Genomic DNA, 223,599 nt, shown 5'->3' on the forward strand with positions numbered 1-223,599 from the left:
TAGGCAGTCTACCTGAAAAAGAAGTCAGAGTAATGATAGTAAAGCTGATCCAAAATCTTGGAAATAGAATGGAGAAAATACAAGAAAGTTTTAAAGAAGACCTAGAAGGACTAAAGAGCAAACAAACAATGATGAACAACACAATAAATGCAATTAAAAATTCTCTAGAAGGAATCAAAAACAGAATAACCGAGCCAGAAGAACGGATAAGTGACCTGGAAGATAAAATACTGGAAATAACTACTGCAGAGCAGAATAAAGAAAAAAAATGAAAAGAATTGAGGACAGTCTCAGGGACCTCTGGGACAACATTAATTGCAGCAACATTCGAATTATAGGGGTCCTAGAAGAAGAAAAGAAAAAGAAAGGGTCTGAGAAAATATTTGAAGAGATTTTAGTTGAAAACTTCCCTAACATGGGAAAGGAAATAGTCGATCAAGTCCAGGAAACGCAGAGAGTCCCATATAGGATAAATCCAAGGAGAAACACGCCAAGACACATAATAATCAAACTATCAAAAATTAAATACAAAGAAAAAATATTAAAAGCAGCAAGGGAAAAACAACAAATAATATACAAGAGAATCCTCATAAGGTTAACAACTGATCTTTCAGCAGAAACTCTACAAGCCAGAAGGGAGTGGCAGGAAATATTTAAAGTGATGAAAGGGTAAAACCTACAACCAAGATTACTCTACCCAGCAAGGATCTCATTCCGATTCAAAGAGAAATTAAAACCTTTACAGACAAGCAAAGATTAAGAGAACTCAGCACCACCAAACCAGCTTTACAGCAAACGCTAAAGGAACTTCTCTAGGCAGGAAACACAAGAGAAAGAAAAGACCTACAAAAACAAACCCAAAACAATTAAGAAAATGGTAATAGGAACATATATATCGATAATTACCTTAAATGTAAATGGATTAAATGCTCCAACCAAAAGACACAGACTGGCTGAATGAATACAAAAACAAGACCCATATATATGCTGTGTACAAGAGACCCACTTCAGACCTAGGGACACATAGAGACTGAAAGTGAGGGGCTGGAAAAAGATAGTCCATGCAAATGGAAATCAAAAGAAAGCTGGAATAGCAATTCTCATATCAGACAAAATAGACTTTAAAATAAAGACTGTTATAAGAGACAAAGAAGGATACTACATAACGATCAAGGGATCAATCCAAGAAGTAGATATAACGATTGTAAATATTTATGCACCCAGCATAGGAGCACCTCAATACATAAGGCAAATGCTAACGGCCATAAAAGGAGAAATGGACAGTAACACAATAATATTAAGGGACTTTAACATTGCTTTCACCAATGGACAGATCATCCAAAATGAAAATAAATAAGGAAACACAAGGTTTAAATGATACATTAAGCAAGATGGAATTAATTGATATTTATAGGACATTCCATCCAAAAACAACAGAATACACTTTCTTCTCAAGTGCTCATTGAACATTCTCCAGGATAGATCATATCTTGGGTCACAAATCAAGCCCTGGTAAATTTAAGAAAATTGAAATCGTATCAAGTATCTTTCCCAACCACACCGCTATGAGACTAGATATCAATTACAGGAAGAAATCTGTGAAAAATACAAACATATGGAGGCTAAAGGATACGCTACTAAATAAGCAAGAGATCACTGAAGAAATCAAAGAGGAAATCAAAAAATACCTAGAAACAAATGACAATGAAGACACGATGACCTATGGGATGCAGCAAAAGTGTTTCTAAGAGGGAAGTTTATAGCAATACAATCCTACCTCAAGAAACAAGAAACATCTCAAATAAACAATCTAACCTTACATCTAAAACAATTAGAGAAAGAAGAACAAAAAAACCCCCAAAGTTAGCAGAAGGAAAGAAATCATAAAGATCAGATCAGAAATAAATGAAAAAGAAACAAAGGAAATGATAGCAAAGATCAATAAAACTAAAAGCTGGTTCTTTGAGAAGATAAACAAAATTGATAAACCACTAGCCAGACTAATAAAGAAAAAAAGGAGAAGACTCAAATCAAAGAATTAGAAATGAAAAAGCAGAAATAACAACTGACCCTGCAGAAATACAAAGAATCATGAGGGATTACTGCAAGCAACTCTATGCCAATAAAATGGACAACCTGGAAGAATTGGACAAATTCTTAGAAAAGCACAACCTTCCAAGGCTGAACCAGGAAGAAATAGAATATATAAACAGACCAATCACAAGCACTGAAATTAAAACTGTGATTAAAAATCTTCCAACAAACAAAAGCCCAGGACCAGATGGCTTCACAGGCAAATTCTATCAAACATTTAGAGAAGAGCTAACACCTATCCTTCTCAAACTCTTCCAAAATATAGCAGAAGGAGGAACACTTCCAAACTCATTTGACGAGGCCAGCATCACCCTGATACCAAAACCAGACAAAGATGTCACAAAAAAAGAAAACTACAAACCAATATCACTGATGAACATAGATGCAAAAATCCTCAACAAAATACTAGCAAACAGAATCCAACAGCACATTAGAAGGACCATACACCACGATCAAGTGGGGTTTATCCCAGGAATGCAAGGATTCTTCAATATACTCAAATCAATCAATGTGATACACCATATTAACAAACTGAAGGATAAAAACCATTTGATCATCTCAGTAGATGCAGAAAAAGCTTTTGACAAAATTCAACACCCATTTATTATAAAAACCCTCCAGAAAGTAGTCGTAGAGGGAACTTAACATAATAAAGGCAGTATATGAGAAACCCACAGCCAACAGCATTCTCCATGGTGAAAAACTGAAACCATTTCTTCTAAAATCAGGAACAAGACAAGGGTGCCCACTCTCACCACTATTATTCAACATAGTTTTGGAAGTTGTAGCCACCGCAATCAGAGAAGAAAAAGAAATAAAAGGAATCCAAATCGGAAAAGAAGAAGTAAAACTGTCACTGTTTGCAGATGACATGATACTATACATAGAGAATCCTAAAGATGTTTCCAGAAAACTACTAGAGCTAATCAATGAATTTGGCAAAGAAGCATGATACAAAATTAATGCACAGAAATCTCTTGCATTCCTATACACTAATGATGAAAAATCTGTAAGAGAAATTAAGGAAACACTCCCATTTACCACTGCAACAAAAAGAAGAAAATACCTAGGAATAATTCTACCTAAGGAGAAAAAAGACCTGTATGCAGAAAACTATAAGACACTGATGAAAGAAATTAAAGATGATACAAACAGATGGAGAGATACACCATGTTCTTGGATTGGAAGAGTCAACATTGTGAAAATGACCATACTACCCAAAGCAATCTACAGATTCAATGCAATCCCTATCAAACTACCAATGGCATTTTTCACAGAACTAGAACAAAAAATTTCACAATTTGTATGGAAACTCCAAAGACCCCGAATAGCCAAAGCACTCTTGAGAAAGAAAAAAGGAGTTGGAGGAATCAGCTACCGGACTTCAGACTATACTACAAAGCTACAGTAATCAAGACAGTATGGTCCTGGCACAAAAGCAGAAATATAGATCAATGGAACAGGATAGAAGGCCCAGAGATAAACCCACGCATATATGGTCACCTTATCTTTGATAAAGGAGGCAAGAATGTACAATGGAGAAAATACAGCCTCTTCAATAAGTGGTGCTGGGAAAACTGTACAGCTACATGTAAAAGAATGAAATTAGAACACTCCCTAACACCATACACAAAAATAAACTCAAAATGGATTAAAGACCTAAATGTAAGGCCAGACACTATAAAACTCTTAGAGGAAAACATAGGAAGAACACTTTATGATATAAATCACAGCAATATCCTTTTTGACCCATCTCCTAGAGAAATGGAAACAAAAACAAACAAATGGGACCTAATGAAACTTAAAAGTTTTTGCACAGGAAAGGAAACCATAAACAAGATGAAAAGATAACCCTCAGAATGGGAGAAAGTATTTGCAAACGAAGCAACTGACAAAGGATTAATGTCCAAAATATACAAGCAGCTCATGCAGCTCAATATCAAAAAAACAAACAACCCAATCCAAAAATGGGCAGAAGATCTAAGCAGACATTTCTCCAAAGAAGATATACAGATTGCCAACAAACACATGAAATGCTGCTCAACATCACTAATCATTAGAGAAATGCAAATCAAAACTACAATATGGTATCACCTCACACCGGTCAGAGTGGCCATCATCAAAAAATCTACAAACAATAAATGCTGGAGAGGGTGTTGGGAAAAGGGAACCCTCTTGCACTGTTGGTGGGAATATAAATTGATACAGCCACTATGGAGAACAGTATGGAGGTTCCTTAAAAAACTAAAAATAGAACTACCATCTGACCCAGCAATCCCACTACTGGGCATATACCCTGAGAAAACCATAATTCAAAAAGAGTCATGTACCACAATGTTCACTGCAGCTCTATTTACAATAGCCAGGACATGGAAGCAACCTAAGTGTCCATCAACAGATGAATGGATAAAGAAGATGTGGCACACATATACAATGGACTATTACTCAGCCATAAAAAGAAATGAAATTGAGTTATTTGTAGTGAGGTGGATGGACCTAGAGTCTGTCATACAGAGTGAAGTAAGTCAGAAAGAGAAAAACAAATACCATATGCTAACACATAAATATGGAATCTAAAAAAAAAAAAAAAAGTGGTCATGAAGAACCTAGGGGCAGGACGGGAATATAGACGCAAACCTACTAGGGAATGGACTTGAGGACATGGGGAGGGGGAAGTGTAAGCTGGGACAAAGTGAGAGAGTACCATTGACATATGTACACTACCAAATGTAAAATAAATAGCTAGTGGGAAGCTGCTACACAGCACAGGGAGATCAGCTCAGTGCCTTGTGGCCACCTAGAGGGGTGGGATAGGGAGGGTGAGAGGGAGGCTCACGAGGGAGGGGATATGGGGATATATGTATACATATAGCTGATTCACTTTGTTATACAGCAGAAACTAACACAGCATTGTAAAGCAATTATACTCAAAGATATTAAAAAAAAAAAAAAGAGTCACAGGCATGCATAGTATGGAAAAACAGTTTCCATAGGGAAGGGCTTTGTAACTGCTTCGTCTAGATTCTCCTTGCTTTCTAAATGTAAATTGTCTGCATTTAACTGAGGAATAAAGCTGGACTATCACAATAATTCCAGGAGAGTCTGTTCCTTAGTGCTAGATTACCTAACAGTGCTGAATCCCTCTGAGGTAGAATATCAGCATCAAGGTGGCACCATGGTCACTCACACAGCTGAGATTCCCATGAAAAGCCTCCTTCTTCCATCTCCAATCAAGTCTTTCATCTTATTTTACTATTAAGTTTCATATGTTATTGACACCAAGGGGGGACAAAAAATCTAAACATCACTCAGTCTTCCCATCCTAATGTTAAATTAATACATTAATCTTCAATAATAGCATCTTGTAGTTATAGCTTTCATAGCTTTTTGGAGGTATTTAATTAGTTACCTTTGTTCACCAAATGTTTATTGACCTCCTACATGTACTAGGTTTTTTATTAGGTGTTATGTACTAAAAAATGAATACAAAATGACATTCCTGCCATCAGTGAGTGCACAGCATAGTAGGAACAGTGAAATGGCAGCTACAATAAATAATAAATGTAATGGATGTTAAAATAGAGGTATATACACTACGCTACCTGGGTTCTGAAAAGGGGATATCAAAAGAAGGGAAAAAACATCCATGAAGGGATGTGGACTCTCAATTTAAAAGCAACTGAAGATGCAGCCAGACTTGGTATTGAGTGAAAAAATTGAATGAAATTTATGTATCCCGTAGCAATCTTTAGTAACTTTGGTTGAACCAAGTAAATCAGGTCAAGTGGGTATTAAATAAATGTTTGGTAAGTAGAAAAACCTCCAATGATCAGCATTCATTTTGTAGATTGACAGTTTGCATGCTTTTGTGTTGAGTATTTGTGAAAAAGATTCCATTTAGAGATAAGTTCTTGATAGGAAGTATGAAATATTTCCCATCCTATTTTGATTTCTGGGATTGAATTAAGGGAAATAAATTAAACGGTGTATTACTTTCAGTGTCTTGCCATTTATTTTACCATAAAACAAACTAAAATGATTTGAATTATTTCATGCCAGGTGAAGAGACAAATAACGTCCTGCTTGTTTACCAATAACATTGGTTTCGGTTCTCTATTGTGAATAACATACTGTTCTAGAAACGTATTTTCCTCTTGGGTGCAAAAGATTTAAATGCAAATTCTTTCTCTATTATGACTTCCCTCATGGGCAGGCTAATTCTGGGATACTTCATTCTATTTTCTTAATACAACTTTTTCAGTTCTTTCAAAACTTTCCAAGGATTATATTTTTCTAGGAAACTGTCCAAAATTGAGCTAATATAATTTATTTTAAAACTTTCTCTGTTTAATTGGAAAAACCATAAATATAATTTATAAGTATTCATTTAATAGTTTTTAAGCTTGACTTAAAGGGGGTAAAATTTTCTAGGATTATATTTTCAAAATCTAGAACAGATTAATATCCTATGTGGTTCTTTGGGAATTTGTAGCTATTATTTAAGCAAAATACTACAGTTGGATTAACATTTCTACTTCTGCTATACTCTGTATATAATCGATGCAAAAAAAAAAAAAAAGACAAATCTGCAAATGAACAGAATAAATCTGCACAATTCCCTTCTTCTGAGTCTCCGGTTTTTTAGACATTGCTTTCTTTCTTCCATTTGATCTATAACGTTCAGGACAGCTAACACTTCCGTTGGGCATATTCATTGCACAATTTTAAATGCATCATTGTATACATTTGGCAATCTAGCCCAGAAAAATGGGTCTCTATCACAGGACACATACACTTGGCATTCCTCTTGAGGGGCATTAATGCACAATTGTTGGCCAAGCAAACGTAACTTTTGTTAATGTCTAGAAACACAGTCATTGCACTCTTCAGTAATAAATGTCTAAAATATATTTACTGCTCGAGAGCATTAATTAGAGCGTTCACAATAAGCTCCTAGGATTTTAGCTCACTTTCTTCGCAAATCGGTGGCTTGTTGAAGATGGTGAGGACAGAACTGTTCCTGTGAGCTTTGTTTCTGCTGGGGAGCAACAACGTTCCTGGTTTGCTTCTTATTTCATGAAGAATGAAATCACAGCTACCTGGGAAATCTGTGAGTGACAGACAGCATATAATAGTTATCTCATTGTGATTTTCACTTCATTTACTGATTACAATCTGGAACAGACTGTGTGTGATTGTTCACTGAGGGATAAGCTTGGATAAAATGTGAAGATTTCAGAAAATAGGTTGCTTTCCAAGATTAAGAAAGAGCCAGCCAGCTCTATAAACTGCCTAAATATAGAAATGTGCTATTTTATCAGGACTGCTCTGAAAAACCTATGAAAAGATATATTTTAACTTAAGTTTATTGTTTTTGTTCTGATTACAAAAGAAATACAATTTCATTATAAAAATTAAAAATACCAGTTGGCAAAAAAAAAAAAATCCACTCAAATAGTTCACATTTTAATGAATATTCTTAGAGTTTTTCTATGCATAACATATAACGAAATCATTTTGTATATATCTTCATTTATTAATGTAAACCCTTATGTCATACCAAACACTGCTGGGAATACAGTAACTGAAGATGAACACCCCCTGGCTTATTGAACATATATTCTACTTGAAAATGTGTCTAAACTGTGCCATTTGTAGCCAGATTTTCCTCCTTGGATCATAAACAATATTTTTTTCAATTTGTTTATTTTTTTTCCATAGACAACTATGCCATTTTTTCCTGCAAACTAATTTTTATACGTGCAGAGCAGCCCACTGAATGAGTGCACCGTGGTTTACTTAACCCATCTCCTCCTGTGGGACATTTGTTTTATTTCCCATTGTGTGCCGTTATAATGGGTTGCAGTTAGTAACATAAAGAATATTTAGAAGTGAAATTATTTTAGAAACAAATGAAATTTCTAGCCCTATCCAAATTTCAGCATTTATTGTCTTTATAAGAATCCCTATTTGCTACTAGAATCTGCCATGTCAGACTCACCTATTTGTCCAGAAGCTCTGGAGTATAGATTACTGTAACTAAAGGAACTTTTTTATTTTTAGTTCATTTTCCCCCCAAAGCAGAGCCTTCATATATGTATATATATGAATATATACCCACTGGCATTCCTTTTATATAAAAGATGTTTCAGCATTGTATAAAATGCTTATATTAAAGCAGTCCTATTTGTTGAAATCCTGCTTGCTTGCATGACGGCTATTCCCACCACAAACCATCTTTGTAAGTAGAAGAATAACTGAGATTGTAAATAGTTGCATATGAGTTGCTACAAAAATCATAATTTATGGTTACATTGTCTTAATCCTTGCAGGTGGGTTAGTTTTAATGTGTAAGGTCTCATTTTATTTTGTACCACTCATAAGCCTGTTCAAATCACACACATGCACACACATATATATACATATAATTTTTTAACATGAAGATTAATGAGGAAAATAATTATATCTAATTCTGTTACCATACTGAAGGTCAAAATTCCAATGAAATTAAGTAACATCCTTAAAGAAGCAAGAGAAAGCGGTGGTAAGGAAATTGCTATTTCAACTACAATTCTATACCTGGTGCTACTGTTATTTCCTGGCAGGGCCTTAGGCAAAGCAGTCAGTGTTACACTCCAACTACCTCATTTTTGAATGGAGGCATCCACTCTTCCCTTGTAAACATCGTTTTAAAACACTCGATCAAATTTAAAGTCCTGCCTAATTTCAAAGTCATATCACTTTCCAACTGCAATTTGACTTCCCAGGATTTAATGAAGAACTTGAACACTTTTTTTTTTTCCTCTTGTAAAGAAGTTATAGGGCTTCCCTCGTGGCACAGTGGTTAAGAATCTGCCTACCATTGCAGGGGACATGGGTTCGAGCCCTGGTCCGGGAAGATCCCACATACAGTGGAGCAACTAAGCCCGTGAGCCACAACTACTGAGCCTGCGCTCTAGAGCCCACGAGCCTAGAGCCCGGTGCTCCGCAACAAGAGAAGCCACCGCAATGAGAAGTCCGCGTACCGCAAGGAAGAGTAGCCCCCGCTCGCCGCAACTAGAGAAAGCCCACGCGCAGCAACGAAGACCCAACACAGCCAAAAATAAATTAAATTAAATTAAAAAAAGAAGTTATGAAAGACAAAATGCATGGGATAATTAAGGAGAGGATTTTTTCAGCCTATTGCAACAGGAAGGATGTTCATAATTAGGAACATCTCAAAGTAAAGGAAGGGGACTGAGAAACCCGAAGAGGTAGATTAAACATGGGAGTCAGATCCACTGAGGAAGGGTAGCGGTGGGTCTTATCTCAGAATATATGAGAGCAAAATGGCCATTTCTCAGAAAACAAAATGGTGGGGGGATTTTTCAACCTTTGCTGTGCTTTCCATGAACACTGGGGCTTCAGAAAAAGTTCAACATTGTCAGTTGTTCTTCCATTTTAATCCACTGCTGAATCATAATGCTTTTTGGTCAATGATGGGGCCAAGTGACGACAGATTTCACGGTCATTGGGAAAAATTACCATAGTTTTCTTTTCAATATATAGATACTTAATTTGTTGTAGGAAAAACTGAACTATGTTTTATTATCAGTTAGGTCATATGAAGGATGAACTATTACTTTTAAACCTAGGATCAATATAATTCATTATAGATACTTATTTATACAAGAATGCTTCAAAGGCTTTCTACAAAATTGTGCTGCTAGTTGATCACTTCTTGCCTTAGGCAAGCAAAAGTATCAATAGATGAAGTTAGAGTGTCATTACCAACTACTTTTAAAGCTAGTGTGAAGTAATAAGACTTTCTGAGGTTTGATATACAAGACTGTGTCCTTTAAAAGTGACATATAAGTTCTAATATTTCCAAGCAGACTATTTGAACAAGGCATCGAAGGATGGATGTGTTGCACCCATATTCGTTTCTTCTCTTACTTCTTCAGAGAACATTAATGCAGGTGTTTCAAGCATTTTGCACTTTAAAGAAGTGTTATAAACATAAACCCACTCATCAAATACATTTTTAGAGCTATCACACCACCCCAAAATAGCTTAAAATATCTTTTGTTAATTAGGTTGTACCTTGGATGAGGTCATATTTAAATTAAATGGCAAATCAAGGTGAAAGGAGGCTCACTTGGGACCTGATAAACAGCTTTTAAATAAATATGCAATTCAGGTAGACAGAAAAGAAAGAGAAAGCTTTGTGAAAATGAGCTCAAATAATTTAATAAGACTTATAAAGATAATATGAATTTAAAGTAGGAGAGAAAAATAAGGCAAAGGAAAGACCAAGGTGGTAGCTAAAAATGTGATGGATCCACAAAACAAACTCCTTAAAGTCCCATATATCTTGGAGAAAGATTTGGATTTGAACGTAGAATTAATTACTTTGATTATTTTGGATAATATCCTGGTCTAGATTAATGCAATCAGATGACTATTGCTCATTTGTACAAAAGATGGTGTGTCTTTGGGCAATCAAAGCAATTAAATTGCACGTTGGTCACTAAGTAATCAATATGCCATCTTGACACAAATAACCCATTTCAAATTACTCTCTCATGACTTTATCACTTACCCCTTTTATGCAGTGAATTTACTGGTGGAGAATTTCTGGTGAGTTCTACTTGGTTACCCATTTATCATATTCCTGAACCATAGTTTTATGTGAAACAGTTGGAACTTGCTGGAGGTACAGGTAGAAAGTGGCTGTATTTTTCATCAATTATTGTCAAACATGCTTTATTAGCTATTCCTTCTCCGCCCCTTGCTGACTTCTCAGGTGAATCCCATTGCTTTTTGGATACTTTGAATTATCAATCAATCAACAAGCACATACATACATACAAAATACTCACTTTGATAACAATGATAATAATTTTCAGTTATAATGCCTAGACTGATTAAGTCTGTTTTCCCTTCTCCCAGCTCAGGCCTGCACCCTGAACTGAGGAAACAGCCCAAGGAAGAACGTAGAGTCTACTCTTCAATACACACCTCTCTCCCACCCTCCTCCATTCCACCAGGTTTAGGGGCAAGGAATGGATGGGGAGGATTAGGGAAAGAGTTGGCAAATCTTCTACTGAAATGACTTGTATTTTAGCTTAGTTTGCTGATGTCCTCTGGTTGGCAGGTCGGGTCTGCTTCCCGGGCGTGCAGTCAGTGCCCTCACACAGGGCCTCACCCTTGGAGTTTGATGCTCTGCAGTTGCTATCTTATCGTTGTTAATAATGTCATCTGAATTTGTTTTTTAAGCGAGGTCTTTTGTGCAGTTCTGCCTCCCTCCCTGTGAGATGGGTTCTGGACCTCGCTTTCCTGGCCCCCTCTCCCTGCCCCGCCCGAAGCCCACGGCTGCCCTCTGCCCCTGTCCGAAGCCTCACAGATGGAGGGTGTGTTGGGTCGGGGGGCACATCCCACACCCTGTAACCACCCTGGGCAGGTAGCACCTTGGTGTGTTTGGAAGGTGACTGGACTAGAGCAAGGCTCTCACTACCCCAACCCAGGTGAGGAGTGTTCCTTGGGTGGAAGGTTGCAATCTCCTGAGGTTTGCTGGTTTGCTGTGGATTGGGGCCATGACCAGTGCCTCAGGGATTGGTTTCTCTGCCCCTGGCCGGGGCACAGCAGTGCTGGACCAGAGTTTAGCAGGTGGGGGACCTCGACAGCCTGTGGGGCAGGTGCCCCTGGGCATACATGGGTCCAAGTGGCACTGAAGGGCCCTCCAGTGCTCCTGAATGTCTGCACTCACCTTTCAAGTATTCTATGCTCCCTAGAGCGTGACACGAAATAGCAAATTGAAAACACTGCCATCATAGTGAAGAGAGAGGCTGCAAAAGAAAGGAACCATTTTATACCTTAGAACCTTTAATGACACTTTTCCCCTACCTTTGGAACAAGGAGCTCCATGTTTTCATTTCACACTGAGGCCCACCAATTATGTAGCTGGCCTTGATAACGGGTGTTCAAATGTTGAAGCTTTCAAGGGATGCAGGTGAAGGTTCTTTTGGAGGTCTACACACTGGGCTGCATTAAAATTAAACTTGAGGTCTCTGACTGACCTCCTGCAGCCCCATACCTCCTTTCCTGTCCATGCCAGTGGGCCCCACTGCCTCCTAATGCTTGGCCTTCATCACCTGCTATGTCACTCCCTTTGGCACGATACCTCCCGATGGACCAAGCCCAAGTATTGATACTTTCCTCAGCACCCCCTTCGCCCAGAGGATACTCAAGGGTCCTTGACAAGACAAAGGGTGATAGAGCAGTTTCCTCATGCTGCCTTTAGGCCTCAGAGTGCCACCTCCTTCAGGATCCTCCCGGCAAGAAGCAGCCACTTGTGTCTGTCCACAAACCCTCCCCCAGCTCCCACAGCCATGTCTCAGGGATCCAAGAACTTTGTAACTACACCAGGCTCTTACTTGATAGCAGCCCCAGGACAGACCAGCAGGTTCACAGCTCAGCAAGCAGCAGGTCAGGTACTCCTCTGCAGATGCCCCCAGTCTCTCTGCTGGGCTCTGGAGTCCCTGTCACTTGGCTTGGGGGAGAAAGAGAAATGCTACAGCAATCTCCACTAGTCTGATGATCTTCTATTCCCATATATTCCCTACTGCCACAGATTGCCCTTCAATTTCCAGTCTTCTCTTTACATACTCTGAATGTGGGTGATGGTCATGGAACCTATTTTAGTGAGTCCTATAGGGCAATGTTGAGCACCTCCTCTGGAGAAGTGCAGAATGTAACTGCAGCATAGTGTGAGGTTAAAAGCTGGGTAGGGGTTACTACTAACACAGTAGTTCCCCACAGAGAAATTACGGAGGGGCTAGAGACATTTTAGGCTGTCACAAATTGGGTGCGGGCACTACTGGCATCTAATGGGTAGACGCTGGGGATGCTGCTACAATGCATAGGTCAGCCCCATACAAGAAAGAATTATTGGCTCCAAATGTCAGTAATGCCCAGGTTAAGAAAGCCTGCTCTAAAGCCAGACTGACTAGACTAAAATCTTGGTTCTACCTCTTAGTACTCTGTGACCTTTTATTTTTTTTTTAAAACATCTTTATTGGAGTATAATTACTTTACAGTGTTGTTAGTTTCTGCTGTATAACAAAGTGAATCAGCTATATGCATACATATGTCCCCATATCCCCTGCCTCTTGCATATCCCTCCCACCCTCCCTATCCCACCCCTCTAGGTGGTTGCAAAGCACCCAGCTGATCTCCCTGTGCTATGCAGCTGCTTCCCACTAGCTATCTATTTTACATTTGGTAGTGTATATAAGTCCATGCTACTCTCTCACTTCGGCCCAGCTTACTCTTCCCCCTCCCCGTGTCCTCAAGTCCATTCTCTACGTCTGTGACTTTATTCCTGTCTTGTCCCTAGGTTCATCAGAACCTTTTTTTTTTTTTTTTTAGATTCCATATATATGTGTTAGCGTACAGTATTTGTTTTTCTCTTTCTGACTTACTTCACTCTGACAGACTCTAGGTCCATCCACCTCACTACAAATAACTCAATTTCGTTTCTTTTTTATGGCTGAGTAATATTCCATTGTATATATGTGCCACATCTTCTTTATCCATTCATCTGTCGATGGACACTTAGGTTGCTTCCATGTCCTGGCTATTGTAAGCAGAGCTGCAATGAACATTGTGGTACGTGACTCTTTTTGAATTATGGTTTTCTCAGGGTATATGCCCAGTAGTGGGATTGCTGGGTCATATGGTAGTTCTATTTTTAGTTTTATAAGGAACCTCCATACTGTTCTCCATAGTGGCTGTATCAATTTATATTCCCACCAACAGTGCAAGAGGGTTCTCTTTTCCAAACACCCTCTCCAGCATTTATTGTTTGTAGATTTTTTGAGGATGGCCATTCTGACTGGTGTACTCTGTGACCTTTGACTAATAACTTAGTCTCTTGGTGCCTCATTTTCCTCACATGCAAAATGAGGATAACTGCAGCATCCTTCTCATAGATTTTTGTATGGATTAGTAAGTTTGAGTACAAATTTTAAAAACTGCCTGGAAAACGGTAGGTGCTCAACAAAAGTATTATGATTGTCTCTTGTTTTTGGGCATTAACTGAAATTTCAAGTGAAAATCCCATTAGGTATACTCCTATACAAATTATTTCATCACAGTTTATGCATTCATTTTTAGAAATATTCGTTACTGGCTGCGATTGTTAGTTTGGACAAGTGTTGGGTAAGGGTAAACTTTGTTCCCATTTGTTCATGTGTCCCTTGATCATCAGAAAGAGCTTCTGGTTTCAATCATCTTAACAGAATGAAATAAGGACTTTCTTTGTGACCCTTTTGCCTGTCTACAGAGCTATGAAACGCACAGGCCAGAGCAGAGGTGAGCAACTGATCCCCTGACAACTCCTTTTAGCCTCCCCATCCAAAAGTCCTGATAATGAGTCAAAAGGAGAGAGTGTTAGGCCGAAATTACTCAAATAATTACTTTTGTTCTTTTCTTCTACAGCCACAGTCGCAAGAATTTCCAGCATCCTTTTAAATCAGGATTAATTCTCTCTCCGGGAGCAACACGATATTAATTATAGTTGACTTAGTACAAAGCAGCACACTGTAGCAGAGAGCCCCAAAGGGCAGCGATGGACAACCTGGACCGCTAGCTCCCTAAACCTGGGCAGCTCACTTACCCCCTCCGGGCCTCAGTTTCTCCATTCATTAAAGGAACAGGGTAGTACTAGAGTACGTACCCAAATCCTGAGCCTCATACCGCCCCAATTCAAGAAAAACCCTCATTTTATTTCCTTTAGCACCAGAGAAAAAAATGTGCGGGCTTTAACTCCCAACATAACCCTGCATCCGGGAGCTAGAAGCAACCCGCCCCCCACCCGCTGCGGGCCGGCCGGCGGGCGTGGAGAAGGGCGCCCAGCAGGAGGGGCCGCCGGAGCGTGCGCACGTCGCGCAGCGCTGCGCCGCCCCGCCCCGAACCCACGCCGCCGCCCGCTTGGCTCGCGGCCGCGCGCAACAGGCAGAGCCCGGTGAGTGGAGCGGTCCAGGCCCTCCGTCCCCGCCACTGCTATGTGGGGTGGTGCTCAACTTCCGGGCGTCCAGGCGCGAGTGTGGGTGGAGCAAGGTCGGGGTTGCGGGGGACCGCAGGGCTCGGGGCGGGAGCTTCGGTGTGGCCGGGCCCCGTTCGGCGGGCGCTGTTGGTTTCGGGACGGGGGACGCGCGCCGACGCGCTCGACGATCCCGGGCACGGGAATAGTGGGCACGCTGGGTCTGGTGCCGCCCAGGGTCGCGGATGGCCAGGGCACCAAGAGTAACCACGTGCTCGGCCGGTGGTCTTGAGACGGGACGAGCACACGTAAAGTTTGGAGGTTTGCAGGGAGGGTGATGCAGGCCTTGGCCCCGCCCGGCGGGCTGTCTGGGAGCGCCACGTGGGCTGTCCTCCCGGGCGGCCGGGCGGGCCTAGGAGACCGGCTTTACAGCAGGGAAACCTGAAGTGCGGGCGGGAGAGCTGCGTCTTTCTCGCCCCACCGTAACTTTAAAATGACAGCCTACCCTCCCTTTCTTTCATTTGTCACCGAATATTTCTAGAACGGCTGCTCGACTGTTGGGTCGTCCATCAGGTTAATAAGACCAGGTTGTTCACTGTGTTTTCAGGAAGTATTGGCCTGGGAATCGCAGGCTCTGATTACTCCAGTAATCAGCTGTAAATTCGGCGCCGGGCCTTTGATTTCACTGGGCTCATCTTTAAGTGGAAAAGCCTGATTTATCCAGCTTCTAACACCATCGCTTGGATAGTTTTGCCTCTCTGCCCTCATCCTTTGTAACCTCAGGGTTACTAAAATACATTAATGAGGTTCAATCCATTATTTCTAAAATAGAATTAAAAAGATAAGTGCCGATCACAGCTTTAGGTCAACAGGAGAACCACTTTTCCCTCTCTGAACTGATAAACATCAATGCAGGCCCAAAGGAAATGTTCTAAGTCAGCCTAGGCAACCTTGTTACAGGCAATATATCGTTTCTGTCAGTTTGTGTGTGTTCAACTGAGCTGAGTTTGCCTATGATCCCCCTCTATGTTAGTGGATCTAAAATTCTCCTGCGGAGAACTGTTACTTTTCTTTTTAAACTTTTTTTAAACTCTGTTACTGCAGATTTCTGGGCTCAGCTACCAGAAGTGCTAGTCCAGTAGGTTTGATATGGGGCCCAGAAATTTGCATACTAACAAGCTTTCCTGGTGATTTGACTACACTTTGTAAAACACAGCTCTAGAGATTATAAAGACACACCTCCCTCTCCTGGTTAGTAATGACCTCTGATGGCTAAGGTGCCTTTCAGCTCTGACCGTACTGTTGAATACTCAAGCTACAGCTGCCATCAGAAGAATAATCCCCACTGAACAAACCATCTGTTTTCCCCTAACTCTGTTTTGTGTAAGGCTTTTGAGATTTTTTTTCTCTAAAATTGTATACAAAAGATGAAAAAGGGAAAAAAAATTCAGCAAATGTTTATTGAGGACCACCTATGTGCCCTGCTCTGTGCTAGGCTCTGAAAATGTGCAGATAGTTGTCCTGTGTTAAGACTTCTGGTCAGTGAATATTACCATAGAAAAAGAAAGTTAGGACGCTTAAAAATATAAAGGCTTTGTTTGTATTTGTTGCCTGTAGAATGGGTATCACTGTTGATTTTCTTGTGGAGTTTAATCCTTCAAAGTTGTTTAGATTAGTTGCTGGTTTTCATCTGTGGGCAGTTAGTAAAATATGAACCTTGAATCTTTTAACTTAATCTTTTTACCTTTTAACGCTATGGTCAACTTAAGTTGGAAACAATTGCTTTTTAAAGGCTTGCTTTTTTTTCCCCCTGTAGCTTATAAAAATACTTACTCTAACTTCTGTTTGGGTGGTCTGTGAGATTCAGAGGCAGGCTTGTGTTTTTTTCCAGATAAAGCATTCTCTTGTTTAGTTCCTATATTTCTTACATTACAAAACACACTTTTTTTTTTTTTTTTTTTTTTACTTTTTTATGTTTCTGAAATTGTGATGCAGCTTACTATTTTGTAAGTTTAATGTGGTGTAGTATGTCATCTGTTCTCCTCTCAACCTCCCAAAAGCTGTTAAAAAGAATGGTTGTCTTACAGTATGGGTAGTGTGAGAATCAGAGAAATAGTATGTTTGCCTAATAACCTCTAAGCTGGGTTCCAATGAACTGAGCCTCAAATCATTTCCAAATGAACACATAGAAACAATAAATGATGTAACTTTTGGCAGTAAAAGTCGTGAAATTCATAGTCTAACAAAAGCATTTGTTATGCACTGTTATTTATTTTGTTACTGATTGTAGATGGGAAATATGCTTCAAGTGATTTTATTTTTGGCTTAAGTATTTTGCACACTTTGTTTCACCACACTTCCTGGTGAATATGCTTATACTGTATTCATATACTGTGCTTAAGGAAAACAAGCCTTTTGTTTGCATCTTCCTGCTGCTCACATCCCTTAAATAAAATTTAAACTGACCAATTGTGAGGGATAAGAAATGTGTAGCTGAATATGAAATTACTTTTTCATTGATGAACACCTTTAATGATGCAAACCTTCTGAGGCAACCTAACAGTTTTTAACAGTTAAATGTGAGCAGTGTATCCCGGGTCCCCAACACCATCCCCAGGGTTAAGTGATTTGCTAGGACTCAGAGCTGATTTATTACAGCAGATGGAGACCAAGTGCTTCATTGCTGCAGCAGCTAGTTGTGACAACATGTGTGAAATGCTGCCAACCAGGGAAGCTCATTAGACACTCAATGCCCAGGGTTTTTATTGGGGGCTCATCATGTAGGACCTTCTGGCTGGCATGTATGAAAATTCCAGACACCCAGAAGGAATGCAGGTGTTCAGGATAACCTGCATTGTTTGTCCAAACAGCTTAGACACAGTGAGTCCCTCTTTTCAGTTAATGGTGGTGGGAACACATCTGAAATCTTAGTTCCCAGACCTGACATCCACCACATGCTGACCTTTCAAAGGATAGCAGGTAGCTCTTTTCTGCACAAGCAATGCTGTCTACTGAATCTTTTCGTATCTCTTGTATTTCTACATCACTTCTGGGCTCCAAATACTAGCAGTACTTTGTCTCACTGAAGCTTTGATTCTTCAGTTGAGAAAGCACGCTGGTCTGTTTAACTTAAAAGGAATAAGAAACATTTTCAGAAAATGTGTCTCACTGATAATATATCCTAAGACATTAAAGTTTTTTTCCCCCCAAAGTTTAAGAAAAAAGCTTAAGCCCTTACCCCTTCAATGCAGGCTTTTAGTATCAAGTTGTATTAGTTTCCTACCATGGTCCTGTGTTTTCTGCCAAAAGCACTGGACCTTTTGAAGGAACTGAGCTATTTGTGGGTACAATATTTAGAAGCTAAAATGAAGCCACTAGAGAGTTTTAAACAGCACCCCCTTATCCACGGCTGACAACGTCCCAAGACACCCAGTGGATGCCTGAAACCGTGGATGGTACTGAAGTCTGTATACACAGTGCTTTTTCCCTATTCACAAATAGCTATAACAAAGTTTAATTTATAAATTAGGCACAGTAAGAGAATATGCGAATTGCCAGCATCATTACTCTTGCACTTTGGGGCCATCATTATCAAGTAAAATAAGGGTCACTGGAACACAAGCTTTGTGATACTAGGACAGTCAATCTGATCACCAAGACGGCCACTAAGTGACTAATGGGCTGGGTACACTAGACAGAGGGATTAATTCTAAATTTATTTTCTAGGTTTATTCTGAATTTATCAATTATAAATTTGTAAGTTAGTTGTTGCAATGTGTAACACATTGTTCAGGTGCCTACTTCCCAGGCCAGACCATTAATTCTACTCAGTCCATAGTGTAGCTGAAATACAGCTTAGTTATAATGACAAAAGAGCAGAAAACTGTGTGCTTGCAATTCTGATAGCCCAACAACACAGAAAAGCATAACATTTATATATAAGTTACTGGTCTCTGGGAAAAATTGTTTTTTGTAAGCACGGTGGTTCTTAACCTTTTTTGGGGATGGGGACTCTTTTAAAAATCTGGTAAAAGGGGCTTCCCTGGTGGCGCAGTGGTTGAGAGTCTGTCTGCTAATGCAGGGGACGCGGGTTCGAGCCCTGGTCTGGGAAGATCCCACATGCTGCCGGGCACCTGGGCCCGTGAGCCACAATTGCTGAGCCTGTGCGTCTGGAGCCTGTGCTCCTCAACAAGAGAGGCCGCGATAGTGAGAGGCCCGTGCACCGCGATGAAGAGTGGTCCCCGCTTGCCACAACTAGAGAGGGCCCTCGCACAGAAACGAAGACCCGACACAACCAAAAATTAATTAATTAAAAAAAAAATCTGGTAAAAACAGTGGACCTACCCCCTTTACCAGAAAAAAAAATTGACTTTAAAATAGCATTTTGCAGTTTCAGGAAATTCATATAATTTAAATTCATACATTCTTGAACTCCAGGAGGACACCTGCATTGTAAACGTGACGACAGTTGTGGTTTGAGGCAGTTCTGAGAGACCTTTGGCGATACTCAGGGGAGTCGTTTCTCTTGCTACTCGAGTGTGGTCTGTGGCCCAGCAGTAGCGTCACTACCTGTGGGCTTGTTAGACATGCAGAATCTCAAGTCCCACCTGAGCCCTAGGCGCCCAGGGGATGTGTGTGCACGTGAAGGCTGGAGGGAGGAGAGCTTTGTTAGAAGTTAATGACGTTGCCATTTTATTATGTCTTATTTTAGTTAAAAAGGTAGAGCTTTTAAAAGCCTTGAGATGTAACTATCTTTACCCTTCACTTTCAGCCCCCAATTAGTTTTCTGCTTTATTTTTATTTTTCTGATAAAGTGGCAATTTTTAGGAATAAGCTGAGGTTTGGAAGTGAGGCAGTTCAGGTGCTTAAGGACCTGGGAGCAGGCAGCTTCTTGCCCCAGCCATCAGGTGGCACCTCTGGCCCAGGTGGCCTCCAGGACAGCAGCTGGGGGTAGTGCTTTGGTGGGGAGCACCTGGCCGTGGGCAGCTCTTGGTGGTTCTTGAGTCAAGTATTTATAACTCAGAGTGCATCTAATTCGATTTGGGATCTGGTGCTGATTAAAGCCAACTTTAAGATTTCGACTTTGCTGTGTCAATGGCCACAGGCTAAAACTGTGACTAGGAACTGCTGAGATAGTTGAATCATTTAATTTGGGATAATTATACCTTCCAATAAGTAATGAATTCCATGACTTAGTGCTTGTGTACAAGAAAAACATGCCTTCCTTTCTGTGAATATGTGATCTGCATAGTGTTTGAGGCTGAATCATATCTTGGAAAAAATGGTGTTGGCTTCAGGCTGTATCTTATTCTGGTAGAAATGGCCTTGGCTTAGGAAGAGTTCGCACAAAGGCCTAATAGTCATGCAAGTTGTGTGTATGAGAGCCTCTGACACCGGCACTGGGACGCCTAAACACGAGTGTTTTCTTCTTTTTGGCAGGTTTGTGTTTCCTCACTGCCTTGCCTTGAAGACAACGATGCCAAAGAAAGTGAAGCCTGCAGGGGATGGGAAGGAAGAGGGGCCTGTGCCCTGTAAGCAGGTGAAGGTGGAGGCAGCTGGTGGGCCTTCCCCTTTGAACCTTGACAGTCCCAGTGGCCTCTTTGAAAGTTTAATCTCGCCCATCAAGACAGAGACTTTTTTCAAGGAATTCTGGGAGCAGAAGCCCCTTCTTATCCAGAGAGACGACCCTGTGCTGGCCACATACTACCGGTCCCTGTTCAGGCTCTCAGATCTGAAGAGTCTGTGCAGCCGGGGTATGTACTATGGAAGAGACGTAAATGTCTGCCGTTGTGTCAATGGGAAGAAGAAGGTTTTAAATAAAGATGGCAAAGTGCACTTTCTTCAGCTGAGAAAAGATTTTGATCAGAAAAGGGCAACAATTCAGTTTCACCAACCTCAGAGATTTAAGGTAACAGGTTCTCCCCAGTGCAGAATCCTGGTGTGTATTAAAGTGCTAACATTTGGCCACAGATCAGCTCGGGGTAAATCTGTTTTGATGATGATTAGGCTGCTGCCAGTTTGAGAAGAGGTAGCACCTGTCTGGTCTTCAAATGCATTACAACTTCAGTGACTTTATGTTCCCTTTTGGCTAAGCTGTTAGAATCTGCAACAACTCAGGCTGGACATGGTGAGGTGTCATTGAGCTGCAAAAACTAAATTATACTTCAGGCTTATAAAGTTTGTTAAAGTGACGTTACACCTCCAGGAGCGTTTCCGTGGGCTGGTTTATGTTTTGACACATGGTAGACATTTCTGTTTGGCTTGTCCCTTCACTGTAACTTAAGGCACGATAGTGTCAAGGTGATCATTTTTTTCTTGAAGTTTCCTCCCTCTACTGCCTACATCTGCCTAAGCAGAGGCTTCTGAGCAGTGACCAGACCACATACCAGATGCACGTTTAAGAAAGAGACTTCACCCTTATTAACAGCAGCCCGTCTGGCACTGAGGGGCAGGGTCCTGGAACTGCTGCTGGGGGGCATTCGCAGGTGGAGGGTAGGTTGGATTTGCAAGTCGGGAAGACTGGCTAACCTTTTATTTATTCTGCATCAGTGGTTGACATTTGAGAAATAATTTGCCTCCTCTGTGCTCAGTTTCTGTGTTTATAAAATGTAGACTTAGGATGAGCTAATCTGCTCTTAGAGGCATGAGATCTTTACGTGACAGGTGGCCCAGAACAATTGAGGGCCCATTCTGAGTTTTACATAAAGTTTATCCCCATTCAGAAATGCCCTCCTGTGACCCGTGGCTGAATCAAAATGTCAGCTTGGGAGGAGGAGGAGGAGAGCAGCTCGTGCAGTTCCACACTGAGGGCGTGGCTTCTGGCTGTGTGATGGCTCCTAGGACTTTGTCATCAATTACCAGTAATGCTTCTCATGACTGAACTCGAGGTGCCCTGTTAGATCCATTAGGCCTCCCTCATCTGTTGAATGCCTTTCCCTTTCTTGTCTACAGGATCCTGAACCTATTTGTACTCTGGATAAAGTACAAGTACTCTTAGACTTTTCGGTACCAGTACTCATTCCAAAGGAGTGAGGCAATCATGAGCAGTTGAAATGTCCTTGGAATGCCAGCCTTTTGTCCCTAGCACCCAAAAGGAATTTATAAATCACTTGCAGACCAAGTCATGACGTGTATTCAGAAAATATGGACACCGAGGTACTTCCCTCTGAGCTTGTCCTTGACTCTTTACTTAGCTAGAAGTAGCACTTTTTTTAAAAGAGTGGTTTTTAGACACCTAAGAACTATGAATAGAAAAGATCACTGATGTTGATTACATGTAATTTGTTCACAGACCAGCAGAAAGTTACTGTTTGGCATATGTGTGGTGTCCTCTGTCATGGCTGTCATTTTTGTGCTTTAGTATCATCTTGGGCTCTTCTCTGCTCGTCTGCTTAAGTGCTGCATGTTCCTCTTCCCCAATTTCAAGTGGCCAAGACTGTGTTTCCTTTGCCCTGTTGACTCAGCTCCCTAGCCATGTTTATTAAAGCAGGAAGGATGAGCTTTCCCATCTCAACTCAGCCCCCAGGCTAGACTAGGATGCATCCTGTTTTGCTTTGTTTTTTCCACCACCAGGACTTGAGAAGTCTGTAAGCCTCAGGAGCTCACCCTCTTACACTAGAAGCTGGGTTCCAAGTATTATGACCAGATTTAGTGTTGTGTGTGTGTGTGTGTGTTTACTAATGGATATGTCGATATCAGGATAGAGAAAGTGTAGAGGCAGTTCCTCATTGGCCAGATTGAGAGACTATCAGAGTGAACAGTCAGCCCTTTCTTTATCAGGTCACACAGTGTGCACAGTTTATTATTCTAGTTTGTCTGGAAATGAGTAAGGAGGTAACCAGAGAGTGGTGGGTTGTTCCCCATCCGCTTTGGGTAATCCGTGTATCAAGCGTCCGGATGAGTTTACCAGATATTTACATGTGTTCACTTTTGAACCCTCCAACAGACATTTGAAATAATCGGGGCAATCACTGTGGTCTCCATTTTACGTGGAAAAAACGAGTTCACAGATGTGACTTTTCCATAGCTACTAAGTAAGGACATCTGATTCCAAAATTAAAGCATTTTCCTAACCATATATCTAAAGAAATTAATTGAAATGTAGTAGGGCTTTTGGCATGTTTGCTTTCACCTCTAGGTGTGAGTGTGGGCTTCTGGTCTTAGCTGTTGTGTTCAGCTGAGTGTGCAGGTAGGTCAGTGGAGAGAGGAGGAGCCTCCCCTTTCCCTTTCCCATTGTTCTGGGGTCCTCCTTGGCATCTCCACACATAGTTGGGAGTCATGAGTCAAAGGAGACAGATTTCAGGAGCCTTGTTTGTGCCAAAGTCAGCGCTGGTGAAGCCATAACAGTTGTACGCTGCTTTGCAATGTAAATAGGCTTTGAGATAAATATATTGTTTCCCACAGTCTTAGGGTGGGAGTCTTCCTTTGCAAATAAAGAAGCTGACTTGTACCTACAACTTGGACTGTGGTGATTTGACTCCAGATCCCTTTCTACTGGGCCACACTGGGCAGACTGAGAAGCTAAAGGTTCTATTTCCAGGAGAGATAGAAAAATTGTACAAATGATGGGGTTTTCAGTAACTTTTTTTTTTTTTTTTTTTTTGGCTGCGTTGGGTCTTCGTTGCTGCGCGTGGGCTTTCTCTAGTTGCGGCGAGCAGGGGCTACTCTTCGTTGTGGTGCGCGGGCTTCTCATCGCGGTGGCTTCTCTTATTGTGGAGCACTGGCTCTAGGCGCATGGGCTTCAGTAGTTGTGGCTTGTGGGCTCTAGAGCGCAGGCTCAGTAGTTGTGGCACATGGGCTTAGTTGCTCTGCGGCATGTGGGATCTTCCCGGACCAGGGCTTGAACCCGTGTCCCCTGCATTGGCAGGCGGATTCTTAACCACAGTGCCACGAGGGACTTTTAAGAAGAAAAGAGACATGTACTCCTTAATAACAGACCCAGAAGCTTGAGTTGGGGGCCATAAAGTCACCCATATGGTCCTGAGACACCTCTCAGGCCATCAGAGACAGAGAGAAAGAGCGAGAGAGAAACTGGTTCCAGTTACTGTATAAATGTAATTACAGGGCCAGGTCCTGCTGGCCCCTCCCAGGTATAAATTAGGCAGCTTGGGAGATCTGTTAACTCTCTGGAGCTATTCAGATGCCATAAAATCATTCTTCCTGTGTTGCCTGAGATGTGTAAGTAGAGAAGCTCAGCGGTCTATACTGAAGATGTCTCCCAAAGCTTTTTTCATGCTGACCCAATTCTTTCCCACTTGGCATTTTTAATACTGTAGTTTTTTTTGTTTTTTGGTTTTTTTTCAGTCCAGTGGTAGGATTGACTCCCAAGCTGTGGTCACTGGTCTACTCAGCAAATACTTTAAATGTTTCAATGTCTTGTGTGTGGCAGGCACTGTACATTCATGTGCTTGAAGGGGCTCTGCAGTGTTCTTTGTAGGTGACTTCTTTAAGGTAGTTCCTTAGAGGGGCAATATAGAGTCATGGTTAAAGGTGTGGGCTCCGGAGCCAGGCTGCATGGATTTGAATCCTGGCTGCATCATTCATTGGCTGTGTGTTCTCATGCCCGTTTCCTCATCGGCAAACTGAAGATATTGATAGGCCCCACCCTATGAGACAGGGTGGCTGGGAGGGTTGTACAACTGAAGTAGGTAAAGCACTTGGAAACAGTGCCTGGCACGTAGGAAGTGCCGATACCTACGTGGCCTAACCGCTGCCTCTCCTCCCTCACCTGCCTTGGGACAGTCAGGTTTCTTCCGTGCAGGGATGTGCGGCTCCTCTCTAGGCCCCTCAGTCCGACTTAGGCCCTGAAGAGCTGATCAGGGACTGGAGAGAGGGAGCATTCCTCGACCCTGTTACCCCTTCGCTGTCTGTACCCCCTTCCTAGGTTGTCATTTCTGCTCCCATTGCTCTAAGTACCCTTTTGTGCAGGCAGTTCCCAGATGTAACCCCTATAGCTCTTCGTCTTGCCAGAACTTCAGACTTAGCCAGCCAGCACACGGGGGTCTTAGCAGCTCACACTTCACACTTCTAATGTACGGCTTTTCTTTTCTCCCCCCTGAAAGCTTGTTCTTTAGCAAATCTTTCCCATTTCAGTGGAACTGGGAGCTGACTAACTGCTTCAGTCAAAAACCCAAGAATGTTTCTCTGATTTATTCTCCCCACTCCCATACCCCTGCCATCAGCACGTCCTGTCAGTGCTGCTTCCTGAGCGCATCTCGACTTTTCTACTTCTCTCTCCCTCGCCCACCACCCTGGTCACTCCCAGCCCACGCTGCTGCCTTCGTAGCTTCCCCACGGCTCTCTCTTGCTTTTCTACGATCAGTTCCCCACACCGCAGCCTGAGTGAGCTTTTATAAGTGTGCATTGGATCCTGTCCTTGTCCTGCTTAAGATCCTGTGACTCCCTGTTGCCTGCCTCTCCAGTCTCGTCTGCCGCTGCCTCTTCTCTGCGCTGTTCTGCACGAGGACGCAAGGGTCCTGAGGACAGAGGTGCTGGCTTGGGCACCGTTGAATTCCAGGTGTCTGGAACATAATAGCTGTGCGATAAAGACTTGCTGAGCGCATAAGAACATATTCCTTGTTTCTAATGTATTTTTCACCTCTTTCCCCTCCATCTTTTTTTTTTTTTTTTTTTTTTAAAGGATGAGCTTTGGAGGATCCAGGAGAAGCTGGAGTGCTACTTTGGCTCGTTGGTTGGCTCGAATGTGTACATAACCCCTGCGGGTTCTCAGGGCCTGCCGCCCCATTATGATGATGTAGAGGTGAGGGGGGAGGAAACTGCTCGGCTCCGGGAGGACGAGTTGCTGCCAGCCCGGGTTAGTGGGTTGTCAGGGTTCAGTTCAGCTCTCAGGCCGGGTCTCTGCCCACTCATCCTGTGCGGGCTCTGCAGAGCTTGACCTCCCTCATCGGGATGTTGGGCCAAAATTAATCCCATCAAACTGGTTTCCTGCTCCTTCAGAAAGGGGAGATTGTTTATTTACTAATACAAAGAGCCACACATTCCTCCGAAATAGGTTTTTTTTGAATTTTCTACAGAAAAGTGTGATTGGCTTTTTCTTTAATTTCATAATGTATGGTCTTTAATAAGGTGAGGTCTTAAGTAATTCTCACATCTGCTTTCTTTTGTCCTTTTTCTGTAGCTACCAAAAGTATATATTTTTTCCATTTGTGAAGATCTTGGGGCAGCTTGAGTGAAGGTCAGGGTTTCACTTAAGCACTTGGCGCCTTGACAAGTGTTGATTTCATTCTCACGTGGCTGCCGAAAAGAGTTAACTCTTCGGCTTAGGCATTTCATAGCTTTATTTTTGTACCAAGACAATGTGTGAGCACAGAGTTATTAGTAAAAAACCTCTTTTTTTTCCCCCCTCCTTTGAGAGCAATTTGATATCAATACAGTTTCCAAAAAAATTTTTAAAAAAATATTGCTAATAGGGCTTCCCTGGTGGCGCAGTGGTTAAGAATCCGCCTGCCGATGCAGGGGACACGGGTTCGAGCCCTGGTCCGGGAAGATCCCACACGCCGCGGAGCAACTAAGCCCGTGCGCCACAACTACTGAGCCTGCGCTCTAGAGCCCGCGAGCCACAACTACTGAGCCCACGTGCTGCAACTACTGAGCCCACGTGCCGCAACTACTGAACCCCACGCACCTAGAGCCTGTGCTCCGCAACAAGAGAAGCCACCGCAATGAGAAGGCCGCGCACCGCAACAAAGAGTGGCCCCAGCTCGCTGCAACTAGAGAAAGCTCGTGCGCAGCAGTGAAGACCCAACGCAGCCAAAAATAAATAAATAAAATAAATAAATTAAAAAAATATATATTTCTCACAGAACTTTAAAATATCTTTGGTTGAATGAAGAATTAAAAAACTTGACATTTTCCTATGTGCCAAGGATTGTATTCAGGATTTTAGACACTCAGTAATACCTGAAGCTTGGCTTTTCCATCAGAGATTATGGGCTTTCAGCTGTCTGATGGAAGATTTAAAAGAATGAGATAGCGGGATAGATATTGGGATATAAAGAACTCAGCGAGGCTTTCATGAAAGTGAAAAGAATGACTAGCCCTCCAGTGTCAGACTTCACGATTACCTGTTTTTAAAAGTGAATACCAGTAGTGGCAACTTTAAGTGTATAGTGAAATGTATCTGTGATCTTTTATTTTTATTTTTTATCTGAAATTTGTGATTCAGCTAAGCCCTGAGAGGGCTAACACTGTAGAAGCACTTTGCCTCCTGAGTTGTCTGGAGGCTCTCTGACACTCCGGGGTCCTGTGCTTTCTGTAGGTTTTCATCCTGCAGCTGGAGGGAGAGAAACACTGGCGCCTGTACCACCCGACAGTGCCCCTGGCGCGGGAGTACAGCTTGGAGGCTGAGGACAGGATCGGGAGGCCAGCACACGAGTTCACATTGAAGGTACGGGCCTGCTTTTGTGGGGGCCTCTCCTGAGACAGGTTTGGTTTGAGGTTTGTGTAATGGTCCCCGGCAAATGTACCCAAGAGGCTGGGGGCAAGTGGCTCTCATTCCAGCTAGCCAGCATTGGGGGGGGGGGGGGGGGGCGCTTCTTAAAGGACACTTGGTAGTTTGTAGCTGCGGAAGTGAGCTGAGGAAATGTTAAGTTCATTTTCCAAATCACCTGTCTCCAAATATAATCCAAGTGCAACGGGAATGAATTATGAATTCGGTAACCACTGACTTCTCTAGAGCAAAAGTGGAAGGCATGGCCAGTGGTCACCGCTGGGTCATAGGCTGCTTGAGCAGAGCACGGCCAGGGACCCCTTAGTTTTTTTTTGTTGGTAAAATTCCAGTCTGACCCCTTTTCCTCCTGATTGTGCGGTGGACTCTCTGCGCTCCCTTCCCCCTGCACATAGTCCCCGGAAGAACAGTCATCACGAAAGCCCTTGAGGAGGCCTTCCCCAGGAAGCCAGGTGGCTCGAGCATGTGCTGGTTCGCTGGCATCCTGCTGCTGAGAAAGTGTGTCTTTGAGCAGTTAGCTGGATGGGATCATAGCCAATCCCCAGCAGCTGGGGTTGTTGAGGAAAAAATCTTGGATAAGAATAGCTGCATAATTCAATTTTATACCTTTTCCTACAGAACTTAAAATTTAATTTCCTTCAGTGGTAATAAGAAAATAGGTAATTTAAACCATGCCGAAGATTCTAACCAAACTGATAGACTTGCATATGGTTATTGTTTTTGTATTTCTTGTGTCTTGAAGTTATACTTAGTATCTAATTCCTACTCAGGGCCTCGTAAATCTTTCTTGATTTTAAGGTCTTTGCCTGCCTGCCATAACTGGGAGAAACAATCTCCCTTTTTAGGATGGGTGCCTATGTTATAGGGGACTTGAATAACTACAACAGTAAAGATACCTTTCTTCATTTTTTTAATGTTCTTGGTCAGCAATCAGCAAACTATGCTGGCCTGCTGCCCGTTTTTGTGTATAAAGTTTATGGAAACACAGCCACACTCATTCCTTATGTACTGTCTAGGGCAGAGTCAGCGAGTTGCCACAGGGACCATGTGGCTCACAAACCACAGATATTTACTGTCTGGCCCTTTACAGAGAGAGTTTGCCAACCCTGCTCTTGGCTGATTAATTTTAAGCCAAAGACTAAGCTGTCCATGGCCTCTGAGGCCAGGGCTGAGTTACTCAGACTGACATCTGGCTACTTGCCCTGCCCGAGAAGGTCGGGCTTCATGTTGGTCATAGAGGGCATGGGGCTTGGAGGAGATGGAGCACTGCACGCTAGTCATACCCATCCTGATCACAGCTCACTACGAGGAGCCCTGAGTCTCCTGGAAGGAGAAAGACGGCGCTGTGTCCTGCGGGGACTTTCAAGGTGTATGTCTATTGAGTTTTTAATCAGTGGAATTCTTCAAATGAAATCTTGCATAAATGCCCCGTGTATGAAATCGAAGATCTGAGTCGCTCTGGGTGGGGGTGGGCTTGGGGGCTACGATGAGCAGTCTGGAGCCCTCCTCAGCCCTCTTCCTTCCTACCCAAGTGGCAGCCTGACTGGTACGTCTGCCAAACCTGAGGTCTTGGGGTGAAGACCACCCCTATAATGGAAACACATCTCTGTGGCTTGGGGATCTGACAAACCTGGGTTTGAATTCAGCTGCTGTCACTTAATGAGCTGCATGTCCTTGGGCAAGTTATTGATCTCTGTCTCAGTTTCTTCTTTATTAAAATGGAGATCATCATGTTTATCTTGTAGGTTGTAAAGATTTAAAAATATTACTTTGATGCTGCCTTTACAGTGAAATTCCATGGAAGTGATGGCTATATGTCAATGTATTGCTGCCTATCAAATTAGCACAAACTCTGTGGCTTGAAACAACACAAATTATCTTGTAGTTCTGCAGTTCAGAGGTCCAAAAGGGGTTTCACTTGGCTGAAATCAAGGTGTCAGCAGGACTGTTTTCGTTCCGGAGGCTCTAGGGGAAAATTTATGTCCTCGCCTTTTCCAGCTTCTGGAGGCTGCTCACATTCCTTGGCTCATGGCCCCTTCCTCCGACATCAAAGCCAGCAACATGGAGCTTGGTCTTTCTCATGCTGCCCTCTCTCTGGTTCTCTCTTCCAATACCCTCTTCAACTTTTAAGGATCCTTGTGATTACGTTGGGCCTGCCTGGATAATCCAGAATAATCCCCCTGTCAGCAGCCTTAATTCATCTTGTCCGTGCAACCTAAGTATTCACAGATGCCAGGTATTAGGATGTAGACATTTTTGGAGACCCTGCCATAACGCCCTGTCTTCATTTCCTCTACTCTCCCACTGTTGGGCACCCTTTCTAGCAGGCTTTCTTCCCCATTGTTCCTCTAGAAATATTCTCAAGGGTACCTGCACGTTGTCAGGTACAGCGGTCAACTCCTAGTCCCCATCTTAGTCTGCCTGTCGTCAGCATTTGACACAGTGGGTCACTTCCACCCTCTCCACTGGCTTCCGGGATGCAACCTTCTCTTGGTTCTCTCTCCACCTTCCTGACTGTCCTGTTCATTCTCCTTCGCTGTTTTGTCCTTAGTCTTCCTACTTCTCTAATTTGGGGTACAGGGCTCATTTCCTGGACTTATTTGATCAATCAGCATCCCCTCCCAAGGTTTCAAATACCCTCTACACTGATGTATTTTAAATGCTGTTTTAGATCTCTAGCCCACATCTCTAAACTCTAGACTCATAATCCAGCTGCCCACTTAATGTCTTCCCTGGAAATGTAAAAGATACCACAAATTTAATATTCCCCAAACCCAAATCCCATGTCCTACCCTGTCCCCAACCTCCTTCTCCCTGCAAATGTGTCACCATTCTTCTACTTGTTCGGGGCAAAATCCTTGGACATAGATTTATACAAAAGCCTCCTATCTAGTGTCCCCTTTGCAGACGTCTCTGACATAACAACCATGATGATCCTTTTGTGATCCCGTGAACCCTTTGCCCAGACCTCTACTGTCTTTCTGTTAAACCCAGAATAAAAGCCAAAGTCCTTTTTTTAAAAAATAATCAATGCTTTATTACTTAAATGGAAAATTGATAGCACAGTACGTTTTAATGATCTAATTAATGGAAAATTGTAATAAAATTTCTTAAAAATTTTTTTCAACATCCTAGTATACCACCATATTCATTACCATTGTGTATACTTTCAGAGGCATTAATATCAATGGAATAATTAAAGACAATGAAAATGGAACTCATTTATACCCAGTTCTCCTTTTCTCAAGGCTTTATGCTGCTAGTTTATGTAGCCTTTGGATTGAAGCCAGAAATATTTTTTTTCTTGGTTAAAAAAATTAGCTTTTCTAGTTCTTTCAGAATAAACAAAACAGGACAATGGTATGTCAAATGGCTAATTGTCTTATCATTATAAAAAAGCCAAAGTCCTTAAAATGGTCTAGAAGGCCCTGTAATCTGGCCCCTCTGCTGCCTGCTCACCTCACCTCCCATCATTCCCACCTCACTACCTTCCTGACACACTGGCCTAACCGATGCCCCTCAACCTGCCAGGCATGTTCCAGCCTCAGGACCTTTGCACTTGCTGTTCCCTCCGCCTGGAATCCTTTCTCCCCAGGTCGTTGCATGGCTGGCTTGCTCATTTCCTAAAGTCTCTACTGAAATGTCACCTTAGCAGAGTGAGGTTTAATGGACCATCCTGGGTAAAATAGCACCTCTAATCCCAGACACACCCCGCCACCCCCCACTTCCATCAGCATCATTCCCCTCCTCCTTCTGCTTACTTTGTCTTCTTTGCATTCACCATCACTTGACATTATTTATTTGCTGCTTTATTTTATCCTTCTTGCCCCACTAGACTGTCTTCACTGTCTAGTGTACCTTCTCCCTTCTCAAATGTTTTTCTCTTCTGGAATGTGCTCCATCGGGGCAGGTCTTTGTTTTGTTCAGTGCTCTCTCCCCCGGTGCCTAGCACAGGTGCCTGGCGTGGGTGGTGGGCAGGGAAGGGTTAATCAGGTGTTTGTGGGATGAATAAATGAATGGATGGATGAAATATGTACGTGAGGGCCTTAGTCACAGGGCTGGCACACAGACTCTCACAAATGATAGCTGTAATTAGGAGTAATGCATTTGTTCACTTGAAGTACTAGTTTCCCTGTCAGATTGGTGTTATTCAGGGCAAGATAGCTCTTATGAGTACATATATAATTACTTATGTATGTACTTAACATTAAAAGAAAGTGTTTTGTTTTTTAAAGTATTTATTTATTTATTTATGGCTGTGTTGGGTCTTCGTTTCTGTGCGAGGGCTTTCTCCAGTTGCGGCGAGCGGGGGCTGCTCTTCATCGTGGTGCGCGGGCCTCTCACTGTCGCGGCCTCTCTTGTTGCGGAGCACAGGCTCCAGACGTGCAGGCTCAGTAATTGTGGCTCACGGGCCCAGCTGCTCCGCGGCACGTGGGATCCTCCCAGACCAGCACTTGAACCCGTGTCCCCTGCATTAGCAGGCAGATTCTCAACCACTGCGCCACCAGGGAAGCCCCAAAAAAAGAAGTTTTTTTAATCTGCTATTTCTTGAGCTCTTTCTCCAGGGCCCATGCTCTTAACCAGTGAGACAGAAGGCTTCGCAGGGTTGCAGAGAGCAGATAAGCGACTCTCAAGATTCCCTCTCCTCTGCTCAGGCAACTGCTCTATACAGAATGTTCTTTTTCTGGATGGGCTTAGGGAGGAGGAAGCTCCAGGGAAGTAGTGATTTGGGGAAAATATTTCTGTTCCGTGGCTTGGGAAAGAAATAGAACAGGGTGGAGGAGAAGTGACTGCCCAAGAAGCGACTGATCTTCAGCTACATATAGTGTTTAGGTTCAAATGAAGGGTTACAGGGTTTTTCATCCATTCTTCCAAACATCGTTTGAGCCTCTGGTGTGTGCTGGATGCTTAGGTGGTTTAGGCCCTGGGGATACAAGATGGATATGGACCCTGCTTGGAAGAGCTCACAGACTCTCAGGGACTGGCAGGTAAAATAAGAATTATAATACAGCCACAGCCACTTGCCCAGCATTGCTCCAAGAGCTTTTTGTTTCTGGCCGTGCCACGCGTGCGTCACGTGGGATCTTAATTCCCCGACCAGGGATCAAACCCACGGCCCTTGCATTGGAAGTGCAGAGTCTTAACCACTGGACTGCCAGGGAAGGCAGCTCCAAGAACTTTTTTCCTTTAATCCTCAAAATAATTCTGTGAGATTTGGGGCGATTGCTTCCATTTTACACATGAAGGAACTGAGGCCTCGGGAGGTTAAGGAATTTGCTGGGGTCGCCAGCCAGTGAGTGTAGCCTCTGTACGGCTCTGAAGTGCCTACTCCTCACTGCCCCCTTGGAAGGGTGTGGAGGGAGGGAGCAGGCTTCCCAGGCACGGGCTGTCACCTTGATCCCAGGGTGGCTTCAGGTGTATCTGGCCTCAGCTTATGAATAAAGAAAGTGACCTCAGGCTCTGGAAGCCTCTCCAGGATTGGGGTTCATGGTGACAGGTTCACAGACACAGCAGAGCGAGACTGGTGGATACCACAGAGACCAGCATGCAGACCACTGCTCGAATCACACCACACAGAGGTTTCCAGAATGCAGAACTGAAACTCACAGCCTTGCTAGCGGAACGAGAAGATATCCTCCTTACTAACTCCTTCCCCCCTTTTTTTTTTTTCCTTTAGCCGGGAGACTTGCTGTACTTTCCCAGAGGGACCATTCATCAGGCGGACACTCCCTCAGGGCTGGCCCACTCCACGCACGTGACCATCAGCACCTACCAGAGCAGGTGAGCGCTCACCTGCAGCCTCGCGTCCCCGACAGCTCCGAGCTGTGGCCGCAGCGGCGTGTTCAGGGGACGTGAGGGAGTTAGCTGCTTCTCTCCTACTTATCCGGCCCCGGGGTTTGCGGCTGACTTGCTGTTCCTTCAGCGTCCTACGCGTGCCATTGACCCACTCGTCTGGGCTTCCTCCTGGCCCGTCATGACCCTGACTCTACAGAACGCTGGGAGTTGCCCAGATAAAGGCTCCCATGGTTTGGGAAGATAGAAGCATAGCTGTGGGTGTGGCAGTGTGTTCGTGTTGCCAGGCTGGGCTTGTAGTCTCTCTCCCCACCCCTATCCCCTGCCTCTCTCCCTCCCTCCTTCCCTCCCTTTCTCTCTCTCTCTCTCTCTCTCTCTCTCTCTCTCTCTCTCTCCTCTCTCCCCTCTCTCTCTCTCTCCCTGCCTCCTTCAAAATTTTTTTTTGATTGTGGTAAAATATTTATAACATAAAATATGCCATTTTAACCATTAAGTGTCCAATTCATTGACATTATGTTCACACTGTTGTGCAACCATCACCACTACCTGTTTCCAAGACATTTTCATCGCCCCAAACAGAAACTCTATCCATTGAAACCTCTGGGTCTATTTTAAGGCTTCCATTTTTTTACAGTTCATGAGATTAAAGTCAGAAAGGAAGTCTGGAACAGTGAGTCCTAAAAGCACATGTGCTGAGAACAATTCCAATTAAAACCATGTTCCAGTTCAGCAAGTGCCTCGTCACATGACAGGGCCTGGGCAGCAGTGCCCAGTGAGTCATTTCCTGGTAGCAGCGACCTCAGTAGTCCAGGTCCCATTAAAAACGCCAGTCATTAATTTATTCATCATGCAGCACTACACCTTGTGCTAGTTGCTGGGATCGTAGGCATGGGACTGAAGGCACTTTGAGAGAACTTACTCTCCGGAAGTGGTGGAAGGAGGGGAGATAGGCATGTAGTTACCAAACAGTGTGATACATCCCATCCTAGGTTTGCAGAGGAGACTCTGGGAGCACAGAGGAATGCACTTAGCTAAGCCGGGGCCTCAGGGAAGGTTTCGGAAATGACTTGACTCCCAAGCTGAGGGAGATTTACAGGATGAGTAAGTAGAGGTGGGTCAGGAGGTCAGAGTAGGAGAGGATATTCCCGGCCTGAGGGACAGCCGGTCGCCTCCTAACTGCAAAGCTGTATCTTGCAGAACAAGTGAGTAAGCATTCTTCTGCCTCCTCATCTGGCTTTTCAGCGAGAAGTGAACCCCCTGTGTTTAAGAGACAGGAGGAGCTAGCTGGAGTCTGGCCTGAAGTTAGGCTCTTTTTGCCCACAAGTAGAAGCTAAAGCTTGTTTGGGGCTTCCTTTATGTAAAATGCCCTGTCACCGTGGCTGGTTAGGTGCCTTGCATAGCGAGAAACGGTCTCTGAGCGCAGCTCAAGAAGAGCAGGGGTGACTGAGGGGGCGGGTCGTAGGAACTGGGGAAGGGCAGGCTGCAGGGAGGCTGAACCAGTAGTTCGTTCTGGACCAAAGCAGCTCTGGGCCTTGGCAGCCACATATTGATAGTTTGGCCCCATGAATGTCCATCTTCTCGTGCCCCGCCGTGGATGTTACTCAGCTGCTCCCTCTTTCTCTAATTCTCCCTCTTTTTCATTTCTCTTGGTCTCCTAGTAATCGGTTTTCGCTCCCTTGTTTTCCTTCCTCGGTTTCTATTTACTCACGTCATTGGCTCATGACAAGCCATCCTCAGTTACCTCTCTGACCTCCCTCTGTCTCGTTGAACCTGTTAGCTTTTGCTTCCGCTGAGTGCCTGACTCGCTGTTTCCCAGTCCCCAGGATGAACTGGTAGCCTTCCCTGGTCCCACCCACACCCTCTGCAGGCAGCAGGGCTGGGGAAGAGCAGTCTGAGTTACAGAGGACGCCTGCCGAGGGCTGTGGGTAGGCACCGTGACCCGTGTATCTAAGCTGGATGCCGACCTGTGCCTTTGTCAGCGGGGCTGGTGCTGGAACGGGACAGATGTACCTCGAGGACCATCGCTCCCCGGAGATGTCCCTATGCTTTGGTCCTGGTGTTCCTGAAGGCCCGTGGCAGAGTGAGGGCTTGGGCCTTTTCCTAACCCCTCTCAAGGGCAGCACCGTTGGAACATTTAGGGCCAGCTGTATGAGACAGTGGCCTGCCGATTTGGCTGCTTTACCAAAGTGAACCCCTCCAGAGGTGTTATTTCCAAACTTTGGAAAGGCCCAAGATCCATTTTCCTAGAAGAACACGGAGCTCAATTTAACTGCACTTAAACTCCTCTGTGAGCTACTGCTGCGTGACTTGTACCTGGGACCCTTCAAAGGACGGTATTATTTCATGCTGCTGAAAGGCCTGTATGTGTCCTCCAGGTCGAAGTTCAATCAAAGGTGTGAGGTTGGGTGTAGCATTATGTCACAAAGTGGTCAGGCTACCACGGAGGAGTGGACGTCTTGGGGGGAGTGTCTCTCATGTGGCTTTTGTCCTCTTTTGCCACTTTCCCAGGAGGGAAGCATAAAAGTGTTAATTTTGCTTACTGAGTGAGAAGCAAAAGTCATACTGTGAATTTCCATTTTGCATGTAGCCAGCAATTTGAAATCTGCTGGTGACACAGAGGAAAATTTTAAACAGCTCAGAAGTGTTTAAAGAGAGCAGCCCCACAGCGTGTGCTTCTCACACTGGCACACATAGAGGAGCGAGCGATTCTAAATGCCCCAGAGAAAGCAGAGGCAACTGAACACTGATGCTCGTCCCGAGATGGTATTTTTGGCCTCTGGCTTCTATCTCCTACCCCAGTAAAACCACTGCCAGAGTTTAACAAGTTGCAAAATCAATTGTTTTGAAATTGTTGATGTTGGATATTTTGCTGAGGAAGAGTACCCCTCTTTTTTATAAGGAACAAAGGAAAATGTAGTGTTTAACTGTTCAGATAATTACACAGTCTGGGGATCCTGCTGTTACCCTAAATGTGTTGCTTTTGGATTTTTTGCACGTAAAAATCTTTTTAGGTCCTATAATGATTGAGGGTTAAGGTTTCCTGCAAAGCTCTCCTCAAGGCTCTGTGTTATATAGTTGAAAACATTAAAAAAAAAAAAAATTGGTCCCTTGAACTTCCTACTTTATGACAGTCTGTAATTAATTCTCTGGTATCTTTACGTTTAAGACAAATCATGAAGGAAGCCTAGCTTCCCACCTTTAATTTTGCACCTGAGTGTCTGGGATGGGGAGGAAGGGAAGACGATGATTGATGAAAAGCCTTAAGTCTTTATGCTGAGTAATGTGAAATTAGTGGAACTCAGGATGTCAGGGCAGGGGAATTGGTGTGACAGTTTGTAGCTTTAGGCTTTTAGTAATCAGTGTTCTATGCACGTTTCTTATGTGTTCACTCTTTTTTTTTTTTTTTCTTGGTACATGTTCCAGTTCATGGGGAGATTTCCTTTTGGACACCGTTTCAGGGCTCGTGTTTGATACCGCAAAGGCAGACGTAGAGCTACGGGCCGGCATACCCCGGCAGCTGCTCCTGGTAAGGAGTAAAGGCAGGTGGGAAAGGAGGGGTGACCACGGCCCAGGCCAGCTGAAGCTGTAGCTCCCTCCTCGGGACCCCAGAATCCTCCCCGTGTGAGCCAAGCTTGTCTTCTCCCGGGCGGGGTGGTTTGCAGAACGAATGGAGTGCTGCACGTTGCGTGCCACCCAAAGGACCGACAGTGCTGTGCAGGTGGCCCGCTTGCTGCACTTCCTGGCGGCGGTGGCAGGCACCGGGAACGCTGGCTGAGTCAGTGGTTGAATGAACAACTAACCTGGCTTGGGAACTGTAGCCTCCGCACACGTGAGATCACTAGTTAGGAGAGAGCCTGGCCTTGGTGTGCTCCCTGGCTTTCCTGTCCGTCCTGGTTTTACCTTTGAAACAGCGGCCCTGTTGGCTATTTTGGAGAAGATGAGTGCATCAGTGCCAAGTTGAGCAAAGGGTGCTTTCGCTGTCTGAAGCAGTCACCTTAGTGATTTGCTTTTCAAAAGGCAAAGCCGAGACTGTACCATATTCCCAGGGATCCCTCTTTTCAGGCAAAACCCTGAAAGTTGATCTTTTTTGCAAACAGTAGGCAGCTTAAGATGAACGGTGGTTATGAGGAAATAAAGGGATACTTTTCTTAAGGGAGTGACGTGGATCTGCGTCTGCCCTGGGCGGTGGTGCTCAGTGCGCTACTCCAGAGACTGGGACCTGGGCTGTTAAGTAAGGTCGCTGGAGTCTGAGCCCGGACTCACTTCTGTGTTTCTAGCAGGTGGAAACCACAGCCGTTGCAACAAGAAAATTAAGTGGCTTTCTGAGGATGCTTGCAGACCGGCTGGAGGGCACCAAAGAACTGCTTTCAGCAGACATGAAGAAGGACTTTGCTATGAACAGGCTCCCACCTTACTATTTGGGGGATGGAGTAGAGCTTTCAACACCAGGTAGAGCTTGCTCTTTCCTTCTAGGTGGTCAGGGGCTGACATGGGATATTTTGAGCTTTTCTGGGTGGGCACCTCTTTGAGCTGATGGAAAGTATGAAGCATTTGAGGATTAATGTGGGCCCATCCTTAGTGTGAGGTTGGTCAGGACATGCAGCCTGATGGGGAAGGAGAGCCCTGTGATTTGGGGTGAGGAGTATGTGTGTTTATGGCCCCTCTGGAATTCATCAGCTTCAGGAAGTTTTAAGAACTTGAACATTGAAATAATCTTGTTGGAATTAACTCAGGGATGGGTAAAATGTTGCCATCAGCAGGGGAACTACCGGAATGCCCAAGATTATCAGACCTTCTCCCAAGTCCCAGGTGACTATTTTGTGACAGGTTTAAGGTACAGATGACATTGACAGACTTCTGGGTGGATGGTGATATCGGTGTTCTGGAGCAGAGACCACACCACACCCCTGTAGTAAGACAAAGCTGGGTTTATTGACTTGTAACAGGGAAGATCGCACGCCATTGGGGGCTGTAGGCACCTCAGTAAAAGGATGTTGGAAAGGATTTATAGGATTTGGGTTTGAGTTAGGTGATTTTCAGGAGGGTTCAAGGAAGCAGGGCTTTGCTCGGGATTGAATGCTGTCGGCAAGAAGGAGGGATTCTCGGATTGGGTCTCCTGTAAATCTTAGCTAGTAGCAGGAGGAGTGAAATGAAGCCAAAGTGACAATTGGTAAAGCAGCAGTCACTCAGATTAGCCAGCATAGGGCACGTTTGGTCACTTCTGTGGTCTGACCTGATGAGGAAGTGGTCTTGGTTTTGTCTCGATCTCTCTCAGTCACAGCGGGGCCCTGTTTAATATCGGGGTTCTGTGTGATGGCCTGTGTTCAGCAGGAGGACACAGAGACACAGCCGTGAGTGCCGGGCTGGCTCGCAGGCTGCTTCTCTCTTAGTCAGGTAGAGGGAGAGTTTCATTTTCACTAATTTTCATAAAGGCCTTATCACCAGTGGAGAACCACCGAGATACACACTCTACAAGGTACCTCCTAACGTTGATTCTATGTACATTTTTATTATAGTCTCGGTGTGGGGGGGAGTTTAAAATTTGTTTTTGGTAGCATCTACTCAAAATAGCACATGTCTTCCCATATTTTAATTGTTAGCAGAACAGTGTTCTGAGTATCAGCTTAGGCCCAGGATATTTTATCTAATGTTTTCCTTGCCTTAGTCCTTATGGTCAATAAACTTATGACCCCTCAACTCTTTCTCCAACCAGAAGACCCTGTAAGGCTGGTCTGATTGTAGTGGCTGCTTTTTCACTAAGTTAAATCCAACCTAGGAAAGAGTAGTTTTTTCTGTGGACTTTATTAGGTGGCTTTTTTATGACACTGCACTTGACCTACACAGGCTGAATAATTTGCCATGGTCATGCAACTAGTAATTGGAGGGGTGGTGCACTTTGAGCTCAGGAAGTCCTTTCAGAGTCCACATGTGGAGCAAGCAGGGGATAGAAACTGGAGACGTGAGAGCGTTCTGTGCAGAAGGCACGGTGGCCCTGTCTGTACCGTGATAGTATGTGCTCCCCGGGTACTGGTGACAACTATTTAATGAACTTACAATTAGATAAATCACGACAGAAGTCTGTATGTGTGTCTTCAGTATGAGGATGAGCTCCATCAGGGTGTAAGCTACACTTTTCAGATCACCGTAAATGTCAGGGAGAGCAAATACTTGAGTTGGAGAGGGCGCCCCCACATTTGGATTCACCTGCAAATTGTTACTAAGTGTACTTCCTAAAGAGTTGCCCCTGCAGGCAAGTCCGAGCCTGCTGCTTTCCTCTCTGAAGGCTGGCTTTCCCTGTCTCTGGGTTTCCTAGGTGGACAGTTACCGGGGTTGGACAGCACTGTGAGGCTGCAGTTTAGAGACCACGTCGTCCTCACTGTAGGACCCGATCAGGACCCATCCGTGAGTATCCAGAGGGGAAGAGGGTTCCGCCCTTCTCAGGGCATTTCCATCGCAGGCCTCAGGTTATCAGACTGACAGATGGCCCTGCCCTCCTCCTGCGGGCATCCACCTCCGCACAGCTGAACGCCATCTCTTTACATCAGATCATGCCCAGATCTCACTGTTACGGTTCCAAAGTTTCCTGCCTGTTGGGCATTTGAGGGCTTGTCCTCGGCCCCACAGAACCCTCCTTCTTTCCCCTAATTAGTAATTAACGTCTGGTCTCTGTCTCCTAATTCAGGCCAGGTTGCCTTTGCTTAGACGGCTGCAGACCCTGTTTATGCGTCTCCCTGTCTCGGTCCCTCTCCCATCCTGTATACGGCGCAGACCTGCCTTTACATATGGTTTTGTTGATGGCCCTCAAAAAATCTCTATTCTGTAGATGATGGAGAGGAAAGTCTGCATTCCATAACCTTGCCCCCTAGCCCGGTGGCTCCCCAAACTGGCTGATTACAATCAATCAACTGGAAAATTTTTAGAAACTATAAGTTCCTGGGCTTCGTCTGGTGTGGAGCCTCTGCATTTATTTTGAAAGCACCCCCACACAACCCTAAAGCCCTTGGGAACTCTCCCATGCCCTGTGGCTTCACCCTGTTCCTCCTAATCAGCTTTCTTGGGAGGTGTCCAGTGAATGTCTGGAGGGGATGAGAGTCGGGGGGCACCTAGATGTCTCCGTAACCAGATTGTTCCAGCCATCAGGGCCAGACCTGGAGAAGACTGGTTTATAACATATATATAAAACCTCAAAAGTATATACTCCCACATCCCCATTAAAAAAAAAGAAAAGCCTAGTTATTCTGATAACCAATCAATCAGTTTGAGGCATTCTATTTCAGGCTAAGGCTTTTAGTCCTCATCTGAGTGAGTGAGAGGTGACAAGGAATTTCTAAAGGTTCTGGAAGAGATAATAAACTGCACTGTGTTAAGGTGGGTGGCGAGGGAAGGGAAGTAGAGACCATTCGGGAGCCTACTTACTATACGTGGAATAGACGTTTTTATAGATCACATAGCTGGTATTTCTTAGGAATTAATATTTACTCTGTGGTGTTCATAAATTGTCCATTTATGTATACCTAGGAATGTCAAATTTTTCTGATGCAAAAAGATAGTGCAGGTATGATGAAACGAAAAACTTGAATGTTTCATTGGTAAGTTGATATATAAATGGTTGCTTTTTCATTAAATCAAGTTTCTGAAGATGCTGTTATCTTTTTAAAAGATGACTTGAGTGGTTATTTGCTGCATACAAGTAGCAATCTGTGAGCACTATAATGAAATACATTCATCCTACATTGCGTGTGTATATATATTTATGTGTATCTCATAACTTTTTGCCAGAAGGATTCTTTAGTGTTCTATAAATTTCACTTAAGCACTGAGGCATTAAGATTTTTCTTGGTGTTGACCTTTGTTGTTATTGGAAAAACCCTCCTAGTATTGAAGCGCTCAATATTTTGGTGTTGACGACTTGCTTTGTTTTTTTTAAGGACGAAACTCGAGAAAAGATGGTTTACATCTATCATTCCTTAAAGAATAGGAGAGAGACACACATGATGGGAAATGAGGAAACAGAGGTTTGTTCCAACCTAAAATGCATGTCTTTCCTGTGATTTGGTGGTGGCTGGGAAGAATCTGTTACCTTTGATTTATAGGTAATGACATTTTTTATGACTGCAGTGTGGACTTAACATTTCACAAATTGACAGCCCTTGCACAGGGATGATTAAGTCAGACATTTCTGTGATGTGATATATATACCTGCTTTAAAATGTACTAGGACCTGTGGCCTAGTAGGAGCGGTGTAACAAATGTGAAAGCATTTCAAATGATTAATATTTCTTACTCTATAAAATAGAATACCTTTCATGAAGTCTGAGTTTTCATATGGAAATTAGCAACTTTTATAAGTTATCTAATGATTGATCGATAGTTTTTGTAAGTAGCTTATCTGAAACAAGTTTCATACTTGTGAAGGATATCAATAAATGATTGACTAAATGGTTTAAATCTATCTTTTTTCAGTCTCATGGACTTCGCTTTCCTTTATCACATATCGATGCACTGAAGCAAATCTGGAACAGTTCAGCTATTTCTGTCAAGGACCTGAAACTTACTACAGATGAGGAAAAGCAAAGCCTGGTATTATCCCTCTGGACAGAATGTTTAATCCAAGTAGTCTAGTGCCTTTTAATATTTATATATAAAATAGTAGACACTTGATTCTGCAAAGATTTACGTGCTAGGGAGCCCCTGTTGTTTTGAACCAAGGACATATTGAATGTAACTTTCCTTACCTGTGTATCTAATAATGTAACATGAGACCTACCTGTTACAGGTGACCAGTTGGCCATATGTACTAACAAACAGAGGTACATAGAAGAACGAACAGCAAATTACTAAATGTCCCAGAAGGTGACAAAAACCGTACTTCTTGACGACAAGTTTATTTAATCCAGTGTGGTAGAAAAGGCACAGCTCAATAAATGTATCATTTAAATTTAAATGTCGTTACCTGGCTTTGTCTTTGTTCTTTGGAAGAAACAACTTCTTTAAAGAGCCTCACTGGCTCTAGAAAAATTTTAAACAATTAACATGAAGAATTTTTTAACTTGGTTTTTTACAGTGAAAATATACATACCTTTGTGTATACACAAGGCCTCCCATTAAAATGAAGTTACCCTATAACATCAATTTCATTAAATGATACTGCCACACTAACAGGCACTCACATCTGTGGGCATAAAATAGTTTTACAGATGTTGCTTGAAAGATGACAAAAGAGCCTGAGATTGAAGGGAAGAAAAAAAAAAAACCAATAATATTTACATGGAAAGACCAAGTCTCTATAAAAAATACTCAAAATAGTGGGTCTTTGAGTTTAAACAGTTCACTGTTACTTTACATTCTAAAGTGCATATATAGGTTGATATTTTTAAAAATATCACTGGAGAATTTAATCTTTCTATATATAAAAATAGAGCAGACCTTTTTCTGCTTTCTGGCAAAAGTTGGAGATGAAGGGAACAGTTGTCTCAATGTAAGTTTAAAACCAACTCAGGAGGGAAAAATGCTTGAGAATTGTATAGTGATGGTGGTGATTATTACTTGAAGCTAAGTCAAAGACATTATCCTACCTGATTTTGCTTGAATGAAAGCTATTTAAAATGGGAGTGAAAAACTGAGTTTTCTGTCACATTTTGTAAAGTAAAATGGTATAGTCCAGGATCAAATACTACTTGGTCTTAATTTGAACATTTGAAATTTCCCTTTACTTCAGGCAAAGAAAAATTTGACTATTCTTACACGTAGGTGACAGAGTCTTTATAAACACTTCTTGAGGGTAGATCAGGTGAGGTCTCAGAACCAGGATAGGTTAAGCCCTGGTTACAGTCTTGTCACCCAGAAGGGTGCAGTGCAAGGACAGCCGCGGGCTATTTGTGCTTTTTTAGTTTGAAGGACCGAGCAAAGAACAGCCACAGAAAACACTCCTATACTTGAGCCTTTTCCTTACAAAGCTGAGGTCCCTCCCTGGGGTCAGTTACAAGTGTGAATACTTACGGTGCTTCAGTTAGAAAAGCTTCAATAGGGAACCTTCAATGTTTATCTAATACAGCAGCTTAATAGTAAGGTTTATTAAATATGTTTTCAGATATCGCTAAAAAAATTATTCATCTTTTTAAAAGTATGACTTGACCTATAGGACTCTGCTTCTCTGTGCCTTGCACTTCACACACACACACACACACACACACACACACACACACACACACACACACACACACACACACACCTACTAGGAGATTAATAACTAACACAGGATGACAGCATCACCAGTGTCCTATAATGGCTATCAGGAATGGAATTCGTGTTTGGTGGAAAGGAGAGAAAACAGACTTCAAGAAACTTGCTCACCAAAGCTGGAGATCAAGCAGGAGTAGAACCTTTCCCAGAAATTGTTAACGCATTCTTCATAGGAACACTGAATGACTGGCAAGAATATTTTGAGCTTTTTCATGGTTAAGAGCAGTAGTCTTCAAGGTTGGGGCAGAAGTTCATTCTGCTCAGGGATCCCAGAAGCATGAGGACAGGTAGCTTCCTTTTCACGGGGCATGAGGGTCTTTCTCCCTTTGCTCTCTCACAGGGATGCTGCAGATTCTCTCACAATATTTCAATGTCCCATTTCTGTGTTTCTTCTCCCTCCAGGGGCTCATTTACAATTACATGAGTTCTGTCATAATAATTTCCTCCTAAAATAGAAATTCCAAAAGGAAAGATCATTTGTTCACACAGGTGCTTAGCAGTGTCACAGTTTTCACAAGCTTTTGCTCAGCCCACTCACTGTTGGGGTAGATTAATATGTCGTTTGTAAAGCGGTCTGAAATGGGAAACTGAGGTTACACAGGCATAGCTATTCTTCAGCTCAAATCAGACATTATGACTGACTGCAAAGCTAAGCGGCGTGCCCTAACAATGGGACTCTTAAGGATATAGCGCTCTGAGAGTGCCCTAGCTGAGTGTCAGGCACTGGCTTTTAGTTTCTACACCAAGAGTGGCTATGACTACCTCAATGAAAGCAACAGCACTGAACAATATTGGCCCTGACCTTGCTGAACTCAAAAACAAGTTGAAATGATAAATTTAAAGGACCGTAAATGTTAAGGACCACAGTAATTCACAACAGAAAGTGAGAAATACTTCTTTAGGAAATGGATGACATTTTATGGTTGATGATGCTTCAAATTTAGAAATGTTCTCAAAGATCATGTAGAAAATGAAAATTTTACAACTGTACTGATAAACAAAAACCTTTGTAGGCTTGGTCCTTAGGCTTTTCCTTGATCCATATATACCTAATTGTTTTGTTTGTTAAAATGGCATATCTCGACTTTTTCAAGCATAATTAAAAATGATTTAATATTTCCCTTGTGCGTAAGGCCTTCTTTTACCCATAAGGAGGAGGAGGCTTGGAATTTAAAATGAATATCCAAGGACACAGAACACTGGGTTTCATCACAGGCCTACCTTTAACATCAAGGACAAGTTGGTCACTGAGGTAGGAGCTGATGGTCCCATTTTTGTTCAGTCTCCACTTCTGCCTGAACTGCCCATGTTCAGTCCATAGGGCAACTTTAGCTCCAGGTATGTCTCGACCACCAATCACATCGAGACATGTGTCACTGGCCTAAAAGGGTCAAGAAATAAATTGGCAGTACTGTGTTTACTAAAATCAATTGGATTGGGCCCCTTTTCTTTCATGTGAGCAGATCAGAGACATGACTGTCTAATCTAAAAAGAAAACTAGCATAATTATAAATTCACTCAACTTTTTAAGTCTTCTTTATGGCTGAGGGAAGGAGATGGTATGGAAATAAACGTACCGAACTAGAGTTACTTGTTTTTAAAAGGATGGTCTGGATCTGACAACAGATGGTCAAAGGTTTGTTGAATTACAACTAAATGCTGAATCTCTGTTAGCTTAAATGTGTAAGGTCGAACCTGTTTTTCTTACAAAAACATTGGGTGATGTGCTAGATACTCAGACAATAATTACTTTTAAGTGCTTTTCATTTTTGTTGAAGCATGAGAAAATGGTCGATAATCCGCTGGTGATATAATAAAATTGGTGTCTTATTCCCCACAGCATCAAACATAATGGAAGGGTCGCAGAAAAACAAAGAAAGCTATATTTTATTTTCTAAGCTTCCTCCAAAAAACAGCAGCTTTCTTCTACCTTCCTTGTATGTTTTGAAGATGAGGCGGCTTCAACATGTTTGGAATCACAAAGACAGCTAAATTAATCTGGGCCACAGAGTGTAAGGAACGTCTCACAAAAGCACATTGTTGGGGCTTCCCTGGTGGCGCAGTGGTTGAGAATCTGCCTGCCAATGTAGGGGACACGGGTTCGAGCCCTGGTCTGGGAAGATCCCACATGCCGCGGAGCAACTAGGCCCGTGAGCCACAATTACTGAGCCTGCGCGTCTGGAGCCTGTGCTCCGCAACAAGAGAGGCCGCGATGGTGAGAGGCCCGCGCACCGCGATGAGGAGGGGCCCCCGCTTGCCACATCTAGAGAAAGCCCTCGCACAGAGACGAAGACCCAACACAGCGAAAAATAAATAATAAATAAATTTTAAAAATTAAAAAAAAAAAAGCGCACATTGTCCATTTGGGTACAGTGAGTTTTATCACTGGTTTAAAAAACCATTTAGGAATATCCATAGTATGTGTTAGTCTTACTTTTTACTTTAAAATAGAGAATTTTTTGATGTAGAAAATCTAGTTTCTAAGTCCATTTCACCTAGATACTTCAGTAATATATATGTCAATGTTCTTATAATTATGCAAAAAACTGTTGATAGGAAATTGCATTATTTTATCATGCCATTTGATTTGGCAAGATTCTGGTTTCCAAACGAAAAAGACCAAAGACCGAAAAGCAGGGTATACTATCAGTGGGGTTGGTTACCTTGGATTTAAAGAGTCCTCGACAGTAGTGCCAGATCTGAGTATTCTTCCCACTGTAGGGAGAAATGCACACAGATGTTGCCCTTGTGTCAGCTACATTTCCGGTGACTGTCAGATACTCATCCTGGGCTCGGTTCTTTATTCTAATGTACACTGCAGGCTGTGACGGGAGGAACAGAGACATTTTGAAAAAAACCTTTTGAATCTGGAAATCCATCTTTCCAAAGGAGAGCCTGAGGGGGATGTGAGAGGTAACAGAATTTAGCTTATTTATATCTGTTTCACTTTAGCAGATGTGTGTAAATTAATACTTTCTATTAACAAATCCTTATACCACAGAACACACAGCTTAAATTGTACAGTCTCTATTATATTTTTTCTGAAATACACTCTTTTGGAACGGTGAAAGGTAATAGTTTCATTCACTCACACTCCATTATGGCAAGGGGCGGTGCAGAATTAGGGACTTAATGAGGTTCATTCCCTAACTACTATGTCCTAGCTGGCCTGAGGAAGGCAGAGGAGTAGGAGTAAGGGCAGGGTACTGCCTACATGGATGTAACAACAACTTAGCAGAGACAGTACAATAATCAGACATACTGGCTTGAGCGATGATTAAGTGCCAAATGAATGCTATGGGAGGTCTTGAAAAACCCAGGTAGCTGAGGGCCCTAGTAGCACTGGTAATTTCTTTGTTTATATTTATACTTTGTTGACCTTAATATTTCAAGGAAAGAGACCATGCATGTAGGTGATCACTATGTAGGTATTCAAAAATTGGGTAACAAAGGACTTCATCTCCTGGGCCTGGAATATATACAAGAAGTTTTCAAATAAAATATTAAATCTGAGACTTGCCTCTATGGATAACAGTTATTATTTATTGAGACTTAGTCCTAAATGCTTTCTAGGCCACAGTAATATCATCTGTCAGAATTAATGACCAGAACAACCCCTCAAGAAAGTACAATTATGACCCGCATTTTTATAAATAAGGGTGACGCAGATAAGGAAGAGCCAGGTTTGTCCACACCAAAACACTCCCTCTTCACCCTGATGCTCTAAGGCCTGTGCAGAAATGCACTAGTTACTCTTAGACACAGGGAATGAGACCGATTCCAAAAGTGGCAGTGAAATAACATGACAAGAGGACACAGCACGTGACTGAAGCTCCACAGAAACTATTCTTTCAGCCCCAGGACTTAGGCTGCCAGTCTTAATGTAATATAACACAGGACACCCAACATCCCCACCTTGGGTCAGGTGTCGGCATCCCAATTACAACCCTGTCAAATAATAGTAACACATGATCTGTTATTTAACAAAAGAGCACTTTCACTCTGAGAAATGTAAGTGCTAGGTAAATTCAACAAGGTATCATGGTAAACCCACCAATGAATATTCTATTTTGAAACTTAAGATGGGTCAACATGAGACCAGTTAAAGTTTGCCTTCCTAAGGAAATAAACATTTGGAGCGCTTAAATGAGCAAATAGAAAGACAATTTTTTTTTTTAATCTGGTAATTTAAAACAGGTGAAAAAGACCTCTACTAGGCAAAATGTTTTATGTGTTTCAAACCACTACTTCCACATTCATAGTGCAACAGTAGGTACTTAAATTCCTATAATTCAAAAGTCTATAAATCATATAATTCTATAAATCTCCCACTGCAATTAATTCTGGACGCTTCAGTACATTCTTTGCTACAGTTTCCTTACCTTATATATATAACAAAACAGGTGTGACCTTCACAGAGGACAGAGTTCCAATTATGTTAGGACCAAACATCACAGTTTTAATCCATTAAGCAAGGTACTAATTACCCTTATTACACACTTGTAGTCTGACTCCTCTGTAATTATACATTAAAACACTGATATGCAGTATAAGTGCCTTAGTGACTTCCTAATTCCCCACCTCAAAGAGGATCACATTTCAATGATTCCTGAATTTCTAAACAAGAATATGAACTAAAGCAGTGCCAAGAGCTTTACCAAAAAGGAAATAGGACCCATAATACTGTTTTAGAAACCTAGAATTCCTTTGCTGCGTTTCAAAGCTGTGGCCTAAATAAACAAAGGGAAAATAATCTATTAAAATATTATTTTGAAATTAAACGTTTAACCAGGAATAACTTCCCAAAGCACAATGCAAGGAGAATAATATATAATGTTAATTGTCAAAAACCTATGTAAAATCAGAGGCTACTGCTCTAGCTATCCTTTATCTCAGGGCCCTGAACAACAGGCAGGGACATCCTTCCCCAGCAAGGAACCCCCTTTCAAAAGTGAGGGAAATATTCTCAGCATCCAACTTGGCTTCTAAAGTTTCTAACAACATGGGATTAAGCGTTATTATATAGTCGGTAAAAGCTAAACTGAAATCCCACTTCAGAAGAGCTTTTTCCCCACGGCTTTTCAGGGCGGTTACCCATCATCCCATGTGACAGGACTGAGGAATAAGCAAGATGTGAGGGTCAGGAAATCCTGTACCACACGCTCTGCCAAGAAAGTGCACTGATGTTTAGTATCCCTCAGTCGGGCATCTCTGGTTCTCTCAAAGGACATGGTGAATAAAGAACCTTTCAAAATAAATGTGTTCCCACAGCAATATGAGCCACATGTTGTGTCAGTCTCTTATTTAACCCTCACAATGATACTGAGAGGTAAGCAATGTGATCACTGTTTCACCAGTGAGGAATCTGAGGTGCCAAGAAATGAAGTGACTCACCCAAAGTCACACTGCTTCTGAGTGGCAGAGCTAGGATTTGAACCAACAGAACCAGAGTGGTAGGGATGAGCATGGTGTGTGCACGTGTGTGCATGCCTGTGTGTGTGTGTGTGTGTGTGTGTGTGTGTGTGTGTGTGTGTGACAGAGCGAGAGAGAGAAGGGGGCAGCAAGACCAATAATTAGGGTAACTTTATTGGCTACCATTTATTTACCACTTATATGTCAGATCTGAAAATCAGAGCCTTGGCATTTATACCCACTATGCTACCTACACTCAGCTCAGTGCCTGAAGTATATGGTACCACATGGTAAATGCTTCTCTTATTTTGGAGGAAAGTAGGGTGTGGTTCTTTTAAGAACACAGATGTTAGAGCATAATAGGTATGGGTTCAAATCCTGGTTCTGACACTTGGATGACTTTTGCCAATTTGCTTTCTCTCTCTGAGCCTTGTTTTTCCTTCTAGACAACAGGAATACAGTTGACCTTTAGACAAGGCAGGGGTGAAGGGCACCAACCCTCTGCGCAGTTGAAAATCTGAGCATAACTTATAGTCGGCGCTCTGAATCCTCGGTTCCACATCTGTGGACTCAACCAACCTCGGATCACTGTAGTACTGTAGTGCCGTAGTAGTTATTGGAAAAATTGGAGTATAAGTGGACCCACATATTTCAAACCCATGTTCAAGAGTCAACTGTAATAACTCCTACCCTAAAGGACTATTGTTGGAATCAAGTGTGAAAGTGTTTCTAAAGGGTTCAGAGAAGTACAAATGGCATATCCGTTGGCCACAGTACCCCTAAAGCCTAGCATGGGTTCCTAGCCTCCGTGAAACCTCCCACCACTCCCACACATGTTCATGCTTCCTTCCTCTGAATCAGGCATTGCCTGTGGCTTTTAGATGATTACACACTGTTTTGCACTTTTCTTAGCTTTTAATTTTTTAAAAAAGTGTTAGTACAACTTTTAAAGGTTACTTTCCATTTACAGTTATTACAAAATATTGGCTGTATTTCCCGTGTTGTACCATACATCCTTGGGCCTATCTTACAGCCAGTAGTCTCTACTTCCTAGTCCCCATCCCCTATATGTTACCCCTCCCCAGTCTCCCCACTGGTAACCACTAGTTTGTTCTCTATATCTGTGCGTCTGCTTCGTTTTTGTTATATTCACTAGTTTGTTGTATTTTTTAGATTCCACATGTAAGTGATATCATACAGTATTTGTCTTTCTCTGACTTATTTCACCAAGCATAATGCCCTCCAAGTCCAACCATGTTGCTGCAAATGGCAAAATTTCATTCTTTTGTATGGCTGAGTAGTATTTCATCGTGTGTGTGTGTGTGTGTGTGTGTATACACACACACACACACACACACATCACGTCTTCTTTATCCATTCATCTGTTGATGGACACTTAGGTTGCTTCCATATCTTGGCAACTGTAAATAATGCTGCTATGAACATTGGGGTGCACATACCTTTTTGAATTAGTGTTTTTGGTTTTTTTGGACATATACCCAAGGAGTGGAATTGCTGGGTCATATGGTAGTTCTATTTTTAGTTTTTTGAAAAACCTCCATACTGTTTTCCACAGTGGCTGCACCAATTTACGTTCCCACCAACAGTGTACAAGGGTTCCCTTTTCTCCACATCCTTGTCAACATTTCTTTTTTGTCTTCTTTTTGATAATAGCCATTCTGACAGGTGTGACGTGATATCCCATTGTGGTTTTAATTTGCATTTCTCTGATGGTTAGTGATGTTGAACATCTTTTCAGGTGGCTGTTGGCCACCTGCACTTCCTCTTTGTAAAAATGTCTGTTCAGTTCTTCTGCCCATTTTTAAATCAGGCTGTATGTTATTTGTGTTGAGCTATACAAGCTGTTTTTATGTGTTGTATATTTTTTTTTTTTTTATAGCTACTTTATTTATTTATTTATTTATTTTTGGCTGTGCTGGGTCTTCGGTTCGTGCGAGGGCTTTCTCTGGTTACGGCAAGTGGGGGCCACTCTTCATCGCGGTGCGCGGGCCTTTCACTATCGCGGCCCCTCCCGTTGCGGGGCACAGGCTCCAGACGCGCAGGCTCAGTAGTTGTGGCTCACGGGCCCAGCTGCTCCGTGGCATGTGGGATCTTCCCAGACCAGGGCTCGAACCCGTGTCCCCTGCATTAGCAGGCAGATTCTCAACCACTGCGCCACCAGGGAAGCCCCTATGTGTTGTATATTAATCCCTTATCAGTCATATCATTTGCAAACATTTTCTTCCATTCAGTAGATTGCCTTTTCGCTTTGTTGATGATTTCTTTTGTTTTGCAAAAGCTTTTACGTTTAATTAGGTCCCATTTATTTTTGCTTTTATTTCCTTTATTTTAGGAGATGGATCCAAAAAAATATTGCTGTGATTTATGTCAGAGTGTTCTGCCTATGTTTTCCTCTAGGGGTTTTATACTATCCAGTATTATATTTAGGTCTTTAATCCATTTTGCATTTATTTTTGTATATGGTGTTAGAGAATGTTCTAATTTGATTTTTTTATGGGTAGCTCTCCAGTTTTCCCAGCACCACTTATTGAAGAGGCTGTCTTTTCTCCATTACATATTCTTGCCTCCTTTGTCATAGAATGACTGTAGGTGCATGGGTTTATTTCTGGGGTCTCTATCCTATTCCACTGATGTATGTGTCTGTTTGTGTGCCAGTACCATAACGCTTTGATTACTGTAGCTTTGTACAATAGTATAGTCCGAAGTCAGGGAGTGTGATGCCTCCAGCTCAGTTCTTTCTCAAAATTGCTTTGGCTATTCGGGGCTCTTTTGTTTCCATTATACATTTAAAATTATTTGTTCTAGTTCCTTGAAAAATGCCATTGGTATTTTGACAGGGATTGCATTGAATATGTTGATTGCTTTAGGAATACTGATTCATCCAATCCAACAACACGGTAAATCTCTCCATCTGTTTGTGTTGTCTTCAATTTCTTTCATCAGTGTCTTAAGGTTTTCCAAATACAGGTCTTTTGCCTCCTTAGGTAAGTTTATTCCTAGGTGTTTTCTTCTTTTCGATGCAATGGTAAATGGGATTGTTTCTTTACTTTCTTTTTCTGATAGTTCATTGTTAGTGTATAGAAATGCAACAAATTCCAGCATATTAATCTTGGATCCTGCAACTTTACTGAATTCATTGATAAGCTCTAGTATTCTGGTGGTGTCTTTAGGATCTTCTTTGTATAGTATCATGTCATCTGCAAACAGTGACAATTTTACTTCTTTCCAATTTGGATTCATTTTACTTCTTTTTTTGTCTGATTGCCGTGGCTAGGACTCCCAATACTGTGTTGAATAAAAGTGGCAAGAGTGGACATCCTTATCTTGTTCCTGATCTTAGAGGAAATTTTTTCAGCTTTTCATCCTTGAGTATAATGTTAGCTGTGGGTTTGTCATATATGGCCTTTATTATGTTATGTTCCCTCTGCGCCCACTTTCTGGAGAGTTTCTATTGTAAATGGATGTTGAATTTTGTCAAAAGCTTTTTCTCTATCTGTTGAGGTGAACATATGTTTTTTTATTCTTTAATTTGTTGGTGTGGTATATCACATTGATTGATTTGCAGATACTGAAAAATCCTTCCATCCCTGGGATAAATCCCACTTGATGGTTTGATAGTATTTTGTTGAGGCTTTTTGCATGTATGTTCATTAGTGATACTGGCCTGTAATTTTCTTTTTCTGTGTGATGTCTTTGTCTGGTTTGGGTATCGGGGTGATGCTGGCCTCAGAGAATGGGTTTGGAACTGTTCCTTCCTCTGCAATTTTTTGGAATAGTTTCAGAAGGATAGGTGTTAGCTCTTCTCTAAATATTTGGTAGAATTCACCTGTGAAGCCGTCTAGTCCTGGACTTTTGTTTGTTGGGAGTTTTCAAATTACTGATTCAATTTCATTGCTGGTAATTGGTCTGTTCATATTTTCTATTTCTTCCTGCTTCAGTCTTGGGAGATTATACCTTTCTAAAAATTTGTCCATTTCTTCCAGGTTATCCATTTTATTGGCAGATAGTTGCTTGTAGTAGTCTCCTATGAGCCTCTGTATTTCTGTGGTGTCGGCTGTAATTTCTTTTTCACTTCTGATTTTATTGATTTGGGCCCTCTCCCCTTTTTTTTTTCCTGATGAGTCTGGCTAAAGGTTTATCAAAGAACCAGCTTTTAGTTTCATTGATCTTTTCTATTGTGCTTTTAGTCTCTATTTCATTTATTTTGCTCTGATCTTTATGATTTCTTTCCTTCTACTAACTTTGGGTTTTGTTTCTTCTTTCTTTAGTTGCTTTAGGCATAAGGTTTAGGTTGTTTGAGATTTTTCTTGTTTCCTGAGGTAAGCCTGTATCTCTGTAAACTTCCCTCTTAGAACTGCTTTTGCTGTGTCCCATAGGTTTTGGATTGTTGTGTTTTCATTTTCATTTGTCCCTAGGTATTTTTTGATTTCATCTTTGATTTCTTCAATGATCCATTGGTTGTTTAGTTGTTTAGCCTTGTTTAGCCTTCACAGGCTTGTGTTTTTTTGCAGTTTTTTTCTTGCAGCTGATTTCTACTCTCATAGCATGGTGGTCGGAAAAGATACTTGATATGATTTAAATTTTCTTAAATTTACCGAGGCTTGTTTTGTGGCCTAGTGTGTGATATATCCTGGAGAATGTTCCAGGTATACTTTGAAAAGAATGTGTATTTTGCTGCTTTTGGATGGAATACTCTCTATATATCAATTAAATCTATTTGGTCTAATGTGTCACTTAAGGTCAGTGTTTCCTTACTGATTTTCTGTCTGGATGATCTGTCCATTGATGTGAATGGGGTATTAAAGTCCCCTACTATTATTGTGTTACTGTCAATTTCTCGTTTTATGTTTGTTAATATTTACCTCATATATTGAGGTGCTCCTATGTTGGGTGCATATATATTTACAATTGTTATGTCATCTTCTTGGATTGATCCCTTGATCATTATATAGTGTCCTTCTTTGTCATTGATCATTATATAGCGTCCTTTGTCTCTTGTAACAGTATTTTAAAGTCTTATTTTGTCTAATGTAAGTATTGCTACCCTGGCTTTCTTTTGATCTCCACTTGCATGGAATACCTTTTTCCAAACCCTCACTTTTGGTCTGTATGTGTCTCTAGATCTAAAGTGAGTCTCTTGTAGACAGCATATATACAGGTCTTGTTTTTGTATCCATTCAGCCACTCTGTGTCTTTAGGTTGGAGCATTTAGTCCGTTTGCGTTTAAGGTAATTATCGATATGTATGTTCTTACTGCCATTTTGTTAACTGTTTTGGATTTGTTTTTGTAGGCCCTTTTCTCCCCGTTTTTCTTCTTTTGTTCTCTTCTAATGTGATTTGATGACTATCTTTAGTGTTATGTTTGGATTCCTTTTTCCTTTTTGTGTGTATACCTGTTGTAGATTTTTGGTTTATGGTTACCATTAGGTATTTATATAGCAGTCTATATATATAAATGATTGTTTTAAGTTGCTGATCTCTTAATCTCAAATGCATTTTAACGAGCCTCTATTTGTACTCTCCTCCCCTTATGACTACTGTTTTTGATGTCATGTTTTACACCTAATTGTTTTGTGTATCCCTTAACTGCTTATTGTGGATATAGATGATTTTACTTTTGCTTTTTAACCTCCCTACTAGCTTTGTGTATGGATGATTTCCTACCTTTACTGCTTGTTTGCCTTTACCGGTGAGCTTCTTCATTTCATAATTTTCTTGTTTCTTGTTGTGGCCTTTTCTTTTTTGCCTAGAGAAGTTCCTCTAACATTTGTTGTAAAGCTGGTTTGGTTGTGCTGAACTCTTTTAGCTTTTGCTTGTCTGTAGAGATTTTGATTTCGCCATCAAATATGAACAAGAACCTTGATGGGTGGAGTATACTTGCTTGTAGGTTTTTCCCTTTCATCACTTTAAATATATCATGCCACTTCCTTCTGGCCTGCAGAGTTTCTGCTGAAAAATCAGCTGATAGCTTTATGGGAGTTCCCTTGTATGTTATTTGTTGCTTTTCCCTCATTGCTTTTAATATTCTCTCTTTATCCTTAATTTTTGTCATTTTAATTACAATGTGTCTTGGTATGTTCCTCTTTGGGTTAATCCTGTATTGGACTCTCTGTGCTTCCTGGACTAGAGTGACTGTTTCTTTCTCCAGGTTAGGGAAGTTTTCAGCTATGATGTCTCAAATATTTTCTCAGGCCCTTTCTCCTGCTCTTATCCTTCTGGGACCCCTACAATGTAAATATTAGCGTGCTTGATGTTGTACCAGAGGGCTCTTATACTGTCCTCATTTCTTTTCTCTTTTCTTCTTTTGTTTAGCGTCAGTGATTTCCACTACTCTGTCTTCCAGCTCACTGATCCGTTTGCCACCTACCTCTTTGAGAGGCTCTCCAAGACCAGCAGGTAGGTCTGGCCCAGGTTCTTATCAAATTACTGCTTTTGCCCTGGGCATCGTGTATGAGATTTTGTTTGCACCGTTTAAGAGTGACACCTCTATTTCCCCCCGTCCTGTGGGGCTCCCAAAATTAAGCCCCACTGGCCTTCAAAGCCAAATGCTCTGGGGGATCATCTTCCTGGTGCAGGACCCCCAGGCTGGTGAGCCCAATGTAGGGCTCAGAACCCTCACTCCTTTGGGAGAACCTCTGCGATATAATTATTCTCCAGGTTTTGGGCCACCCACTCAGGGGTATGTGATTTGATTATATTGCAAGTCTGTCCCTCCTACTCGTTGTGGTTCCTTCTATATGTCTTTAGTTACAGAATATCTTTTCTGGTAGGTTCCAGTCTTTTTCATCGATGGTTGTTCTGCAGATCGTTGTGATTTTGGTGTGCTTGTGAGAGGAGGTGAGCTCAGGGTCTTTCTAGTCTGCCATCTTGGCCCCTCCCCATTTTGCAGTTTATATTACTGCTTTGAGTTGGACATGTTTTTTACCCAACAAAAATGTAAGCTCCAAGAAGGCCAAAATCATGTCTACCCTTATATATCTTCCATAATTTTTCTGCATAATGTCAAACATTCACTTATCCATTTATACATTCATTCCTTCATTAAACAAATAGTCCCTGAGTTCCTACAATGTGCCAGACATTGTGACAGGGTAGAGTAATAAGCAAAATATGCACAGCCCCTGCCTTCATGCGGCTTGTAGTAGAGTGAGAAAGCGCCCAATCCAACAACAACTATGTCATTACAAACTGCAGGCAGTGTCTTGTAGAAAAAGAACCAGGTCTTTAAGGATGTAATTTGGATTTAGGGAGAGAGTGAAAGAGGCTTCCTGGAGGACCTGACACTACAGATGAACTTAGAAGAAGTAAGAACTAGCTAGGCAAAGAATGAGGGAAGAAACTTCTAGACAGAGGGCAGAGCCTGTGTTAAGCGTGGGAAAACACTCTGTGCACTGGTGTATGTGACAGCCATGCGTGTGAGTGGGAGATGATGAGAGATGAGGCTGGAGAAGCCAGGGGGAGCCAGATCACACAGGACACGTTGAAGAGATTAGACTGTATCCAAAGTGCAGTGGGAAGCTTTTAAATAGAAGACTGACAAGCAGTAGGTGTGCAATAAATACTATGTTAATTAAATTGCCAGGATCCATCCTGAGTATTACGTAAGTGGGGGGAAAAAGCCAAGTACTTAGGAAGTAAAACTAGTGCACTCTCAGAGTTCATTCTTCTTTCCAATGCTTGCCACAGAGCTTATGATACTTATTTTCCCATGAAAAGACAACAAGGTCAGTAAGACTCTGGACTCAAAGCTAAAACCCAGTGCTGACCTTAGGTACAATTTTATGAATTAGTTAAAATCTATAAAATACCCATCCTAATCAGATCCTCCCATAACATAAATGGCAAACTAAATTAAATGGTCCATAGTTCAGATGCTGTCGTTTTTGACATTCCTACTAACAAATGGAGCAGCTATTTTGGATCGCATGGTTCTCTTCTCCTTACCTGTTTCATAGGACGGAGGGAACCAATTGTTTTCCATCCACTGAATGCTGTCCAATTCGGGATCTCATTAGGCTTGAGTAGGATTTGTCTTCCTAAGAAATTGGGTCCTTCATAAGCTATCCACCTATACAAGAACAGGAAAGAAAAAAAATGGGATGCTTAAAACAGAAAGCAATCTCTTAACAAAAATACCTCTTACTATACCATATAGGGTTCCTTCTTTAAAACCTCCAGGTTTGTAGACTGTTTTTAAGAAAAAACATTGTGTAATTGTACATTTTAACGGAAAAAGCAGGGAGGGCTAGGAGAAAGCCCACTGGACTGTGGCTTAGAAGATTTAGATTCATCAGGAATCTGGTTTTCTTACCTCCAAAACAAGGTTCCCTCCAGCTTTAGAATTCTTTGTTTCTTTGATAATATCAAGCTTTTTTCCCTAACATTTTAACATTCAGAGATAGACCATAATTCCTCCCTAATTACCCAGTTAAAAACCACCTGTTTCCTCTCCACTCTTAGGCTCACTGTCCCACATCCTTCACAGCCTCTCTGGACAGCTCCAGTGACCTCTGCAGATACACCTCCTTCCACAACTCCCAGCAAGGGCTACTTAAAATTATCCACAGAAATCTGGTCTGAACTCTTACTTCAAGGTCTAGCTCCTTTGCAAATACTTCTCAGGATCCCAGGGGCCTTCAAATCGGGCCAAGTTAAAATGTGTCGAAGTGTGCAGGGCCTCAAGGTGAGTGTCTGGAGCCTGGAGACTCATTCAGTGGCACAAAGCCACGCCCATTCCTTTCCAGATTGGCCTCGGCTGCTTCAGCACCACAATGGCAGGCTGAATGCTTGTGACAGAGGCAGGATAGCCAACAAACTGAAAAGACCACCTGGCCCCTACTGAAAAGGTTTGCTGAGCCCTGCTTGAGGTGGTTGTCAAGCTAAGGAGAATAAGCCGGGACCGCCAAGAGGATCTGAAATTCTCAGCAGGACTCCAGGTCATGGCATGTGGTGCTTTGAGAAAGTATGCACGAAGACGAGGTGGCTGCCTCGCTTGGTTCAGACAAAGCCCCCTGCTCTCCACAGCCAAGATCAGGCTTGGCCAAATTACGAATGGATGAACGAGACATATGACCTTCCCTCCACCCCTTCTTGCCAACACAGTCTAAACCATCAGATTGGTGCAGAGTCAGGACAGCATGACCATGGAGAGGCTGAGCCACCTCTCCAGCTTTGCAGATTCTTTTTAGACAGGCAGGGATGTCTCAGTTATAACACCTAGGCAAGGGTTCAATAAACTATACCTCATTATATATTAATCTAATGAATTTCACAGTTGAAAAGCATTAACTTGGCCCCCATTACCACCACAGATCAGAGACGTGGCATAATACAGGGATTAAACAGAACAAGACAAAACTTGTCACTGAGGGCAGCTGGCTGTGCATTAAGTGGTATTCTGGGAGCCATCTGTAGCCTAGGAAAACCTTCAGACAGCCTTCACTAGTCCTTACTCCATGTACCAATTCTCTTTTAGAGAATCCAGAACAGTGAGAGGCGGTACGTAATAAACTAAAGAGAAGCAGTAAGAACGTTAAGGTACAATGGCACCAGCTTTCTACAAAAGAGTGAAATAAGCTCGTGAGAAATTTCCAGAAGTGAGTCAATAACTACCAGTTCCACTTAGAAATGTAAAGAAAAGAAATGTATAAAAATGCTGTGAGGGACTTCCCTGGTGGTGCAGTGGTTGAGAATCCGCCTGCCAATGCAGGAGACACGGGTTCGATCCCTGGTCCAGGAAGATCCCACAACTACTGAGCCTGCACGCCGAGAGCCCACGCTCCGCAACAAGAGAAGCTACCGCAATGAGAAGCACGTGCACCGCGAGGAAGAGTGGCCCCCGCTCGCCACAACTAGAAAAAGCCCGCATGCAACACTGAAGACCCAAACGCAGCCAAAAATAAATAAATAAAATAAATAAATTTATTATTAAAAAAAGTGCTGTGAAAGTCCTATATCACAGGGATGTAGAATTCAGTTCAGAGTTAGTTAAGTGGTAAATGATATACTGGAATATAATACAGGGATTATTATGCTTAGAGAGAGTAAATCAATTTATGTTTAATAAACATCAAACCATGTGAAATGCTTTGCAGAAGAAAGTTTAAACTGCTGTACACGTGAATGATACAGAAACCACTTATTATAATAGTTAACTCAGTTTTCAAATCAACTTATAGTCTCAGCTTTGTCTTTCATTATCCCCAGATAGTTTAACAAGGAGAGTTGATTATCACACAATTTCAAAGTCATAAGACATAAAAATAGGCATCTTTAACATTAATCATTGAGAGCAATGTGTGTTCTTTCAGATGACTTTTGGTACCTAAACACCAAAGGTACAGGAGGAGGGGCAGGCTGACAGCCACTCTCAGAAATGGCCTGAGATGTAGATTTTCTAGGAAGCATTAGAGCTTCAACTTCAGGGCCCCTCCCTTGCAGGCCACTTACCATTTCTGTTCTGAATAAATCTGCAAGTTCATACCTAATTTATGTACCCAACATTTTTCATTTCTTTTCTTAGAGTCATCTCCCCAGATTGTAAAAGTGCAGGCCCCGCAAGACCTGGATCCACCCTGACTGACATCCTGAATGAAGAGCAACGCTGGTAGGTGGGCTGGGTCAGCCAGGACATCCAGCCTGAAAACAACTGCCTTGGAGCAAACAGCTCTAGAATAAACAAGATGTCAAATCAAAATACAAAAAAACCCTATTAGTTTTAGTCACTTGTCATAAGCAGGCAGTGGTCTCAACCAGTCAAAGTTGCTGGTTTAATTAGGTTTCTTCTGAAAGGAAAGTGGGCTCAAATTGTTACGGTCATCTGGTCCACCTTCTCTAGGACACATGTTCTGAACACATGGCAGCCCTTCTCTCCCAGCGGGCTCTTCTCCCAGACCACTGCCTGCTACTACATACTGGACACAGTCCACTGTCTTCTCTTATTTGAGAGAAACTACTATTATTACATGGAGAGAGAAAAGAAGGAGTAAGAGTACCATCAGACCAAGTAACAGCAACAGTGGGGGAATAAAAAGCAACTGCGCAACTCTGTCCTACAAGAGTGACTGAAGCAGGCCAAGCCCTTGTCCCATACTTACAGGCCACTTTTTACCCACACAGACTGGGTGTAGAAGTGCAGGTCCTTGTTCAGAACAGAGTTCACAGCCTCTTCTAGATGTAACTCTCTCCCCTCACAATGTTCCAGAGCAAAAAGGCTAATGGAGGGTTCTTCAAAAACCTAACAGCACAGAAAAGAGAAAACATCACCATACACAGTGGCCACACCTCAGTGACATCCCAGTTAGAATGTAGGGTACCCTGTATCCACTGTTTCATATGCAGTTTACTGCTCTACCCTCTAATGGCCTTACAGTCAAAGTTGCAGTGCTGAGACTAGATTCCATAAATAATTTTTATTCAAGTTTTTTGTAAATTAAAATTGAAATTTTAAAAAAGGAGTCTTGCTGTCATAATAAAAATGGAGACCTGGTTCCAATTACATATTAAGGTCTGGTTGTGCTGTAATACAGACCGCATTTTTGGTCCTGCCAATGCTTTTAGCTGGCCATAGAATAAACACAGAATGGAACAGCACTCTCGTTTCCCAGGAGGTCACAGGAGCAGTCACTGAGAATACAAGACTTCTTGGCTCTAGGCTCTTAAGTATTCCCCCAACCCTCATGTCAGACAAGAATAGAATCAACTTTGCTCTTTCTCATTCATTGGTATATACAAGACACCATGTTAGGCAACTTTTGGGGGATGAGAAATCAAAACAAGTCACCATCCTTATGTTTGGGGCATTACTAACTAGAAGCTAAACTAGGAGAATTGCACAGATATTGGAATTTAATCCAGGGCAGAGAAGGATATGCCCTGTGAAAGTACCCAGGGGAAGCCCAGACTCTTTTTAGCAGAAGGGTGCAGGAATCAAGGAAGCTTCACAGACATGGTAGTGTAGGAGCTCAGTCTCAAAAGATGCCATGGATCTGGAGAGGCCTATGGAGAATAAAGGGAAGGCACTCTGTGCAAAGATGGGAGACAGACACGCACGGGCCATGTTAGGGAAACAGCAGGTAGACCTATGTAGCTAGAACACAGAGTCCAACAAGAAACAGTGCCGAGCGCTCCCGCTGTTTGCTACTGTGTATTGAGTTGCCTGCTTCTCTTTTACACTGACAGGGCAGAGACAGATTTATTGCCAACAGGGAGTCCTTGAAGGCTTTTGGGCAGAGGAGTAGGAAGGGGCTGAACTATGTGTAAGTTGGTACATGAGAAGCAGAGCACTGGGGGCAGAGACTGTGGACGTTCAGAGAACAGTAAATAAACAGTCCAACAACCAACTCTCACAAGTGACCTGCAGATATACTTGCATAAGAGCAAAATGACTTATCAAAGCATTATTCCTGGCAGCAGTGTTTGGAATAGCAAAGGATGGAGAATGACTTAAACATCCATCAAGTGGGCACGGGTTAAGTAAATTGTGGAGGAATTCTATACAGCTGTACAAAAGAATGAGATTGTTATGAAAGATCTCTAAGATATGTTCTTTAGTGGCAAAGACAAAGTTAAGAGTAGTGCAGAAGAGCATATTTCTTATGCTGCCATTTGTGTAGAGAAGGGAAAATTTATGTACACACACACATATATAACATGTGCTTTATACACATTAAAATTTTTCTAAAAAAATCAATATAAAACTACTCCATGGCGAATGTGTCTGTCAGGAAACTAGGATCCGAGAAGATAAAAAGAACAAGTGGGAGCAAAGGTTTTCACTGCATGCCTTTTGGTGCTTTTTGATTTTTCAACCATGGAAATATTTATTCAAAAATTTAAACTGGTAATGATTATGCCTATGTTTGCATGTAAATGTGTTTGCATATATTTTTCTTTAAATGGACTTCAGAAAACTTATCTGAACAACATGAGTGAAGAAAAGAAAGAATGCAAGTATCAGGACAGGGGAAGAATCCTCCAGGCCAAAGAAGAAGAGTCAGACCTAAAACAGGAGCGGGGTGGGGAGGGGTTGGAAGGTTAGGATTGGCGAATAAGGGATGGCCAGAAAAACTATCGCAGTGATGAGAGAGACCAAGTGAGACAAACAGATGGAATGAGAAAGTGAGAAAATACATGTGCGAGAGTGTGGCTGGGGGCACGGTGGTACACAGTCGACCCATGAACAACAAGGGTTTGAAGTGCACGGATCCACTTGTACAGGGATTTTTTTCAATAAATACGTACTACACAGTCTGAGGTTGGTTGAATCCTTGGATGTGGAACCATGGAAATGGAGGGCCACCAGTAAAGGCACGCGCCTATTTTCAACTGTGCGGAGGGTCGGCACCCCTAACCCCCATGTTGTTCAAGAGTCAACACTAATTTGTCATATATAAGAAAATCTGGAGAGGATATATGCCCCGCAGCTAAGAACTTATATTGAGAACTGGAGGTTTGAAGGTTGAGATAGAGGCAGGATAATCCTAACAGAAATGTCCAAAGAACACTGGACCTTCTGATCTGGGAGAAGGGAGAAGATCGAATGTAGGGATGATAATTTGGGAACTCTCAGAATCTGGGTAATAAATGGAGCCAGTTATGGGTAAGAAAACGGAAATGACAGGAGGACAGAACTGTGCTGACAAACGAAGGGGGTGGTGATGAAAGGCAGGCCTGTGGAGGCGACTGAAGAATGAACTAGGAGAGAGGAGCCAAAAGAGGACATATCACAGAAGTAAAGGAGAAAGAAAATTATACGGAAGAGTTGGCCACAGCATCAAATACTTTTGTAATGTCGAGGAAGAGGGTGACTGCGACGAGGCTTGGGTTTGGCGATCAGGGGGCAGCTGGTAACCAATGAGAGAGCTCACTGAGCCACACGCAGATGAGGGGCAGAATCTAGGCTGCAAGGGCTGAGGAATAAGCGGGAAGAGATTGTAGACAGGGCATACAGGCTATTTTTTAGAGAAGTTTGGTAAAGAGGAGGGAAATCGGCAGCTGGTCCACGTGGCAGGCACGGTGGAAGGTGGCGGCATAATGGGAAGACTCTGAATGACGCAAGACAAGAGGGGTGGTTCTAGGGAAGAAGGTGGAGGTCCAATCCACTATCCCATCAGTTCAGAACCCCTGACCGGAATCAGTCCATGAGGAAAAGGATCGCTTTGAAAAGGATGAACTATGCTTCCTCTGAAATACAAGGAAAGACAGAGAAAGGATACCGAGAAATTTCCAGGTTTCTAAAATAGGTAAAACGTGTTGTAATTTTCTCTTTATGTTATGTGGCAAAGGTTGCCTGTGGATCACGGAAGGTGTGAAGCACTGTCCAACAGAACTTTCTGCAGTGATAGCAATATTGTATACCTGTATCTTCAGTATGGTAGCTACTAGCCATAAGTGGCCATTGAGCATTTGAAATGTGGCTCGTGTGACCAAAGTGAATTTGTTGTATTTAATTTTAATTAAAAAAACTATATGTGGCTAGTGCTATGGTATCAGATAGTGCAGATTGAGGGGTTAGAGGATGCTGGAAAAGAAGGTAAGCGTGGGCTTCCCTGGTGGCGCAGTGGTTGAGAATCTGCCTGCCAATGCAGGGGACACGGGTTCGAGCCCTGGTCTGGGAAGATCCCACATGTTGCAGAGCAACTAGGCCCGTGAGCCACAATTACTGAGCCTGCACGTCTGGAGCCTGTGCTCCACAACAAGAGAGGACGCGATAATGAGAGGCCCGCGCACCGCGATGAAGAGTGGCCCCCACTTGCCGCAACTAGAGAAAGCCCTCGTACAGGAACGAAGACCCAACACAGCCAAAAATAAATAAATAAATAAATAAACCCAAAGTTAAAAAAAAAAAAAAAAAGAAGGTAAGCGTCACTGTGTGCAGTGAGACAGTAAGCTAAGCATAAAAAAGCTGCCCGGGAGCACTGCTTTTCCTTCAGTAAACAACATAAACTGGGTCAGGAATGGAAATTCATCTCAAGTCACTGAGTTCCTGAGTGACTGCAGACAAGATCAGGCTTCTCTTCTGCTACCTGCAAAATAAAAACTGGAAGCATCCCAACAATTTATAGAAGAAATGTCCTTATAGGAGGGTCCAGAACAGCAGTAGTTTAGAAATGCAGCCAATAGCAGGCTCTAAATTACCCACTAAAACCGGTGACCGAAAATTAATGGACAGTCAAAATCCACAGATAAGCCCCTGACTTTATTGCTGGACTTTCCCCAACATTCTCACCCTTCAGCTAACGAAAAAGCATTTCAGCTCACCTCTACTTGTTGAGTTACTAATTAGCAAGGAAGGGCAGACAGGCAAGGAGCCTGGGCTGGGCTCATGATCAGTCGTCAGCAACTCTCTCCTCAGTAAGGAGTTTGCTGTGCTAAGAGTGGCACTTACATCACAGGCATTTAACGCTGACATGAGGTGACTGTTTCATATTCCACAGGGAAAACTTAAAATCTTATGTGAGGATATAATTTAAGTGCTAAGTGATATTCTAAGAAAACAGGTCCTGTGTACATTTTTCATCTTCCTTTGGTGGAATGTCCACAAAGGCGTTTTTTATTTTATTTTCTTTCTTTCAAAGGCATTTTTTAAAAGACTACCATTATCACTCAAATTGCATCAAATTCACTCCCCATTTCAAAGACAATCTAGCAATTCTATACCTAGAAATTTATCTTACGATAACACTGCACAATCTGATGGAGGGGATCTCAAAAATTGTTTTAAAAATGATGATGCAGGAAGACTGAGAAAAAAACTGCAGAAAATGACTGAGGATATTTTTACGAGTTTACATAAATCAGTAAGGATCCTCTAAGAGACCCAATACATAAATGGGCAAAGAACACAAACCAACAGCATTAACCAAGGAGGAAATATGACTAACGGGTATGGACAAACCTCCCTCCTTTCCATTAACAACAACGAGATATCATCATGTGGTCCCATCTATCAAACTTTTCATTTGCGAACATCTATTGTTTCTAAGCTTAAAGTCATTCCCTCTTTAGAGGTTTGATATATATATTTAACTTGACTTTTCTCTATTTAAATTATTTTTACTTAAATGGTCTTAATTTATAAATACACAGTTGATCCTTGAACAACATGGGTTTGAACTGTGCGGATCCACTTGAACGTGGATTTTTTTCCAATAAATTTAGCATCTGTATTTTCATTTTACAGTTCTTTAAATTAAATAAGCGATGGGGAAAGTTTGTGTTCTTTAGAGATCACAATATATGGAATCAAAAGAACTGGGTTTGAGTCCTGATTCTATCCAAATTGTTTCACCTTCCTGCCCTTGGGTGAGACATTTATCAATTCCTTTGTTTAGAGGCAGAAATAGCAGTATGTAGATTTTCCACTGCCTATAGGGGATGGAGAGGGGGAGGTTAGCACCCCTAAACCCCTGTGTTGTTCAATGGTCAACTGTACTTAAATTTATAAATGTACTCGATTTATAAACGTACCTAAAGGTTAGGAAGATTAGGAAGGCAATCATTCAGAAATAAAGAGCACTGAAGAACTATGTTAAAATCTAATTTTTCTGATACATTTTCCAAATATGAAAGTAGGAAGAGTATATATAAACTTTTAACAGTCTTTAAAACTGAAGATGACAGAGTAATCTGAACTTTGCAAGGACAATAGAAACCACCAGAACTTAATTACAGTTTGAGCTCTACAAATCTCTTGGCCTCAGTCCATGCTAACTTAGAAGACAGCCAACCATTTGGGGCCACAGGCTCTTCTTAGGTGTCAGCAGGAACAGGACATTCCTGCTGGGTGAAGTCTAAGCCATGCAAAGAGGATACAGCTTCTAAAAGGAGGATGTGGCTAAGAAAGGAAAAGAACACTTAAACTGTATAAATGAAAAGAAAACTTATCACTCCATCAACTAAAGTAATATTTTAAATGACAATAATAGTAATAACTAACATACATGACACTTAATATGTGCTGGGCATCATATATACATACACACACACACAAACTATATAGAAGGGATTGTGAATGGATGGATGGATGGATATATATATGTATATATACATGTGTGTATGTACATATATATGTATATATAGGTGTGTATATATATATGTATATATAGGTGTGTATATATACATATATATGTGTGTATATATACGTATATATATATCCCATTTTTTTTAACCTAATTCATTTGGCAACAAAATCTGATCTGAATAAGTAGAAAAGTATTTATAATATTTATCCAACTTGTGTAGCCATGATTATATTTTGCTACAGCAACAGAAATGTGTTCAATTATGGGGTGTTGCCCAGAACCTTTCTGGAGTTATTGTCTTATATGCTATCTATGAACCATATTACTGTTTAAAATGGGAAATATTCCAAATCCCAAAATACATTCATGTTAGGAAGTGTAGAACTGTATTCACTCCTTTAATCCATGCAACTTTCCTTTGACATGGGTACCATTATTATCCCCACTTTACAGATGAAGAATGAAGGCACAGGTCACATACAGTAAATAAAAGAGCTGGCATTTGAAACTAGACAGAATGGCCTCAGAGGCTGTGTTCTTAACCCTTCCACTATAGTTTTAAAATGTTCTAAGTAATTTTATCATGTAGAATATTTTTGATTGGCATGTGTGACATTATCTGAAGCAGTTGACTTCATCTTGCTCATCTGGGTAATATCTATGACCCCATTCTTACCCATCCCATCAACTTAACAAGTGTGTCCACCATCTAAATTTGAAGCTCTGAGACCTGGGTACAGGTACTCTGCTAGAAGGATTACATTTATATCAACACATTTTCAATATATATTGGATAAAATGTTTAAATCTAACTACTAATTTTTGACATTTATTAAAACTATACAGACTTGAATATGAGCTTGAATAGTATTTAACAATGGGGGTGAATTAGTTTCCCTAATCATCAATTGCATGAGTTTGCAAGATGGTAAAGAGAATATATGTACTTTATGCATTTTTTCATTATTTTTTTATCCATATAGCAAGTCTTTGAGGTGGAATGAAGTCTGTCAAATGGTCTTTTCCTAATTTTAAAGACGAAGCAAATATTGAATTATATTGGTTAGCTCAGTGTCAACATGAGACCAAGACTTCAATCTTTCACTCCAGGAAGTACATAAACTATAACTTGAAAGCACATAGTCAAAAGATGTTTGAAATGGAAATATGTTGGGGTCCTAGAAGCATGGTTTGTGTAATCACACAGAATATCTCTAGTTAGAGTCTGTGTTAGACTAAAAGGGGGGAGTTGGCAGGGGTGGGAGAGAGACCTCTGACAAAAACATAATGAAAGGGAACATTCGTTCAAAGACCACATTTACTAGAGAAAAAGAGGCCATTCTGGAAGTGAAAACAGAGGTGAAAATTACTTGGACAGTTTATTTATTGACTATTAATACTAAGAACAAAGCATCTGATAAAATTTTGCCTTACTTCTCATTGCTTAGAAGAAAGAAGAAATTATTCAATTTTGCAAACATTTCTGAATTTTTCTTGCATGCCAGATAATTTGCCAAGTGCCTGGGATACTTAAACAAGTTCAAACGCTGAGATGGAAGGAAGCTCTTGAGCTCTGATCTCTAACAGGAAGTGTCCAAAACTTCCTTTCATGGTATACAAAGCCCTTCACGTTCTGATCTCCAAAGGGCTTTGCAGCCTCATCTGTCAGAGTAACAAAGTTAGCTATCATCTCTACTGCTTTTCAGCACTTTACATCCTTATCTGCCTTAACCAGATCTTTACTCTTCCAGGTATTTCCAGTCGCCAAGTCCAGGGGAATTCTTTTGCCCCATATCATCTGTCTCTGACATTTCCACCTTCCACTTTTTCCTGGCTCTTTCCCTTTGGGCAATAAACATGTTCATTTATTTACATACAAAAAAAACCCCACAAAAAACCATAAAGACTTGTACATTAGCACTGTATAGTTCTTTTAGTTTCAAATCACTGCTTGTATGGAAAAGGTGTTGATATTACCTCAGGATGATGTTACTTGGTTAGACTCTAAATATAACATGTTATTTTATTTTAAAAATATCTAGCAAACAGCCACTAAGAACAGCCATATCTGTACAGCCCAACAATATCACTTCACCCTAATCTTTGCCAAGTGAACCATGGCTAAAAAACTAAGAACAACTAGACTGAATTCAAGGAAAGTAACCATAATGTGCACCTCAAATACCATTCCAATCCAGAGAAATACCAAACAGTGTGCTGGCAAAAAGGTATCTGCAGTGATGAAAATTTAATAGAAGGCTCATAAATCTCGGATGAGACTCTAATCCAGAATCTTCTAAGTTTGGCCCATTTAAAAGAAATCACATAAATACTTTCAGTCTTATCAAATCTTAATGTTGCACAACAAATATTAATTCTTGTCTATGAGCTATTATAATATTATTGAGTGTTTTCATGTGCTAAAGGCTTCACATGCACTGGCTCATTTAATCCTCATTTTATTCGATGAGAAAGTTGAGGCACAGAGTGGTCAGAAACATGCCCAGGGTCACTCAGCTAACAAGCAATGGTCTGTCAGACTCTCAAACTAAACTCTTCTCCAGTGAACTATAATGCCCCTCATAAAAGCCTCTTTCACTTGGCTTAGAAAATCAGTTTCATCACAGGCCTACCTTTCTAACTGGTCTTCTTCCTTTAAAAAAAAAGTTATAATACATTTCAAAAAGAATAAATAATATCTAGATGATCATGTATCCAGCACCCAGAAGTAATACATTTGAATTTTACTATATTTATATCAAATTGTATAAACAAGTAAAAACATAACATGTAGAGATGAATTTTAATTTTCCCCCCTCCCTAGAAGTAACCACTATGCTGAAGTTGTGAATCTTTATACATCCTTTGTTTTTAAACTTCACAGAAATATATCTTACTGTAACATCCTTAGTAACACATGAACCTCACTTAATATATTATATTTCCTTTTATGATTGTGCTGTACTGTAGTTTGTTTCATCCATCAATGCTGCAACAAACATCCTTATTTTTCCCTCATAGCAACTGATACTCCTTCCACTAGCTTTGTATGAATAATCCCACTTCTCTGCCACTAAACTAAACTTTGGTGTTGTCAGATCTTCCAATGTTTGTATCTAAAGTAAGGTAATGTTACCTAATTACTATTTTATTGATAATTTGCATTTACTGGATCACTAGTGAGGTTTAACATCCTTTGTATGTCCTTAGCCATTTTCTCACATTTATGAATTGGCTATTCATAGTCTCTGCTGATTTTTAAAATTTCAATTGATTTGAAAGAGTTCTTTTTATATTCTATACATTAAACCTTTGTAGCTTATAAGGGCTGAAAATATATTCTCCAGTCTGTGGCTTGCTGTGGTAGGCTCAATAATTATTGTTCCCCCACCACCATCCAAAAAGAGGTCTACATCCTAATCCTGGAACCTATGAATATGTTAGCTGATATAGTGGAAGGGACTTTGCAAATGTGATTGAGAGTTAAGAATCTAGAGATGGGGATATCTGTCTGGATTATCCAGATAGAACTAATATAATCACATAGGTCCTTATAAGAGGGTCAGAGACAGAGGATAGAGAACAGAAGTTGAAGTGATAAACTTTGAAGATGGAAGAGGACCATGAGCCAAGGAACGCTGGGGACCTCTAGAAGCTGGAAAAGGTAAAGAAACAGATTCGCCCCTAGTGTCTCCCAGAAGGTATGCAGTCTTGCCGACCCCATAATTTTACCCCAGTAAGACCTATTTTAGACTTCTGACCTCCAGAACTGTAGGATCATTTCTGTTGTTTTCAGCATTAAATTTGTGGTAACTTGTTACAGCAGCAACAGGAAACGCATACACTTGCCTTTTACTACTGACTTGTATGTTTTGCGTTTAAATCCATCCTACTCCAATATCATTAGCATAGTTTTCCATATTTTCTTCTGTTTTTTTCTTCCAGTGTTATTGAGACATAATTGACATACAGCACTGTACAGGTTTAAGGTGTACAGCACAATGATTTGACCTACATACACTGTGAAAGGAGGACCACAGTAAGTTTAGTGAGCACTCATCATCTCATATAGATACAAAATGAAATTGGAGAAAATTGTTTTTCCTTGTGATGAGAACTCTTAGGATTTACTTTCCTAACAACTTTCATATATAACATACAGCAGTGTTAATTCTATTTATCATATTACAAATTACATCTTTAGTACTGATTTATCTTATAACTAGAAGTCTGTATCTTTTGACTAACTGCCATCCAATTCCCCCTCCGCCACCCCCCACTCCCCGATAACCACAAATCTGACCTCTTTTTCTTTTTGACCTCTTTTTCTTTTTGACCTCTTTTTCTATGAGTCTGTTTGTTTGTTTTTGAAGTATAATTGACCTACAACACCATGTTAGTGCCTGGTGCACAATACAGTGGTTCAATATTTCTATACATTTCAAAACAATCACCGTGAAGTCTAGCTGTCATCTGTCACCTTACAAAGATATTACATAATTACTAACTATATGCCCGGCACTGTACATTTCATTCAGGTTTGTTTTTCACATTTAGGTTGCCATTAATCCATCTGGAGTTTATTTTTGGTGTTTGGAATAAAGCAAGATTCAAATGGTATCTTTTTCCATGTAAAGGGCCAACCGTCTTTCGTAATAGCCCCACTGAAATGCTATTTCTGTCACCTTCCAAATTCCATTATTCACGTAGGTCAGTTTCTACGCTCTCCTATCCCACTCTTCTGTTGGTCTCTCCTTGCACTCACTATCTTAATTATTACTGATGAATAATGCAATATCTATATTTGGTAGGACAAGTGATCCTGCCTATTGTTCTTAAAAATAATCTTGGCTATTCTGAACCCCTATCTTTGCCAAATTAATTTTAGAAGGAGCTCATCATGTTTTACCACCACCCCTGCAAAAGACAAAAGATTCTGTAAGCATTCTGCCTGAAATTTTATTAATTTGGGGAAGACTAAAATATTTACAATATTGAGTCTTTTCATCTATAAAATCTCTCTCCATCTTTTATGTCCTTCAAGAAAGTTTTTACAATTTTCCTCATAAAGAACTTACTTGCATTATGTTAGATTTATTTCTAAGTATCCTATATTTTAATTGCTATTTATCTTGTAATTGGCAACTTTTAAAGATTTCTGTCTGTGGATATTCTTGACAATTTTGTTTCTTCCTTTGTAACTTTTTTGGTTTTAATCTTATTAAAGTGCCTAGGACTCCAAAATAATGTTGAATAGAAGCGGTGATAGTAGAGACCATTGTCTTCTGCCTGAATTTAAAAGGAAATGCTTCAGATATCTCACTTGGAAGTATGATGTTTACTGTAGGTTTTTGTTGGCCTTCATGTTCAAAATGTACACAGTAGTTACTGCTATTAACTATATATGAGTTCATCTGAAAATTTAATAGTAACCAAACTCCTCTACACTTTATAAAGTCACTGCTTCCTTTCATCTGTGGCTGGATTTACAGTCACCTTCTATTTATAGCTGTACCCCTCCCTTATTCATTACTCTTGCACAGAATGAATTATTGTCTCGCCAATTCTTATTCTACCTTTTAAGATCATTTATGTCATCACAGTCATAAATTTCATTTGAACTTTTTCTACAACCTCTTGTTACAATGTTTCTTTTGCTTTGCCTGCTTATAGCTACCAGGATTGGATTATACTTCAAAGGAGGCCAACTTCCATGCCAAGCCACCATGGAGACACTAAAGAAGTAATGAGAAGACTGCTGCTCCCATGGAAATGCAACAAAAGCAGGTTACCCCACACACTACTAGACCAATGCTTAAAACATTTTACTTAATGTTCCCCACCCACCTCTAGCCCCTCACCAACTGTTTTGGGGACTGTTATATGGCATAACCTTATTGAAAGCTAACATACCATCTTATTCCCTCAGACCATGTGAGGCCTAAGACTGGACACATTGCTTTTCATGTCCAATTAGGAATATGCCCAGGATACTTATTCTGTTGAAGTGGAGGCTGTCAAAGATGTAAAAATACCTGTTCTAACAGTTTTTTTACAGATGAGTTAACTGAGGTCAAAGTAAACTAGGTGATTTGTACAAGGTCACACTAGTGAAAAGCAGAACTGTAAACTATGCTCGCAGCTCCTTTCACTGTAAAATGACTGCAGGGCTTCCCTGGTGGCGCAGTGGTTGAGAGTCTGCCTGTCAATGCAGGGGACACGGGTTCGAGCCCTGGTCTGGGAAGATCCCACATGCCACGGAGCAACTGGGCCCGTGAGCCACAATTACTGAGCCTGCGCGTCTGGAGCCTGTGCTCCGCAACAAGAGAGGCCGCGATGGTGAGAGGCCCGCGCACCGCGATGAAGAGTGGTCCCCACTTGCCGCAACTAGAGAAAGCCCTCGCACAGAAACGAATACTCAACACAGTCATAAATAAATAAATAAATAAATAAAAGAACGTGAATTTCTTTAAAAAAAAAAAATGACTGCAAATTATGCATCCATGGACCTCTAGAATGTAACGTATGTCTGCACAGATAGAATTCAGCCTGGAGCAAACTGTCATTTGCAAGACATACTGATCTTGTATGAAGATGAAGTGTTAGGATTCCTCAATATTATACCATTATGACACTTTAGCACTAAAAGTCACAGCATGTCTGGGAATGCCAACTACAAGCAACACCCTCATAATTCTGCAGTTTTAACTAATAAAAGCAAAAATCAAAAATTTAGCTCATATATACGTAAAGTTAACTCAACTGGACGTAACATTTCCCACAATGAATCCAGAATCACACTGGATTGTGGCATAGGCAGTAGTATTAACCAATCTATAGAAAAAGGCATATCAATTCCTAAGTAGGAACACAGTAGGGGGACAGGGGCCGTGAAAGTAATCAGAGAAGCAGGATAGATACAGGATAGTGTGTCTAGAATTTTCCAAGGAAAGGAGATACAGAATCTGGAGAATGCAAACAACTGGGGAGGTGGGGTGGGGGAGTCTCTTTTGTGGGGAATATTAGCCTAGGTAAACTACTCAAGACATCTACCTAATTTTATCCAAATCTTAAAATGTCTGATGACTAATTTCATTTCCTGGGTTCTTCCAGAGAGGCAGAAAAATGCCCAGGACAGAATTCTCAAGTATTCTAGTCACTAGAATCCACCTACTACAAATTACCAGGTTGGCCTTCTGGTTTACCTATCAATCTCCTAGGTCTGATCAACTCAGGGTTTCAGGGCCACCAGGGTGAAGCATGGTTGACTTCACCAAGGAAATGTTACCTGTTGAGGCTGCTTCCTGGCCAGTTTGCAGATCTTTACTGGGATGCCCAACCTCACCTCATATTCCTTCCATTTCACCACCAAACCTACTGCCTAAACGTGGCTTCAACAAAGACCTTTCAAAGATTCAAAACATACCTGGTAAAGGCATTAAGAAAACTTATATGCTCTCCTTACATAAACTGAATACACTCTTTAATCAGTTCTTGAAGTGAAAAGGCTATAGCTCTCAAATTCTTTCCAAGAGGCACCTTTATCTACACTGCCTGGATTCCACAGGACCAAACCAGGGACATGCAACTGCACAGTTCAACTTATGTAGAGATGTTTCTTTTCTCTGTCTGTATTTTTACTCCTAATTTTAATTATTTATTTTTGACTTCATGAATGTGGAAGAAAAGTAACTCCTCAAACAAAAATAGTAATACCATTCATTTGGAGCATCTAAGTATCTGTCTGCTAGTTTGACCACTAAAAATTGCTAAAAAGTTCCCTTCCCAGTAAATGCAGACTACTTTCCCATGCCTTTTTCAGCCTTATCAATACTTGGAGAGACGGACCAAAACACATTCTTTTTTTTTTTTTTTTTTAAATCCAGTTTTCCTCCAATAGACAGGAAGCATCAGTAACCACTTAGTCTTTCCAAGTTGGTGTCTAAAGGCCACTAAGAGAGACCGAGGCTCTATTTTTATTCTTGTTCCTCAGCCAAGACTCTATTCTTACCCTGATACCAAGAATACTCTCTCCAGGAATGCCTTGAAATAAGACTACATTGCTGGGACTTCACTGGTGGTCCAGTGGTAAAGAATCCGCCTTACAATGCAGGGGACATGGGTTTGATCCCTAGTCAGGGAACTAAGATCCCACATGCCGTGGGGCAACTAAGCCCATGAGCCACAACTACTGAGCTCATGAGCCTCAACTAGAGAGCCCACGTGCCGCAAACTACAGAGCCCATGAGCTCTGGAGCCTGCACGCCACAACTAGAGAGAAGCCTGTGTGCCGCAACAAAGAGCCCGCCTGCCGCAACTAAGACCTGATGCAGCCAAAAATTTTAAAAAATTGAAAATAAATAAATAAATAATAAATCTTAAAAAAAAAAAAAAAAAAAAAAGACTACATTGCTGAGGTTGGGATCGAAGATCCTGAGTATGATCATCACTCCTGGAGTCAGCTCTGGTTGAAAGATCTGACTGAGTCACTCCTGTCACCATGTAGGACTTCTAGTCATCACTGTGTAAATCTCAGCTTTGACCAAATGCTCCTAGGGAATCATCATAACTAGACATCTTGAAAATATTCCAGATCCTTACTACGTCCTCTGCAAAGACACCACTAACTAGCAACCCGGAATGAATGTCCCAGAATAGCTATCCTGTTTTTCTCACACTTAAAATTCTGAGTAACTATGATAGGAAGGAGAAATTACTTACTCTATAAATGTAAGCCTCCAAGGTGACCCAGATAAGTCTGCACACCCTAGGCAGGAAAGCCCTAGTTCCCCCAAAACAAGGTTTGAAATCAATACCAACGGTGTTCCATGACATCAAGTAACATTGCAAACCTAAGCAGCAGACAAGCTGTCATGTGACTTATCTAGCAAAATAATAAAATGATCAGGTTATTATTTTTATTAAGCAGCTCTACCAATTACAGCCATGATACTAATAGCTAATACTTATTGAGCGCTCACCATGTGCTAGGCATTTTACAAGCACCATCACATTTAATATCCCAGTGGCCTTACAAAGTACGACTATCTTTTATAGATGAGGAAACTAAGTAACTTTGTCAATGTCACCCAAAGTCATTAAAGTATTCATTTAAGCTCAGGGCTATATTACTCTACTTCCTAAATTTTGCATTCTGATCAAAAAAAAAAAAAAAAACAAAGAAAGAAGAAAAATATCAATCTTGGGAATTCCCTGGCAGTCCAGTGGTTAGGACTCAGTGCTTTCACTGCCGAGGGCCAGGGTTCAATCCCTGGTCAGGGAACTAAGATCCCACAAGCTGCACGGTGCGGCAAAAAAAAAAAAAAAATTCAATCTTTCATTAGTTGGATTTCATGAGTGAATCTCAATTTTACAATCTTCAAGCAAGTTACTTAAATTTTTATATTTTCCCCTGTATGATTTCTTCCAACTTCATGTTAATCATTCATGGTAATTAAACTGGACGAGAAAAAGTCTTATAAGTATGCATCAGCGAAGTACTTACATAGTCAATGGGCTTGAGGGATTTGACTCTAGATGTCGGGCAGCCACAGGAAGTAAGGTCAGCATACAGCCCTTCTTCTAACACACACTGATGATTAGAAATGTCCTCTTGGTAATACAGGAGCCAGCTGAAAAAACAAGCAGTGAAACATTCAGTCAAAGTGCATCAGTTGGCAGTTTGACTCATCATCATGCAGTGGGACTCAGGGTAGGAGGAGGACATAAAACTCCTGGTGCTGGTCAGTAGCAAATACCCAGAGTCAGTTTGGAAAAAAAAAAAAAGCTACTACTATCACCTATTGACTGCTAACCATGTGCCAGACTAGGTACTCTGCATGCATTATTTCACTGCGTACTCATTACTTTATGAGGTAGAAACAAGTGAGGTAGAAAAGTAAGGTGATTTGCCCAAGATTCCCCCAACTATTAAATAAATTTGAAATAAAACATCTGCTGTAAGATAAAGACATTAATTTCATTCAGTGCTTTCAAGTATAAAAACCTGGGATCAAATTATAGTAATTATTAAGTACTTTAACAGATTAGAAATTCTTTTTGAGAAAAACAAAAATTTGTATTCTTATTTAATGATGAGTTTGCTTTCAGTCTAGGCTGAGTTAGAAGCTAGACTCCTAAAATCGCACAACAGTATTTAAAACCTGTCACCTGCATAGCTGATAGCTAGCAGAGAGATTTTTTAAAAGAAATGAACCCTTTAGAATCTTCCATAGCAAATTATCTTCAACATAGCACTCATCAAAAGCTTGGTTAAGACATGCCATTTTGGAAAGAAGGGGCACAGGGGAGAAATGAATTGACTGTTACTACTTCAGCTTTGGTGTGTTTAAGTTCTAGCTCTATATTTTAAGATCACCAGAACTGTGCTCTAGCTATACGAAGTTAACTTTAGATAACCACAGAAATGCTCTGTGACAAAATTTACTGCCATGTCTCCTACGTAATAAGCATTTTATAGCCAATATTTCCGAAAGGTTTTTCAATGTGTTGGGCGTGCAGCTAAGCCCTTACGTGCATTTTTTATTTAGTCCTTATAAGAATCCTTTGAGGTAAGTACTGTTATTAGCCCACATTTACAGAGGAGGACACTGGGGTGCAGAGATGGTCCAATTTGCTTAAGATTACCTAGTGGTGAACTGGGCTCCAATCCTCATCTCTGAAGTATCCCCAGTACTTAAACAATCACCATGCTTCCTGTATTCTTTTATTAAAACTATAGTTTAATAAATTACACACAAATCTCAATAAAATATATAAATAAGATGTACATTTTGTATGTAGTTGGCCCCCTGTATCGACAGGTTTCCTACCTGCAGATACAGAGGCACGACTGTAGTAAGCCACTTTATATAAGGGACTTGAGCATCCACGGACTTTGGTATATGTGGGGACTCCTGGAAACAATCCCTCACAGATATCAAGGAACAACTGTGTATATAAATTATGTATATATATACACACACACATTATACTGAAAAATATGTATACACTATGTATAAATTATATATATATTTATTTATAAGTAAATAACATATACATTTCCTACATGAAGCAACACATATGACTAATTTGTCCTAGACTTCAGTGTCTAGGACAAAAACATTTCCCTCCAAAAAAGCAAAAAAAACTCCAGTGCTTCCTTTTATCAGAAAATTTAAACTATATCTTGCAAAATACCTTCTTTTTTCTTAGAGAAGAAAACTCAGAGTCAAATACTAGGAACAAGACTATTTCAGGCCCTTGATATACATATTTCTCACTAAAGAGTTGCAGATAATCTATTTAACTAACTGTGTCCTACTTTATGTGTTTTCACATTGTAAAACTTTCATATCCTTCTTGGAAGTAAGTATAAAAACAGTAACAGGTAGAAAGAGGTTCAAAGTAGTAAGAGCTATAGGAAATCAGAAAGGGAAAAGACTGTTTGATTTAGGGTTAATCAAGAAGGTTAACAGAGGGAATGAGGATGGACTGAACCTTAAAAACATATATGCAGGTTAGTATTAAGCAGGGTTCACGAACTTACGTACCTGCAGGAGGTCAGGCAGGTAATATAAATGAGTAGTGTACCAGATGAAAAAAAATTGGCAATATATCCTATGGTACACTGGGGAGCACATATGCCTCTATTCAACACCAGCTAATTATCACCAAAGGTGAATGCTTCCCCAGAGTTTCCAAATCTTCTGATTTTTAAAGATAAGGTGAACAACAGGTTCTTCTGAAAAAATATCCTAAACTTAAGTATTGATACAAAAAACTTTTTAAACATAGTGTTTAGGCCAACCAAATGACATCTGCTAGATTTACCTGAAACCTACCACCTTTGATACAGAGCAGGGGTTAGCAAACCACAGCATGTAGGCCAAATCCACCCCATAGCCAGTTTTCCAACAGCTCACAAGCTAAAACTGGTTTTTGCATTTTTAAACGGTTTTTAAAAATTAAAAGAAGATTTTGTGATATGCGAATATTATATACAATTCAAATCTCAACATCCATGAACAGAGTTTCACTGGAACACAGCAATGCTCATTCGTTTATGTATTGCCTATGGCTGCTTTGGTGCTACAGTGGCAGTGCTGAGTGGCTGGGACAGAGCCTGTATGGCCCACAAAACTGAAAATATCTACTACCTGGCCCTCTGCAGAAAAAGTTTGCTAACCCCTGGTACAGAGGGTAAGGAGGAAAACACATAGCTGAGGAAATGCCTGAAGACAAGAGGAAAGAAGGATAGTACAAGGATAGAATGGAGCATGGATATGGAAAATGAGACTCATTGACGGTAAATCCTGGAAAAGGAAGAGTCTGAACTTGATCTGACTGGTATTAGAGGGTGACTGGGATTTAAAGAAGAGTAGTAAAATATTAAGCTGGATTTTGGGACAAATAACTGGGCTGTGATTGGTTTGTGGTAAACACTGGAAATAAGATGACACTGGGGGACTTCCCTGGTGGCGCAGTGGTTAAGAATCTGCCTGCCAATTCAGGGGACACGGGTTCGAGCCCTGGTCTGGGAAGATCCCACATGCTGCGGAGCAACTAAGCCCGTGCACCACAACTACTGAGCCTGCGCTCTAGAGCCCCTGAGCCACAACTACTGAAGTCCGTGTGCCACAACTACTGAAGCCTGCATGCCTAGAGCCTGTGCTCCGCAACAAGAGAAGCCACCGCAATGAGAAGCCCGTGCACCGCAACAAGAGAAGCCACCGCAATGAGAAGCCCGTGCACCGCAACGAAGAGTAGCCCCCGCCCGCCACAACTAGAGAAAGCCCGCACACAGCAACGGAAGACCCAACGCAGACAAAAAAGACTAATTAATTAAAAAACAAAAAAGATGACACTGTAGTGTGGCTCATTAGGGGGCTGAAATTCCTCAAGTGGAATATAGGACCCCTGTCTCTACCAGTTCAAGAGAAACGGAGGAGAACGGATGAATCCAAGATATTTTGAAGGGAGAAAAGAGACTTTGATGAGTTATTAGGTAGATAACTTGACATACAGAGATGCCACTGTAAAGATACATACACTTAAAAGTGGCTAAAATGATAAATTTCATGTTATACATATTGTACCACAGTAAAAAATGATACATAGAATATATGTTAGAATATAAATTGAGAATCACATACAGTCTCATATACATGTGAGAAAGGTCCAGAACGTTGCCACAGTTGGAAGAATACAGAATAAAAAAAAGAAAAAAAAAAACGGCCCAACAATCCTGGGTGTGACATTTGGTGTGTGACCTTGGGAAACTAACTCTGAATCAGGGATCCTCATCTGTGAAATGGGGACAACAAATACTTTAAACAAACAAAAAGTTTTTAATTTTTTTTTTAAATTTAGGAGTGATAATGTCTTATCTGGACAAAAATGCTAATTTTTATAGCATTCTATTATACTACATAGTAAACACACAATATAAACATTCAAAATATTTAGGAAATAATCTAAGATAACAATCAGAAAAAAAACCCCACCAAAATGCTCCCAAAGTTGGCTAATCAGCATTCTATTTCACAGTAGCTTGTAATACAAGCTGGGCAAAGAGCATATAGGCAAATTAGCAGTTGACTAATGATTAAATATGTTTATTTCACTGTATACGCAAAAAATAAAGTTAAATCTCTGTAAATTTAAAAGAAATTTAGTGATGTAAACAACAGCAGAAATCATTCCATAAGTATACTTACCAACCCCGAAGAACTTTAAAAGAACATGGCGTGAATGATGAAGTCAAATCCGAAATTTCTTTGGTAAAATCTATACATTCACCTTGGAACCCTGGTTTACTGAATGCTTTGAGCTATAACAGCAACAACAGAACAATTAAACAGAAAACAGTTGCTTGACACCATCACAAAGCAAATGAAAACCTTTCGTTTCATGTACTTATAAAAATTCAGCAAAATGCTAGACTCGTGTTTTATTAACAAGGAATCCATGTTAAGGATGACATTCTCCTTAAACTCACTTTTTTCCCCCTTACGTATTTGCCAGAAATGTCAAGATTCATTTATCATTTCCATCCATCTCTTGCATCAGATGCTGGGCACAGAGGCCTAGAAAATAATTCTACCTATAAGAGTAAATCAGAATCCCTCCTCTACTAAAATGTGGTCCTTGTCCATTGTATCAAGCAATTATTATCCCCTGTGGTGAGACTACATGTGTAAAATAAGAAGCAATTTAGTGCTAAACACGAAGGCGGTTTGGATTGGTATGAGGTGTGGTGGCTATGCCCTTTCTCTCCCCAAGCCTTCTTGATCCACAGTTAATAAGAGGGAGAAGGAGAAAGCACAAGCGCATGCCCGTAAATGAGCATGAGGGTGCCTGTGAGACCATAGCAGCAGATGGCAGAGAAGACAATAATGATGGGATTAGTGGAAGATTTATGGTGAAGAAAGAAAGATGTCTGTGCCGTATACTTCGGCTTACCTTAAGAGTACCTTAAATGCACAGCTTACAGCTTTATATAACTACATTTCTGCTTTAGTCCTTTTTTGTCAAGGAAAATTCATGAAGTCTCAACTATAATTCCCTTTAGACCAGAGATATAATAATCTGCAACACTAGTGGCCTTGGATCTCTAATAAGTATGCAAAAATGAATGAGGCCTAGAAATATTTCATAATACAGTGGAGCCTTGAAATAACACGGCCCCCAGATCCACCCGGCACCAAGAGGCCTGCGTCGTAGCTAAGAGTGCATCATGATAATCATCTACAGCACCGCCCTCTCTCCTGCCACGGCTGTCACGGAGAACACGGCTTCTTTGAGCAGCTGATGTTCACCTTCATTTTCCCACGGGTCCTCTTAGAGACGGGTGGTCTCTGAGTTCTGAGGAATTGTTTCTTAGCTATCTCATCCTGCTCTGACCTTGCTAGGTCTGATATCAAAGCGAAGCCAAAACCAGAAAGCCGAGAGAACCCATTCCCCCTGACCAACCGGGGCTTGCACAATAAGATTTCCTAATGTGAAACGAGGCTGTGTTTGGAGCATTAAAACACCAAGGGACTCCCTGCCTTAAGGAAGCGTGATCCGTCAAGTTCCTACACCACGGTCCTTCGGTGGATACAGGGGATAGAAAGAAAAAGCAAGTCCAAAACAATACAAACCTCTGGAACGATTGATTCCCTGTATAAGAACAATTCTACATGTCCAGGCAAACTGCCCTGGATTCCTTGCTAAGAGCATATATTTTAGTTAGTGGTTTTTCAGACTATGTTTTTTAACTTAAAGGTTTATAAAACATGAGGCTAAAATGTAAATCGCATTTAACTCCCAAAAATGTGGAGTAATTTCTCCTACAGGCAAATATTATCTTTATTCACAATAAGAATCAGAAAAGGCACATGAGAACAGAGATCACGGTTGTCTGACTCACTACGTGGATTCCCAGTTTGTTGAATTAATTATATTCATATTGCTGAGCCTAAGACTTACACTTCAGTATTTCACCATGAAGTCGTGAAATGTCAAATCCTGGACAACTGACGATGCAAGCGAATCATACTGCAGATGGCGTACGTGGCCACCACCTATACTTTTCAGTCTCAGTCGTCACACCCAGAAGCACTAAAATTCACACACATACACACACTCACTCTGCCATAAAGTACTGTTTTGATTTGATGATTTAAAATACTCTTTACCCAAATTTTAAAAAAAAGGACTATTATATTGACCTGAGTTTATCTTTACCCCCCAAACGAGGTACGGTATTGATACACAGTTCACTCAAGATTTGTCCAACCCCAGAAAAGTTAACACCCCATTCCGAGTACCTTACAAATGCCTCAGGATAGAATAATTCTCATAATAATGTTCTCAGGATGGACCACCTGAAACCAACTCTGCACTTTCTAATTGTAATAATTAATCTGTGGTTTCTACCCTTGGTGAAATTAAGTGGCAGTGCCTTGGTGAAAATAAGTCTTGTGAAAAGCTAGCTGGGTGACTCACTATTTTGGTTTCCTTTCCAGGTTAATGGAGAATAAATGTACAAAACAACTCGGATAGGTGGCTTAGAACACAGATGAATAGTCAGATGAACAAGAAATGAGTGTACTTCGAACTATCCCCATTCCTCCATGCCATGTGAGCATGGCTTAATCCCTACCAGCACCAAATGGAACTGTATGGAAGAAGAAGAAAACAACAGTGTATCACTGGTTTCCAAGGTGCCTTTTCACATATCTATCTTTTATCTTCTTTAGAACTACCCTTTGAAGCAGATATTATCACCCCTTTATGATGAAAATTTTGTAAAATCCTTTGTTTATTATGTACTTTTCATTTATGATATACAGAAATAGATGTAATAGTTCTTCAATATGACAAACTAAAACCTCAAGAACTTAATTACTGAACAACAGTTGTGCTTTCTCAATTTATTTCACAATATCAGAAAAATTTTTGAACGTAATTTTATTTATCCCAATGCTAAAATAATTTCTCTGAGAAACATTCTATCCTGTCTAAACAAGACTTTCTGCAGCCCTTTGGACTTCCCTCAAATAAATGTACTGATTGTTAAACAAAGAACAGTTTTGTTTCCACTCTTCCATTACATCACATTGTCTCATAATGCAGTGCTATGTAGTTTTCACATCAATTACATATTCTATAATAATTTTACTTCCCTGTTTACTCATAGAAGGCTTTCTTTACTTAGGTAAGTACTACCTTCCTATTTCTGGTCTCTGGATTCTATAAAAATGATCTGGTCGTAGTACCAAAAAAATGTTTTCCTCTACTGCTCTTAAATCTTACTGATATTTGACTAAAACTATTGTTTTCTTATCCTCCATACATGATAACAGTAACCACCACTGTTAAAGATCCTGTGATCGCTCTAAAATTCAATTTGGCCGAATTATCCAATAGAAGAAAATATTCAGTTGCTTTTTCTCAGCTAGAATCATGTATAAAATGGAACAGAGGCTCAGTACTTAAAGAAATCCAAACTTCTAATTATATTTGCAAATGGACTTTTAAAAGATTCCAGGAAAGAAAGGTCCTTGGTTGGGTCAAAGTGGGGAACTGGTTAGAATTTCTAGAGAATGGATGCCCGACTACAGCCTCTCTGGAAACGAAACTCACTTTTATAAGATTTAATCTAGTGAGATTTCTGATATTCAGGACTTGCTAAAAGAGAGAGATGAGGACATTATGAACATAATCCACATTCTGTTCGTTTTTTGTTTTGTTTGGGAAAAAATAAAAACAAAAATAAAACGCCAGCTGCTAACTATGAAGAACTCTATAATGATCCTGTCATTGTATCAAATATTGGGAGTTGGCAATCAGACTTGGTGATCAATCTTCAGCCACAGGAAAAAATAATCTTCTCAATAAAAGGTGGTGTTGTGTGTCCCCAAAAAAGACATATATCATCATAATATGCTTACACATCAGCAATAATATTTTTATTAGCACAACTCTCATGCTATATATTAATTTCTACACACGTATATCTTCTGGCTTTTCCCTTCTTAGATTGCTTGAGGTTTCCTTTCAAATCACCAGCACACAAGAATTCCCGCTCTGACTTTAACTTGAGATGTAACTTCCTCCTTATACCTTAGATAGGGAAATTAACTACCCCATATGAACACACCTTCTGCATTGTCAACCTGACTGTCACAACTACTTGCGAAGGAAAAGATACCTTCTAGTTACTGAATGGAACCAGACTATCAGCCAAGATCTGTTTGTTTTTATTTGAGTAAGTGAAAACAAGCAAAACTTTCTGAAAATTTGGTCCAATGGAAATAATAAGGGCTTCAGTACTGGGTAAACTAAGGAGGCTTTGTCTGCATGTTACCAAATATCCAGCTGTCCTACACTAGTCAGAGACCTGTATTTCACAGGGCAGTGGCTGAGCTATATTGAGAAAAATAAGCAGGGCCAATTTCACTGGGTGTTTGCTGCTGCTTACTTTCTCTTCAAGTTAGATTGTAAATACTATAAATAAAATCCTCTGAGCAATCTGCCCCAAACAAGGAAGTTCATAAGAAAGAACAGGGATGTAGGAGGGGGAGAAACAGAGCTTAAAAGAATGTGATTTTTTTATCTGCACTTAAAACTCAGAGAATGTGCAGTTTGGAATTATCCCAGTTTACCTCTTTATCTACTCATGTTGTGTTGATTCATGTGAAAAAGTGCTTTGAAAGTCCACAGTTGGAGTTTTCTAAGATTCAAAATAAAGATCTGGCAGGAAGTGTCTCCAGAACAGCAACTGAGTTATATTCAGAGAGGAAATGTTCCCAATAGGCCTGAGCTAATCGGAAAATAATAAAACCTGGAAGCATTGTGAACAGAATCACAGTTAAACTAAGCTGATTTGAAATATATAAACACTGACATGAACACGAAAAACATACACACTCAGAGAAAAAGATTCAGTGTTATGGAAAACTAGCAAATTTCAAATATTTAAAATTAATCATTGTATTTGGTTTTCTGAAGAAATTTTTCTAAATTTGTTATTTAAAATGAGACAGAGGAAGCACTGTAATTCATCCCCTTTCTTTTATGGTTGTACTCCTCATATCATGATATATCTTTCTTTGACATAAAATCTTGGAATTAGATACTAAAAAAATGCCTCTTTTGCTACTTCTAGCTGTGTGAAATGACGCTTACTTAAATTCTAAATCTTTGTTTTCTCATTAATAAATGGGAATAAATCCTGACCTCACAGAGTTATTAGAAGCACTAAATAAGCACAATTTCTAGCCCTCAATGGATAATAAACAAATATTTAGGCTCCAGAGTATTACCCAATCCTTCAAACCATTAACACACTAGAAATAAAGGAGCAGGGTTGCAGTTTTATCAGTGCTTTTAAGAAATACGGGATTTAGGTATTAGAAATACATTTACATAATAAGCATGCCATTTCTCCATGGTAAGTCTGCTCCTCCACAGACAGCATAACGTACTGTGCTGAATATGAATGTGACACTGAGGAATGGATGGGCAACAGGAAAGAAGGAGTGGCAGAGGTTCAAAACGAACCCAAAGTGGTCAGTGCTGAAGCTCTAGTAGGAGAAAAAGAAAGGAACCGTGACAAATCCAGGCCAATATGACCAGTAACAAAGATGGGCACTCTTGTGCTCACAGGTTCCTAGGACGATAGAAGCTGCCCTGCCATACAGACCCATAAAAGTTATCTGAGGGAAAGGGACAGACTTGAGAGAAAGGGCATACGTTTTTAGTAAACAATTTAACAATTATAAGTTAAGAATATTTTTAAACATACCAAATGTGGAGGCTCATTTATCCCAAGTGGTTCCTGAAACATATATTAAAAAACATTTTAAAAATTATAATCATATAATCACAGTTGTCTTTGAAAGTACTGAAAATCTCCTTTGAAAAATGAAAAAATATATGGTCTGACCAATTTACTAGGTTCCTTGAACTGGTTAGGACCCTCAAATAACCTACGAAATTAGCTTATAATAATTTTAATGTTTATTACTAATTCATTTTGAGTCATATTATAGCTAGAAGAAAAATGTGCCCCAATAGTCCATTAGAAAGATAGAGTCTGAACTTGCCAACATTCTCTTTCCCATCACTATCTCCTGGGCACCCTATTGTGCTGCAGTGTTTGTTATTGACCACACTGGCCACACTCTTTCATAACTTCGTAATTTTGCACATGAGGAGATGATTCCCTCTTGGTGAGCTGCCTTTTCTGCCCCACTTCCCTTCCTGGCAAAATTGCTTTTACCCTCTAAGACATCTACTCAATGCATCCTCTTCTTGAGGAGAGGCATGGTCCCAGCTTGCCAGGCTCTCCATTCTCCCTTCCCCTGGTCCCTCAGCACTGCCTACACACTTCGTCTTCTCACTAGTCATACCATAAGCAATTGTGCATATGCCTGTCTTCTCTAAGAGACTGAGACAGGGCAGTCTTAGTCATCTTTCATCTCCAGTGATCAGTCCTGTCTGACACAGCAAAGGCACTAAATAAATGCTACTGAATGAATGAACTGATCAAATTACAGAGCCCCTAATCATCGAGGTGCTAATGCCATCTACGAGCTCTCTATGGAATCTGCAGAAAGCCATATGCTGTTGCATTTTCTCTATAGATACATACAAAATAACCCAACAGCTCCACTTTATAAAAGCCTGTTCCATGTGTTCAATTGTATGCCATTACATGCCACTGGCATTGGTTATGTTCACATTTAACTCACCAGTTGGATAGGTCGTATTGACATGATTATATTATTTGATCCTCCCCAGTCAAAAAAGCATTTGTATTTCCCTTTCTCTAAAATGTATTGTTCTCCACAGAAGAACTTCTGCTGGTAGGCAACCCATCTAGCAAGATAAAAAGTAAAAAGAACTGAGGTGACACAGAATCGAGCAACCAATAATTTTAAACACCAAAGAAGCTCTAGGTTCTCAGAATAGGAGACAACTTACACGCCACTTTTAACGTGAATGGATCTTGTTTCACTGCCAAAACCCATTTCTTCTAAGTCAGAAATTTCCTGATTTGTAATGTCAATAAACTTCCCACTTTCTAGGTCAGATTCAAACAGTGTGATAGAAGATTCTATGAAATTCTAAAAGGAGGAAGAGGAAAGTTTAGGAGAACAATGGTATTTTGTTTTATGGATTGCTGTATTTTAGCAATTTTCACATACTTGTGGGATAATTTTCACACAAATAAATCCAGGAAGAATTTTAAATGGCACTGAAAACAATTTTAATAGTCACTACTCCGATATACTTTAAAGAAAAACATAAGTCTGAATTTACTTTAATCAGGAAAACACATTTTTATGAAATTGGAAATTAGTCAACAGTTAGTAAATTGCCAGGACTTACAGACTATCATATATAACACTAATTGTAAAGGAAACTAAAGTCTCACTTGTGCCTAAAAAGCAAAAGCCATATGAACCAGAAAGTAAACACACAATGTACTGTGGGCATTGTGGGAGAGGATTTTATGAGCTTAAATGTAACAGAAAAAATAAAATCTGCTTGACAAAAAAATTGTTTTTTAAAAATTAAAATCAGAGGACATCTCCGTATAGTCAGACGGCATATTTAAAACAAAAATAACAGAAAAATTCTAAGACCCAACTTGACAATCAGCAAAAGGCACCCATAATTCACAAAAAAGATTAATGTTAAAAACAAACAAATGTATAATTTCACTAGTAAAAATAAAGAAATTCAAGTTAAAACAGATACAATTTCACTTTTTAAGTTAAGAAAGATCTAAAAACCCAGTTTTACCAGGGAACATTCCTGGTGGAAATATAAATTTTACAGCTACTTTAGAAAATAATTTAGATATATATTTAAAAGACTGAAATTGTTTACATTCTTTGAGTCTGAAATTCCTTTTTTCTTAAGTTTCCTAAAACTAAATGATAGCCAATTTATATGCAAAGATGAATTATTTATCATAGTGAAAAGCTGTAAAAAGTGTAAATGTCCAAAAGATTTACAAACATAAACCTTTATGCATCCACTGCTTGATGGAATAAATACAACTAAGCAGAGTTTTTAACAAGCTAACAGTTAAAAATTATATCATACACTTACTACTGGCCAGGAGCTTTACATGCCTTATTTCCAATGTGATTATATTACTATCACTCCCATTTTACAGCTAACAAAATTGAGTAATTTGCCTGATATAACACAGCTACTGAGTGGCAGAGATTGGATTTGAGTCCAAATCTGTCTACTTGTCTACTCTAAACTCTTAATCACCGTCAGATATAAATGTAAGGATGAAACAGTAGGACAAAAATGAAAACTTATAAACTTGGTAAGATTACAAGTTGTCAAAAAACCCCCAACTTCCATCAAAAAAAGACTAGAAGAAAAAAAAAAAAACACCAAGAGTGGTTATCTTTGGGTCCAGAAGTTGAACAATTTTACCCTATATTTTTTTCAAAACTTTATAATATGTATATTTTTAAATGGAAAATACAGAATGCATTAAAAAATGAAAAAACAAAACAAAAGGGACTTCCCTGGTGGTCCAGTGGCTAAAACTTTGCACTCCCAATGCAGGGGGCCCCGGTTCAATCCCTGGTCAGGGAACTAGATCCTGCATGCCCCAACTAAGATTCCCACGTGCTGCAGCTAAAGATCCCGCGTGCTGTAACTAAAGACCGGGCACAGCCAAGTAAATAAATAAGTAAATATTTTTTTTTAAAAACCAAAAAACAAAGACTCTTCCTTTCTGTCTACTATTTCATTGTTTGTAACTCAAGTCTTAGACCTATGGAAAAATGTTATCAGCTTCTATACATCTCAAACACTATCGAATTTCTCATTATGATTATTATTATTATAAATATTATCTAAGATTTCTAGTATAACCATTCATTTTACATGAACAAGCAAAACAGTGTCCAATAAAAACAAAGCACCTATGAGGAGAGAAAGAAAACACATTTAAAAAAAATTCTCTTGCCCTTACAACTTGCCAAGTTTGAAGGATTTAAAAACTGCTGACACAGCTGGGTCAAATTTCATTTGAAACTTTAAAAGATAAAGGCTTTTTACCAGAAATTTTTATTATAAAATAATTTCTAACCCATATTCGTGTTCTCAGTTCCTCCTTGAGAGTAAACATGTGGAAGCTGAGAACACCTGTCACCTTCATTACTTTTTCATGGTTCTTAAAAAAACGGGAGCAGGGTGGATTTACTCTTCATGACTCCCACCATCCCTCATTTTATTAATAGAACACTTTTCAAAATACTTGCACTTGTTATCTCTTTTGAGCTCCCTTAAACCCTTATTTTACATATATATGTGTATATATACACATATATATACATATACGTGCACATATACACACAGATGTCTATATCTATCTTGTTACAGATATAGATCTGCCATTTTCCAGATACAAATCTAGAATATACATATATTAAATCAAGGCTTCAACATCCTAGAAGAGATTTGCCTTAAGGCCTCCAGGACAAGCCTCCCCAATGACATTTTACAGCCTGGGCGCCGCATCAACAAACCTGGTTATATTGACAACATAAACTTCCATCATCCAAGGAACATGAACATGCCTCCGTTTCTTGCAACCTGAAAGTGTGTAAATAGCTCCAGGCGGCTGTGAGAATACAATGCGGTAATGATAACTGAAGGCGCCCATCTGGGTCCTGGTCAGGAAATGGTATCAACAGCCACCGACCAAGTCAGGCCCAATGACAATGGGCAGGTCTTCAGCAGCTCTCACACATGGACCCCTCCTCCCCTACTCTGGTGATTCTGGAACGCTGCATCTCTGCTTTTATCTCCTCTGCCCCTACAACTGTTCTCTACGCCCTGTTAGGGTTGTAGGAATTGAGTGGGGATAAGTTGACATAAACCGTGGGTCACTGCGTCACGTTGGAGTGAAACGGGACAAAGACAAAGATAATCACAGATATGTGCACATGTGCTGTGATTGTGCCTTTTCATTGAGAAATCACTTGTGTTATGGTGTCATGGACTTTACTTGAGCACTGATTTGCACAAACCCTACTGTGTGGGTCGTGGGAGAGTGGCAGCAGTGAGGAGGGTGAGCTGGGAAGCAGGCTGAAGGCACAGGCCATTTGGCAATGATGCAGCCGGGAGCTGAGCAGGGGAGGAGGGACCCACTGTCACAGGACCCAGTGCCAAGTACAAGTGCTGGCAGCACATGGGTTCACAAATAAATTTACTCATGTGGCTTGAGTTTGTGTCCTTCCTACTCTGGCTACCATTCCCAGAGATGTGGCCAAGGGCCACAGGAGACTCCTAAGTGACACTGTTCTCTTTCTTAATCTCCTGCTTTTGTTTATTCATGCCTTGTAGCTTCTGCCTTCCATCTTTTTCTAAGTATGTTTCTGAGCCAGGCTTCTGGCTTTGACCCTCTCTGCATTTTTCACTCAAACCTACCAAATATATAATATCTGATCCAGTTGACTAGTTGCCATCAATATGGTGTCCCTGCTGGTCAGAGCTCTTAACTCCAAGCCAAATCCAGTCATCTGGGGCTAAATCTCAAGGGTCACATGTAAAAAGTATGGGATAAAATATTCAAGAAAACAAAAACAAAAAAACAAAACTTCTGCCTTGCTCATGAGGTGACTGCAACAGGACACAAGTCCTGTGAGGTTACTAGGTTACTGTCATTCCAACTATAAGCACAATTACATAATATTTAAATTCATTAAATAACTTTGAAAGTCACACAGATTTAAGTGGAGCTCTGTTGCTCCAGAAGGATGAATAATGATGGAACAACCTCAAATCTGTACTCCATTTTATATTTTTAAAGCACTTAAATCCAATGAAAAATCTGGGTAGTCTAATATGGTCTCAGGTACAGTACTCCCCACTGTTAGAGCAAGCTAACGAGCCATTGCTTCAGGACCAAAAATAAGTCTTAAGGATCAGTAATTTGATTATTCTTAAATTCCATAAAATCCTTCAGCTCATTGGGCCCTGGAACTCTTACGCTACAACCCCCCGGGGTGGGCAGAGTAATACGAGACACCAGCGGAGATCTGGTGTATCCATTAATTTAGGAGACATAACAGTGTCTGCTGCATACCACCTGGTTTCAGAGATCTAAAAAGAGGCCCCAAGTCTGAAAATCATAACAAAAGCAAATCCAAAAGTTAGGCTAGTATGAAACTGAGGAAAAACAAGCATCCCAAGAAAGTTTTATAGAGGAAGCCAAGGAATAAAAATTCCTTCTTTAATCCCTGGAGTCTAAATACTGCTATATTCCTTCTGGTCCTTTTCGCTTTAGAAAATAATCAACTCCAAGTCAATATATCTGCTTGACTCATTTGGAATTAGAAACACATTTCTGGTTGTCCTCTCCAAAGCAATCCATGACGCAGATCACATTATCCCGAAGGAACATATCCAGGATCTGACCTTCGTAGATCCAGAGTGTTCCAGAGCCAGGACCTTAGAAGACTGCATTGTGTTATGCAACTTTTCTATCTGTCCTCTGTTTATTTTCTATTCTTTCAGCTTAGATCTTAAATGCAGTGCTTCACTCTTCCCAGGTTAGAGACCTCTGAGAGTCTACATGGGGAAAAGATGTCTCACATCAACTCTGCCTGCTAATCACATAGGTTGACATAGGTGACAACCCCAAGAGCTTTAAATCCTATTTCTAACAATACTGTATCATATACTTAAAATTTTCAGAGGGTAGATCTTATGTTGTATCTTATAGCACAAAAAAATTAATAATAATTATAAAGAGGGCACGAGGAAACTGAGAGGAGATGGATATGTCTATGGCCTTGATGATAGTGGTGGTTTCATGGGTGTATACTTATCCCCAAACTCCTCAGTTGTATACAAAAAATATGTACAGCTTTGTACATGTCAATCATACCTCAATAAAGTGGTTTATAAAAAAAGAACTCCTCCCCAATTATATGCTATACCTGGAGAGTGTAAAATATTTCATCTGAAAACATTTTCGTGAACATAAATTTAAATTACAAATAATCTGAAAATTATGTAAATAATTATTTATTATACATGTGTATTAGTCTGCAGAGTAACTATATATTTATAGCTACAAATGCAATGCTAATAATCCTTTGGCTGAATGAGATTCCAGCTTTCTACTCTTGAAGTGCTTAAATTTTTTACTCTAATCATTCAAACAAAGGAAAATGGGTAATATGACATGGGCTCTAGAGTAAGACAGACTTGCCCCTCAAATCACAGCTCTACACTCGGGCACAGTACCGAACATCTTAGATCCTCAGTTTCTGTATCTATAATATGGGAATCGTGAGTCTCTATCTCTTCATTTTTGTGAAGATTAAGTGCAAGTATGCATGTAAAGCCATTAATAAGTACCTGAAAATGTTAGGATTATTATAATGAGGATTATGCTAACATCTTTACAAGGTAAACTAGTCCTAATTTTTTTTTTTTTTTTTGGTTGTATTGGGTCTTCGTTGCTGCGCGTGGGCTTTCTCTAGCTGCGGCGAGCAGGGGCTACTGTTCGTCGTGGTGCGTGGGCTTCTCATTGCGGTGGCTTCTCTTGTTGCGGAGCACGGGCTCTAGGGGCGCAGGCTTCAACAGTTGTGGCGCACGGGCTTAGTTGCTCCGCGGTCTGTGGGATCTTCCCCGACCAGGGCTTGAACCCGTGTCCCCTCCATTGGCAGGCGGATTCTTAACCACTGCGCCACCAGGGAAGCCCCACAGTCCTAATTTTTAAAAAATCTAATTTAAAAAGATTTTCTTTGAAGGAAAGTCTTACTTATTCGTACAAAAACTGTGTCATCATTTTTGTAAATACCCAAAACTTTTGTTTGCAGAGGTAATTGACATGCCAATCTCTGCTAATTTTTCCAATGTATTTTATCAGACTGTCTATATCAAATATCTCCTAAATTTTTAGCTACATAGTTATACAGTATTTTTTATTTTTACATTTTCTACTATTGGGAGAGTTCAACTAGTGAGATCTTGGGGTTTTGGTTTTTGTTTTAGTCACAGTCATCTTTGGCAGATACCATCATATTCACTGCTGAACATTTCTAGGAGCAACACTTCCACCCAACTCTTTTTTTTAAATCAGGAGGGAAATTTTTAAAAATTACTCAATACTAGGTGGAAGATGCTTTGCATCACAACCCTTAGCTTCCTCAACACGTGTGGTCACAATGACCTAAAAGAAAAAAAAGGCTGTATCGTGTTTTGTCTGGCTTGCCTTTTAGTGCTCAAGTAAGGAGTAGCTATGTAGAGAAAACCCGTGGCCCTTGTACATTAGAATTGTGAACTAAATACCTCAAAAGCTATCTATCCATTGCTCATGCAAACTCAGTGCCCAGCCTTCAGTGGACTGTGCTACATTTCTTTTCGGTAGAACCGGTTTCCAACTCACTTTCTTACTAACAAGGATCATTCATGGAAAAAAAAAAAAAGCTCTCCTGTTCCCTGTGTTTCTTCTCTCCCATTCGGGCTCCTCATGCCTGACCAGCTGAGGGTTTGCAACAGTGGTGTTGGTGGCCCCCGGCAGACAGAAACTTAAGGAACAGAGCACATAAACCCTGTGCTCATGCAAAGCCCACGTGGACCCAATAATCACCCTTCACTTCACTATCAATTCCTTCTAAAGGAGGCTTTGGAGGCCATGCCAGATAGTTTAGAGTTTATATGGGTAAAGATTATTTTGGAAATACACTGCAGTGGTATAACTCCTGAATTATGAGAAAACATGCCCCTCTGAACACACTAAAAAAGTCTCCAGAGCTGGTCAGAAAAATGAGCAACATTTGATAAGCCCTGATATCCTGCAGAACTCTCTAACATCTATCTTCTCTTCCCTGTGCCTTTATCAGCTTCCGCCTGGAGTCCTGGAACATTCTAGACCTCCTGCCTCCAGGCTTACTTACCTTCTTCACCTCATGCCAAGAAGGTCAAGAAAAAAAGTGTGAACTCCTCAACATGGCACATAAGGCCCTTCGTTATCTGGCTCTGGATTCATCTTCCCAAAGTTCTGTCTAATATCCTGATTTTGCTGCATTTCCAGAACACACCAGGTTCACTGACATGAGGGTTTCTCAACCTCAGCACTATTAGCATTTTAGGCTGATGATTCTTTGTTGTGGGGGGCTGTTCAGTGAACTGCAGGGGTTTAGCAGCTTCCCTGGCCTCTACCCGCTAGACGTCAGGAGCATGCCATACCACCCCCCACCCCAGAGTCATAACAGTCCAAAATGTCTCCAGACACTGCCAAACGCCCCCTAGGTAAAATCACCCCCAGCTGAGAACCACTGGCTTACATTTTTGCCTTTTTATATGTTAACCTCTTGCTAAAACACCTGTCTTTCCTCTTCACCCTGTCCCAAAATTTCTTCACTTGGCTAACTCTCAAACTTGAAATTTCAACTCAGCTGCCCTCTTTTCCTCTCTACTTCCAAGGGGAAGTACTTGACCTTTCTCCGGGTATCCTGAGTACTTTGTGCTTAATCCAGTCATAGTCAAACAATAGCAAACATTTATATAGGTGCTATCTACCCTATCAGACTGCCTGCTCTGCGAAGCCAGGGACTGAGTCTCTGGCCACCATATCTCCAGCACCTGACACAATACCTCTAACAAAGCAGGTGGTCAAAAACGATTATGGAATCAATGGATGAAAACCAAACATAAATATTCTATATTAATCATGGCAGTTAAGAAAGGCATGCAAGTCACATAAGCCGTTCAGTTTAATGCTCTCAGGTATTAGAAACATTTTATAATCTTATGTTCTACCAGAGGTCATATCCAGTTCTCATGGAAAGCTAAAAACAAAATAGAAAATTAAGAACAAGGAGGCTAACTCACAGCTTGTAAGTACCGGAAAGACAAGATGCAACCACTTAACGCCCCACAGGCACTACTGTCTTCAAAATCTCCTTCTTCAAGCAAGAATTGCTGGCCTTTAAAATGTTCTTTTTCATAGGCAACCCACCTAGAAATACAGAGGACATCCAACTGAGTCATTAATAAAACTGCAGTCAAGAAAGCAAGAGAGAAAATCATAATAAAGCACCTAGTTGCACATCACCATATTTTAAAAAGCAACACATTTATTTTGCTACCATTTACAAAGACAAACAAATGGTGTATGCCTCATGGATCAATAGTTTTTATAGTTTGGAGGCTTTTCCCAACAAAAGGTTAACTGTTGTAGAATTGCAACAGAGAAACTCTCATTAAATGTTTGTGGCATGACCGGATACCACATCTCAACGTGGTCGGAGAATAGTTTGCCGAGTAAAAAATAATGGAAAGCACATATAGCCAATGAGAAATATTGCAAGCCCACATTGAGATTCAAAGATAATCAGTCTTATTTTTCTGATTAAGCCCTGCTGGAACCACAGAATGATTACTATATTAAATATTTATTTAGGGTTTAAATCAAAGGAACCTGTCACCAGCTTCAGATCTGAAACACATTACAGGTGGGTTTAGCAAGCAAGAACTGGGAAACGCGACTGGGCTGGTATTAGCCCTCATGGCCTAAATATATACAAAGACTTCCGTAAATACGTATGGGTAGGAAATGTTGCTCCCACTAGTTTATCAGTGGTGATAATGGAAACTGGAAGCACTGTGGCAGTCTTTCCAGGGACACACGTTTCTTGACTTCTAAAATTATCAGTACAGAACACTGATAAACACCATTAGTCATTAGTCCTCCAGGAAACTTACCTTTATTTGGAGCAATCCATAGTAGCTAACGCAACGTGGGCATAAATGGTTCAAAACACACATTGACCTGCTTAAATCTGCCTTCAGCTGGCACTGTGTAACTAGAGTGGGACCCCCTCCAATGGGGCAGATTTCAAGGGTGACTATTTTGGGCTCCTGGGTTGGGGACCTCTGAATTCTGGAGCTTGACAAAATGAAGCCAGGTAGGGCTGACTACGATTATTGGGGAAGATACAAAAAATATTCCAAAGAACCGTTTTCATAGGGTACAAAAATAACAGTAGCCACTCAGTAATCATGAACCTGTCTCCAATTTCCTTAGTGCATATGGCAGGGAAAGGGTCCACATGAGTTGGAAAAAACATTTTATACATCTTCGTTAATTTGTAACATATAAAGAAACTAACATTATTTTATTCTTAAACTATTATGTGAAAATAAATTTCACAAGAGAACTTTCAAATTCTAAGTTTATATAAATGTGGCTATTCGAAACACGCTTTTAATACACCTGAATGGGAAAAATAATATGATATAGAAGATCTAATATTAAAGGACAGATCAGTAATTATTACATAGTGACAGTTCAAAAATCTTCTGCCCAGCTTTTCTCAATAGATTAAGTTTTGATTAGTATTCAATTTATATATCTATCTGGGATAGTTAAAAATAGATGTTATCTGAGAAAAATTAAGACGCATCAACCTCACTTTCCCTAGATTCCTCGAGACAAGACAGAGGTGAGGAAGAGTTCCTATTACTTACAGGTAAAGTTCAAAATTCCTCGAGACAAGACAGAGGTGAGGAAGAGTTCCTATTACTTACAGGTAAAGTTCAAAAGTTAAAAGTGAAAATAATGAAACAAAACAAAAAAATAGTAGAAATAGTGAAAAAATAACGAAGTCAGCTGTTCATCTTTAAATTAGGACATCACATTTTTCTCCTGCAGGTGTCGTATAAAAAATGAAAGTGTGTATACTGTTTTACCAGCCATAATATTTTGAGATTTTTATAAAATAACTGCAAATACACTTAGAAAATAACAATGCAAATCACTATATAGTTAATGATAAAACCATTCAGATACTAAAGGAAAGAAAAGGCAAAAAATATTTTATAGCAGGATTAACAAGAAGCATGTGTGTCCACAGAACAGAGAACACTGCAACTAAATACAACACTATAAAAATTTGTTTATCTAAAAGAGATGTGCTTTTCAAGCCTCTAATAAATTTTTAAAATTCAAAGATAAGGAATTAGCTGATTACTAATACGTCAGACTGAGACAGGCTGGAACCTGGGACCCTTTGCTGCAGTGCTGCAATGCTTGCACCTGAACAAACCTCTCCTGGAGCAACAAAATACAAAGAAACTATATGGGACTAAAAATAACTGAGTACATGTGCAGTTGGGGCAAATTCTGGACAAAAGATACAAAGAGACCAAAAAACCCAACTGCCACTTTTGAAGTGCCTGGAGCAAAGGCAGGGGGCTGGGGAGCAAAGGCAGGGTACTGCCCATGCCCCCTGCACACAACACCACCTAAGGGGTGGGCAAACTACCTAAGCCACCCCTCCGGCTCAACCCCTGGACACACCCTTACCCTCACCCCATATAAGGAACAAGCTCGCCACCCACTCAGGGAGTGAGCAAGCAAGGGAATCTGTTGTTTGTTCTCTCTCCCCGCTGCTACAGCGGGGGCCCCAGTGAAGCCTTGCCTGAATTTCTTGTCTGCCTCGTGTTGATTAAAGAGGCCAAGAACGCTGGTCAGTAACAAGACCAATTATGGACATGACCTACATATCTAACGCACTGCATACTCTCTTATATTTCCATTTTGGCTAGTGTGGCCATTGTTTGATTTATTGTCAGAAATTGCAAAGGTTAAGTCTCTAAATGTAGACCCTTGACTGATCTTAAACAAGTTATTTAACCTCTATGAATAAAATATTTGAGTAGCATCTTTTGCTAGAATAGCATGAACAAGTTATATGATGTTATTACTGCAAATAATAAGAGATATCGATGTTTAAATTAAAATAAACCATCATTCCAAACAATCCAACCTATCAACAGAGAGACTAACACAATGTGTCTGAAGGAATCCTAGCACTCACTGAGTTGACAATGGCAAATAAGCTATGAGGAAGGCTTCTTCTCTATGGTTTTACCTGCCAGGATACAAATACAGAGACACATCCCAGGTGCAGTCACAGATTTTCTGGGGTTCTTGCCCCAGTAACTGCCAACTGAGACTGGGATAGTAGCATGATGGTTACACTTGGGTTTGTACTTAGAAGTTCTTAGGGAGCTTTCTTAAAACAATGCAGGGCCAGAGGAGAACCAGTGTCAAGAATCCTTGACTTTGTAAACACACAATCCAGGCTACTTCTTTAATGAGGGAGGACTCACTGCCAAGATCCTCAGCACAGAAAGTCAACTAAGGTAGAATAGGGGGTAAAAATTGGGGCTCTCATTCATGTGCACAATCTGTCAAAAAATAATTTTATCTTGCAATTCTTATATTCTATATTGTGTTTAGAAATACTGTTTAAGTTTTAGACACTGTTTTCTTCATTTAATCCATCTCAAAATCTCTAATACTAACAAGAGTTCACAGGAAGCTGTCAGTAACTAGTATTTTTTCTTTCCTACATTTCAGAAGGGATGTATATTTTTAGACTAAGGTAGGTTGTTTTTGCTCTGCTTAGCACATTTTTTGTGCTGATCTTCAAAAATGGACAACTGAATCACATATTGAAAATATAACACTCACACTCCACCGATGACACGAATTGATCCAATTCCATGAAAGTCTACATCATTTTTTAAAAAATTAGGGACAGAATCTACATGTTCACTAAACTCTTTGGCCTGTCCATGGAAGTGAGGTTTTTCATAAATAATAACCTGAAAAATATGAAAGAAAATTACTTAGCATGCTCATATTTTAGAATAGATACATACTGATTTACTTAAGTGACACTAAAGGCCACAACCTGAATTAAGGGCCACTGTCCATTTTCTTCATTAATACATACTCAAAATATAGCACACTGTCTGACATTCACAAGGAATATGTAAGTCTTTACCATCATAAAGCTAAAACATCTTGATAATATGTTTCTCTCGTATCACTATACTCAAGTATGATTACATTGTTCTAGTTACCCAAATCCTAGGACCATCTCATGGAGTAAACTGTCTTATAACTGGTTCTTGAATTATCTTTCTACGTTTTTCTCTCTGTTCAAAATCTGATACAGACCTGCCTTACATTTATTTAATTTCCTCTATAAGAAATAAAAACTCTCTAGAGGTTCCAGGGCATAATGACAAATTATCTACTGGTTTGAGAAAACATGCTGTTTCTTGTAGCACTGCTTGTATGGTCACTACTAATCATTGAGAAGAATTAGATATGCAAATTCCTGAATTTAAATACAAAACTTCCTAAAAGTTTGAAATGATTGAAAGAATTTTGGTATTTTTCTTGGATATTTGGTTCAAACGGGGGAGGAGGGAATGTAGTAGGAAACAGATTTCTAGCATTTCATTTACTTCAAACTTGTATTGGTACAAGTGCTTCTCTTCTACCATTCTGATGCTCTGACTTCCCAAACACAAGCTGCCCTTAGTACAGGAAAGTGAGAAGAGTGATAACAGCGCTCATCTATTCACACTCTTACCACCTGGTCCTACTTATGGCTAATGGCATAATTTGTGTACAATTGGCAAATAAGACCCATGCTTAGACACACTGAACCAGCAAGTTATAGCTTCTTTATTAAAAAAAAAAAAAACTGAGAACATTACACAGACTGAAAAAAATATGTAGTACTGCTCCTGCTGTTTTCTATGTATTAAATTTTCAGAGTGTTTATTGGAAGTGATGAAGTATTATTTGGGTTTAATACATGCTACACATGCTGAACACATTCAAACTAAGTAAGAAGCAATAATTCTTTGATGAGTAAGTCATAAGCCAACACCTAACAACTTGAAAATTGTGACTATCTAGGATAGCTATTCCTTTCACACACCTCTACAACCTGTCAGACTCCCAGCCTGTCGCACCTGAAGTTCTCATTCAGCAGACAAGGAGATTGAGACATCACTCAGGGAGTGTCACAACTGTGTCACAACTAATTCTGCATCTATTACGTCACTGGTTCGAAACCTTGGCTGCATGTTAGAATCACCTAAGAAACTTTGAAAAATTTTAACCACACCCCAGACCAAAAAAGTATCTCTTCCAGTGGAACCCAGGCATAAGTATTTTTTTAAAACTCACATATGTATGATTCCAACATACAGCCAAGGTGTATTAGAGACAGTCAGATACTAAGTTTTAAAAAACTCCGTCTATGTGATTGAGAGAACGGTAGTCAATTCCACAAATTAGGAAGCCCAGAAATGGGGAAGCCGGAGGAGTTGTGCCTTGTTTTGGAGGAGAGGAGGATGAATTCCTGTCTCCCTGCCTGTCTCTGGAAATGCTGTAACTTAATTAAACAGAGGTTTTCTTCCTATCTCTCTTTACAATCATTTTATAATTCCATTTCTTTTCCTTTCCCGAAACGTACTTAATCCTGGCATTACTACTACCCCAGGTTTCATTGCCTCTACCGTTCCCTTCAGATACTCATACTTTCAAACTGACATCACCTGATAGGAGCTGCCTGCATCTCCTTCCGATCATCCTTCATCTCCGTCCTCAGCATCACTCCCAAATGCCTGCCAGGTATTTCCACTTGAATGTCTAGCTATCACCTCAACCACTCCACAAAACAAATATCAAACCTGTCATCTTTCCACCCTGTTAGGAGGTACTTATTGGGTCTGACTAGGTTGTCAGAACAGACCTCCACCTTTGCATACTGAGCCCTCTCCTCATTCAAGCCTGGGCTCTCAGCAACCACTGTGTGCAGTCACTTCCCACCACCCCAATATGCATTAGCTAGCTATTATTAGCATACATTCAGGTAATCATTTTTTTTATTTTAATAGTCCAAAATACTTAAAGATTAATACTCAAACTTTTTAGCCTGCTACCAAAGTGTGTTTAAGACTCACCTTTAAGTTCATAGGCATTTCCACTTTCAGTCCACCCTTAAGATGACAAGAAATTTTAATATTAGACATATACATATTTAAAATACTCAAAAGTAACTAAGTGATGTATGTAGGTTATATAAAAATCTGATTAGTGAAGATTACATACCAAATTTAAGTTGTGTATTTTAAAATTTTTAAATTTAAGTAGAGAACTCTACAGTGGTCAAAATCAAGTCAGACTACTCTACATCAGTGTAGATGGGGTAAGAAATCTTAAAAGATACTTCCCACAGTATAACCACTACAAGGCAGGAAACCAAACTTTAGTGCTTAAGTACATGTGACCCATTGAAGATTTAATCCCACAGCAGAATGTCTCAGAACAGTGGAGTTGTTAGTAGATTTAAAACTTTCATTTGGCAGAGTAGATTTCTAAACCACTTAATACTAAATTTCTTCTCTACAATTGCTTGGGCTTTCTACATTAAAGAGAGCACTTCCTCTTCCAAGTTTTATCAACACTTCGTATCACATTTACTATCTTTGTGACCACATGGATGTAGAGCATAAAAGCTAACCCACTCCCCACAAAAGCTCTAGTTTATAATTTCCGTGTTTCCAGTGCTACTCCACACTGTGATATTCCTTAAAATTTCTCAGTTTTTCCTGTTTTTTTTTTAAAGGCACAGCACAACCATAATGGTTTATCACATAGTACCATTTAATTGAAGTTTGCCCCTCAAGTAAAAATGTTTGCAACAAAATAAATCATTAATGCAGGCATTTATTACTTTTAAGAAAGCAACCATTGACAGAACTGCCCATTTATTATTAATGCAGAACTTATCATTCATTACTGCAATGGAAGAGTATAATTTACAACAAGCAATTTTCTAATAAGCATCAAAAAAACAAATTCAGAACTTTTTAAAGTATGCAAAATTTCACAGAATACTACTATAAGGAAACTGCTTGTATTGTGATAAATTTAGCACAAAGTAAATTCAGACATCTGTCTTCTAGAAAACATTAAAATATTTTCACACACACTGAAAGAAACAGAAAAACATGTATGAATAGTTTGCCCATTCAGTAGTATACATATACATTTCTCAAGACCGAGATGCATGACCAATCATCAGAGCTATCTTAATTCTGAATTCATGGACACTTGGGAAAATGCTTCTTTTTAAATCTGCTTACCATTTGAAGTGGATGCAACGATTTCATTTCTGCTGCAGAAATCTCAAAGAGGCCATGGTCTTCCTCCAAAACTGTAGCTTGCCCCTTGAAATTAATATCCGGGTAGGCAAGCCAACTAAGTAAGAAATGAATGGTTGGTTAAAGTATAATAGGAATACCTTAATCTGGTTCTGTAAGAGTTGAAAGTTTAAAAAAAAAAAAAAAAAGCTACAAAAAGTAAAAGAAACCTCTGTCACAGAATTACACTAGTAAAACACATTCAAAGTGACATTGCCAGACAGCATATGACAATGAGTTAACAAGTTGTTAAGTACTTACATTCAGATACTATCCTAAGTTTATTATATGTTTTCCAAGCACTGGCATTGCTTTCCTTAGAATTTTCCAATATTTAAAAGGTGTGAAACCTTTAATTCAATTAGGATGTAACTGAAAAATAAAAACCATTCCACTATATTCCTTTCTTTTTTAAACTAGGACAATAAGAGGTAGGGATTCCACTAAGCATTTTATACCTTTGACCCACAGTTTTAGAATCAATATCAGTTCTTGGGCTGCCTCAGGAACAGTATTTGAAATAAGATTCCTAAAAGACCCATTTAGCAACCAGCTAAACTTGATAATTACAGACATTTCTCAGGATCGGGTCAATTACTGGGTCTGCCCAACAGTTCTAACCTACACTTGGGGGAGATGAAGAAAGATGTCCAACAGTGACCCCCAAATTCAACACTAACCATCTCCAGAGCAGATGAAAATGCTGAAAGAGAGAAGAAGGATCCATGTTGAACCAGGCATCACAAAATTTATGATTTAAGCCAATCTGGGACTGAATTAAGATTGAATTTAGATCCATAGTCCTGAAGATATCTTTGGAATCAGAAAGGCCTAGTATCAAATCTAACGCTTACCAGCTGGTAGCCTGGGACAAGCCACTTAATTTCCTCATTTATGACATGAGGGTAGCTCTACCTGTCTTCCAGGAATAGAGGAGTAATAAAAAAAAGTGCCATGTCCCTGGTCCTACGAAGGCCCTCAATAACTATCAGCACTGAGACACTCTACAAATAGCTCAGGCTCCAGAATTTTAGGCCAGGGACATGTATTTATTTCTCAGTCCCACAGTCTGGTGGATGAAAAGACAATGGATGCATCTATCAAGAACTCCGTCTGAGAATCTGTATCTGCTCCTGTTGAGTCATATATCAAAGACTTAATTGGATCCGAAAAAAGACAGAATCTGTTTTAATCCCTGCAAAAGTCTTTCTTGGGTATCCAAAAGTATAAACAGTAAAATTAACTAAAACTTCAGAAATGTGTATGTCACCAGTTGAAACATTAAACACAAAGTTAACTTTGGTAACCAGCAATCACTGTAATAAAGAGAAACGGATACGTACACTCCTGACTTCACAGTAAAAGACACAGATTTGGGGATATTCAGCTCTTCCAAATTGGGGACTGCTCGCTGTAGGTAGATAGGACAACATGCTGGGTCAGACTGTGGGCAAAGTTCTATCTCTGGAATGCTGTAATCCTGAAAAAAAAATTGGCTTTGAAATATCTAGAGACACACACTCCAGTATTCTCAACACCCTGGACATGCAGTTACAATTATTCTCATTGTTCAGTTGAATTTCTATCCAAAAACAGCCTAAAGGAAGTACTGTTTCTCCTTACCAGTCTGTTAAAATAAATTTTTCTAAGGAGTTACGTTGATAACATGAAAATTATAAATATTATTGATTGAAAAAGTATTACTCCAAGTCTCTCTACTTTGTTTTTAAACGTCTTGCTCCATTAACCAAGGTTCCGATTTACCAAACTATCTGAGTGCCAAGAGTCTGTAAGCCTTCCTTCTTAGAAGCCTAACAAAGCCATAGGGAGGAAGGGAGTTAAATAAAAGCTGATCTCATGGGGAACATAAAAAATAAATAACAGAGAGGCACTGCTCCCTCAGCATGTTATCCAATTTACATTGACAAAAGAAATAGGAATTAGAGGTGAGGGTAAAGGAAATGTTTTCCTACTTGTGGTATTTATTTTCTTTAGTACAAGTTGGTTTGAAGAAGAAAGGCATTATGAAATTTGAGCCTATACTCTGTCACACATCCACTGTCACCATGTCCTGTCAAACTTTCCTTTAAAATTTCTACTGTCAAGGTTCTTCATCAAGGCCAAGACTTTGATTATGGGCCTAGACCACCAGTCGACTAAGCTTACTCTTTATACAGCTGGGCTTGTGAGAACACCACTTCCCTCATCATACTCCTTGGCTCAAGACCCAAGCATTTCAAATTTATATTTCTGTTTTCCTTTCTATAATATGGCAACAACCCAGTGAGCTATACTAACTCCCCACAACTCTTCAGTCATACTGGTATCCATACTACCTCTGCTTCTGGCCTCTCTAAGCTTTGTAAATGTTTCCCTTATTGTAACTAAAGACAAAATTTTCTGTATTACTACTTACAAAAATCTTTTCTTAAATTTTATCGGAATATAGTTGATTTACAATCTTGTGTTAGTTCAAGGTGTATAGCATAGTGATTGTTATATATATATATATATATATATATATATATATATTCATTCATTCTTTTTCAGATTCTTTTCCCACATAGGTTATTACAGAATACTGAGTGGAGTTCCTTGTGCTACACAGTAGGTCCCTGTTGGTTACCTATTTTATATACAGTAGTATGTATGATAATCCCAAGCTCCTAATTTATCCCTCCCAGCCACGTTTCCCCTTTGCAAACCATAAGTTTGTTTTCGGTAGTCAAGTCCTAACTTTAAAAAGAGCTGGGACGAAGTGAGAGAGTGGCATGGACTTATATATACTACCAAATGTGAAATAGATAGCTAGTGGGAAGCAGCCGCATAGCACAGGGAGATCAGCTCGGTGTTTTGTGACCACCTAGAGGGGTGGGATAGGGAGGATGGGAGGGAGACGAAAGAGGGAGGAGATATGGGGATATATGTATATGTATAGCTGATTCACTTCGCTATACAGCAGAAACTAACACACCATTGGAAAGCAATTATATTCCAATAAAGATGTTAAAAAAAATAATTAAAAAAATTTAAAAAAAGAATAATGGGAGAGACCCCCCCCAAAAATAAATTAATTTAAAAAAATACCTTATCATTTCTTAAAGAATCAAAACCACAATTATTTTTCTCTTCTCTAAAACTACAGATGTGCTTCTGTCTGAACACACAATCTATCTCAGTAATCATGAGTGTTTAATTACAAAACTCAAGTTTCAGTAGCGTTAATTCTTATCCCAGACATCGTGAAATTCAAATGATTGTGCTTTAATGAAATAGGTAAATGCAATAACAATTAGAGGTGACATTTATTAGACTAAACAATTATATTTTTATTATAATCTGCTTTGCAATTTTAAAACTGCAATTTTCTGATTTTTTAATCTTTCTTCAACCTGAGTTCTCTTATTAATCATTCTTATTAATATGTAAAAGCAAGCAAATTGATACATCTTGTTTTCAGAAAGTTAGTTCTAAAATGCAATATGGTAAAAAGGTATAACCTAAAATATCCTTTAAAGTATAAAAGGTATATTTCCTTCTAAAGTTTCATTTAAAAAATAGCCAGAAATCTCCAGAAGTCACCTGCCAATCTTCAAGACTCTTGTTTGCTATTAAAAATAGAGCTCTAGTAACATTATTTAAAATGCTGCCATACTAATGTTCCCCCAGGGATCTGAGGTACAGTAACAGAATACATAACTAAGTGTCTCACACAAATAAGTTTCCTCTGCATTGTGTTATACAAACAATGTTTGGGTGGTGTATTTTAAAAGGGAAAAAGCTAAGAGGCATAAGTCTACCACAACACAGAAGGAAACAGATAATGGAAAAAGCATAATGATGGCTAAAAAATTGAAAATAAAAATAAGAATGCTTATGTTCTCAACTATCTTTACTAGAGGACAAATTTTTTTCTCTAGTTGACTGAAAAAGATTTCACTGATAAGTTCTATTTTCTCCATGGTGGCTACTCACAGAAGTAATGTCTTTTGCAAGATTTGTATAATTCTTGACAGACCAAGGCAGTAAACACTAGCAACTGAAGGGCGCCTTATAGTAACCTAGCAACAATAAGCAGTTTACTCTTAGTAGAATTTATATGGCTTCCTCCCAGACTTTTCTAGTCATGATATACTTTATAATATCTTGGTGAAATCTACAAGCTTAGACTATTAAAGCAACTAGTAGGAATGAAGACAAAGCTATAGGAGAGAAACAGGGTGGGAATGAATTACAGAAACAGTAAGAAAAACTTGCCTCCACCTTACATGAAATACCTTCAGTCCCTGATCTAACAACAGATCTCTCTCTTCTCAGCTCATTAATGAGGGCACAACCTAAGTAACTTCTGAAAGAAGGAAACGTCACTCTTTGAAAATAAATATTAAATGCATAATAAACAGAGTAATGCGCAATATTCCTTTTTTCTATTTGAGAAAAGAAAGCACTTGACTCAAGACTCACTGCACTGCTACCCCACCTCCAATTATTTCCACTGGGGGCAAAGATGACCCTTGAGCAGAATCTACAACTGCTGATGACTGATGGTATCTTCTGTTACTTGCTCTATCTATTCATGGCAAAACAAAGACATCATGAAAGTATTTTCTTTAAAGAACATTAGAAGTTTGACTACTCAGATTAGAGCCACTAGAAGATGATGAAACAAGATAAAGCTGGCATAGGCCTAGGTGAATTTGGAATGGCTGCCATGAAAATGAAGCTTTCGATAGGCAGAATTTTGACAAGGTGGGAGAAAGGAAGCAGTTTGATGCCTGACTCTTGCTTTGTAAAATATTTAGAACAATGCTAATGCTTTTTCCATTCAATGCTCAATAGTTTTATTTTCCTTCCTCACTAAAAGTTGCTAGCATGTCCAAGACAAGTGGGCACTAACACTGCAATTTAAAAAATGACTCCACAAACAAACAGTGGAAGAAGAAAAAAATGCAAGTATGACTTATTCTTTCTTATAATATATCGAAGCAAATGGAGGAAGTGCAAATACCCATTTATATACCCAGGCTCAACAGATTGAATTTTTGTTTGATTTTATTGTTGTTTGATTCTGGGTGGAGGTTGCTGCTTACAATACTTTATTCATCTTTCTTTTTTTTTTTCCCCCACTAGGCCTGGCACAGTGCCTGACATTCACAAGGCAGGCACAAAACCACACATTATTTAAACCTTAGAAGATTCCACCTACAAACTAATTATCTGTTTCAAGGAATTTCTAGTGAGTTAGCTAATTATGTGAGCACTCAAATGCTGCTTGCTGAGCTGAACTGCTTGCGATTAGATTTTTCAATGAAAACGAACACTGCCCTCTATGTTGTAGCCATCAATCTCCCTGAAGTACCAGCAAGCCACCAACATTCACCTCAGTATCTGACACATGTGGCTCTGCTAGGGACTCCCTCACATCCCCCGTGCTGCCTAACTCCTGTTCACTCTGTCAAGATGCCAATCAGGTACCACCTCCTCCGGGTGAGGTACCTCTTCTTCGAGCACCTGTAGGGCCCTACATAGTACTTCTCACATCATATGGTCATGTGATTCAGCTGTCTCTGACCTAGACTCTGAGCAATCTGAAGTAAAAGACCGTACATCACTTGTATTTCTATTCCCAGTGCCTATCACAGTATTGGGTCCAAAAGAAGACGCAAACATTTGTTAGGCACAGGTTTGTTTAACAGTTTTGCAGAAGGTATTAATTCATGCAGACACCCCTTTATGATAATATGAGTTTTCCTGTATGCTCTCTTATTTTTCTGTATGCTATCTGCAACTATCAAGGGTTAAATAATGTTGATTCAAGTCATCATGATAGGGTCCACTCCAATTTAGACATTTTTAGCATATAAATGGAATCTCCATAATTTGAAAAATATATATGTCCACGACTGTCACAGGAGTAACTGCGCTAAATCACGTACTACATTACTGCTGAAGGAACTCTTAAGAACACATGGGAGAATTCTGTCATTATCACTAACTCACCCCTCCTTTAAACCACCAAGGCACTTCCCACAAAATGTTTCATTATATGGCAAGACCTTCCTCATCTTAGTATTAAATAATATTTTCTAAACAGAAAATAAAAAAGCAACACTTTTTCGCTTCCTCTCCCCGTCCTTCCTTCTCTAATTTCTTCTAACACTTGTCTTTCTCCCCCTTTCTCATAAACACCACACACTCACACACACACACACACACACACACACACACACACACACAGCTACAATGAGTAGAAATCTACCACTAGAAAAAGATATATTTGGACATATCTTATCCTAAAGATGTCTAGATGGTATACTCCTACTACTATTAAAAATACATATATATATTACGACATGTAACATGTTATGTGCCAGATTACATGTAATATTTTAAATTTTCATTCACTTAACACTTTATACATATCTGGTCAAAAAATTATCAATATGATAATGAAGATTAATAAAATTAGCACAAATATTAGCAACCATTTATAAGCATTGCTGGACCAAAGTACAGCTTTACTACATGACAAACAAAACAAAATAAAAAATAGGGATAAAATCAACTGTTCCATTACCTTTAAGACACGTTTGATAGACCCCAATACAAAGTTTCTTTGTGGATGCTTTCTGTTCTGAAGGATCCAGTCACGATTTAACACCTTTTCCCCTTCTTCTAGTACACATTTCTGACCTTGGAAATGTGGTTTCTCATATAAAATCCAGCTGAACAAATATGAAAGCATGATCAGTTATAATTAATTTTCTAAGAAATGAGGCATAAAACAAATGATACTTATAATTCACAGACCATCTTCTCTACTTAAATTTTAATATCTGGGCTATTTTCCACTACTAGCATATAATCCTATTTTGAAACAATGATAAATACGCTAATGTAAGGATAGGCAAAGAGTGAAGAATAAAAGTGCACAGAACTTGGAAGTAATACTTCCTGAACACAGCACCACAGTCTATGCCTGTGCCTATATTTATGTATACATACACTTTACAGATGCTGTATACACATTTACATTAAAAACAATAGCTTAACAATTCCAAATTCCACTTCTACCCTAATTTTCCTGTCACTGGACAATAGAGCACATGTGTCTCATTTTATAACATGAAGATACACTACACCACACTGCTTTAACGTGACTACTGACCAGTGGGTAATGCAAACACTGGACAAAGAAACTCTGGCCCCTACATGTCCAGGGGACATGGTCCATAATAACAAATGAGGTTTTCCATCATTTTTACACCATACAAAGAATCTTTCACTTCTTGAGCATATCAGTGATACAAATGACTTTTTAAAAATTTATTTTATTTATTTATTTTTGGCTGCGTTGGGTCTTTGCTGCTGTGCGTGGGCTTTCTCTAACTGCGGAGAGTGAGGGCTACTCTTCATTGCGATGCGCGGGCTTCTCATTGCGGTGGCTTCTCTTGTTGTGGAGCACGGGCTCTAAGTGCACGGGTTTCAGTTGTTGTGGTATGCATGCTCAGCAGTTATGGCTTGTAGGCTCTGGAGTGCAGGCTCAGTAGTTGTGGTGCACGGGCTTAGTTGCTCCACTGCATGTGGGATCTTCCCAGACCAGGGCTCGAACCCGTGTCCCCTGAACTGGCAGGCGGATTCTTAACCACTGTGCCACCATGGAAGCCTGATACAAATGACTTTAAGCATGTGGCCTTCACATTCCTTAGTATCCCACAAATTTTGAACTCATTTTCAAAGCTATGCTTCATTCAATTGAAGCCTTCAACTAAACTTGCCAAATCTATCCTGCTAATAATGCAGTTACAAAATGGTACATCATGATTATATATACTGTATATATTAGGACTTACTACTTACTGCAGGCTGTAAGTACTAAAAACAACCTATATTTTCTGTCACAGTAAATAAAGAGAACAATTAAGTTATAAAATACAAATAACGTTTCAAACAGTTATTCTAGAGGAAAAGGAATGTGACCTCAATACAAAAAACATAAAGCATAAACAGCAAGAAAACACTTAATTTAGGGGGAAAATGCTATAAATTTTAAGAGATCTCTTACCAGCCCCTTACAACTTTTATCAGTACCCCATTCGGAAAGGACCAAGATGTAGCATCGGGAATATTACAGTAGATCTCTTGTTTATATTTACTTCCATGGAGATCATAGATAACCATCTGCAACACACAGTAAGTAGGCACAATAACTAATTTTAAGAATGCATTTAAAATTCCAAAATGTCCTAGAATGTAGAAAATAAAACATCCTAAATATATAAAAGTAAACATCACTTTAGATGCTAAATCCTGGAGTAAAACAATCATGTTCTAAGTCAGTTAAAAGTACCTACTTTAAACTCCCAAACGTAAAAGTAACCTTACTTCTTATATTTTATTTTAGTCTACCTAAGAAACTTATGCTTACCTTCCCAGGTCTTGGGTTACACTTCAGAGTTTGTTTGTCAACATTCTGAAATAATAAAAGTGGAAGAAGTAAGCCGTAAGAAACATAAACAGAAAGATATACAGTTCACTTTCTTAGCGGTCACAGATCCAATTTATCGCATATTTATTTAGTGAGCACCATTACAAGGTGCACCTCTAGGTACCATAAGGGATATAAAGGTAAACACAAAGGAAAATAAAGCTTTGTCTCTGCCCTCAAGAAGCTTATAGCTTAGAAAGGGGAAACAGAGGATCACATTCCCATGTCTCTTCTGGGTGGGGGATTAAGTTAAACCTCAGGTAAAATACAGTCAAAACGCCAAGTTATGGAAGCCAAGAGAAATGGCACCAGCACGGAGGTGAGGTGATGGCAGAAGAGGTTCCCAAGAGGCTGGTGTGAGGAAGTGGTGTGGGGCAGACCTCGAAAAACAGGACTTCAGTAAGTGAAAAAATGTGGCGGGTTGGTGTGGAGGTAGTAAAGAAAAAAATTCCAGGAAGAGACCATCTTGAGAAAAAGTGCAGACATCTTACAGGGCGTGGAACCAGCGCACAAAGAGACAACGCTGAGCAAACAAGACTTGGGGACCTCGTCACAGAGTGAAGAGGTTGCACTTGACTTAGAAGGAAATCGGCAACCGTTAAAGAAACATTTCTTCAAATACCAAGCTTTCTTTTAAAAGGACCTTGCCTTGCAAGCTATTGGTTGGTATTCAAGTATTAGTACTTGCTACTAAGGGTATTCAAAGTACAGATACAGTCCTTGGGAATCCTAGAGAAAGTTCCATGATCTTGGAATGTCAGAAAGGACTGTCCTGAGACTTCCCTGGTGGCGCAGTGGTTAAGAATCCGCCTGCCAATGCAGGGGACATGGGTTCGATCCCTGGTCTGGGAAGATCCCACATGCCGCAGAGCAACTAAGCCCATGAGCCACAACTACTGAGCCTGCGCTCTAGGGTCCACGAGCCACAACTACTGAAGCCCACATGCCTAGAGCCTGTGCTCTGCAACAAGAGAAGCTGCCGTGATGAGAAGTCCGTGCACCGAAATGAAGAGTAGCCCCGGCTCGCTACAACTAGAGAAAGCCTGCACGCAGCAATGAAGACCCAACACAGCCAAAAATAAATAAATAAATATATTAAAAAAATAAAAGGAATGTCCCATATTCGATGAATAGTCTATAGTAAACATTTAAATATTTCTAAGTTGAAGAAAAGTGTAATTGAATTTCAAGACATTTTCCAGCTATAATGTTTTCATCTCCTTCTCTCTGAATTAGTCTGTTCATTGCCCTGCTATGTATGAACAAGAACAAGACCAACTACAGTGAGAGACTGTTGTCAAGCAAAGACTTAAAATATTTTAAGTAGTTAAAATATTTTTAAGTATTGTGAAATATTTTCATGAGACACATGAGCTCAACAGCAAGTGACAATTTTTCTACATACAGTACCTTGAAAAACTCAGAATGCTGTCACTTAATTTAGTTTGAAAACTAAAAATTAGCAAAGAACTGGGATAAAACTTGCTTCTCTCTTATGCCTTTTAAATTCTGATGAAGCAATTTTGTTTTCTCAAATATAACAGTCCAGCTAAAATACATGAGTTATGATACACTTCAAAGAACAAAGTAACCTCTGGTATTCTCTCTTATGCCTTTTAAATTCTGATGAAGCAATTTTGTTTTCTCAAATATAACAGTCCAGCTAAAATACATGAGTTATGATACACTTCAAAGAACAAAGTAACCTCTGGTATTTTTTAAAACAATCTTTCACAACCTCAAAACACTGATTTTCTTAATAAACTTTTAGATCATTTCATGACCCAAAGCACTACTACTTCACTAGTTAATCATCGAAATAACTTACCTCTGTGAATGAGCTTAATCGGCCTGAGGTGTCTTGAGCACGGAAATATTTTGACACTGGCTCCTGAAAAATTCCACCAAATCTGGCTCCTTTTTCTGAGGAATGGATTTTGGAAGTCTGCAAATACTGATGATAAGCACTCTTTAAAGAAGAATGTAGTTTGGAAGTAAGGTCAGATTTTTGTAGAAATGAGGCCTTTTCTGGCCACAGACCAATCTGCAGATTAGAGGTAGCAGGCTCATCTGACATCACATAAGGACTCTTAGAAACGCCAGTACTTTCCTGGTCATCATCAGGGCAAAATGCGATAGAAGAATCTGGCAGCTTGAAGATAACAGTTTCCCGCCTTCTAGCTCTCAGACTTCCTTTATGCAATGGCTCTTCCTCCTCTTCCTCCTCCTCCTCTTCCCCTCCTCTCTGTCTGTCATCTTCATCAAAATTCATCTTTAAACGCTCCGATACTGACTGGAGAAGCGATAAAACAGAAGAGGGCTGGTTTGCACTCTCTCTTGATTTCGTGGAGCCATGATGACCAGGTGAGATTTCGCTGGATAGAATGTCCTCCTGAGAGCTGTCATCCTCATAAATGGGAGACAAAGCTAAGGGATAAATCTTGTACCTTTTGGCCTCTACTGATAAGAACATTTCTGAACTATCATCATCGAATGTCTCACCTAATTTAGTTTCCTTTTCAAAATGATGGACGAGGTCAGTTCTACTCTCAGACCTTTCACACGCGAAAACAGGCATGCTGTTGGTAGATGTGTCAGCAATCAGGAGGGAATGTGTTCTTACTTCTGCAGTAGCGTACTTGTCCTCATCTTGAAGAGGCTCTTCATATAATATAGTAAAGGAAGAATTTTCTTGTTCATCCTGAGAAATGAAGACTAAGTTAGGCTCTTCCTTTTTAGCTCCATAATCTAGATCTTTTATTTTCTTATGTACTGCAGTAACAGAGGTTCCTCTGTCTAGCTTTCCTATGGTAGCCTCAGGTTGAAAATCTGGCATTGCTAAGGCCGGGTAGCTTTCATAATCCTTACTTAGCGTAGGTGATTCATAACCCCTGAAAGAGGCGAGTCTAGTGTCAAATGCTATCAAGCATGCCTTCATTTCAGGAGGCTCCTTCTCCATTTCTCCACCACGCCCTTCAGCAACCTCTTGGGCTGCTTTTTCAGCTTCAAATATGGGAGGCGTGGCCTCTCCTTGTGTAACGGGCAATTCTAGATCTGTTCCATATATTTTCTCAATGTTTACCACTGTGGACAACACTTTATGCTTCCTGATAGTCCCATCAGAATTTTCTGGGGATGTTCTTTCCATTTCTATCTTAGAGGGCATGGACACAGTCGTCCCAACTGTCTCTTTTGCATCTCTCTTACATGCTTTTTCCATTTCTAAGGAAGCAGGTACTGCCTTCTTGTGTGCTTCTTTCACTTCTAACACAAGAGGTACCATTTCAGTTTTCCTAATAGCCCCTTTGGCATCCTTTTGGTAAGTGTTTTCCATGTCCATCATAGGTCTTTCAGTCCTTCCAGTGATCCCCTCACCATCTTTTTGGTAGATATTTACCACTGCTAATGTAATGGGCATCACCTCAGTTTTGTCCATCTTTCCTCCAGCATCTTTTTGGTAAATATCTTCCATTTCTAGTGTAGCAGGTATCATTTCAACCTTTTCAGCAGTCCCCTCAACAGCTTTGTGGTAGAAATTGTCCATTTCTGACATAACCAAAGTCACCCCGGTCTTACCAACATCCCCTTCAGCGTGCTTTTGGTAAATATTTTCCATTTCTAATGTAACAGGTGTCACCTCAGCCTTTGCAATATCCCCTTCAGCATCCTTTTGGTAAACATTTTCCATTTCTAACGTAGCAGGTATCACTTCTGTCTTTCCAGTGATTCCCTCTGCATCTTTTTGGTAGACATTTTTCAGTTCTGACATATCAGGTGTCATGTCAGTTTTGCCAATATCCCCTTCAGTATCCCTCATTTCATAAGCTTTTCCCATTCCTAAAATGGCAGGTAGTCCCTCAGTTTTTTCAATATACCTCTCAGCATCCATTTGGTACGCTTCTCTCATTTTAAGAATTTCAGTTGCTGGCTCAGTTTTTGAGGTACGCAATTCAGCATCCTCCTTATGTGCTCTTCCCACTTCTGACATAGGGGGGACTGCCTCATATTTCATAATATTCAATTCAGCATCCTTCTTATTTGGTTTTCCCATTTCTACCATGGAAGGTATAAGCTCAATTCTTCCTATATTTACTTCAGTATCCTTCTTGTGTACTTTCCCTACTTCTGACACTGCAAGGGGTGCGCTTTTATTACCGTGTCCTGGCAAGCTTTTTTCAGATATACATAAAAGAGTATCAGACAAACTGCTTGTAGATGTCTCAGGTACATGGATGCCATCATTCACAAATGGAGGCCATGTGAAATTTAATACAAGAGTTCTTCTTTCCTCTGTCTCAGTTTTGTGATTATCAACACACTTTATTTCTATTTTTTCTTTACAGTCCTCGTTGAGAAACGAATGTGTTTTTGCCTTATCATCTAACCCTGTATGCGGCATGTCTTCAGCTAGTAAAACAGTATCTGACTCCTGCAAATTTATACTATCAGACTGTCCACCTCTATTTCCTAAAAAAGGGGATTTTTGGTAGAGAGCAATTTCTCTTCCTTTAATTGACTCTGTGTCACTAACTAAGTTACTTACAGCAAAGAATCTACCTAATACTTTTTCACTAATTTCACATGTGCTTTGATTTACTGCCTGTTCTGACACCAAGAACTCCCTTACCATATCAAGCGGCTTAACACTATCACTCTTCAGAATTTTTGAAGTATTAGCCTGAAGTTCAGAATCCCGGGTACCCTGAGCATCATTAGCTAAGGTTTCTTGGGCTGAATAAATAATCTCATTGACTAATCCCCTAGCTTGATCTTCTAACAACCAAGATACATTCATTCTATCAGAATCAAAAAGGAGACTCTTCTCACCAACCATAGGTGAAGCACAAGCTTTTTCTTCCCCTTGGACTTCAGACATATTTTCCATGGCCTGCTCTTCCAAATGCTCCGTCAGCTGGATCCCTGTCCGTGTCACTTCTGATGGGTTTTTCTCAGGGATGTCTTCTCTTAGGGTACTTGGATTCATTATGCTGTCTACGGCTATATACTCCTGGCAGGTACCAACTGTGTGTCTGGATTTTAGCTCTTCCCTGACAGAATTAAAGCCAATCAATGTATCAGCCTTTTTACATAAACCACTTTTGAGGTCCAAAAGTTGCTCATGTGCTCTCCTCCTTGCTTCTATGTGCTCGGCAGATGCTTCAGAACACTGCTGGCTTGAGCTGTTAACTGACGCTGGGGCCCCAGCAACTGCTCCAGTCTCTGCTTCCATAGGATTCTCAAATTGGGCAGCAGTTGGGAAATCAAGTGATACCATCCCAGTATGATCCCCAAAATGGTCCTGAAGTGGGGTGACTTCTGCCCCTGTTGGGATAGATGTTTCAAATTCCAAATAAGAGCTATTAGGGTACAGCAGGTTAGTTAAGGAGGTACCTTCCTGTGGGACATCTATGGTAACTTTTACAGAACTAAAATTATTTGGGGGATTCTGTGAACTTGTAACCGTGCTAACTTCTTCAGAGTTACTGGAGGAAGAAGGCATGCCATCAATACCACCACTTAGGAAATGAGCACGCTCTTTCTTTCTGTGAGATGAGGCTCTCTTTTCTGATCTCAGCACAGAAGGATTAGTACGAAAATTTGAATCCTCAGATGCAAACGCATTTTTTTCCAAACTCATACCAGAACCCAGAAAAGGTGCATTTACTTTTGGGCTGTCAGTTTCTTGGAATTTGGGGGAAGTATTAGTTAAACTGAGTTCTGCCATTTGTGAAAAACCAGAAATCTTTTCGGTCCCACAAATAACTGAAGGTTGATGAATCACAGAAGGGCTGGCTTCGCAGTTCTGTGCCATTTGCCTAGTGACTTTTCCATCACGAACAGGAGGTAACGTCCCAAGTATATGACTTTGGAGACGAGCAGGGGGATCACCTGAGGCTTCCACCTCTGTTTCCTGTGTACCTTGATATTTGGAGGCAGAAGGAGAAACCTCAGTTTGGCAATTCTCTTTAAGGCTGGCATCTGAATATTTAATCTCTTTATGACCCACTGACTGAAAACTTCTGTCCTGTTCCACTTCTAGGGAAGTCAATTCTGATACAATAGGACTCGCTGGTACATCTGTAATTTCAAGTGGAGAAGAGATTTTACCCTGAGACGTGTCTCTGGCCTCTGTTTGGGGAACAGGTATCTTGGAGAGACCTAGAGTTTTTCCTCTTCCAGAAGGTGACCCAACAGGAACACTGTTCTGACCATCAACTTCAGATGTTGATAACATTTCTGCAAGGTTATCAGTTTTGGTTTCCAAGGAGAAAAAAGAATCAGACTTGCCTATAGTGCCCTTACTTGTTTTGGTGTTTGACAGCATTAACTCTGCTTTATCACGGTCTTGAGATGAAGTGGAACTGTGGTCCTTAGAGAGGCTTTCGGACTCAAAGCTCAAGTCCACTGCAGTTAAGTGGGTGTCACTGGCTTCAAGACCTAGTGGAAACTGGCATTTTTCACTATCAGGAAGAACTTCCTTGGACTCAAGAATTGCAGATGCATGCTCAGGATGAAGGCAAGCAGGAAGACTCTTCCTGTCTGTGGCCTCAGCATGATTTGCCACATTTTCTTCTTGACACTTACTAGGCTGATGGGAAATACCAATGATGTTGACATCCCCAGTTTCAATGAGCACAGAAGGACCTTCATTCTTTAAAATAGGAATATCCAACCTGCTCAGCATGCCAACTCGGGAAACAAAGGTAGGAGATGAAGTATTGAAATCTGATTTTTTATGGTCAAGGTTAAGAGATGTCCTGGCATCAGGTGATGCTCTGGCTTGCTGAGGACTCTCAGAGTCAAGAATAGATTTTGAAATGTGATTTCTATCCAGTTCAGGTGATATTTTATTTTCTAAGCATGCTACAACTGCTAATTCACTGGTGTGTTTTACAGAGGCAGCATCCTTTTGATTCATTCTAATAATGGGAGGCGTTTTGCTATTTGGCCTAACAAGCTTTTTGGCTTCTGTTACCAACAACTTGTCAGTACCTTTGGGTAATGACTCGATTCTATCTTCTGGAGCTTTTACATGACTTGAAGTTATGGGTGCACCGACTGAGGTGCTTTCTGTTTCTTGCTTGATTTCTGTAGGAGCCAAATTTTCCTGTGTGTCCAGGGCAGACAATCTGTTTTCTTCACTTACAAGTTCTGCGTCTGTTACAGCATGTCTCTGGAGAGCAATGTTGCCGGTGTGATTGGCAGCGTGCTTTGACGAGTTACCTTCGGTGTGCTTGTCAGAACACTTCCTCTCTGGCCACTGCAGAGCTTCACGCTGAATTGATTTATTTGGACTTGGCAAATCTGTATTTCCACGTTTGGTAGCGTCACTCCCATCAGATTTACTACCGGAGAGGTCGGGAATAGCAGGGTTCTCAGGCTCAGCACACTCCTTTCTTTGCACCACTGTCCCATCACTCATCATCGAGCTGTTTTCTATCACCGTAGTTTCTGGTGTCGCTGTCCTCTGCAAGTCTGGACTGCAAGGAATTTTGCTACTGTTACTTTCTGTAAACAATGCTGAACATACCAAATTTCTGTCAGTCTGAGAAACTGGTATACAACTTAAATGGTGCTGTGAGTCAAATTCTCCATCAGTGGAGCTAGAGTTAGTCTCAGAACGGGATGACCGACTTCTCTCAGGTCCCCCAGGATCGTTTTTATTTAAAACATCCCTAGAAGAAGCAGTGTTAGACAGTTCTCGGTTGTTTGTTGAATGGCTTTCTGGGTTGATATTTGTTTTATTATAATCAGAGTCTTCTATCAGGCCTTTAAGCACTTGTCCTTTCACAGAAACGTCTGTGCTAGCTGATGACAATGACACCATCCCGGCCTCTATCTCACTTCCACCGCCAATATGTGTGCTCGTACTAGAGTCGGAACTTTCATTTTCTCTGTCTAAGGGATTCAAGGTTTCCAGCGCCGTCTGCTGCTTCAAATACTTCCTAATTTGTCTGGGGCCTCGGTACGTCGCATATGTTACTAAAGGCCTCTCTGGTTTACCATCCATTTGTCTGCAAGAAGAAATAGCATGAGAGTATCAGGAAATATAATTAGTAACACTTAACAGTAATTCCAGAAATCATGGTGAAGTATATCTTTCAAACACTCCTATTCTTCATATGTCCAAACTTGGGAAGGAAATCCTAGAATATTTTAGTTCAACCTATCTTTATTAAGCATAATACAGACGTGACCAGCAGCACATGAATGTTAAGCCAGCATGAATGTCTGAGCTCCTCAGAACTGTCCCTCTCACCTGATTACATCTGTCTCTCTCACGGTGGTTAATGGAGAGAACGTGGGCTGACAAGCCTGAGGCTTGAGTTCTAGCTCTGATCTCCAAGGAGTTTTTGACTAGAAGGAACCACATTGCCTTTGTGCCTCATACTGGTACCTCATGGCTAATCACTGGTTTCTCCACCATATCAGAGCATCATAGCGAGTTTCTCTTCCTTTATTTAGATGTGAATTTGGAACAGCAACTTTTAGCACAGAGTTAGAGAAGTTGTAAAGAAAACACCTGGCAAGATGTCTAGCCTGCAGTAAGCACTCAATATATATTTAAGTCAATAAATGACAGAATTGCCTAAAAAATCCTTTCTCCTGTTAAGTTCTTCAATTAGCGGAGTAAGTATTAAACTGGCTGGGTGAATGCAGAAATCAAAAAAGATTTCTAGCACAAGTTCCCTACTTTTTCTCAACCCTAGCATAAAGTTCCTGATGTCCTCAGCATCTAACTTCTTTTGGAGAATCTACCCCTGGGAGCTCTGATGCTATACTATGCTGCCTTACAGCCCTTAACACACACCTTTCTCTCCCCTTCAATTCCAGCCCCAGACAGAAACTTCTGTCCTCTAAGACTCAGTTCCCAAGTTATCCCCAATGCAAACCTACCCCAGGACCCCGTTACTGCTAGAACAGGCAGTTAGCCTCTGATCTGTGGGGACAAAGGGCCCTGAGCACATCACTTGCCATATCAGATCATAAAGATCTATGCACTGATTTATTTCCCCACTAACCTAGTGCCTATTTGAAGGCAGGCACTACATCTTCCTCATTTTCATATTTTTAAGTGCCCTACATAAGATTTGGCAAATGATGTATGTTTAATAACTTTCTGTGAATTAATGAATGGCTAAGTAAAGCAATGATACTAAATGCTAAGTAATTTGTTTCTGACTGTCTTAATCCTTATAGATGATACAAAAGTGTTTTCAATTCTGCTCTCCAGTTACATTTTAGGGTCCCAGCTACAAAAATGTATGGTAGAAAAACTTGATGTATGCTCTAATTTTTTCAGGTTAAACATATAATTAACAAAACATTATAGAGGGGGCTTCCCTGGTGGCACAGTGGTTGAGAATCTGCCTGCCAACGCAGGGGACACAGGTTTGAGCCCTGGTCTGGGAAGATTCCACATGCTGCAGAGCAACTGGGCCCATGAGCCACGACTACTGAGCCTGCGCGTCTGGAGCCTGTGCTCCACAACAAGAGAGGCCGCGATAGTGAGAGGCCCACGCACCACGATGAAGAGTGGCCCCCACTTGCCGCAACTAGAGAAGGCCCTCGCACAGAAACGAAGACCCAACACAGCCATAAATAAATAAATAAATAAATAAATAAATACATACATACATAAAAATTTTTTTAAAAAAACATTATAGAACCCATATGAATAACTAAGAAATCCAGTTATCAGTATTCCAGTATATAAAAATGACATATTTTCTCCCCTTTATTTTTTTAATTTTTTAATAAATTTATTTATTTATTTTTTATTTTTGGCTGCGTTGGGTCTTCATTGCTGCGCACAGGCTTTCTCTAGTTGCGGAGAGCAGGGGCTACTCTTCATTGTGGTGTGTGGGCTTCTCATTGCGGTGGCTTCTCTTGTTGTGGAGCATGGGCTCTAGGCACGTGGGCTTCAGTAGTTGTGGCTTGCGGGCTCAAGAGCACAGGCTCAGTAGTTGTAGCACTCGGGCTTAGTTGCTCCACAGCATGTGGGATCTTCCCGGACCAGGGCTCGAACCCGTGTCCCCTGCATTGGCAGGCGGATTCTTAACCACTGCGCCACCAGGGAAGCCCTCTCCCCAACTTTAAAGCAACACCATGAAGAATGCTAGGTTTGTCCACATGATAGAACACAAAGTAAACCTCTGACATGTAAAATCTCAATTAACTGTGCCCCTTAACGTAGTTCTTGAATTTTAGCTGAAATAATTTATTTCAATCTATATAATTGCTGGCCTCTAAAATCCTACCACACCACTATTGTAAAAATTTGTATTAGTTACATTCATTTTACTGTCTATTTTAAAACAGCTACAGGAGATGTATAGAGAAAAGCTTTGCCTTGGAGAAGTGATTTTAGCTGCTACACAAATTTCAGGCTAGATCAAAGACAGTTAAAAACAAAGTTAAAAGTTGGATAAGGGAACCTATCTAAGAAAACATACAAGAAAAAAATATATATATAGGTAAATTAATGTTATTGGTAAAATCCTATATCAAAATGCATAAATTATTTAGAAAATACAAGAGCCTTTCAGAACAATACACAAAGATCCAGAAGTATGAACAGATGACAAGAAGTTTTATTGTTTGATTTTTCTTTCAAAGCTTTTAAATTTTGTACTTAAAACCTACTTTCAAGGCTGCAAATTTTTTTTCCCTAAAAGATCACCAAAATGTACATGATGTCCAAAGAAATAAGACTCGAGAGATAAGGATTGGAAGTTTATTCTTCAAGTATGGTAAACTCAGGTTCTCTTACTACCAACTCCATCCTAACGAGACGTCAAGGCGTTTTATTCTACATCAATCCAATAATGCGACTTTTGCTCTAAAAGAACTTCTATTAAAATAAAGCACAGAGAAAAATCCACTCCAGAAAAAACTTCATTTCACTGTAAGAATGCCTTTTGGTAGTTTTGGAGTCCTTTTTGGGGGAGGAGGGGCAGATAATTGTTTTCCATTCCCGTCTTGGGAACTTTCTGGTTACTGTCAACTAGAATGATGAAACTGATTTATATGAACCAGTATAAATTTCTAATGAAATAATCTCCCTCAGCAGCTTAGGTGGAAATGTTATATGCTTGTGACTAAAATATGTACCCTTTATACTAAACAACTATATTATCATGTTTAAAGCACTGAACATCAAAGTTTCAAGCTTAGCTTCATGTATTATAATTAGTCCTTTCAGGTACTAATGAGCTACACTCACATGTTGTAAAGGGTTAGTCATGCCAAGATAGTCTGTTTTCTACAACATTCTTTCACAGGTTGTAGTTGAGTCTTCATAATTGAATAGTATTAAGAACATAAAACTGTCCTTTAATTAAGGTTTTCCCTAATAAAAAAAAATAGAAAGAAAATGGAAATGTCAAAAATACATAACTTTACAAACTAAAGATGGAAAATTAAAAAGGTTTATTTTCACAAACTGAATAAAGAACATATTCATTTCATGTATTATGCAATTGTGCATGGGATCTGTAGCTTATCCAATATAATTAGAGATATGTGATCCAAACAATACTAAGAAAAAAGTAAAATATCTAGACATTTCAAATATTTAAGGGAATAGACATACATACTGAAAATCTGGAAAGGTTTTTATGCATTTCAGCCCAAACATAACTACCTATCATGTGAACGTTTATTAAGCCTCCAAGTACTACGTATGGCTGTAAACTTAATACATCTGATACTACAAAGGTCAACCAAAGACATGTGTCATTCTTCAAAGAAAATTCTATAAAGGCAACCTGAAAATAATAGCGTTAGAGCAGAAGTATTCAATATATCTAATTCACTTTAGTAAGTATGATTAAGCTACTTTTTTAGCATTAAGATTTATTTCCTTTCAAATTACATAGTTAAGAATATCTTTGGGCTTCCCTGGTGGCGCAGTGGTTAAGAATCCGCCTGCCAGTGCAGGGGACACAGGTTCAAGCCCTGGTCCAGGAAGATTCCACAGGCTGCGGAGAAACTAAGCCTTTGCGCCACAACTACTGAGCCCTTGTGCCACAACTACTGAAGCCCACACGCCTAGAGCCTGAGCACTGCAACAAAGAGTAGCCCCTGAGTGCCACAACTAGAGAAAGCCCACACAGCAACGAAGACCCAATGCAGCCAAAAATAAATAAATTAATAAATTTTTAAAAATAAAATAAAACAGATCCTTATCAGTTACGAATGAATACTTTTATGTTACACAAAATGTCTAATGGACTCAACATTGTTATAAACATTTTCTGGATAGAAAATGTTCCTTCTAGCTCATGTGAGTAAAAGAAAAACAAGTTAGTGCTCATTTGTAAATCAAAGAAAGAAAAAAAGGGTGGTGAAATGCTCCTTAAATTTGTTCAAAATTTGTTTCTTGGAGCTGTGGGAAAGGTTCAAAAGGCTAATTTCATGAATAAAGTCAATTTAATTTCTTTTCTTAACCCCTTTAATTGGATTCCACAAAGAAAAGATATTGATGGAATGTGAACACAAACCGTAGGATTATTTTTGTTCCCAAAATGCAGATATTGAACACATTGCCTGTCCTACTACAGAAGAATTCAGACAACAGAAAACACTCCCATTTAAGGAAGTCTTAAATCAGAAATAAATTGTTTACTATGACAAAGTTAGCACCTAAAAGGTATTAGTACCACCCCCTAAAATAGCTCAAAGGGCCCTAGATATGTGTATGGTACACAGAATCATATAATTTTTCACCTAGTAGCAGGGACATTACAGAATACTTTTTCTAATCCCCTTAATGAACAGTAGTAGAACTAAGGCTCAAAAGCTAGGTCCAAAAGCTCAGTTTTTTTAGATAAGTAGATTTTAAACTTACTTTCTTAGCAAATCACTGGTTTCCTGTTCACTGTCTTGTGTTGTATCCAAAGAAAAGGCATCTGAGAATTCAGCTGAGTTGGACTCTTGTGCTTCTGCTGGAAGTGCCAGGGTTCCCAGGGAGCCACTGACAACAGCCCTCTCCCTTTGGACCCCTTCCTCAGGATGGTCACTGGGATTTCGTAAGTCTTTCTCAGTTTTGTCATGTTCATCTTTGAAAGAAGATTGCTTGGCTTCACCAAGAGATGATTTTCCTGAGATACTGAATAAGTTACCAAGAAACTGAAAAAAGCTTTCTTTCGGCTGTTTATCGCTTTCTCCCATTTTGGCATCTGAAGTGGAACCGGAAAGGTCATTTGGCTTTTTGGAATCTTCCTGTGTTGGAAGAGTGATTAGCTTCTCAGCATGGTTCCTTTTGTCCTCACTTTGGGGAATCTTTGAAAACAAAATAGAGAATATTAAGCAACATCATTTAAGAAATGACATAGGCTAACTGATAACCTATTACATGACACACTGTGCCAGACGCCAGGGATACATCTGTGAATAAGACAGATGGCTTCTGTTCCCTAGTAGTTTACAAGCTACTGAAGGGCACCGTCAGCGGAACTTTAACAAAGCTATATAGTAAATGTCACAAAGGGGGAAGTACAGCCCACGTGGGGACCCAGGAGTAACTAGTCCAGATTCGGTTGCGGCGAGAGCAGAGGAGGTAACTCAGGGGGTACTTCCTAAAGGAAGTGCCCTCTGAAGGAGACCTAAAAAGTGCCTATGTGATGTCTGTGCATCTCCCTCACTCTCTGTTCTCCGCTCCCTGCGCCTTCTTCTCCCCGTCTCTCTGCATTTAGAGAGGTGTCACCTTCTAAGGAGTTTAAAATGACTGGAGGTAAGAGTGTAAAATGAGAAGAGCAAAAAGTAAGTATGGAGAGATAAGTAAAAGGACAGATCATGGCAGACCTCAGAGGTGTTTAAATTTAGCCTTTATTATCACAGAGCTAATGGACAGTATTTTCACACACTCGGTACCTCAGACAACACCTAAATAGACTGCATCATTTCAGTACTGTGTTAACCCCTGAAGCTGCCACACGGTGGAGAACTGTTCCTCAAGAAGATGAGGAAAGACAGCAACATGGTGCATCAATTTAGAGGAAAAGCCCGCTACAAACTCTTCAAGGTAAAACACAAAGCCCTGATATGTGCATTAAGGCAAACGGTGGGCAGCACCGGGAATTCCTGCAGACGTTAGTTAAACACTTTCAGGGGCGCATTCTACCTGCTCATGATTAACCTACTAGTGAAGCGAGCTCCCATTCACGCGTACTCTGTGTGAGGAGACCGAGCTGCTCCATCAGAGTGCGCGCTGGCATTCCCGGGCACACTGCTCCCGAAAGCTTCGTTAGCTTCAGGCCAAGGGCCGGCTCAGCCGGCCTCCCCAGCATGCTCACTCACCTACTTGTAAAAGGAATGCGGTCTGACAGTATCTGTCGGATGTCACACTCACTCACTAGTCCTTATAAAAGGAAAGCTCAAGTGTGAGTCAGAAAAATATCAGGACACCAAGGTGAGACCAACTTAGGCCACTGTAGGTTCACAGGAAAAAGTTTTGTAAGAAGCTGATCTTCAAGAAGGCAAGAACATCGTAAGTATAATGTCATTTGTTCACCTCCCTTCCCTGTTTTAATCCAAATTCAAAACAGTTTAAAGGAGTGTTCCACTAACCACTAATAATATTTGGCATATGAATGGTTGAGAAAATGTTTAGAACCCATTAGCCCAGGAAATTAATTTCAAGCGAACAATATCTTTTGTTTGTTCCCACCTTAGAAGTCAGGGATATTTTTGAGGAAACACACAGCATAGCATTTTTCTATGTGTGACGTCCTTAATATAACTTGTGAGTCTCTACGTTTAGAGTAGCACCAGCCTTCCAGAGTCACTCAAAGTCTCACCTTTTACTGGTTTCAACGGCAACTCAATCCCACGTGCCTCCACCTCATCCACCCAGCCTCCTGCTGTTTATGGGGGTCTGCGCTATAAATTAACTGCGCCCTCTCCTCATGTTGACAGCATAAATGGCCTCTCGGTACAGCAGTAGAAAATGCTAGTTGACATTTTGAAAGTGATCATGTGTATGAAAGACATATATTTTTTGCCTTTAACTACTCCATTTAATTTGTTGTAATGGCCATCCACAACATTTCTTCCTGCTTCAAAATGAACTAAGACTGCAACACGAAGAGAACAGTGATTTGTTTTCTGCAACGAGTATGATCACTCATCCTGGGAGGCTACCCGAGGAATGTGAACTACAGGCTGCTCACTAAAATAACACAAATATTCCTAAAATGCTTTAGAGATTCACAAAGGAGTTCTATAAAATTGGGGCAATGGTTTTTAAAAAAGGAAAACTTAGAGAACACGGAAATTATATTTTTTGACATCCATAAAATCTCAAGACAAATAATTTGTCAAAAGTACTACTTCACTGCCTCAATTATTTTTACTTGACAATTCCTTTCAAAATATAATGGACTGCTGTCTCAACAAGGAAAATACATTTTGCTAAACCAGTGAAAGCCTTCCCATTTAACGTTTTTAGAGTGATACATATAAAATTCTTAAAAATCACTTGTTTCGGGCTTCCCTGGTGGCGCAGTGGTTGAGAATCTGCCTGCCAATGCAGGGGACACTGGTTCGACCCCTGGTCTGGGAAGATCCCACATGCCGCGGAGCAACTAGGCCCGTGAGCAACTAGGCCCGTGAGCCACAACTACTGAGCCTGCGCGTCTGGAGCTTGTGCCCTGCAACAAGAGAGGCCGCGACAGTGAAAGGGCCGCGCACCGCGATGAAGAGTGGCCCCCCGCTTGCCGCAACTAGAGAAAGCCCTCGCACAGAAACGAAGACCCAACACAGCCAAAAAAATTAAGTAAATAAATAAATAAATAAGTCAGGAGCTCTTTAAAAAAAAAATCACTTGTTTCTCCTTCCCCTCAATTATCACTTCTTTGCTATTCCAGAATCCCTGTATCTTAAATGTACTTCAGAGCATTTTAATGCCTTAGTTGCTTAATTTCTGCCTACTAATCTTATGAGAAATTTGTATCAGTAATTAAAATACCTTCAACAACACCACCAAAAAACTATTTAAATTTAGAGACAAAAGTTAGCACGAAAGAGCACTGCTATTCAAAGTTAACACAACAAACCCAGAATTTATATAACTACATCTTAAAATGTGATATAAAATAGCTGCTCTTTGCCCTCAGCCTAGACAACAATGAAGTTCAGCCTGCCACAAGCTAGGGCCAATGTCACCCGCCAATAGGACTGTCTGCCACTGTTCCAATGAGTACTAGAATGAAAGCACTCGGGATTCAAGCAAACATTAACAAAACATCGATTCCAGTTGCCCTCAAAGATGTTGGGGTTACGAATATAACATATAAAGGCTACTAATGAAGGCATATGTATCTTGGGAATTTAATTTTTTTTCCCCTTCATACTCAATATGTTGTAACGCAGTGTCCTTAGGTCCAAATTCATCCGTCTATCTATCTATGCTCTTTGCTATGTGCCCAATACAGGGAAACACAGGAGAGCATTAAGTACAATGATTAATAAGACTCAGCTGTGGCTTCAAGGAACTTACAGTCTAGCAAGATACTCATCATTATATCACTGTGTGGGGCATAGGAGAGATATGGACACAATGGAAGACAAAATTAATTTGGCTGGGGATGGGCAGAATCCACTACACGGAGGAGGTGATGTCTGGGCTTGCTCCTGAAGGGTGAGAAGAGCGTTCAAGACATAGGGTAGCGCCTGGGTCGAGCACACAGAAGTGTGAAGTACGTTTATTACGGCAGGGCCGTGGATGAAGAAGACTGGGGCACAGAGGATAGAGAATGAAGTCGATAAGATGACCAATTAGAAGTGGAGGGTGAGAGATAACAAAGTCACAGATGATTAAGTTTTCTAAATTGGGAAACTATCTAAGTAGTTAAGACAAAAATGGATACGGGAAATAGAAGGAAAGGTGAGATTAGAGCCTTTGTGGGGTTTGGGGGAGGTGAGGCAACAAACTAGATGTCAAACGTGTAGAATCTGTGGTCCCCTGGTGAAGCAGTCAGAGCACAGTTAAGAACAGAATTTGGCGATACACAGTGTGTTCAGGGGAAAAGGGGACCAACGAAAGAGCCTTGGGGAGAAAAGATTAAAAGGCAGGCACAAAGAAGAAAACAATCAGTGAAAGAGATGGGGAAGGCCAAAACCAGAGCAGTCATCCCACCGGAATGCTGGTCTCCAAAGGCAAACGCCGAAGGATGTTTCCAAAAGCAAAGGGGAGCAAATGCCAAACGCCACTGTAAGGTCAAGAAAGATGAGGACTGTCCTCCTCACTGTTCTTCAAAAACATGAGGCCCACTCATCCCTCGGGAATTGTGCATTCACTCTTCTCTCTGCCTAGAATGTGCTTCCCCCACAGAGCTATATGACTCACACCCGCTCACCACCTTCACACCTTTATTAACTGTCATCTCTTCATTTGAAGTTTCCCCAGTCACTCTATCTAAAATCGTAAACTCCTCCACTCTGAAACGGCCTATATCCCTTCTCTGCCTTATTTTTCTCCTTTGTACTTGCTAGTATCAAATACACACATCTCACACACACACATATTATTTAATACGTTTCTTCCTCTAGAAAGTAAAAGCCACAAGTGCAGGGTTTTTTGTCTGTTTTATTCATTGCTGTTATCTCTAGCACCTTGAAATGTGCCTGACAATAAGGGGTGCTTAAATACTTGTTGGACTAATAAACGAAGGAATGAAGACCATAGAAAAGCCCTAGGAATGCAGGAGAAATAGTCATAACAGCTCAGGAATTTGTGAGTACAGCCCCAAATGCAAGGTGTTAAACAGTGAACACAGAGCAAAGAAATAGGAACACTCGGTAAATAATTCAATAGAAGCCAACACTTTTGAGAGATTTTTTTTTTTAACTAGAGAAAAGGTAAAAAGGTGACAGTTTAAGGTCCAAGACAGAAGAAATGACTTTTTGTTCCTGTTTTGTGGCTCAACTCTACACCTGGTGGGAAGGGAGTAAGGGCTGTACAACAGAAGGATGACGGATTTGAGAAAGGAAAGCAGAAGGTGATGAGATGAAGAGACCAGTACAGTCTCTAATACTTCTAATAAAGGGGAAGCACGAGTCTTGGAGCGGAGTAGGGGCACTTCCTCTTCCAGCTACAGTGATAAGGAAGTGGCTAAAGCCTGAGCAATTCTGTAAGGGGGAGAAGACTATGAGCAAGGTCCCACAAGTGGTTCTGACCTCAGTAAAGTGAGAGGAGAGATGCTTAGCTGAAGGGACACAGAGGCTGAGCTGGGATCTGAGCTCCCAAAATAGAGAAGACTTGGAAGAGCATTTGGGGGAATGCAGCAACAGGCTGAGACCAGGTGTACCAAGGAACAGTCGGGGTCAATGTAAATTTTAAGGTATTCATTCTTATATAAATGATGAACAGCGAGATACTACTCTATGTGCGTTGATCCAACAGTGAAAAAAAATATACCAAGAGCCCTGCTTTCACGGAGCCTACATTCTAGGGATGTGAGAACTTATTTTCAGGTCTAATTGGCATTAGTTTGTCACCTCCTTCATCAGCCTCTAACAGGTGGCCGGTGCTGTCCCAACCTGGTGACTGGCACAGGGAACAAGGTCAAGAAGGCCAAGGGGTAGAGAGTGTCACCGAAGAGTCTGTTGAGTGAGAAACAGTGAAGAGCCAGATGGCCCTTCCTTTAGTGTCTCAAGCACCCGGCTCGGTCATCCTCGCCCGCGCAGGCTCTGCCTTCACTGCACGCAGCAGGGAGAATCCTTACAACGCCCTGACCTGCAGCTCCTTAGCGTCCTCAACTCCGATGACCTCCACTTCCGCCGGACCTCACAGTTTGGCAACCCCTGACCCTTGTCTTTACCCATAATCACCCAGCCTGTGAATCTCAATCTCAGGCATCCCCAAGTGTTCACACCCTGTCATCTTTCCAGCTCTCTTAACCCACTGTCCCAGGTGCACCCACCACACCAGTCCTCCTGCCTCATCACAGCTTCTGGCCTCTCTCACTCTGTCCCTTTCAGCTCCTACAAATTTTCGTATCTTTTCTATCCAGCCATCAAATATGGCTAACACCCTCAGAGCCTCTTTTGTTTGTTCTCTGGTCATCCCCACCCGGAAAGATTCCAGCTTTATCTTTTCCACATAAGTGAACGCATCTTGCTTTAAAAATCCACAGGGATATGCACAACTATGCAGATGTAGGCTGCCAATAAATTCACGATTTACAGCCTCTGCTGGAAATCAGTCTGCAACAGTCCCCATTTTCCACAGCAGCTATTTCAAACCTTTGCCACGCCCCTCAAGCCACGCCCCCTCCACCATCCCATCCGTCGCCCAGCAGAGGCACCTACCTTCTACTTCATGGAGACGCTCTCCTATGGTCCTGCCTCCACCCCTCCTCTACCTGCCTCACAGCACATCTGTCCCACACTTCCTTCACTCACCCTCACCATAAAGGGGTGAAGGACTCCTTCTCTAAGGATCCACCAGCGCACCACTTCATAACGCTTGATGTCTCCTAAGGAACCCCACTTCCTCATCTGCCCCTTCTGCGAGCCCACCATCCAAAAGTTTAAGTCCAGGGACAGCCTTCTCCTCTGCCTTCACGACCAACCTCCTTAAAAGGAGTCACCAACCCTCACCATCTTCTTTCCCTTTCCTCCCAGTGACTCCTTGAGCCCCTGCAATTTGGCTTCTGCCCCAGTTGTGCTCTGACCACGATCTCTCAGAGACACTGTCCTACTTGCTAATTCAATGTACTTTTTTTCTGCCCTGGTCTCATATGATGTGTCTACAGGAGATGAGACTGAATCTGATCCTGAAAACCAATCTTCCTTGGCTTCCATGACATCACCCTGAGGTTTCCCTTCTTCCTCTCTTAATGCTCTCTCCATCTCCTTCAAGTTCACATCCGTCTAGCCATTCCCTACATATCATGTTTCTCCAACTTCCAGCCCGGGGCTACTTTACCTTCATGATCTTCTTATGAGGTCTCATTTCTCACAGATTAATCAGATGATTGCCAGATTTGTATTCTCAACTCAGACTGTATATCCAACGATCAACCCAACATCCATACCCACCTGGATGCTTCACTGGCACCTCAAACTCAATACATCCAAAACTGAACTTAATCATGCTATGTCTCCATTCTTCCATTTTCTGTAAACTGTAACATTCCCACTTGTTAAAAAGTCAGATGAAACATCAGAACACCATGACCTCTCTCCTAGAATACTGCCAGCAATGAATGACTTGTTTCCTTGCTTCCATTCCTAAAGTTCCCCAGTCTGCTCTCCAGATAAAAGCCACAGCAATCTTTTAGATTTCAAATCTTATCATCCTTAAAGGCCTCCATTGGCTGTGCACCCTTGTCAGGATAAAATCCAAACTCCCTAGCATGGCATTTAAGGTCTTGGTGGATCGAGCCCCTCTCTGATTCCATCTCTTGTCACTCGCAATGCTCACAGTGCCTAATGTCACCATATGCGATCTCAGGCATTCATGGGAGCCTATTTTCTCCCCCCTCTCCTCTTGCTTCCTCTTTCTCTTACTACAGGTATGTCTTTGCACAAAGCTATTACCACTGCTGAGACCATTTATCCCTTGCCCTCTTTGCCTGGGAAATTCCTACTACAACTCAAAAGCTTTTCAGAATGGAAACTGCCTACATTTATGCGTGCGTACGTGCATGCGTGTGTGTGTGTGTGTGTGTGTGTGTGTGTGTGTGTGTGTGTTCTTCCAATAAACAACTCTAACACCCTATTTTTCCTTGTCACCACAAGGTTAGGGCAAACAACTTTATGCTTTCAGCATGAGTAGGACTATTACCTAGATTACTTACAGTTACCAAAATCTGGCATTCATAAACTAAACCCAGCTGCTTACTAGACAATTCTAGTTAGTTTTCTCCTAAGATATCTGGCCACAACACATTACTTGGCAGAATCATTCCCTGATATCAAGATTGGGTAACTGGTGGCACCTTTCAGCAGGACCGGGAATACAGGAACAGAAGGAAATTAGGATAAAACACACTGAATTCAACTTTGAGTAAGTCAAATTTCATACTCAGTGACCTTCACAAGAAAGGTCCATCAAAGAATTGGCTCCATCACCCTGAAGCTCAGGAGAACACATTGGGCTGGAGGGACAGATGTGATTTTTGTCATTGGCTAAGATGTAGGTAAAATCAAATCAACCAGGGCAGGTGTGTAAGGTGAGAAGAGAAAAGAACAAGATGACATAACGTAGGGGAAAACCATTCCTTCTTGTTATGGTATAAACACTTCTCCAACAAAAACACTGGGCCAGAATAATAAATGTTTTTAATTCTATGAGAGCCTTTTGGAGCTCTCAAATCAGTATCTGGCACCTGGGGAGGCAAATTTACTCACAAAAATCTAGAGTATGTACATGACCCTTCATCCCCAGTTTCCATTTTCATAAGGTACGCCACCACACCACAAAGTAGGACTATTCCAGGTCTATGAGAGGTTGGAGCCGCTGCAAATCAAACCAGATACCATGCAATACATTCAACATCCAAGAACTCTGAGATATCAAGGCCCCAGAGCAGCACCAGCCATATCAACAGGCTTAAGCCCTGGCAGCCCCTTTGGTCATGTGAACGGCCCAGTAACATGCAGTGCAGTCTCCACTTCAGGCACCCTGACAGCACCCAGTCTTTATAGAAGCAATCAAGGGTGAGAGTTTTTGACTTCTAGCTAAAGTTCAATGTGCATACATACATTCATGTATGTCTTCTTTTCAAATGTTACAGAGAATCGATGTTTCTAATAGCTGATTTCCATACTATTCACCCAGAAAAAGTCAGCATCATTCTTAAGCAAAGAGTTAGATTCTAAGTTGTAGTCAGACTGTATATGGCAAGAAGACAGCTCTTTTCCTCAGTACCTAAATTGTGTTGGGTATCGTGCAGTGCAGCACGTGTTATCTCAGTTAATTCTAAAACACTTCTATAAAATAAGGATTGACACCTCCCACTACAGAGCAGCAAACCAAAGTTCAGAGAGGCTGAGTAAATTTTTCAAGGTTAGAAAGCTACCACATGGAGACCTGGGATTTAAGCCCAGATATGTCTGATTCCAAAGACTGTGTTCTTTCCATCACTGCATGTGTAATTTTAAAACTGTTCCAAGGAGGTGCTGTGGCTGGCAGAGGCAGGGAACAGTGGCCGACTCTGAGGCTCCAGGCTACTCATTCCCATCATCAACAGGGGAGCGTTGCTTGAATCTGTTTATATAGGGGCTTCCAAGTCCAACTATAGTTGAAATTTTTAAAAAGAGAGTTCCCGTGTTTGAAAAAGAAAAATTTTTAAATCTTGATATTAAATTGATGTCATATTGCTATTTGTATCGCTGACAAAAAAAGGACAGCAAGCATGCATTAAGGCTATAATTTATTTTTAAAAATTAGTTCAGTAGGGGCTTCCCTGGTGGCGCAGTGGTTGAGAATCTGCCTGCCAATGCAGGGGACACGGGTTCGAGCCCTGGTCTGGGAAGATCCCACATGTCGCGGAGCAACTAGGCCCGTGAGCCACAATTACTGAGCCTGCGCGTCTGGAGCCTGTGCTCCGCAACGGGAGAGGCCGCGATAATGAGAGGCCTGCGCACCGCGATGAAGAGTGGCCCCCACTTGCCACAACTAGAGAAAGCCCTCACACAGAAACGAAGACCCAACACAGCCATAAATAAATAAATAAATAAAAATTAAACTTTAAAAAGAATATCACCAAACATTCCGAGAAGCAACTGGCCCTGAATCTGATCAGGGACCACTTCTAATCTCTTTAAAAAAAAAAAAATTAGTTCAGTAATTAAATTTCTCCTAACCATGCAAACATTTAATATATTTAAATTTGACTACCATTTCACCTCTGGCCAAAAAAGAGTTGAAAAAGACCAATAAGGAAAGAAGAGTTACACAAATCAAAATATAAACAAATGCATAATTTAATATATTCACCTTACTAAACAGTACTGTACCCTCAATATAGGCATTGATATAAAGGACAATTTGTGACTATTTTTATTCAGTGAGATACTCTTGAGCTACAATTCTTCCATTTTTACATATCAGTGAACAGTGGCAACAATAAAAAAAAAAGCGTGGTTCTTTTTAGTAAATTATTTATGATAATATTAAAAATAAGGGTTATGAATTATTAACAACTAACAGTAATATGCACTAGATTGACACTCCTCGGTTGTCCCTAGAAACATCATAGGCATAAAGCAACCAGACATCTCTTAAAAAATACCAGAACCTTCACCAAAGTTGTATGATCAGTTATGAGCAACAATTCTAAAATGGGGCAAGAGTTAAACTTTATATAAAGCAGACGCCAAGCTACTGAGAACAAGCCTAATAATCATCAAGTTATTTAGGCCTGGTTTGGAAAATCTATAACCTATGGTTCAGATTTAATTCATTTTATTTAGCTCATGACTCATTCTGAAAACAGACTTACTGCCACAGCTCTTTTAATTTTTAATAGGATTTCTTTTTGGTAAATTAAGTTTATAAGTATACCTTACAAATTAAGTTCACAAATGGGAAGCACTATGGTATAGAACTGCATCTGAATTCTCCTGCCTCCTCTCAATAATAATATGAGTTTGTCAAGTGACAATCTCTCTGAGATTCACTTTCCTCAACTATTAAGAGATAAATATTCTGGACTTCCCTGGTGGCGCAGTGGTTAAGAATCCGCCTGGCAATGCAGGGGACCCAGCTTCGAGCCCTGGTCCGGGAAGATCCCACATGCCGCGGAGCAACTAAGCCCATGCGCCACAACTACTGAGCCTGCACGCTAGAGCCCGCGAGCCACAACTACTGAGCCTGTGAGCCACAACTATCGAAGCCCATGCGCCTAGAGCCTGTGCTCTGCAACAAGAGAAGCCACGGCAATGAGAAGCCTGCGCACCACAACAAAGAGTAGCCCCCGCTCTCAGCAGCTAGAGAAAGCCCGCGCGCAGCAGCAAAGACCCAATGCAGCCAAAAATTAAATAAATGAATAAATAAATAAATTTATAAAGAGAAAAAGAGATAAAAATTCTGATTAACACTGGAGATAAACCACACACACTGATTTCTTCTCTTGTACAAAACACTCTAAAATGACAGTAAAGGTTTTTTTTTTAAGTTATAAATACAAGGAGAGGAAGAGAGTAGATATTAGCAGATAAGAGATTTCAGAAAAAGTTTAGAAGGCAAAAACAGATGAAGGCATGGTAATTGACCAGAAGAAGCTTCCACCCAAGTGTCTGCAACAGGGAACTTTGATCATAAGGGGGAAACAATCTACAGACAGATTGTCAGCAGACCACCTGGAAAAGCTCAGGATTTGAAGACACTAGGTACTACTTAGGGCAATATGAGACATGGGATTAAGAGCAGAGTTTGGTTGAAAATCTCCAAATGGAATACTTGACCCCCAGGGCTCTTCCTCCATCCCAAGCAGTTAAACGATCCTCCCTACCTCCCAACACCTCTAGCTCCCAAACAAACTTATATAGAGAGAACATCTCTGAAAATATTGAGACTTTTGGGCAGACTGAATTTGCGGTATCAAAGGCCATCCATGTAGAAATGTGTGGAACTCTGACAATCAAGTCTAGAGCTCAAGAGGGATGTCGGGTAGAGATCTGAGAGCCAAAAGATGAAGTAATAAGATTGGAAGATACTACTTTGAAAGACTGATGTTGAGGAAGGTTAAGGACTTTGAGAAACATCTACATGAAAAGTAATTTAACCAGAAGAGAATCAGTGAAGGAAACAGAAGGGAATGGCGAGAGGCAGGAATGGAAACAAGAATGTACAATATCATAAGTGCAAATATAAAAAAGAAACTTTCTGGAAAGGAGACAAGACTTGGAAAATCAAGTGTCTCAACTGGTTAAATACAATAAGAACTAAGAAAAGGCCACTGATGTTAGCAAGAGGTCAGGGTTTCATGGAATGACTCTCACTCATTTAACAACTATGACAATCTCACTCATTTAACAACTATGACAATGTATGGCAGGCACAGTACTGGTTTTCCAATGTCTAAGGGAACCAGGAGAGAGACCGGAGTCAGATTAGAAAGCATTAAGAATTAAACAGTGATTATGACAAACTTTCATAAGAAATCTTTGAGTTAAAGGTAGCAGTAAAATGAAATGATAGCCTGAAAGGAAACCAGACCCATGAAAGGAAAAAAAAAATATTTTTTTAAATTTTATATATTTAGAGAGAAATAGAGGAAGCCAGTGAAGATGGAGAGATGGATGCAATGCAAGGCGAAGTCCAAAAGAAGGTGGGGATTTAGGGAGCTTAGCCTTGGAAGGCAGGAAGGGATGAACAGTCCTCTGAAGCAGGCAGAAGGGAGCAGGGCATTATAACATGCCTTCCCTCTCTTTTAAATAACAGTAGACATGAACACAGCAAGAGTCTAAGGCTGCAAGACAAGAATCTACATTCCCTATAGAGACATAAACATAGAATATGGACTAAATATCTGGAATTTTGCCAGCTAGATACAAAAACTGATTAACATAGAAGAAATATATATTTCAGTGGAATGGTAGATGCACATGTGAGAAACAGATTCCAATGTTAGCAAAACAGCAAAATTTGTATAGCGTATAAATGATATTTTAAGAACTAAGAATCTAATTATGTCCAAAGGTAATATAAAGCTTATACAGTCTCTAGTTGTTTGAAAAATATAATTAATTTTTTGTAGCTTAAATTTATAACAATCAATATCTTGATTTGGTATCTCAAGGTCAAATACAAAAAGAAATGCACTAAAAACATTCATTATACATAGATCTGTTACATTTTACACTGGAGAGGAAAAATGGTACACATTTTTCCTTATCATGGAAGGCATTATCATAAAATTCAGGTTAAGAAGATGGAAGCGTGGCAAGAAATGTCACATTACAGTGGAGTGCTATGTTTCAGAACACCATTCATTACAAAGAAAGCAAATGCGTGTTTTATGCCAAATAAAAAACTTTAAATGAGACTATTTAAAATAATAAGGGGCTTCCCTGGTGGCGCAGTGGTTGAGAATCCGCCTGCCAATGCAGGGGACACGGGTTCGAGCCCTGGTCTGGGAGGATCCCACATGCCGCGGAGCGGCTGGGCCCGTGAGCCACAATTGCTGAGCCTGCGCGTCTGGAGCCTGTGCTCCGCAACAAGAGAGGCCGCGATAGCGAGAGGCCCGCACACCGCGATGAAGAGTGGCCCCCGCTTGCCACAACTGGAGAGAGCCCTCGCACAGAAACGAAGACCCAACACAGCCATAAATAAAATAAATTAAAAAAAAAAAAAATTTGCTTTAAAAAAAAAAAAAAATAATAATAATAATAATAAGATCATAGATATTGTTGCTAACCTTTCTTTCCCCCTAGGTATGCAGCTGACTATTGATATTATCAAAATACGTACTTTTTTCTTTTCTTTTCTTTTTTTAATTGAAGCAACAGGGATTTACTGTATAGCACAGAGAATTATACCCAATATCCGGTCATAACCTATAATGGAATATAATCTGCAAAATGTAAGTATTTTTGATGCCTGGCAGCAGCAGGTCCCAGAACAACTGGGTCTGTGTAGTGAGGTTGAGGAAATCCTACCAATAATTTCCAGAAAGTAAAAAAAAAAAAAAAAAAAAAAAATACAGTTACATGGTCCAATGAGAGTGCCACGGTGCCCTTTCTATCATGGGCTAACAAAACTGCCCAAGTATAAGTAATCCTATAGGCCTCAAACCATAAGAGAAACAGTTTCACAACATGAGCCCTGTTTACTTGGGGGGCCAAATCCCAAACTGAAATTATCCTGGGCACTCAAACCAAGATACTAAGAATGGATAGAAAAGATCATAATCATGGAGGCCCAGCCACTATATCTGCCACCACATAGACACTGAAGCCACAAAGATGTAACTTTCTGGAGCAAAACTCTGCAGGTGGAAAGCAGGACTATTGGAAATTAAAGTCTGAGGGACAAGTGTGAAGACTAAAGGTTTCTTTCAGTGAGATTAATAGCTGAAGTGTTACATATCAGTTCCAGGCTAAGCAGACAAACGAGTAGAGACCAAGAGAGGAGAAGAGAGCAGGGAAAACAGGAAGGTTCTCTGAAGCTCAAGGGTGGGTGCAGAGGCAATGAGGGATTAAGAGAGAGAATGACAGGAGCTGGCAGCCAAAGCAACTTTGAAGTTTGAGATCTCAGAAGTAACATACGTACTTCCTGCGAAGCAACTCAAGAGCAAGGTTGCACGTATAGAGTTAGAAGGAAAAATCTTGAAGTAAGGCAACTCAGGACATGTAAAAACTGAGCAAGAGGGAGAAAGCTACAGAGCCCATGCAGTGGTAAACCAGCAAGCTGGCTAACGACTGGCTGAAACAGAATAGGTAGCAGGTGTTATAAAACCTGGGAGCAGGATTTAGTAGCCAAATTCACAAAGGAAGAAGAAAGGGAAGGGAAGCAAGGTGATCCTGATTTTTTTCTTTCAATAAAGTTTTTTAAAAAAATCAGATTCTGATTTTTTTTTCTTTCAAAAAAATATTTATATTGCTAACTATGATGGAGAAGGAGGGAATAAAGAATGAAAACAGCTTTATCTTTACCATATTTAAGGTCTTTGGATCTCATATAATGTTTAAGAGTCCCCATATCAGTAATGAAGAATTCAGATGACTTTCTGGTCCTTCCACCGACCAAGCTAATGTACCCAGAAATCCCTGGAAAGCACAAGCTTTCTCCTTGACTGTCATAAATCATTTAAAAAGAAAGTAACTGGGACCAAACTCCATGAATGGGAGACAGCTACCAAAACTTGATCACATACCTGGCCTCACATCCCCAAACAACACAAACATCCAATTTCTATAAAATCACTTATGACTAAAAAGAAATGTTATAAGGTTTAGTGGTTTTCCAGGATTTTTAATCACACTTTTCAGTAACTATTTGTGTAGAAGTGTACCTTATACTCTTTTTATGCTTGTCCTGTAGATGCAGGGAAAGCCAGTTCATATATGAGCTGACAAACATATCATCACATACTAATGACATGTACGAACATGTCATTAACTTCTACGCCCTCAAAAGCAGTCTTACTTGTCAGAAGCATTTGAGAAAATACAACATAAATCAAAGAAGTTCCTAGAGAAAAAAGACTGTGGAGGTCAGATGATCCAATTTACAGATTAGAAAACCAAGGCACAAAGAAGTTAAATGCCTCAGCTGAAGGCCTCACAGTTGGTTAGTGGCTAGGCTGGGGTAAGAGCACCACTGCCTCAAGTCTCTCCTCAGTCCTCTCCCCCTTCCCACACCCCAAGATGCAAATGTCCAGTAGAGCTGGGCTGGAGCTCCACATAAAATAATAAGACTTTATGCTCTTTTTGAAACGTAAAATGAGATGACAGAATCTAAAAGAATAAGAAACAGCAGAAACTAAGAAACATATTTGCTTGATATAAAATATTAATTTAAAACTATACCTTTACTGCTTCTGATGAAAGTACATTTTCCTTTTTCTGACTTGTGTTCATGGGCTCATTTTCAACACTGAAAAATAAAAACCACAGTTTCTTTTGAAATTAAAATAGAATTACTAAAATCATACAGTTTCTGTGTTTAATGAAAAAACTGAAAGGTCCTTTATATCTGCAATGCTCAAAAGATTCACATACAAAGTGTTATACTAAGAAGATGTTGATAGGAGTCTCTACACTTGAAACACACATTTGAAAATGCTCATCCAGGCTCCAGACATTTTTGTGAGTCCATTCTGCGCTGTATTGTCTTATGCTGACGACCAGCATCACACTAATGATGCACCTGAACAAAGGAGCACCAGTGTACAGCTATCATAATCTTGGAAAGTGTTACCTTTCTTTGATTTTATCTGTATTAAGGTTCTCCACAGTCTAATCTTTTTTTAATGCCTATGCTGAGTGTTATTTGGAATATATTTCTACTCAGCAAATTTTTATAAATGTATAGGGTCATCTAGCGAATTCTGGGGATATTCAAAATAGATGCAGGTTTATCTAACCCCAAATGTGTCCCAGATGGCCCCTTAAAATTCTGATCTTCCAGATAGTCACTTCCAATTGTCCTGTCTGGAATACCTTCACAGATGCCTTATGAGATGTCACAATAACCTATTTTGCCTATTAGGCACACATACATTTTAGATCTAAATATTTATGTCTCTATGTTTACATATTATTTTCTTTTCATACTTTGATAATCCTAGACAAATTGAGTAGCTCTACTCTAAAGGTTATCATGATACTCTACCATGTGCTGGGGATTGTGCTAGGCCTTGAGGATTTAAGAAGGAGTAGGTCAGGGTCTTTGTAAAAAGTCTAGTAGGGGAGACTGATACGCAAACAAACAAATAATACAACTTGATACAAGTTATAACTGCTGAACGAAAGAAGTGCCTTGGAGCACAGAGGAAACAAGAGGCAGTGATTCCGCCTGCTCAGTCAAGTGCCCACAGAGGACGTACAAAGGCAGGAGGTGATAGAGAATACGGCATTTTGGGGAAACCGTGTTCTGTTTGTTTGTTTTTAATATAAGACTGGAGCACAGGGGACCTCCCTGGTGGCGCAGTGGTTAAGAATCCGCCTGTCAATGCAGGGGACACGGGTTCGAGCCCTGGTCCGGGAAGATCCCACATGCCGCGGAGCAACTAAGCCCGCGTGCCACAACTACTGAGCCCACGTGCCACAACTACTGAAGCCCGCGCGCCTAGAGCCCGTGCTCCGCAACGAGAGAAGCCACTGCAATGAGAAGCCTGCGCACCACAACGAAGAGTAGCCCCCGCTCGCCCCAACTAGAGAAAGCCTGCGCAGCAACGAAGACCCAACGCAGCCAAAAATAAAAAAAAATAAAAAAAAAAAAGACTGGAGCACAGAATCTTGTTGACAGGCAGAGGTGATCCTGCTAAAGATGAGAATGAGGGGCTTCCCTAGTGGCGCAGTGGTTGAGAGTCTGCCTGCCAGTGCGGGGGACACGGGTTCGGGCCCTGGTCTGGGAAGATCCCACATGCCGCGGAGCAACTAGGCCCATGAGCCACAATTGCTGAGCCTGCGTGTCTGGAGCCTGTGCTCCACGACGGGAGAGGCCGCGGCGGTGAGAGGCCCGCGCACCACAATGAGGAGTGGCCCCCGCTTGCCGCAACTGGAGAAAGCCCTTGCACAAAAACGAAGACCCAACACAGCCATAAAAGTAAATAAATTAATTAATTAATTTAAAAAAAAAAAAAAAAGATGAGAATGAGACCAGAGGACCCGTTGCAGAATGTGAGAAGCACTGGGAAGCCTTCAGGCAGGAGCATGACTGGGTGGGGAAAAACATACGGAATCGTGGTGACTGGCGGGAGGGAATGGAAAGGAGGAGGGGTCAATAGCTCACATCAGGATGCAAAGAGAGGCCACATTTGTGCTACTTAGATTTTCTATCCATACAATCCAGTGCACTTGAGCAGACGATCCAGGCAACGAATGATAATGATAAAAAAACCAAAAAACAGAAGGGACAAATAAAAAGATCATGAACACCTGGAAAATATAATGGATTAAAATTTCATTTAGTCTCAGACTCTATGCAGGAATACAAGGACCAACAAGATACAGCCATGCTCTTAAGCCTTTTAAATGCCAATAGGAAAAAGCAAGCATGTAAATAAGATAAACATGTGAGCTATGTGTTTAACACATGGAAATTCCATCGGAGAAAACAGGAACAGAAGTAGAAAAAAATAATGTACAACACAGAATTGTAACTTATATACATGTACATGTCTATAAAATAAGAATGTTTCAGATAGTTAATATTTTAAACGTGAGTGGGTTCTTATCTGTTTTTTCCTATTTTACTAGGCTTATCTTTTGCCACAAGATTATTTACAATTCAGGTTTTTTAAATTAAATGTCAATTAATACTTATCTATTTAAGCTCAAATCAAGGAAAAGAGACTGGCAAAATACACATAAAAAGAGCATGATGTAGGGCTTCCCTGGTGGCGCAGTGGTTGAGAATCTGCCTGCCAATGCAGGGGACACGGGTTCGAGCCCTGGTCTGGGAGGATCCCACATGCCGCGGAGCGACTAGGCCCGTGAGCCACAATTGCTGAGCCTGCGCGTCTGGAGCCTGTGCTCCGCAACGAGAGGCCGCTACAGTGAGAGGCCCGCGCACCGCGATGAAGAGTGGCCCCCACTTGCCACAACCAGAGAAAGCCCTCGCACAGAAACGAAGACCCAACACAGCCATAAATGAATGAATAAATAAATAAATGAATAAATTTAAAAAAAAAAAGAGCATGATGTAAAAATTTGCAGTATAATCATGAATACTACTGATTATGGTGATTTTATAAGTGTATTCTCTAACTACAATCTATTTTGAATGACCTAAAAACTATCTAAACATACAACAGGCATTTTAGTATCCTAGTTCTTGCTTCAAGATTTCTGAAAGTATACTTATTTAGAGTGTTTACAGGGTATTCTATAAACTTACTGCCTTAGTGAAATTGTAAATGAAAATGGTAAAAGTGTCTTTTCCAATACAAAAACTCTGCAGAAAATGCAGCTTGGTGTCCATGGGATTTAAGGCAGAACTCCGTATTTTCAAGTAGCTATAATCATTTCCACACTATAAACATGCACAAAATACCAGAAAAACACAGTTGTAAGTCAGCACATAAGTATTTTGCCTTGCGCAAACAACTGAAGAATTTAAAGCTGAAATCACCAAAAGAAGTAATACTTGACACTTCGTAAAACTTTCTAAAACTTATATCCTATGTTTATGTTTCACTAATCTTACTACTAAATCAAAATTTTAAAATGTGTTGAGTTTTAAAACAAACAATATTTTAAAATTTGGGGTTAAGTATAAAAATCACTGCTTCAGATAAGCTTTCTCCACTTCCTTCCCAGATTCCTAGAGTCCCTTCTTCATTTGTCTCTGACATCTTCAGGATCACTCTGCTTCAATCCATTCTTCCTGGTCAAAGTGATCGTTAATCTGACCATGACACTCTTCTGTTCGAAAACTCCTTCAATAAATCTCCATCAGCTGATGAAGAAAGTGAAGAGTCCTTGATATAGATATAGAAAGTTATTCACTTCCTGGTCGCAGACACACCTGTCACATAGAACTAATTCCCATTCTCAGAATGCACCAAATTCACATGCCAGCAAACCACTTTCTTCTCCTGCCTGCAACATCCTTCCCCACCCTGTCCAATTCTTAATCCTTTACAATTCAGTTCTAGCTTAACCTGTATTTTTTAAAAATAAATTTATTCATTTATTTATTTTTGGCTGTGTTGGGTCTTCATTGCTGGGAGCGGGCTTTCTCCAGTTGCGGAGAGCGGGGGCTACTCTTCGTTGTGGTGCGTGGGCTTCTCACTGCGGTGGCTTCTCCTCTTGCAGAGCACAGGCTCTAGGCACATGGGTTTCAGTAATTGTAGCACGCGGGCTCAGTAGTTGTGGCTCGCAGGCTCTAGAGCGCAGGTTCAGTAGTTGTGGCGCACGGGCTTAGTTGCTCTGCGGCATGTGGGATCTTCCCGGACCAGGGCTCGAACCCGTGTCCCCTGCATTGGCAGGCAGATTCTTAACCACTGCACCACGAGGTAAGTCCATTAACCTGTATTTTTTGTGCTCCCACTGCGCTCAGTGATACCCCTCATACGTTTCTGCTGGTAATGACTGGCTGGTTGTCCATTTGTCTAACTAGAACTTGAACTCATTTAACTCAGGAACGATATCATTCATGGCTGTATCCCAGAGCCTAGCATCATGCCTGACAGTGTGAAGGCACTCAAATATTGTTTGTTAAATGAATTTTTAAAATAACTGATATTAAACAGTCTCCAGTTATGTGTGCTTAATCAGAAAACACTATTCCATTGGGAACAATGGAATAATACACATTAGTCTTTTTTCCTTAATGAAATACTAGTATAAGTCTCTTGAGAGCATGTACCATCCACTCTCATCCTGCATCATCTTTCTCTAAAGGTATAAAGAGGGGAGTAGGGCTGTGAGAAGAAAATTACTCAATAGGAACAAGGGTATTTTCGATTGATTTACAAACAAAACACAAAAAAATCAGAACAGAATCTATAAAGACACTCAAAACACTGCATACTTAGATGTCAACTTAGGAGGAGGAGGAAGAAGGAGAAGAAGAAGAAACATTAACAGAAAAGTCTCCAAAGGCTTGGAGTGGTACTCTCAGACTCTCAAAAATACAAGAGAAAGAGAAACATTTCGAATTCAGATGATCTCAAACGTTAGGAAAGAGGACAAGCCTTTCCTATTGTTCTTTCACAATTTAACCCCCTTTGGGACCCGGGAATTATTTCAATAGCAGTATATTTAGAAAGCACACATTCTACTCATGGCAGGGGGTTAATCACACGTAGGCACAAATAAGACTACCTTGAATTTTAATAGCCTCATCTTACTTAGCTAACAGAACTCTGGAAATTACTCTTTCAAAATGGTCCAGATAAATATCAAGGTCAAAGTGACACAGAAGCTCCTCATTTTTGAAGCAAACATATTTAGACCATGTCTGAAAACCAGGAATCCAGCTTAACAGTCATTAAGCAACCACTTCCTCTATGCCAGACGTAAAACACAACAAAACGGACGTAGGTCTGTTTCAGGGATGGCACCTTAGGGACAAAAGGCACTTCAGTCAAAAGTGCTTTTTCGGATCTGATTTTTTCAAATATGTACATTGGAAGTGTCAGATCAGCACTCTGCCACATCTAAAATCCCATATGATCCTTCAATAAGCAGAGTGAGGGGAAAAAGGAACAGGGAGACTAACCTGGAGGCTTCTGTGGTAAAGGAAGAAAAAGACTGTGACCAAGAAACCAACTCAGTCAAAACTGGTATCAGGGGGCTTCCCTGGTGGCGCAGTGGTTGAGAGTCTGCCTGCCAATGCAGGGGACACGGGTTCGAGCCCTGGTCTGGGAAGATCCCACATGCCGCGGAGCGACTAGGCCCGTGAGCCACAATTGCTGAGCCTGCGCGTCTGGAGCCTGTGCCCCGCAACAAGAGAGGGTGCGATAGTGAGAGGCCCGCGCACCGTGATGAAGAGTGGCCCCCGCTTGCCACAACTGGAGAAAGCGCTCACCCAGAAACGAAGACCCAACACAGCCATAAATAAATAAATTAATTAAAAAAAAAAAAAACAAAAAACTGATATCAGGGCATTACAACAAGGAGGCAGAAACTTCTATTGTCCCTTATTTCAAAGTGACTGAGGCCAACCCGGGGTCTGTCCTCTATTCCCCTGGGCTGCTCCGTCTCATCCCTCACTTGGGTCCTTAAACATAATTACCCTCACACCTTCCAAAGGGTCTGCTCATTCCCTGGGGCATCTACACTACCTTGGGGATCTTAGAAACACATCTTCACATGGCAAGCTCTAGAGCTCTCTTTGCTTACTGCGATACTGCAGGTACATTATGGACTAGACTGACTTTTGTGCACTGGCCTGGGATCCCACCCAGCATCTCCAACCCTGCTTCTATGGGAATAAAGACAGTTCCACACCGACAATTTCCAAACAACCATCTGGAAAACTGTCCATTCATAAACAGTGACTGCCAGCAGTAGAGTAGTACTTGTATTTTCTTTTTAAGGACTATTAACAGAATATGAAACAGGTGGTTATGTCTATTTCTGGGTTTCAAATGAAAAGGTAACAAAATGCTGCACTTTTAAGACAAACAGCATGTATTTTAGCCCAAACATCTGGCGTCTGAATTTCAGAACTCTTTGGAGAGAAACTGGGAGCAAGGAGGAGAGGTAATAGACATGATTATGAAGCTTCACGGCTTTGCAGTCTTAGAGCTTCTGACAGTCCCTTCCCCATAATGTCAACCCTCTCCTATAATTTACGTATCCACCTTGAAGCTTATTTACTTCCTGTTCCCATCACATGCTCCCAAAACAAGACCCATAATTACAGTTTAATCACAGGCTATAGAGAATCTCAGTCTGTTTGATGTGACCTGAGCTGTCCATCTACACATGACATCAGCAACTGCTCTATTCTCCCAAAGTCTTCTTCCTCATACCCTTCAGATTCTGAACATTCGTGACCCACCTCACAAGAATCAATACCCCTCCGCAACGAAGACCGGGTGCAACCAAATAAATAAATAATTATTTTTTAAAAAAAAGAGGGCTTCCCTGGTGGCGCAGTGGTTGAGAATTGCCTGCCAATGCAGGGGACACGGGTTCGAGCCCTGGTCTGGGAAGATCCTACATGCCGCGGAGCAGCTGGGCCCGTGAGCCACAATTACTGAGCCTGCGCGTCTGGAGCCTGTGCGCCGCAACAGGAGAGGCCGCGATAATGAGAGGCCCGTGCACCGCGATGAAGAGTGGCCCCCGCTTGGCGCAACTAGAGAAAGCCCTCGCACAGAAACGAAGACCCAACACAGCCAAAAATAAATAAATAAATAAAAATTTAAAAAAAAAAGAGTAATAAGATATCGTTAAAAAAAAAAAAAAAAAAGAATCAATACCCTGAACTTTTGCTGTGACATGAACTCAAAGCAGTATTCTAGCTGCTGTCTAAAATGGGACACCCATTCGTGTACCATTCAACAAACTGTCCTGAGGGAGGAGCACTGGAGATCCAAGGACAGGTGAGACTGGGTCTTCCCAGAGCCGACCAAGGCTGACCTTGCCTCCAGCTCAAATTCTTCCTCCTCTGTCAATTCTTCTGGATACCAATAAGCGGATAAACTGTGTGAGAATATACAAACATACAAATACATATAAACCCATGCCCCAGTGATTACTTTTTTTAAAAAAAGTAATCTCATCATCTCAACTCCTTACCAAGACCTACCTCATCTGGCCCCTGGCTCCCTTCCATTCTGTTGTCTCTGCCTATTCTGGCATCTGTGCCAACATGGTCCTGCCCCAGAACCTTGAAACTGGCTCTTCGCTCTTCCTGGAAAGACCTTTCCTCTGATTTGCTCATGTCCTTACTTCCAAATATCATGCAGGTCTTGGGTCAAATGTTACCCAATAGAGAGGCCTTTCATGACCATCCTCTCTGTACCTTATTACAGACTCACTACTTCCACCACGTCCTCGTCCCTCATCCGGCTTTATTTTACTTCAAAGCACATTATATATAAATCTATATAACTTTCCCATCGGAATACAAACCCTCTGTAAGCAGAGACACATTGAGATATTCAAACTAGATTCTGAAAAGTAATGACCCATCTAAGATTTTTTAAAGGGTTAAAATTATCTTTATAATTTGTAAAAGTATATGTACTATTGTAGAAAATGACAAAGCACCATTGTTAAGTGAAAAAAAAATTCAGGTTTCAAAATCCTGAAGAGAACTTTTACTTTTTCTAAAAATATGTATACATGTAGACATGCACATAGGAAATGATCTAGAAGAAGAGTACTCGTCTCTGGGTGGATAGGGTTATGTATGAGTTGTGCTTTTTTTCTTTTTGATTTTCTTATAATTTCATAGCTGTTTTAGAAAAGCATATATTACTATCTAAAGTAAGAAAGAACAAGTATTGTAGTTGATTTTAAAACACAAAAACAAGTTAGTGAAAAAATGCTAGCAAATTTTAAGTAGAGAAATAACTAAATACTAACAGTACAAATATTTCATAATGGCAATTTCTTTGTATCATAATAAACACAACATTGCCAAATAAGATCCCTATCTGCCTACCTAGAACAATGGAACAATCAAAATTATTACCATACATATTTTCAGCTTTGACTGAAATACAGCACAATGCCACCCCTCCAGCCAGGGTATGATCCTTCGTGCTTCGACAACGAAGACAATAAAAGGCTGAGAGTTTACATCTCACTCAACCTATTTCCAGTTATCAAAATTTAAAATTCAAAGTATTTCATTCCTTGCCATAAGAAGCATGGAAGTTATAAAAAATTGTGATCTGCCACTAAGGGTAGCATCCACGTTTTGTATAAATTTTAGTACAAAGAGCAAAGCAGAAATTTCTAACATATCATGTAGAAATCACACAAAATTAGTATTTGTGAGAGCATTCAAATACCATTTTCATGTCATTTCTGGCACTACCATTTGTGCTACTTGCCATAAAGAACACATAAAAGATGTGCTCCTTCAAAAGCATGTTGTACTACTCTAAACAAAACTGTATTTTATATACATGGAAAGGTTGACTTTTGATTTAATCCCAAAATTATAACACCTATTTTGGCTGAATGAATAAAGGGAAGTGGGAAGAGGTGTAAAATAGCTAAGTCCTCATCTACCATCACCAGAAATCAATATAAACTGTCTAAAGTTTACAAATCAAGAAAGAATAGTAAATAGACACATGTACAGAAAGGCCAGAAGAAACAGCTTAAACGAGATTAAAACTGTTTCCTCTAAGAAGAGAGTCTCAAGAATGGGCCTACACCTGTTAAATGCTCCACAGCCCCGTGAGACACCTTGGTACTTATTTTAAGAGGAAAAGAAAGATTTGTGCTATGTCTGCCTTTCCCACAAAACTGCAGGAGTGTTTTGAACCAAAGACCATGCTGCACTGGATTCCCAGAGGCTAGTACAGGGCCTGGCACAAGTGGTACCAAATGAATTCTTGTTAAAACACTGGTGAGGTTTTCAAATCAACTGATGAAAATGTTAGAACTACAGAGAGGAAATACCCAATGCATATTCATATGTAACCTTTCCAGTAAAACAAAAGTCTTCCTAATCTATAAGGCATACTTCTTTATTTTGTACACATCTATTATCCTATGGAGTTTTGGCTGGCATGGTAAAGCTGGAAGAGACCTTAGCAATGAGGTCCACCTCCCTCGCTTTATAATCAAAGACAGAACTAATGAATTGCCCAGAGTCACACTGCTACTTAAAGCAGATGATTTAGGTGATCTCACAAAAATGAGTTGATATTTTTGATGCTCTGTTAACTCCACCCAGTTTCACATTGCAGATTAATAATGCATAAGCCTTCCTCATACCTGTAGAAAGTATCAAAATATCTAATTATTCTGCATTATAAATATTCCATTTACTTATAGCCTTAATCATAACTTTTCTCACTTGAACACGTTAATGGAGTTCATTCTTTCTTTGGAGAATTTCTGCCAACTCAGGATTATAAATTCTCTCTCTTTTTTCCTCTTTTATACAGAGATATTCACTAGGTCATAACCAGTCTTTTTTTTTCTGAAATAGATAATTCACATAATTGTTTTTAAGTATAAGAAGGTCTAAAATGAAAATTCTCCCTCCTGTTCCTCATTAATTCACCCAGTCTCTCATCCTCCCTAAGTAGTTAACACAACACGGGTAACAGACTTTTTTCATACTTCCCCATTTTCATATGCAAACAGGAGCATACTATACACAGTGGTTTGTATCTCGCTTTTTTAATTTTTTTACTTAATGTATCTAAGAGACATTTTCTTATCAGTACATAAAAAGCTTCATCATTCTTTTTGACAGCTGTGTAATATTCCACTACATGGATATACCACAATTTACCAATTAGTCCACTATTGATGGGATTACACTTTATTTTTCATCTTTTGCTAATTAAAACAACACTGCAATGACTAAACTTGTAGAGGCAACTTTTGGCCTGTTTGCAAACTGTATACAGCCAATGGAATTCCTAGAAGGGAACTGTTAAATCAGAGTATCCGAATGTATAATACTGATAGAACTTGTCAAATTGCCCTCCAAAGTGGCGTATCAATTTACACTCCCTCTAGTAGTGTATGAGAGTTCCTGCCAACAAACTCAAGTTTTGATTATCAAACAGGTGGAATATGGTATCTTGCTAGTCATAATTTGTATCTTTTTCAAAGGAGATGATTGACTCTTTTTATGTGTTCAAATATAAATTTATAAGTTGTATAAGTGTATATATTTTCCTCTCTCAACTGCCAGGACCATAAATTCTTTATTGTACAGAGCACTGACCCAGGCCATCTGGGCAGACATCCAGCTGCATGCCATTGTTTTTTATTTCCATTCAATACCATTTTCTAAGGCCTGCCTTCTGTTTGGGTCTTCCCAAGTTAAGCAGGGGATGTAGTCACATAATGCTGTAGGCTTTGAATTCAGGAAGGAGAATTCGACTCCTTACTCTACCACAAGATGTTGACACTTTTGATTAGTTATTGGACCTCTCCAAGCCTTAAATTATGTTATCTGTAAAATGGAGTAAAGATTCCTCTCTCATAAGGTTGCTTTGAGGATTAAGTGAATGTATATGTTTAAAGCCCCAAGCATAGGGCTTGGATCTTATTAGGGCCTCAATTAAGGGTGGTTTAGGTTTTTGTTTTTTTTGAATTTTTGAATTTTTGAATTTTATTTATTTTTTATACAGCAGGTTATTATCTATTTCATACATATTAGTTATCTATTTCATTACATATTTCATTCATGTATATATATTTCAATCCCAATCTCCCGTTTAAGGGTGGTTTAGTTTTGTCATCATTAATCTGTCAGGCAAAAAGAAACACTTGACTAAGCAAACAGTTGTTTCTCGCTGCTTTGGGATATTTCCAATTACATACCCCCAGGGGTTAAACACTGAGAGGTAATCCTGCTGAAGTTGTACCAGTACTTGGCCTTCACAACTGCCAAATAAACAGTAAGAATTAGTTATTTCTGGTCACAAAACTTCAACTTATTTCTCTATCAACACCAAGCCATTTTGTATAAGGATCTCCGCTTACTTGGAATGCTGATTTTTTAAAGGATGCGCTTTTCTGCCTCCATGTAAGACTTGCTGAGTCAAGGAGGAGCAGGTGGGACTGAGGGAAAGCACTTCCATCCCTGCTGGTATAGTTACTGCCGCATCTCCCCACTAGTCTGCCTTGGCCAAGGCTGCTCATCAAACCATGCTCAGAGAGAAGGTCAGAGCAGCGAGAGGACACTTCGTATGAGAAAATCTTCATACCACGTCTGACCCTCATGATACAGTACGTGCGTTCTGAACCACATGTCACACGCCCCAAATACATGTTTGGCGCATAATGAGCTCATCTGGAAAATAGAGACATACATGTTTATCTCTTCCATTAATTTAGGAACTCTCTGAGGGCAGTTTTGGTCTTTCATTCATCTTTGTATCCCGCTCCTTAGCAACATACTTGACAAGGAGCAGTCACTCAAATTTATGGAATGAACAGACTAAAAAAATATGACTCTAACTTTTACTTCATGCTGATACTCTCTTTTCAGTAGAGAGCCTGGATTACTTTCCTGAGTTTCAATTTATGTCAACCTATGTTTTCTTGCTACCACAGTTGTACTGGCATTTCTGGTATATCTGCATGTCAGTGTATTTCATCAAAACTCTGGTTAGGAAACAAAATATTTTACTGAGGGAGTATTATTTTCCTCTTACTTTACAGAATGTGCTATTATCCTTTTTACATATTTTCCACTGAGATGAAAAAAAAACCCCAAAAATGTTTGTTTAATCAGAACTTTCAAAGTTAGAAGTGCTGATTAAATTTACTGCAGGCCAATTTGAGGTACACTTGCAACTTGAACCCGTTTACAGTGTACAATTCAGTTAGCTTTCAAGGAGTTTCCTCAGCAAGAAACAGAATCCCCAAGGTAGACATCTGGCAGACACCCTGTTAAGCCCAAAAGTCAGAAAACTCACTTGAAAAAAAAGTATGGTTTCAACACCATAAAACAGTCTATATTTCTACTCCACTGCCATAGGTAGGTTCTGTGCTTTCCATTAACCTGGAAGCTCAAGATTCTCACAAAATACACAGGGCTGAGGACTTCTGGAATTTTCCAGTCATCTTTATTGCTGCAGGCATGAACTACAGATGTGGTCCTTCAACACCACATAGGTATCTCTTATTCCACTAAACTAGTTACCAATTATTCTCTATAGTGCTTTCAAATCAATGAAAATGCAATCATGATAAAAATTCGGAGAACAAAGCTCCTTTTCCTTACATAACTGATGCTGTGGTCAACATTTAACTTGAAGGCCAACAGTTCTCATGCTGGTATCAGGGGCATTATTGACATTTTTTATGAGGCTATCTCCTGCACTACATCCCATTAGCATCCTGGCTCTACCCATTTATCAATCACACTCAGCCATGGTGAAAAACAAATATTCTCTGAACTTTAAATCAATAACCAAACACTCTGTCTAGAGAGCTTTATGGTCCCCCCATGTTTCAAAATGCCTACCGTAAGGGTACGAGTGTACTAACCCTCACTTAAAGCCAATAATAAGTGTTTTAATGCTCCTCAACAGAGATTCACTCCCTCACCTGAGCTAGGTAAAGGGGACACCAAGATGAGACACAGCCCTGCCTTGGGTCTAGTGATCCTGTCTTACCTTCTATCAATAGCACTATATTGGGATGCTCAAAGGAACAGCCAAAAAGAGTATATGTGAAATGGGCCACAGCGTTACCCATTCTGGAATAAAGGAAGGAAAGGTCCAACTGACTTACATATTCAGATGTATTTTGAAGGAGCATAGTTCAGCAGGGTGGTGGGCAGACTGGTGTGGAAAAAGAATCAGAGCTTCTGAGTCTGAGAGACCCAATTTCAAATCTCACCCCTGAAACTTACTCCTGTCATGATTTGGAGTAAATCGTTCTCCCCTGGGAGTGCTACCACTCTCCCTGCCACCCACCTGGGTGGAGGTGTTTTGAGTTCTCCCAATGACTGGAGGATGCAACTGGCAATTAGTGGGTGGGGCTACAGATGCCAAATGTCCTGCAAAGGACAGGAGAGCCCAGTTCAACAAAGAATTGTTCCACCCAAGATGCCAACAGTGTCCACACCTAAGAACCTTATCATCCTCAGTTTGCTCAACTGTCAGAATAGTGATAAGCATACCAACCTTCCAGGCTGAGAGTGACGTTTAAATGAGACAATGCAAGTAAAAGTACCCAGCCCAGGAGGAAGTGCACAGTGGGCCCTTGATAAATGCTGTTCTCGCCTTACTATCCCCCTCCCGAGTTTACGAACATTGTACAGAGCTCATTTTAAACACGTCCATCATGTGTGATATAGCAAAGAAACAAAACTGAGCAATCATCTTCTCAAAGTGGGGAAAATTAGAAGGCAGGTATCCTCCAAATTTCAGTTTAGCAGCATCTGTTTAAAAGACCTTCACAAAAATTCTCTAAGCTTTAAATCGAGAGCCAAACACTCTTTGTGGCCCAGCGCTAATCTAGCTTTCTTAACGCCTCTTTCACTCTGCCCCACTAATGTATACAGCCCCCAAGAGATCATAACCTCTGAAGGCCTTTGCTCAGCCTAGAAGACCCACTCCCTGTTTCTCTCTTCGTGGCTAAATTCTCTACCTGTGGAAAACACCAGTACCTTGAAGGCCCAGGTAAAACCACCTCCACCGTGAAGCCCTCCCTGCTCTCCCCTATCACTTCTAATGAGTCCATTCATTGCATGCTCATAAACTGGGCTAAACATTAGAGCAGTGAATTGAATTCAGTTGCAGTTTTCATCTCTATAAAACCTAAAACAAATTAATATAAACACTTCCTGAATCTGGTCAACCACCCAAGACATAAGTACTGAAATGTAATTCCATTGCCAACACCTGAATTCCCATATACAACAGTGTTGATGCAAACAGGCCTTCTTTAACTGCTGAAGGTTAATGAGAACAGCAGTGAACACAATATAAAAATGATGTGTTCACAGCAAATGATGCCCAAATAAATTACAGCACACCATAAAAGCAAAAGTTTTCCTATGGTTCAAATAGGGAAATATTGGACAACCTGAATCATGGCGTGGTACACAGTGCTACAGTCCTAGCAATCCCCAAAAAACTTGTGTTTGTCCCAGTCGGTACCATATGCATTTTGTGAGTAGCCAAAAAACAGCTGTTAGGATAATGCTGTAAATTTTACTTTTATTGGTCTTGTGGTTACGTTTGTGTTTAATTTTTAATTCTTAAGAAATTCTTAAGGAATTCTGTTCTTAAGGAATTTATGTCCCATTTGTATTTGTACACACACAAGTTACGTCACAAAATTCACGTAAGCCAACACTGGAAGTGCAGAAACAGAGACTATACAACCCAAGTTTGAGAGAATGCATTTTGTTTTGAGTACATGGAAAAGTCAGAATGCAGAGGTTAATCCTTAATGTATGTTAAGGGGGCTCAGAGTTGCAGGCACTGCATAGGACTTAATACGTGTTCATTAACTGAAAAGCAGCTGTGTGACTTTGGGGAAGTTTCTTTAACTGTTTCTTATAGTAAAATGAAAATACTGATTGTACAGGTCTGTCCAACCTCAAAGTGTAATATTATTAAAAGTACTCTGTCAATTGTAATGTGCCAGACACACCATAGATGGTAGGATGACTGTTTTCAAGTGGTCTTCTTCCCTTCTCCCAGTTCCTTGAGAGAAAGGACCTTTTTCTCAGTCATCTTTACATCCCTGCCACACCAAGCCCCTCGTGTCTGAACAGACTCCTCTGCGTCTAAAATTACCAGTACAAAAGGTAAACCAGCCTCCCACTAAAACCAGAAGTTCTTACTGCCTCTAAAATAAACAGCCAAAACCCCCTTCATTTTGAAATAAGATCACAGTGACAAATCGCAATTCTGTTTCCAATCTTGTTAACACCAGGGTGTTGTGTTACTAGGACATTGTTTCCATTTGTTTCATTAAACTTTCAATAAAGGCTTTGTGTCTGTTTATATCCTTGAAAAGAAAGATTTAAACTCATTTAAAAGGTAAAACACCCACACAAAGGATTATCTGCTATCCCCTTAACATCTGGCAAGTTCTAAAAAAGATGAGGACACAATTAGTGTTCATATAAGCACAATTAAATTTCTCATTGTCAAAAAGTCACAGTGGGTGCCTCTCTGGAGATGAGAATGGAGAAGTGGTAAGGAGACAAGAGACAAGTTGCTGTAGTGGTTAGCTCCAGAGAGAAAAGAGATTTGAGAAGTGCCTAAAAAGCCAAAATAGGGCAGGGCAGCAGGCAGGGTTTCAGGACAATTCTGATATAAACCTGAAATTGGCCTGCCTGTTCCCTGCTAACACTGACACAAGTTTCCAACTTTTGCTGAGTCTACTTCGGATTTCTTTTAAACACTGCCTCCATATTATCCAAGACTGTTAGTGCTGTTACAGTGATGGCAGGCACCACAGGCTGTCTGCCCACACCAGCATTCTGACATTCTGGTTGAGTCCTGTCAGACTTCAAAACTATTTTTAACTACTGTGTTAACTCTGAATTTTAAATTTTCTCTTAATAGGGCAATAATAGCTGAAGCTTCCCAGGAGAAGTTTTCCAAATATTATAGGAGCTTTCTTGGAAAGATGTGGCATTTTATTAACAGATGGTCATAATGGAAATGTTTCACAAACAGGGAAACTGAGGAACATATAAACGACTAGAATCAAATCACAAGACCTGAATGAATATTGATGGAATCAGCTCAGTTACAGTTACAGTTGTTTCCTATCCATTTTTCTTTGAAGCCCTCCACGAAGCCTTTAACATCTGAAGTAAACACAGCTTTCTGGAGAGAGCGTCCTTTCAATCACATGAGTGACCTTCTAGTGCAATTTGGGGGAAGACGGAGCCGTAAGCCTCTCTTGCCATCAAAAGTTTAAAACAGCGAGTTGTACATCACTTAACCCCTCTTCCTCCCTCGGGACAGATGAAAGGACTCAGGAATAGGTAGTTTTATTAGACATGAATTTTTTTTTTTAATTTCGATTTTACAGCAGCAGGTGGAGAAGGAAAAAAAGACTGCAGAGAAGGGGCAAGTTTTCATTACTGAAACCAAGACAGCTCGAGTCCTGGTTTCTGGAATCTGTCTGGGAACTTGAGGCAGATGTTTCGGAAGAGACATGGGAGAGAAGGGCGGCATCATTTAAATGTCAGGCAATGGTAAATAAGCCTAGCGAGGGTTTTACATTTTGATGGAGTCTTGAGAACTCAGCATCACCATTCTTCTTAAAAAAAAAAAATCATTTTGAGAAACTATGAATAAAATGGCAAAATCCCAGCCAAGGGGGTGGCGCTCCAAAGCGTTACCTTTCCCACAGAAGTGGTTTTAGGATCGCGCCCTCTTTGCCCTGGCGAATGGCTCGGCTCACAACTGTTTCCCATTACTGTCGGCAGGACGCCGGGGGACTCGCTTTTGCCGCAGAACTTGGAGAGCAGACGCGACTGTGGGACGGGAACCGAATCACATCCGGGGAGGAGAGGTGGGGAGGCAGAGCGCCCCGCGGGCTGGCCCGGCCTCGGGTCACGAACTTCACCCGGATTTAACAAACCAAGCGATGCGGCACGAGAACTGGGCGAGAAGGACGAAACTTGAGCAATGGAGGAAGAACAGAAAGTGACGAGCGCAGCCTGGCCGAGAGCGGCTGGCTGCGGGCACCGGGGCCAGGAGCCCCCCGTCCCGCGAGTCGGCGCAGGGCCCCCCGACGTCCCCCCCGGAGCTCCCACCTGGCTGCGCCCCGGCCCGGCGCGGGCGGCTGGCTTGTCCCCGGCCTCTCCTCCTCTTCCTCTTCCTTGTCCCGGGAAGGGCTTCGGGGAGCGAAGAACCGGGAGAAGCTGTGCCAGGGGGCGCCGCCCCTCCTCCGGCCGCCGGACATCTCCCCGGCGCGGCAGCCGGTCCGCGGCCGTTCCCGGGGAACGCGCGAGACGGTGTCCTGCGCCCTGAGACCGGCGCCGCGGGACCCGGCGAGAGCAGGACTGACTCGGCGCGGGCGGGCGGCGCGACTCAGACCATCTCGGGCAGGAGAAGCGCGGGCGCTATGCGCTCCCAGCGCGGCTACTTCTCGCGCTGTGCGGCGGCTCCTCCTCCTGCCCCCAGCCCGCCCGCCCCCGGGAGGAGCCAGAGGCCGCGGCACCGCCCCGATCCCGGGACCCGCCGCCGTCCGCCACCGCCGGCCGGGTCCTCGCTGCCGGCGCTGGCCTGAGACCCGGCGGGACGCGCAACCCCGCTACGCCGGGCTTTGGGCTTCCCGCCCAAACGGCCTCCAGCCCGTTTGTCTTTTCGCTCAAATTTTCCTTCCTATTACTGATTTGTTTTTCTATCCTCCAGCCAATGGACGGAACAGTTTTCAGACTTTTGCAAGAAGTTCATGAACTAAAGTTTGTGAACACACCTGGTAAACTGCGGTACGAGAATGGCCTTGGCTGCTTTTCAGATAACGAACAGCTATTCCTAAAACAGCTTCCCAGGGCTGCAAAAGATGAGGTTACCCCGTGGCCGAGTCTTAGAAGTGGAGGGCTCCGTAGGTGCCTGTCTAGATCTGTCAACAACTCATTTCTTGTTCGGCTGGCTTACTACTGTGTGGAGTAACTTACTCTAACCCAGATGTGTTTTGATATTTCTCACACTCCGTGTTACACACTACTCTCCGGCGAACCCTCTTGCAAAACGTCACTGATCAAAAACAAGTGTAATTCAAACCTGTAAATGCTGGAACAAATGTAGTCATTACACAGACGTCACTGAAATCTGGAGACCAAAAGGTCCTTAAGATTTGCTTTTAAATATGTCTAAATACAGTAGTTTGGATTTTCTTAGTTTTTAAAAAAAAGTTACATACAAAAAGCTGTAATAATTAATGTATGCAACTTGATGAGTTTGAAGATAAATATACACCATGCAACCATCTTGGCAATCTATGCCATAAAACCATCCATCACCTCCAGAAGTTCCCTCCCACCCTCTTAGTTATTATTATAAACACTTATGACGTAAGATCTGCCCTCTTAGCAAAGTTTTAAGTATACAATGCAGTATCGTGAACTATAGGCACTGTGCTGTAAGTAGAGCTCTAGGACTTACTCATCTTGCATAACATCAACTTTGTACCCTTGGAATAATACCGCCCTGTTTCCCCTTCTCCAGCCCCTGGCAACCTCCTTTCCACTCTCTGCTTCTATGGATTTGACTTTTTTAGATGCATCAATATAAGTGAATCCATATAGTATAGTATTTGTCCTTCTATGTCTGACTTATTTCACTAATATAGTAGCACGATTTTTTTTTTTTTTTTTTTAGTTTTTTATACCCTAGTGGCTAGTAGAGAAAATATCAAGGGGCCCATTCACCCCAGGTGTTTTGTTTTAAAGCCAAGCTGCCCCTGTGAGGGTGTAGAAATCAGAAAAGTGAATATCCTATGCCCGTTCACTAAAAATGTTATACAAGTAAATGAGGTAAAAATGAAATGTCCAAGGCAGTTTTGACTTGGGGGAGGGGCAGGAAGGTACCCTGAGGTCATCCCCGCTCTGGCTTTGGAGTCCTGGGGGAGGAGAAGGTTGCTGATGAGTCGATTGGATGGCTACACACCCCCGGTCATTTCAGCACCAGCTGATGGCTGTTGAGCCTCCCTGCCACACCACAGCTGCCTCACAGAAGCACTCCAGCCCCTACTAACTGCAGCAGAGCCCAAAGCCGCTCACCCTAATTTGTTCTGGCTCAATTTAACCTACCAAAGTCAAATCAGTCTAGTTTCCTTCTGCTGGGTTCATCCCAGACGATCCCTCAAGATTGGGATCGTCTGGGATCAAAAGTGCTAGTCAGCACTTTCTCTTTTGCAAATCTTTCCTCCCTCTCTGTGAGTCTGAGAAAAAAGGGAAAAGCTAGAATAATACACTAGAATAAGACAAGTAAAATTTCCAGTTCGAGCCTTATTATTTTAGGGAAGAATCTCCATTAAAGGCCAGCTTACCAGAAAGCCCAGAGAATATGAAAGCAAAGAGAGTATGAAGCAAACCGTTCCCTCCAGCTAGAAGGCCTAGGGAATTAATCTCCCCAAAGGAATGTTAAATAACTACCAGATGTGTCCACCACTTGTACTGTGACCGAAGCAAACCCTACACCCTAATACCTACCCAGAGGGTAGATTTTTCCGGAAGTCTTTCTGGGGATAAAAACTTACTGGGGCCAGTAAGATTTATTACTGAGCTATGGTTTTATCTAATAATGCTATTTCTTTAAGAAAGGAATTTCTCTAAAAAATAGCTGTTAAGGAGAATGCTGTGATAGTCATATTTTTTCAATAACCACTATCCTTGGTAAAAGAGAAGGCATCAGAATCATGATGGGTAAAGTCCTTCATTCATATAGAAACTTTCTATAGTATTGGTGGTGATAGTACATGTAGTAGAAATAATGCTAATGTTCATCCAGCTAGAATCCCTTCTATTAATAAACAGCTTGCAAAGGTATAAGATAATATAAATGTTATTAGAGGCCCCTAAAATGAACAGTTGGTCCAATACAGACCCATGATATATATATATACACATATGTGTGTGTGTATATATATATACACACACATATGTATATATATATATACACATATGTGTATATATATATACACATATGTGTGTGTATATATATAATATATATATATATATATTTTTTTTCCCTCAAAAGCAACTGCTTCATGAAGGAAACAATGTCTAACGATATTCTAATCTCCAGCCTGTGGTAGAACAAAGCATTTGAATGAATTGTGAAGTAAGTATACATGGTGTCCTGCCTCCATTAAGGCAAACTTCGTCTATGAAAAATTAGCTTAAAACCATAAATTAATGATTCCTGAATTTTAATTTATTTACTTTTCAAGTACTTATCAGTTCCTAGATGTCCTCCATTCTTGTATTCTAAACTCATAATAACAAATTTCTGAATACTAAGTTTCAAGATTACGTTAGGAAGTCTGTAAAAAAGTTGAATTTTAGAGTTGTAAGGATCTTAGAGATGCAAATTTAGCACAGTTGTCTTCATTTGTTCATTCAGTTTTTCTGAAGACATTTAATAAGTATCTGCAGTAGAAGCATATTTACTGTGAAGCTGATGAAGCTGAAGCTTCGGGGCATCTCACTGGTACGGTCTCTTCCAATGTGAACTCAGGAATGCCGTCACTTGGTCGTGTGTGTTTATGAAATTTACAAAAGCAAACATTTAAACTGCAATTAAGACCACAATCTCTTTCCACTTGGATTTTCCCTCCATCACCTTATGCCTAGAGTCAGTTGGTATTGGAGTTACTGGGGGCACATTGGGATCTGCCGGGAAATTTGCTTTGGGGATACATTTAGTTTGGATTTAGTAGGATATATTTATTTGGTTGTCAGCTTCTCCAAAGAATAGTTGTTACTGCTTAAATTCCAATTTTTCCATTGTGCAACTCATCAAGCATTACACCCAGGATACATTATCACTACATAAACACATCCTAATTCCCCTAACACTGAAAATATGTGTGGGTAGTGGAGGTGAAACAAGATTCAAAATGTACAATAGCAAAAGGCGAGTTGTAGAAAATTATTTCAGGCATCAGAAGACAAAACTAAAACAGAAAGAATCACTTCTGATTGATGTAATTTCTCTCATAACAGTAATATATTCAATAATGGAGTGTATATAATTTTTATAATTGTAAATGCAGCAAACTTTTTTTTAATGAAAATCATGTAAAATAGAATTTTTCAGAATTTTTGTTTGTAGGGCACAAACCTGTAGCAATACCACAAACAATGAGTGTGTATGTGAGTGTATAGTGTTGTATGTTTACCTGGCCCTTCTATCAATAATAAATACACTCAACCAAATTTGAGGAAAGACTGAATTCTCTTTCCATTACATGTACAGAAAATGATACTAGAAAATCATTGTCATATGAAATGCTATCAAAGAGTATACCAACAAAAGTATAAGAAATACAATATTATAGAGGTATACCAGGCAGTTAATGGAAAAAATACTGTTTTCCTAGACTTTGTGATATTTGTAGTATTAGTCAACCTTTTAAAATTGGTAATTTGTATGATTTATTTTTTCATTCACTTTTTAAAAAATTTACTTATTTATTTTTGGCTGCATTGGGTCTTCGTTGCTACGTGCGGGCTTTCTCTAGGTGCGGCGAGCGGGGGCTACTCTTCGTTACGGTGTGCAGGCTTCTCATTGCTGTGGCTTCTCTTGTTGCGGAGCATGGGCTCTAGGCGTGTGGGCTTCAGTAGTTGCGGCTTCATTCACTTTTATATCTAATTTTTATTTTTAATTTTAAATCTTTCTCTTTAAAGAGGAATTGCAAAAATCTTCACATACCTTAAAACCTGGATCTGTCTTGGAGTGCCAACCATGTGTCAGATACACACTCATTCTTAGAGATACAGTGATGAATAAAACCAGTGCTTTCCCTCAAGGAGCAAGTTTGATGGGGTAAACAGAGGAGCAAAGCAGGTAGGACAAGGAAAATCCTTCTATGGGTATAAATAGGATGGGCCCCAACTTAGTCTAGAAGGTTCCAGGAAGGCTCACTAGAGGAGATAACTTTCTTCCTCTCTGCCTCCTGTGACCACCATGACTTCCACAAAAGGTCTGCAATTCAATACTTATTTGATGTGTGAGAAAAGCTGAAGTTCATCACGCTGTAACTGAACTCCCACTCCCAATGCATAAGCACTGTACTCCTCAAAAGTATGAGAAAAGACAAAGTGCTGACTCCAAAGCATTTCAACAAAGATGCAAGTGTAGTTTAGAAATGTTAAGCTTTTTGTTCTAAAAAGTCCACCAGAGGGATAAGCTTCTGTATATATGTTGGAGCACAGTATTTACTATGTGGCAGGTGGCCCAGGAATACTAAGACAGCTGTCAACATCAAGGAAAGCACCAGCCCATGAAAAGCAAGCAGATGGATCGGGGCACTTCACTAGCTGCCTCCTAGAATAATAGCTGTGCGTGGCCAAATGAGGCAATGCCACGCTGCCCAGGGCAGCAAAAAGCTATTACTGGGTATAAGCACTCAGTTAGGAGATGGGGCGGGGGAACGTCCTCCCCTTTCCTTTGTATAGCCCAGGTTTTCATTAAGAACCACAACAGCAAATAAGAAAGGGGGGAAAATGATGTTAGCATCTCTCATTCTGTTACATTCTGATTATCATGGTTTGTAACACGGGAAAATGCCTCAGTCTTGCTGCTTCAATGAGAGCAGATGGTGAAATTTTAAGTAATTGGTTATTCAGACTTCTATGGGATGCATGAAGTTCTATTGTATTGTTTGTCTGGTTTTTATTTCCAGAACATGTGGAGATTGACATCTTTCAAACACACATCTTTTAATGCTTAAATTAAGATGTGTTAGTCTGACCTAAATTACATTTACTCTTTTCTTCCCTTGAAATTGATGATGATACTTATGAAGAGAAATGAATGCTTTAAAAAATTATAACATTAACAATCAAATATTTTCTTCTAAAACAGTGGAAAATTTGCTAATACCAAACCATTGTATTCTAAAGGGTATATACATAGAAGAAGGATTTCTTTCGCAAGCATAGATTATAAAATCTATTCCAAAATAGTTATTCATACCAATTCAGTTTGATATGTCTTTTGTTTGAGTCAAAAGCTATCTATAATATAAAGTCATATGTAGACTATTAACTTTTAGTAATGCAGCTTCATACACATGACACAGATAATGGCTCAGAATAATAATTTACTATTATATGCAAAACTCAGTTCCTATATTCTGTTTTCCCAAAATAATTGATGAGTACAGAAGTTATGCACTATATTGTACATATCTGATATACAATTTTAAATGGATTTATTTTGAAAAGAACAATTGTTTATAAATTTCTGGACTGTACTATTTTAGTGTTTATTGTAAATTTTGTTTATTAGGGCTCATGAAACAAAGCTTCAGAGGAAAAAGATAATTGGTTTGTGAATTAGCTTTCTTGTTTTTTTTATTTTGAAGTTGGAGAACAGACATATCCCAGAATCCTGAGTTCTTTTACTATGAACACGTTCCCAGTTTGATTTGCTGCAAATGGTTTAAAAGCAAGGCATAGAGGCAGCTGTTATTGTGAGCAAATGTTTTGATTAGAGAGAGAAAGCAGCTGGAAATGATACATGCTGTCACGTAAGATAAGCCACAGTTTTCAAATGGGGACTTTACCTAATCTGAAATTGAGATTAGCATTATTTCCTTTACATGAATTTTCTTTGTATAGAATGGGCTAGAAGTCTATTCACTTTGTTTATAATCTGGAGTGATGAAGTACTGATACTTACCTATGGAAATCTTACATAGTCCATTATGAAATAATAATATTAACAAACTTTCATGAAATTTCATTTAAAAATATTGCTAAATGTAGTTAAAAAATCCATATGAAGCTTATAAAATCAAGTGTTATTGTAGAGGATACAATTTTGATTTTTTTAGAAATGCAGTAAGTACATTCTCAATGCCTCCACTTCCATTTTGAAAAATTTGTAAAAATTTATCAAACTGTAACTTAATTGGTTTTGCAAATAATGAACAAAAGCAGACTACATCAAATATTTCCATCAGTCTGTGTTAGCAACTGAATTCCTTCCTCACCTCTTCCAATCAACTTTTCATTGGTAAATAGTAAAAGGAGTTACCTATGAAAAAAAGGTAAAACAGAAGACAAGAAGTTACAATAGGAATACTTTGACTCCAGTATCGAAGTAAAAAGGTAATTCTTGTAACTGATTTCATATTAATAACCATTCTTAAGTTCCATTCATTTCTACATTCTATCTTCTACTTTACTTTTCTTTCTTTCAACTCCCCAAATAAGTATTTCTGAGTAATCAGTTTCCATCATAAGTCATTTGGTTTATTTCTCCTACAGGTGAATATATTGACATATGACTTTGAATTATCAAGTCTGGAAGACAATCAAATGAACAAATTGTTTTCATCAATTTCACAGTTGGTCTTAGATTAAGTAACTCCAGAAATGATGATTCCATTTCTATCTGGTTCAACAGGAACTCCACTTCAAATGATCAATCATGTATATCATCAAATGAAATAGCTGACCACACCACAATATAGAACTTTATAAACCATATGCAGTCTGAGGGGAATGGAAATTAACTCATTCATTTTAAATTCTGCCACTTTCATTCTAGTTTTTCCTACCACTTAAAGACATTCTGTAGGTATATGTAGTCTCTGCAGCTTAAATAAAACACAATCTAGCTTAGAAATAAAAAGCATCTTTTAATAAAATTTAAAAAGTAGCTATTGGAAAACTCTTCCTTAGTAGGTAAGGAAGGTAGAGAAATTTTTTAAAATTATGTATCTACTGAAAAGTTTATTAATCAGTCTACATTTCAGAAAAACAAAACAAAACAAAAAATAAGAAAATGGAAAATTCTGAAATAAAGATCTATATAGAGTCTAAATCAAGATCATTGACCTAGTAGTCATTCTTCTAGTGTTAGCTGCCTCAAACTCGATTAGGAAAGTTGGTGGGAGGAATATATATTAAAAAAAACCAAAAACCAAAAAACAATATCCCATCTACAAAGCTATTTTATGGCCTTCTACCTGTTCAATAAACATTCTACCTGTTCCAGGCTCTGCGTTTGACGATGGGAATACACAATGTGATCCACCCTCAAGACACTGTCTCAAAAAAGGAGAACAGAACTAAGTGACAGTTACAAACTACAGGACAGCGTGATAAATTTTAAAAGTGAGAAATACGTACATGGGAAAAGGGGAGAAGAAAGTGTCTAACTGTATCACTTGGGCAGGCTGTACTTGAGGTCAGGGATAGATTTCACAAATCAGGCTCCAGAAACATGGATCAGAAAGTCCTGCAACCACAACCAGTTAAAACACCTGTTGAAACATTTATATTAGAAATGTCGCACTTGTCAGAAAGCAGTATCAAAGCCCAACAGGAGTGCATACAATACTGGGCCAACAATAGACATATAATTAATATCTGCTATCTGATTTGGTGAGGAGACATTACAGTCAGTGGGTGCTACTACATTGTGAATCATCAAATACTATGTGTAACATATGGATAGTCAAGGGCTTTGGTATGTTAATATGAAACTACCTTTAAGTGAACTACTTGCTTCATTCTTTAAAATAATTGCATAATTAAAAAGTAGACGACAATAATAAAGTATGAGAAATATGCAAGTAGAGAAACTGCTGCACTGATCCTAACTCGACTTACATAATCTGAGTTTATGTCTGCCAATTACTGACTGAGACAGGTTAGACCAGTAAATCAGGATGGAGAAGTCTTACTACTAACCAAATATCTAATTTAGGACCAAAATCAAGTGTATACAAGAACCAAACAGTTTGACATTTGTTTGGCATTCTTGTATAAATTGCCTTTTTCACAGCTATTACACTGAATTCACTCTAACTTGTCAGGTTGATATTATTTCTGTTGGGAAATCCAGGAAGTCACCTGGTCCATGTTTATGATTAGTGGTTAAAGTGCTTTTTTTCCTCTAAAAATTGGCAGTAGCGCTGTATTGTCTAATAGTATATCTACAAATTTCAAGAGATCTGTAACTCATATAATAAATATATTCACATTTCCCATACTGTTTGCAGTTGTCAACATATTCAGGCCGTTGATTTTTATGTTATACAATTTTAGACTTTCTTTTTTGAAAATAAATTACTCAAATCTACTGTATTCTATTCTGGTTCTTCTTATGTAAAATGCCACTTACTCTATATTACTATTTTGTATAAAATTATTTTTACCTAAAGATAATTTTTATTTTGAAATTATTTCATACTTATTGAAAAACTACAAGAATAGTACAAAGACCCTTTTTTATTCCCTGAATCATTTGAAAGTATGATTTCAAAATGATGTCCTATCACCCCTAAATACTTTGATGTATTGATATAACTTACAAATATGACCATTCTGTTAAAATCCTAAATAGCCACAACACAACCCTCAAAATCAAGAAATTAATGTTACTATATTCTACCATCTTATCCTCTGGCCCCATTCACATTTTGCTAATTGTCTCATTTATGTTCATCACAGCAAAGTGAGCCAATCCAGAATCACATATTACATTTAGTTGTCATGTATCTTTAGTCTCCTTCATTCTGTAGAAGTGCCAGTCTTTCCTTGACTTTCATGACTGTGACACTTTTGAATGTTACAGGGACAGTCCTCCATTTGGGTATGTGGTGTTTCCCTGTGCTTAGAGTCAGGCTATGCATTTTTCATACAAATACCACAAAAGTAATGTTATGCTCTTCTCATGGCTGGTGTACATGATTTCAATTTGTCCCACTGCAGATGATGTTTACTTGGATCACTTGATGAAATCCATTTTAATTTATTGGCTTTTTAACATACCTCTTAAATTTTGAAAATAGATGCTCTAGGAATTACAATACACATCCTTAATTTACACTGTCTACTAGAATTATTACTCTATCACTCCATGTAAAAAATGTAGAAGTTTTGAAGCTGTTTAGGTCCTTTATAAGCCACCCGCATCAGTTATATTGCAGTGTCATATGTCATTTGTATTACATCTACATACATTATAAAACCCATAAGAATATGCTACACTTTTTGCTTTAAACATTTGCTTTAAACATAAGGACATTAAAGAAAAAAGTCTTTTACATTTACCCAAATATTTACCATTTACTTGGTTTTCATTGTTTCCCGAAAATTAGTTTCCCTTTAGTATCATCTCCCTTCAGCCTGAAGAACATTTCTTATAGTAGTGCAGATATAATGGTGAAATTTTTTCTTAGTTTTCTATCTTAGAATTCTGGTTCAACATTTTTTTTTTTCTCTCAATACTTTAAAGATATTGTACTACTGTTTTCTGGCACAGATTGTTCCTGATAAGAAATCCACAGTAGTTTGTAACACTGTTACTTTGTATATAATGTTGATTTCTACCCCCACACCCCCATGTTTCTGAGATTTTCTTTAGTTTTCAACAATTTGCTATTTTTTTAAAGGAATTTTTTCTTTCTTTTTTAAAAATTAATTTATTTTTGGCTGTGTTGGGTCTTCGTTGCTGTGCGCGGGCTTTCTCTAGTTGCGGAGAGCAGGGGCTACTCTTTGTTGCGGTGTGTGGGCTTCTCATTGCAGTGGCATCTCTTGTTGTGGAGCATGGGTTCCAGGCACGTGGGCTTCAGTAGTTGTGGCACACGGGCTCAGCAGTTGTGGCTTGCGGGCTCTAGAGCACAGGCTCAGTAGTTGTGGTGCACAGGCTTAGTTGCTCCACGGCACGTGAGATTTTCCCGGCCAGGGATCAAACCCATGTCCCCTGCATTGGCAGGCGGACTCTTAACCACTGCGCCACCAGGTAAGTCCCAACAATTTGCTATCATACACCTAGTTTTTTGTTTGTTTTGTATTAACTCTATTTGGGGTTTGCTAAGCTTTTTGAATCTATAAATTATATATTTCATTCAATTTAGGAATTTTTCACCCATTATTTCTTCAAAAATATATTCTGTCCCATTCTCTCTTTCCTCTCCCTGTGGGACTCTATTACATATATTTTAAAAATTTTGATATTATCCCACAGGATCCTGAAGCACTGATGATTTTTTTTCAATATTTCTTGCTCTCTCTTTTTCAGATGGAACACTTTCTATTCATCTGTATCTTCGAGTTCACTGCTTATTTCTCTGTCATTTTCATTCTATGAAATGAATGATTTCTATGATTTTTTTAATGTCAGATATTGTGTTTTTCAGTTCTAGAATTTCATTTACTTTCTTTTTATATCTTCTATTTTTCTGCTGAAATTCCTATCTTTTCATTTGTTATAAGCAAGTTTTCCTTTGCCTCATTGACATATTATAGCTGCCTTAAAGTCCTTATCTGATCATTCCATTTGAGTCTTCACAGTATTGACCTCCATTATCTTTTCCCTTGAGAATGGGTCACAGTTTTCTGGTTTTTCACATAACAAGTAATTTTGTACTTAGGAATAAACCTCACCAAGGAGGTGAAAGACTTATACACTGAGAACTATAAAACATTAATAAGGGAAATTAAAGATGATTGAAAGAAATGGAAAGCTATCCCATGCTCTTGGATTGAAGAATTAATATTGTAAAAATGGCCATACTACCCAAAGCAATCTACAGATTTAATGTGATCCCTACCAAATTACCCATGACCTTTTCCACAGTACTAGACCAAATAATCCTAAAATTCATATGGAACCATAAAAGACCCAGAATTGCCAAAGTAATCCTGAAGAAAAAGAACAAAGCAGGAGGCATAACCATCCCAGGCTTCAGACAATACTACAAAGCTACAGTAATCAAAACAGCATGGTATTAGCACAAAAACAGACATACAGATCAATGGAAGAGAATAGAGAGCCAAGAAATAAACCCACACACCTATGATCAATTAATCTTCAACAAAGGAGGCAAGAATATACAACGGGAAAAAGACAAACTCTTCAGCAAGTGGTGTTGGGGAAGTTGGACAGTCACATGTAAATCAATGAAGTTAGAACACACCCTCTCACCACACACAAAAATAAACTCAAAATAGCTTAAAGACTTAAACATAAGACATGACACCATAAAACTTCTAGAAGAGAACATAGGCAAAACATTCTCTGACATAAATTGTACCAATGTTTTCTTAGGTCAGTCTTCCCAGGCAATAGAAATAAAAACGAAAATAAACAAATGGACCCTAATCAAACTTACAAGCTTTTGCACAGCAAAGGAAACCATAAACAAAACTAAAAGATAGCCTACAGAATGGGAGAAAATATTGCAAATGATGCAACTGACAAGGGATTAATCTAAAAAATTTACAAACAGCTCGTGTGGTTCAATATCAGAAAAACAAAAACAATCCAATAAAAAAATGGGCATAGGGGCTTCCCTGGTGGCTCAGTGGTTAAGAATCCACCTGCCAATGCAGGGGACATGGGTTTGAGCCTGGTCCGGGAAGATCCGACATGCCACAACTAAGCCTGTGCACCACAACTACTGAACCTGTGCTCTAGAGCCCGCGAGCCACACCTACTGAAGCCCACACGCCTAGAGCCCGAGCTCCGCAACAAGAGAAGCCACCGCAATGAGAAACCCATGCACTGCAACAGAGAGTAGCCCTGCTCGCGGCAACTAGAGAAAGCCACGTGCAGCAACGAAGACCCCAATGCAGCCCAAAATGAATAAATAAATAAATTTATTTAAAAAAAAATGGGCATAAGACCTAAAGAGACATTTCTCCAAAGAAGAAATACAGATGGCCAACAGGCACATGAAAAGATGCTCAACATCACTAATTATTAGAGAAATGCAAATCAAAACTACAATGAGGTACCACCTCACACGTGTCAGAGTGGCTGTCATTAAAAAAATCTACAAATAACAAATGCTGGAGAGGGTGTGGAGAAAAGGGAACCTTCCTACACTGTTGGTGGGAATGTAAGTTGGCTCAGCCACTGTGGAAAACAGTAGGGAGGTTCCTCAGAAAACTAAAAAATTATCATATGTTCCAGCAATCCTACTCCTGGGCATATATCCAGATAAAACTATATAACTCAAAAATATACATGCACCCCTATGTTTACAGCAGCACTGTTCACAGTAGCCAAGACATGGAAACAACCTAAATGTTCACTGACAGATGAATGGATAAAGAAGAGGTGGTACATATATACAATGGAATACTACTCAGCCATAAAAAAAGAATGAAATAATGCCATTTGCAGCAACATGGATGCAACTAGAGATTATCATACTAAGTGAAGTAAGTCAGAATGAGAGAGACAAATACCACATGATATCACTTATATGTAGAATCTAAAATGACACAAATGAACATATTTATAAAACAGAAACAGTCAGGGACATAGAGAATAGACTGGTGGTTGCCAAGGGGGAGGGAAGTGGGAGAGGGTTGGATTGGGAGTTGGGGATTAGCAGATGCGATCCGGTATATATAGGATGGATAAACAACAAGGTCCTACTGTATAGCACGAGGAACTATATTCAATATCCTGTAGTAAACCATAATGGAAAAGAATATGAATAAGAATGCATATATATATATACATCTGAGTCACTTTGCCATACAGCAGTAATTAACACAACATTGTAATTGTAATTCAACTATACCCAGACCAGGGATCGAACCTGTGTCCCCTGCATTGGCAGGCAGATTCTTAACCACTGCACCACCAGGGAAATCCCTCTTATTTAAATTCTATGGAGATTATTGATAATTTTTCTTTAGCAGGCCTTCATTCTGGTTAGATTCAGGCCAAAAGTTCCAACCAGCCTTGTGGGAGTCATATTTCAATGTTATTTCTGTTTTCAAAAACCTCCAGAGTTTTATTCATATCTGGGCCATGTGTGAGCCACCCAGTAGCTAATCCTGGATTTGGGTCATAGTTTACTTCTCAAAGTCTGTGTATGCTGTTTGGACTCAGACCCACACTGAGGGCAAGACTGAGATTTCATATGCAACTTTATGGGGTTACTTTGTTGATCTCTTCTCTCTCCCAATCTCCTCTGTACTTTAGTTCCTGGGGCTCCCCCCACTTTTTTTTTTTTTTTTAACCTCCCAGCTAGAAAGCTGAGGCTTTATGTGCCCTGCTCTACCATACACTTCCTATGAATATGCCCATCTGGGGCCAAGCAGTGGGAAGACAGAGAGAACAAAAGCAATGGGATTTACCACATCCTCTTGGGACCACAGCTCCTCTGATTGTACACGAAGGTTCCCTTTCTTCAGAATCTTAGGTGTCTGTGGGTTTGCCACTGCCACTGTTGCTACTGTTGCTGCTGCTGACACCCTCAGATTGTTTGAGAGCTGGTGTACAAGAAAACATAGAAAAAGAAAACGGAGTATTTTCTTAATTTTTGCTGGTCATTAGGAGACTCCCTTCCCACTCTTTGAGCCAAAATTAGGTTTTCTCTGGAGCTCTGTCTGCACAGATTCCCAATTCTGGGTTTTAAGCAGCCTTAAGCCCAAGTAGAGGGGCTACCAAAGGGGGAAAAAATGGGTAAACTCACTGTTGGTCTTGTGGTATGTTAAATTCTGATCTTCTTCAATCTGACTGCTACTCAGAGTCCTCAAGTAGCTGGCCCATGCATTCAAATAGCTGGTCTATGCAGGTTTTATGGCTGCATTCGGTGGGGATAGGATGGAGTGTACTTACTCTAACTTACCCAGAGCCAGAACTTCCAAGGTAGCTTTTGATCAACTGTTTATCACTATGCTCACTTGAGGGTGACTTTTACATGCTTCAAAATCCTAGGGCTTCAGGATGTGGACGGTGTGGGAGGGTATATGCGTTACGTGGGGGCAGTAGTTAAGTAGGAAATCTCTGTATCTTCTGCTCAGTTTTGCTGTGAACTTCAATTTGCTCTAAAAATAAAGTCTATTTAAAAAATGATGATCCTGGTGACAAGATGGCAGAGTAGGACATGAGCTCACACCTTCTTATGGAAACATCAAAATCAACTAATTGCTGAACAACCACTGACAGAAAAATGCTGGAACCACCAAAAAAGATACCCTACAACCAAAGACAAAGAAGAAACCACAATGAGACAGTAGAAGGGGCACAATCGTGATAAAATCAAATCCCATACCTGCCGGGTGGGTGACCCACAAACTGGAAAATAATTATACCACAGAAGTTCTCTCACAGAAGTGAAAGTTCTGAGCCCTACATCAGGCTCCCTAGCTTGGGGGGCCTGGAAACGGGAGGAAGAGCCCCCAGAGAATTTGGCTTTGAAGGCCAGAGGGGTTTGATCACAGGAATTCTTCCACAGGACTGGGGGAAACAGAAACTCCACTCTTGGAGGGCACACACAAGGTCTTGTGTGCACCAGGACCCAGGGAAAAAAACTGGATAGCTATACGTAAAAAAAATGAAATTAGAACATTCTTTAACACCATACAAAAAAATAAACTCAAAATGGGATAAAGACCTAAATTTAGGATCAGATACTATAAAACTCTTAGAGGACAACATAGGCAGAATACTCTTTGACATAAATCACAGCAATATCTTCTTCAAGCCGTCTCCTAGAGTAATGGAAATAAGAACAAACAGACAAAAAAGCCAAATGGGACCTAATTAAACTCAAAAGCTTTTGCACAGCAAAAGAAACCATAAACAAAACAAAAAGACAACCTAGAGAATGGGAGAAAATATTTGCAAAAGATGTGACCAACAAGGGATTAATCTCCAAAATTTACAAACAGCTCATGTGGTTCAATACCAAAAAAACCAACAACCCAATCAAAAAATTGGCAGAAGACCTAAATAGACATCTCTCCAAAGAAGACAAACAGATGGCCAAGAGGCACATGAAAAGATGCTCAACATCACTAATTATTAGAGAAATGCAAATCAAAACCACCATGAGATATCACCTCACACCAGCCAGAAGTACCGTCATCAAAAAGTCTACAAACAATAAATGCTGGAGAGGGTGTGGAGAAAAGGGAAACCTCCTACACTGTTGGTGGGAATGTAAATTGGTACAACCACTATGGAGAACAGTATGGAGGTTCCTTAAAAAACTTTAAAGAGAGCTACCATATGATCTAGCAATCCCACTCCTGGGCATATATCCAGAGAAAAACATGGTTCGAAAGTATACATGCACCCCTGTTCACTGAAGCGCTGTTTACAATTGCCAAGACATGGAAGCAACCTAAATGTCCATTGATAGATGAATGGATAAAGGAAGTTGTGGTATATATATACACAATGGAATATTACTCAGCAATTAAAAAGAATGATATAATGTCCTTTGCAGCAACATGGATGGACCTGGATGTTAACATACTAAGTGAAGTAAGTCAGCAGAGAAAGACAAATATCATATGATATCACTTATATGTAGAATCTAAAAAAAAAAAGTGATACAAATGAACTTATTTACAAAACAGAAACAGACTCACAGACTTAGAAAATGAACATATGGTTATCCGGGTGGGGGGAGGGATAGATTGGGAGTTTGGTATTGACATGTACACACTGCTATATTTAAAATAGATAACCAACAAGGACCTACTGTATGGCACAGGAAACTCTGCTCAATATTCTGTAATAACCTGAATCGGAAAAGAATTTGAAAAAGAATAGATGTTTGTATATGTATAACTGAATCACTTTGCTGTACACCTGAAACTAACACAACATTGTTAATCAACTCTACTCCAATATAAAATAAATATTTAAAACATTTAAAACATAAAAATGAAAAAAGAAAAGTCCTAGGGGAATACTTCTCATGTATTCTACCATAGGTGACTCTGATGAAAATTTGAGAATATTGTTGGATATAGCCTGGGTTCCTCAGAAAGCATTGCTGAGGCAGAGATGTTTTGTATCAATTTATTAGGAAGTAAAGTTATGGGAAAGGAGAATGAAGCAGGTTAGGAGAGTGGCAATGCGAGGTGTTACTGAGCTGGCCGCTGCTAAGTGTGACTGTTAGTCAAAGTAATCATCCCAGAAGCTATACATGGTGAGTCTCTAGACTGTCCATGATTGATGGGAAAAATAGAAAGAGGGAAGAATTTTATCACTAGTTCTTGTCTTCCACTTGTCAATGGTTCCCCTGCTGGCTTATGTGTGTTTTGGAATGGTAGGGGTGGGGGCATGGGAACAAAAATAGGGTGCTCTGCATCTACATATAGTTGGCTGGAGCCTACAAGCAGTGGCAGCTGAAACAAGAGATGGTGAGTCTGAGAGAATCTGAAATAGCTCATAAAATGTGTCTGAAATGATACATACCTTAAAAATTAAGAAATCCCTCAGATTACTGGCTTGGTTTGAGGCATGGAACTACAAAGTATTGTGGCCAAAAAAACCATACGTCTTTTTTGGGCCAGGCTAGGTTGTGGCTGCTTAGGTATTGATTTCTTTGACACTTCCTGAAAAATTAAGCTGTTCAGAAGTTTCCAGGTGACCTTAACTGAACCATATGAAAGTGCTATCATTCAGCTGCTTTGGGCCTACAAAATGGCAATGCCATATGGTTCAATTAAATAGAATATGTTAAGACTTTCCATAGGGAACCCTAGGAACTGATATACTTGCTTAGAAAACACTTAGGACAGAAACCAGCAGAGAAAAGGATCTTAGGTGGTGAGTGGATATTCAAAACAAGAGTGACTAGGATGTGTAAAAAAGATGAAATGCGTCAGCTTCCTCAATAAAGGATTATGGTAAAGACTCAAACATTCGAGACACAATTATTGCCCTTGCAAATCAAGGTTATGCACACGTCTCTAAAATAAGTACTGAGTCAAATTCTACAATAATTTTGAGGGAAACAATTTTTCTAAATATAAGATAGTCTGTGAAGTGATTTACATTATTACGCAGAGCCATGTCAATCCCTAATGTGTTCACATTCTGGCTTCCAGGCTGTGACCCGGGTTTACTGGAATAAGCAAATGTGCTATCAATTTTAGAGAGCCATCTACTCAGTGATAGCTACAAGGACTTGGAAGCAATCTGAAATCATGATTTTTCTGTGAGTTAGCCCAGATCTGAGTTTTGTCCAGGGCACCACTGAACCCTCCCACTCCATACTATTTTCTGTAAGAAGGAAGAGAAGGTAAGGATTTGGGTACGTTCTTTATAATTAGAGAGTTTACACTTGAGTTACACTATGAAAATTTTTTTCTGATTGTAGTTGATTAGAGGATTATCTTAATAAATGCATATATATCGATATTAACTTACGCCTTTTGAAGAACAATTTGAAGTAAGGCTAAAGAAAAAGAGATGAAAAAAATAAAAACTAACCATGAGTTAAGTGAATAACCTCAAAGTTTCCTTAGAATAAGACACTTAGCATGACGGTTTTTCATTTTAGTATGAAGTGACCTTAGGATGTAGATACTCTTCCTCAGTTTTCTTCTGTAAGGTAGGATACATAAGACAGATATTTAAATAAATCTAATAAAAATAAAGATGTATTAAGTTAAATACAGAGTACTGTATAATCTTTAAATGCAAATAAAGTCTTTGTGGCACTAGTAATACTCTTATATTAAAAGGAAATGCAATTGTAGGCTTCCTAGACAAAGTTGCTGCTTGAATCCTATTCTACTGTAGGGCAAGCCCTATTCCTATTCCTAAAAAAGACTAAGACCTCCTGATATGGAGGCAAAGCCTCAGAATTGTCCTGATCTCTTTAAGAAAGAACTATAGTCTATTTCTTAAATTTATACCCATTTCCCACATAGACAAGTTCTGTGATAAGTATTGATATATCTGCTTGTTACATCTGAAGGTCTAATTAGTAGAAAAATACTGCCTCTTGCCTTTATAGAGACCAACACACTTTTTAATCAGCAAACATAGCATTACTATTTAAAAAATAGTTCTGTATTAGACGCATTTCAAATTAGAAAAACAAATTTTAACATTAACAAGATACCATGTTGATACAGGGTCTTGGAAATCATTTTATTTGTTCTTAAGAAATTTTGTCCTGCTATGTATAAATGAAATAAAATTAGTCACAGTATGGGGGTTTTACAGTGTAAAAAGGGATAAGTGATATTTTGTGAATCTATAAATTAAGCTCACGGAATTAGTGGACAGTACTTAATACACTAATAATCCAGCATCTAAAAAATGCAGTAAAAACTCTATCAAGTAGACAATAAAGTTTCCAGAAATGGCAAGAACTGATGTATCACATTTAAGAGCATCACAAAAACAAACAAAATAAAAAACCCTACAACACAGAAAGGATAACGTATCTATCTGTAAGATATATCTATAAACCTTCCCAAGAAAGCCCTGGGGAAATAGTTAGTGATCACTAAAATGAGTGAAGTGAGAGCTTCCTATGACCTTAGGATGGTGCATTCTGATATACACACACACGCACACACTGAGCCTAAGAAAATAGAGCTTAATGTGAAATTGGCTTTAACTCCAACATTAATGATTACTCTCAATTAGAGGAAATGTAAACCTATCTCAGTAATGTTTTACTGTAACATTGTAACATTTCATTAAATAATTGGACGAGTTTATAAAGTTTTCCAAAAGAGAATCACACACACACACACACACACACACACACACACATACACACTGATTTCTGGGCCTAGGCCTTTATGGATATATGTTATTCAATAGTCAAATGGCAAAAATTTAGAACACTGAGGCAAAGCCATAAACTATTTGCAATTAAGAAAATATTTTTAGCTATAGTTGTTACTTGGAGTCACAACTTAAAATGCATATCCACAAACTGGATTATTAATGTGTCTACATTTTACCACGTTTCAAGACTGTCAACACTAGTTATCAGTTAACTCAAAATATTGGTAAAAGTCACTGAGAAATCTGGAAGACCAAGCCAGATGCTTGGGGATAATCTGTGTGTGATTAAACTTTGAAACATTTACATGTCTGATGTTTCACAATCAGCCCCATCTGTTGCCACCCATTTAAAGAAAAAGAAGGAAAAAGACGTCAGAGGGCCAAGACATCAATATAACTGGGGGGGCGGGGAAAGGATTTCAATGAGCATTACTCTTCAGCTATTTGCATCTAATTTTTCATCTTTAATATAATTATTTAAGAAAGAAGTAATTTCAAATTGTTCTATTCCATTTTAGAATGCTCTTTAGCTTTTCAAGAAACCTTGTAGAGGTTAAGAACACAAATTCTGGAGCCAGATTGTCTAGACTCAAAATCTGGGGTCTTCTGTTTATTTGCAATGGGACCGTAGGCAAGTTACTTAACCTCCTTTGCCTCACTTTCATCATCTAAGACAGGGGTCGGCAAAGTTTTTATGTAAAGCCCCAGACAGTAAATAATTTCATGCTCTGTGGGCCACGTACTGTATCTGTTGCCTTTTTTTTTTTTTAAATAACACTTTAAAAATGTAAAACCATTATTAGCTCAAGGGCCATACAAAGACAGATTAGCAGTTTGCTGACCCGTGACCTACATAATAGAGATAATAGCGCCTACCTCATAGAGTTGTTATGATGATTTTTTTGAATTTTATTTATTTTTTTATACAGCAGGTTCTTATTAGTTATCCATTTTATATATATTATATTATGATGATTAAATGAATTAATATACATATGTAAAATGCTTAGAAAGTGCCTGGCACATAGTAAAAACCACAAAAATGTTAATTATTACTACTATATTTCTAACCATATTTTATTTTCAAAGTACCTCCTATTCTTCTATGACTTCTAGCATTACTTGGTGACTTGAAATTTGGTGAAGAATTAAATTTGTCCTTTTTGGTTTATTCTAAATCACCAGAGAAAAGCTTAATACTATATGTTCATGAAGCTGCCAAGTGTGGCATTAAAATCGAATGATCAGAGGGAAGAATCAGTAATGGTCCTGAGGCAGTTCCTTGCAAACCCCAGAAGGCACATCCTTAATGAGAAATATTCACAATAAAAATGTAATAAATAAGTTACTTGAAACATTAAATTAAACACAATAACCATTTCTCAGTCAAAGTATTTCCTTCCAGTCACAGAAATGAACAAACCTATTTTAACATCTGTTTAAGTGAGCATTTAATATTGGTTTTATTTATTTTTTAACTAAGAAGCAAGAAGGAAAACTCAGAAAGCAAATCAGTTAAAATGCTACAGTATTTTAATGTACCAGAGTTACATGCAGAATGTATTTGCCTTAAGTTTTCTCTAGAGTAACTACATATATTTATGGAAATCACAATATGGTGGGAAAAAAATAACTTAAGTAATCAGAAGGCAATTCGTAATTTTTAGCAGACAACCTATAAATGAAAAATATATACAACTCAGCTCTTTTGTGATTTATAAGGCACAGGCTGAATAGGGCCACATTATAAATATTTAAATGCAAAACATACAATAGGCTAACTTTTGAACAATTTATGAGGTGTCACATTGAAATGTGGAGCTTAATGAATTAAACTTTGTTAACACAGTGATGTCTAAACATAAAAAAACACTTGCTTGAGCTTTAATGCAATAAATTTTAATTGCATAATATGTTAAATACAAATGCAATAACCTCAGTGTATACACACATGGCGTGCTGTGACCACTGTAGCCCAACTTGCTTCTACATAATCTTTACATAAAAATGTAGAGTACAAATGGATGTTTATAGACTATAAACTAGATCTGGAGATCATGAAAACAAAGGAAGCAGTCAGTAAGCTCTCTTCTACATATTTGCATAGGTGTGAATTACTGTAGTTTGCGGAATACTAATTTAGCATCAACAAATCAACATAATTTCAAGAATTATTTTTATCATAGTCATTCCTGCCCAGAGTTTAAATTTTGAAGTGTTAATAGACTTAAAACAAGCAAAAAGAAAAAAACAGCAGTCCCTTGTCCCTGACCTCCAGCACCCCAATCCTGGTCTCCCACCCCAGTAAGAGATTTTTCCCATCCTTTTAGCTATTCTTATGGCAGATACCTCTATACTTCTAAAATCAGTAATACTCTTAGCTCTTGAATCATCCATTTTAAATAGATTGGTTCTGAATCCCAGCACCACCATTTACTAGCTCTGTGACCTTAAACAACCTTTTTTTAGGCCTCAGTTTCCTTGCCTATAAAACAAACACAAGAATCTACTACATAAGGCTATTATGAGGATTATATGATGCAAAATCCCATACATGTAATAATATCTTGCTCAAAATATAGTGATAGCTTTTATTATTGTTATTGTTACCTTATGGTAGATGAAGATTTGAATTCTCTTAAAACACTCCTTTCTCCATCCTCCTAAAATAGTTATAGCATATTAGGTTTTTTTTGTTGAATTACAGTGTTTTCATCTTCATGTCTTTTTTATATTTGAGGCAGCTCTAGATTAATGAGACTCACTTTGTATCTTCATCAAAACAATTTATGAGAGGCTGGCAACCTAGCTAAAATGCTGGATCACTGGAATATTCTGGATAACTTTCAATATGCCAAATTCGAAATCACTGGGATTTCTGGACTAAGAGAAACTGAATTATAGAACTTTTACTGTAGTTTTAAAATTATTTTATTCAAATCTCTGTGAAACATACCACTACTGTAGTTATCATAATACACCTTTATTACTCACTTACCTTTTGTCTTCTGTTTTTATCATTTTCACAGCTAATGATATTTATGATGTTACACATTATATATTACAGTTTTTCTTTATATGTAATATTTTTTAGGATTTACACCATTGCTCTATCCACTGTTTCCCAGTGATTAATTAAAAATGAAAGCTTCTATTTAGAGTTTACAATTATAAGCAGTCTCTAAGTTGTGAGAAGTAACACAATTTGCATACAGTAGATGGCAGAGATATGTTTAAAATTCTAAAAAACATTTCTGTAGCAGTTTATGCTCAGGAAAAACACAGTTGGTGAGTCACAGTCTATTTTAACAAAGTACTGCAGTAAACTGGAGACATTTTAAAGGAAGAAAGAATAAGTCAGTTATAATAATTATGAAGAATCACATTAATTCATTTTTATACCTCTTAATCTTAAAATGCAATATTTTCAGTCAGCCAATGAAATAAAATTAGATACTCTGTATGAAAAGATTCTCAAATTCTCCCTCATTAAATTTTAAGTTCTCTGAGGATTAGGAATACATTTTATTTACCTTGTATCACCATTGCCTAGGACAATGCCAAACTAGTAATAGGTACAGAGATGTTTCATTTATTTATTCAGTATTTTATTCACTGAATAAATAAATTCAGCTTAACTTGGTCTCAGGTAATTTACAAATGTTTGACAGTAAAACACCAAATACCATATTAACACAGCATTATTCTTTTCAGCATATAAAGCACACTAGTTTGTATATTACTTTTTATGTTTTATTGATGGTGACATATAGCAAAACTTTAATATATATTAATTACCCATGGTCCCTTATAAATATTTACAAGTTCTTTTTCACAAGCACAATCATACTACAAAGTCATATCATAAGCTAAGTTTTTAGAAGACAATTAAAAAAATAAAATGCATTAAAGATATCATAAATCAAGATGAGATACTGAGATAACTCTGACTTTACACATTCTAATTACAATCAAATGTAGACCTTTCAAGAAGTTGATAATTCTGGGGAGGGAGACCTTCAGGAAACATTTAGTTTTCATATAATTAATGGCCAGATTAGCATCCCTGAAGTCTTACGTTGTTAAAAACCTCATTCAGAGTCCATAAATGCAAGCAGAAGATTATCAAGTATTCTTAGATGTAAAAACAACTTTCAAAAAATTTAAAGTATTCAGTTTGCCTTAATATATATTCCTTGAATTGAAAATTGTTGAGGTTTCCAAATACTATCTTTTCATGTCTTCACAGCCTGGATCTGATCTGATAATAAAAACCAAATAAAAAATTATCAGTCTCTACAGGGCAAAACCCATTCTCTAAATTAATCCAAGACATATCTATAAGAACATGGTAGAAACCTATGTGTACACTTTTTTCTTTTTAAAAGCACAATTCACACTATAGTTTTTATTTCTGTCGTTGTACATGCACCTAATTAAAATCAACTAGTTCTACAAGGCTTGTATTAAAAAAAGCAGTCCCTTGCCTCATCCCCTTTCTCCTTTCACAGGCAACTACTTTCAACTCCCTTTTAGGTGATTACCTGTGTACCTCTAAATAATATGCTTTTATTATTACTTCTTGAAATATCAGTTCCTTCAATGTAATAAGGGGCTTCGGTTCTCACACGCTCGTACACCGTTCTTCTGCCACGCTCATCATGTGACCAATACTCCCATTTTCCTAACACAGTAATGTAGTCATCAATAGGATGACTAGGTGAATGCTGTTCACAGCTGAAACGAGTGATATACCCCAGTTACTTTTCCTCTCTTCTACTACATTTTGTTTTCCCTGCAGTTATTAATTGTTCTTCATCCCCAACCCTGCCTTAGCTTTTTTTAAAAAATGTACTTAACATTAATTCAATCCCACTACCCTCACCCTGTTTCAACGTTTACTATTATGAAGCATAATACACAGTCAATCAATTGCACTTTCTTGAAGAACTCTCCCTTAGTCTTGTGCAAAACTATTTAATCTGAACCAGTTGTTCTCCATGTTTGCCCAGTTATTTTAATATGAGATCTTTCATTATCACTCTAGGATCTCCACTATCATCCTAGGGATTCCTTCCCAACTCTCTTGTGCAGATTTTCCTATTTCCCTTATTTTTTCTTGTCGGTTTATTCTTTTGTTTTTGATCAGTACACGTCAGTGGCTACCTTAGTAAATGGTATAGAAAGTGAACTCTTGAGACTTTACATGGCTGAAGATGTATTATACAGTTATAATACACTGATACTGCTGGCGAATATTATTTTCTCCTTAGATTCTTCCAGGCATTGCTTCCAAGTGTTGCTGGTGAGAAGTCTGTTGCTACTTTGTTTCCTTATCCTCTAGATGAAACCTCTTATTTTCTTCTCAGGAAACTTGTAGAATCTTCCACTGTCTTCCAGTGTTGATTTTAATAATGGTCCACCTTGGTGTGGGAATATTTTCATCCACTGCATTGGGCTCTCAAGGGGCCTTGCAACTAAAAACTCATCATTTGGTTCTGGAAAATACTGTTTGATGATTTATTTGATGACTTTCTCCCCTCTATTTTCTCTGTTCTCTCTTTTAGAACTTCTTATTAGGTTATTGAGCCTCCTAAAATGACTCCTTACTTTATCTTTTCTTTCCATTCTTTGTCTTTTTTGCAACTTCTGAGAGATTGTCTCTTTTTTATCTTCTTTTTATTGAGTTTTCCATTTCTACTATTCTATTATTATTTTCCAAGAACTCATTTTTTTGGTTCTTTGTTCTTTTTCAAGTAGTATTCTTGTCATATTCATGAAAGTAATACATTCTCTCTTATCTCTTTGAAGCTACTCTAATAGTTTTTTGAAATGTTCTCCCTAAATAGTCTTCTTCTAATCTGCTTTTTTTGTTTACATTCCATAATTCTAATGTTTTGATCTTCAAATACTTGGTGATCTTTTGCTATCTTCTCATATGTATGAGTGAACACGATAAAGCTGATTGGAATTTTGTTACATGTGTGAGGCTTGTCAAAAGTGATCTTCAGTCTAGTGTATCTAGCTAAGCCATTTCCTTGAGAATTTCTGATGTTAATACCTTTAGGTCTTTTCTCTTAGTCTGGTCTGACTCCTCAAAGTTGACTTGCTGTCTCCTACCTATTGCCAGTGTCTTCTAGGAGAAATAGGAGAAGGCAGAAGACGGTTATAACCTTCAGTATGAAACTTTCCGTTGCTCCTCATTTTCAGTTCAGCATGCCAACATACAGTTGTGCTTGGTGTTCTCCAGTCCAGGGATACTATTTGCCTCTCTGCAAAGAATGAAACTTCAATCTGCTTTTGGGGCAAGGATGTATAACTGTCTTCTCCTTTCCGTCTCACCTCATCCTTATTTCCAATTTCCTTCTATTTCTGAGCCTTTGAGGGGATATGCAATGTAAACTAGGATTGCTTTCCAGCTTTCTCCAGCGCTAGCTTAGAATTCCGCTTTCTCAGGTCTGTTAAGTTATTCAACATTCATCAGATATTTGGCTTCCAAAATTTGGTTGCCATTTTTTGTCGCTCCCATTCTTTTTGGGTTAAATGGCTTTAAACAAAAGTCTCTTTACCGTTAGTGAGATCTGAAGAGGGGATGAAACTAAGTGTGTGTTCAATCCTCGGTCTTTCATTGGAATACTCATATGCATAGTTTATAAAATTCTTATATTAAAACCTGGAAGCGGGCTTCCCTGGTGGCGCAGTGGTTGGGGGTCTGCCTGCCAATGCAGGGGACACGGGTTCGAGCCCTGGTCTGGGAAGATCCCACATGCTGTGGAGAGGCTGGGCCCGTGAGCCACAACTACTGAGTCTGCACGTCTGGAGCTTGTGCTCCGCAACAAGAGAGGCTGCGACAGTGGGAGGCCCGCGCACCGCGATTAAGAGTGGCCCCCGCTTGCCGCAACTAGAGAAAGCCCTCGCACAGAAACGAAGACCCAACACAGCCAAATATAAATAATAAATAAATAAATAAATAAATAAATAAACTTCTAAAAAAAAAACCTGGAAGCATTATTAACTTTTCACATACAGATAAAGTGATACAATGAATAAGTTTTATTAGTCACATGAGAGGATTTCTTTTTATAAATATCTCTCTTTACCTCTGCAATGGTTTCTGTATATTCTCTGGTGGTTTTAAAAAATATTTCATAGTCTACTCATGGGTTCTTGTCTTTGGGCTGTAATGCATAGGTAATTATTGAGAATCCTTCCAAAAGAGAGTGGAATCATGGCACAAAATGTGTCATTTAATGTTTTACCCCCAATTTTTCAAACTTAAACTTAAAATAATAAGATTAAATTGGTCCAAAATGAACCAGAGGCCTTCTGGTTTATCATGCTAGGAAATTTCAGAATTTTGCAAGGAAAATGAAGAGATATAAGTTCAGAACATCTTTCACAGATTTACAGAAAAACTTTTGGCTAATAAGTTAACAGTTTTAGGCACAGACTAGTCTACTATATTTACTGCTACCTATTTTGCAATATAGGTTTCCCCCTCTTTTCAAATCCAGAGAGACAGTTAGGAGCAACAAAAATGTAAACTATTTACTGTTACACAGAAATTATGAACAAAGGATCTCCTACTCAAAACCAAACTGATATACTTTTAAACCTACATACTAAGTTTCCTCCTCTACTAAATACAGAAGTTAGGTAAAAGGGTAAATTTAACATTTTTTGAGTGCTTTCTTATGGTAGGCACTTTAACACATACAGTATTTCATTTAATCTGTATGGCAATTTTTGAAATTTTATTTTTTAATTTTACAGATGAAGAAAATTATTTTTATAAGATAGAGACATTAGTTAATAATTAATAAGTAGTAGAATATATCTGCTAGATTTGAAAGCCCAAGTGCTTTTTACTACTATTCCACGCTGCCCACATAAAATGGGGATACTACTACTTACTTTGCAGAGAATTGTTGTAAAGGTTACATAAAATAATATGGTAACACAAGGGCACAAAAATTTTTCCCATAAAGTATCCTTCTTACAAAGACTTGGGAGGTAAGATGCAAAGATAATGGATCAGAAAAGTCAAAGACACAAAAATTAGGTAAGACCAGAGTTGGCCAAGTGGCACTGTGATGTTGGGTCGTTACTGACACCTAGTGGCCTCATTGTTACAGACAAAATAACCGCCCCCACCCACGCCGCCAAAAAAAAAACAGAGAGAGAGAGAGATCTACAATTTAAAATCCAGATGACCATTCAACCTATTTTCAGTAAGTACTGTGCTTTGAATTACTATATTATGAGCAATTGTGGGGTTTCCATCCATGCTATATCTCCACTGTGAACAATAATAAGCACTTGTAAAATAAGAAATAAAGGCTGAAAATATGCTTCTAGTGTCTTCTCTGTAATGTTCCTCTGTAACCTATCTGTTTTATGTGGGAATCAGTCCCAGAGTGGTCACTCTGACCACTTCTTTGCACAGTCTAGGAAATGAAGTTGGTGTGTTCACAGAAAAATCCCACTAGCTCTTCTGAGAACTACTAGAGGTTCTCAGTTAAGTTTCACTTAATTGTAAAATATAACTAGAAGGTTCTTTGCAGTTTAATGGTAAATGTCATGATGACAACACAAAAGGGAAAAAAATACAATGGACTGTGCAGTTAACTAAAACACCACATCTTACTAATAACACACAGAAATATTTATCAGATGTACATTTAGTACTTTGAACCAAAGAAATACTATGTGTCTTTATGTATGGACAAGCAGGCTACTCTTAGATCCACTATGACATACAGAAGAGAAAAAAACCCAGAAATAACTGGAATTAAAAGGGTTGTGTAGAAGAAATTAAATTTATAGCCACAAGACTACAGCTAGAATTTATAATCTCTTGTTATTCACCCTTGTTCAGGGCAGGGAGATTCCTAATAGAAATCATCCTCAATTGTCTTGCTCAAAAACGGGAATTTTTTGGCCTGACCTTCAAGGGTCCTGTAATAAGAAGGACCTATAGAACTTGGTTTCATTCACATTCACATTTTGTTGCTCTCGATGGGTCACTGTGCTTCAATCCATTCCTGTGTCTAGTAGACAATATAACCTTAGGAAAAATGATATATCTTAATTTATGATAGCTATTGTGAATAACAAATAGAACTGTGATTACAAAACATTAATAGAATACCAGTATATATAATACTAAATATGAGTATTAAAAGTTGTAAAAACACGCCATGAATAAATGGAGCTATATATGGAGTATATAGCATGATTCTTGAATGATATATGTCATGAAGATTTATTTTTAGTTGTTGACAGTAAGGTCTAAAATTTGTCCCAAACTTCAAATGTGCTTCTATTACTAGATCTGACAGAAATTTGTTGCCATAAATTAAAATTATTTTCTAGAGATGTCATGTATGTTGATGTAAGCACTTTATTTAAATAAATCCTTTATAAAAATGTAATTGAAGTAAATGGAGCAAGGTATTGGATACTTACTGTATTGTTTTTTCTGATAGCAGAAATAAATGGAAACAAGAGGAAGAAAGGCAGTGATATAATAAAAATAAAATGTAAAAGAGGAAAGAAAACGTGAATGGAAGGGAAACAAAGGCTGAAGATGCACAGTATTTTGTGATGTACCTTGAAGCCAGTCTACACCTTCTTGCAATCCTTCTCCTTTTATGGCATCACTAGCACTGCAATAAAATCCGTAAAAAAAATCCATTTCATTACATCATAAAACTATAAGAATAAATAATTACAATTTTGCCATTACATACATTACAAATAATTACATTACAAATAATTACAATTTTGCCATTTTGCAAATTAATATATTCTACTAACATATCTGAGCAAAACTGGCTAAGCACTGAAACTGAATATATATAGGATATAAAAGTCTAAGTGTTCAGGAGCAAGACATGAGAAAATTATTCATAATTTATATGGACAGTTGGAAAAGTGTATCACTAAAAAGTTACTATTCTAGGAATATTACTCAGACTGGCATTAACGAAACATACACTTTGAGTTATTGTCGCAGTAGCGGAAAAGTGTTATAGAATACGCCACCCTACCAGCCCCAATGATTCAACAGCATTTATTTATTAGAAATGCTATACTTAGGTTGCAATTTAGCCATAGGATGGAGTGACTTTATCTGACATGAAGTTTGATATCTGAAAGGCATAAACCTGTAATTGTAACTTTGGTAAACTGGTAGAATAAAAAAATTCCAGGAGATTTCAACCACAGTTTTTTATTTATTGGCTTCAAAAACCTGGATAGGTTGTTTAACTCTTCTGCCTTCAGTTTCTGCCTCTGTAAAATGGGGGAATATCACCATTAGCCTCAGGTGATTTTTGTAAGAATTAAATATTTGAGATATGGATATAAAACACTGAACACAGGGTCTTTTCATTGTCTTTCCATTCTTGAAAGTAAACCTAAATCCTTACTGTGACATTATTTTATAAATAATAAAAAGTTATATAAACTAAAATAATAAAATGCAGAAGACTTTTAGGGTATCAAATAATCCTTTTCAAAGGCTTAGACTAATAGCTTCTCATAACATGTTACTGATATAGTTATTTCCTTTCAAATATAATCATATAATAAGAATTAGTACACATAATTAGATTTTCTGAATGATTAGGGTTCCTTTTAGTGTGCTGAAGCATGATTTTAAAATGTACTCAATTACCTTAAAGCTGTTAATTGGATTCTAATCAAAACAGAAATTACTTCCAAGGAATTACTTGTTAGACTAAGAATATGACTTATCATAGAATTATTTTAAAATAGGAAGACAGAAACAAACAGCATAAGATACACAATTATTCAAAGCAAACTATGGATTACCTATATTAATGGCAAAACATCAGTAACTGAAATACATATATCAAGTAAGATCAATGTATTGATTTTATCACAAACTTCTAGTCCCAAACAAGCGTACAGTACCATGAAGAAATCCTTCCCCTTTGGCGGAGGTGCCACTACCCTACTAAAAATCCTGCATCTTTTCCTAATAATTCCCAAATGTTTAAATTCTACCTTTCCTTTCAAATAAATCATAAGACTTGTAATTGGAATAAAAGCCAAAGTCTTTACCATTTCCTACAAGGCCCTATGTGACATGGCCCCTGGTTATTTCTCAGTGGCCTCATCTACAATTTCCCCCTAGATCTCTCTGTTCCAGCCAGCATGGACTTCTTGCTGTTCCTAGAAAACACCGGGCACATTCTCATCCAAGAGCCTTTTCACTTGCTGGCCTCTCTATCTGGAAAGTTATTTCTCTAAACCTTTGTGTGAATTGCTCCCTGACTTCAATTAGATCTCAGAGAGGGACCACATCCATTATTCTTTCTCTTACTATTCTACTTCATTTTTTTTCATCCTCCCAACTGACATTTTATACATCTATTTACCTGTTTTATTATCTGTCTCCCTCACAAGATAGTTAAAAAGCAAATACGTACACATATCACACCAGGGACTTAGTCAAAGAACACACTGGAAGAACAATAACACAATCAGACCTGAAAATCAGAGTTGACTGTATGTTTAGTACACTGGTCAAAAAAAACCCAAAAAAGTTTTCCTTTAATTTTCCAGACTATACTTCTCTATGAGCTCTTCTTTACTGACCAAATTTACCTGTACCTAAGACAAGAGAGATGCAACATTTTATCTCTGCATCACTGAGTGCTACTTTCTTTCTCTAAAATTAATGGATAAATGTATTTTTAATTTCATACATGCTTTAAAAACATTGCAAAAGATAAAAACAAACTTAACAAGTGACACACTAATTGGAACTTAGTGAGATGTCCAGTTTGAATTAAGGAGAAGTCAAAATTTTAGATAAATTCAAAAGAAAAACTTGGTATTCTTCTATAAGTTGTGTAATATAGAAACTGGCAATATAAGTCCATATCCTTTTAGCATCAGGTATTACTTTTTTCTCTCACTAAAAAGTATTCAGATGTCACAATAAATCTGTTAAGATTCAATTACTAATTATTTTAAGTAGAAAGAGATTTTTCCATTTTTAAAATTAATTTCTACTTCGAAATTAAGAGGACTGCATCTTTTACTAATTAGACCCATGTTTTGAATGTCGTACTTTCTATCAAAGCAATCACAACACTTAATGCAAAAACTAAAAATTATTCTATTTCAGATGTTATCAATTTAAGTATGATATACAAAAATACAAAGGTTCTCTTTTAAGATATTTCTCTACCCCAAGTCCCTCCTTTCTTCACCAACCAAATACCACAAACCCTCAAATTCCAACTCAAGAATCATTTAGTAAACACTGACTTTTCCTCTTATTTCCAAAGTAAAGAGGGTTTTACTTGAGATATGCAGCCCTGGGTACAGAAAAGTTTCAAGGGCTTTCTCAAGCTCTTTTCTTTTCAGCACCAAGGTTAGCTCTCAAAGTTCTTCTCTGAGCTCTACCACTTCCGTGTTTTGTGTTCAGCCTTTCTCCATAGATATCTTCTTATTAAAAGGGGAAAAACGGCAAGAGAAGGATATCTTCCAGCACAGAGAGGTAAGCAGGTGGATAGAAGGAAGGTTAATTTAACATAAGGTAGTGGTAGGCTTTAAAATACTAATATATAACTTCTGGTTATCCTTGTTAGAATATTTTGGTAGAAAGGCACACTGGAGTTAAATATATTAGTAAGAAACTGCTTTTCAAATAAACAATGTATAATAATTTCAGACACTAATTATTTAAGAGTTCAACCTTATTAGTATGTCCAAATAAGATTAAGTTTTGCATTTCTATTTATTCATATCAACAAATACTTATTGTGTATCTACTAAGTAGCAGGTACCATTACTATTCTGGGGGTTACAGAGTAAACAAAATCAATGAAATCCCAGCTCTCATGGTACTAATGCACTAGTGTAGGAAGACAGACTATAAAACAAAAAAGAAAAGAAGAAGGGGTCATATGGCAATACAAAAGTAAAGCAAAGTAAGGAAAAAACAAGAGACGGGGGTAAGGTATAGTGATGTTTCAGAGTTATTAAGAGAGGTCTCTTTCCTGAAGGAAGTGCAATAACAAGCAGGAAAATTATTTTAAAGAATGATTCCGACAAAAGGAGTAACAAGTACAAACACCTTGAGGTGGGACTGTGGTTGGCTGATTCAATGTGCAGAAGGAAATCAGTGTGGCTGAAGTTGGGTGAGTAAGTGGGTCGTTTAAGTTGTTCTTTTAAAGAGTTGTTTTTATTTGTCTATCCCTGAAAAGATTTGAAAAGGTTTTAACAGTAATATATTAATGAATACCTGCAAGCCACGATTCTATAAAACAAAACCTTTACCTTACATCCTACCACTTATAAAGTGAGCTTGGAAAAAAACCTAAAAGTTTGGAGATTTTTTTCAGAATGATAAAATGAAAAGTAAATATAAAACTTTACCAAATATGCCATGGTTTATCTTTGATGTTCTCTAAACACAGCAATTGAGACACTTTTACAGATGTCACTGCATCTCTAAGATCCATTTTGTTTGCAAAGAATAAGATTGGTATTCGGCGGTGCTTAATATCTAAAAGAGAAAATAAGACTATCATCACATTTCCAGCTTTTTGGGTTACTTTCTCCCTAATCCTTAAAACTGTAATCCACTGAAATTGTTTTCCAATCACTTCTTCCCATATCACACATACATAAACATTTAAAGACATATACTGTGAAGCATGTATTTGAGTGACAGGAGAATTTTAAAAATACCTCTTCCTAAGATTATTTGCCCTCTGGTTGGAACTGTAAACCAAAGATGGATGAGGTGGGAGTGGGGGGCTTATTAAACAGTTACTGAACAGCACCTAGGAAAGGGTCAAACATTTTGGGTTTCATTCAACAAAAAGGAGGCCAACTTCAAACAGAAGTAGAAGGAGTATAAAATGGATCCTGGTTTTATATTTTAGTTGCAGCATTATAAGTAACTTAGATACTTTAACAAGATGTTTTTACCTTGTTACAATTTTGGGAGCATTTTTTTTACTTTTGAATACATAATACATTTAAACAGTTCAAAATTCAGAAGAGACAAAATTGTATGCAGCAAAAGAATCTCCTCCCTCCCACCTTTGTCCTAGTCTATACACCTGTCCTCCCTAGAAGAGGCAACCCATATCATCATCTGTTTCTTGGCATCTTTTTATGAATATTTTACATATTTGCAAACAATTATTATATATTATTCTTACAGCAGACTATTCTCACTATTTTACACCTTCTGCTTTTCACTTAATTTCATAGCTTGGAGATTGTCCCATATCAGTACATACAGAGCAGTTTCATCATTATTTTAACAGTTGTGAATGTCCTGTCTTTCAGTACTACGTACCACAATTTATTTATCTAGTACCCAACTGAGATATATTTGTGTTGTTGCCAATATTTACAACTATAAGCAATGTTATAATGAATAAACTTGTACATACAAAAATTTGTACAGGGGCCAGAACATCTATAGGGTAAATTTGAGAAGTGGAATTGCTGGGTCAAAGGATATGTAAATTTCTATTTTTAAAAATTCTCCCATAGTTTCTTCCACTGCTGTAATAGTGTAATTTTTATATTTAAATATTTAGTCCAGCTGGAATTTATCCTGGAGCACAGAATTTCAGAGTAGATAAAAAAGTAAGATATGAAGTTTACAAGAAGCACACTTTGAACATAAGGACACAAACAAGTTGAAAGTAAAAGGCTTGCAAAACATATTATGCGTATGCTTAAGTGTAAGAAATTTGGCATGGCTACACCAACATCAGACAAAGTAGTATTCAAGACAAAGGGTACTAGCAAAGAAAAAGAAAGGCATTTAAAAATTATAAAAAGGTGAATCAATCAAGAAAACAAAACAATTTTAAGTGTGTATCTAATAGACAAGCTTCCAAATACATAAAGCAAAATTGGAGAGTATTAAAGGGAAAATCAAATAAATTCACAATCACAGTGGACACTTCAACACCCCTCTTTTAGAAACTGATAGACAAGTAGACAAAAAAAAAATCAATACGATTGTGGGAGATGTGTGATTGTTTTCCACAGGACTGAATGAGGAAGCAACTCTGGGTGGCGTCTGTGGGAGGAAAAGGCTCCACACCCCCTGACATCTGATGCCTGGCTGTGCTGCTGCCTGTCCCAGATGATTCTCTTAAACCGCAGCACAGAGCCTTCATTTCCCGGACTGTCCCCAGGCAGTTTATTCTCTACTCTCTCAGGTGCAAAATGGAGTTCACTTCCTCTCATGGGCACACCAAAATCACAACTGTTTGCAGAATAGCCATCAATGAAAAAGACCAGAACATATCAGAAAGGATATTCTACAACTAAATATATAAAGAAGGGATCACAATGCAATGGGTAGGAGGGGTGGAGTCGAGATATAGTCAAATCCCATATCCCTGGATAGGTGAGCCACAAATGAGTGAATAATTATAACTGCAGAGGTTCTCCCAAAGGAGGGACAGATCTGAGCCCCATGCTAGGCACCTGAGCCCAGGGGTCCTGCACTGGGAAGATGAATCCCCAGAGCACTTGTCTTTGAAGGCCAGCAGGGCTCACTTTTGGGAGACCCAGAGAACTGGGGGAAATAGAGACTTCACTCTTAAAGGGTGCACACAAACTCTCATGGGCTTCAGGACTCTGGGAAGAAGCAGTAATTTGATAGGAACCTGGGTCAGACCTACTTGCTGATCTTGGAGAGGTAAAGCTCACCCTGGGGACAAAGACACTGGAGGCAGCCATTTTGGGGAACTTGTTGTACCACGTGGACATTGGTGCCAGTAAGCTCATTTTGGAATCCTTCTCTAGCTTATCCCAGGCTTGCCCTGGCCAGACCCTGCTCTGGGACTGGCTGGGCCCTGGCCCTGCCCACTAGCAGGTGAACGCAAGCTTCAAGACACCCTGGGCCCCATACCCAACTGTGTCAGGAACCGGGCACCCCCCCCCAACCAGTGACTCAACACCTGCTCTGGGACCCCTGGGCCCTGCAACCAGAACCCAGGGCTTGGCTCTGCCTGCCAGTAGGCCAGCACTAGCTCCAGGATGTGGCTTCAGCCACCAGTGGGCAGGCAACAGCCCCAGGGTCTCCTGGACCCTGACTCCACCCACCAGTAAACCAGCTGTAGCCCTAGGGCCTCTTGAGTTTATGCAGTCAGCTACCTTGAGAGCTGATCCTGCCAACCAGTGGCCATCAGCCTCCACACAAAGCAGGACCTGGCAACCAATGAACCAGGAGCCAACCAGGCCTACCAAACTACCCACACAGTTAGCCCGACACAACAGAAGGACCCATACAGTCTCATAGAGGGGGAACCCCTAGAGCATATAGCTCTGGTGACAAGAGAGGAGTGTACTGTTGAGATGCATAAGACCTCTCTTACAAAAGGCCACTTCTTCAAGGTTGGTGAATATAACCAACCTATCAGATGCACAAAAATAAAAACAGAAAGTTAGGGAAAATGAAGTGACAGAACAACATGTTCCAAACAAAAGAACAAAATAAAACTCCAAAAGAAAAACTAAGTGAAGTGGAGCAAGGAAGTCTACTTGAGAATGAGCTTAGGGTAGTGATCATAAAGGTGATCAAAGAACTCAGGAAAAGAATGGACGCACAGAGAGAGAAATTAGAAGCTTTTAACGAAGAGTTAGAAAATATAAAGAACAACCAGAGATGAAGAATACAATAACTGAAATGAAAAATACACTAGAAGGAATCAATGGTAGACTAAATGATACAGAGGAACAGATCAGTGACCTGGAAGATAGAGTAGTGGAAACCACTGATGTGGAACAGAAAAAAAGAAAACAGAATGAAAAAACATGAGAACAGTTTAAGAGACCTCTGTGACAACATCAAGCACACTAATATTTGCATTATGGGGGTACCAGAAAAAGAAGAGATAGAGAAAAGGCCTGAGAACATATTTGAAGGCATAATAGCTGAAAAACTTCCCTAACCTGGGAAAGGAAACAGACATCCAAGTCCAGGAAATACAAAGTTCCATACATGACTAACTCAAAGAGGAACACACCAAGACATTGTAATTAAAATGGCAAAAATTAAAGATAAAGAGAGAATATTAAAAGCAGCAAGAGAAAAGCAATAAGTAACATACAGCAGAAGTCCCATAGGGCTATCAGCTGACTTTTCAGCAGAAACTCTGAAGGCTAGAAAGGAGTGGCAGGATATATTTAAAGTGATAAAGCAAAAGACCTACAACCAAGAATATTCCACCCTGTAAAGTTCTCATTCAGATGTGATGGAGAGATCAAAAGTTTCACAAACAAGCAAAAGCTAAAAGAGTTCAGCACCACCAAAACAGCTTTACAAGAAATATTAAAGGAACTTCCCCAAGTGAACAAGAAAAAGACACAACAAGAAAGATGAAAAGCATGAACGGAAAAAGCTCATCAGTAAAGGCAAATGTATAGCAAAGATAAGAAACCATCTATGCACAAAGGTAGTAGAAGGTTAAAAGACAAAAGTAGTAAAATCATCTATATCCTCAATAAGCAGTTAAGGGATACACAAAACAATTAGATGCAAACTATGATATCAACAACAGTAATCATGAGGGGAGGAGAGTACAAATGCAGGCTTGTTAAAATGCATTTGAAAGTAAGATATCAGCAACTTAAAATAAATATACATATATGCACATACATACATACATATATATACCTCATGATAACCACAAACCAAAAATCTATAATAGATATACACACAAAAAAAGAAAAGGAGTCTAAATATAACACTAAACAGTCATCAAATCACAAGAGAAGAGAACAAAAGAAGAAAGGAACAAAAAAGAGATATGAGAACAACCTAAAACAATGAATAAAATGGCAATAAGAACATATATATCAATAATTACTTTAAATGTAAATGACTTAAGTGCTCCACTCAAAAGACACAGAATGGCTGAATGGATACAAAAAGAAGACCTGTACATATGCTGCCTACAAGAGACTTACTTCAAATCTAAAGACACACACAGGCTGAAAGTGAGGGAATGGAAAAAGGTATTCCATGCAAAAATGGAAATCAAAAGAAAGCAAGGAAAGCAATATTTATATCAGACAAAATAGACTTCAAAATGAAGACTGTTATAAGAGACAAAGAAGGACATTACATAATGATCAAGGAATCAATCCAAGGAGATATAACAATTGTAAATATATATGCACCTGACATAGGAGCACTTAAATACATAAAGCAAATATTGACAGATGTAAATATAGAAATTGACAGTAACACAATAATAGTAGGGGTCTTTAACTGCCCCTTCCATCAATGGACAGATCATTCAGAAAGAAAGTCAATATGGAAACACTAGCCTTAAAAGACACATTAGATCATTGGACTTAATAGATATATACACAACATTCCACCCACAAGCAGGAGAATACACATTCTTTTCAAGTACACACGAAACATTCTCCAGGATAAATCACATGGTTAGGCCTCAGTAAATTTATGAAAACTTAAATCATATCTAGCATATTTTCCAACTACAATGCTATGAGACTAGAAATCACTACAAGGAAAAAAAATTGCAAAAAACAGAAACACATGGAGGCTAAACAATATGCTACCAACCAACTGATGGATCACTGAAGGAATCAAAAAGGAAATCAAAATACCTGGAGACAAATGAAAATGAAAACACAAGGATCCAAAATCTATGTGACACAACAAAAGCAGTTCTGACAGGTAAGTTTATATTGATAAAAGCTTACCTCAGGAAACAAGAAAAATCTCAAATAAACAACCTAACCTACCACCTAAAAGAATTAGAAAAAGAAGAACAAAGCTGGAAGTTAGCAGAAGGAAGGAAATAGTAAAAATCAGAGCAAACATAAATGAAATAGAGACTAAAAAGGCAATAGAAAAGATCAATGAAACTAAAAGTTAGTTCTTTGAAAGATAAACAAAATTGATACACCTTTAGCCAGACTCATTAAGAAAAAAATGAAGAGGGCCCAAATCAATAAAATAAGAAATGAAAAAGGAGAAGTTAAAACCAACACCATAGAAATACAAAGGATCATAAGAGACTACTATGAGCAACTATATGCCAATAAAATGGATAACCTGGAAAAACTGGACAAGTTTCTAGAAATGTACAGTCTCTCAAGACTGAGCCAAGAAGAAATAGAAAATATGAACAGACCAATTACCAGTAATAAAATTGAGTCAGTAATAAAAAAAAAAACATCCCAACAAATATAAGTCTAGGACCAGGTGGCTTCACAGGTGAACTTTATCAAATATTTAGAGATGAATTAACACCTATCTTTTTTTTTTTAAATCCAGTTTGTATGTATGTATGTATGTATGTATGTATGTATGTATGTATTTATTTATTTATTTATTTATTTATTTATGGCTGTGTTGGGTCTTTGTTTCTGTGCAAGGGCTTTCTCCAGTTGTGGCAAGTGGGGGCCACTCTTCATCGCGGTGCGCGGGCCTCTCACTATGGCGGCCTCTCCTGTTGTGGAGCACAGGCTCCAGACGCGCAGGCTCAGTAATTGTGGCTCACAGGCCCAGTCGCTCCGCGGCATGCGGGATCCTCCCAGACCAGGGCCCGAACCCGCGTGCCCTGCATTGGCAGGCAGACTCTCAACCACTGCGCCACCAGGGAAGCCCCTTAACACCTATCTTTCTCAAACTATTTCAAAATGTGCAGAGGAAGGAACACTTCCAAACTCATTCTGTGAGGTTAGCACCACCCTAATACTGAAACCAGACAAAGATATCACACACATGCACACGCACACATGCACAAACACACACACACACAATTACAGGCCAATATCACTGATGAACATACATGCAAAAATCCTCAACAAAATATTCACAAACCAGTGCAACAATACATCAAAAGAATCATGATCAAGTGGGATTCAACCCAGGGATGAAAGGATTTTCCAATACCAACAAATCAATCATTGTGATACACCACATTAACAAGTTCAAGAATAAAAACCATACGATCATCTCAATAGATACAGAAAAAAGCTTTGAAATAAATTCAATATTCATTAATGATTATAAAACTCTCTAGAGAGTGGGTACAGAGGGAACATACCTCAACATAATAAAGGCCACATATGACAAGTCCACAGCTAACATCATACTTGATGGTGAAAAGCTGACAGCATTTCCTCTAAGATCAAGAACAAGACAAGGATGCCTACTCTTACCACTTTCATACAAAACAATTTTGGAAGTCCTAGCAACAGTAGTCAGACAAGAAAAAGAAATAAAAGGAATCCAACTTGGAAAGGACGAAGTAAAACTATCACAAGGATCCGTTTGCAGATGGCATGATCCTATACATAGAAAATCCCAAAGATGCACCCCCAAAACTACTAGAGCTCATCAGTGAATTCAGTAAATTTTCAGGATACAAAATTAATATAAAGAAATCTGTTGCATTTCTATACACTAACAATGAACCATCAGAAAGAGAAAATAAGGAAACAATTCCATTTACAATTGCATCAAAAAGAATAAAATACCTATGAATAAACCTACCTAAGGAGGTAAAAGACCTGTATTCAGAAAACTATAACATGCTGATGAAAGAAACTGAAGATAACATAAACAGGTGGAAAGATACACTGTATTCATGGATTGCAAGAATTAATATTGTTAAAGTGACCATACTACCCAAGACAAAATACAGATTCAGTGCAATATCTGTCAAAATACCGATGGCATTTTTCACAGAACTAGAACAAATAATTTAAAAATTTGTATGGAAACACAGAAGACCCTGAATAGTCAAAACAATCTTAGGAAAGAAGAACAGAACTGGGGGAATCATGATCCCTGATTTCAGACTATACTGCAAAGCTACAGTAATTAGAACAGTATAGTACTGGCAAAAAAACAGACACGTGGATCAGTGGAAGGATCCACTGATCCTTGTGATACACTACATTAGGATAGAGAGCCCAGAAATAAACACATGCACTTATGGTCATTTAATTTAAAACACAGGAGGCAAGAATACACAACAGAGAAAAGACAGTCTCTTCAATAAGTGGTTCTGGGAAAACTGGACAGCTACATGTAAAAGAATGAAATTAGAACATTCTCTAACACTATATCTAAAAATAAACTCAAAATTGATTAAAGCCTACCTGAAATCATAAAACTCTTAGAAGAGAAAACAGGCAGAACACTCTTTTACATAAATCGTAGCAATATTTTTTTGGATCTGTCTCCTAAATCAAAGGAAATGAAAGCAAAAATAAACAAGTGGGACCTAATTAAAGTTAAGAGCTTTTGCACAACAAAGGAAACCACTGACAAAAATGAAAGGACAACCTACTGAGTGGCAGAACTTATTTGCAAATGATATGACCAATAGGGGTTAATATCCAAACTATATGAACAGCTCATACAACTCAACATCAAAATAACAAACAACCCAATTAAAAAATGGTCAGAAGATTGAACAGACATTTTTCCAAAGAAGATATACAGCTCACCAACAGGCACATGAAAAGATGCTCAACATCGTTAATCATCTGAGAAATGCAAATTAAAATTGCAATGAGATATCACCTCACACCTGTCAGAATGGCTATCATCAAAAAGAACACAAATAACAAATGTTGGTGTGGATGTAGAGAAAAGGGAACCCTTGTACACTGCCGGTTGGGATGTAAATTGGTGCAGCCACTATGGAAAACAGTATGGAGGTTCTTCAGAAAACTAAAAATAGAACTGCCATATGAGTCAGCAATTCCACTCTTGGGTATTTATCAAAAAAAACCCCCAAACACTAATTTGAAATGATACATGCACCCTCGTGTTCATAGTTGCCAAGATATGGAAGCAACCTATGTGTCCATCAGCAGATGAATGGATAAAGAAGATATGGTACGTATATACAATGGCACGCTACTCAGCCGTGAAAAAGAATTAAATATCGCCATTTGCAACATGGATGGACTTGAAGGGTATTATGCTGAGTGAAATAAGTCAGACAGAGAAAGGCAAATACTGTATGATATCACTTATATGTGGAATCTAAAAAATACGACAAGCTAGTGAATATAACATAAAAGGAACAGACTCGCAGACATAGGGAGCAAACTAGTGGTCACCACTCAGGAGAGGGAAGGGTGGAAGAGCAAGGTAGGGGTAGGGGATTAAGAGGTTCAAACTACTATGTATAAAATAAATAAGCTACAAGAATATATTGTACAACACAGGGAATATAGCCAATATTTTATATTAACTATAAATGGAACATAACTTTTAAAAATTGTGGATCACTATGTTGTACACCTGAAACTTATATGATATTGTATTAATACATCAACTATACCTCAATAAAGAAAGGATGTGGAAGATGTGAATAACACTGTCAACTGACATTTATTGAACTCTTTACCCAAGAACAGCAAGATATACATTCTACGTAATTGCAGATGGAACATTCACCACATTCAATCGTATATGTTAGGCCATATATTTCTAAGAATAAAAATCATGCAGAATAGGTTCTTTGATCACATGGAATTAAATCAGAAATCAGTCACCAAAAGATACCTAGAAAATTCCCAAATATTTGGGAAAGTAAATAATAATACACTACTAAATAATCCAACCATCAAAGAAGAATTTACAAGGTTAGCCTGGAAAATACTTTAAGCCAAATAATAAAGAAAAGAAATATATCAAAATTTGTGAGATATAGCTAAATACTCAGAAAATATGTATTGCTTTAAATGCTTTTATTATAAAACAAAGGTGTAAAATGCTTTATTAGAAAAGAAAGGTGTAAAATCAACAATTTCCACTTCCATCTGAAAAAGATAAAATGAGATTCAATTTAAATACAGAAAGTTCATAATAAAAATGAAAGTTCTTAATAAAAAAAGAGCAGAAATTAATGAAATTAAAAAAAGACACACCCACAGAAGAAAGTACCAAAACCTAAAGCTGGTTCTTGGAAAATTAATAAAACCATAAACTCTTTAAAAGATGGAGCAAGAGGGCTTCCCTGGTGGTGCAGTGGTTGAGAATCCGCCTGCCAATGCAGGGGACACGGGTTCAAGCCCTGGTCTGGGAAGATCCCACATGCCGCGGAGCAACTGGGCCCGTGAGCCACAACTACTGAGCCTGCGCGTCTGGAGCCTGTGCTCCGCAACAAGAGAGGCCACGATAGTGAGAGGCCCGCGCACCGCGATGAAGAGTGGCCCCTGCTCGCCGCAACCAGAGAAAGCCCTCGCACAGAAACAAAGACCCAACACAGCCAAAAATAAATAAATTTATTTAAAAAAAAAAAAAAAAAAAAGATGGAGCAAGAAAAACGGGAGGAAACATAAATTGCCAATATTAGAAATGAAAGAAGATATGTATATCATACAGGTCTTACAGACATTAAAATGATAATGAGGGGATGTTACAAACAATTTTATGCCAATAAATTTCACAACTTAGATAAATTAACAAATTAACAAATTCAGTCACAAATTACTGAAAGTGACCCAAGAAGAAATACAGAACTTTAATAGCCTTACATCATTTAAAGAAACTGAATTTATAATTCATGTCCCCAACATACACACAAAATCCTGACCCAGATGGCTTCATTGGTAGATTCTATTTTAATGTTTAAGTAAGAAATAATACCAATTCTACACAAAGCCAAAAGATAAAAAAATAAAAAGAGGAGGAGTAAATACTTTTTAAGTCATTTATGAGGTCTCTACAGCCCTAATACAAAATCAGGGGAGGCCATTGCAAGACAGAAAATGACAAAATGAAACCCATTATGCTAAGTGAAATAAGTCAGAGAAAGACAAATATCATATGATCTCACTTACATGTGGAATCTGAAGAAAACAAAACACAACAAACCGATAGATGCAGAGAAGAAACTGGCTGTTGCCAGAGGCGGCTGGGGTGGAGGGAGCTTGAGATGAAAAGCACAAACTTCCAGTCATCAAATAATTCATGAGATGTAATGTATAGCTTGGTGACCACAGTTAGTAATACTGTATTGTGTATTTGAAAGTTGCTAAGAATAGATCTTAAAAGTTCTCATCCCATGAAAAAAAACCTCTATGTGTCGTAAAAAAAAAAAATATGGTATTGCAAGTAAAGATATTGTTAATTCTGCATAATGTTTTAAAATTCAAAAATTTTAAATAAAAGATCACACAGTGTAAACAACACGTTTTGCTTACACCAAAGAACAAAACATCATACATAAACAGACCCCAAAGCACAGACATCACAGACTGAAAGACACACACATGTACCTGGATGATTCAGAAGAGTATCAAGTTCTTCTTTGGCCACAACCATTCTTAATCTATCACTACTATCAATGACAAAAATAATGGCTTGTCCTTCTCTGTATAATATAAAGAATGAGAAATATTAAAGATAAACTTGAACATTTTTCTATGTTTACTATCCATTTGCAATTCCTAACCTGTGTATTATGTCTTCATGTCCTATGTCCATTTATACATTACAGGCTTTGGTGCTATTTCTTATTAGTTTATATGAGTAATTAATATATTAACCATGTTAGTCATATTTCATGTAAAATAATTTCTTTTCATTTGGATCATAATATGGTAAATTTAGTGACATTTCATAATTTTAAAAAATAACAAGTAAAACCATAATCCTATTACACAGATACAACCATTAATATTTTCATGTAAATCATTTTCAACATTTCCTTTGTGTATATTCATATATGAATATCTACATCTGTATTTAAATGGAATCTTGCTGTTTAATACTGCCTTCCTGAAATATATGTACATTTCCCTGATCTTTTTTTGCAGTATAGTTTGAACTACTTTTATGTGAAACATTAAAGCTCTACACCAGTGTTTCTCAAATATTTTTTACCATAACCATAGTGAGAAATATATTTTACATTAAGATGCAGTTAGACATATAAGTATATGTAAATATATTTGAAATAGTTTCCTGAGACAATACTTACAAAGAGCTTTTGTTTTATTCTATTTGACTTTTAAGCTGATAACCAGCCACTGAAATGGTATAAGGATTCACTTATAGATCACAGCGGCACTTCAAAAATCACTGATTTCCTTTGCATCTTTCTTTTAATGATTATAAAGTACAACGGATGTGTCATTAAATATTGTACCAAACTTCTATTTTTGGACTTCATAGGTTACTTCCAATTTTCATTAGTATGAAAAACTTTGGGATAAACATACTCCTAAATAGATTTTAAAAATTTCTTGATGCTTTAAGATCTGTTCTTAGGAATAAAATTTCCAGGAATATATACAAAATTTAAAGTTTTAGATAAACATTGATAAATTATCCTCTGGAAATGTTATATCCATTTATACTACTACCAGCACTTTTCCCACTCCCTTGCCAGCATGGCTCTTATCATTCTTTTCAATTTTTTTACCATCCTAACAGCATATTATTTTACTTTGTATTTTGTTAATTGCTCGTTAAGTTCAATATATTTTCATATATTTATTGGACATTTATATATTTTTTGTGACTCAGTGTAATCATAAATTAAGATTTTAAAGTTCAATGCCATTAGTAACCACATGCATATAAAAATAAAACAACTTTTTAATACCATTTTCTCCTATCATTTAAAAAATGAATGCAGATTATCACAGTCACATATTACTAGTGGATATAGAAACTGATATAATTGGAAATATCTATCAAGAGCTTTAAAAATGTTCACTTTGAGCCAGTAATTTCATTTCTGGAATTTATACTAAGGAAACATGAAGTATGACAAAGATTCATACAGTAATATGTTAACTGAAGAATTGCTTATAATCTTCAAAAACAGAGAACAGTCTTTATGTCCAAAAATAGAGAAATGATAAAGCAAATTTGGGTACAGGAATATGAAAAAATATTAGGCCGCCATGAGAGTTACATCCTTTCTATGTTTTTCCTGATTCACCCTTATCATAGAATGTTAACTGAAAAACTATATAGTACATGGTACATACTTTAGGCTCCTTTCTCAATTATGTAAAGTGTATATTATATATTTCAAAATAGAAGAAACATACCCAGAAGATTAACAATGGTAAATTTATTAGTAGTGAGATTTACAGGAAACAATGTTTAAATATTCTTTTCTATACTTTCCAAACATTAACTACTTTCCAAATAGGCACTCCTTATATTTTATGCTTTATTAATTTTTATATTCTAAGAGTAATATGCAAAAATTACAATAATTAACATTACAGAGTCATACAAATGACAAACTAAACTTCCTTTATAATCTTATTCCCAAAACAAATGCTATTAATGGTGCGGTACATATTTCACTAAGAATTTTCTTCTCTCTCCATATATATTAAGCACATACTTTTACTAAGAATAATTTTTTTCTTCATATAATTGAGATATGAAAAAAGTCACTGTAAATAATTCTCAACACACATTCTTCTCTGTGTATCTTTGCCCAGTAGTCCTAGGCATACTGTACTTTTCTGAAAGCAAAAATTATGGCTGTAGGGCATGAACATTTTTCATTTTAACAGATATTGATAAATTACCCTAAGAAAGATGTTACATTCTCACTACAAGAGTGGATTATTTTGCCAACAGTAGACTTAATTAATCTTTTTAACCTCTTTCAGTCTAACAGATTAAAATGTACTTGTTCTTTCACAATCAGAAAAGTATAGAGATAGAGGAAATAAATTTACTATTACTGTAGACTTCTCAACAGTAACCATATTCAGCATTCCACCTACAATGTACCTATAATATTCCTGAATTCATCAACTTCTTCCAAAAAGATTTTGAAGAAAAAGAAGTTAAAGTCAGAAAAAAAGCTTCCTTTTTTGAAGTACTATTTTTTATGCAGTATTGTGTTTTCTGTAATTAAAATAAATGTTACATTTTTTTAAAGTAACTAAAGTAAATACATTTTTTTTTAGAAAAAATAATTGTTTACCTACTAATTGGAAGAAGAATAAAAAAATCCTATACTGAAAACTGAGGTTTCCTTAAAAACAAAAACAAAAACACCTCACATTTCCCCCAGAGAATTTAATGCAGGATACCACAAACATTCCACCCTTCCTTTTCCAAACTGGCCCTCAAATCTGAAGCATTCTTCTCTTTCTACCTCAGAGGTCCTCTGGCTCTATATGATTTAAATAGGCCTTCAATATGAAAAGAATATCTGGAATAAATCTCCTTTGGTTCCTACCCAAGGAATACAACATTTGTCCCCACATTAGCATGAAAGAATTAGCCAATGAAAATTAAAATCTGATCTGGCAGTCATCACACACCATTCCAAGACAAGAGTTCATAAGGACAAAAGTGCATTTAGTGAAGAGATACTGTTTATAAATTTCAGACTCCAAAAGTGAGTTACACTCATCCTAAATGAAGAAGTCCTAGCAATATTACAAGTTTAATGAATTTATTTTAACATCGCATGCAAATCTTGAGAAGGTATAACACACTTGGATCCTAGCAAATTGACAGCTGTTAATCTGAAGAAATTGGTGAGCACTTGATTTGCACATGCTAAAAATATCTTGTTTAGAATTGCTTGTAGAACACATGGATCAACTATTAGTGTTGTTATTTTAACTAAATTTATACAGTAAGTATTTACTGATCTATTTGGCCAGAATCATACTTGGTCTTGAAGACATACTGAATAAAAAAAAAATCCCTGCCCTTGAGGAGTTCATAATCCCACTAGGGAGGCAGCTATGGTACATGAGTTTAAGATGTAATAAATACGATTCAAGAGATATGAATGGACGAAGCACCGTGTCAACACGGGGGACAGAATAACTGGGCAAAACAGTGGAATCCTTCATAGAGGAGGTGACTTTTGAGCTAGTCCTTAAAGAACAAATATATTAACCTTAAGTTGCAGAGAAGTAGGGTAGAATAGGACATTAAAAACAGACAGAACAACATATGCAAGGTCAGGAAGAATCTGAAGCATTTGAGAAATAATGTGAAGTATGATTATACTTTTTTTAAAAATTAGGAAGTATACTTAAATTATATAAAGAATAAACATTGCAACCTAGCCCATGTAATCATTTGGATTTCTAATCATTACTGGTTATTAAAATATAACCATCTAGTTTACCAACATTCACAAACATACTTACTTATAATAGTGTTCCCAGAGATTTCTGTATCTTCCTTGACCTGACATGTCAAACACTGTAAAAGACAAACTATAAAACAAAACAAACAAAATGAAAAAACATGACTACATTATAAGGTAGTAAAAGTGTAACTTTTACTTAAAATTTTAAATTGTTTTCAATCAAAGAAACCACCCTTGAATATACAATATTCAACTTGGGCCAGCTTTCAAGTACAAGTGTCATAGAATGAATTTTTTTGAATATAAATATGATTTTACAATGAGTAACATATAAAAAAGATATTTCCCTTGCTAGTGAGATTGTCAGAGTTTATCTAAACTCTAAATTCTTTAGAATAATCCAGAGGTAGTGGTACAAATATTTTAACATCTATGGGCTTCTGAAATAGCAAATTACTTTTTTCTAAGAGTAGGAGGAATAAGTATGTAGATCTAATATCATTTTTCACCCACAACTTCTTAATCACAAGTTTAATAAAATGAATTACCTGGATGATTTGAATTTCTCTATGCTGAATCCTATCGTTGGAACTATATCTTGAGATTGAGCCTTTAAGAGAGAAGACAAAGTTTAGAAATTTGCAATTACCAATGATGAATTTTTCCTCAGGTTAAAAAAAAAAAACACCCAGATTTTCCAGTTCTAAAATCTGCCACTAAGGAGATGACAGGATTAAACAAAATTATAAATTTTGCAATGAGATCACTGTGTGTGAATTCTTTATAAAGTTTAAGGTTTACTAATTATAAATCTGCATGTGTGTCTTCACATTCACATTTTGTGGCTTGCTGCAAGTTACCATGGACTTAAAGTGGTTTCATAAGTCTCCTTCAGCTCACATATAGGACTTTCTAATCTTTCTTACTTATTGAGTTTATAAATGCTACAGAGGACTGTCCTCATGTGTAGATGGTGAATATACATGGTCCCTGCTCTCATGGAATTTATAATCTGGAGGAGGTAAACAGCAATAAACAACTGAGTTACAAGTGAATACAATTTTGAGCAGTGCTCAGTGCAATGAAAGGTGATTGAGGGTGGGAGGCAATGGGGCAGAGGAGGGTTAGTATAGAAGAGCCTCTCTGATGAGGGGACATCTCACCCAGGAGTGAATGTTAAGAAGGGGAAAAGCTATGACAAGACCTTGACAAAGAACATTCCAGTCAAAGGAACTAGCCAGGGCATGACCTCAAGGCGGGGAGGAACTCACCACTCAGAAAAAGTAGAAGGCCTGTATGTCTAAAGTATATTTAGCAAGGGAAAGAGCTGTATGTAACCAAGTAAGATAGGTAGGGCCTTGAAGGCCATGGTGGGAACTGTGTGGAAAAGAGATTGCAAGGGGGCAAGAGTATAGTGGGAGACCTGCTGACACATCCCACAGGCAAGTAGAAGGCCTTAAATGGACAAGTTAGCTCATCAAATGCATCATAATACTTCTATCATCAAAACTTTCTCCTTTTGAATAAAAATCCACTCACTTTCTGACCCAGATGCCTAGGATTTCTTCTCAACTCCTCCCCTTTTTACATTCCCTATATAACCATTCTCTAAGCTTTATGGGTTCTATCTCACTAACTTAGCTCAGGCTCTTATCGTTTCTTGCTTCAAATTACTACGACAGCCTCCTGATTACTCCTAATTGCTAATATACTACCTAAACAAGTTACTTAACTTCTCTAAGCTAGGGGTCCCCAATCCCGGGCCTTGGACCAGTAGTGGTCCGTGGCCTGTAAGGATCCGGGCCGCACAGCAGGAGGTGAGTGGCGGGTGAGCAAGCAAAGCTTCATATGCCGCTCCCCATCACTCCCCATCGCTCCCCATCACTCCCCATCGCTCGCATTACCGCCTGAACCATCCCCCCCAACCCCCCTGCGTCCCCCCTGTAGAAAAACTGTCTTCCACGAAACTGGTCCCTGGTGCCAAAAAGGTTGGGGACCACTGTTCTAAGCCTTAATTTTCCCAAATGTAAAATATATTATTACTATCCTTAACTCATAATGTTATCATGTGAATTAAATAAGTTAATGGATGCAAAATACTCAACATAGTGTCTGGTCCATAGAAAACGCTCAACAAATGTTTGCTATTATTAGAATTACACTCTCACTGATTTCAGTTTCATTCCCCAATTTTCTCCATACTGCCCAAAGTGTAACTTAAAAAAATTTCCTTTCAGTTCATCTTGTTGCTTTCATGTAAAAACAGGAGAAGTAGAGGGGAAATTGTTGCTCCACAACATTATGTTCACTTCGGTAGTCTACTCCTGAAAATTTAAAATTCAAATCGAAAGACAGAAGGTGAAAAGTCACTGTAGCTTGGTCACCTTAATAGTAATGTGTTAGTGAAAAGACCTCCCAGAGCTGCCCTGGTTTTGGCTTTCTGAGATTTGTTTATTCAGCTTTTCCTTTCATCCTGTGAGCTGCCTAGTATTCTTCCAAAAATATCACTCTTTTTGTTTATGTTAGACAGATTTTATTTCCTGCTACTCAGAATCCTGCCTCATAACTTAGGGGTCTTTCATTGCACAACAAACTTTGGAATAAAGAGTTTCCTAATTTTTGTTGTCCCAAAATGCAACACTGTTTTGATTTTATGGATTTTCATGTGCCAATCATGTGATAAAATCATCAGCTATTATTATTAGGAAAAACATAATAATAAAAAAGTTAAAAGTTTAAAGAAATCTCAGAAAATATACCTCAAATGAGTAGCTTTGTCTTCAGTGAACTGTAATTAGAAATTGGCCTAGCCTCTTCACAATCACCCAGTTTCTTCACAAACTCTTTGTTTCCAGAGAAGCTACCCTTTAACTTGCTGTTTTAACAGGGATAAAATTAATCAACTTTCTTTTCTTCCCCTCACTTCTAAAGTTCTATTGGAAGATAATTAGAAAGAAGAAACTCCACAAATTAATCAGGATAGGACAAGGTATGTGGGCTGGTACTTCCAGATTTTCCTCTAAACAATAGTCTCCACCGATTAACTTTCCTCTGCTCTATCCAGGAACAATACATTGGGTAATTCTCTAAATTGGACAGGGAATGCTTACAAAGCAAGCAAAGGGCACAGGAATTATTACCTAAGTGGACTAGGCTATCTGAAACAGCCCAGGGATAGACCAACATCAATAAGAGTAGAACAAGATTTCTAAGAGAGGCCCTATTTGGTTAGCTTTATTAAGACTGCTAAAAATGATATCCTTGGTGCTATCGATCATTACTCCCTGCCCAAAAATAAAAATTAAAAAAATCACCCATCAGTCCATTTGTCCAAAAATACATTTAACTACTAAGCAATATTCTAGGTATCTGGGATTCAGTATTGAACAATACAAGATCTATACTCTTATGGAATTTAATTTTATAATGAGGAAAAATTTAATAAACAACAACTGTATATGCAAGGTAATTTCAGATTGTTTTAAATGTTAAGAATATAAAACTGGATGATGTGATAGAATGAGAGCATTTATGTTGGGGAGTGGGGCAAAAGTGGGAATTTTAGAAGAAAGGTGTTTACAGAGCACATCTCCAGAAAATGACAGCTAAGATCAGCTTCTTGGAAAGTTATCAAGTTAAAATGTACCTCCTCTCTCTCTATTCATCAGTTTAGAAAACCTAGATCAGCAACCTCAGTATATTAACAATAAGTGAACATTAGGACAGCTTAATATTAAAAACTAGTTTGGGTTCAGGAAGTATCTTGTTATCTAGAAACTGATTTTACCCCCAAAAAATATGAGACTACTATAAAATGAGATTTGCGATTTCTTTTGCAAGACATTTCCTAATAGAGCATTGTAGATTTCTATTATTCACCTTAATTCATTAAAAATAATGAACTTCTCACAGTGGATGTAAGCTCACAAGAGACTTTTCTTGAGTTCAAAGGTAGGGAGGAAGCAAGTGTTATATCTGTGCCTGAATGACAGAGGTTTTGGGGCTTTTAAGAAGTCCCATTTCAAGTGTCCTCTTGGCTATTATCACCAAGTTGCTTTTTAAAATTTTTTTAAAGTAAAGCAACTTACTCTGCTCTCAGGATGTAGAGGTCAATTGTTCTCAGGAGACAGGACAGTTGCCTAAAGATTAAGGCTCAGGAAGTGGTGTCAGAAATTAGGCTATCCTCTTAAAAATAGCCCTGGAGATAGTCTAGGCTAGTTCCATAATTCATCAGAGGTAGCAGAGAGGTAGGTATGTTGGAAAGCAAAAGAAGATTAACTAAAAAGCCTTACTTATTGGCTGCAAGCCCAGGTTTTCCTGAGGACTCTCCCTGACTAATGTGGTGTGTTAGGCAGGATAGTAGATCTTTCACAAGACTAGTCTGAAATTGGGATATTAGAATATTTCAAGATGATAGACTGAGCTTATGCTGCCTCCTTCCCCTTCTGCCCCAAACAAATGACCAATTATGTTTAGAGAAGAAAGCTGTTCCCATCCATACCATATCAAAGATTATCCTTATGGTAATAACCATGTCTTGGGACAGAAAATCACTATACTGTTGGGGATGATGGAAAAAGATAATGTAATTTCTGTTTTGTTCTTTGAATGTTATTTCTGCCAATTTGAGTATAGTAGGCACTGGGGGGGTTGGCCCACTTTGGGGCTATTAACTGTGGCTCTGGTTTCAATCATTTTGTACTTATTTGAGACTACTTTTACAAAAAAATTACTTTTCAGGATATTCCTTCATGTGGAGAAAAATGGAAATATCTCCTATAGGATAGGACCTTACCTAAAGAATTTCCTTATAATCTTGCTCACAGCCTTACCTGCAGAAGTGCCACCAAGTTTAACTATTAGCCCAGGTTGATCTGCTGATAGCTGATCCATGGAACTAATTATGGACCCAAGCACAGCTGCATGTGGTTCTATTTTTACCATCCATCCATCATTCTCTAAATTCAATTCAGACCCCATTCAATTGGGTAGGATGCTATATCTTCCTCTCAAGGACTGTTAAAGAAATTTCTCATAATCACCTAGGTCAGGAGACAGACTCCAATGTATACACACTTTTTGACCTGTTCTTTTCCTTATTGGGGAAGAATCTCTTTCTCTCTGCTTCTATATAGAGAGAAATCCATTAAAATAACACTTCTAGTTACTCTATCTCCCCTCTCCAAATTTATTCCTCTTCACAGGGAAAAAAAAAGAGACTTTTTTTTTTTTTTTTTAAGAGACTTCTTTGACTTCTCAGTTTATGAAATGGAAACCGACATCCTTGGCTCTGCCTCTCTCTTTGTCTCTGTCTCTTTGAGAGCCACATGCTTCTCGAAACCGTGCATTCTTATCTGTTCTTAACCATGCAGAAAACCTAGATGAGCAGTATCTTTCTCTGAGGAGGAAAGCTTGAATTTTGGGACATGAATCATAACTTAGAGTGTTAGCAAGTCCTCTGGCCAGACCTAAACCTTGCCCTCCAAAATCACCTTTTTCAATAAAACTGCTAGTTTTCATCTCTGCCTGACTTCAGCATGTATATCTCAGCTGATTTCCAGCTTGGCTGGGGAGCCCCTTAAAACACCTAAATTGCTTTGCAAATCCATTTTCAACTTCTTATCACAGCTGCCTCAAACAAACTCCCACCTGAAAATACACCAGCAATTAGTTGTTTTCACATGGCAAACTCACTCATGTAGAAGAAAGGAATGATGACCAGAAGAAAAGAAATAATGGCATCTTTGTAATTCCAAAGCAATCTTGAACTAAACAGAAGTATAACTGAAGCCGTTGGGAGAAAGAAAAAAAAAAGGCAGTAAGGCTTCTCATTCTGCTCAACCTGAAGCACTGTTTGGAGGCACTGAAGTCCACCTTATCAATGACCATATTTAGGAGTAATGCTTCCCGTTCTCCAGCCATTCAGTCATTAAGAGTACCAGCTTCCTAATTTTTTTTCTGTCTGTATGCAGTCTATATTATTTTTTTACTCAGCATTTTTCATTGATTGACTAATGGTTTTTACCTAGATAAAAGTACTTACAACTGTAAATGTTAGCTGTCTACCCACTCTCCTCTTCTTTCATACTTACAGGACCCCTATTCCTAACGGAAGCAGCAATATGTCCTGCTTAAAAAAAAAAATCCAGCCTCATTTACAGGTAGGGGTAGCCAGTGAGGTAAAAGAGTCATTAGTTGGGGCTTCTAGGTAAGCTCTTTAAAGAGGGCTTACTTAGCAAGAAGGCTTATTCTTTTGCCCTGTTCTTTTCTCATCCCTGTGATTTAGAATACAGATAAGATAGTTAACTAAGGTGGCCATGTGGAGATCTTGAGGATCTTGAAGAAAACCAGGCACTAAGGATAGCAAAGCAGAAAGATGGAAGATGCCCGGACCATGTAGCTGCCAAAGCAGCCTTGGAATACCTCTTCTGGACTCATTTAGATGACAGAAAAATAAGTGTCTTATTTAGTCCACTGTTATGTGGGTTTTCTTTATATGTAGCAGAACCTAACTGTAACTCATGCATTATGTGGTGGATGTGCTAGCTTTATATATATTTCAGTTATTAAAATAATATGTTCAAGTACTTACTACTTAAATGACTCAAAGTCATCTTGCTTGCTACTACTGCTATGCATACCACACTCCTGGGAAACTAATTATCCATAGAACCTATAAAAATGATTCACCTTTCTCTTTGTTTTGCTCTTCTTGTAAAGAGAGAGCCAAAAAGAAGGCAATGCTACCTGAAAGTAAACTCCACAAATTTGTGAAGATCTTCTGAGAAGAAAAGACATTTGGAAAATATTCCAGTTTAAATAAAGATTTACCTATTTACCTGCATAAAATACACTGCAAATTATGGCTGGCTGATACTTATTAATTTAAGGTACCACAAATTTGACAAGATTTCACAACATGATAATGAAGTTATAATGGCAAACAAAATAATCCTGCCTTATCTTTCTTTAGCAGAAAATAGAGGGGGCGGAGTCAAGATGGCAGCAGGAGAGGACGTGGAGTTCGCGTTTCCCCACAACTAGGGTGCCTGCCGGACACTGGTGGGGGACCTCAATGCCCAAGGAGATGGGAGGAACCCCCAAGCGACTGGGTAGGATGAGGGGGGAGTGAGGGGGGAGGAGAAGTGGAGGCTGGACAGGACTGGCACACCTCAGGGGTGGCTGGGAGAGGGGAGGGGTTCCCATGCCCGGAGGGAGCTTCGCGGGCTCAGAGGATCAGGGGGAGCACGCCTAGCGTCTCCCTTGCCCAGTCTGGCCCTGGGAAGCCTTCAGGGCTCCTCGGCAGGGTCCTCCACCCTCCAAGGCCCCGTTGGTCCTAGAGCCATAGGAGGGAGGCGAGGGGAAGAAGAGGAGAGATGGGCGGGAGGAGCCCTCCCAGACCAGAGGATCAGGGAAGTGCGACAGGTCTTTGCCCTGGCCGCTCGGCCGCAGGAAGCTTGCTGGGCTCCAAGGCCCCCTCTGGGCCGCGTGGGTCCTAGCAGCATAGGAGGGAGGCAGGGGGAGAAGAGGAGAGGCGGGAGGGAGGGGTCCTCTGGGGCCGGAGGATCAGGGGAGGTGCGGCCGGCGTTTCCCCCCAACCCACTTGGGCCCCGGGAAACCTGCTGGGCTCCCAGGCCTGGTGCTCTGATCTCCAGGGCCCCCTCCAGCCTTGTAGGTCTTAGGAGCATGGGAGGGAGGGAGGAGGGGGGAAGAGGAGGAGAGGCAGACCATCTGGGGCCAGGGGATCAGGGAAGGCACTGTGGGCGTTTCCCCTGCCCACTTGGCCCCGGGAAGCCTGCTGGGCTTCTGGGTCTGGTCCTCTGCCTTCCAGGATCTCCTCTGGCCGTGTGGGTCCCAGGGGCATAGGAGGGAGGGAGAAGGGAGAAGAAGAGAGGCCAGTGGGGAGGGGCCTTCCAGGATCAGAGGATTGGGGGGAACATGCTTAGCATTTCCCCTGTCCACTTGGGCCCAGTGAGCCTGCTGGGGTCCTGGACCAGGTCCTCCACCCTCCAAGGCCAGAGGCACTGCCTGGGCCCCTCCTGCTGAGGCTCCTCCTGCTGCATTGAGCCTAAGACTCACCGCCCCACCCACCCAGCCCCGCCAGGGCCTTTTCCTGCTCTGTTGGTCCTAAGCATAGGCCCCGCCTCCACCTAAAACCTGCCCCTGCCTAATCCCCGCCCCCCACAGCCAAGGATTTTTCTGGATTTTTTTTTCTTTTTCTCCTCTTTTTTACTATTGTGGGTCTGTTTTACCTTCCATTGTTGTTTCAACTATATTCTTATTCTTTCTAACATATCTGTTAGTTTTCTAATCTAATTTTATTTTTTACTCTTTGTTATTGTTCTGCTCCTTTTCTTTCTTTCTTTTTTTTTTTTTGCCACCCCACACATCGTGTGGGATCTTGGTTCACAAGATGGGAGTCAGGCCAGAGATCCTGCAGTGGGAACTCCGAGTCCGAACCACTGGACTAACAGAGAACCTCAGACCCCAGGGAATATTCATTGGAGTGAGGTCTCCCAGAGGTCCTCATCTTGGCATCAAGACCCAGCTCTACCCAACAGCCTACAAACTCCAGTGCTAGAAGCCTCAGGCCAAACAACCAGTAAAACAGGAACACAATCCCACCCATCAAAAAAAAAAAAGAGAAGACAAAAAAATATGTTGCAGGTGAAGGAGCAAGGTAAAAACCTACAAGCCCAAATAAATGAAGAGGAAATAGGCAACCTACCTAAAAAGAATTCAGAGTAATGATAGTAAAGATGATCCAGAATCTCCAAAAGAGAATGGAGGCACAGACTGAGAAAATACAAGAAATGTTTAACAAAGATCTAGAAGAACTAAAGAACAAATAAACAGAGATGAACAGTGCAATAACTGAAATGAAAAATACACTAGAAGGAATCAATAACAGAATAACTGAGGCAGAAGAACAAATAAGTGAGCTGGAAGACAGAATGGTGGAAATAACTGCCAAGGAACAGAATAAGGAAAAAAGAAAGAAAAGAATTGAAGATAATCTTAGAGACCTATGGGACAACACTAAACGCACCAACATTCGAATTATAGGGGTCTCAGAAGAAGAAGAGAGAAAGAAAGGGTCTGAGAAAATATTTGAAGAGATTACAGTGGAAAACTACTGTAACATGGGAAAGGAAATAGTCACCCAAGTCCAGGAAGCACAGAGAGTGCCACAAAGGATAAACCCTAGGAGAAACACACCAAGACACATATTAATCAAACTAACAAAAATTAAATTCAAAGAAAAAATATTAAAAGCAGCAAGGGAAAAGCAAAAAATAACATACAAAGGAATGCCCATAACGTTATCAGCTAATTTTTCAGCAAAAACTTTGCAGGCCAGAAGGGAGTGGCAGGATATCCTTAAAGGGATGAAAGAGAAAAACCTATAACCAAGATTACTCTACCTAGCAAGGATCTCATTCAGATTCAATGGCAAAATCAAAAGCTTTTCAGACAAGCAAAAGCTAACAGAATTCACACCACCAAACCAGCTTTACAGCAAATGCTAAAGGAACTTTTCTAGGTGGGAAACACAAGAGAAGAAAAAGACCCACAAAAACAAACCCAAAACAATTAAGAAAATGGTAGTAGGAACATACATATCGATAATAACCTTGAATGTAAATGGATTAAATGCTTCAACTAAAAGACACAGACTGGTTGAATGTATACCAAACAAGACAATATATATGCTGTCTACAAGAGACCCATTTCAGACCTAGGGACACATACAGACTGAAAGTGAAGGGATGGAAAAAGATATTCCACGCAAATGGAAATCAAAAGAAAGCTGGAGTTAGCTATACTCACATCAGATAAAATAGACTTTAAAATAGACTGTTACAAGAGATAAGGAAGGACACTACATAATGATCAAGGGATCAATCCAAGAAGAAGATATAACAATTATAGATATTTATGCACCCAACATAGGAGCACCTCAATACATAAGGCAAATGCTAACAACCATAAAAGGGGAAATAGTAACACAATAATAGTACGGGACTTGAACACCCCACTTACACCAATGGACAGATCATCCAAGCAGAAGATAAATAAGGAAACACAAGCTTTAAATGACACAATAGACCAGATAGATTTAATTGATATTTATAGGACATTCCATCTGAAAGTGGCAGAATACACTTTCTTCTCAAGTGCACATGGAACATTCTCCAGGATAGTTCACATCTTGGGTCACAAATCAAGCCTCAGTAAATTTAAGAAAACTGAAATCGTATCAAGCATCTTTTCTGACCACAACACTATGAGATTGGAAATCAATTACAGAAAAAAAACTGTAAAAAATACAAATACAGAGAGGCTAAACAGTGCACTACTAAATAATCAAGAGATCACTGAAGAAATCAAAGAAGAAATTTAAAAAATACATAGAAACAAATGACAACGAAAACACTGTGACCCAAAATCTGTGGGATGCAGCAAAAGCAGTTCTAAGACGGAAGTTTATAGCAATTCAATCTCACCTCAAGGAACAAGAAAACTCTCAAACAATCTAACCTTACACCTAAAGCAACTAGAGAAAGAAGTACAAAGAAAACCCAAAGTCAGTAGAAGGAAAGAAATAATAAAGATCAGAGCAGAAATAAATCAAATAGAAATGAAGAAAACAATAGCAAAGATCAATAAAACTAAAAGTTGGTTCTTCAAGAAGATAAACAAAATTGATAAACCTTTAGCCAGATTCATCAAGAAAAAAAGAGAGAGGACGCAAATCAGTAAAATTAGAAATGAAAAAGGAGAAATCACTTCTGACTCTGCAGAAATACAAAGGATTATAAGAGACTACCACAAACAACTATATGCCAGTAGAATGGACAACCACGAAGAAATGGACAAATTCTTGGAAAGGTATAATTTTCCAAGAGTGAACCAGGAAGAATTAGAAAATATAAACAGACCTATCACAAGTAATGAAATTGAAACTGTAATTAAAAATCTTCCAACAAACAGAAGTCCAGGACCAGGTGGCTTCACAGGTAAATTCTATCAGACATTTAGAGAAGAGCTAACACCAATCCTTCTCAAAATCTTCCAAAAACTTGCAGAGGGAGGAACACTCCTAAAATTGTTCTGCAAAGCCACCATCACCCTGATACCAAAACCAGACAAAGATATCACAAAAAAATAAAATTACAGACCAGTATCACTAATGAACATAGATGCAAAAATCCTCAACAAAATACTAGCAAACAGAATCCAACAACACATTAAAAGGATCATACATAATGATCAAGTGGGATTTATCCCAGGAATGCAAGGATTCTTCAATATAGGCAAATCAATCAATGTGATACACCATATTAATAAATTAAGGAATAAAGACCATATGATCATCTCAATAGATGAAGAAAAAGCTTTTGACAAAATTCAACACCCATTTATGATAAAAACCCTCCAGAAAATGGGCACAGAGGGAACCTACCTCAACGTAATAAAGGCCATATACGACAAACCCACAGCCAACATCATACTCAATGGTGAAAAATGGAAAGCATTTCCACTAAGACCAGGAACAAGACAAGGATGGCCACTCTTGCCACTCTTATTCAACACAGTTTTGGAAGTTCTAGCCACGGCAATCAGAGAAGAAAAAGAAATAAAAGGAACACAAATTGGAAAAGAAGAAGTAAAACTGTCACTGTTTGCAGATGACATGATAGTATGCATAGAAAATCCTAAAGATGCCACCAGAAAACTACTAGAACTAATCAATGAATTTGGTAAGGCTGCAGGATACAAAATTAATGCACAGAAATCTCTGGCATTCCTATACACTAACAACAAAAAATCAGAAAGAGAAATCAAGGAAACAATCCCATTTACCATTGCAACAATAAGAATAAAATACCTAGGAATAAACCTACTACCTAAGGAGGCAAAAGACTTGTACTTAGAAAACTATAAAACATTGCTGAAAGAAATCAAAGATGACATAAACAGATGGAGAAATATACCATGTTCTTGGATTGGAAGCATCAATATTGCAAAAATGACTATACTACCCAAAGCAACCTATGGATTCAATGCAATCCCTATCAAACTACCAATGGCATTCTTCACAGAAATATAACAAAAAATTTTACAATTCGTATGGAAATGCAAAAGACCCTGAATAGCCAAAGCAATCTTGAGAAAGAAAAACGGAGCTGGAGGAATCAGGCTACCCAACTTCAGACCATACTACAAAGCTACAGTAATCAAGGTAGTATGGTACTGGCACAGAAACAGAAATATAGATCAGTGGCGCAGGATAGAAAGCCCAGAGATAAATCCACGCACCTATGATCACCTAAACTATGACAAAGGAGGCAAGAACATACAATGGAAAAAAGACAGCCTCTTCATTAAGTGGTGCTGGGAAAACTGGACAGCTACATGTAAAAGAATGAAATTAGAACATTCCCTAACACCATACACAAAAATAAACTCAAAATGGATTAAAGACCTAAATGTAAGACCAGACACTATAAAACTCTCAGAGGAAAACATAGGAAACACACTCTTTGACAGAAACCACAGCAAGATCTTTTTTTACCCACCTCCTAGAGTAATGAAAATAAAAACAAAAAAAACAAGTGGGACCTAATGAAACTTAAAAGCTTTTGCACAGCAAAGGAAACCATAAACAAGACGGAAAGACAACCCACAGAATGGGAGAAAATATTTGCAAATGAAACAACAGACAAAGGATTAATCTCCAAAATATATAAACAGCTCATGCAGCTCAATATCAAAAAAACAAACAACCCAATCCAAAAATGGGCAGAAGACCTAAATGGACACTTCACAAAAGAAGACATACAGGTGGCCAAGAGGCATATGAAAATATGCTCAACATCACTAATTACTAGAGAAATGCAAATCAAAACTACAATGAGGTATCACCTCACACCAGTCAGAATGGCCATCATCAAAAAATCTACAAACAATAAATGCTGGAGAGGGTTTGGAGAAAAGGGAACCCTCTTGCACTGTTGGTGGGAATGTAAATTGATACAGCCACTATGGAGAACAGTATGCAGGTTCCTTAAAAAACTGAAAATAGAACTACCATATGACCCAGCAATCCCACTACTGGGCATATACCCAGAGAAAACCATAATTGAAAAGGACACATGCACCCCAATATTCACTGCAGCACTATTTAGAAGAGCCAGGACATGGAAACAATCTAAATGTCCAATGACAGATGAATGGATAAAGAAGATGTGGTACATATATAGAATGGAATATTACTCAGCCATAAAAAGGAACAAAATTGGGTCCTTTGTGACATGTGGATGGACCAAGAGTCTGTCATACAGAGTGAAGTAAGCCAGAAAGAGAAGAACAAATATTGTGTATTAATGCATGTATGTGGAATCTCGAAAAACAGTATAGATGTACCTATTTGTAGGGCAGGAATAGAGACACAGACGTAGAGAACAGACATGTGGATACGGGGGGAAGGGGAGGGTGGGACGACTTGGGAGATTAGGTTTGACATAAATACACTACCACGTGTAAAATAGATAGCTAGTGGGAACCTGCTGTATAGCACAGGGAGCTCAGCTTGGTGCTCTGTGATGACCTAGATGGGGAGAGAAGCAGGAGAGGGAGGTTCAAGAGGGAGGGGATATAGGTATACATATAGCTGATTCACTTCACTGTACAGCAGAAACTAACACAACATTGTAAAGCAATTTTACTCCAATAAAAAAAAAATAATGGATTATAAAAAATAAATAAATAAAAATAAAAACAATCCTTTATAAAAAAGAAAAAAATAAGAAAATACACAAAGTATCTAATAAATATACTTACGTTTGAAGGTTTAAGTTTATTAATGATTGTTGTTTTGCCACTATTATCCAGCCCAAGGCACAAAACATGAACCTCCTTCTTCCTCAGGCCAAGCAAGCCTGAAAGTCTGTCTAGCAATCCCATAATGTGAGTCAAGTATTTACAAACCAGCTGCAAGTCAGGAAAAAAAAAGAAAGATATATTACCCACAGCCACCTTAAGAATAGAAAATATGAGCATATGTATCCCAAATTTCAGAACTTAAAAGACACAGTGATATTGTGAAAACCATGTCAATGTAGCTCTGCATTTAGTAAACAGAGTTTAAGCTGATTACCAGAAAGGAGACTTAACTGAAATGCAGATTGGCGGATAATAACCCCTGGCAATACAGAATAATGCCCTTGAAATAACTGTACATTTCTCATCGTAACATATAATACTTAAGAAGAAAATGTGGTTAAACTCAGAATCATGTGGAGTCTGCCATTTGTGATACTTGAGAATATCTGCAGCCTTTTCTGGAAATCTGGAACAATGTATGGGCAATGGCATTCATGTGAAGCCTGATGCTGAAGCTTAGAAAGTAGAAGGCAGACCAGAATAACAGAGAAAAACTGAGATTTTGGCTACATCATTTGAGCCACTGGTCAAATCTTTTTCTAAAGCCAGCCCCATTGTAGTTTGCAATAATACAAAGTAATAAACATTAAATTCACCATTTTTGTTTCTTTGCTTGATTATATCCAGTTTAGGTTATGTCTTCTATCAACAGAAACAAAAAATCCTAACTGATATATTTATCTTAATTTTCCCTTAGTCCTTACGTATATCTTTGTAAGTCACCACAAATCCATTTGGGAAGAAGGTTATGTATAAAACACACACCATTTGAACCTTAATAAATACCTGTTTCTTTGAAACTATAACTTACATGAACTATCCTGTTAAGTATCATTTTAAAAGAATTTTAACTAGTGTACTAGTAAAGAATATGAATATAAATACCAATCTTACATTTTCATCTCATTTTCTCAAATACCATAAAAGTTTCTTTGTTAACTTGTCCCTGAAGTGTTCATTTGTTTATCAATTCTTTCTTTGGAAAAAAAAATCCTTCCAATGCAAACTTTCAAAAAAACTCCATCAGTAATCCAAACATAAGTATTTTGAAGTCAAATAAAACTGCTGACGATGTGTTGCTGGCTATGTGATAACTTTATGGCTATTCATACCCTTCTAAGGTACTGTTAGATTTAGACTTCAGGTCTCCAAATGAAACTTTCCAAAGGTTCTTCCTTTGGGTCCATCACCACCCCCACCTCCCAAAACATTATTATGTGGTGGGAGAAGAGAGATACCACTTTTGCCAGCCCTCAACTGCTGCAGGGACTGCTACAGAAGTAACTACAATACATCTGTATTCCAAACATTTCCTATTACTCTCCAAACCACCATTTTCAAAGTTCTCTTAAAAACAAAAACAAAACAAAAAACCCTCTAAATATCAGTTTCATTTAATTGATTTATTCTCATCTCCATCTAAGGTTCCAGAAGCTTGTCATCTTACAGCTCATTCAGTATTTTTTATTCCACACCAAAAAGGCAAGACCATACCTTGAAGGATGTGAGGATGCAGCAACTTAAAAAATAAGAAGCTTCCAAGACAACTGCATCTGAAAGGTGGCTGCATCATTAGTTTTGCTTAGGTCCCTTCAGAGATCATTATGGACAGAAATTTAAAAACTGAATTCCAATGATGTGCAGAAAAGAGAAGGTGAAGCGCCCCACCCAAACACGGGGCCACGGTTGTCTTACCCAAGGGATGGGTTATGATTTCAGGTACTCCATTTGTGCCTCTTGAATCGACTTTTCTCCTTGTGTTGGAGATTCAAATCTCACTCAACCCATTCCTTTAAATCTCAGCTTAGGGATAGGCATTTGTAGAATCTATTTTAAGTTAGCCTTCTGATATCATGAAACAATTCACACAGACCATTTTAATAAATTTGCTATTACCCACTTTGTTATTAATTGTACTAAGCATATTGATATAGGTTTATATCTTGTTTTCCAATTCCCATACAATTTTGAATAGATTTTTAAAAAATATGACCACTTCTCATATCATCCCCCTCTGGGCATCTACGATAAAGCACTGATTGTCAAAAAGCTTGGTACTTGAATATTCATTTTTTCATAGAACATCGGATTGTGATTTTCCGTCCCCTTTTCATGGATTATCAAACACCTGATGCTTGTTATTGAAATACTGTGGGATATACAATTTAAAAGAGATGTCAGTTGTTCTAAAAGATGTAATTACATTTATTGAAGTTGCTTTATAAACAACTATCATATAGCCTTATATATGCTTCTATTTCTTAGTAATTATACATCTTTATAAATTTACTTTTTGCATGCATGAAATAAGGAAATAGAAGATAATTTAAGTCACTCGACATTCATTAACCATGTCCTAAGTGCACAGGAGGAGATACAGTGAAAGTTTTCTGTAGCAACCTACTCTTATAGCCATGATTCTCGACCCTGGCTGCACACTGGAGTCAGCTAATTGGACTAGAATTTCTGAAGATGGAATCAGGGCATCTGTATTTTAAAAAGCTACGCAGTGTTTCTGATGTACAGTCACTATTGAGAACTTCAGGATTTTAGAATAAAGTCTAAACTTCCATGCATAGCTTTTAAAGTTGTTCACAATCTGGCTCCAGTCTACCTTTCCAGTTTCTTATTTTACTGTTTTCCTCTCTCTGCAAACCAGCCAATCAAATTCTCTTGGCTGTTATCTGAGGAACGGCTTTTTTTTCTTTTCTTTCTTTCCTTTTTTGGCCCCTCCAGGCGTCAAGAGGGAATCTTAGTTCCCCAACAAGGGATTGAACCCGGACCTCTGCAGTGGAAGCGAGGAGTCTTAACCATTGGACCACCAGGGAAGTCCCAGAATCTGCTTTTTAAAAGTTTTTTTTTTTTTTTTTTTTTTAACTTGTTGCCATAAAAGTCCTGAAGAATTAGGATGTTACCCAGTTACGAGCTTGGAAGGTAGGCTACACAGAGCAGAGAGAGAGTGGTCGAGCAAAGAAAACACCATGAATGGTACTTTGTAACTTTAAAAATGTTTCTAGAGTGAATTATAGCACACTCTCACTACCCCCCAATAAATATTTTTATTCAGCTTTGAGTTTTTGATGATGAAATTTCAATATACTTCCCACACAGCAAAGAGGCCCAAATCGGGCAGTGTTAAAACCATCCAATCAAACAAAAATTCACCCAAAGCAGTTCCATGAGTTTTCTGGGGTCCACAGACCACGTCTTCTTTTCTAGTTCTCACACATTAGAAACAACCACACGGAGTGAAAAACATGGGGAAGAGCAATTCTAAAATTGGCGGCGGAGGGGATTGGGGGTGGCGCTGGATACAAATTTGGGGTTGGGGAGATACCTGGTCTTCGAGGTTAGTCCTGCGGGCCCGGGAGCTGCTGAAGAACAGGAATGGACGCACTCGCTCGTATCCGTCTCTGCGATGGGAATCTGGTGCGGGCGTCCCTCAGTCTTCCTCTCTAGGCCTCCATAGAAAGGATCCCTGGGCCTGAGCAAAGCCGCCTCCGCAAGTTGGGTGAACGGGTAGCCCCCGGCTCAGCCCAAGCATCAGTGGCGGGTCAGGCGCCGTGGTGCGTGGCGTTCCCCGGGCAACCGGAGGTTCTTCCGGTGCGGAGCCACGCCTCCTCAGAGGTCTCAGCGCGTCAGCCGCCGTGCTCCTGTTAAGGGATTGAAGAGCTCCCCCAAATGCCAGAGGCAAAGCGAGGAGTATTGAAGAAGTGTAAGCGAGGTTGGAGGGGTGAACTGCAGCCTCCCAGCGAGGAGCCGCGCTGTCCCCGGTGGAGCATAATGGGAGTTGTAGGCTCGCGCACAGCCTGCTGGGAAGTGTTTGGCGTCCGCGTTGGCTTCGGGCGTTTCTCGCAGCGCGGTCTCTCCGCCTTCTCGGGAAAGCCTACTTACAGGGAGCGGCGCACGTTGTGGCGCCCAGAGCGCTGAGGAGTCTGCGTCGACGTCGAGCATGGGCGCAGCGTGGTGGCGACAACTGCGGGACCCGACTATGAGCTCTAGGGCGAGAAGTACGCCGGAATTTCCTGGTTGCCCATCGCATCCACCCTTTTCCAGGCTGTTAGGCCTCAGACCCCGGAGTCCTGGTGAAGTAAAACCGTTCATGCGGGCAAGGAGAGGAGATAAACTCACAGGCATTATTCGGCGAAGGAAGTCTGCCTGAACCTGGTTTCTGAGCTGTCTGATCTCCTGAAGAGATTTCCATGAGGCATAATCTCCTGTGATTAGAGTACAGTCCCCAGAATCAAATCGGCAGGTGGTCAGGAATCAGTAGTCCCAATGCTTAAAGTTAGCCACCCTCTTAAATTGCTCTGGGGTATTATAGTAATAGTAAAGGATTTATCTCCTTTTGTTAGCCGGGAGTATGAGATTCTTTACCCCCTCCAGCTACCTAGTGTTATGTTGACTACCCTACCTGTTCTTTGGCCTATCAATTTCGGCTTATTAAGTGGATTAAGAGGGTGAAAAAAGAGACTAGAAGGAATTATATAAAAGTAATAATGGGGGAAAGGCTGTATTTGCATGATCATGGGATGCATTTTATTTTATTTTCCAAATTTTCAAATGCGGTTCTGTTATTTTTACAGTGGAAAAAAAAATGTTCTGGGCTAGTGACTCTTGTTGAAAGATGAAAACTAACAAAAGACAAAAACAAAAATAACCTATAGTTGCGTCCAAAAGAACTTACTTACCAATGTCCTTGAAGAAATGGAATAGGGAAATATATTCCGCCTTATTGTGTAGCCTTAGGCCAGTTAACGCTGCTCTATTGTTCAGCTTCTTAACCTTCAAAAAAACACTAAATATCTCATCTGGGGGTTTTGAGGAATAAGTAGGTAACAGAGGTGTGTATGTTTGGCACATAGTAGGTGTTCAATAAACAATTTACTATCTTCCTTTGTCCTGCAATTTTTATTATATAGGTAAGATTTTTAAATGTGGTCCTTTAACTTCTGACCCTGAATGAATTTACAATGAGGTATTAATTACTTTTCTGTGTGTCTGGGTATTGTGACTCACTTTGATAAAAGTTGGAAGCTAAGTGCATACAGCCGGATTTTGACTTTTTTTTTTTTTTTCCTTAGAGCTAAGTAGAGATCTTATGTTTCAGGAAACTTTAGTGTACAGACAATTTTTCCTGTTTGGAGTTGATATTTTCTGCCCCTAGGTTGAGTTCTGTTTTTGCTTAGTACAAAACATTTGGTGAACACTGGAAATGGAGAGATTGGATATCCAACTTTTCAGTCAATTTAAGCAGATAACATAATTCTTTTTTAAAAATTTGCTAAGTGAATAGTTATCTTAAGGTACATAATTCTCTTACAAAAATTTAGCTAAGTAAATAGTTATCTTAGATAAGTGTAGTTGATGTGTTGGCTTCGTATTATTAGAGATGAAATAGCGGTCATGAAACCCACAATCTACTCAATAATATAGAAAATGTCAGTTTTGAAACTAACAATCTTAAAAAATGTAAATACTTCATATGGTTGAATCTGCTGTTTTGGTGCTTTGCCAATCAAAACAGCTCTCAACAATACACTCAAGGCTCAGCATAAAAATTGGTTTCACTTGATTTAAGAAGTTAGTTTGGGTCTCCTTATTATGAGAATAAGAAGCTTTAAAAATGGTACTTAATTTTATGGAGGCTTCTTAAGATACCTGTATAAGGAAAGAAAGTTTCAAGTACTTTATTACCAGTTTAAATTTCATACTGTCTTTTGGAACTGTGGTAAGAATTATAAAAGAGAGGAGAGTGAGATATGATGAGTACAGTGCTATTCTGATTAATTCAGGATACTCTTAATGTATTTTCTTACCAGCAACTTTTAAAAAATATAGAAAATCCATGATTGGTAATTTACTGGATGTTTTTGGAATGAATATTCATAGTCTAAAACTGTTGAACTGTTGTACATTATGTGTATCTTTCAGTCATCTGCAATTTGTATACAGTACTACCTATGCAATGAACAATTTAATTCACTTGAATCTCACAAAATATTTTGCTGATATAAAATCACTATAAAAATATGTACTAATTTATAGTGACTTGTGTGAATTTATGTCTTGACCTTAATGATATTATTGTGAAAAATTACAGCTATGATTTTGTCTCCAAAATTACTAATATATGTAAAGAGCATCTAGATTTAATAGACTAAAAGATAAATTACATTAAATATGATCAACACAATACAAATACACTTCAACCACCAGAACTGTAACTTTTATTTGCTAATAGATATTTTAATAAACAGGCTTACTCCATCTGTAAGACCCTGATAATGCCTCTTAGGAAATCATAGAAAAATAAAATACAATAATTAGTAACTTGTACTTTGTACAAAAATCTTATGTTGCTCAGCAGGTAGTTTTGCTAAACACCATATTCTTTCAGCAAATAGATAGATGACA

General features: G+C 39.3%; 3 protein-coding genes across 19 annotated transcripts; 1 reads left to right on the top strand and 2 right to left on the bottom strand.

The window, feature by feature from the left end:
* Positions 1 to 15,025: 15,025 nt before the first annotated feature.
* On the top strand, positions 15,026 to 45,881 carry RIOX2 (ribosomal oxygenase 2). Of its 13 annotated transcripts, none has more exons than XM_057544997.1 (11): positions 15,026 to 15,100; positions 20,558 to 21,026; positions 25,758 to 25,931; positions 27,396 to 27,524; positions 33,262 to 33,365; positions 36,801 to 36,903; positions 37,655 to 37,826; positions 39,691 to 39,779; positions 41,306 to 41,392; positions 41,841 to 41,957; positions 45,460 to 45,881. In XM_057544997.1, exons 2-11 carry the CDS (start codon positions 20,595 to 20,597, stop codon positions 45,469 to 45,471), a joined length of 1,419 nt encoding a protein of 472 aa, XP_057400980.1. In that variant the 5' UTR covers positions 15,026 to 15,100; positions 20,558 to 20,594; the 3' UTR covers positions 45,472 to 45,881. The 13 variants fall into 13 exon arrangements, with proteins under 13 accessions (XP_057400980.1, XP_057400978.1, XP_057400979.1 ...); XM_057544995.1 differs by lacking the exon at positions 45,460 to 45,881 and adding an exon at positions 42,154 to 42,325; XM_057544996.1 differs by lacking the exon at positions 45,460 to 45,881 and having other exon boundaries at positions 37,658 to 37,826; positions 41,841 to 42,325.
* Positions 42,244 to 155,994, bottom strand: CRYBG3 (crystallin beta-gamma domain containing 3). 3 transcript variants are annotated; one of them, XR_009008101.1, is made up of 23 exons: positions 155,662 to 155,994; positions 138,624 to 138,690; positions 122,986 to 123,419; positions 111,961 to 118,147; positions 110,073 to 110,117; positions 109,710 to 109,825; positions 108,222 to 108,369; positions 102,988 to 103,124; positions 101,588 to 101,702; positions 100,403 to 100,438; positions 98,106 to 98,239; positions 94,457 to 94,583; positions 86,552 to 86,694; positions 86,320 to 86,446; positions 85,371 to 85,403; positions 79,795 to 79,907; positions 75,582 to 75,708; positions 60,149 to 60,288; positions 56,997 to 57,120; positions 46,283 to 46,441; positions 44,841 to 45,000; positions 43,731 to 44,065; positions 42,244 to 42,386 (listed from the first exon to the last, which is right to left on the bottom strand). XR_009008101.1 is itself a non-coding variant. In XM_057544991.1 (22 exons), exons 1-22 carry the CDS (start codon positions 155,808 to 155,810, stop codon positions 43,977 to 43,979), a joined length of 8,910 nt encoding a protein of 2,969 aa, XP_057400974.1. In that variant the 5' UTR covers positions 155,811 to 155,994; the 3' UTR covers positions 42,244 to 43,976. The 3 variants fall into 3 exon arrangements, 2 of the variants coding, with proteins under 2 accessions (XP_057400974.1, XP_057400975.1); XM_057544991.1 differs by having other exon boundaries at positions 42,244 to 44,065; XM_057544992.1 differs by lacking the exon at positions 138,624 to 138,690 and having other exon boundaries at positions 42,244 to 44,065; positions 155,662 to 155,779.
* A 6,368-nt stretch (positions 155,995 to 162,362) lies between these two features.
* Positions 162,363 to 220,956, bottom strand: ARL6 (ADP ribosylation factor like GTPase 6). 3 transcript variants are annotated; one of them, XR_449462.3, is made up of 9 exons: positions 220,520 to 220,956; positions 217,081 to 217,230; positions 203,781 to 203,842; positions 203,291 to 203,359; positions 199,418 to 199,512; positions 188,531 to 188,660; positions 184,724 to 184,779; positions 163,720 to 163,828; positions 162,363 to 162,619 (listed from the first exon to the last, which is right to left on the bottom strand). XR_449462.3 is itself a non-coding variant. In XM_007164073.3 (8 exons), the coding sequence occupies exons 2-8, from the start codon at positions 217,201 to 217,203 to the stop codon at positions 179,347 to 179,349; spliced, it is 561 nt and encodes a 186-aa protein (XP_007164135.1). In that variant the 5' UTR covers positions 217,204 to 217,230; positions 220,520 to 220,956; the 3' UTR covers positions 176,639 to 179,346. The 3 variants fall into 3 exon arrangements, 2 of the variants coding, with proteins under 2 accessions (XP_007164135.1, XP_007164136.1); XM_007164073.3 differs by lacking the exons at positions 162,363 to 162,619; positions 163,720 to 163,828 and adding an exon at positions 176,639 to 179,372; XM_007164074.3 differs by lacking the exons at positions 162,363 to 162,619; positions 163,720 to 163,828 and adding an exon at positions 179,384 to 184,178.
* Between the last annotated feature and the right edge of the window lie 2,643 nt (positions 220,957 to 223,599).

This window comes from Balaenoptera acutorostrata, chromosome 4 (assembly GCF_949987535.1).
Source record: "Balaenoptera acutorostrata chromosome 4, mBalAcu1.1, whole genome shotgun sequence".
NCBI lineage: Eukaryota > Metazoa > Chordata > Mammalia > Artiodactyla > Balaenopteridae > Balaenoptera > Balaenoptera acutorostrata.

Coding starts and splice junctions, on each gene's coding strand:
- ARL6 (XM_007164073.3), bottom strand. CDS start 217,203: ATGGGATTGCTAGACAGACTTTCAGGCTTGCTTGGCCTGAGGAAGAAG. Junction 203,843..217,080: donor ATAAACTTAAACCTTCAAAC/GTAAGTATATTT, acceptor TCTCTCTTAAAG/GCTCAATCTCAAGATATAGT. Junction 179,373..184,723: donor AGGTGTAGACTGGCTTCAAG/GTACATCACAAA, acceptor TTTTATTATCAG/ATCAGATCCAGGCTGTGAAG.
- CRYBG3 (XM_057544991.1), bottom strand. CDS start 155,810: ATGTCCGGCGGCCGGAGGAGGGGCGGCGCCCCCTGGCACAGCTTCTCC. Junction 108,370..109,709: donor ATAAAAGTTGTAAGGGGCTG/GTAAGAGATCTC, acceptor ATATTTGTTCAG/CTGGATTTTATATGAGAAAC. Junction 94,584..98,105: donor ATTCGTGTCATCGGTGGAGT/GTGAGTGTTATA, acceptor CTGTATTTCTAG/GTGGGTTGCCTATGAAAAAG.
- RIOX2 (XM_057544995.1), top strand. CDS start 20,595: ATGCCAAAGAAAGTGAAGCCTGCAGGGGATGGGAAGGAAGAGGGGCCT. Junction 21,027..25,757: donor ACCAACCTCAGAGATTTAAG/GTAACAGGTTCT, acceptor TTTTTTTTAAAG/GATGAGCTTTGGAGGATCCA. Junction 41,958..42,153: donor ATGAGGAAAAGCAAAGCCTG/GTATTATCCCTC, acceptor TACCTGTTACAG/GTGACCAGTTGGCCATATGT.